This window comes from Rattus norvegicus, chromosome 6 (assembly GCF_021556685.1).
Source record: "Rattus norvegicus strain SHRSP/BbbUtx chromosome 6, alternate assembly SHRSP_T2T, whole genome shotgun sequence".
NCBI lineage: Eukaryota > Metazoa > Chordata > Mammalia > Rodentia > Muridae > Rattus > Rattus norvegicus.
In genome coordinates this window covers 127,053,061-127,341,418 of record NC_141539.1, presented here as the reverse complement: position 1 = coordinate 127,341,418, position 288,358 = coordinate 127,053,061, and the positions used below count along the sequence as shown (strand labels likewise).

General features: G+C 44.4%; 5 protein-coding genes, 1 long non-coding RNA gene and 1 pseudogene across 40 annotated transcripts in view; 4 read left to right on the top strand and 3 right to left on the bottom strand.

The window, feature by feature from the left end:
• Positions 1–112,420: 112,420 nt before the first annotated feature.
• On the bottom strand, positions 112,421–141,005 carry Cpsf2 (cleavage and polyadenylation specific factor 2). 2 transcript variants are annotated; one of them, XM_087552893.1, is made up of 15 exons: positions 140,955–141,005; positions 134,882–135,063; positions 133,596–133,755; positions 133,412–133,517; positions 132,599–132,728; positions 130,581–130,696; positions 129,280–129,467; positions 127,984–128,274; positions 121,757–121,857; positions 121,111–121,311; positions 119,468–119,620; positions 118,566–118,791; positions 117,200–117,499; positions 116,062–116,196; positions 112,421–115,709 (listed from the first exon to the last, which is right to left on the bottom strand). In XM_087552893.1, the coding sequence occupies exons 2-15, from the start codon at positions 135,028–135,030 to the stop codon at positions 115,617–115,619; spliced, it is 2,349 nt and encodes a 782-aa protein (XP_087409019.1). In that variant the 5' UTR covers positions 135,031–135,063; positions 140,955–141,005; the 3' UTR covers positions 112,421–115,616.
• Positions 141,006–141,041: 36 nt separating this feature from the next.
• On the top strand, positions 141,042–148,240 carry Ndufb1 (NADH:ubiquinone oxidoreductase subunit B1). Of its 2 annotated transcripts, none has more exons than NM_001402546.1 (3): positions 141,042–141,110; positions 146,494–146,638; positions 148,134–148,240. In NM_001402546.1, exons 2-3 carry the CDS (start codon positions 146,502–146,504, stop codon positions 148,168–148,170), a joined length of 174 nt encoding a protein of 57 aa, NP_001389475.1. In that variant the 5' UTR covers positions 141,042–141,110; positions 146,494–146,501; the 3' UTR covers positions 148,171–148,240. The 2 variants fall into 2 exon arrangements, with proteins under 2 accessions (NP_001389475.1, XP_087408081.1); XM_087551955.1 differs by having other exon boundaries at positions 141,058–141,110; positions 146,497–146,638.
• A 7,595-nt stretch (positions 148,241–155,835) lies between these two features.
• Positions 155,836–191,710, top strand: Atxn3 (ataxin 3). Of its 29 annotated transcripts, none has more exons than XM_087554487.1 (12): positions 155,836–155,911; positions 164,143–164,307; positions 164,526–164,570; positions 165,227–165,307; positions 166,359–166,444; positions 166,807–166,873; positions 169,547–169,634; positions 173,743–173,875; positions 176,848–177,014; positions 178,175–178,271; positions 184,519–184,616; positions 187,515–191,710. In XM_087554487.1, the coding sequence occupies exons 2-12, from the start codon at positions 164,260–164,262 to the stop codon at positions 187,610–187,612; spliced, it is 1,008 nt and encodes a 335-aa protein (XP_087410613.1). In that variant the 5' UTR covers positions 155,836–155,911; positions 164,143–164,259; the 3' UTR covers positions 187,613–191,710.
• Rpl37a-ps6 (ribosomal protein L37A, pseudogene 6) lies at positions 178,964–179,385 on the bottom strand (annotated as a pseudogene).
• On the bottom strand, positions 191,418–196,179 carry LOC148005436 (uncharacterized). The gene is made up of 3 exons (XR_015623313.1): positions 195,863–196,179; positions 194,331–194,604; positions 191,418–191,641 (listed from the first exon to the last, which is right to left on the bottom strand). It is a non-coding gene; the product is annotated as an uncharacterized LOC148005436 (long non-coding RNA).
• Positions 196,180–196,251: 72 nt separating this feature from the next.
• Trip11 (thyroid hormone receptor interactor 11) lies at positions 196,252–264,612 on the top strand. 3 transcript variants are annotated; one of them, XM_087553438.1, is made up of 22 exons: positions 196,252–196,708; positions 201,411–201,472; positions 205,028–205,138; positions 207,222–207,500; positions 211,016–211,075; positions 212,345–212,510; positions 212,999–213,361; positions 216,360–216,400; positions 217,478–217,564; positions 220,064–220,276; positions 220,841–223,861; positions 227,119–227,259; positions 227,881–228,074; positions 232,068–232,231; positions 233,523–233,626; positions 243,575–243,674; positions 257,233–257,314; positions 257,931–258,045; positions 258,631–258,747; positions 258,876–259,020; positions 260,905–261,125; positions 263,445–264,612. In XM_087553438.1, exons 1-21 carry the CDS (start codon positions 196,570–196,572, stop codon positions 261,123–261,125), a joined length of 5,925 nt encoding a protein of 1,974 aa, XP_087409564.1. In that variant the 5' UTR covers positions 196,252–196,569; the 3' UTR covers positions 263,445–264,612.
• Positions 264,613–285,001: 20,389 nt separating this feature from the next.
• Positions 285,002–288,358, top strand: part of Fbln5 (fibulin 5) — a 78,592-nt gene continuing 75,235 nt past the window's right edge. The window contains exon 1 of one of the 3 annotated variants that reach the window (XM_087552358.1): positions 285,002–285,356. In XM_087552358.1, the coding sequence (XP_087408484.1) occupies positions 285,340–285,356 (17 nt within the window). In that variant the 5' untranslated portion in view covers positions 285,002–285,339. 3 annotated transcript variants of the gene reach the window in all.

Here is a 288,358-nt window from a genome sequence, read left to right as displayed (position 1 = left end):
CTCGAAGCGGGGACAGGAAAGAGCTCCGTGGTTCTCGGAGCAGAATAGCTTTCTGTCCTTCCCATCACCAGAGGCTAAAACCATCCTCCTGTAGGTCACGCGTGTGAGTAGTCATGAGGCCATTCAAGCCCAGAGAATGCTAATCCCTCGGGCTGCTGGTAAATATAGTATATAAACTTATTATTACCATTGTGTTTCAAAGGCCAGCACTCAAAAGGCAGCCAGCAGATGGCAGAAAGGTGGACGTCAGAACTTTGCCTTAGAAGTCCGTTCTGACGCATCTCACTGGGTGTGCCTTGGTTCCTAGACATCCTCTCTCAGTCACCTTGGGCTCTCTCTCTCTCTCTCTCTCTCTGTGTGTGTGTGCTTGTGTTTGTGTGTGTGTATGTGTGTGTGTATGTGTGTGTGTATATATGTGTGTATGTGTGTGTGTTTGTGTGTGTGCTTGTGTGTGTGCTTGTGTGTATGTGTGTATATATGTGTGTGTGCTTGTGTGTGTATATATGTGTGTTTGTGTGTGTTTGTGTGTGTGTTTGTGGTGTGTGTATTTGTGTGTGTGTTTGTGTGTGTATTTGTGTGTGTGTTTGTGGTGTGTGTATTTGTGTGTGTGTATGTGTGTGTGTTTGTGTGTGTGTGTTGTATGTGTGTGTGTGTGTGCACGCACGCGTGTGCTGGGTTCTGTAAGGAGGCAGAGGTCCTGCTATCTACTCCTCAGCCTCCTGGCTCCGGAGTTTACACGGAGGCAGCCCGTGGTGAGCAGCCTGTGTCATTGAGCAAGAGAGGACTGTGTGCCCTTGAATGACGATTTGATAAATGGCGCCCTGGTGACCTGTAGGAGACAGACATTTGGATACAGCAGTAATTTTGTCATCACCATGGAACATCGATATTCAGGAGATGAGTTTCATAATGGAGAGCCACATGGTGACTTTTAGAATGTTCATGCCAGGCCTGGGAGAGAAGTTAAGGATTTGAGGACCCTCCTGAGAGAGAGTCACTGCCCCCCCAACCCCCGCCACCCTTGTTTTCCATGGCCTCTTCCTTTTTTGTCACTTAGACCCTCTAATTCCTATCAAGACATCATAGTCTCATCTGGGATGGCCTCATCTCCAAATTCTACAGAACCAAATTTAATTTTCACAGTTTTGGGCCCACTATGTTCTGTCCCCTTGGGGGATGTGGACAGCATGCGAATGGTGCTGAGAAGACTCATGGGAGACACATCTTTGTGCTTTGCTGCATTTGGCCTTTGCAAACCTGTATCACCTGGGGTCCTTTTGCTCCTCCTCCCACCCAGTATCTCTATAGAACTGGTATTTAAAGAATATGAATACAAAGTTGTCACTGAACCCTATAGACAGGGAAACTGAGGCTCAGGGAAGGAGCATGACAGTCTCAGGGTCACAGTGAGGCAGTTGTGAAGTCGGATATCTGAGCTTGATCTGCTATTTCAGAGGCGAGCAGAAGGCACAGCCCTTGTCTGAGAGGCTAAGGGTAGGTCATCACCTACTACCTAGGTTTAATGTTCCCTTCTGTCTTGGATCTTCACAACTTGGAGCCCTGATAGACTTGGAAGTCTCATCTGAGATCAAACATTCTGAGGGCCTGAAGTCTGATGGAGACTTCAGTCAGACCTGCTCAGGACAAGCAACAAAGGCAAGCCTACCTCCTGGGGAGCCTCTTGGAGTTCCTAGTCACTCTAGCTGGTGTCTGTGGGAAGACCTGATGGGCTATCCCTTAGGAGGATAGACAGCAGACAAGCCCCACACCAGGACAGCAATGTTCTGGTGGCAGTGAATAGAGTAAGCCGAGGGTCCCCCAGGACCCTGCAAGGGTGGCAGGTGTTCTATACCAGTAACCCTAAGTGATTGTCACTTGTTTACAATTTTCCAAAGATGATCATCTCCATACCTCCCCATGCTCTAAAGTCTGGCTAGCAGCTAAGTGGGTAAACTCTCCGCCACTTTACAACAGCACCCATCCCCCAACCGGGTGTTGGCATTTTCTCCAATGTACTCTGTGAGCCTTTCTTGAACTTCCTGAGGCCATGAGTGTCCTTTGGCTCATTGCTAAAGACACAGAAATCATGTGATCATCTGCTCAGAAGTCAAGGAATGCTAAGGGTTGCTAAGAGGTTGAAAGAAAATGGTCTGAGCCCCCCTCCCCCACACATACTTGGGGGAAAAAAGAAGAGAGAACAAACAGTCTTGCCTTGCTTCTGAAGATGTGGAAGTTGTGGACACTACTATGTGTGGGTGAGACTGGGGACAAAAATAGCTCCTTTGATAGAAAAGAAAACAGCCTTGAGCAGGGTCCTAGGCTGATTTGGTGACATCAGGCTGAGTCTCTACTTTCCTCAGCAGAGAAATACAACTCCTGCATCCCTGAGACCCTACGAATGCAGGCCCAGCAAGGGCTCTGCAGTGTGGCAAACTGTCCAACTGGTCAACAGACACAGTGCTGACCTCAGGAAGAACTGCTCAGTACTCAGGCTTTGCGGGAGAACGCCAAGGTCGACCACTGTGACCGCCATGGGCTCAGGATGGGAGCTGCTGGGACACACGTGGAGGGAAGCACTTGTACTTCTCAGACAAGCCCTAATTCTTGCTCTGTTCCATCACAAGCTGTGTGACACTAGGAGTGACTTACGTCACTTCTGAGATCCTGAGGCTCCTTGTTTCTAATCAATGATAGCAGAGTCCTGTGAACTCTTCCTATACTAAATGAATGCAAGAATGGAGTGAGCTGCAACTGCCTGATATGGACACCCCTCTGAGGGGATACCAGAACCCCACTTCTCAGCAGCCCACCTTCCTCTCTAAACACTGGGCCTCACAGCTTTGGCTCCAATCCCCTAAATTGGGAAACGTTCAACAGCAGATTGTTTACATTGTGTATTCAGAGTAGGAAGTGGTGTTTGAGGAGTGTTGCTATGGAAACAGTGAAGCGAGGAGGCAGCTAACTACGAAGAGGAATAATCCAATATTAACACGTACAAGCTACGCTCTTGGGCTGTTGTAAATGAAATATCACATTACTGGGCAGGTGGCCCCTGACTGTGTGCCTGGTCTTTTCGTAAAAGAATAGGAGGAAACTACCTCGCATGTCTATCTAGCTCGTTAAACAGGGCAACAGAGGGCTCCTGATTCTGCAGGTGAGGCTTCTGCCAGCTCTAAGAGTTGAACCTCCAGACGCATGGTTCTCGTGTGTTGTTACCAGGGGACTCATTTGAAAAGAACCAGAGATTTCACTGTCATTGCCCACCCCTCCCCAGTCCCAATTTCCAGTAGAAAGAGACTGTGGACAACACGTCATGTCACTTAGAAGGAAATTTGGACGAAGTCAGGGGTCAGTTTTTGCACAGCATTATGGATGGCTTAAATGGGAGTCACAGCATCTGTTGCGTGAGAGTCTAGTGACTAGGAAATTAAGGCTTCTCCACTGTTAATGAATTGGCCACACTGCCAGGTTAGTCGATTGTCCCATTAAAGTCTGCACAGATACACCTGCTGCTGAATTCATTGCAAGTCATGGAAGAGCAGTACCTGGACAGCCATTCCACCGGATATCGCACCGTTGAGAGCCAGTGATGCAGATCCTTCCCCAAAGTGCAGAATTCCCAGCTGAACTTCGCAGGGATGTTGAATGGCAGCCTTCCATAGTCTTCCTAAGTAATTGTATCTGACTTTACATACACCACACACCAGAAACCTTCAATACTCATCTATGAAGTGACCTCGATTGTGTGTGACTGTCACAGCCTTTTGGAATAGTGTGCTGCCTCTCTAGAGAAAGATTGGCGTCCTTTTGTCAGGAGGGTGCCAGAGTATCCCCACGCCCCTCACCAGAGGACTGCAGGTCACCCATGAACTAAGCAGAGGAGCCACACGCCATGCAGGATAAGTAGATGTCCCCGAAGCTCTGTTCTCCTCAGGTAACCCAATATAGCAGATGCTGAGACAGCCCCACCCGCAGTCGTCTGAAGAATTTGGGGTAGGGGCGTTCGGTCCTGTGAATTCTTACTCACAAGGTCAGGGAGGCAGCTTTGGGACCTACCTTTTTCAAAACTGTACAACTGTACCCAGAGCAAGGAAGGCGCAGCCTCCTGTGGAACCTGTGACCTCAGAGGGTCAGTCAGAAGAGGCATGCCTTCCCCAGGCCACATCTTGCTGCTGGGGATGCTTGTGAGACTGGGAACTCAATACCTCCGTGTTTCCATCCATGTGCTGAAGGTGAAATATATGCTTAGAGTGTCATGGGTCTCGTGGCTACAGATATTTGCTTTTTCTCTGGCAGGTTCCTGGGACTATTCATATAGAAGCACCGTGAACCTGTGGGTGCCAGCTCACAGGGACAGCATTTATTGTTACATCTTATAACTAGGTATGCACTACATAGATTTCTTTATGTGTACCAAATGTGTAGCCCTCAGTTAATTTGCTTTTAATTGGTGGAAGAGAATACAGTTTGGAATAAAAAAAAAACCCATGTTCAAATTTCAATTCTACCCTTCCTTGTGCCCACCAGGTCTCTAAGCAAAGGCTCTTACCTAAAAAAAAAAGATGCTATTAGTGTGTGTGTGTGTGTATGTGTATGTGTGTGTGTGTGTGTGTGTGTGTGTGTTCATTTTTGCACATATGTGCATACTTGGAGCCCTTAGAGGCCAGAAGAAGGCATAGATGCCCTGGAACTGGAGTTACAGGCGGTGGTGAGCTGCCCTATGTGGGTGCTGGGAACGGAACTCAGGTTCTCTGCAAATGTAGCAAGTGCAAATAGGCAAGCCATCTCTATGGTATCCTCTGCCCTAAGAAATAGAAATAATAACTTTTTACCTCAAGGGGATTCTGTACGCAATGAGAAATGAATTTACCTTAAGTTGTTTTTCAGGGAGCCAGGATATAACTGTTTGTGAAAAAGTTGGCAGAGTGGTTGGATAGGAGGAGGAGGAAGACGAGTGTGCCTTGCCCAGGGCCCTGGGCCCAGGAGATATCATGTGGCAACCCCCATTCCTCACGGGTCCTTCTGGCAAAGCTTGATCATGGTATATGCTCAGAAAGACATCAGCCCTCAAAGAATAAGGGTTACCAGCTGAGAATCATCTAGCAGTAAGAGAAATGGCAGTTCTTCTTAAGCCAAGGGCAGATGGCTCCAACGTCTAAGGGGAGTTTCCAGGAATGAATAGAGTCCATCTTCAGAGAGCTAAATCTGGAGTCATGGGCCTGTGGCTTCCCAGGTTCAAGAATGCAGATGGCTGAACTGCTGGCAAGGGAGGCCAGAGCACAGCTCACCTTATCTATGTCAACTGTAGACTCGGGGTAAGGAATCCCTTAGAGGTGCTTCTGTATGCCAGCCCTGAGGTCCAGTCATGACTTCTCCCACCTCCTGCCTATGAACATGGGTACCCCTTCAACTGGGCAGAGCCTGAGGCTGCAGGTGTCTATGAGTCTGCTGTCCGGCAGTGGGGTCTCACCTAGCCCACTGTGGCTCTTCAAGGAGTAAGGCAGGACACCCAGAAACTTACTTTTCCAACCACTTCCCTGGGGCATAAACACTCTACAGTTGGTTGGGACCTGTGTCTTCTGGAATTTAAACACCGATTTGCTTTTGACTTCTGGTCTCTCTGACTCTTCATTCTGCCTGCTTTCAGCCTCCCAGGGAATCTAGTACAGGAGCTGTGCTGCAACTTCTGCCACAGAAGTACGCAGAAGAACCGAGTCACTTCAGAGGACAGGCTGGAGTCCTGGTCCTTTTCCTTAGGGAAGCTCCTTTGTTTTGGTCTCCCCCCAACAACCTTCAAGCTGGGTGAATAAATGCTGTGTCTGGGGGTGATCCAACCTAATGTGCTTTTATGGCCTAGATACAAACCTAGTCAGTTAACTGACCCAGTAAGCCTGGAGTCCTTCCTCAGCGTGTCAGCAAGAAGCTGGACCCAAGACAGCATTTATTAATGTCCTATCTATGTACTGGTGACTGCCATAGACTGTTTTCTGTTGCTATAACTGAACACCAAAGACTGGCTGATTTATGAACAATCGCTGTTTATTTGACTCCTGCCTCTGGATGTCAGGAAGTCCAAGTGCCTAGTGTTGGCACCCGTGGAGGGCCTCCTGGTGGCCTGGGGGATATGGTACAATATATCACCTGGTGAGACAACGCAAATGTACCGACTTGGTCTCTCTTCCTTTCCTTCTGAAGCCACTAAAGTCATCAGTGGGTCCCAGTCTCATGACGTCATCTAAACCTATTTATCTCCTCCATTAGTTTAGTTTCTTTACTAAGACAAATGCTTGGGGTGGAGAGGAACTTAGGATGAAGAGGAAGAAAGGGTTTATTTTAGTTTACAGGATTATTTATAGACCATCATTAGGGGAGATCAAGGCAGGAAGTCAAGGAAGAAGCTTGAAGTAGAAACCATTGAAAGAGTGATATTTAGTGGCTCGCTCCCTGTGACTTGCTTAGTTGCCTATTTTATACAGTCTAGGCCCAACTGCCTAGGGATTGTACCACCCACAGTGGGCTGGGCCCTCCTACGTCGATTAGAAAATAAGAAAATGTCTCATAGATATGGCCGCAGAACAATCTGGTACAGGCAATTTTTCAGTTGAGCTTTTCTCTTCCCAGGTAACTCCAGATTTGTGTCAAGCTGTAGTTGAAAGCTAAGTTGGGCATCTCCCTCCTGCCTCAGCTATAGCCAATAACACATGAATTCGAGATTAAGTTTTAAACACATAGCTGTTTGTTTGTATCTTGTGCTGACCCCTGAGAAGACTTAGACTAAAAAAGAGATAACTTCTGCCCCCAAGATACTCAGGGTCAATTTATTTAGTTGTGTATGTGTGCATGAGGGGGGTCATGTTTATGCCACAGTAGGTACGAGTGGGTATATGGAAGTCAGAGGGTAACCTGTGAGAGTTGTTCTCTTTCTATATGGGTTCCAGAGATTGAACTGAGGTCGTCAGGCTCAGTGGCAAATGCCTTTATCCACTGAGCCCAAGTGATGGCTAATCTTGAATGTTGACTTGATTGTAATGGGAAGCACCTCATTTATTAAGACGCACCTCTTGTTTGTCTGTTAGAGCATTTCTGGAGATGATTGACACATAGGGCAATGACTACAAGGTAAAAACCCACCCTGACTGTGTGTGGCACCAATGGCTTAGGGCCCAGATGTACTAAATGGGGAAATGAAAAAAGTAGTACAGCTTTTACTCTCTCTCTCTCTCTCTCTCTCTCTCTCTCTCTCTCTCTCTCTCTCCCTTCCTTCCTCCCCCCTTCTCCCTTTTTCTCCCTCCCTCCCTTTCTCCCTCCTGTTCATCATGAAATTATGACCATATTCTATTCTGCTATGCCCTCTCCACTATGATACATCAAAATGGCCAAATATACTTTTCTTCTCTTCACATGACTTCCTTGGGTGATTGGGCACAGCAGCGAATAACTGACAAACACAGAGGCCTAGTGTTAGTGAAGTGATGGGGCACAACCATGACTTCAGTTCTGCCACAGATGGGCTTCCAGGCAGTTGCAGACTGAGATTTGGAATAGAGAAAAGCACAAGCCCTGCTAAGAGACCTGGATCAGGAATACAGTAAGAAGGTTCTGTAGTTAACATGGGGACCTTAAAGCAGTCAAAATGTCGAAGACCCTGCCTGAGACTTAGGACTCAGGACTGGTTTCTGCCAAGTCCTGGGCTGAATTCTGTATTTGATATAAGGAGGGTCAATCTTCTGCAATCAGAACACCCTAAAATATGCTAGCCCAAAGATCATCAGGTTGCCAGACAAAAATGCAACACAGCAAGTTACTTGGAGTGTCTGAAAACTAATATCTTGACCTAAGTATGTGTTATCAAATTTCCAGTGGTTCCCAACCTGTAGATCATGACCCCTTTGCAGGGGTCAAAACAATCTTTCACATGGTTTGTCTGAGATTATCAGAAAATGCAGATATTAACATCATGATTGATAACAGTAACAAAAGTTAGAAAGAAGAAACAAAAATAATGTTATGGTTGTGGTCACCACAGCATGAGAAACTGTATTAAAAGGTCACAAGCATTAGGAAGGTTGAGATTCACTGATTTAACTGATTCGGTCATTTTAACTGAACACGCTTTATATTTGTTAAATCTAGCAAGGTTTGCTTTTCTCTCACTTTCAAGTTCTATTGGTCTAGACTGCTAGTCATTCAGGGGCCCACCTTCATCTTCCGGTCTCCTCATCCTCTGGAGAAGGAGCTCTCAAGGTAATGGTTCAGAAGCCAGTGGCAGCAGCAGCATCCTTGGGAGACAAGACAAAGATACAATTCTTGGGCCCCAGATACCCTAAAGGTGGGTCCAGAGATGGATAAATTAAAAAGCTCTCTATGTGATTCTGATTAGCTTGAGTTTGAGAACTGCTGGCCTTAGGTGTTGTCCTCCTCAGATTGAAGTTGGGCTTCTTTGGTACCCTCTGTTCCAGCAGGTAGAGGAAATCAGGGTTAGGGAAGGGGAAAACCATGGAGGAACCTGTCTAAGCTAACAAGAGGCCCGCACTCCATTGACAGCTAGTCACATGGCCATAGCTACCCTAAAGGAGGGCTAGGAAGTGTCATCCTCAGTAAGGCAGTTGTGTATTTAGTCACAGATAATTTTACAAAATGGAAGATTGGTAATGTGTTTGCCTAGTGCACATGAAGCTCTCGGTTTTATCCCCACCACTTTGTAAAACTAGACATGAGAGTACCTTCTTTCAATACCGGCACTCAGAAGGTGGAGGCAGGAGAATCAAAAGTTTAGGGTCATCTTTATCTGTACAGTGAGTTCAAAGCCAGCCAGAAATACATGAGACCCTGTCTCAGGAGAACGAAGGGGAGGAAGAGGAAGTGGAGTAAAGCATCGAAGGATTTATTTCTGGCTCAGTTTCAGAATTCTCGATTCATGATCGGATGGCTAGCACGGCTTTGTGCCTGAGGTGGGGCAGAACATTGTATGGCAGGAGCATACCTCAAAGAAGGCTGCTCACTTCACGGCAGCCAGCAAACAGCTGGAGGAACCACGACAAATTTCCTTCAAGATCTACATCCTACAGCTAGGGCAATCTTCTATGGCTCTGTCATAGTCTGTTCAGCTTTGATTCTTTCTATAGATTGATCTGTCATCAGTAAGGTCAGAGCCAGCATGATCTAATCACTTTGAAAGAGCCCATCAGCTAGCAACCCAACCGTTAGCACATGGCTTCCAGGAGACAGTTTAGATCCAGTCATAACAGGAGAGAACAGATTTGGGTGGACCACTAGCAGCTTCAGTGGGACCTGCCCTCTAGTTACCCTAGCAATAACAGTATGGGGGTTTAAATCAACTTAGCCAGAAAATAAGGTGCCTAAAGTTGGATGTATATGCATGGATCCAAGGAGGGTAGAGAAAGGGGGTGTATGACTGGATCAGCTGACCAAGGCCTTTGTGCCTTATTATCTATTCTGCTCTTTTTTAGCTTCCCTAGCACTGCCTGGGCCCCATTGTGGAGTTCCCATGGTAACCCCTCCATTCCAGCATTTCTTATTTTCTTGATTCCTGTTCTTAAATCTTACCTTCTCTGTATGCTATTATTCCAAGTAGAAGTTAAGGCAAACAAACTCATGCAGGCCCCGGGGGCATTCATGGAACCACAGATCCCTACACTAACAGTTAATAGAGGCCATTCCGTGCTGATTCTCAGGCCAAAGGTTGCATGTCATGTTGTGTTCTGGTGGTCTCATTCTAAACTGAATGAACGATTTAAAACACCATTAATAGCAACGTTCATCATCGGGGAATTGTTTGAGTTGAGGAATTATTTGGATTGAAGAAGAAGCCATTTTGTAAAAAAGACAGTCATAGAAGAAAGCTTGACCCATTCAATGCAGGCAAAGTAGGAGCAGTGACCATTGGGCACAAGGTCAGAGAGGCCTACTTGTGTTCCTTAGTGCTAATGGCTGGGGTTTAACCCTACTGAAGTGCAGTAAGGTGGTTGTCTGTGGGGACCATGGTTTGGATTTCTAGCAAACAGGAGGTGACTTTCCAAGACATAGAAAAGATGACTCAGAATGGTGACGGTGAAATCAGTCCCCTCCACAGAGTAGTTAGCTCTATAATGTGTTTGCTGGCGGCTCTAAGCAAGCCCTTCAGCATTCAACCTCTCTGGTTTCCTATTTTTGTTGTTGTGGGTTTTCATGATTATTTTTTTGGTGTATAAATGTGAGAATCTTGGATTGTGTGTTTCAATCGAATCAAATGGCAAACCAGACAAAGCCCCCTGTAGCTGTAGGAGCTGGTCACAAGCACAGCTCATCATGATAATAACATGCTCTTACTACACAGTGGCTCTAGTAATTGCTAAGCATGGACTAAAGCTCAATAAGTCACCCATGAAAGAGTGCCAGGGTCAGGAGAATGGCACTCTCCTAAATGGGGCATTTGAGCCATCTTAGGTCTTCCTACCTCTTCTACCCGACACAGGTGACCACAGAAGATATCTTACCTGGAACTCTGCCAGGCAAGGAGGATAGGTGTCCCCTGCTCCTCTGCTCTTGACCATAAACCCACTTGACAGTTTTTATTTTCGAGAGGCCTCTCAGGCTTCTCAGGAGAGCCTCTTTGCCATTACATTCTAGCTTGGTTCAGCTCTGCGGAGACCTCTTTTGCAGTTCCCTCAAGGGTGGGGCATAGGGAAGCAGGTTTTGGATAATGCCACCCTGCAGAATTGGGCCATTGTCAACCAACAAATGTGGGGCTGACGTCCTTGGACCTATTATCTGAGCTGGGACAACTGCACGGAAAGGACCAATGGCTGGCTATTGTCAGGGCTCAGTTGACCACAAAGCAAAGGGCAGTGAGTAGGGCAGTCACTGAGCTCTCTGCTGATCATTTTGCTGATTGTGTGACCAGTGGGGACAGAGAAAGTTCCACCAACTGGCTCCACACAACTGTTGACACAGAGAGAATTGGCTGTGCTCTGTGCCTGCTCTGCTTGATAGCCATGCAAAAAAAAAAAAAAAAAAAAAAAAAAAAAAAAAAAAAAAAGCCATGAGTGGTGAGGGTGCTACTAAAGAAACAGTTACTCATGCACCAGCTTACTGTCTATTCTGTTGGATTCTTAGTCTATCCTGTTTATAGTTAGGAGGCCCATAGAGGACATGGTGACATTTTGGAGATTGTGATGCTTATAACATTTGCTTAGATGATTCTCTCCCACTCAGGATGAAGAAGTATGGTGCTGTGATGTGTGACTACACGTGTGTGACATTTTAGGAGCAGAGCTTCATTAACTCTTACTAGGTTAAACAAGTCACTTTTACAGGTGAGCACTGGCTTGCTCACTGTTAGAGGCTAAGATTTAAACCGCATAGCTTTCTTGCAGGTCCCTTCACTAGACAGCGAAGAAGCTGAGTCTCAGCTTAGAGATGGGCCTAAAACATTCATCGGGCAAGCAAAGCCCTGCTCTCCTGGGCTCAAGCTGTATTGAAGATTCTATTGTCACACACAAGTGTACTGCCTAGATCTTGCTGGTGTCGGGCCCATAACCAATTGTTAATAGGTAGCCAATAAGTGAAGAACAAGAGTTGAAGACTTATATAACTCAGTTGGCAAAGCACGTGTCTTATATGTGTGAAGACCTGAATTTTGATCCCCAGAACCCTTGTAATGAAGCCGGGTTTGTGGTAGCGTTAGCAAGAGATAGCAAGATAGCCAGTAGACAGGTAGATGTTGCCAGCCCACTGGCCAGGTGAACTAGCCTGCTTAATTTATAAAGCTCTAGACCAATTAGAGACCCTTCCTCAAACAAAAAAAGTGGAAGGTACACGGGATTGTCCTCTGGCTTTCACACGGGATTGTCCTCTGGCTTTCACACAGATGTGTACACATATACACACAGTTACCCCCTCAGCACACATACACACATACACACACCACACACACACACACACACACACACACACAAACAAACACACAGACACACACACACAAACACACACAGACACGGATGCACACAGACACAGATGCACACAGACACAGACACACACACACACACACAGACACACACACACACACACAGACACACACACACACACACACACACACACACACACACACACACACACTCCACAAGGAAAGAACAAATGCCCAAGAGTGACCTTCATCCAAGATTCCTTTTCCCTTTCTCTTTTTTCTTTTTTTCTTTTTTTTTTCCAGAGCTGGGGACTGAACCCAGGGCCTTGCGCTTGCTAGGCAAGCGCTCTACCACTGAGCTAAATCCCCAACCCCCCTTTTCCCTTTCTCAAGGCCATGGAGTATTCTAGCTAACACTGAACCAAGGCAAACATAAAGAAACTTGTGGATGGGTTCATCAGCACCATCCATTCCAGGGAGCAACTTGTGACTTCCTCATGAAGCATGAACTTGGAACAATTTCCAAATGGAAGGCACGCAAATTATTTCCCAAAGGAGAAGACAATTCCATCTTCCCCCTTTCAACATGCAAATCTTCCAAAGGCAGTTAATAAGAAGTTGAAATGGATTTTGAACTGTTTAGAAATGAATATTTTAGTTGAAAAAGAGATCAGATCAAACCAAGGGCTGTGAGGGGAGCAGCATTATCTGTGTCTGAGTCATAAACAGGCCAAGGTAGGGCCCAGCGAGGGCGGCAGGGTATCAGGGCTTGAGACAGAATTTTAAGCTTCTTAATATGAACATTCAATAGTCAAGGTGCTTATGTGGTAGTGTATATTTAACCTCAATGTTTTTCTACCCCACATTTGATCATTCAGTTCCCAAGACACAAAACTTTATATTAAGCCTTAATCATCACTAGAGCTGGGACGATATCTACCCTTTATCCTGTCATGCTTAATTCTCTGCCAACAACTGTGAGATATGACTAGCCATTTCCTCCTGGGCCACTCTTATTCCCATTGGTTAGCCCTCATCAGCATGTTCTCAGGATTCACCTACCCCATGTCATCTTCTCCTCTCTCCGTCTTCTCTCCCTCCCTTGTGGTCCTGCCTTGAATCCCAAGGCCAGAAATCAAAACCTTGCTTACTTCTCTTCTGCCCATCCACAGGATGTGGGCATCTTTATTCAACAAAGCCAGCCTGAATTGACCCGCCAGGAAGTTAAAAGCCATTCATGATCAGATCTCCACCTCCCTAATACAGTTACTGAAGAGGAATCGTGAACCAGCCTTTCAGGGCTATCTTAAAGCTATTCGTTAGTTTGAGATGCATATAGGCTGGAGACACAGGGATGAACCACAGGCAGAGTGGGGATGAAGATGGGGCTGTGAGGCAAGTGCCAATTTTGGGAAAAAATAAATGATAAAGAGAGATGTCAGAGTATCTGTCCCTGTCTTCCTCTCCCTGGCTGGAGCACAATCTTTAGAATTGTCACTTTGTACTGGAATCATGAACTCTCCCAGGTGGTCCCTCTCTCTAGACCCCATCTCATACCCAAGCTCCACTAACCGCATTCACTCTCTTGACCTTTCACACCTAGGGATACAGATGTCTTCTTGCTTCAGTGAGTGCCTAGAAGTCTCAGCCTCTGACTCTTGTTTCATTGTATTCTCACCTCTATTTGCAAGTCTTTGCTTTCCAGCTTTTTGTTGTGTTCAACTTGTCCCTGACAAGCACAGAATTCTGATTAAGAAAATTCTGGGTATCATTCCACACAGGGTATCATCCAGCACGTTTAATTTATAAATAAAGTTTTATTAGAACACAGTCATGACTATTTACTTACAAAGTGCCTGGCTGCTATACCAACAGATAGATAGGTAGATAGATAGAAATAGATATAGATATAGATATAGATATAGATATAGATATAGATATAGATAGATAGAGATAGAGATAGACAGATAGACAGACAGATAGACACATAGACAGACAGACAGACAGACAGACAGACAGACAGCTAGATAATGACAGAGACGGAAAGGCCTATAAAACCTAAAACATTTGCTATCTGGTTCTTTACAGACAAAGTGTGCCCACCTCTGCTGATTATTAACTGTGTGTTAGTAGACTGTTGCTTTTTAAATATATTTTTAAATGTTTTGGAATTATAATCTAATCACATCATTTCTGTCTTCCCTTTCCTCCTTCCAACTCCTCAATGGACCTCATCTTGCTCTCTCTCAAAATCATGGCTCCTTTATATTTCATTGTTTTACACAACACACACACACACACACACAACACACACAACACACACAACACACACAACACACACAACACACACAACACACACACACACCACACACACACACACCACACACACCACACACACACAACACACAACACACACACACAACACACACACACCACACACACACACACCACACACCACACACACCACACACACACACGCACACACACACACCACACACACACACACACCACACAACACACACACACAACACACACACACACAACACACACCACACACCACACACACACACACACACACCTTGTTGTACAAATAAAGCCCATTCTGGCTGTATAATGTTAATTGTATGTCACTTGGATTGGACAGCCAGTTAGGGGCGCTTCTCTGAGGAACACTGTTACTTCCTCTCTTGGCATCTGTTGGTTGCCTGTAGTTCTTTGTCCAGGATCCCCATGAGGTTCTCCCCTTCCATGTTAGTATCTATTATGCTGTCTTTGTTCAGGCCTTGTTTAGGCAGCCATGTTAATGGGACTTCATCTCTAGTGTCATTTAGGGAATCACTGCTTCTAAGATCTAGTTCTCCTGTCTGTCCTCTATTCTCACTGTTTCCCCATCTGTCTTCTTGGGACCTCAAGACACATCCAGCCCAAACTGCTTTGACCCTGCCCACTCTTCTTTTCCACCCCACCCACAAGTTAAAGCTTGAATCCTAGAGCCCATCTCTCTCCATATCCCACCTCTATCAGGGTATTGGTCACTTGTCACACTGGCTTCTCAGCTTGATTATGTCCATTTCTCAGCAACTCATTGGGGGCAGAAACCAGAAAACTATGTGTCTGTTTTAGAAAGATGTGTCTCTGGGATTATAGAACTGTTACAGCACAGAAGAAATGGACGCCCTGAGCCTACCTGTAGTATAGCAGGTAAGACTGATGGGGTTAGGATCAAAGGTGCTCCTAGAACACCCAACCGAGGTCAGGCCCTCAGGGCTTGTGTACCAGGCAATGGAGGTAGAGAGCAAGAGGGCCCAAGAGTTCTGCATGAGCGAATCATATGGTCAGTTCTGGCTTTAAATAAGCTGTTCTTATAGGTGGGATGGCTGGAGAGAAGGCTTAGCAGTTACAGGCATTTGCTGCTATCCCAGAGGACATGAGTTTGGTTCATAATGGTCATGTTGAGTATGTCACAGTTACTTATAACTCCAACTTCAGGAGATCTAACGCCCTCTTCTGACCTCTGAGGGTACCTGCACACACATGTGCTTATGCACATATACATATATTTAAAATAAAATACATTTAAAAAGCATTCTGCGGAACTGGGGTTATGGCTCAGTTTCTAAAGCTTGCCTTAGAATGAAGAGCTGCACTCAACCCCCAGGACCCACATAAAAGTGTTGGGCATGGCGGCTCTGGTTTGTATTGCCAATACTGGAAAGGTAAGACAGAGTATCTTGGCTCCAGCCCATTCTAACCAGCAAATTGCAGGCCAGAGAGATCCTGGCTCCATAGAGGTGGGTGCTTGAGATGATGCTTGAGGCTATCCTCCTATCTCCACCAGCACCCATCTCATATTCAGACATACTCCACCCCGCTACACACTAAACAAATTCCAAGGCCAGATATAGTGAGTGGTACATTCTACAGTCCCAGCACTTAGAAGGTAGAAGCGGGAGGACCAGGATAACCTTGAACTCCTAGTACATCAACTACATATTGAGTTCTTGAGATTCTTTCTAAAAACAAACAGACAAGAATCTATAAACTCAGAAATTAAAACCATTCTGCAACTATCATGGACGCAAGGTTGAAGAGAAGCAATTACAGAGGCAGATGAGTTGAAAGATACCAGGTATCTCACAGTGAGCCTAGACATCGGGGCACTGACTCAAGAGGTTCAGAGTGGTATGAACTGGCTGGTGATCGGAGGCAGCCCTGGGGTAGCAGAAGAAGGAGGAGCTGGGATGGCTCCCAAGCTTCTGTCTTGAGAATCTGGAAGAACCAGATATGTACTGGGCTGAGGGAGACCACGTGTAACCTTATATTTCCTTCATCCTTAAACCCAGATACAGTTCTTGTCCCTTGAATAATCTCCGAGTGACATGCCTCTTCTGGTGTTACAAATGTCCTTGGGAAACCCACCATTTAGAACTGCAGGGCCTCAGCTGGCTTCCATCTACCCTGAAAAGGCTGGTCAGACCTGGCAGGCATTTCATACTAAAGGGTACAGGTGTAGAAATGCCTTCCTCATGAAGGACTGTCCTGCAGAATCATCCCCAAGTGTCCCCAAGGCAACATGTGCCCTGGCTTCTTCCATTACCACCTTTACAAAATAGTGTACCAAAATGGAGATGAAAGCCCTAACAGTCCACATTGGGTGTCCAAGCACTCAACTCCTGCAGGGACACTTTCACCATTGCTCCAGGGCATGGTCCTTTCTGCTGACCCAGGTACTCTGGTGTCTAATGTCCTCTCCGAAAGGTCTGGCTATGGTCTCCCTTCCTCCTGCCTCCCACTTCCTCAGCTCTTAGAAATGAGTAGTAACTCGCCAAGACCAGGTTTACATCCTGAGAATAGGCATCACGGCCTTTCTTACCAAAGGCAGGAATGAAACAGAGTGATCCCCCACATTGTTCCCAAGAAATTGCTGTGCAAGGGATGACTGCCTGCTGTCAGGTCTGGCGGGGTTCCCTGCTCGCTACGATGTCTTGTAGTGGACAAGATTATGATAGAAGTGGTGTGATTAGAGAATCTGTAGCAAACCAGAAAGCCAGTCCCAGGAAGACTCCAAGTATAGCATCCCATAGCTCCACCTCTTAAAGATCCCACGACCTCTTAATGTCTCCAACAGGACCAAGGTTTCTATATATGACTCAGTGTATAGCAGATGTGCATGTGCAGACCAGTTTCTTAGGGGAAGAGTTAGGGTTCATAAAGAGTTGGAGCTAAAGAAAATCATAGTATCCCCCAGTCCCATTCAGGTGTCTCGGGGGTCAGAAGCTACACAGAGGCCAGCACTCCCCACTTATATATGTGTGACTTGCTTCCAAGACCAGCACTTCTGACTCATTGTCTCCAGTGGTGAGGCAGGCGGGGAAGGGCATCACCTGGCTCTCTTGTCCTGCTGAAAACCCAGCAGCCTCAGTCTTTTGGATTCTCATAGTTAGCAAGAGGGAAGGGTTTGCGACCTGGAGGCTGGTTATTATATGAAGGAGTGAGTGCTCCTAATCCATGCCTCTCCTCCTGAGGATGGAGTGGTGTGTGTGTGTGTGTGTGTGTGTGTGTGTGTGTGTGTGTGTGTGTGTGTGTGAGAGAGAGAGAGAGAGAGAGAGAGAGAGAGAGAGAGGTGATGGAGTCAGCTGACAATCCCAGGACCGTGACCCCACAGACCAGCATCAGGATGCAGATCTGAGTTTAGCGCACAGCCATAAGCTTATATTCAGTGTTGAGCCAATCCCAAGCCCCTAAATCCTCCGCCAATTGTATCTTGCCACATCATCACCATGCCCCAATGAAAGCCCTGCCTGATGAGGTTACTCAACAGGAGAAGGTTGTATTGTTACCTGTTAGGACTTCTATGAAGACCAGGAAGGCAGCCATGCTGTGGCCTTGCTTCCATTTTGCTGCCTCACTGGTGTTCCCGGAGCCATCTTAGATCTAATGCCGAGTTCAGCAGATCAGGACTCTTCATGGAGTCTCAGGAGCCCGTGGCACCTCGCTCTCCATCACATTTTTTCCTTCACAAGGTTGACCTACATATCCCTTACCGCCCCCCCCTTCTATCTTTATTTCAAGGCTGAGGACTTCCAAGAGGAGTGACTTAGTGTACAACTGTTGAGCCTTGACATTTTGAGGGACAGGGAATGTCTCATTTATCCCTGACATAGGCCCATTGATAAGTATCTGTTGGGGTTCCCCATCTGAGGGCAGTGGGACAAAGCATATTGTCCACTGCCTGCTCGATGAGCCTCAACCCAATTGGAGAATTCCTCGGGAACTAGCTTAGCCAATAGGATGAAAACCTCTGGGTATATATTTTCTGTTAGACGAAACCTCACCATCCCTGGGGCCAGGTTGACTGACCCGTTAAGTGGACGTGCTAGAGTAAAGTTGACAGAGAACTGGCTCTCTCCCATTGCTAGATCGTTACTGTACATGATCGGCAACCAGGAATCCTAAATAACAGGGAGAAAAATGGACGGATTCCAAACAGCAGCCCACAAGAGTGGCTGGACTTGAGACTTAGTCCTCATGACAGCACACATCAGTAGGAAAAGGGTATATGGTCCTATCTCTGGTCCTTCTGAATACATCCTCTACATCTTGTTTACAAGAATGTTGAGATTCCCTCAGGTCACTGTAGTAGTTGGCTGGGAATGTCCTCTGCAAGGCTGTCCTCGAGGCTCCACCGTTCATCTGGACCATTGACAGTGCAGGGCTTGGTGGATCTGTCAGGACCCCAAATGGGAATGTCTGTTCCTTCTGCGGGTGTTATCTATAGGGCTTCCTCCAATAGGCTAGGGGCAACAGAGTTATTCTTGGCAGCATAGTCTCCCAGTATTTGTATGCTGGGGGAGAGACCCTGTGTCTCAAAATTTTAAACATTTATAGTAAATAATGCTTCTATTAATTTATCCTGGGGTTGAGTCTCTCTTATTCCCCTCTCTATTTTTTGAGAGAGGACTGGGCCCACTCAATGAGAGCTTGGCTGTGAGGGTTATGGAGAATTCCAGCCAAGTGGGAGACAGTTCAGGCAAAGGATGCACTAATGTATGCTGGCCCGTTATCAGTCTTTATGGTATAAGAAACACCTATGACCAGCATAGCCATTCTCATAGTGGCGATCACTACATTGGCATTTTCTTTGAATTTTGCTACAGCAAAAACACTCCTAGACCCACAAACAGACCTTTAAGTGTCCTCATTGTATCAGGAGAGACCCCAGAAGAGAAAGAAAGATGCTCACACTGATGTGACCGAATCTGCCACAATGCTCTTGGCACAGGTGTTAACCCAGCCAAGATATATTTGTTTTTAAGTCACACGTTAGGGATGATAATTGCCCTGCACAAAGTTGGGTAGATTATCTGAAATATTTGATTAGTTCTAATCACCAAATACTACTTAAAAAATTCACCCACCCAATTAATTATGCTTCCAATTATGGGAGAATCGCAAGATTTTCTGAATGCTACTTAATAAGGCTTTTAGTTTGAAGAATATTGTGTCATTTTGCTCTATTTACCACAAAGACCTGCCTTGGAGGAGATTAAAGTGGGGACTCTTCAAAGGGGATAATTTCTGCTGAAGTGCATAGTGAGCTCTTTATGCCGAGCCTCTGAGAACAGTGGCTTCATTCTACTTGAAACTTTTTCAAAGGGAAGATGAGGTTTGAGACGGGGAGAGATGATGAGAGGAAGGGGAGGGCAGAGGCGGGTGGGATTTGAGAGGGACTGGGGTCATCTTTTTCCCAATTATAAGAATATTGTAGGAGGCTGAGAAGATGGCTCAGTAGGTAAGGCACCACCATGCAAACATTAAGGACCTGAGTTCTGACCCCAACGTGAAAGCTGAACTCGGACATGGCTGAGATGGGGATTCCCAGGGCCTGCTGGCTGGAGAGCCTGGCCGACATGTCAAGAGAACCTGTCTCAAAAAATAGGGTATAGAATGATAGACAAAGATGCCTAATGTCGACTTCTGGCCTCTACACACACACACACACACACACACACACACACACACACACAGACTCTTCACACTTATACATAAGCATGCACATGCTCACATACATCATACACACACATGTATACACACGCACAAGATACATATAATGTAAAGAATAAAATCAGTGGAGCAGGGTTGGGAGTTGGGTATTGCCAAGAAGGTGACAGTCAGGTTTGGCTTTGGAGACAGCCTCTGGCTGGAGGTCTTCTCTGCTTTGGCTGGTCCGCCTGCCCAGAACCCTGAGTGAGAAGCAGACAGATGGGCATTAAATCTCAGTTGCTGCACCATCTCTCTCTTCTTCCTTCCCCCAGAAGAAAGCAATGCCTTTATAGGTGATTCCCATTGCCTAAGAGCTGGCCCCCATTCTCTCATTTGACACCAAAACAAGACTAAGGAAAAGGCTGGGTAGGAGTTGTCGACCCATTTTACAAGTGAGCAGGCTGAAGTTCATAGAGCTGAAATGTCTCATCCCAGGTCCTCGGAAAGTAGGGGTACAAAGTCCTTGTCCCAGACACAGCATTTCCTTGGGTTCAGGAGTAAATTCATGTTTAGAAACCCAGATCCTACGTTGTGTCTCTATCTCAGTCTCCGTTTGCAGGCTAACCATGCTTTCTGGTTGGGGAGAGTATAGAAGGCTGCAACTTACTGAGGTCGGGAGTCAGCAAAAGGGCACATTGACTGACTCTAGCAGGAGGCCTTCCAAGACAGCGAAGAATTTGTGAGGTATTGGGGCCAGTTGGCAGGCTGAAGATGTGTTTCTCTGAAGAACCAAGGAGGAAAAGTTTCTATGTCTTGCTATATTCGAAAGATCTTAGAGGGGCAGGGAGGTGGTTAGGTGGGGAAGCACTTGCTGCACTGCTCAAGGGCCTGAATCCATAGCCTTAGCATACGTGCAGAAAAGAAAAGAAGAGGAAGAGGAGGAAGGGGAGGAGGAAGGGGAGGAAGGGGAGGAGGAGGAAGAGGAGGAAGAAGAGGAGGAGGAAGAGGAGGGGGAAGGGGAGGAAGGGGAGGAGGAAGAGGAGGGGGAAGGGGAGGAAGGGGAGGAGGAAGAGGAGGGGGAAGGGGAGGAAGGGGAGGAGGAAGAGGAGGGGGAAGAGGAGGGGGAAGGGGAGGAGGAAGGGGAGGAGGAGGAGGAGAAGGAGAAGAAGAAGGAGAAGAAGGAGGAGGAGGAGGAGGAGGAGGAGGAGGAGGAGGAGGAGGAGAAGAAGAAGAAGAAGAAGAAGAAGAAGAAGAAGAAGAAGAAGAAGAAGAAGAAGAAGAAGAAGAAGAAGAAGAAGAAGAAGAAGAAGAAGAAGAAAACAGCAAATATGGCTGCATGTGCCTATAAACCCCTGGGCTGGAAGAGGTTGGAAGCAGAGAGAGGAAGATTATTGGAGCTTGCTGGCATTAGTCTAGTCTAGTCTAGTCTAGTCTAGTCTAGTCTAGTCTAGTCTAGTCTAGTCTGTCCCAGTCATTTTCTGCTGCATTCCTCTCTGAGTCTGGATCTTAAAGTCTTGATGGTCTTATTTTGTATTTCTCTAGACAGAGTTTCTTTGCATAGCCTTGATTGTCCTGGAACTTACTACGTAGACCAGTCTGGCCTCAAACTCACAGAGATCTGCCTGCCTCTGCCTGCCTCTGCCTGCCGAGTGGTGGAACTAAAGGCTTGTGCCACCATGCCTGGCTAAAGACTGACAGACGCTCCAAAGTCTCTCATCCTATGAAGACACCTGTCATTGGGTTTGGACTCACCCCGCTTTATCTTAACTTAATGACATCTGCTAAGACCCTCTTTCCAAATAAGATTGCGTTCACCGGTATGGTAACTTCACTCTTAGCGTACCTTTGTAAGGGACAGCATTTTACTTATAACAGTGACTGTCGTTTCCATCTCACCAATTCTTGGGGTTTCATAAATAATTGCCAGAGAGGCTTCCTACCATGCTCACAGCTTAAATGTTCTGACTTTGGAAAAACATAACCTTAAGCAACTTCAAAGAAAAACATTTTTCTGTCTTTGTGCAAGAAAGGAATTACAATGTCCTCAAGCCAATTTTCCCAGCGCTCTGTATTACTTATAAGAAAACGGAAGCCCCTCTATTAGAACCCTTCCAAGTGTGACAACCTACTTACTGCTAAATGGGGTTCATAAAGCTCTCTGAACAACGTGGCTATTGTTGGTGGTGTTTGCCATCCACTCTCCATCCGTGCATGCTGTGCCTGGGAAGTCCGTCCCATGACACTGATCCATTTGAACGCTTATCTTAATTCATACTTTCAAAAGAGGTAGCTTTACCAACCTCGGCCCTGGGAACGGAAAAGGGTTTTTGCCAGAACATTAGGGGATATGGTGCTTTTGTGAGAGGTGATGAGGATTTGTGGCAAACAAATAAAAGAAAGGAAAAGGAAAGATTACAGAAAGGATATCTGTTCCCATTCTGACACAGTGTTAGCTTCTCCTGCTGTCATGGAGTGGTCCTTGTTTTTTTGTTTTTGTTTTTGTTTTTGTTGTTTTTGTTTTGCTTGGTGTCAATCGGAGATGTTTTCCACTCTCGTGTCCTCTCACGCTACCTGTGCATTCGTGCCACGCATGGATATGGAGGTCAAAGGTCAGCTTTGACCCTTGCTGGCCCTTTGAATGAAACTCAGGTCTTCAGATTTGGTGGCAAATGCCGTTTCTGGCTGAGGCATCTTACCAACCCCACCATGCATCCAATTCTTCCCCTGAATCTTTGTACGTATTTCCACATTTAGAGGGAAAAATTAAAGAAAATGTCTAATATGCATGCTCTCCACTCACTGTACTTTTAAAATTATCCCTTTTGCTTTTTAAAAATTTAATTACATATATAATATAAATATTTCCTTTTTCTTCCTCCAAAGTCTCCCATATACCCGTTCGTGGTCTCTTTCATATTCATAGCTTTTTTTTTAATCATTGAATTTTTAAATGTATTTGTGTGTGTGTGTGTGTGTGTGTGTGTGTGTGTGTGTGTGTGTGTGTGTGCACCCTATGTGATGCTGTGGGTGGAACTTAAGTCCTCTGGAAGAGCAACAAGTGTTCTTAACCATCGAGTCATCTTCCCAGCCTGTGCATTTTGAAATTTGAAAGAAACACCCATTTTCTGGTCCTCCAGACACCTTGGGAAACCCTTGATTCTGCAGCGGAGAAAGGAATGCTCTTCTTGGTCCACATACAAGATGGAAGGACCCAGTCCGCACACCGGATCAGCGGGGTTATAGCATGTGGTTCTGCTGCAGCTGCTGGCTGCCTCTTCCAACCAACCCACAGAGCCAAGTCCTCACCAAATTCTGAAAAGATAGGTCATGCAGACCAGTCCTGCTTCCCTTCTCCTTTCAGACATACCCCTTCCTCCTCTCTGTTGAGCATCTCTGGACCTCCTTGGCATCCATGTTCCTCTTCTCACTCCCCGACAGCCTTCGATTTCTGCCTTGAGAGTCTTTTTGAGTCATAAATAGCTTCTGTTACATGTTTCCAGAGACTAAAATGGAACCCAGGATTGAGCCAAGCAGTGCTTTCCTGGCCCTGGCCCTGGCCATGTGATCGGCTCAAGTGTGAGAGACATTTGCAGAAAGACCTTTCCTCACCAAAACCAAAATGAAGAATGTCTACACTGTAGGAACTACTGGCAGCCACTCTATATCCTAGGTGATGCTTGCTTTTGGATAGCCCACACAGGGTGTGTGTGTGTGTGTGTGTGTGTGTGTGTGTGTGTGTGAGAGAGAGAGAGAGAGAGAGAGAGAGAGAGAGAGAGAGAGAGATGGACTTTGAAAACACAGCCAAGTTGCTGTATTGAGCCTCATACAAAACCCATGCTCTATTTAGTTTATGGCACAATAAACTCCCCCTAGTCACTTCCTTCATAAACTGAATACCAATCCCCCCCCTCTCTCTGTCACTTTCTTGTTCACATTTTCTAATATTTTGAAAGTAATATACTTGAGACATGGTGTTGAGGCGCTCACAGAATGTCCAAGGGTGATAACTTGAACAGTGCCTGTCCGACATGGTCACTATATGTCGCTAACCCTCAAAATGCAGCTTATACGTCAGAGGAACTGGGTGCTTAATTCATGTCTATTTTCATTACTTTTAATTTTAAAAGTTAAATTTATCTATTCGTAGTGCGTGTACACCCATGTGGATGTGTGTGGGTGTGGGTGCACATGCACATGTCAGAGATATGGCGGTCAGAGGACGATTTGCTACAGTTGATTCTTCCCTTCCTTCCTCCATGTGGGTCCCAGGGATTGAATTCAGGTCATCAGGCTTGGTGGCAAGTGCCTCCTACTAATGAGCCATCCTGCTGGGCCCTGATCTTATTTTTAAGAATTGGTATTTGAGGAGCTGGAGAGAAGGCTCAGTGGTTAAAGAACTTGTTTTTCTTGTAGAGGATCCAGATTTGATTCCCTGCACTTACATGTGGGCTCGGAACCATTTGTAACTCCAGTTCTAAGAGATGAATTGTTCTTTTTCTGACCTCTAAAGGCACCAGGCACTCTTGTGCGACACAAACAGAAATGCAGGCAAAACAGTCAAACATTTAAAAATGTATACACGTATTTTAAAAAAAACCCATAGATATAAAACATTTTAAAAGACTTTGTGTGTGTGTGTGCGTGTGTGCGTGTGTGTGCGAAGAATTGGGATTTGAATAGCCACATGGGGCTCAGTACAGCTCTGGAAGGAGCGAAGACATATATTGGGTGAGGGCAGAAATTTGGAAGTCTCAAAAGCACTTGGAGGGTACAGAGAGAGAAGACAGCAAAAGATGGTGTGCTAGCAACATCCATGCAGGAGTGGAAAGGAAGGCGTCGGCAAAGCCTACTAAGAGCAGGACAAGGCGTGTTGAAGCCTCAGGAAGGGAGGGTGCAAAGAAAACCTTACATCTGTATGGACGTGGAGCTGTCAATAATAAATTTGGTGGCCTATGGTTTGGCAGGAAATAGGAGGTTGGACACCTGGCAGAAAGGATTCTGGAATATTGCCAGGCGAGGGAGATTTGCCCAGGGAGTGACAAGACAGATGCATGGTACCTGAGCACAGGTAACCAGCCATATGGCAGGATGCAAATTAGAATAAATGGGATTTTTAAGTTATGATTTAGTCAGAGAAGAGCCTAGATATATGGCCAAGGTATTTGTAGATGCATGATGAGTCTCAGTCTTATTTCTGGGAACTTGGGCCTGGGAGGTAGAACCAGACTTAACTTCCACATGAGGGTGCACAGCAGAGCTACATGCGGTGAAGAGAAAACCAAGGGAAGTACCCATTTACCTTACCAACAGGAAGGTCACAAAGATGTCTCTTGGCAACCTTACTCAGACCCTATGACATCCAGGGGGCAGCACCAAGCAACTGAAGGCATCTAGCTACGACACTGGTCACCTGTTAGTTGCCAGGATTGACTCAGCCTGACAAAGGGTTGACTGGTTGACTAGGCGGTTGTAATAGTTAATATTGACAGACTAGAATTAATGACTAGAATCACCTACGAGGCAAGCCCTCTGATCACACCTATGACGGATCGCCTGGATTAGGTTCTTCGAGTTGAGAAGATCCACATTGCCTGGATCCCACATGCTGGGTTCCAGGACTGAGTCGAGCTGCTTCCTATGTGTGCAATGTGGCCAGCCTTACCGCTGCCATGACTTCTCACCATGGTGAACTCCATCTTGGAACTGTGAAACTAAACGAGCCCTCTCCCTAGTTTACGTCAGGACATTTTATGACAGTAAATTAATACTTACTAAGCTGATCCCCAAATGAATGGGACTCAAACTATGATTTTTATTTATTAGGCTCTGCGCAATCACTGGGAGATTAACCCTAATCTAAATCTCTAATGCTAGTCTGGCTACTACCCCAACTGGGCTCCCCATATCCTTGCTGTTGGAAATTCTCTGGATTATTTCTGCTCCAGAAATCTGGTGTCCTCAGAAGACATGTCACTCAGGCTCATGCTACTATGACTGATGGAGACCTCCAGTTCTCTCTGTCTTCTTCTTCTTCTTCGTGCTTCTCTCTCTCTCTCTCTCTCTCTCTCTCTCTCTCTCTCTCTCTCTCTCTGTCGGACCCACATGGTTACAGCCTGGTAACTCAAACTCTACCTCTCTCTATTCCCTCCAGTCACCTGTTTTATTTAACTAATAGCTTTAAATTGGGGAGCAAAGTTTACACATCAAAGGTTGGCGTTTGCAAGGATATGCTCGTCTTGGAGCAATCAGATCTTGGGGTATAGAATTTAGCATTTGAATACAAGAAGCACAAACCCCCTACACGGCGGCGGAGGCTGCGATGGCAGCGACAGTGACAGGAGAGGAAACCAACACAGATGACCTTCCCCTTACTCCTTCCCAGTATTTCTGCCAAAGCTGCTGACTGACCTTCTGTCAGGGGTAAAGTAGCCATATTCCTGTTAGAACGGCACAGGAGTTCTCAATGAGACAGCGGACAAGTGGCCACAGCTCATAGTCCCCTGGCTCTTCACCTTGCTCATCTTGATTAGTTTCTAGAGGACACAGGAACATTTCCTCCCCAACTACCTCTTTGGAAAACACTGTAGTATCTCATGCTTGTAATCTTGACTCTAATTTCCACCCTGTTGGCTTAGACTGTCCACCAACGATTCCTTCTAAATCACCCTTTTCTTTTTTTTTCTCCCCCTGATATATATTTATTGGAGGCTTCTATTTTTAGCTTGTCCGAAGAGTGGGTAATGGGAATTCACAGGATTTATTGCTCAAATTACTTCTCTGGCTCGCTCCAACCCCCAGCGAAGCTTCAGACAGTGGCATTGTATTTCTCATTTATTAGATTTTTAAGTGCTCTGTTAGGCAGTTTACACACATCCCCAATGTCTCTGCAACCCACATGCACAACAGCTCTGGGAAATCGGTCACAAGTCAGATGTGTCCCATCTTTGGATTGAAATCGGGGAGAGCCTCAATTCCACACAGAGATTGTTGGAGGCCTTGGGGAAAAGAAAAAGAAAGAAAAGAAAAGGAAGGGGAGATGGGTTGATTGGTAAAGTGGTGCTTGCCTTGTAAATATGAGGAACTGGATTCAGATACCCAGCATCCACATACAAAGCTGGACATGCCAACACCGGAGAGGCAGAGTCCGGAGGACCTCAGTCTAGCTGAGTTGCTGTGCTAGAGGCCCAGCTGCAAAACCTGTGTCAAAAAATAGAGTAAGATCGTGAGCATCTGGGCAAGATGCAAGACATTGACCTTGGGCCTCCATGCCCACACACAAACACATGCACAGACACAAACACTCATGGACATACATGACAAATACATGCACTACATGAACACATACACACAATTTTTTTAAAAAGATCAAAGAGAGACAAACAATGGTAGCTTATTTGTAAGACACACACGTGGCGAATTGCTTAACCCCCATACTAAGGCCCAAAGTGAAAGTCAGAAATACATTTCCAAATATTTGCAAACCATTGTATCTCCCAGAACAGCCGCAGGGCTTGCAGCTCACTCTAGAGCTATTAAGTCATAAGCAGGCTTTCCAGAGATTTCTCCCCAAAGTATGTTCATTTTCTCAGGTTTTACTAGCCAGAATCTCATCAAGACACAAGAACAACTAGTCACAGAATGGTAGAGTCAATTGTATACTTTTCCCTGGTTGAAGACCCTGGCCCCTGAGACCCAGGTTCCTGTGTAGAGTCACAGCCTACCTTGCTCCTGACCTTGAGCAGTAGATAAGCTGAATTTTTTCAAGTTTGTTGCCTAAGCAAATGCATTTTTTTCTGCTCCAAAAGTCTGCCCTATGCAAGCATTAACAAACTCCTATTGGTCCTTCAAGACTTTTTCCTAGTGTACGTGCATCCTCCAAAATGTGTTAAGATCCTCAGCATAACAGTGTTGGGAGTCCACACTTGAATAAGGGAAACAGATTAGTGTTGTCTGCTGTTTGGTTCGTCAACTTGACACAAAAAGTCATCTGGGAAGAGGAAACCTTAGTTACCAGATTGCCTCTATCAAACTGTCTTGGAAGCATCTTCTTGATTAATAAGTGATAGGGGAGGGCTCAGGCCACTGTGGGTAGTGCCACACTTGGGCAGATTGTCCTGGGGTGTATAAGGAAGACTGTGTATGAAGTGAGAAGCAGGCCCGTAGCAGAGGCCATGAAAGGGCACTTCATGGCCTCTGCTTCAGTTTGTGCCTCCAGGTTCCTGCCCTACTTGAGTTCCTGCTTTGGCATTCCTCAGGGAAGGATTGTGAAGACTATGTAAGCCAAATACACCCTTCCCTCTTCAAGTTGGTTTTGGTTAGGCTGTTCTCAGTAATAGAAAAGAATCTGAGGTGTCCTAAGTGGATTCCTGTTTTTTGTTCTCTCTCTCTGTGTCTCTCTGTGTTTCTCTCTCTCTCTCTCTCTCTCTCTCTCTCTCTCTCTCTCTCTCTCTCTCTCTCTCTCTCTCTCTGTCTCCTCCCCACTCCCCCATCCCCCACCCCCATCCCACACATACACAGATACACAGTTATGTAACACTTTCTACCATGTAACAATGTTGCAATCTGAAGCCTTTACCAGGTGCAGGCCTTTGATCTTGGACTTCCTACCCTCCAAAACCACAAGACAACGTTCTGTTCTTTACAAATTAACCAGCCTATGACATTCTGTGACAGAGGCACAAAGCAGGTAAGACACTTTACCGCTTCCTCTGGCCTGGAAGACCTCTGAGCACCCACTTCTATTCCACGCAGGAACGCATTGCCTGTTGGTTATGTGTGACTCTTTCCAGATAAATTCTTCTCTGGAAGCGGTCATGTCTCACCACGTAGCTCCTAAGCCCTGCTTCATCATTACTAGTCCCCACATGTGGCTAAACAGAACTCGGAGACAAATGAATGGATGCTTTCTACAGAATCCAAACCTGGGTTTGCAAGGCCAATAAAAAGCAGAGAACAAACACAAAAGATCTGAGCAAATAAAGTGTGGTTGAAAAGAAGGACTAGACAAGGAGCTGAGACAGGGACCGCAACTAGCTCTGGCACAAAAAAATGTCCCAGGTGACTTGGGGAGTCACTTCCATCTCTAGCTTCTCACTGTACAATCTGGTACAACCCACTGGCCACTAATACACCTTCCAGTTGCTTCCTCTCTATGCCACTGGTGACTGGCTATGTGACATGTAGCCAGACTTTGGCTACCTTATGGGCTCTTCTTTTTTCCACTCTTCTCCACCCCTCTACTTTAACCCTTTCGACCCCTCTAACACTAGACAGGAGAGAAAAAAGGACAGAGGGGAAAGGGGGCAATGTTATCATTAGAGTACGTCCTGATGGCTGGGAGCATAGAGTTCCTTGGGGCAAGTTTGATCTTCACCATCGGTATACCTAATTTCTTCTTGTTTTTGCACAACCACTTAATCGACAGTCCACTAACAACTGCTATATGGGGCTGTGGCATTTATATACCCTCTGAAAAGTTCCCAGAATTCCAAACATCACATAATTGCAGAAACTATCTTCAGCTGGCAAAACTACACCTCAGCTAGAGCGCAAAGCAAAGCATAGCAGCTGTGGACAATCTGAAGCAGCCCCATATCCCACACCTGGGATTGAAACAAAAACATATTCTTATATTATTTCTGTATTTTTAAAGACACCAAAATTCTCATGACAGTGACAGATATTAACAGGCATCAGAGGGGAGAAATTTGGTTCAGCTTGCTTCCAACATTCAGATAGATATTTACGAGGAGTCTGTCTTTGTAAACGCCTCATTTCTGCCTCAAGCTCTCCTACCCACTGTAGTGTTGATATAAAGAAGGTACCTTGAGTGTTATCGCTCCTACACATTCCCAGGTCCGTGTCCTCTACTTACTAAGTCCTTCATTCATCCATTTATCCACTCATTCACTCAGCCCCTCACCCATTCAACCACTCCTCCACCTATCCTTGTAGCCAGACAACAAATATCAGACTGTCCTAATGTTCCCAACATGGCACCAAGCTCTCAGGTGGTATCAGCCAGACACTGTGTGAACACCAGTCCTGATCTTGGGGAGAAATAAATGAAGACAGGAGAGATTCCTGCAGGAATCTTTCCTCAAATGCCTTTGTCAAACATCTTCATTTTGCGTGAGAAAGGTAACAGTAGAGGTTCCTGCCACCCACAGAAGTAATGTGTGGTGACGCAGGAATGGGGAACCTTCAAATCTGTGAACATTTTCTCCACATGCCAGGGTCGGTCGGCCTGCAGCAGGACTGCCCTATACAGTTACAGGAAGCAGGTATCTGTCTTACCTAGGGGACGCTGGATGAGAGGGTGGTCTGCAAATGAAATAGGTCGCCGGGGAAGGTAATGAGTTTTCTGGCACTAGACATGATTGCACAAGGGCTGGATAATCACCATTTGCTGGGGCTGTCACAGAGGGAATTCAAGCATGGGATGGAGGAGTCAGGCAAGGTGATCTTCAAAGTTCCTTTTTCATCCGGAAGTTTCAGATGTCTGAGAGAAGGACTAGACTGTGTGTCCTCTTTAGCACACAGCCAAGTCACCACGTATGCCTCTCCATACCCAAGCTTCTAATGCAGCAGCAGATCCAATGCAGAAAATATGCCAGCCGCTCTGTGGGACAAGTTGCTCTGTGTTTATCTATGAAATCAGCTGAGCTGCAAAAATCTTGGACAGGAGATCCAGGGCTGGGGACATTGCTGTTGGTAAAGTCCTTGTTTTACGAAGGAAAACTGAGGAACTGAGCTGTATCCCAGCTCAGTTTAGCGTTTAGTGTGTGTGTGTGTGTGTGTGTGTGTGTGTGTGTGTGTGTGTATGTGTGTGTGTGTGTTGTTTTTGTTTGTTTCATCTTTTGTTTTCCCCAAGTAGTGGTACATCTCTTTAATCCCAGCACATGGGAGGCAGGGGCAGATATATGTCTGTGACTTTATGGCTGGCCCAGTCTACATAGTGACTCTCAGGCTAGTAGGGCCTGTATTATAAGACCTTGTCTCAAGAACAAATAAGAAATAAATTTTAAAAACAAAGCCAGGAGTAGTGAGATGACTCAGTGGGTAATGGTGGCTGCGACCAAATCTAGCAACTTGAGTTCAATCCCCAAGACCTACATGGTGGAAGGAAAGAAGTGACTCCCACAAGTTAACCTCTGATCGCCACACACACCCTATGGTACACCCCCCACACCCTCCATGCAAGTAAGTAAACAAACAAACAACTTTTGGAAGTTTTAAAGAAGAGTTTAGGGTCTTTAGCAACATAGAGATTTTGAGGCCCTCCTGGCCTACATTTGACCCTATCTCAAAACAAACAAATTCAGAAGCCATTGTGTGATTGTGTGATTGTATTTCCAGTACTGAGTTACTTAGGAGGTAGATATAGGGAATACCTGGAGCTTGCTGGCTAGCCAGTGGACCCTTCTTAACAAGTTTCGGGCTGTGTGTGTGTGTGTGTGTGTGTGTGTGTGTGTGTGTGAGAGAGAGAGAGAGAGAGAGAGAGAGAGAGAGAGAGAAGAGAGAGAGAGAGAGAGAGAGAGAGAGAGAGAGAGAGAGACTATGTTTCAAAAATAACCAATTGGATAGCACCTAAGGGACCACATCCATGGTTGTTCTCTGGTAATGTACACATCTGTACACAGGTGCGTGTGGTTTTCAAACCCATTGGCTTTTTCAGACTGACCTGTACCTAATGTACAATGTCAGCCAGAAACTGTCCTGCATTCTGGGTTGTTCAGAGTGAGGTGTTCTCTGAAGCTCTGTAATTCCATAGCTTGGAGCTTACAGGACCAACTCGGTGGCTTATGGAGTTATGAGTCTGCTGACAACCATGCCTGTCACCTCTACTCTCCCTGACAGGTGAGCCACTCTCTCAGAACATAAACCATCTTCTCTCATATTAAAAATTAAAGCTGCCAACAGAACAAAGGAAATAGCTTCACACCCCGCTCCCCTACCTCCACCAGGAATCTCACTCAGCCCTACAAACAAATGCCAGGGACTCTGCCTTGATCACCAGCTGGCAGTGAGGTTTCAGCAAATTCCCATGCTCCTTTTTGTCCTGTACTCAACATCACAGGGGTTCTGGGTACATCCTGGGCCTTGCTTTCATTTCCCCGTAGGAACAGCAGATGAATGCAGCTGCCTGCAGAGTGGCGTTTATTGGAGAGATAAATCTCTTTGGCTAAATATGAACCACACAGAGGCAACAAAGGAGCTGCGTTTTTAATGAAGGAGGCTTACCCAAAGCCTAGCAGCAGAAGGCAGAACTCCAATTAAGAAGAGTTGGGAAACCGGGGTCCAAGAGACCACATATGTGGCCATGTACCAGGAATGGGCCTGGCTGCTGGGACTTGAGGAGTAAATAAAAAGCTCCCCTTGCACTCTGGGGGCTGGTACCAATGGGGCAGGGGAAGGGGAGTGCTGTGTGGGGCCAAAGGAAGAGGCCAGGACAAGATGAGGACAATTGAGATTGACTTGTGTCAGTGCTGAGCAGCAGGACAGCTTGTGGGGAGAGAAGGCTTCCTGAAACCGTGCTGTTGACCTTGTCCTAATGTGAAAAGTCTAGATGGACAAGGGGTGAGTTTGTCGACAGGAGACACAGAGTGTGTGCAGAGAGCTCAGGAGAGGGGAGATGGGGAACAAGGCCAGGGTTCACGTGAGTCTGGTTACCAGAAGGGATGCGAGACAAGTAGCCTAACTCTCAGGTGTAAAGGTCAAAGGTGTCATGGAGTCTTTGGGATTGTGGTCCACAGCCATGGGCTCTCAAACACATAGAACTCTAGAGTCATCTAGGAAGCGTCTATGAAAGTACTGATTGGCCAGACACTGTCTAAACAAACAAACAAACAAACAAGCCAGGTTCCTGAAGCTGTAGCTTCAGTAACCTGGATCCTGCAGATGTGGGGTAGGACTGGAACCTCGCACTGTGACCAGCACTGCTTTGAGACACGGAAGCAACTGTCTGGAATTGTTGAGAGATGAAGGCAAGTGTGTCTGGTAGCTCTCCACTGGTGTCCCGTGAAACTGACTTGCAGGAGGAGGGACAGAGAGTGGGCCTCCATGGTGGTGCATACCAATAGCAGGTACCCAACGATGCTCACAGGCTAATGTGGAGGAAGGGCCGTGACATGATGCTAAGGGGACTTTCCTCTGGTGGATCATCCATGGTGTCTTGAACCCAAGTGATGCACCCAAGAAGAAGAACCTGGACAAAGGCGGGAGGGAGGGAAAGGCAGGCTCCACCTCCTTGGAGGCAGTGCCCAGGGAAGGCTGGTCATCCCAAGGGGCCCAGACCTTATTTATATGTTGTGTTGCTAATTGATCCCAAAGCCCCAAGGTGAGGCAGGGACCAGTTCCTGGGCTTGGGGCAAAACGGTAACAACAACAACAAGCTGGCCTGTCCCTGAGTGCAACATCTGTGGACACCTTGTCTCCACCCAGTGACGTTGCTGATGACGATGCAGTCTCCACAGATCTGCCTCAGTCTGGGCCTCTAGGTGTATAGTCTTCTCAGGCTATTACCGATTGCCTGGCACATGTGACTGGGCTCAGAGGACCTGTTCTTCCAGCTACCTGCGCTCACCCTCAGCCCTGCTACACCAGGAAGCAGGAAGACAGATGATCAGGAACCTCCACAGTGACCGGACTATCATCCGAGTCCCTGTTCACAGTCTCAGCAAGTGACAGCCCAACACTGGTTCCAGGAAGGCTCCACTTCAGTCGAGTCACCCAGGTACAGTGACACCACGAAGGTAAAGAGATGTCAGTCACCCAGAGAGCCACTGTTCAGACAAAGCTGGCATAGCACGGAGCCTTAAAGTAGCTTGTAATACTGCCGCAAACCCAATTTTGGAATATGTTCATAACTTCTCCCATGCCTTTAAATGAAGTTTTTAGATGATCTAACCACCTAACTCATTCGTAAAAAGCATACGATGTGTCGATGGTAGAAGACTACAAGGAAATTGTAATCACACGTGTCCCGATTGTACCAGAGGACCAGAGGGCAGACACCCGCAGGCTTGGGTAGAACCGGTATGACAGACAATGCCTGTACAGTCGAGCTACCTTGGCATCAGGCACCACGATTATGGTTGCCATTTGAGACCTGCTCCAGGAGCCTGGGTTATAGAAAACAAGCATTCTCTGAACTGACTCTAAGTCTTGGCAAAGTTTTCAAGCTAGTAACACACAACCTCCTCTGGGTTTGACGAGCTAGGCTTGTCTACAAAGGGCACGCGTTTACAGTCTGCAAAGGAAAATGCAGTCTTTCCATTGGGCATTGGCTCCAGAGTTCCCCATTGATGCCCAAATCCATAGATTTCAACTCCTATGACATAAAAGAGCATGGTGTTTTCACATAACCTGCGAACATCTTCCTGGATCCGTTAAGACATCATGACACCAGGGATGATACTTAATACAAATGAATGTTAGAAAGATATGGTTGCTCTTATACTGTATTGTTTAGGGGATAACGACACAAACAAGAGAGAATATGTGTTCAATACAGACACAGTTTTCCTGCTAATGTTTTCTCTAAGAGGCTGGCGCATCCATGGATACCAGGGGCCCACTGTGCTTTGTGATTATATACAAAATGGATGGAATTCAATGTTAGATTATTAGGGACATGTTCCCCCCACCATACAAGTGTACAAAGACATCTGTGACTGACGAACGTGTTATACAGGACTATCCCTCACCTATCCCTACTTCTCCCTAGCTCCTGTTCACTAAACGTCCAGGGGCCCCCCAATCATCTTATCAACCCAACACACACAACACAGATTTCCAAAATTCACCTTAGGGGGTGCTGTTCCTCAGAGGGCCCTTGCTGGAGAGTTCACACTGTCCCTTTCTATGCATTCACTGATGTGCTGCCCCCATTAGAGGAGAACAGAACGGCTATGCAAAGCCGGGGTTCAGAGAGGGGGTGGCCCACCTCAGGAATTGGCAGGTCAGAGGGGACGGACCTAGGATCCCAGCATCCTGAGACAGGATTGTATTATGAGCCTAACTATATCCTCTTAAGTCACCCTTCTCAGTCCCTCATCCCTCACAGCATAGCTGGATTCAGACATGATTTAAAAAGCTGGGAGATATCTCATTCACGTAAAGCCACACAAGCAGAGTTTGATCCCCCAGAAACCACATTTTAAAAAAGCTAGGCATAGTGGCACACTTTTGTAATCCAAGAGCAAGAGAAACAGAGACAAGCAGGTCTAGGGCTCACTGGCCAGACAATCTAGCTGAATTAGCAAGTTATAGGCCAGTGAGAGACTGTCTAAATGAAACAAGATGGGCAACAATCTGAAGGGATGACACCTGGTGCCGACCTCTGACCTCTCCCCCACACACACATGTGTGCTCACATAGTTGACCCGAGATATACATGAACATACATGCACCAAAAAACAAAACAAACAGACAAACAAAACCCCTGTGTTCAGGGTCCAAGGAGGTCATACGGATGGGACTTCAGCCAGTATGGCTGGTACTGGTTTGATCTCTGACATCCAGCCACTGGGTTTGTGAGAAAATAGACTTGTTTAAGCCCAGGTCTATGATTCTTAGTTTTGTCATCCCTAATGAACTCACGGGGGATTTTTGCAGATCAGCTCGCCCGCCTGTCTGCCCTGTATAAATTGCCTTGTGATGACCAGAAGTCAATCTTGTGGCTTCCCGTTCCCTGCTCTCCACACGCTGCAGAGCTGAAAATACAGACACTGCATGTTTACTCTATAAATCAGGTGAAGTCACTCACACCACGCCAGGTAAACACAAAAAGAGTCTCCCGAAAGCTGAGTCAATAAGGAATCGTGTAGCAACCTCTAATTGTATCTCAAACACTTTCCAGACCTGTGTGGCCCAGATGACAGCAAATCGGACCAATTAATTACCCAAATTACTCGAATTACCCAAACCTCTGTGTGGAGACCTCGTCTACTTGACCAAAGCGGGATTTTAGTCATTGCCTGGGCTCGCAGGCCCACCTGGCTTGCTGACTCATGTCTAGAATCTAGTATTTTTGCCTTCCCATTCTGCTTGTCCTGAAACTGGAGTGGAAAACCAGGTGGCCGGTGGAAGCTAGACTGTGGACATGCTGTCTCCTGCCTACTGCACAGGGATCTGCCCCCCCCCCCCCCATCCTGAGGCAGAACTGAATTCCCTTTCTAAGCCAAATCACCTTCTGTTTTATGCTCCATCACAGGGGCCTCCTGGTATACACAGCCTTGTTCCCATGTGTTTGCTCTCCTTTTGCTTCCACAGAAACAGACCTGCTCACCCAAAGCTCCAGACAGCTTAGGAGCTGGCTCCAGATGGGCTACTGGACTAGCGTCTTTGTTGAGCCTATGGCCAACTCTCCCAGGACTGTTTGAAAATTATGTGCTCTGCGAAGACCATGTGCTTAAAGCTTGGTACCCAGCCTGTGGTGCCACTGGAAGGTTGTGGGACCTCTAGAAGGTGGGGCCTAGGGGTTGGGGATTTAGCTCAGTGGTAGAGCGCTTGCCTAGCAAGCACAAGGCCCTGGGTTCGGTCCTCAGCTCCAAAAAAAAAAAAAAAAAAAAAAAAAAGAAGAAGAAGGTGGGCCTAGTGAGAGGGAGTTAGGTCATTGGAACCCAAGCCTCCTCATCTGTCTCTCTTTTCTTCCTGGAGCAACCTCTCCATGTACTGAGCTGCCACAGGCCCAAGAGGATAAGACGGAGTGGCCATGGATCAACACTCCTGAACTCACGAGCCAAATTCTTTCTTTTCTCCTTTGGTTTGGTTTTGATCTTTTTCAATTCACAGTGACAGAAAAATAGCTAACATATTAATCTTGGCAGCAGTTTGGAGAGGCTCAGGATCAGTTCTGGGATCCCTTCTCTGCTTTGTCTGCATACAGTGAGTCTTCTGGTTTTAAATATCATGTAGAAATTAATGTCTCTAAGTTGATCTCTCTCTCTCTCTCTCTCTCTCTCTCCCAGATGGCCTGAGTATATCTCGCTCCCTTGGTGTGCTCATCCACACTGCATGCATACTCCTCTCTCACAGATGCTTCTCATCCAAGAATCTGTCAACCCCACTCCTTGGGGGTCACCCTAACAATGTGATTCAGGCAACTGGCTTAGCACTCTATGCTTTAACAAATTCCCTTCTCCTCTGTAAAATGAGGTGCTTTGTAGAGCTATTGGAAGAATGTAGTCTTTTCACCATCTATAAAAACACCTAGACCTAGGCTGAAATGCAGAAAGTGTTACAAGTTGCTTTAACTATCTGTTCTATTAAACCAATCCTTGTCTCTTTGTTTCCTTTCCTGTTTTACTGCAAGGGAAGCTCACAGTACATATACATGGGTGCAGAGGTCAAAGGTCAACAACAGGTGTCTTCCTCAATCAGTCTCTCTTCTCTCTCTCTCTCTCTCTCCCGTCCCCCTCTACTTTCTCTTCCTCTCCCCCTCCTCTCCCCCCCCCCCGCCCTTCTCTGAGGCAGGGTTTATTTTCACTGAAACTGGAGCTCACTGATTGGCTAGACTGGTTGGCCAATGAGCCTGAGGGTTGCCCCCATTTCTGCTCCCCAGTGCTGAGGTTACAGGTGCATGGCTTTTTGCATGGATTCTGGGGGTCTGAACTTGGGTCTGTGAGCACAGTCACTAACTGAGCCACTCCACAGCCCTCAGACTTCACTTTGGATCCATCAGCAGATCTCCTTAGCCACATCCACAAAATAGTACCTGACTGCTTTCCCACTGTCTCCTCTGTCACCTCCCAGGTCCAAACCAATGATGTTTGCCTTTGAGTAAAGTTATACTTACACAGCCGCTGCCACAATCTAATTTTAGAGCCTTTCAGTCATGTCTCCTCTAGCCTTCGGGTATATGTAGATCATACCGTATGTGGTATGTGGTGGTATGTGGTCATCTGTGTCTGGCTCCTTCCATTCTGCATAATGTTCTGAGGCGCAATCAGGCAGAGTCTGAGGGCTTCTCGTTCCCTATTAAATTATGTTCCCTCCATTCATCCATTTACTGAGGTCCTACGCCTGAGTGGTTGTATTCAGAGTCAGATGTTTGGAAAAACACTAAGGTCTTAAAGATGGTGGAATACTCTTTAAGGAACGGCCACTTGAAGACACAGACAGAAGGTCGAGGTACATTCTACAGTAGGACAGGTCTCACCAGTACCCAGGCAGGCTGACACCCTCAGCTCAGGCCAGCAGCCCCCTGAGCTAGGATCACCACTAGAGATGTCTTGTTATGGTGGTCTGAGCTGGCTAAGACACCTCTGCTGAGAATTTGAATTTTTCTCCACACTGGAAGCCATGAGAGGGTTTGAGTCTAGAATATCATGTACTAAAGTTAGCTGTCAAATGAATCTGTCTGGCTGCTCTGCTCTGAACTCAGGGAGTCAGGGTGAACAGGAGGAAGCAGGGAGACCCACGAGGAGGCCAATCCTGACATGATTCAGTGTCAAAATACAACCAGCTCGGTCATACATGCCACAGCATGGATAACCTCAGAACATAATGCGGGATGGAAGAAGTCAGACACAGATGACCACATACCACCACATACCACATACGGTATGATCTACGTATACCCGAAGGCTAGAGGAGACATGACTGAAAGGCTCTAAAATTAGATTGTGGCAGCGGCTGTGTAAGTATAACTTTACTCAAAGGCAAACATCATTGGTTTGGACCTGGGAGGTGACAGAGGAGACAGTGGGAAAGCAGTCAGGTACTATTTTGTGGATGTGGCTAAGGAGATCTGCTGATGGATCCAAAGTGAAGTCTGAGGGCTGTGGAGTGGCTCAGTTAGTGACTGTGCTCACAGACCCAAGTTCAGACCCCCAGAATCCATGCAAAAAGCCATGCACCTGTAACCTCAGCACTGGGGAGCAGAAATGGGGGCAACCCTCGGGCTCATTGGTCAACCAGTCTAGCCAATCAGTGAGCTCCAGTTTCAGTGAAAATAAACCCTGCCTCAGAGAAGGGGAGGGAGGGAGGGAGGGAGGGAGAGGGAGAGAGGGAGAGAGGGAGAGAGGGAGAGAGGGAGAGAGAGAGAGAGAGAGAGAGAGAGAGAGAGAGAGAGAGAGAGAGAAGAGGAATGGAGAGGGAGAAGAGGGGAGAGGGAGGGAGAGGGGGAGGGAGAGAGAGAGGTGGAGAGTGGTTGAAGAAGATAGCTGACCTGTGGCCTCCACACTCATGTGGTTGCCCCCATATTCACACCCATGGTAAAATATGCCTCAAATATGTCTGTCATCCTACTGCCTCAGAACTGTTGTCTTTGCTGGCTCCTCTTCCCAGATTCTCACCTGGCTCCCTAGCCACAGGGCCCTTGAGTCAGGGCTCCATCACTCCTGAGATCTACCTGTTTATTCTGCTGAAAGCCATGACCCCCTTAACACTGCTCTGTCGTCCTGCCCACTTCCCCTCCCCCGCTCCCTGCTCGCATGCTGCCTCCTGCCAAAGCGCTCCTTTGCCCATTCTCGAGTTCTGTACTTATTGTGCAAACTCTGAGGGCAAGCTGCCATGTGGCTTGGTCAGGCTCTATCAGCCCTATCAGGACGCACAGAAGGCCCCTCATACATATTTGTAGGAGGAAACAATGAGGCGCTGCTGAACTCCAGGTCCTACTGTCACCGTGTTCCTCCTGCTGCTCAGGGGACAGCCGAGAATACATACGGTGCGATGTCAATATCCAGTAACAGAGACGAGGTTGAGCTCACGTGTGGCTCAGGAAGAATTTACTTAGGTAAGACTACACATGGGGTCACCCAAATCCTACCCATTCCTTCCACTAGGGATTCCTGTGTTCTGCGCATGTGCGGAATTCCTGTGTTCTGCGCATGTGCGGAATTCCTGTGTTCTGCGCATGTGCGGAATTCCTGTGTTCTGCGCATGTGCGCAACCTGCAAAACTAAGAAACATAGTTCCTACCCATGGGCGCTCACGACCCTGCTGGATGGAGAGAGAGACTCACAACAAAGCAGTTAAGGCTTCAAGACAAAGAGACATAAAGGAGTCACGCCACACGCTGTGCTGGGTTTGCTTCCTCCTATAGAACTGTGTCTTGGAAGACAAACACATCAACAGAGGTAGTGAAGCTTGTTCATATAGTTCGGGATGACATGGAAAGGTAAGAAGGAGAATGCAGACAGGCTGAAGAAGCACAGAAGGGCCACGGACAAAGGCTTTAGGAGTTTGGTCTACAGGACAGTTTTGAGACTTTACTTGAAAAGCTGCTATGAGTTCTTTAAAATCACCCAACGTGAAAGACAGCCAGAAGGCTAAGCTGCTACAGTCAGAACTTCTTCTCCCTTATGTTTTACATGGAGGACTACAGTAGTTTGAATGTGGTTTAAGTGTGTTCCCCCACGCGTTTGTGACTCTCGAAAGGTTGATTTGAGTGTGGTAATGTTAAGAGGTGGTGAGACATTTAAGAGGCAGGGCCTAGCGGGAGGTAAGCCATTTGGGGGCGTGCCGAGGAAGGGATTAACTCTTGGTTGTTGCCTGGCTTCCTGTCCCATCAGATGATCCCTCACCGTCTCTTATAAATGCTTCCATCGGGTACACACAGGAGTCAGGCTGAACCAGCACCATGCCCTTGTGGATTAAGTAGACGTCTTTTTTTTTTTTTTGCAAACTTCCTTAACTCAGATATTTTTGTCTTAGTAACGGAAAATGGACTGGCACAGGACTTTATCACATGATTTCACTTCATGAAAAATTTGAAAAATCAAGTTGCAGGCTAGGGAGACAGCTCCATTGGTTAAATGCTTGCACGGCAAGCATGAGGACCCGATTTGAATCCCTAGAGCCATGTCAACCTCACAACACACACACACACACACACACACACACACACACATCGAAACAGGCATGGTAGAAGAACACTTACAATCCTAGCATTAAGGAGGCAAGCACAGGTGGAACCCTGTATCCTTCCAGACAGCCAACATAGCCTAGCCGGAAAGTTCCAGACCAGTGAAAGACTTTGAAAAAAACATGTTCGAGGGAAGTTCATCCTCTGTGTTTAAACTGCTGTCTCCAATGTGGCATTTAGCTCCCTGTGATTGTCTGAGAAACCAGAGTTATATGTCAAAGAGACAGAGGTTCAGAGTCAGACAGAGATGGTGGAGATGAGCAGAATGAGACTACAACCTCTGAACCTTGGTGTGGATCCTTTGTCATGGGCTCATGTGTTCCAAGGGCTATAGTCTGCAGGGTATCTTATTCCTTGTTTGTGAACTCTCCTTTTCTAGAACATGAGCTACAAGAGCACACAGACCTTCTGGTCTCCCTTGGCTCTGTGCCAGTCGCTGAAAGGCCCATTACAGTTTTCACCAAGAGTTCAAAAAATACCCTGTAAACGAGTAGGTGACAATAGACAGATATTTAAAGGTCTTAGAAGAGAGGGCAGGACCCACATTTGTTTTTCCAAAGCTCAAAAGAGAGATGTGGTTTGAATGAGAATGGTCCTCACAGAATCATACATCTGAATGCTTGGACTGAGGTTAGTGGAACGGTTTAGGAAGGATTAGGAGATGTGGCCTGGTTGGAGGAGGTGTGCCACTGTGGCATGGGGTGGGATTTGAGGTTCCAAAAGCCATTCCCAATTAGCACTCTTGTATGTGCTCTCTCTCCCTCCCCCCTCTCTCTTCCCTTTCTTGCTTCCTTCCCCCCGCCCCTCCCCCCATGCTTGTTGATCTGATAGAAGCTCTCAGCTACTGCTGCACTACCCTGCCTGCCTCCCTGCTTCCATTGTGGCCATGGACTCACTCTCTGATATGGTAAGGAAGTCCCCAATTGCATGTTTTCTTTTATACATTGCCTTGGTCATTGTGTTTTGTCACAGCAATCAAAAGTAAGTCAAGAGACAGGTAGAAACAATATATGAGCCAATTCTCAAAAGATGGCGCGGGGACCTAGAAAATAGAGCAGCATTATTCCCAACCAGGGAGGAGGAGGTGAAGGTCCACTATGGGGAATAAACTAGGCAAAGTGTGAACTACAGCCCTTCACTCACTCAGTCCACGCTCACTGAACACCTAGGCCATACCTAGAATGGCCTGATAGTTGAAATCTTGTGTTAACTTCTCTAGGATAAGGGATGGAAAGAAAGCTGGCAAAATGTTACTTCTAGGTGGGTCTGGTCAGGGTGTTTCCAGAAACATTAGCATTAGATTCAGCACATAGAATGAAGATCATCCCTCACAGTATGAACAGACATTATGTTCATGCATCACATGGAGAAAAGCAAAGGGGGGAGGGAAGACATTGATCTCCTCCTGCTCCTAAGCATGATTGTCCATGAGTCCTGAATCTTTGCACTCTGGGGGAACATTCCTTTTGAACTCTGGCAACTCACATTTCCTTGGAGGCAGCCAACCCAGTCTTGGAGAAAAGATAAATGCACAACATCAAGGGAGGCAAGTGCAGTGCTTGAAAAAGATTAACACCTGCCATTAAGCCCCACCCCTAATCAGTGCATGTGAAGACATCTTGTCTTAGTTCTACCCTTTCCAAAGCTTAGGCAGACAACTCACCATTGGTAGATCAGGAGACCTGTTTCCAAGGGGAGAGGAGCTTTGAAGCAATGGGGGAAAGATTCCAGCTTTAATAACACGTCAGAAATAATAATCTTGTTAATTAAAGCCAAATCTCAGGGAGAACCCTAGAGAAGTAATACTGACATTCTCATTAATGTCAGGAGGGTTCTCAGTGATTGATGACTCCAATAGGCAGTCAGGAAATCAGAAGTGATTGGTTAGTGTGTCTTTTTTAAAAAGTATCAGAAAAAAAGAAAAGAACAGAAACAAACAAAATCCTACCTCTGGGAGTGTATTTGCATCTCAAATGGAAACTGCATGCTTAAATAATTCAGGCCACCATCTGTCCAGGGAAATACAAACTCTTCTGCTGATGCAAAGACCAGGTGTGTTAGAAGGCAGAGAAATTTTGGAGTGTGCTGTACACATCTACATATGTGCAAGTTTCTACATCATCACCCTCTGTAGGGCGGGCAGCTTGGGTAGTAAAAGCTGGGTATACCAGGGGGTGGTCAGCCTTACAACCTCCCTGTATCTAGACTTCACCCAGCTGTGACCCATTGTTGACAATGACATGCTACCAGCTCCAGGAGGACCCGGGATGGAGAGTTCAGATGTCTCCTTTCCATCTGACCAAGTTTCATGGAATTATCTTAAGCCTTCATTCAATTTGTAGCCAGTGAGCTGTCTATACACCCTGACCATGAGGTGCAGTTATAGTGGCTGGTAACCAGCTACATACCTTCTGACTGTGGTTCCAAAGACCACTCTCCTCTACCTCCTGCTCTGTCCCTGATTCCCATGACACCACATCATGACAGCTCCAGTGTTTGTGCCTGTCTCTGTTTTCTCCTCCATCTGCTATTCAAGTCTCTAAACTTTTATCCTTTTCACCCTAACCCTTGGAAATCCAAATGCCATCTCTATGCCAAGTGGACATTCAGTTACTCCAGACACAGCCACATATTGATCATGTGTGATGCATAGCCAAGCCCAGCTCTCTGCAGAAACAACACTACATGGACTCAGTTCTGTCATCCAGCTCTGTCCAGCCACCTAGACAGGAGGGACTACCATATACTCTTGCCCAAGACCCCAAGTTGCATTTCTCACACACAGAACTCTTCTTCTTTTTTCTCTCTCTCTCTCTTCTTTTTTTTTTCTTTTTTCAGAGCTGGGGACCGAACCCAGGGCCTTGCGCTTGCTAGGCAAGGGCTCTACCACTGAGCTAAATCCCCAACCCCCACAGAACTCTTCTTGATTCTGCTGTAGTCCCTAGAATGAATCATTTGGGGGACTGCTGGATGCTCCTCCCAAGTCGCTTCAGCCTTCTGTTTCTCCACTCTCTAACCTCTCTCCTTATAGCACTGTCATCTGTCTAAAATTCAAATCTAGTCTTGCCCATCCTCCTTTGTCTCTTGTGGCCTCCCACTCACTGTCCGTGACATTCAAGCCCTCATTATGGCTCATAACATTTTCAGTCCCTAGTTCCCACCTGACTTCCTGTCCCAACTTCCCACACTCTCCCCAGGCACCCACACTGCAGCCATTATAAAACCATCAGCACCCCAGCATCCCATGCTGGTCGGTACCTTTAAGTCTCTGCACGCTGGATTCCTTTGACCTACCTGTCCTCTGCTTTCCTGATTGGCAGGTTTTTATTGGTCTTGCCAAGGGACCAGCAAAAGATTCCCTTCCCCAGAGAAGCCTTTGACTTTGGTTCTAAGACAGTGTTTCTCACTCAAGCAATTAACTGGTCGATCTCCAGAACACAGATGGATGTGAAGGAACCAGCAATGGATAGGACTTGGCTAAGCAGAGTGGGATCCACAGACAGAGCATATGAGGTCTGGGTCATGTTCTGCATCCCTAAGCTAGCACTCCTCCACAAAGGAGGCAGACTGTACAGCCATGATAGCCACTGCTCTTACTGCAGAGGCACCAACGAGGCAGCCTGATACCAGGACCAATTCTCCAGCAACAACGACCTATTGAGGACACCAAGAAGCTACCCGGTGGCTCTCAAACTCCTAGGGAGCTACTCAGCTGAGTCTCATCCCAGCAGCTCTGATCTAGGGAGGCTGGGTGGAGCTGGGCTGGGTGAGCAGTTGCATTTCTGACCATTTCCTAACCAAGCCCTGTTTGAGAATCTCTTCACTACCTCTTCCTGTTGTCCACCCCTCAGCAGGAATGATCACATCTTCACTAAGATCATCTGGTCTGTGGTAGGTTGTAAATCATGATCCCTGCTAGGTGCTGCTGGCAGCCTATCTCCTTTATGGATAGAGAGAGAGCAGCCTGAGAGCAAGGGATGTGGTCCTGTTCATCTCCGTGTCTACACATCCTTGCTCAGTGTGGGTGCATGCCAGAGCCTGATTGATAAATGTCCTTCTCGAGTGAGTGAATGACAGCCTGCCAGGCATGCGTTTATAACATTCACATCAGGGCGTCATTCACAGCGATGCAACTGCAACGCTCCGAGGCAGGCTGAACTGCAGTTTCAGTGTTGCCTGTAGAAGTCTCCCTCAGAGGGAAGGAAGCGCTAATTGCTTTGAGAAATCCATATCAATGAATCTTCTCACCGAGTGGAGGGAAAGCTGAGTTGGGGAGGGTGAGAATTGGAAGCTAACCTGCTCAGTGTGTGGTACTCAAGGCGGAGGACCCCCTCAGAGAGGTTCCGGGAACCAAGAAGGGAAGGGATGCTAACATGGACCCTAAGAGGCTGGAGGTATATTGAGGAGAAATGGAAGTTAACCCTTGCACAAGTCCAACAGCAGCAAGTGGAACCACAGAGAAAGGACAGCCCATCAGCCAGGGTCATGAGCAGTCTGCCAGGAGCATGGATCCAGTCTCAGATGCCACATGCTCCTGTTCCCACCACAGTTCCTGAAGGTTTGAAGATATTAGAGAGGCAATGGTTTTAACTGAGCTTTAGAGAGTTATATTGGGGTATTGAAGGGGATAACAGGCTGGACAGGCCACAGGGGTTATGTGAGAGATGAACCTAAGGAGGAGTCTGGCTGGGAGGGTTTCAATGATCCCTGTTTTCTGGGGACTGAGGATTGCCCAAGACATGGGATGTCTAGTGTTAATCCTGGCAGACCAGGACAAGCTGATTATTCTACTACATGGAGCGATGGAGACAAAACCCATTTGTAGCATGTGTAAGCCATCCTCTGAGATATCCCCAAACATGTCAGGAGCAAATGCAATGCTCTGAAGGATGACAAGACTGGTTAGCTATTGAAGGAAAAGACAACCCTGGCATCTGGGGAACATAGGAGGTGTTTAAGCAATCTGAAGGTGTTTTTGAAATCCATACTATGGCTAGTGACTCATAGCAGTCCTTGCTACAGGAAAACACCTAGCCAAGGGTGACAGAAGGGTGACAGAACAGGCCTAGACATAGCTAGGGACCCTTAGCACTAAGCTCCACACACAGCCCCACAAGAGATCATCCTCTCTGGGCTCTACTTTCTTTATTTAGGGGCTAGGGAGATGGCTCAATTACAAAGTGCTTGCCTCACACCATGAGGACCTGAGTTTGGATCCCAAGATGAGGCACAGAGGCACACATCTATAACTCCAGTGCTCAGGGAAGAAGGGATCACAGACAGGTGATGTCTGCCACGCACTGTCTCCAGAATTACTGAGTGAGTCTGTCTCAACAACAAAATGGAGAGATTGAGGAAATCACCTGGCATTGATCTCTTGTCTACACATACATCTACACCAACACTTGCATGCACATGTGCACGCTTGACATATATGCCTGCATACTTGGGCATATGTGTACACACTCACAGGTGTATACCATAAAGACACACACACAAAGATACATACACTTGCACACATATGTTGGCACATGTGCATGTATACTTGAGCACATGTGCACACACATGCACACTACACATACAAATACACACATGTACCTGTATTAATATTTGGGGGTGTACACACACACACACGTACATATACCTGCATGCATACATACAGAGCCCCCATATGTGCAGGTACATGTGAGCACTTGTCTACACACACACACACTCACCCCTCATATGTTGACGTTTCAAATCTCTGTAGCTAAGGATGTGATTCTGCACACAGGGACTTCAAATAGGTGAACTACAGTTCAATAATGTCATATAGAGACTTGCTAATCTTCTTATAAACAGAGTAGAATAGGACACAGATGTGCAAAGTGAGGACACAGGAAGACAGCCATATGTAGGTCAAAGAGCTCAACCTCAGACGAAACCAAGTAAAAACTTGATCTTGGGCTTCTGGTCTCCTGAACTATGACAAATACATTCTTGACATTGAAGAAACTCAGCCTATGGTGTTTGTTATAGCAGCACCCACAAATCAATGCAACTTCACAGCCAATAGGCACCAAGTTAAGAACCACAGAATCAGACAACACCATTAGGTCCCTTCAAGTTTCTTGTGCTACCAAAGCACCTGTTCCAGGCAAGAAGAGTTCCCGATGCGTATTCTTTTAGCTATGACCAAATGCCCAATAAGAAGCAACTTAACAGAGGGTTCATTTTTTGGCTCTGAATCTTGAGTGAGAGGCATCCTATCATGACGGGAAGGCATGATGGCGGGAGTGGCTCTTGCTACATCGGCAGGAGCAGCTTGAGGCTTCCTCAAACCTTAGCACCAACCAGAAAGCAGAGAAAATGAGCTCAGGGCTTTTTGTCATGAGGACAACTCATGAGCCTCCATCCTATATCTGTCAGATAGACCTCATGTTCAGAGGCTCCTAAAATCTCCCCAGACAGAGCTACCAGTTGGGAACCAACTGCACAGAGGATGAGTCTAAGAGCCACGTTTCATATTAGAACCACAACAGGTGCTGTGGATACCAACACAAAGGCCAAGTCTTTGGACAACTGCTGCACTGGGGAAGGTGGTAGCAAGGCCCAAACTTTGTTGGTCCCCATTTGGGCTGTGACTGCTGCTGTCCCTGTGAGCTAGTCTCATATCCCTGCACCTCTGCGTGTAGAATCTGGGAGATAACCTAAGGGCAAACAGTCCTGGGGACTTCACAGTTTATCTGCAAACACCCAGGCCTGCAAACCAAACCTACAAGGCTTGAACCCTCAGGTGCAGTGATGGTGTCTGCGAGTGACAGAACAGACTTGAAGAACTGAGTTCACCTATCAGGTCCTAGTGAGGAGCTGTCCGGATGTCTCCACATTATCACGACTTTCGAAGCATTGAGATAGCTGCCCCAGGTGTGCCATCACCCAGCCAGAGAGAGGTGATGTGTGGGCAGTAGGATGGTCTGGGCATCTCAGGGTTCCGGAGAGGAAGAACTGCGGAAGGACAGAGGAAATAACAGAAGAGGAAGTGTAGGCCTGGGTGAGGAGAGGGATGTGAGAGAATAGGAGAGACAGGAAGGAGAAAGAAGAGGAAGAGAACAGGACAGCAGGTTGGTTTCTTATCTCTGACCAAGGCTGTCAGAGGCTCCTTTTTCTGTCCAGGGGCTGCCGATGATCCAGGACAATAGAAATGAAGGCTTTGGCAGAATACCTTCACACCTCAGTATCTCCCAAACCAGTGATTCTTCATGGTAAGAATCCTTCTCCCTACCAGCATGTGACTGGGTGGAGCCATTCCCCTGCAGACCTAAATCCTAATTCTGGACAGTAGACATGCAGGGGAGGCGCTACCTCTCTGCCTGCCCTTTAGGGGTCTTGATAGGAAGTTGCTTCAACACACAGGTAAACTGCCCACCCTCCACTCTCCCCAACTAAAACCCCAAGAATCTACCTTCTCTCTGTCTCTTTGTCTGTCTGTCTGCCCCCCCTCTCTCACACACACACAGATGCACACACACACACACATAGACGCACACACACGCACCTTTGACACCGTTTATTTTCTTGGTGCTGGTTTGTTTTCAGTCCCAGCCATCCTGATAAGATGTTTAATGTGTCCCTAAGGAGCAGGGTGAAGCCGCTGCAATTGCTGAGGTAAATACCTAATTAGGATGCTTCTGAAGGGCGTATTATTTACATGGGAGAATGTAGCTTGGGTGTCTTGCAATTAAGGAGGTTATTATTTTCTCTGGTTCCGGCAGGTCTTGCACTTAAATATGTCATTAGGTGCCGCTTAAAGTATCTGGGGTACCTGTAAGGCACCTTCATTTATTTTTAAGATACTTGCCTATTGCAGCATCCGTTCAGCGGAGCCTCAAGGATAAGGAGAGACGGGTTTCTATTCTAACTACATAGCCAAAAGACGCAGAGCGACACTCTGCAAGCATCCAGCTCGACAAGTAGCAATTAGTGATTCAGAGCCCGAAGGATCCATTGATTCCATCAAGAATGTGGTCTATCCAGGGCACAGTGCTCATCATTTTCAATTTGGTATTCCATTTAACCCTCAGCCCAGCACTCTGAGGGGACAATATTCCTGTTTAGATTATGGATAAGACAAAGGCTCAGGGAAGAAGACACAAAGCTAATGAGAAGCCAGGCCACTGCACCAAGCGTCCAACATAGGAACGGCAGCTTACAGCTGAGAAATCTCCAGGACAGACTCTTCGTCTAGGCGGGAAAGCTAAGTAAGGAAAGTCAAAGTCAATTGGAAATGAAACAAGAACAGTAGAGGAATCCAAGGGGTTTATAGCCCACAACCACATTAAATATTAAACACGCCCCACTGTTAGATGATGACCAGAACCTCCCACTAACTGCCTGCTTACTTCTATTCCTGTGACCCAGTGTGATACAACCAGCTCCCAGCTAGAAGTTACAAGGTTTGCCCGAAGGTAAGAAAACTTACCCCGAACTCACGAGGCAGTCACCAGAAACCAGACTAGCTCTGACAGGGCAGATGTAGGATGTCAGGGAATCTGATTAGTGATTAAAATGATTGTGATGTATGCATGTAAGGATGTATGGTTAATGGGAACAAAGGGAATGGATTTTTATTTAGGAAGCCATCAAAAGGAAATTAAATACCCTGAGACAGAAATGAAGTCTGACCCTCAGGACTGAGGATGTCACTCAATGGTGGGAGGTTTTCAATCCCCAGCATGGCAGGGGAGGGGGTGAGGGGAAGAAGAAGGAGGAGGAGAAGGGAGAGGAGGAGGAAGAAGAGGATGAGAAGGAGGAGGAGAAAGGGAGGGAGGAAAGAAGGGGGAAGGAGGGAGGGAAGTAAGGAGAGAGGAAAGGAGAGAGGGAAAGAGGGAAGGAGGAAGGGAGAGAGGAAAGAATGGAGAAAAGGAGAGAGGGAAGGAGGGAGGGAGGGAGGGAGGGAGGGAGGAAATGCCTTTCAAGGGTCATCGGGTGACTAACAAAGTAGTCAACTCAGGCAGCTTGAAGACAGGTCAATAGAATTATTTCTAACTGAAATGAAAAGAAAGAGAATGAAGAGGGAATGACCAAGACAAAGTAAGACATCAAGATTGGTGGGGCAGGGCCTTCAAGATGGCTCAGTGAATACGCGCTTTCAGTGCAAAGCCTGATGACCTGAGTTTGATCCCTGGAGCCCACATGGTGGAAAAAGAAACAACTCCAGCAAGTTGTTCTCTGACCTCCACATGCGCACTATGGAATAAGTGCATGTATACACACACGCGCGCGCACACACACACACACAAATGAATAACTGTAAAAAAAATTTAAGGAACGGTGGGATAGTATTAAAAACAGTAGCAGGCACATAATTAGAGTGCCAGAAAGAGAAAATAGAGCAGAAGTGTTTGCAGAAATAATGGTCACAACTCCAGACAATTTATTAGGTAGAATAAACCCAAAACAAACAAGGACAATAAAGACACCCACACATCCTGCTAGGCACACATGTTCAAAGTACAGACTAGAAAGGACAAAGGGAAACATCAAAAGAATCCCGAGGCAGCGGGATGTCTTAGCTATGCACAAGAAGGGATAGAAGTCAGCAGTGTCATACAACCAGGCAAGCTGGAAGAAAATGGAGCCAGATTACATCCACCCCAAGCAAACAGAACCCCATTTCCCCCTTACCACTGATTGGACAGTTGATGGTTGATGATACTGGATTCGAACACAGTGCTGCCTGGCCATAAGGCAGGTGTTTCAACTGCACACTTCCCCCACTAGCTGTGGGCATCCTCCAGCCTCAAGAGAGCCCTCTTCACTTCTACCAGATCCCTAGCAGCCTTGGAAAGGGTCATAACCCTGCTGGGACAGCAGGCTCTGGATCACTTGGCAGTCATCACTGGGCTCCCAACTCAAACATGGGGCCCCTCCAAAGTTCTATCCTTGATTTTTTCTTTTATTGGATATTTTTAATTTACATCTTAAATGTTATTCCCTTTCCTGGTTTCCTGGACATAAGCTCCCTATCCCATCCCCTTCCTTTCTTCTATAACGGTGTTCCCCTCCCAATTCACCCTCCCCCAACATTCCCCTACACTGGGGGGTGGCAGAACCAAGGACTTCTCCTTCCATTGGTGCCCACAAGGCCATCCTCTGCTACATATGCAGCTAGAGGCATGGAACAGTCCATGTGTAGTCTTTGGGAGGTGGTTTAGTCCCTGGGAGCCCTGATTGGTTAGCATTGTTGTTCTTATGGGGTTGCAAACCCTTCAGCTCTTTCAATCCTTTCTCTCATTCCTCCATCGGGGGTCTCTTCTCAGTTCAATGGTTTGCTGCTAGCATTCACCACTATATTTGTCATGCTCTGGCTGTGTGTCTCAGGAGACATCTATATCCAGTTCCTGTCAGCATGCACTTCCTAGCTTCATCAATCTTATCTAGTTTTGGTGGCTGTATGTACATGGGCCACATGTGGGGCAGGCTCTGAATGGCCATTCCTTTAGTCTCTGCTCCAAACTTTACCTCCATATCCCCTCCTATGAATATTTTTGTTCTCCCCTTTTTTTTCTTTTTTCTTTTTTTCGGAGCTGGGGACTGAACCCAGGGCCTTGCGCTTGCTGGGCAAGCACTCTACCACTGAACTAAATCCCCAACGCCTTTTATTCCCCCTTTTAAGAAGGAGTGAAGCATCCGCACTTTGGTCATCCTTCTTCTTGAGTTTCATGTGGTCTGTGGATTGTATGTTGGGTAATTCGAGCTTTTAGGCAAATATCCACTTATCAGTGAGTGCATACCATGGGTGTTTTTCTGTGATTGGGTTACTTCACCCAGTATGATATTTTCTAGTTCCATCCATTTGCCTATGAATTTCATGAAGTCATTGTTTTTAACCATTGTGTAAATGTTCCACACTTTTTGTATCCATTTCTCTGTTGAAGGGCATCTGGGTTCTTTCTAGCTTCTGGCTATTATAAATAAGGCTGCTATGAACATAGTGGAGCATGTGTCTTTGTTGTTTGTTGGAGCATCTTTTGGGTATATGCCCAAGAGAGATATAGCTGGGTCCTCAGGTAGTGCAATGTCTAATTTTCTGAGGAACCTTCAGAGTGGTTGTACCAGTCTGCAATCCCACCAACAATGGAGGATCTATCCTTGATTGTAGAAAGTGTTCATCCTGCCTTCCCCTGAGACTGTGAACACGGATGAATCCAGTGAGGCTTTTGCTTGGCTTGACTGGTCTTCATCATGCCTTCAAAACATCAAACCTGAGCAATTATAATCCTTTCCCAAGCAACGGAAGAAGTGAGTCTTATTTTCTGCGTTTTTCAGTCCTGCCTCCACCAAAGTTAGAGGTGATACATGAAGCCATTTGAAGCTTTGCTAGAAGTGCAAGTGCAGTATTTTCAGCCATCTTTACTGATTGATAGATCTCAAGTAAGTATGAACCAATGCTTGTGGGGGAATGAATGGAGACGTGAATGAACCATGCTCGGCGGACAGTGAGCACTGTATCTTGTAGCATGATATTCCTATGTGTGTGCATGTGTTTCTGTCTGTGTGCGAGCATGCACACACATGTATGGGTGAGTGTCCTCCTTGGTCTCTCTTCTCCTTATCTTTTGAGACAGGGACTCACTGAACCTGGAGTTCATCAATTCAGGTAAGTCAGCTGGCCAGCAAGCCCTGGGGATCCTCCTGTCTCCGATCCCCCAGAGCTGGGGTTACAGGTGAGTCATTGTACTGGTTTTTTTATGGAAGTGATGGAGTTCAAACTCCAGCCCTCAAGCTTGCTCAGAGAAATGCTTTACAGACTGTCTCCTCCAGGCCATCACAATCATTTTTACTACAGCTTCCCAGACCTTAGGTCAAGCACTAACGGGCTTAAAGATTAACAGATGACTGAGGTCAAGCTGGGCCTGAAGCACACTTGGGGTGTGGAGCGATGCAGACATGAAAAGTAACAGACCTTTGTAGTGACAGTTATATGCCAAGACTGGCCAGGTTACAGCATACATGGCCCCATTGATCATGGTGATTTATGAGTTCTCTATTGCCTCCCAGGGGCCACTCGAATGTATGTCCTGCAATTCCAGGCTTGGTGTCCTCACCTGCGTGTAGACGCATGGCCTTCCCAAAAGAGAATGTAGCAGGCCACCACACCTTTGGTTAATTCCATGTGGAAACCTGCAACTGGAGACCACATCTTAGGTCAATGGCAAGCTTTAGACGTGGCTCCTGTGCCCCTCAAGATTTCATGCGCTGACAACTTGGTTCCCAGTATAGCAATGTTGAGAGACTGTGGGATCTTTGAAAGGTGAGTCACGGAGAAGGTGACTGAGTTATGATCACCCTCAGAAGGGTTCTGCTGATCTCCTGTAGCAGGTCTGGTAAGGAATCACTACCAGAAGAAGGTACAGTAAACACGAAGGTTTCCATACCTTCCTTACTGCCTTGATGTATGACATTTTCAGTATGCTCTCCTACCATTGTGGTAGCATTGAGCTGGGCAGATGCAAGCACTATGCTCTTCAGCCTTCAGAACTGCAAGCAAAATAAACTGCTTTTCTCTATAAAGCACGTCTCTGATAGTTTGTTACAGCCACACACAGGAGACAGAGCAAGCCTGACATTATAGAATTTTCATTGGCTTTATTCCTAAAGGACAGTGGTCAGGTTGGGACCAAAGCTGCTGCTTCTCAGAAGCTATAGACATAGGGCTGGAGAGATGGCTCAGCAGTTAACCAGACTGGGTACTCTTCTAGATGACCTGGGATCAAGTCCCAGCACCCACATGGTGGCTCACAGCCATCTATAACTCCAGTTTCATGGGCTCTGATGCCATCTTCTGGCCTCCATGGGCACCGGGAATATAAGTGGTGCAGCCAAAATCAATACACACACAATATGGGGCTAGTGATGCCAACTCGTAATACCAAATACTCTAGCTGAGTCAGGAAAACCTGAAGGCCAAGGTCTTCCTGGGCTTACAGGGTGAGTTCAAGGCCAGCCTGGGCAACTAGTGAGAGCTAGGGATATAGACTAATGGCAGAGTGGTTACTTAGCATGTGTGAGGCATTAACTTGTGGTTATTCCCCAGGACAAGAGGAAGGAAGGAAGGAAGGAAGGAAGGAAGGAAGGAAGGAAGGAAGGAAGAAGAGGGGAAAGGGAAGAAGAAAACAGAATATAAAAAAGAAGGAAAATGGGAGGGAGGGAGCTGGGAGAGGGGGAGGGAGGTGAGTTGGTCTATCCACCTGGAGAGTGGTCAGGTATGGCAGAGGGAACACAATGAAGAACCAGAAGATGGAGGCTTTGATATTATAGCCTCCAGCCCGGCTTCGTGATCTTGTGCCCCTCATCCCATCCCATCTATGCAGACAAAGGGACACACTCAAGGAGCTGACTATCAAATCTATAATTCAAGCCTCCCTTCACCTGCCAGTCAAAGGGATGCCATTCACCACCATCTCAGTAGAATCCGTCTCAAGGCAGGATCTCATGCTAAGATCTCAAGGAGACTCGTGGGAAATGCCAGGCTCCCAAGATCCCAGTCTTCACAGGGATAGGCCAGCCAGGTACCCCTCAGGTCCTCCACGTATGCCTGTCTTGTAGTCATCTTCCTTACTGATCTAGTTGTATGTTTATCCTACCCGTCACAGGGGACAAAGGTTGATTAGTACCTGTCAGTCATGGCAACTCTGTTCTGATTGGCTGAAACCTGAGCACAGAGAGGAAGTAAGCACAGGAGTGCTGAGAAAGGACTTTCCAACACCACAAATGCCACAGGAAAACCTACCTTCCCCGTGAAGATACTCTGGGTGTCTGGAACTGCTGTAGCCACCCTGTGCCCATGAAGAGCTGGGCCTGCCGTTGTGTAGGCCCGGTAGCCAGTAGGCCTGATTTTCAAGGAAGTCCTTTAAGTCCAGTGTTCTCTTTCTTGCACCAAAATACAATCACTTTCTGCATTTGCCAAAGGCGGGTAAAATGAGATGAAATATTTGAGAACGCCATAGTGTTCATAAGAGCTTCCTTATTGCCTCAACAGCCTGAAAACTAACAGTTTTAAAAGAGCCTAGTGGGGCTGTTGGTCCCACTTGAAGTGTTGGTAGATCTAATTCTTTTTTTTTTTTTTTTTTTTTTTTTGGTTCTTTTTTTCGGAGCTGGGGACCGAACCCAGGGCCTTGCACTTGCTAGGCAAGCGCTCTACCACTGAGCTAAATCCCCAACCCCGGTAGATCTAATTCTTAAGGGGCCTTTCTATCATGTGTTACACTGTACCTAATCAACAGAACCAAGGAAACCAGTTTTTCTCGATTATGAATTTTATTCATTAAACTTCTTAAATCATTTCAAACATAGTTTTTTAAAAATAGCCAGTGAATTAGATTCTATCCAGGACTCCCCGGGTTCCTCAAACAATCAAACATTGACAACAAAATGTCTCCAAGTGGTCACTAAACACTCTTGGCTCACTCTGGGTCAGCCACATTGCAGCTACGACCCACCATCCTACCATGGATAGAAAACCTTCCCCAGATTGCTAGAACATTCATTTACTATTTAGTCCCACGATCTTTGTTCGAGACAGCTCTCATATCTCCCAGGCTAGCCTTGAACTCCTCATTCTCCTGACTTCCAGAAGGCTAAGATTACAAATCCACACCACCACATCCAGCTCTACACTTTCCTTGAAATCAGCATAAGTTAATTTGCAACATAAACTGTTTCACTGTGGCATTTGCATACGTTCATATCCCGGACCTGGATCACGCACACCCTGCTATCACCCTTCGTTATGGCCCTTCACGCCCCTCCTTCCCTGATTCTCTTCTACAACCCTAGCCCCATTAGTTTACATCTTTTTTTATTTTTCTAGTCTTTACAGGTACAAAGAAATGTCTTCCTGAGCCTGGCTTAGTTTCTTGAACATGATCATGCTCCCCAGTTCCAGCCGTCAAAAACAAACAAACAAACAAACAAACAAACAAACAAAACAAAACGTCTCACAACACCATTCTTCTTTACGGCTCAGTAACACCCCGCTGTGTAGAGATACCACTCATCCATTAACAGACACCTTCAAGTAATTGGGGAATTTGTCTGTTGTGGATAAAGCAGTCCTCCCTGAAGCAATCCAGCCCTGATTCTTCCATCCAACGGTGGTACGGTTGGATCGTAAGGAAGTTCTATTCTTAGAGTCTTTTTTTTTTCCCCTCAGAGTTTCCGTCCTGATTTGCATAGTGACTGGACTAATTTACATCCTCCTGCAGTGAATAAGGGCACTGCTTGGAATCCTCACCAGGATTTGTTGTTTTCTTGATGATGGCCATTCCGACGGGGGAGATGGAATTTCACTGTAGCTTTTTGATTTGCATGCCTTTGTATCATCTCGGTGTTGTTTCCATATGTAGTATCCCTTTGGCTGGCTAAGGAGGATCTGACTCTTAACAGACCCCAAAACACAGAGAGGACAATCTCAGAAGAGCAGAACATAGGATTAGTATACTGACTCCTGCTGGAACAGCTCAAACACACAGCCCTCTCCAGCCAGCTCCCTCTTCAGAAGGAAAGGCTTCTTGTGATGGCCTGAGGATTGAAAGCATTCTAAGTTGCAAAATGTAGTGTCTTCCCTGGTATGGTGGAATTAGAAGGGCACTTGGCCTGTGAGACCTTGTCCAAACCTACTACAGTGACCAAAACCTACTCAAGGAACAGTCTACAAAAAACTGATATGAGTCCTCAAAACTGTAAGGTCACGGGAGACAAGGACTGAGAAACAGTGACAGAGCAGGGGGCACCAAGGAGACCTGTGGAGTGCATCCCTTCACGAAATTCCACCCCAGAAAAGAGGCTTCTTCCAAAACTTGGATGCTATCATATCCCAATAACAGTGTTTCTAAACCCTCTTAACTCTGAGACCTTATAATACAGTTCATGTTGTGGTGACCCCCCAACCATAACATTATTTTTGTTTCTACTTCATCAATGCAATTTTGCTGCTGTTATGAATCAACATGACCTGTGACCCCTGTGAAAGGGTCATTCATCCCCCATAGGGGTCACGACCCACAGGTTGAGAATCATTGGTCTAGAGTTTAGCTAACTGGAACAAACCAGTGTGGACCTCTCAGTGGTGGCAACAACACCACAGTAGGAACCACAGAAGGAGCCAGAAAGGGATAGTCACAACCTTTCTGTGTTCACTTGACCGTGAATCCAAATTTATTCCAAACTGATTATTTTGAAAAATACTATCCTAGGATGGGGTCTCCCAGAGGCAGATGTGGACAGGAGGGTATGAGTAGAAGTTGGTAAGTGATTCTAGAAATTACCTGATTGAGTAAGGGTGTGAGAAATCCAAAAGGGGAGTGAACAGAGGCTCAGAGAACAAGCAGGTCATCACAGTGTCAACCAGGACTCAGGCCTCCCTGGAAACACAGGAGATGAGGAGGAGCTCAGAGCTACCCTCCAAGAGGCAAAGATACTAAGATTCTTATCTTTCATTCTATGACAGCCATTGATGGAGGGTGTCCAGAACCCAGATGCTTCTACTCTACCCTGTGTGGGCCACACCAGCCTGAATAACTAGACATAGCCCTAACAGAGATATGGGACTTGCAACTTGGCACCGTCCTGCTGTCTGTCAAGCAAGGCTGTGTGGCAAGTGGATGGATCACTGACAGCGCAGCTGATCTCGATGTCTTAACGTAACTGCTTCCGGAATGATGGCATCAAACATCATTCTATCTCGATTATATCTCTGATGATATTATCTAAAACATCCACATTCTTTATTAGAGGTTTTATTAACATTAATATCAGATGGTGTCCCTGGAGGAACAGTGGACCCCTCAAAGGCACACTACACTCTCTTCTCCAGGTGTACCTAATCCTGCTCAAGCCAGAACCACCTGCTGTATCTGCTGAGTCAGCAGCAGGTGAGGGCCATTGTTTTTTTTTGTTTTGTTTTTTTTGTTTGTTTTTGGTTCTTTTTTTCCGGAGCTGGGGACCGAACCCAGGGCCTTGCTCTTGATAGGCAAGCGCTCTACCACTGAGCTAAATCCCCAACCCCGAGAGGGCCATTGTTATGCAGTTGGTCTTAGGGGACTTGGGATTTGGGGTTCTAAAAGCAACTCCTGTTACAGTTCTGGGGCTTGGGGTATAGTAGCTGTGGTCGTTTGAGTAACAAATGCCCCCCCCCCTCATGTCTTTGAATACTTGGTCCCCGTGTGGGCACTGCTTAGAGAGGTTATGGAACCTTTAGGAAGCAGAGCCCTGCTGGAGGAAGTCCCCGGGGGCGGGGGGGGGGCAGACTTTGATAGTTTAGATCCTCACCCTACTTCCTGCTGCTCTTCTCTGCTTTCTGTGTGGATGAAAATATCATCAGCCAGCTTCCTGTTCTTGCCCTGCCCTGCCCTGCCCTGCCCTGCCCTGCCCTGCCCACCCCCACCCTCACCCTCACCCCCCAACCCCCCACCCCCGCCATGAACAGACTCTATCTCTCTGGAACTGTAAGCCAAAATAAACTTTTCCTTCCTTAAGAACGTTGGTCGTTATGCCTTTGGTCATAGTGATTAGCACAGCAGCAGCCTTGGTCATAGTGATTAGCACAGCAGCAGCCTTTGGGGCTTGTCAGCTCCCTGTACCTCTTCCAGCCACTAGACAAGCAGATCTACCCTGGGCTGTTCACTGACAAAACCCTCCCCATCCTCGTTATTTGCCCACTGCCCTTGCTCCTCTCCAGTAGCTCTGCTTCCTGCAGCCTCTGCCCCTGGTTGCTCTCTGAAATACTCCAGCTGCCTTCCTGTGCTGTGTCTGCTGGTGTCGCCACTGCAGTAGACAGAGCAGCTCATCACACAAAAGACCAAAAGACTTGGGAGAAAGTCTTTCATCAGGGCCTAGTGTTGTAACACCGGAGTGGGCCACACAGGAGGAACCTCCTGAGTGACCCACCCCCAAAGTGAATGGGGCTGTCTAGTTATAGAGCAGAGAGAAGTGGTATGGGTGTGCTGTGCAAATGTGGTACTTAAAAAATTGCACCACTCACAGCACAACTTCCAGTTTTGTGAAGCTCTGTTGGAGCCAAGCATTGGTATAACCCCCTCCTCTGGCCATAACTGCTTTTCCTGAGTTATGAGGGGGGTGTGTTTGCTTCTTCAGACCTGATAGAAGATGTCTTGGCAAGGTCTGGAGTGTTAAGGTTTGGTCTGGTTGTATACACTGGAGCTGCTAGAGGTCAGGCTCTCTGGAACGGCTGGAAGTGAGGTCACTTAGAGTCTCTATCAAGATTTGTCCTGCATGGAGTGAAAGCCTCCCACACTGCTGCAGATATGGAGCAAGGCCTCCTGAAACAGAAGTCACCTCTTCAGCAGCTGTGGTAACCATGTCCCTTGCAGCTGGAGTGCAGAGCTATGGGCTGGTCTATTGAGCAAACTCTCCTGACAGGTCATTCATTCACAGAAATACATCAAAAGGTGTTTGTGAGACTAACAAAGGCTTAGCTGGCATCTCAATGGCATTTGGCTGTGATCAGTAGCGTTTAACGGAGCTCTAGCTCTGTCCCAGTGCCCCAGGGAGAAGTTGGTCTCTGTAATCTCACATAAGGATGACAGCTTGTAGCCATGCAGGGAGGAGACACAGCCAGTGCCATGGCCTCCCTGGAGGCAGAGCTTGGTGGAAGACAGAGACTATCTTCCTGACTCCAACCTACTTTGCAAAGCTCTGACTCAACCAGACTCCTGAGAAGCTCAGCCTGTCCGGGTCTGTCACCTAGTGAAGAATACAGCTGAGGCTCACATGTACATCCCAGGCACCACAAACCGGAACAAACTGCCCATGACAGGCAATACGGCTGACTTACGAACTACACGAGAACATTTTGCTTGCCAGTCCCCTCAAGGCACTCAATTAGCCTTTTCTTAGCATTAGACTAGCTTTCCTCACTTGCATAGGGCTCTGTACTCTCGGCCCTTCACAAGTTCGCTCCAGTTGACTGCATTCATAGAGGGTCAGATTGTCAGGCTTCTCTGTGTGAGCGCTTGGGGTTGCCCCTGGCAGTTTTGAAAGCGTGCTTCCTTCTGACAACGGTAAGTGGTGACCCCAAATCTTCAATCCCCTTTGTCTTTTAACTCAAGATACGATAATCAGCAGAGCCCTGACATCATTGATAGACAGTGTAGAAAATTGATATCTTGATCTGGCATGGAGGCACATGCTTGTAATAACAGTACTCGGGAGGCAGAAGCTGGGGAAGATTTAAGTTTGAAGCAGCATGGGCTTCATAGAAAGATTCTGTCAAAGAAGGGAGGGAGGGAGAGAGGGAGGGAGGGAAGGAGAGAGGGAGGGAGGGAGGGAGAAAAGGAGGGAGGGAGGAAGGAAGCCTGAGACGGGGAAAGGAAGAGAGTTCAGAGTCTGGCTGGAGGGCTGGGGGTGTAGCTCTGGGCACAGGTGAAAGCTCAGTGGTGGAGGCCTTGCAAAGCAGACACAGGCCCTGGATTCAGGCCAGGGGCAGAGTCTGACTGTTAGGGGTTTAATATTGGCAACGTTGGAAACATTTATTTTTGACATACTGAAATTACATTGATAGTTTTACTTCTATATGGTACTTCGCTGAGCCTCTTTTTTCCCTAGTGTGTGTGGTGTGTGCATGTCGTTGTGTCTGTATGCCTGTGCCCAGTTGAGTGTGCACACGTGTGCATGCACACAGGGACCAGAGGCTACTGTCAAGTGTCTTCCTCTGTGCCCTCTACCTTAGTGTTTTTGAACCACAGTCTCTCACTAAATCGAGGGCTCATCAGCCCTGTGAGGCTGACTCCAGTGAACTCCCGCAACCTTCCGATTTCTGTCTCCCCAGCCCTAAGACTACAGGCATGCACCACCTTTTCCAGCTTTCGACATGAGGTCTGTGAGTCTGAACTTCGGTACTCGTGGTGGCTTGGCAAGCACTTTACTGATGGACCAAGCCTTATTTCCAGCCCCTGAACATCACTTTAGAAAAAATAAAAAAGCCTACAGCTCTTGTGGCGAAGACTGGCCCAACAGAACTAAAGTAGCTTGAAGAAGAAACCTAAGCACTGGCTTTAAAGGGGCAGCGTTGGGTACAAGAGAGACTCCTCGGTGGTTAAGAGCACTGGTTGCTCTTCCAGGGGACTTGGGTTCAGTTCCCAGCACTCACATGGCAGCTCACAACTGTCTGTAACTCCAGTTCCAGGGGATCCTAACTCCTCCCTGTCCTCCACGAGCATTGTACAAACGCGTTATGAAGGTAGACAAGCAGGCAAAACACCCATAAAAACCTTTTTATTAAAGGTTTAAAAAAAAAAAAGAACAAAAACCCAAGCCAAGTCTTCCCCCCAGAAGGAAGCCTGAGGAAACCAGTGAATGAACAAACTTTCTACCTGCATGGGGGGCTGTTCAGCTGCTTCATCCCCCCCACCCCAACCCCTGGCCACTACATGTATATGATCACTCTTGCCTCTTTTACATGCAAGAAACCAAATTTACACAGGTTCACACAGCAAAAGTTCTGCTGTGTTCAGACCCACCTAACCCACTTGCAGAACCGGTGCTCAAGGCCACTGCACCACAAGCCACAGGTCCTTAGCATTCTGCTTAAGCTCCACCCCACAGTTACCAGGCAACAGCCAGGTAAGCTCCACCCCACAGTTACCAGGCAACAGCCAGGTAAGCTCCACCCCACAGTTACCAGGCAACAGTCAGGTAAGCTCCACCCCACAGTTACCAGGCAACAGCCAGGTAAGCTCCACCCCTCAGTTACCTTTATAAAGATATCACTAGTCATTCATCTACACATTACCAGGTCACCAAGCCTTTGTCCACATGCTCTACTCTTCCCTCCTGGGTACAGACCACCTACCTTGACCTTCAACTTCCAGCTGGAAGGCTCTGCCTCTGTGTTCTCCTGTACACGACACGTACTAGAGCTGTGTGTGAATGTACAAATGTCTGTCATTAGACTCAGAGACCCACAACAGCAGCTTCTGCATCTCATTCTCCTTCACATTCATGTTGCACTATGTTTGACATAAGGCAGCTGTTCCAGTTGTATATGATGAAGGAAGAAAGAGGAAAGTTGTATGTGATTGTGGAGACTTGAAGAGGAATGGCCCCCATAGCCTCATGTGTTCAAAGGCTTGGCACTATTAGGAGGCGTGGCCTTGTTGGAGGCAATGTATCACTGTTGGGGCATGCTTGGAGGTCTCATATGCTCAAGCTGGTTCACAGTCTCCTTTTAGTGTCTGCAGATGAAGATGTAGAACTCTCGGCTCCTTCTCCAGCACCATATCTGACTGCACACTGCCATGCTTCCCGCCATGATGATAACGGACTAAACCTCTGAAAGTGAAAGCCAACCCCAACTCAATGTTTGCTTTTTGGCTCAAGGAAAGACTTCCAATATGCAGAACAGCTGAGGGATCCCATTTCCAACTTAGTTAAAGGGGTCTTCTCCCCACCCGTATCTAAATGGATGTGAAGATGGTAAGGCAACTTTCTAAACATCAAGCCTACATTTCTCCGCTAACAAAGCAACTCAATTTGCTCCTGTCTCCGAGGTTTCTGGTATGCCTAAGAAGTCACTGAGGAAACCTGGAGAGGGGTCCAGAACTAAAGACCAAGTCTATTTGGAGGGTCTAAAGGCCTGTGGCAGCCAGTAGTTAACAAAGAAGCCCCAATTCAGCTATTCTCCTCAGAATGAGAAATTCCCTAGCACGCACAGGGCACAAGCAAGTGTCTTTGGAAATGGCTAATGTGTGCTTCTTTGGCCCTGACGGTGAATTCCTGTATTCAGCTGTCTGCACTGCCACCTCTCAGGGCACATACTGTGGAAGGAGCAGTGCCCAGGATTCCTGAGACTTAAAACCTGTGGGCATTTGGGCAGTGCCAGGTTGGCATTGTGAGCCCTCTTTAATGAATGCATAATTAGCACTCTGCTGTCCTGCCAAGGGCCACTGCTCAAGTCCTTGAAAACAGCCTGTTCCCTGAAACAGGTTAACCTCCCCTTCCAATGTCAGCTGCCTCCTTTACACCATCGCCTCCACCGCAATGCCTATATGAAGAAAACAAGTCCCCAAAGAAATGATTAGCGTTGGCATAGCAACAATATGTTAATTGCATCTCCCCAGAACATCCCAGCAGGACCTCTTGGCCGAGCTTGGTCCAGTTACAATACACTTGACAATAGAATAAAATTGTGTTCCTAGGACTGACTGTATCTCAGGCTCTGCCCTCCATTTAACCCAAGTTAGTAGGGTTTGGGGGTGTTTACTGCTTCCACACTGAAACAGAAACAAGCTGAGACTTGATCCATAGGATTGCCTTGATGTCGGGACCCTGAATATCAAGACCATTATCCTCTCCTCTGCCCCACCCCAGACTCTCTCTGATGCATCTTGGAAGTCTAATTAGTCAAAGAGAGGGGGCTCCTGAGTTTAATGCAACACCACTCATGACAGCTACCCTGCTTCCGGATACAGATGACGGAGCCCTTCTCAAACGAAAAGAGACAGGCAGCAGCATCAACAGCACTGCGGTTCAGAGAGGGGCTTTCACACTGGTTGTTTTTGTAGCTCAAGGATATACCAGAAGGCTAGTGTTGCCTGACCTCTGCTCTTCCGTGTGCAGTCCAAGGCTGGACCCCTGGGGCAATGGCTAGCAGCACCCCCGGGAAAAGGAGAGAACGAGAGAGACAGAGAGACAGAGAGACAGAGAGACAGAGTCAGAGAGACAGAGACAGAGAGAGACAGAGACAGAGACAGAGAGAGAGAGAGACAGAGAGAGAGAAAGAGAAAGATTTTTAGCTGATTTCAGCTGAAACAAAATTGAAGGTTTGAGGTTTTGTTATTGTTTTGGTTTTTTCCGTGTGTGTGTGTGTGTGTGTGTGTGTGTGTGTGTGTGTGTGTGTGTGTGTAGAAGAGGTACAGAACCCACAGTTCAGTGCTGGGGACTGCTCACTGGGGCTTCTTCTAGAAGACTATAAAGCTCACCTGTTTTGAAGTCAGCAGTTCCAACACACTCTCGACCATTACTTGATAACTTTGTAGTCCTGACCCTTAGCCTCATTCAGCATCACCTTCCTCATCTTTGAAAAGGAAAGGCTTCAGATAATCATGGACCTGGAAATGCTTTGGAAGCGTTCGTGCTCTAGCACGTTTTTCACTATTGTGTTTCATGACTGGACTCGGCTACAGGCGGAAGTAAACGAGCTTCCGGACCGGTGCTGGAGCTCGAGTGATGACCCCGTTGATTGTGCTGTGAAATTGGTCCTTCAGCCCAGTGACTTGAACGCAGGGATGTGTGCCTAACTGTTGCTGATGTGATGTGTGTTTAACAGCTTAAATGGAATTGTTTGTTGAAGTGTGTTCACTTCCAGCTGCCTGTCCTTGGAGGTAGTCAAAATTAAAAGATTACAACGTGTTGTTGGATAAAGTCAGGAACAAAACCAAAATATTTGATCGCTTTTGTTGCTGTCTGAGATCCCTCTGCAAAGTCGCTGAAGTCAGTTTTTCGGAAGTTGGGACAGAGAGCTTTGCTGTGAGCCTGTTCTTTTAAGATAATCCTTTGTATTTACAAATTCGCAATCTCCAAAGTGCTTTTGATGCAGTGGGTCATCCAGATCCGCAGTGACTCATTACAAGGACGATCATTTTTTTTCCCATTTTACAGATGAGCAGATTATTTTAGGAGAATTAAATCAGTTGGAATGGTTCGCACCGCATCACACAGACCCTGACTTGAAACAGACTCTTCTCCCCTCCTCCCACCTCCCGCCCAAAGCCCTGTGAAGAAGGGTAGGGTTGGCCAGATAACGATGACAGCCGTGTCTAGATGTCAGGGTATATTCCAAGTGATACAGAGAGGAGCTTTCAAATTCCTGCTTGCTGAAAAAAAGCCGCCCAGGAAATCATAGGTAGGGTCATGGGATTACTTTCCTTAGAGACTTAACTTTTTGACATGCATGCATGTTTACCTACGTGGGTGACTGGGTTCTACTATATGCTTTTTTGGAGTCAATGAAGGCAAGAGAAGAGGGTTGGATGCTGCTGGAACTGGAGTTACAAATGGTTGTGAGCTGCAGGAAACTGAACCAGGACTCTCTGCAACAGCAGAAAGGTACTCTCAACCACTGAGCCAGCTACACTTCTTAGAAGCTTCTAGAGATGCAGCATCCAGGACCTCCCCACCCCTCCTCCAGATCTGCCTCAGTACAGCCAGTGCATTGGGAAGATCCAGATTCACACTGAGGAGAGTACTGGAGAAGAGTGGGCATCAGCCTTAACGTTTTCGTTCCTAAGCATAAAGTCCAGCTTCACCCCTCCTGACCTTCCGTCTTGGATTCCCATCCCACTCATCTCTGGAGTCTGCAGGACTCACCCAGTGAGTCTCAGGCAGCCCTGGCCTCCTAGTGGGGTCTTGCCTTTGACCCTGTGAAGTCCTGAGATGTGACATTATGCTGACTTTTGAGCAAGCAAAGACAGGAAAGACACAAGGTTACCCAGAATATGGCTGAGAGATATATGATCTAGGCAGGGACGGGAAGGATGGTGGGGAGGTCAGGGACTGCAGCCCAAGACAATGGAACAAAGGAGGAGGGGCAGGAAGGATGAGGCTGATGACTTAGAAACTTCATCTGTGGACATTGGGAGTTGTGCCTTACAGGACACTCCTGGCGTGACAAACTCACTCCTAGTACTGGTTAGGGTTTCACCTAAGTCTCTACAACTCAGCCCTTTGCATCCTGCCTCTGCTCTGGGCACATCGTTAAGATCCAGCCTAGGAGAGAGATGGCTGAGCGGTTAGGAATACTTACTATTCTTTTTTTTTTTTTTTTTTTTTGGTTCTTTTTTTCGGAGCTGGGGACCGAACCCAGGGCCTTGCGCTTCCTAGGCAAGTGCTCTACCACTGAGCTAAATCCCCAGCCCCAATACTTACTATTCTTGCCGAAGTCCAGGGTTCACACCCCAGCACCCGCATGGTAGAAAACAACTATCCGCAGCTACAGTTCCTGGGGACCTGACATCCTCTTGTGGCCTCCATGGGTACCCAGCACTCACGTTGTAATCATGCCTACATGCCGGCAAAGCACTCGTACACATAAAAATGCAATAGTACTAAGAAGTGGCCAAGGGAAAGGCGGATCGCCAAGCTAAGGATTGTGAGAAAAGAACTGGCTATGGTAAGAGCATACGAGCTTTGGGGAAACTCAATACACATATGCCTGGGGCTTTTAAATCATCGCTCTTTGATGAAGGCCATTTGATACCCAGGAAGCCTTGGGAGATAGTTCAGTAGCCCTTGTTAATCTCTGCTTTCAACAGAAGGAAGTCGTGGTCTGCCAGGAGAGGATTACCTGCTACCAGATCATGCCTATAAGATTCCAGAAAGATCTACCATGTTCCCAGCCTAGGTAGGATCCTGCTGATGAATTTGATCATCCTCCTGCCCTGGGAGATCTCTCAGAATCCAAGTGTCAGTTCCAGCAGGATCTACCACAGCAGAATATCACAGTCTGGGTGATAACTTGTCACCAACTTCCTTCTGGAGCCTGGAGGTCCACAGTGAGGGGTCAGCAGGGTGTGACTCTGGTGGTGGCTCTTTCTGGCTAACAGATGGCGCCTTCCTCCTGTGTTCTCCTGTGGCCTATGGTGTACACACATCTGGCGTCTTGCTTCTTTTAATGGACACACCGATCCTATTGGGTTAGAGTCTTCAGCAAGCACAATGGGAGACAGTGGGCTACCCAGAATGTAGTGAGATAGACCAGATGGACAAGCCATGTAAGGGACAGAAGAAGTTTACAGAAGGGTCTATAAAATGAAGCCAGTTCACCTGTAGGATATCAATGAGCCTTAATTAGATCATTAAAAACCTTATCTCCACACACTAATTAGTACTTTTCCATTTGGAAGGGACAGGGCCGAACGAATAACCCAAGGTGAGAAATAGGTGTGATCACTGCCCAGGAGAAAGGAAGGCAAGCCTGTGTGTGGTGAACCTCCTAGACCTCGGGGTCTTCCTCTGTACAGACCGAGGTCAAACAACAAAGAGCCCTTTTGAGTTGTTAGGACAACCTAGATTTATATTCCACCGGACTGTCATAGGAGTGACAGTCTCCTGTGTGATATGTGTGTGTGTAGGGTGTGTAGGGAGTGTCTCTCTCTGTCTCTCTCTCTGTGTCTCTCTCTGTGTCTCTGTGTTTCTCTGTGTCTGTCTCTGTCTCTCTCTTTGTGTGTGTATGTGTGTGTGGTATGTGGTGTGTGTGTGTGTGTGTGTGTGTGTGTGTGTGTGTGTGTGTTGCTGGGGGTCAGATCTAGGACCTTATGTTCACTAGACTGGTGCTCTACTACTGGTTTATATTCCCAGCCCCCTTTTAACCCTTTATTTTGAGACAATGTCTCATTAATCTTCCTGGATGACTTTGAACTCACTCTGTAGCCCAGTCAGGCCTTAGCTTTGTAATGCTATAGTCTCAGCCTCTGGAGAGATGCAGAATACCTCTCTAGAGACATAGATTACAGATAGGTACCACCAAGCTCAAAGTATAGTTCGCACGGGTGTGTGTGTGTGTGTGCACGTGTGTGTGTATGTATGTGTGTGGGGGTGTGTGTGTGTGTTCATGTTTGTATGGTATGTGTGTGTGTGTACTCATGTGTGTGATATGTGTGTGTGTAGGATGTGTATTTGTGTGATGTGTGTGTATATGTATGTGTGTGGGGTGTGTGTAGGGTGTGTATGTGTGTGTGTTCATGTTTGTGTGGTATAGTGTGTGTGTGTGTGTGTGTACTCACGCACGCGCATGTATCCATGCTTACACTTTTTATGTTTCTGGAGATGAAACTAAGACCCTACACAGGTAGGTAAATACTGTCACCGAGTGACTCCCCAAGTCCTGCAGAGCACCTCGCCCTATGAACAGCGTCTCACTATGTAGACCTCACTGCTCTAGAACTAATTAATTTGACACAGCTATCCTTGAATTCACAGAATTCTGCCTCCAGTGCTGACATTAAAGGTGTGTACCACCACACCTGACTTTTTTTCCCCATGAGGCCTTTTAATGATCAATTTCTCTCCTATATAAAAGAGGCATTATTCCAACAATAACTGAAAATGGGCAAAGTACTTCAATGGGTGTTTCTTCAAAGGAAATGCTCAGATAGCCAACACGCACATGAAAGGGGAGATGGAAATCAAAACTACAGTGAGATGCCATTTTATACCCACGAAATAGTCATTATTAGAAAACAAAATTACCAGGATGGGAGGAAGTTGCAAGAAACTGGAACTTTTCCACATTGCTGGCGGAAATATAAAGTGTGAAATGATTTAACAGGCCCCAAAATTAAGTACAGAATTTCACATGACTCAGAAATCCCACATACTCAGAAGAATGGACTCAAGCAGATACAGCACACCATGTTTACACAAACACTGCTCACAAAAGACAGAGAGAGGTGCACACAAACCAAGGAAGACAGATTCTGACAGGGGCAATGTGGACGCTGTGGCAGATAATCAAGCCATAGGACCAGTAAGTCAGGGGCATCTACCCTGAATGTCTGATCATGAAAGCTGAGCAGGGTCTGCCCTGGTTAATACTTAGAAGAGAGACTAGTGGACAAATTGGTAGGATTCCACTCAAATGAGAAGTTGAATAGTCATTGCTAAGAGTTGGGGGTATGGGATTGGGGGAGGCATGACATGACGGGGATGCACCGGAGGATTAGGGTTCCGTGGGCACAGTTTCAGTTGACAGGATGAAAATGTTCTGGAGGTGGATCGTGGGGAATGTCATACTCTGTCAATGTCATTGAATTATACTTACACTATACATATGTACATATTATATATATGTAGTGTACTCAATGCCACTGAATTATGTACTTAAACATAGATAAAATGGTAAGTTTGTTATATGCATCTTAGCACAACAGGAAAAATATTAGAATGGGGCCCTAGACCAAGTCTTTTTTTTTTTTCCATCTTTATTAACTTGAGTATTTCTTATTTACATTTTGATTGTTATTCCCCTTCCCGGTTTCCGGGCCAACATCCCCCTAATCCCTCTCCCTCCCCTTCTCTATGGGTGTTCCCCTCCCCACCCTCCCCCCAACAATCATGATCACTGGGGGTTCAGTCTTGGCAGGACCAAGGGCTTCCCCTTCCACTGGTGCTCTTGCTAGGCTATTCATTGCTACCTATGAGGTTGGAGCCCAGGGTCAGTCCATGTATAGTCTTTGGGTAGTGGCTTAGTCCCTGGAAGCTCTGGTTGCTTGGCATTGTTGTTCATAAGGGGTCTCGAGCCCCTTCAAGCTCTTTCAGTCCTTTCTCTGATTCCTTCAACGGGAGTCCCTCTCAGATCAGTGGTTTGCTGCTGGCATTCGCCTATGTATTTGCTGTATTCTGGCTGTGTCTCTCAGGAGAGATCTACATCCGGTTCCTGTCGGCCTGCACTTCTTTGCTTCATCCATCTTATCTAATTGGGTGGCTGTATATGTATGGGCCACATGTGGGGCAGGCTCTGAATGGGTGTTCCTTCTGCCTCTGTTCTAAACTTTGCCTCCCTATTCCCTGCCAAGGGTATTCTTGTTCCCCTTCTAAAGAAGGAGTGAAGCATTCGCATTTTGATCATCCTTCTTGAGTTTCATGTGTTCTGTGCATCTAGGGTAATTCAAGCATTTGGGCTAATAGCCACTTAGCAATGAGTGCAAACCATGTGTGTTTTTCTGTGATTGGGTTACCGCACTCAGGATGATATTTTCCAGTTCTATCCATTTGCCTATGAATTTCATAAAGTCATTGTTTTTGATAGCTGAGTAATATTCCATTGTGTAGATGTACCACATTTTCTGTATCCATTCCTCTGTTGAAGGGCATTTGGATTCTTTCCAGCTTCCGGCTATTATAAATGAACATAGTGGAGCATGTGTCTTTGTTATATGTTGGGGCATCTTTTGGGTATATGCCCAAGAGAGATATAGCTGGGCCTAGACCAAGTCTAATGTGTCACCCCGCCATGAAATTCAGCCTGTCTTGGTGCCGACAGAGCAAAAGAGATTTCCTCCTTCCTTTAACCAGATGGCAAGAGGATCCCCAGCCTCTGCTCACTGGCACTGACAAGACCCAATTGAGAAACAAATACCTATTAGAATACTGGGTTTGACTGGCCTGTCACCCAGCCTAGGAAAACCTGAAACTCCCCTAGCAGTGCAGGCAGCCTGGGTAAGGCTTTTGTGACCCTTGGAGGAAGATCCTCTTTATGTGTGTCGGGGGAATTATGTGCACACATGTGCAGGCGCCTATGGGGGTCAGATCTTCCTGGAGCTGGAGTCACAGAGGAAGCCAACCGGATGCTGGTGAGGGGAGCCCGGTCCTTTGCAAGAATGGAAGTAATCTTAACTGTTAACATCCCTCCGGCTCCAGGAAACAATTCTCAACAAATTGGTGTCCCTAGACTCTTGGACAGATCTTGTTTGTGTTTCTGAGCTGGGAGAAGCTCCCAGGTTTTTGGTTTGGGAAAGCTGGGCTCACTTGATCAGTGTCTGAAAATCATGGGGAGGGCTCAGACCAAAACTTGGTCAGGAGGAGCTTTGTACATATGTCTGTGTGATATGTGCATGCATGTGCTCGAGTGCACGAATGTGCAGAGGCCTGAGGTCAGCAAAGGTATCCTCTTTGGCTGCTCTCCCTCTTAGTTTTTGGTTTTGCTTTTGTTTTGAGCTTTTTTAGTTTTCGAAATTGTAATATAATTACATCATCCTTCCCTTTTCTTCCTGAAGACTCTCTCCTATACCTCCTCTTGCTCTTTTTCAAATTTATGACCTCATTTCTATTATTATCACATGAATATATGTATGTATATGATATATATATGTATACGTATTTATAAATTTCAATACTCTCTCACAATTATACTTCCAAAGAATGGGTTGTGTTTCGGCCTCATTATTTCGGGGTTTTCGTAAAGTATACTGAAATCGTCTTCGAATTTGCATTGTATTGATAATAAATTTGAAATTGTCAACATCTTTAAATACACTCCAATGGATCATGACATGTTCAGGGAGACAGACTCTCACAGAACAGCTGAGGCTGGCCTACTACCTATGACAATTCTCCTGCCTCAGCCTCTGGAGTGTTAGAATTATATATACAACCATAGCCTGCTTAGAAAATACTCTTTACAGGTACCAAGATGTCCGACGAGTTTCAAGGACAAGGGCCTCCTTTTTTTTTTTTTTTTTTTTTTTTTTTTTTTTTTTTTAGATTTATTCATTTATTATATACAAGTACACTGTAGCTGTCTTCAGATACGCCAGAAGAGGGCATCAGATCTCTTTACAGATGGCTGTGAGCCACCATGTGGTTGCTGGGAATTGAACTCAGGACCTCTGGAAGAGCAGTCAGTGCTCTTAACCACTGAGCCATCTCTCCAGCCCAAGGGCCTCCTTTTTAACCTGTTGCATACCCCAAGGCATAACTATTTCAACTCAAATTATTTTCACAAAAACTGTCTTTTTATCTGCTTTTAGAGCAACTCTCTTTGATAAATAAAGTTACATTTTTTTAAAGTCATCAACTAAAAGATTTCATTATTCTTTTGGATATCTTAGAATGCTGGCCTTCTTAACTCTATCCCACTCTGGTAAAATATATGAATTTATACAGCTACCCAACTATTCAACTCTTCTTCCCCCAAACTAAGACTGTCTAGAGCAGAGTGCGGGCGGTAATATGGATGTGCCCACCTTTGCCTGTGTCGAGTCCCTTCAGGCCCTCGGGGATTCACCTCCGCGCTTTGCCATGTTTAGGCCTTGGTTTCCTTTTCTCTTTTTTCCCAATGCTGGGCATTGAACCCAAGGCCTCGCACCAGGCAGACAAGCACTTTGTCATAGGAGGTAACCCCTTGTCCTGAAAACTTTGATTTCAATCACTGCAAATTTATCAATAACTTTTTAAAACTTCATGAGTGTTCCATGCACCAAGTATTTTTGATGAACTGTTTCCAAGTGATTTTATCAAATTATAGAAAAACACTTCTGGAAGAAAATCAAAAGTCTGGTATGATCGCTAGACTTGGGCTGATTCATAAAGCACAGGTAGCCGGCCTTATGCACAGGTAACCACCATATGCATAGGTTTGATCTACCCAACTGTGAGTCAAAAATATTTCGGAGGAAAACTATGTCTTTACCAAGCATGTACAGATGCTTTTGTTGCTTTTGTTCTTATTTCCTAACTGGTGTTCTTATTTCCTTGGGGCTTCTCTGTGTCATAAAGGATGGAAAATTGCCTTAAGACATACAGTAAGTCTAGGAGTACCTAAACAACAGCCCTTGGGTTATGACAGCATATATGTCTGAATGACATCATGACATGGTATTGTCACCTGCAAAGTTCATGCTTGAGAACTATGTAGTTGATTCTGTGTATCTGTGTCTGTGTCTGTGTCTGTGTCTGTCTGTCTCTCTGTCTGTCTGTCTCTCTCTCTCTCTCTCTCTCACACACACACACACACACAGGCAAAAAGTATGTATCAAATTTCTTTTCCTTTTTGGTTTTTTGAGACAAAGTCTCACTCTATAGCCTTGGGTAGCCTGGATCTCATTATATAGACCAGGCTGGCTTTGAACTCACAGATTGGACACCCATGCTTAAGTGTTAGACGTCCATCACAAGGCAAAGGAAAGTACCCTGAAGGGCGTGCATGAGTCACATTGCAACGCTCTGCCATTTTGTACAAGGTATTTGAGCCTCCACCCCCAAGTTTGGGTTCACAGGGGCCCCTGGATCCTACCCAGTTTTAGATTTCTGCAAAAGCTCGGGCATTTCTAAACCGGGTTAATGGCTTTTAGCAAAGCAAGCAAACACCCTCTGTGCCAGAGATTTTGTTGTGGCTGTTAAATATGATTTCAGCTTTATCACAGTTACTCCGGGTATATATGAAAATATTTGTTTCATTTAGCAACTGCAGTTTTAATTTCGGTTGGTTAGATTATCACAGCTGTTCTGAATGAATTCGAAATTCCGAGTTCATCACAACCAATTCCAGGGTCATTGCTGCTTGATAGTTAAATTTAGCAAAACCGTCATTTGCTTTATTATGAAACTACCTTCCACCAAAATGGATATTTGAGACCACAAAGCCAATTTTATCTTGAATGCCAGGCATTTTAACTAAATCTGTGGTCATGTTTACATTCGTTTTGGGTGTCTCGTTTTTGGCAGGATGAGCCTCCTAAAGCCCGATTTTGAATCCATGAATCGGTCGAGAAAAGGCAAACCTTGTTTAGAGTTAACGGATCCTTCCCTTGACACAGCAGCTGGCATTGCTCTTGACTTGGCCTCACGTCTGTCTGTGAGGCTGTTCTGGCAGTGGGGCCTACCCATCAGCAGTTATCGCTTCTCAGTGCGCATGTGCATGTGTGCAGGGAAGCCTGGCATTTAAAAGAAACTCGCAAGAGAGTTTTTATTCGTGGTAAAACCACATCCATACTAGAACATTTCTCATTCGGTCATTTTTAATTTGCTTTTATTACTTGTAATCAACGCGTAATACCTAGGCGGGGACAGGCATATATCTCAGTGGTTCTGTGTTTGCCAACTATGCTCAAGGCCATGAGTCCATCCGCAGTACTCTAAAATGTACTGTGTACTGTGTGCTTTGCAGCGACCTAAGTTCAATAAACTCACATGGCCGATGTACCTCATCGTTCTCTCTAGAGCTTTTTAAAATATGTTCTTTGCTTTTCACTCATTGAATCAGCTGTTAATTATATTTAATTACGTGTGCACATATGCACACGTATATAAAGGTCAGAGGACATCTTGTGGAGTTGGATCTTTCCTTCCACCATGTGGGTCCCAGGAATCGGACTTCCGGTGTTAGGTGTGGTGGTAAGTGCCTTTACCTGCTGGGCCATCTTGCTGGCCATCTTGCTGCAGTGGTTTAAATGTGACGTGTCTCCCTAGGCTCCTGTGTTTGAACACTTGGTCCCCAGCTGGTGGCCCTGTTTGGGAAGGTTGTGGATCCTTTGGAGTGAAACCTCACTAGAGGAAGTGGGTCATTGGCTACAGGCCTTAAGGCTTGATAGCCCTGCCCTACTTCCCACTCATTCTCAGCTTCCTGGGTATGGATGTAATGTGACCAGCCAGTCTCTTGTTCCTGCCACTGTGCCTTCTCCACTGGGATGGGCCGTATCTCTCTGGAACTATAAGACAAAATATATCTTTTCTCCCTTAAGTAGCCTTTGTCAGGGAATTTTATCTTAGCAATAGAAAAGTCATCAAGGTGCTCTCCCTAATGGAAATAGTAATGCTTTCTATTTCGCACCCTTCTGCCAGCTTCTGGTAACCACTGTTGTGCTTTCTTTGTGGATTCCACTACTCTGCGTGGCTCATCCAAGTGGGATCATATTAGAGTTGTCACTTTACAACTAGCTTAGTGTTTCCAGTTCACTATTCTGTGGTGTGTATTAGAATTTCTCCCTTTTTAAGAATGAGTAATACTCCACTGCCTATAAACATTATTTATCCATTCTTGGCACAAGGGCTGCTTCCTCTCTTTTTGTCTTTTGTGAACAATGTTGCTATCCACACAAGTAAACAACGTCTATTTCAGTCTTTGGCTGAACTCTTCCAAGCATTTACCCAAAGACAGAGCGGCTGGGGCAGATGCTCTTTCTTTGGTCTATGCTTAACTTTCTAAGAGGATTCCGGGGAACTGGGACTTCAGCTCTGTACCTCTTGCTAATGGTCTGATCTTTGATGGCAGCCACCCTCTGAAGGATGATGTGTTTGCCCCCTTCAGTTTTGATTGACACTGTCTTACTAATGAATGATGCTGAACATCTTCTCATGTACTTATTGGCCACAAAGCATCCTTCCTTGAAGATGTGTCTATTCAGTTCATTAGTCCCCCAAAGGAGCAGGATTAATTTTAAAGTACAGTCATTTCAGATGAATCAAGAGCCCTGGCTTGCACAGAGCTGCATGAATACCCTTTGTTGTAGCAGCTGCTGCTAAGCCATTCTCTTTGGACATCGTGTTCAAAAGCTAGTAAGCTTGGTCTTTTGGCACAAGTTGATAATCCAACTATCAGATTTATGTCTTCTAATTTTCGTGTGGCCTCTGAGTCCAGCCTCCTTGGATGTTTGCAAACGCCTATATATTGTGTCAAACACAAGGCCATCATCAGCTTTCTTGAGAGGCAGAAAGGTACTTACGTGTCCTTTGGATGCACAAAGGTGGTCTTTCTGAATGATGTAAAAGCACCACTAAGCAGAGCAATGGCTAGGAAGAGAGATGCTCTCAACGGCCGCCAACACTATGACCAGAGACGTTCATGCTTCTCTCTGTCTGCTCAGGGCTTAGCCTTTCTTTCCAACACATTAATGACCCCCTAATCTAGGATTTCCCATGTTTCCTACTTAAAACATTCATTGTCACTGTTAAGATTGCATGAATCATAGCAAAGGCCACTGAGATAAGTGTCCACAGGGTCCAATGCATCAAATCAAATCCTTTTTTTATATACCAGGCAAAACTACCAGCAGTTTGCTTTCCCTGATCATGTGTGTGAGCATTCTGTCTTTGAGCCATCTACACACCGTCCTTGAAAAGGAGGTGCTGGTTAATTTGTACAACAGATAATGAAGGCTACTGGTAACAGTCATCTACATTTAACCACAGATTAAAGTGTTCTCTCAGGCTGGAGAGACATCTCAGCTGCCAAGAGCACGTCTTGCTCTTCTAGAGGACCACAGTTGATTCCTAGCACCAACATGGTAGCTCACAATAGTTTGTAACTCCAGTCCCAGGGGGATCTGACTCCCTCTTCAGGCCTTCATGCATACTAAGTGTGCACACAGTACATGAACATACATGTAAGCCATACACCCATAAACATAGAATTAATTTTTTAAAGAAATTAAAGTGCTTTCATGTTGCTATGGTTTGAATATGTATCTCCAAAGTTTATGGACTAAAAATTTAATCCCTAAAGTTCATATATTAATGGTATTTGGATACAGGATCTTTGGGAAGTAATTAATATCAGCCAAGGTCATGAGGATGGGGGCTCCCATGACGGCATTAGTGACTTTATAGGAAGAGGGACCCAGGCTGACATATTCATTGTGTCACTGTGTGGTTATGTTATAGAAAGAGGGGCCTGTACAGATGCCAAGTAGATGCCGGCACTGTGGTCTTAGACTTCTCAACCTCCAGAAGCACGATTTAAAAACAACTCCTCTTTATAAATTACCTGGTCTCAAGTATTCCATTATAACAACAGAAAATGACTAAGATACATGTTGCGCACAACTCAGTGACACCATGAAAATTAGAAGTGCCCAAGGAACGTCTACTAAACCCATCCAATCTGTCTTAGTAGAGATAATACAATATAATAAGATGAATGTTGATTCATGCTTGTAATGGTGGCATACATCCGAAACTCCGGAGCTAAGGAAGCTGAGGCAGGAAGATGGTTGTGAATTCAATTCTAGCCTAATTCCATATAAATTCAAGTCAATTCTGGGAGACACAGCAAGACCCTATCTCAGGGCCCCTCCTCCTGCTATAGACACAGATAGGCCAAATCAGATGAGCCTTCACTAGAACTATCCTAGGAAAACTACGGCAGATGGTAACTTACTATGACTCTTCCACAGGAACACTTACGTGCCCTTTGCCAGGATAAGCTCTGGTCCCCACATTATATCAATTTCCCCTTTGCTCCTGTACAAAGGAGTTCTCAAAGGCACCTCCCTTGCGTTTGATAATTCCCAGGCAAGAATCAAATACATTTCCCCCTGCTCTCCCCTGCTCTCCCCTGCTCTCCCCTGCTCTCCCCTGCTCTCCCCTGCTCCATCTCGGGACATAAGCACCAAGCCACTCCTGGGAGAAGATGTACTCAACAACTAACAGCACTGTGGCCAAGAACTCCCATGCTCCTCTCTGCTGGCCAGCTCACTGCTCAGCCTGTATTTCCAACACATTAATATGACTCCTCTGAGCCCACCTCACTGTTGGATGGCAAAGAACTCATCAAAGCTCTACAGAGGAGGAGGTTCTGGGTTGCGACATTCTAGTCCCGCCCTCTACTGAGGAGCTGTGTGAAGCTGGAGAGACACCTCCATGGGTCTGTTTCCTATCAGCATGTGGTATGAATATTTGACTTACTGGCCATAGGCTTACCAGATAAAGTTTGAAATTGAGATTAGCAGCTATTTTTAGTGTGCGTGTGTCCTGAATTTAACTAGGCATCTTGGAATATTTGTTCACTCAATCTGGCTGCTCCACAGATCTCCCAGATAGGAGGATGTCTGGCAGGTTGTAAATGAGGTATTGTCCAATGATGATTACGGGCAGCTAACCTGAGTCCTCCTTGAAAACTCCAGAAAGTGACTGTTTTAACTGAGGGTCAAGGAAGCTGAGTGCATTTATCTACTGGTTCTATCTCACACACTGACAGCCACTCAGCCACCACTCCACGGTTATTCACTCATTGGTACTTCTGGTTGGCCTCCGGCATGGGCAGAGCACATTCCCAGCATAAGGCAAGCGCTCTCGCTCTCTCTCTCTCTCTCTCTCTCTCTCTCTCTCTCTCTCTCTCTCTTTCCCTCCCTCCCTCCCTCCTCCCCTCCCTCCCCCTCTCTCTCTTTTTGCATGTGTGTATGTGTGTGTATCTCTTTGTCTTTCTCTCTCTCTGCATATGTCTGTCTGTCTGTCTGCCTGTGTGTGTGTGTGTGTGTGTGTGTGTGTGTGTGTGTGTGTGTGTGTGTGTATGAAGAGAGAGAGAGAGGGAGAGGGAGAGAGGGAGAGAGGTGGAGGAGACGGGGAGAGGGAGAGGGAGAGGGAGAGGAGCTACATGTGGGAGGGACCCCCAACAAAATCTGCCAGAACTGGGTGTCGGATGTGGGTAAGGACCACAGAGGCTTTCTCACTTGGGCCTGGAATCTTGCAGAGCTGACAAGGACAGCTGGCAGGCCCATGGGGCAAAAGACTGGCCCCAGCTAGAACTACCGTGTCACAAATGTCAACAAATGTCAATCAACACTGCAGGCTGCTGCTTCTGAGGGGGCCATTCAGGAGAGGGGCGAGCAGCAATGCTATGCTGCCTACACTAACTAAGCTGCCTGTCTGAGAAGCCCTGAACAGTTCCTGGACCTCGGTGGCTTCATTTCAACAAAGGGAGGACAAAAGGTCTGCCTCGGAATCTATCAGTTTCCTTGCTAGAAATCTCCTTCAGGTTTTTGCCAGTGGCATTAACTAGGACCAAGACAAAAGACACACAGGATAAATAAATTAGTCACGGCAGAAGGAAGTCAAGCACCAGGCCTGATGAATGGCATGCTCTCACCTGGCTTCTCTCAATTATCTCATGCAATTTCAGGAGAACCACCCGTGGGTACAGAGCCCAGCCTGCAGCTTGGAGCTACTCAGGGCTAGATTTATCTTGAGTGGCTTTTCTGCCACATAGGGTTGGCTTTTCGTGTGTGGGGGTGGGGAGTGGGTGTAGTCATGTATGTAGATGCACATGGAAGACTGTGCATGCACACGTACATGTGTGCATATGGAGGCTACACGATACCTCAGGTGTCGCTATCCCCTCCTCCCCTTTTGGATGCAGGGTCTCTCTCCTGCCTTCCTTCCCTTCCTCCCTCCCTCTGTCTCCTCTCTCCCTCTCAGGGGCTGTGGTTATAAGTGCACACCACTATGCCTGGCTTTCTGTTTTGCTTCTGTTTGTTTGACCTATAGTGTGAGACCTGCCTCAGTTGCATTTGTCCCCTGCTTTACACCCCTTTCCTTCTTGCAACTTCTCTCCTCCAGGGAAGCCATCAGATATCTGCATGTTCTCTCAGTCATCTCCTTCCCCTGCCTCTAGAATAGCCACTTCATAGATGCAGGAGTCTATAATCTACTACTTGTTCACAAATCGTCAGTACTTGGTGTTAGTGGTGTGTTAACCGCTCATTTATCCTTATATACAGTCATTCGATAAATATTAATTGTATGTCTGTGCCATGCCAAGCACTGGTCTCTATTCAGTGTCCTCTGATTTCTCTCTATAGCTTTCTGCTCGCCAAGCCCTCTATATTTTTAGTTTAACACGATGCATGACCAGTCATGTGGGCTCTAGGCAGAGCCAGGCCTCCGTGATTTACTGTCTTCTATGACTGGAGTGACAGAGAGTGTGGCCTTTTTGTGTGGCATGATCATAGGCGAGCCCCTTCTGACAGCTCCCCGCTGCCCTTTGAGGCTGAGCTCTTTGAAGCCAGAGCCTCTGGGTTGCTCATTTGTAAGCAATGATAGGTTTACACACTCAGCACTTCTGTGGGAGCCTCTGACAACTGCCGGCTGATTTCTGCCCTGCTGTCTAATCAGTCTGCTTTTGAGTCAGACTTTCTGCTCAGAACCAGACAGCAGCATCCCACCTTCACATAACCTCACACTAACTGCCCGGGCCATGGGGCTGGCACAGCTCACCTTCAAAACTCATGTTACTGGACTGTGCCAAAGCTTGTCTACCATACAGAGACTTCCTCTATCTGGCATAATGATTACAGAATTGACCAGAGTCTCTTGATGCCTTCCCTCAGGGTGTGTGAAATGCAAGACATCAAGGGGTAAGGAACAACAGAGGAAGGAAGGAAGGAAGGAAGGGAGGGAGGAAGGAAGGGAGGAAGGAGCCTGTGTATGGAAAATAACCCTTGTGCAACAGACACATTGCACCTTCTGTTCCACAAAAGCCAAAGGAGTCCTGTCAAGACTGGGACTTTGGCTGCTGAAACCCCAAAGGCAAAGTCACTCCCAAGAGGGCTGCAAACAATGGGTCTAGGACTTGCATGCGGCTGCTCTGCAGAGACGGAAGGTGCTGTGGCCCGAGCATGCGTGACGGTTTCCTGGCCAGCAGAGATGCTTCTTTACCCTGGCCAGGTTCCTGGAGACAGACGCAGCAATAACGCAGACTTCTGAGGGTTTGTCGATGAAGTGCATCCTGTTCTCCGTGGTCACAGTTAAGACAGGAGAGGGAATGTGGATGGAGGAAACTGAGAGGCGAGTGATGTCACAGGAGGAAGAGTATTTCACACCAGGTAGAGGGAAGTAGAGGGAAATATCTGCTACCTGCCCTCCTCCCAACCAGGGCATGTGCGGTAGGCTGCCCGTGCCCCCGGGTGCAGGGAACACCACAAAGAGAAGGATGCAGTGGGGAAGGATCTTGAAGAACAAACCAGGGCCCTGGGAGCCCCATGGCATGCTGCAGACTGGAGAGTACAGTCAGCATCAGACTCAGTGTTAATTTCTACACAGAGACACCGGTTGGTCAAGTGCTTGTCCACAAAAGCATAAGGATTTGAGTTAGATCCCCAGTGCCCAGGTGTTTTGTTTGTTTGTTTGTTTTCAGATACAGGGAGGTGCCTATAATCCCAGCAGCAGCACGAGGGAATAAGCCACAGGAGGCTCCTTAGGCTTCCTGGCAGCTAGTGCAGCTGAGTCAGCAAGCTCTAGAGTCAATGAGAGCCTGTCTCAACAGACAAGGAGTGACTGAGGGAGATGCCCAGCGTAGGTCTCTGGCTTCCACGTGGACATTCACACACATATATGCACACCTGCATGGACACATGCATGTGTCCCCACAAACACACATGAGAATAAAGACAGAGACAAGGACAGAGAGGAAGGAAGGAAGGAAGAAGGGAAGGAAGGAAAGGAAGGAGGGAGGGAAGGAGGGAGGGAGGGATGAAGGAAGGGAGGGAGGGAGGGAAGGAAGGAAGGAAGGAAGGAAGGATCATGCCATTTTCCACACAGAGTCAAGAGAGAACTGTCAAAAATGTAAATTGGGGACTGGAGCACAATGTATGAGAGTCAGTATCAAGGGTTGGGGATTTAGCTCAGTGGTAGGGCGCTTGCCTAGGAAGCGCAAGGCCCTGGGTTCGGTCCCCAGCTCCGGAAAAAAAAAAAAGAGAGTCAGTATCAAAACAATTTTAACATTTAAAAAGTAAATGCTATTATGCTGTGTCTCTACTTAGAATCTTTCAATGACCTGGACACGGTGGTATAGCCTGAAAACCTCCTATTTGGAGGCTAAGGCAGGAGACTTCAGTCCAAGGCAAGGTTACGTAGCACAGCTCCGTCCGACAAAACACAAGGAAACCTTCAGTGACTTCTCAGTCAGAATCCCGTGTAGCCCTTCTGCACAACCTATGCAGCCTGCAGGACTGGGTCCTCCCTCTCAACACATGCTTCCTCCATTCTTCCCAACGCTCGCTGCACTTCCCTCCTGGCTGTTTCCTGCCACAGGGCGTTTGCACTTGCAGCTTTCTCCGCTTCAGAGATGCTTTTTTTGGGGCCTTCACACCTCGATTCAACTCTTTCCCGTGTCATGTCTCATTCCAAGTGTGCCCCGTTGATGATGAAGCCTTTGTTAGCTGTCCTGTCTGAAATGCCCCCTCATCTCACCTCCAGAAACCCCAATTACTTCCCGGCACACCACCCCATTTACCACCTTTATAGGAATCGCCACCAATCGATCAGAACGTACAGTGCAAGAATGGAGACAGCTAGACCAGAGGGCCAGGAACCCGGGAACGGATTCCACTCCCCAACACACGAGAACCGCAGCACGAATAGCCCGGCATGTCTGTCTCCAGCGGATTCCATTGCTGGCACCAGGGAGAGTGTCAAAAGTAGCAAAGGTACTCAGAATCCATCCATGATTTTTGTTTTTTTAAGAGCAGAAGTCTTGCAATGGAGCATAATGGACTTGCATCTCTGTGAGCACGAAGCCAAAAATAGCACAGCCAAGAGATAAAAGAACGGAGAAAGATCTATCAGCTGCAGTACATACGAAAGCAAGGGAGTTGTTTCCAAAGAAATGCCCTCACAGGCTATGGTGGCGTACACCTGCAATCCCAACATTCATAGGGGGAGACTTGAGGATTGAGTTTCAGGCCAGACTTAGGTATACAGTGTGATCTTGTCTCAAACAAGCAAAACAAACAGCAAAATGCTCTCAAACAAAGGGCAAACATGGTCCGGAGCACGCTCATTTTAAAGTCATTGTTCAAGCAGGAGAGATGGTGGGCACATTTCTGCGCATGCTCAGCTCCTGGCTGGTTGGCATCGCAGCACTTGGGGCTGACAACTGCACGAGACCCTAGATGAGGGAGCCTTCAGCTCAGCTCCACTTTGACTCCTCTATGTTCCACACCCAAAATACATGGTGCCTTCAAAATATGGTCTGATTGCCCAGTAAACCACCCAGAACGATGGACTGTGTTGTGTCAGAGGCCTCCAGAGACTCCCTGACCAACAATGCACAAGGAAGTGTTATTGTTTTTTAAAAAACAAAACCCCAAATGAAGACTCAGGAGTCAGACGTTGGAGTGAAAGCTGCTAGCTCAGAGAGGCAAGGAAAGCACCCAGCTGAGCCTCCTACTGCACTGACATCACAGAAGGAAAAGCCCCTTCTCCACACTGTCTTAAAAACCCTTCCAGGGCTGGAGAGATGGCTCAGCGGTTAAGAGCACCCGACTACTCTTCCAGAGGTCCTGAGTTCAATTCCCAGCAACCACATGGTGGCTCACAACCATCTGTAAAGAGATCCGATGCCCTCTTCTGGTGTGTCTGAAGACAGCTACAGTGTACTTCTATATAATAAATGAATTAAAAAAAAATTGGAACATTTGTTTTAAAAAAAAAAACCTTCCAACTAAAGGTCCCTCCTTTCTACTTCCTGAGCATTTCTCTATCCCTCCCCCTGACTTCCTCTCACTCTCGATAGTTCTGCCCTATGGTTCACTCCTCATCAATGGGTTGCTGGCTCTTTGACCTATGGTTGACTTTATTTAATTTTGTTTAGGATCAACAGAACGCTCTTGCCTTAAAGGTGTGTGCTAGGGCTGAGCCACATCTCAGCCAGAGACAGGTTTTTCTAGTATGATCTTAGAGTTCACAGTGTGATCAGATATCCTGCAACGAGCTGTCCCGTGCCTAACACTGGGGTGTTCATTTAATAACCCAGGGCTTCTCGGTCTGCTCATTCTTCAGTGTAACAGCTTCTTCCTCTCTCATCCCTGTGGTCACAGATGGTTGACACCATTCCAACAGCACACGCATGCAGAGCAACATCTGAAGAAGAGGGTTACTACCTATTCAGCTCTTGATCTTACAGAGGAAAAACTTTACCCTGGGACATACCAAAATGTCCTTCCGCTAAGTGGTCCCCAATCCAGCACAAGCAGCATAAGAATGCATATCCCTCTAGTTCTGTAACAAATGGGGTCTGGAGGGGAAGAAGTAAGGATCTGGCCATGTCAATCTCTCTGTGGGAGGAGAAGAAAGAGTAGAAAATGGTTGGTGGCTGTTATACCAAGAATCCAAAAACGTCTCAGAAGTCTGAAGACATTTCAGCACCACTAAGATTGTGAGCCAAGAAAAGCAAAACCAAGCCCAGAGACAAATTCCTAGGCCTAGGGATCAACTGGGAAATGCCCGTTGCATCAGAACAAAATAGCAGCTGTTAGAAACTCGGGGGAAGGGCTGGAGAGATGGCTCAGCGGTTAAGAGCACCGACCTGCTCTTCCAGAGGTCCTGAGTTCAAATCTCAGCAACCACATGGTGGCTCACAACCATCTGTAATGAGATCTGATGCCCTCTTCTGGTGTGTCTGAAGACAGAGACGGTGTACTTATGTATAATAAATAAATAAAAACTTAAAAAAAAAAGAAACTCAGGGGAAGAAGACCTTGCAACTTACAGTGGCTGAAGAGAAGAGGGGCTGGGTGGTACATAAGAAATCCTTGCTGCTTCTGGTCAGGTTGGAGTTAGCAATCCCAGAAGTTTACAGCGAACCAGGTGATGACCCTAGCTGTCTGCCGGCAGTGGTAGAAAAGTGAAGACTTCAGTCTTACCATCTTCATCTTCATATCTGTCTGTGTACCACTTGCATGTCTGGTGCCCAAGGAGATCAGAAGGTGGCACTGGAGCTCCTGGAACTAGAGTTATGTACAGCTGCACACTGCCATGATGGTTCTGAGAACTGGACCCTGGTCCTCTGGAAGAGTAGCCAGTGGTCTTAACTGCCGAGCCATCTTTCCAGTCCACCTTCTGATCTCTATAATTCAATCAGGGTACCTCTGATTTTATCAGCTGGATACTGATATCTGTTTACCTCCACCCCACTTCTCACTCCTTGCCATATTTTCTGTCCTCCGCATTTCCTTCTCCAAACATCCTCCTGGGTTCGTCGGTTGGGATCTGTCTGGGGACAGCAGCCCATGGGTGCTGTTTTGCTGATGTGTACGTGTGTGCAGGTAGATAGAGGTAAGTAGATGAGGGCCAAGATGCTCTGAGCATTTAGAAGATGTGACAGGGCTGGCGAGAGTTGGGAAATCTGGTTGCTTTTGGAGAGGGAAAAGGAGAGGCCTGAGAAACTTGGTGGAATTGGTAGATGCAGAGTCTGGAGCAGGACAAAGTGAGCAGAGCCTGAGAGACTCCTAGCTGAGGCTTATCTGGGAACACAATGGGGAAAGGTTTGATTTCCAACTTTCAAACTCGTCTCTCCTCATCCTCTCTATGCTCTTCCCGGCCTCTGCACCGATGCTAATGGAAACTCTAGCCCTTGGGGCTGGGGACAGTAGAGAGGCATCCCTCTGGCTATTTCTCTATTTCGGGGTAGCCTGTCTGCCCCGAATCCAAGAAAGGACATTCTTGAGGATATTTATGGACTTGAGGGCCCAAGTAGACTCTCAGGTGGGTAGGCCAACGAGGCCACCTAAAGCATGTGCAGCAGCGTGTCCACAGCTTTTAGCCGGTTCCAGATCTCGTGAGCCATTTATAGCCACCTGCCAAGCTGTACTTAATCTCTTGGCCTTGGCTGGACAGAGATGAACTGGGAGTGTGTCCTTCACATATACTGGTTCGGTGGACTTTGCAATCCCTCTCTGTCTCCAGAATGGGAAATCTTTTCTTTTGTGTATCTACCTGAGGAGATGAAGCAAGCTTCCTATTACAAATGTGCCCGACGGGAACACAGAAAACAACCTAGGTTTTCAGGATTGGGGATTTGATAAAATGACTGCATATGTGGAGCAAAGGGTTCCGGTGCACACACTTTGTCTTGTTAGACCCAAGGGAGGTAAGTCTACGTATCTATGTAGAAAAATGCCCAACCTTTCTCCAGCATGGCCAGGTAACTTCAGCATCCTTACCAGCATTGACTATCATCAGATCCAGAAAAATCGAGCATCCCATTATCCCATTATGGTACTTCGGTGTGTGTGTGGGGGGGGGTGTGTATGTGTGTGGGGGTGTGTGTATGGGTGTGTGTATGTGTATGTGTGTACATGTATGAGTGTGTATGTGTGTATGGGTGTGTGTGTATGGGTGCATATGTATGGGTGTGTGTGTATGAGTGTGTATGTGTGTGTATGTGGGGTGTGTATGGGTGTATGTGTATGGGTGTGTGTGTATGGGCGGGTGAGTGTGTGTGTGTATGAGTGTGCATGTATGGGTGTATATGTGTGTATGGGTGTGTATGGGTGTGTGTATGAGTGTGTATGTGTGTGTGTATGGGTGTATGTGTATGGGTGTGTATGTTGTATGGGTGTGTATGTGTGTATGAGTGTGTATGGGTGTGTGTGTATGGGTGCATATGTATGGGTGTGTGTGTATGTGTGTGGATGTGGGTGTATGGGGGTGTGTGTGTATGTGTGTGTATGTGTGTGTATATGTGTATGGGTGTGTATGGGTGTGTGTGTATGGGTGTGTGTGTATGGGTGTGTGTGTGTATGGGTGTGTGTGTATGGGTGTGTGTGTGTGTATGGGTGTGTGTGTATGGGTGTGTGTGTATGGGCGTGTATGTGTGTGTATGTGTGTGTATGGGTGTGTGTGTATGGGTGTGTGTGTATGTGTGTATGTGTGTATTGAGTCAGGACTTTATTCTGTTCCCTGGCTGTCCTTGAACTTCTGAACTCAAGAAATTTTTCTCCCTCAACCTTCAGCACCCTTTTGTTATAGTTTTCACTTATATTCACTTCATTGTGGACTCAGTGTGTGTTTTGTAACTCTTCACTGAAGCTGCTTTTCTCACCACAGATTCCTTCAAATCTTTTGCTGATTTTGCAAATTTTTTTGCATTCATTTCAACTCCGTTGCTGTCATAAAATATGGGTTCCTTCCCACAATGCTTGGAGAACTTAGAAGAGAGGGAGAAAGATTATAGGAGGGGTGGCAGACACCAGAAAAACACGGCCCACAGACTCAACTAAGCAGGATTCGTGGGAAGCAGCAACTGTGAGGCCTACACGGATTTGCACTGGGTCCTCTGGATATGTGTTATGGCTGTAGTTTGGTGTTCTTATGGGATTCCTAACAGTGGGAGTGGGGGTGTCTCTGGATCTTTCACCTGCTCTTGGGACCCTCTTCCTCCTACTGAGTTCCCTCGCCCAGCCTCGAGATGCAGCTTTGTGCCCAGTCTTAGTGTGACTTGTTTTGCTACAATAGTCGGTTGATATCCCTGAGAGACCTGCTCTTCTCTGAAGGGAAATGGAGGAGAGGTGGGTTTGGAGGGGAGAGGAGGAGGTAGGGAGACTGGGAGGCATGGAGGGAGGGGAATCTATGGTCCGGATGTAGTTTGGTTCCAAGAGATAGGGTCCATCGTGATGAGGAAGATGTGGTAACGGGAGGAGAATGCTCAGAGGTAGGAGTGGGAGCTGGTTGGTCATAGTGCACACACACCAGGAAGCCCAGAGGGAACAGAAAGTGGGACATGGCAGTAAAAGCACTAACCCACCTCCAGCGTCATACTTCCCACCCCCTCAAGGTTTCATGACCTTCCCAAACAGTGCCGCCGGCTGGGGACCACGTGTTCAATGACAAGAACCAACGAGGCCCATTTCTCTTCTAGACTTCTGCAGAAGTTCTCTTTATTATTGCGTGCTACAGTTCTTCATTCAGTCTCGTTCCCAGTCCTTTATTAGCTCTGTTTTGCAAATGGGTTCTTCCTGTCTGTGGCTTGACTTTCTGTTTTCAGGAGTATTTTTCAATGTAGAAACTATAAATTGTGTACGATTTTCATTTTATCTTTTTTTTTAATTTTGTGACTCGCATTTCTGGTGTACCTAGAAATATCTATCTAGCCCTAATAACAGTTTTTCCTGTTTCATAATTTTAGCTTCTTACATTTAATAGTTCAAGATAGTTTTTGCCCGAGGCATGAAGTTCCTTGTGCTTTGCATGGAAATGGCCAACAGTTCCTCTGCCCGTTGCTGAAAGCAGCCTCCCCCTATTGAACTACCTCAGCACCAATATCACAAATCACTTGTGCATTTTTCCAGACTGTTCTCTGTGTGTTGTATTGACCTCTGCGCCCGTCCTATTGATTGCATCTCACCCTGCTGATCACTACAGTTCTAGCTACAATAAGTTTGGAAATCAAGTCATATAAATCTAATAGTTTTGTTTTTATCAATACCATTTGGGCCAATTTAGGCATTTTGTTCTCTTATATAAATATTAAAATCATCTTCCCAATTCTCAGTAGAAACCTGCTAGTATTCTAATTAGAATCGCATTGAATTTGGAGATCGATAGATAGGATAGAGGGAATGGGAGTGGGGGCTGGGGAGGTACTGACATGTCGATAAGTTCCGGTTTCTTGAACCCATGAGCACAGTATCTCATTTAAGACTTCTGGGCTCTCTCTCATCAATTCTTGCCGTTTTCAGCTTCCATGTCTTGCACACTGCTTTTCTCCAAGGACCGTATGGTTTTGGTCCTGTTGCTAATGGCACCTGAATTTCTTTCAGTGTTCCATGCTCCTTGCTAGCATGTCGGAATGCAATGAAATATATACATTTTAGCATGTTGAACTGGTATCCTGCACTCTCCTAAACTCGTGTGCTAGAATTTCTTTGAGCTTTCTATAAACACTACTTCTTATAGCTTTATATAAACACGATGCTAGATGTTTTATTTCTTCTTTATATGATATATTTTATTCCTGCTGCTTCTCTCTTTCTCTCAACTGTTTATACTGACTACATGTTGACCAGGATGGTGAGAGCAGACATCTTTGCCTTTCCCAATTTGGGAGGAAGCATCCAGTCTTTCACATTAAGTATAATGGCAGCAATAGAGTTTTACAGACATTCTTTATTAGGGTGAAGAGGTTCCTTCTAGTCCTAATTTGCTGAGAGTTCTTGTCATAAATAGAAGCCCATTGACCTTTTAATACATTTCTTTTATGCTTAAATCAACCAGAGATGGTTCCTGTTTCAAATAAAAGTTCTGACCGATTTAACAGCATAGTAAATTTTGTGAAGTTTCTCAATTTCATCTGACCCAGGGTCTAAAGAAAATATTAGAGATAGAAAATTTAAGTTCTCTTAATTGTACTACCCAAAAAGAATCGACGTGTGCTTGCTTGAACAGCACATATATTTAAACTGAAATGGTCCAGAGCAGCGGTTCTCAACCTTCCTAATGCTGTGACCTTTAGCATAACTCCTCATATTGTGATGACCCCAACCATAAAATTATTTCATTGCTACTTCATAACTGCAATTTTGCTAGTCTTACGAATTATAATGTAAATATCTGATACGCAGGAGACCTGCTGTGACCCAAAGGGGTCGAGACTGTGTCTGTACACAGGTTGAAAACCACTGGTTTAGAGAGTAGCATGACCCCTGCACAGGGGTGATACACAGGGGAGTAGCCATGGCAATCTACTTCAAGGCTGACCCCTGTGTTATAGAAAAACTCTTGAGTCGGGCTGGAGAGATGGCTCAGCAGTTAAGAGCACTGGCTGCTCTTCCAGAGGTTCTGAGTTCAATTCCCAACAACCACATGGCAGGTCGCAACCATCTGTAATGGGATCCGACGCCCTCTTCTGGTGTGTCTGAAGACAGCTACAGTGAACCCACATACATGAAATAAATAAATAAGTCTTTTTTAAAAAAAGAAAAAGAAAAGAAAAGAAAAAGAAAAACTCCGAGTTGATTTTTTTCTTTCAGCTTACCTTTAATAACCTTGATGATTATATTAAATTATATAAATAATTTACACACCTTGTAAGTAGCCTGGATGAATCTTTAAGACATGAAGACAGCCAAAGGTGCCCTGGATGTCTCTATCCTGAGATTAATCATCATTAACTATTTGGTGGCCATCTTCTGGGTTCTTTTTATATATGATCCCACATACATGATTTCACACGAATGAGCACAAAACATGCAAGCTGCTTTATCACAGGTCTATGTGGCTACTTCCTCTCTCCATCTGCATACATAAAGTTCTACTCCATCTCCCGTGGCTCTTTGGAGTGACAAGGCCCCCAGGTGCCTCTGACATGGGGTCTCTTATGTTATTGCAAGCAAATATTTGCAGCTATGATGGTCTGAATTCTCATCTAAATTGGGTGTCTACGCTGGCCCCTGCTGTGGCCAGCGGTTGGCCGTGACAGCCTACTGGGACTTGGTTTTAGTCACTGACAGTGTCTGTTCACAGCCTCTTCTGCCTTGGAATGCTTGGGGTGGGGGGGAAGAACAGAGTCCAAAAGGGAGCCACATAGACGTGAGTCTTCCAAGAACTCCAGGCAGAACCCTCAACACTTCTTATAGCAGGTTCAGAGGTTCCCAGAGCATCACTTCTGCTGGGCTGTGTTCAAATGAGCCACCAAGGGAAGCAAGCTACGAGAGCAAGCGAGGCATTGAGGCACGTCTCCATGTAAAGTGAGGAGAGACAAACCCACGTCTCCGTGGGAGAGTTCGAGAAGAATGCAAACCCACCTTTAACATATGATGTCAAACAAATCTGTGCTGAGCACCTACAGAATCCCAGATGTCATTGTGAGGGCTGGAGACGCTGAGATTGAACAGAGCTCCTTTGTTTCTGTCCTAAGATCTGAACCTGGGAGTTCAGTACAGGGAACGCTCGCCACTGAGCTACATTCTCAACCCTCTTTCTACGTTTTATTGTGAGACAAGGGCTCACTAAGTTATGTAGGTTGGCCTTGAAGTCACTCTTCTAGTAAAAAACGGCTGAGGTCACAGGCTCAGGCCATCAAGCCTGGCTCAACACTCCTATGCTCATAGAATTCATATTCTATTGTCTGTCTCCAGACAGTAGGCACAGCAGCAAATAATAAAGCTAACAAACATAAGACTAATGTCAATTGCATATTAATTAATAATGTCCCTGTCTCCAGTTCCGGAATCTACTTGGCTTTGAGTATCTCATCCTTTTCTGCCCAGCACGTGAGGTGTTATTCCAGGAGGCATTTGGAGTGTTGGGGGGGAGGGGGATCATGCCATTTCTATCTTTGTCCCTTCTGAAGGGCATAAGGGGTGCATGCACTCAACAGTGACTACATGGTGGGGTACAGTGGGGGTACTTTGGAGCATGAGGACCGTGAGCCTCATAATTATATAAATAATTTATATAATAATTTATATAATTGACCGTGGCTTTACTTCATTGTTCTATCTACCCACTGTGTGACCTCGCTGAATAACCTCATTTCCTTAAGCCTCAGTTTCCCCATCTAGAAACTGGGTAACTGGAGCTAAACTAGAAACTGGTTATTAGGAGGGCAAACATTTGTTAGACTCTTGGATCAGCACTTGGTACATGGGAGGTGCTAGCCTGGGGTCTGTAGCATGAACACAGAGCCTTGGGTGAACGCAGCCAACTGGGGAGGAGGGATTTGGGAGCCAAGTGGGAACCAGAAGCAGCCACTCACCAACACACTGACCCATGCTAGCATGCATATGTATGTGCACATGCAGGAGCCATGCAGAAGACCGCACTGCTGTCCCTGTGCCCAAGTAATCCTTTGGTGGTGGTGATGAGCAGCCTGACCGGTGTGTCACTTCAAGGAAGGACACACTGACATTCCCCTCAGGGGCTGCAGCAAAGCCACTCCACCACAATCACACCCCGGAAAGGCAGAAGGGCTCTGAGAGAGGCAGGAGTTCATTAATAATTCACCACACAGAGGGCTTCATCGCTTCCCCAGCGGAGCTTCATGGTGGAATGCCAGGATTCAGGTCCCTGGAGCTGTGTAACCTGGGACAGTGACAGCCTCGCTGAGTCTCAGCTCCCAGCCCGCCATCCAGTTTGTGCTTGTGAAGTGATGTGGGTCTCTATCTCCCAGAGGTCATTAAGCCACTGGCTTACCTCCTGTGCCTTCTAGCCTTGGAAGTAGGCTAAAGCCGGCCTGGGAGATTATTTGCAGGGAATTAGCGTGGGAGAGAGCAGGATTAGAGTGACCTACCAGTGAGGGCTCAGCAGCTCCACCTGCGAGGAATGGGTGCCACCTTCAGTTGTAGAGGGACGCTGGCTGCTGTCCATGTTTAGGGTGAAGGGTTACTGGCAGGAGAGTGGATGACATTAAAGCAGCCACACTGGAAGGGCCAGACTCAGCAAGGACGAGGGCTCAGAGGATCGTCCCTGGGCTACTTAACTAAAACAATCACTGTTTGCCTAAGGTCTGGTCTCACTGTCCACAGAAATAAGGTCTGAGATTTGCACTCCTCCACAGTGCCAACCGCTCGGATACCTTTCTCCTGAGTGTCAGCAGAAGAGAGCATCTTCAGGGCTTCAGAGGCCGTGCGTGCCCTTTAATGCTCTTCAGGCATTGGAAGCAAGAGCTTGGCGACTCCTTCTCGTCGCAACATCAGTAGAGGAGCGTGCACATGTCCCCACAGTGTGATAAGGGCCCTGGCTGATCAAGGTGTTCTTCATCCTCGAGATGGAGGAAGAGTGAGTAGGAGCAGGCACTAGAGCATGGGAGGCCACAAGGAGCCTTGAGCAGAGCAACTGTTGCCTGCTTTTCTCTGTCTTCATAGGTCACCAATGTTCTATCTCCTAAGATTCAATGTCTGAAGAACTTATTGAAAAATTCAAAGTCAATGCAAGTCCAGAGCCTGTTCTCTCCTTCTCCCCCTCCCCCACCCCTCCCTGTCCCCCTCCCTCTCCCTTCTCTCCCCCTCCCCCACCTCTCCCCCTCACTCTCTACTCGCCCCCTCCCCCCTCTCACATATGTATGCATGCTGTCTGCATGTATGTGCCAGTGTGCACATCCCCCATGTAGACAATGTTTATGTGTGCTCTGTCCCTCCACACCTAAAGCAGGATCTCTCACTGATCCTGGAGCTAGGCTGGCAACCAAGTCCCTGGGGTTACAGGTGGATGTCGCCATGTCTGGCTTTTTATGTGGGGCCTGAGGATTTGAACTTAGGTCCTTATGTTTGTACAGCATTTTTTTGCCACATATTTTTTATCATCCAAAAACGATTTTTAAATTTAAACATAATATTTTTATTGATGCTTTGAGAAGTTCACATCATGCACCCCGATCACACTCGTTTCCCGGTCCTTTCATGTCTGCTCCCCATCTTTGTGACCTCCCTCACATCCCCCCAAAAAATTAAAACAAACAAAAACGAGTCCATTTTGTGTTATTTATGTACCCACTGGAGCACCATCAAACTCTCAGAGGGTGGCTCCTTAAATAGAACTAAATGATTCCCTTCCTGAACCACAGTCAGAGGCCATCAGTTGTGGAGAGCTCACTTCAGCATCTTTATTTCCCTTTTTAAGAGTTCTCATCAATGGCTTCCTGTTTAAGCTGCTACTTTTGGGGTGGGGTTGGGGGCCGGAGTAGTGGTAGGGGTTCTCACAGAAGCCTTCCACGTCCCTCTTTCTCAACTCTGCATCGATATCACTGTAGCGTCCTCGCTCTTCATAGTTGGGAGATCACGAACCATGGACTTCCACATGGTTTCTGACGACAGCACAGCACAGTCCTTGAACAGCCCACGCCCCTTCCCCCCACCAAGGCAAGGCCTTCGAACCACTGACATCACCAGCGCCCCCAGCGGCAGTGCGGCCAGGACATCACCATGGACTCAGGTGGCAATGCAGGCCGCTCCCATCGGCTGGCCCTCACTGCTGTTGTGTCCCATCTCATCTCCAGTTCCAGTTCTTTCCACACCGCAGGTACTGCTCCGTTTTCTATCTTTCCCATCTCTCCACCGCGTATTTGCCCATCACAGTGGTGCTCAATGCGCATGCCTCGAAGGCGGGGCAGCCTTACAGCAAGAATTTTTAATCCACTGAGCCTTCAGCCCAGTCCTCTGGTTAGTGCTCCTCTTCATTACAAGAAAAGAAGAAAGAAGAAAGAAGAAAGAAGAAAGAAGAAGGAAGAAGAAAGAAGAAGAAGAAGAAGAAGAAGAAGAAGAAGAAGAAGAAGGAGGAGGAGGAGGAGGAGGAGGAGGAGGAGGAGGAGGAGGAGGAGGAGGAGGAGAAGGAGAAGGAGAAGGAGAAGGAGAAGGAGAAGGAGAAGGAGAAGGAGAAGGAGAAGAAGAAGAAGAAGAAGAAGAAGAAGAAGAAGAAGAAGAAGAAGAAGAAGAAGAAGAAGAAGAAGAAGAAGAAGAAGAAGAAGAACGTAAACCAACTTGGTTTCACGGCTTGAAATATTTCTGTGGGATGATGTCACAGGTGAGGCAGGTACAAGATAGAAAGAGGCCTGTCATTGGACGAGAAGGAAGGATGGGCAGGAGAAAAGTTTGAAGGAAGAGGAGGAAACTAGAATGGAAAGGAGGAAAAACAGGAGGGACAGGGAGAGAAGCCCTGGCAGGACAATATGGCAGGTGACGTTAAGATTCCGCTCTGTGGGGTTGGGGATTTAGCTCAGTGGTAGAGCGCTTGCCTAGCAAGCGCAAGGCCCTGGGTTTGGTCCCCAGCTCCGAAAAAAAGAAGAAGAAGAAAAAAAAAAAGATTCCGCTCTGTGTACCTTCTTCTGGTGTGTCTGAAGACAGCTACAGTGTACTCACTCTACAGTGTACTCACATATGTAAAATAAATAAAAATCTTTTTTAAAAAAAAGATTCCGCTCTGTGTATTTACAGGTTGTTATTAATGTTCTTAAGGGATGGACGGTACTGGGCTTTGTATGTTTAGGTGGGCAATTATATCTTACCATTTGGATCAAAGGTTATTGTGTTGTGTGTTCTTTCATGTGTAGATTTAAGTGTAATGGAGTGTGGGGCGGCTGGTCTGGGCCGCCAGAGTTGGGATGTGTGTTTCTGGCATGGAGACCTATCTTGGGAACTAGATAGGTGGAGAGATTGCTGCCAGGCTCAGAGAGAGGCCTTCGGCAGTGTGATATGGGATGGGGCAGAACGGGTGAGAGGCTTTGCTGACTGAGAATTAAGACATCCAGCAGACATCTTGGGGCACTGCGGTGTAGACCTAGTGGGGATAAAAGACAGCATTTTATTTTTTATATTTTTACAACAACATATTTCCATTTGGACTTATCAAGAATTTGGGATATTTGGGTTATTTCGAAAGGCTTATCTGTCTGTCCTGTGTGGTCCCTTGGTTTTTGGCAGCCCTTGAGGGGAAAGGGGCTGGTATTAGCTCCAGGCTGAAGATGTAAGGAGTGGAGATTTAAATTTTAGGGGGTGAACTCCGCTGCTGGTTCCTATGGGCTCTCTTCAGACAGAACTCTTGTTCTAGAAAAGCCAGTTCAAACTAGCCGAAATGAACAAGCAAGTGTTCGTAGTTAACTTCCCGAGGTGCTCAAGCGACAGCTTGGTGGCTTTCTCTTTACTCCCTACCTTTCAGTTTTCTTCTGTGTTGATTTCTTTCTGAGGCAGACTGTTCCCCCAGGAAGAGGCAAAGACGACCCTCTTCCCAGGGCTAGATTCCACCAAGTCGGTAGCCTAGTGGGAAGTGAGTGTTCCTTCCTGTCTGGTCTATGTCTGGAGATGCAATTCAGTGTGAGTGCTCACCCTGAAAGCCGTGCACAAGGCCCTGGGATTAGCACCCAGCACACACATACAAAACTCTGGTCTTGGGCTGAAGTCCTGTGACCCTGGCTGAATAAGTTCCTGTGAGTCTACCTGGTCACAGGCTCAGCCCTGGAGCTCCTCCAAGCAGGGGAGAGATGAGTTTCTCAGAGAAAGGGGGAAACGGATGCTGGGTGGGCAAAAGCTGTGAGAACCCACTTAGATGTAGGATCTCCTTAGGCAAGCGAAGCGGAGAGGGTTTGTCCTGGATTGTACAGCCAAGTCTGCGTCCACATCTCAGGACCTACTACTGCCACACTGGTAGAAGGGAGCCCACTCTACTCCTTAACTCCACGCCTCTGCTCCCCAGTTCCTCTGCTGTGAGAAATCCCAGTGTGTCCCCCCATCCCTGCTTGGACTCCCAGCGCCCTCTAAAGAACACCTGTTTATTTAGATGATGTCCTCAAGTACAAGCCAACCACTGTGCAAACCCTCTCCTGTCCTTTTAAATTTTTCCGAGAGGCGAAGAGAAACCCCAAGGCCCATCTTCTGTTCCTTTATCTCCTGTTCTTCCATCCCATGCTGCCCTGACTCCACCCCAGCTATCCTGCTGGGAGGCATGTCCTTTCTCCGTTGTGCCTCTTCCCCTCCATTGTCAGCTTGGGCATCGCTCTGACTGCTTTCTGATCTGTTGAGAGACTGCACTGCCCAGGTCTCCCGTCCTCTTGTTTTGTTTTGTTTCATTTTCTTCATTGCAGAGGATGAACCCAGGGCTTGACCCAAGTTAGGCAAGCAAAATAAGTGTTCTAGCACTGTACTATATCCCCAGCCCAGTGTCCACGGCTTAGCATGCAATTATCCAGAGCCAGGTCCCCACACTTCCTCCAGAGCACCCAGGATACTCCCCAGAGTCAATTTCCAATAAATGGTTCTGTCTGGCACAAGTTCCGCTGTGTGAGTTACTTGAAGGTTAACGTTCTACAGGCTAGGAAGCATGGCAGGTGACAGGTACTACTCATTTCTATATTTAACTTTTCTAGTCATAGATTGTTCACAGAAGCTGTGAATTAGGGGGGCATAAACGGAAGCAGTTCCATAAGCATTGTATAGGACAAAGATCAGTTCTGGGCAATTTTGTTAATCAGTGTGTTATCTGGTTGCTTAGTAGAATATATGTTTTGGGGTTTTATTTTTCCCACTCTGTGGTCAGATCTATTACATCATCAGACTATGCTTTTAAGATTTATTTGTTTTGATGTGTATGAACAATTTCCCTGTATAATCTGGTAGCAGCGGAGGCCAGAAGAAGGCTTCGAATGTTCTGGAACTGGAGTTACAGAAGGTTGTGAGTTGCCATCTGGATTCTGGGAATCGAACCCACGAACCTTTGGAAGAGCAGCCAGTGCTCTCAACCGCTGAGCCATCTCTCCAGTCCAAAATATGCTTTGTCAATGACCCCTTCCAACAGTGTCCTTTCCTAGCCTAGCTCTTCACTGTAAACGGCTTCCTCTTCTGCATTTCCACATTCTTTCTGAAGACAGAGAACCATAGACAAAGTCTCGGCTTTCATTCTCCTTACATTTTTTTTAAGTCTTCTTTGGATTCCAGCCCCAACTTCGGGCTGAGGAAAAGGGAGTTAGACAAGTCAGAGCATTAAAGATGCATCAGCTCCATTCTCTTTATAGAACTTCTCTTATTCCAAGGAGTAACTCGTTCTCTTAGGTTATTTTGTATGAGAGAGAATTTAAAGGGAAATTAGGGCAGGCAAGATGGCTCAGAGGGTAAAGGCACCAAGTCTGCTGATGTGAGTTTGATTCCCTCAAACCCATTTGGGGGAAGGAGAAAACCGATTTTGAAAAGTTGTCAACTGACGCCCACGTGCACATGTAGTACCAATGTGGGTACACACACACACACACACACATGCACACACACTTTTAAAAGGGAAAACGAATGTTTTCCGAAGCCCTGTATGAGTTTTTAAAAATCTGGAGCTGCTGAGTTTATAATGACTCTGGCTAATTACCCTTTCTAATGATTAGATGTTAAGTTGAAATCATTAGCTTTACCACCATTGAAAAGCACTAATAAAACCTATTTATTATAAAGAAAATGTGGTTTCAATAAGAAATTATCCCCAGGGGATGGCCATTTGTACCACGAAGAGCGTCCCTAGTCCGGGTCTGTAGGAGGCAGATAGTAAATTGATCCCACAAAGGAAAGCTGTTTACCAGCGCTAAAATCCTGTGTTCCATTCTCCCTTAGCTGAAGAAGAGTGAGCTGAATTAACGCAGTGGCGTTTGTTTATACCACTGGGTGCTCTTGGCAATGAGCAGAGGGAGGGCTGAGTGGAAGAGGGAGGGCTGAGTGGAGGATGGCGGCAGTGGGGACCCAGAAAGGCTTCATCTGCCCGGTCTTGCATTCATTACCTACTCCCAGGGAGGTGCATGTCAAACATGGCAGGTCCTCAGCAAGGCCTTGTATGTGACATGGATGGCAGAGTGTAGACAGGGATCTAATTGATTATCTGGTCTAACCCTGACCTCTATCCACAACCCCGTTTTCACCTGATAAGCAAACACACCAGAGAGGTCCAGAGACGACCAAGCCTTCCAAATCTGCAGGCAGTTCTCACTGCATAGACACTCATCTGTCGTCCCTCAGCACGCTGCAATGACAAGACCCTGGCTACCTCTGCCAAAATGAGTGGGTGGGCATCTTCTTCAAGCATCTTCCTGAAACCATATATCTAGTATCTGAGCTGGTCTGGTCTTCTTAAAGGGCAATGGATCTCATATCAGAAATGGAGTGGGCATAGAGGAGATGACATCGTGATGTTCTTAAAGACGGAGGGCCACTTATCCAGGGTAGGGTGGAGGACAACAGTGCAGGTGGGTAGCAAGGCTCTGCGGCAGGTGACGCCTTCCGTTTGCCCTTCTCCTTTCTTTCCCTATCACCTCCTCAACCTCCTCTTCCAGTCCTTTGCATGGAGAGTAGGCCAGGTCATGCCACATCCGTGTTTCCTTAAATTACTTATCCACTGGGACAAAAGCAAAAGGCAGTGAGCGTCAGAAACCACATACTTGGGGGGGGGGGTGTCATCTTTAGTATGGGCGGAGGCTAGGCCGTCCCTTGGCCATTTGCTTAGATTGCTTTAAATGACTTGACACTCTTCTCTTCATCTTACTGACATTTAGTTTCTGGGGTTTCTTTGTTTTTGTTTAGAGACAGAGTCTTAACTATTCAATTCCGTCTGTCCTGAAACTTGCTATCTAGACCAGACTGGCCTCAAACTCACCGAGTTCCACTTGCCTCTGCCTCCCAAGTGCTGGGATTAAAGCCATGCAACCACCGTGCCTTGCATTTTACTGATGTTTTATTATAAAATGATATTACATAAACATTTTTTTCATATCAGGGTTAGGACCACCCAGTCATAGAAGGTTTAAATATTACACAGTGTGGCCAGGTGATGTTAAAGGCCTAGCATGGTGCCTGTAGGAGCAAGCAGTCTTAGCCTCCCTCCTCAGCCCTTCCCTGCCTCCCCGGTCAGACAGAGGATTAGGATGCAGGTGTAGGAGAGCGAGTCCAAGGCCCCCTCTCACTAATCACAAGGTACCGCTGCCCTGGCTGAGCTGGCAGGTTTTCTATTGATTTCTGGTTTGCATTTGGCAATAGTCTTTTCCTTACTGTATTTCAGAGGTGGAAATCTTAAAATGTTAGGCCTGTCTAGAGCAGCTGTGGTGAACAGGCATGGTGCTTGCTGCAAATGCAGTTTGTGAGTTAATGAAGATGAGGAACAAGAGGAGCCCTGAATAATAAACGGATTCCTGGGGGTTCAACGCAACAGAGAGAAACTTGGAGGTTCCTTTTTCTGAAGGCAGAAAATGGAGTTTTTGAACTACTTGAATCCCATCGTCTCTATAAAAATATACCTTCCTCTTTCTCTCAGAACCAGCCTGTTTTCCTTCTTTCTTCCCTTGTTTCTCCCTTTCTCCCTCTCTCCTTTCTTCCCTCCTCCTTCCCTCCCTCTTTTCCTTCTTCCCTCCCTCCCTCGTTCCCTCCCTTCTTCCTTCTCTTCCTTCCTCCCTTCCTTCCATTTCCAGTGCTGGGGATGAAACTGTTGGGCCCCCTTACACATGCTAGGCAAATATTCTACTGCTAAGCTACATCCCCAGGGCCTGACTTTTGTTTTAAGATAAGGTTTTTGTTATGCAGTATAGGCTGGCCTTGATCTCTTATGCACTCAGCTCTTACCGCCACATTAGGATGAGTCTTGGCTACTCTTTTTTGATGTTTCGTTTGATATTTTGTTTGTTTGGTTTTTGTTTTCTGAGCTCTGGCTGTCCCAGAACTCTCTCTGTAGACTAGGCTGGCTGTGAACTTAGAGATCCACTTGCCTCTGTGCACCATGCCTGCCACCACTGATGTTTTTGCTTTTAATATATTTGAATTATCCCAAGTCCAATTACTGTGCCCCAAATGCACTCAGGTACAGGGCAATCCACTGGGGCATTGGTGTCTCACCAGTGGACAAAACCCCCAGGAAGAACAACTCTCTCTCTCTCTGTCTCTCTGTCTCTCTCTGTCTCTCTCTGTCTCTCTCTGTCTCTCTCTCTCCCTCTCTCTCTCTCTCTCTCTCTCTCTCTCTCTCTCTCTCTCTCTCTCTCTCCTAGCAGCCATCAACAGCCAATGTCCCCTCAGGTTGGGGTGGGTCCTCCAGAGCCTTTCTCTTATCAATGCTGGGATATTGATTGGCAGGTGACCACCTAAATGTAGCAGCTATGTCATGTCAGGCAGCATTTCACAGCACTCCTGTCTGTCATCCAGCCCTCACACTCTTTCCACCCCTTCAAGTGTTGTCCCTGAGCCTTGGGGGTTGGGGACAGTTGGTATAAATGTTCCATTTAGGGCTGAGTACTCAGAGTCACTTATTAGCAGCATCTTAACCAGTTATGATTCTCGGTCCTAACTGCAGTACACTGCCAAAGGAAGCTTCTCTGACCAAGGTTGAGGGGAGCACTGCTTTGTTGGTGTAGACTGATTTAAGAGGCAGTTCGACAACATGACCATTTAACAAAACAACAATAGCAGGTTCCCTCCTAGTACCAAGGCCTCCCCAGCCATGGTGTATTTACCAAGCTTATAGTGCCAGGTATGAATTCTCTCCTGCGGCATAGACCTCAAACCCAACCAGGAAGTCATTTGTTACTCCCTTCACAGCTGTGCCACTATTTCACCAGTGGGTGGATCTGGCCTGGCAGGTCAGTGTTGGATCCAGCACTAAAGACCACTGATGTCTCTCTCTCCCAACGAGCTGAATAGCATCTATCGCCATGAAAGATATCTCCTATCGACAACAAGGAGAGTTTCCTGGTCGATTCGAGATACATTTCTGTGTCTTGTAACCAGAATGTGTGATGTCTCCATCAATAGGATGAATAGATAGGCCCTGACGATCTACTTATGCTGAAACCAAGAGCAAAGACTCTAACCTGTGTTACTTTGAGTCTCTGATGTCTCTCTGCCAATAACTTGTAAGAAAGTGTCTGATGCGTCACAGAGACTTTCATTTAGTAACCCATCTCTTCTGGGAGAAGCAGTGTATCTCCATGAAGGGTACCTCTATTCAAACTCCCTTTTTAAATTATATTTTTAAAGTAGATAACAAAGGAACGGGTTTCCATAGGCCTTTTTTATTCATCCTTAGTTTCATTTACCCCTCCCACACCCTTGGCCTCCCTCATCCTCCTTTTATTTTTTTTTTAAGATTTATTTATTTATTATATATAAGTACACGCTGTAGCTGTCTTCAGATACACCAGAAGAGGGCATCGGATCTCTTTACAGATGGCTGTGAGCCACCATGTGGTTGCTGGGAATTGAACTCATAACCTCTGGAAGAGCAGTCGGGTGCTCTTAACCGCTGAGCCATCTCTCCAGCCCCCTCATCCTCCTTTTAAATATTTAATCTACTTCAGGTAAGTGTGCACCTGGGGTGCTCAAAATCTGATTCGTATCCTGATTGTGTTTTTGTTTCTTAGTGATTGGCACCCAGAGAAACTTGAGCCTGGGTCTTCACTTCCTCATTTGTGAGGTAGAATAACCTGTTAGATCTGGTGAGGGAGGCTGAAGGATTAAATCAAAGTGATGTGTGGCAGATGTGGGGGCACACGGTGAATGTTTCAATCCAAGCTCTCTAGTGAGTGGATGCAAACACTGGGCCCAGCATATGAAATAGAACCCAGTGAATACTGTCATTATGTCTTAGTTTGTTTGCTGTTTGTCATTGGTTTTTGTAGGATTTCCAACAGAAGTTCATCCTTTCGGAGTACTGGGGCTAACTAACGTTAATATTGGCTTTGTGTCCCAGGAAACAAAAGTCACAGGATGTTTACTCAAGGCTGGTGCCTGGGTGGGTTTGCAATGGCTGTAATGGCTCTCTTCCCCCTACTGCCCCCCCTCCCCGCTATAACATTATTTTGTTTTTATTTAAAGTTTTTTTAAAAATATTTTGTGTTTATTTTTGTGTATGGTGTGATGTGTGTGTAGGCATGTGCATACCATAACATGTGTGTGAATGTCCAAAGGCAGTTTCACAGATTCACGTCTGTCCTTCCACTTTTATATGGCTCTTGGGGATTGAACTCAGGCCATCAGGCTTATGTGGGAAGCGCCTCTATCGACTGAGTCATCTTTGGATTAACACACAGAGTAATGGGTTCCATCATGGCTTCTGTGTACACAGCACTGGGCTTTGTTTCTATTCATTTCCTTCCCCAGTGTCCTCTGCACCTATGGCTTATTCCCTTCCTATCCCCAGATAGTTCCCTCCTCTTTCTTTCAACAATGTCATTACATTAAATGTTTTTATTTTGAGCACGTACATGTATGTGTGTCCTCACATTCAGAGATGTGCATGTGGAGATCACAGGACGAGCTTCAGGAGTCAGGTATCTCCTTCCACCACTTCAGCCCCGGGATTTGAACTCAGGTTGTCAGGCTTGGCAGCAAGCGCTTATATCCTCTGAGCCATCTTACTGACCCATCTTTTGCTTTCTTATTATATATCTTTCATGACCTTTCTCCTCTCTTACCCCTTTAAGATCTCTTCTTGTCTTTAAGATCCCTTTCTAGTCTTCATGACCTCCTCTCCTACACACACACACCACACAGCCCCGGGTTACATGTACACAAGTGTAGATGGCCGTGTGTAAGCAGGGGAGGGTAGGTGAAAGACAAGGCTGGAGCCTGTGATTGGACAGTGGAAAGGAGGGTGGGCTGAGAGCTTTTGAGAGGCGGGAGAGATAGGAGGGAGGAGAAAAGGAAGGAAGATGGAGGAAGAGGAGGACGACCCAGATCAGTGTGGCTTTAAATAGCCACAGGTAGCCATGAATATCATATAAGGCATGGATTATTACAGGACAATTTGTCCAGTCTAAGTGGGCAGCTTATATCAATATCAATTGGCTCTGAGTTCTTTGTGTGGATGTTTTGTGGGTTGAGAATTTACTGATGTAAGCCTGACTGATAAATTACAAGCCTCTAGAGTTTTGATTTTACTGGGCTATGGGGATTTGTGGCAGTTAACCTCGAGATGGGCAGTCGCTGCATGGGGCTAGCCATGGAGACAGCGAGACTGCCGCTGGGGCCGGAGAGTAGCCGGCGCTAGCGTGGGATGGTGCATCCTTTCATGTTATTTTAACACAACACACAAGAATCTTTTGTATGTTTGAATATTTCATGTCGCATAATGCTTTCTGACCCCATCCATTTTCCTGAGAACGTTGTGATCTCATTTCCTTTACACCGTAAGAGTCCATCGTGTACACGACCACATTGTCTCTATCCTTTCGTCTCCCGGTGAGCATCTGAGTTGGGTCTGTTTTCTGGCTATTGTGACTAGTACAACTAACATGGATGTGTAAATGTCTCTATGGTGTGATTGACTTTGAGGTGTGTTCTTGAGAGTAGCAGAGCTGGGTCATATGGTAGGCTTTTGTCTTTTGGTTGTTTGGTTGGTTTTTTCCTCCATATTGACTTCCACAGAGGCTGTGCCCATCTCTACTCGTAGTGGTGAACAAGAGAATCGGAGTTCCTCTTCCCATGTATCATCACCAGCTTTTGTTGTCTTTTGTTTCCTTGAAAATAGCCGTTCTGATGATACAGAATCTCAAGGTCGTTTTAATTAGCGTCTCCCTAATGACTAAATGCAGCCGTTGATCTCAGTTGTCAACTTAGGTTATTTAAAATCACCATAGAAAGCAAAACTTTGGCTATGTCTGTAGTAGTTATCCAGGTTACGTTCACTGAGGTGGGGAAACCCACCTATTCTATGGTCCGGAGTCCCAGATAGCATGAAAAGAAAGTGATTTTGAGCTCAAGCAATTTGGGCTTTGGTTTCCTGACAGCAGATGTAGTGTCAGTAAACCGAGGCGATGGCCGTCATGTCTTCCCTGCTATGACTCAGTGTTCTTGGGCTCTGAAGAGCAGTAAAAGGCTAACTGGTGGCTTTTGACCCATCTGCAGCCTCAGGCTCAGAGCTGTCAAACTCGAGTTTTCTCAGATGATGAGATTTGCTCCTGGCTCTAAGGATGGAGCTAGCTCTCCCTATGTTCTTCTCAGGAGGGTCCAAGTCTCTGCCCACACCCTGACTTAGTTCTCTTGCTCCCCACCACTGCCTTTCTGCTTTCCCTCAGTCCAGAACTGTGGCGGGTCAAGCTGGGGCTCTTTGACCTGTTTCCTGACCGCTGGCCCCCATTTCAATGCAGGAACTCCAGGATTACAGGCGTACACTACTGAGTCCTTTTTATGCAAACCTTGGATCTGTACTGGGTTCTCATGCTAGCACAGCAAGTGCTTTACCCAGTGAACTAACTCCCCAGACCAGTTTTTGTTTTTTTAATGTGGTGCTGAAGGTCAAACCTAGGAACTTCCCATGCCAGGTAAGAGTTTTTTTGTCACTGATCTACAGGCCACTCGTTTTGCTGTTAAATGTTGAAGACTGTTATCTTCTCCAGACTATTACACGTAAAACATAGAAAATGAAGGACATTACTAGGGGTGCAGTACACTGAAGCTTACCCGACCACCAGCCTCTTAGAGGTCTGCTTGCATCTTTGAAGGATGGTGTCTCTCCCAGATGAGTGCCACTGAATCTTTAGTTCCTATTTGCTATGGTTTCCAGATCCTTCACTATGCTAGCTTCTCTCCTCTGGATATACATCAGTGATTAATGTTCTTAAAAAGTTGTACTATCCTAAAGAAATGCTCAACATCCTTAGTCATCAGGGAAGTGCAAATCAAAACAACCCTGAGATTCCACCTCACACCAGTCAGAATGGCTAAGATCAAAAACTCAGGTGACAGCAAATGCTGGCGAGGATGTGGAGAAAGAGGAACACTCCTCCATTGTTGGTGGGACTGCAGACTGGTACAACCATTCTGGAATTCAGTCTGGAGGTTCCTCAGAAAATTGGACATTGCACTACCTGAGGACCTAGCTATACCTCTCCTGGGCATATACCCAAAAGATGCCCCAACAAAAAACAAAGACACATGCTCCACTATGTTCATAGCAGCCTTATTTATAATAGCCAGAAGCTGGAAAGATCCCAGATGCCCTTCAACAGAAGAATGAATACAGAAAATGTGGTACATCTACACAATGGAATATTACTCAGCTATCAAAAACAATGACTTTATGAAATTCATAGGCAAATGGATTGAACTAGAAAATATTATCCTAAGTGAGGTAACCCAATCACAGAAAAACACACATGGTATGCACTCATTGATAAGTGGATATTAGTCCAAAGGATGGGATTACCCAAGATACAATCCATAGACCACATGAAGCTCAAGAAGAAGGATGACCAAAGTGCAAATGCTTCACTCCTTCTTAAAATGGGGAACAAAATATTCTTAGGAGGGGATATGGAGGCAAAGTTTGGAACAGAGACTGAAGGAACGACCATTCAGAGCCTGCCCCACATGTGGCCCATATACATACAGCTACCAAAACTAGATAAGATTGATGAAGCTGAAAAGTGCATGATGACAGGAGTCAGATATAGCTGTCTCCTGAGAGGCACAGCCAGAGCATGTCAAATACAGAGGCAAATGCTAGCAGCAAAGCACTGAACTGAGAATGGGATCCCCACTGGAGGAATTAGAGAAAGGATTGAAAGAGCTGAAGGGGCTTGCAACCTCATAAGAACAACAATTTCAACCAACCAGAGCTCCCAGGGACTAAACAATTACCCAAAGACTATACGTGGGCTGATCCATGGCTTCAGCTGCATATGTAGTAGATGATGCATAGTGGCCTTGTTGGGCACTAGTGGAGGGAGAAGCCCTTGGTCTTGCAAAGGCTGGATCCCCCCCACAGTGTAGGGGAATGTTGGGGGACTGGAAAGAGGTGGATGGGGAGGGAACACCCTTATAGAGGAATGGGAGGGAGATGGGATAGGCTGCTTATGTCCAGGAAACCAGGAAAGGGAATAACATTTGAAATGTAAATAAAATATCCAATAAAAGAAAAAAAAAGTTGTACTATTTGAAATTGTTCGCTAGTATTAGATTTCACCATGCTGCCTGTTTTGATGCATGTTTTTATTTCCAATTTCAGAGAAAAAAATTGAAAACCTTATCCAGTGATTAGGAACAAAACCAATACATAATGATATAGGCATGTGATGAAGTATTCGTTTATACATATAAGATTCCCCTGTAAGGGCATACACACACACACACACACACACACACACACACACACACACACACGTATATATATACACATATACATATACACATACATATACATACATGCATATACATGTAGTAATATTTTTTTTATTTTTTATTTTTTGGAGCTGGGGACCGAACCCAGGGCCTTGCACTTGCTAGGCAAGCGCTCTACCGCTGAGTTAAATCCCCAACCCAATATTTTATTTGTTAAAAAAGTTAGGTTTTGGCCAAAATGATAAAAAAAATACTATATCTAGTATAGGACATTTCTGCTCACGTTTTCTTGTACCTAAATTTTTCTATAATGAGTCTTTACAACTTATCTGAAGTGAGAGTAAAAGGTTGGGAAAGATGACGTTTACTCAAAGAACTCTCAATGGAGTCTTACCAGTAAAATGAAGCAGGATCAGCCCATCTTTATTGTATAATCTACTAGTAATTAGTGTCTATCGGTCTGTTAGCAATATAGCCCTAAAGAGCATTTCTTTCCCTTCCTTCCTTCCTTCCTTCCTTCCTTCCTTCCTTCCTTCCTTCCTTCTTTGCTTGCTCACTTTCCTTTCCTTTCTTCTATCCTTTTCTTTCTTTCTTTTTTGGCAGCCGTGTGAACACTCAACATTTAGTCTCGGGAAATGCTTCTTTTATAAAATCTAGAAGTCTAACCTTTAACTCTACATTATATACTGGTTTAGAAAGACGGGGGGTGCCGTTTCACTTTCGTAGATTTAGACCATCGTCCAAACTTGTCAAGATTCAGGTTTCTCACGCAAGGGCTACTTCTTCCAGTGGCAGGTCATTTTGCCGAGTTTCCTAACTTGTCATCAATCTCTTCAACCAGGATTTATAAAAATGTCAAAGAGAGGTAAGGGGAAGACAGAGCCTGCAAATTCAGACTAGCACAGATCCACCGACGAGCAGTCTTTGGAAATGGCGCCGAGAGGATCTGAGGCCCACTGTTTGACTCCAAACCCGCACTTCTCTCTCGCTTATCCATAAAGATTTTATGAGAAACCGCGGGTTTTTTTTTTCCTTAAAGACCCCATAGAAGCATTCCTGGATAAACATGTTTTAAGACTCTCATGCAGCCCGTGGATTTTCTTGTTTTTGAACAACAGAAGGTTGTTTTCCCTCATTCTGTGGAAAGGACCATAAAAGCAGCAGTAGAGAGAATATTCAATAACTTTAAAACGAATGCATTATCCCATTGATCAAACTAGAAAGCTTGCTACATTAAACGTGTTAGACCTACATTAGGCCACATGGTAGAAATCCCCCTGTTGTTTAGAAGACATTGTGAGCAATACAATTGGAAGTTATTTTAGAGGGTTCTTGTTTAGAAGCTGAATGGATAAACGTTTAAGAGTGCTTTTTTTTTTTTTTTTGTAGGCAAAGTGGCACGTTAAAAGCTCCAACTCACCAGCAATCAGCCGTGTGACTTTGAAAAGCCATTTAGACCCCTCAGAGCAAGTTCTTTTAAATTTGGAAACGGAGCTGACACCTAGCCTTAGAGTCATAATGCAGAACCAGGAGGCAATGCCTGTGGCCATGGCATTTAACCACAAACATACGCTGAGATGCTCCCCCTGCGCAGATTGAGGGCTTCGGAGGGTTCATACTACTGATCCTCACTGACTTGAAGAGTTAGGAAGGTCACTGACCCACACCGCAAAATGATGGCCATGGCATTTGAGGCGCCTTGACCCCTGAGCCTTCACTCTCAAACCTTATGCCTGTGGAGTAGACACTTGTTTTGCCTCCCAGCATGCTCTTCTACCTTTGGATAATAGCTACTCAAATCCTCATGGAGAACTCTCCCTAGCTAGTTTTAGTAAGAGCATCACTTTAGCCATGGAATCGATGCACAGTAGAAGACATCGTGTAGGAAAGGCACAGACTGTAGCTGACCCAGTCTTTTACCGGTACCGTGAAAGACTGTCAGGCCTCCTGCCTTGATCCTGAGAGACAATGGGAAGACTGTGTCAGTAAGGTTCTTTGGTCCTTAATGTGGCTCAAACCCAGAGAGTTCTGATAGCATACCAAAACTATCCACTGGGCTAGACATGGTGGCACACGCCTTTAATCCCAGCATTCTCTGAGTTTGAGGCCAGCCTGATCTACCTATCCAGTTCCAGGCCAACAAGGACTCTGTAAAACTCTGTCCGAAACAAAACAAAACAAAACAAAACAAAACAAAATAAACATTATTACATACTCTTGGGGACATTAAGGTGTCTCAGAGGCTTGAGTTCAGTTCCTGGGCCCACATGGCAGCGAGAAGCAACTCTCCTGTCTGTCCTTTGACCTCCACACACACACATGTGACACACACAAATAAATGTAATTTTAAAAACTATTTTTAGGGCTGGAGAGATGGCTCAGCAGTTAAGAGCACCCGACTGCTCTTCCAGAGGTCATGAGTTCAATTCCCAGCAACCACATGGTGGCTCACAACCATCTGTAAGGAGATCCGATGCCCTCTTCTGGTGTATCTGAAGACAGCTACAGTGTACTTATATATATAATAAATAAAATAAATCTTTAAAAAAAAACTATTTTTAAAGACCAACACATACTGTATTGTGTAAGAACTCGAGGGCAATTGATGACAGACTGTAAGCCTCAGTTTTCTCGTTTGTAAGTGGGGACAGTAAGTTCCCCATTCTGCCCACAGCTGTGAAGACTGAGGCATTACATGTAAAGTACCTAGCACAGGATGTGGCACAAACAAAATACTCAGTGTTTTGTTCTACTCTAGGTTAGGGGCTTGGGTTTCTTGTTTGTCTTTTGCAGAAAAGAAAATTATTCCCAATAAGCAAGTCAGGCCTGTAAAATGGAAATAATTACATTCATGAAACCCATTTTCCCCACAGGTAAGAACAAGTTCTAGTAACAATTATACAGGTTGCCCGCACTGGTTACATAACTGGACTTACAAAGGCAGCATTTGTCCAGGGGCATATTATTCCTCCCACTCCAAACTGCTAAGACTGAAAAATGACTGTTTAATAAAAGAACACCTCAACACTCAATATAGTGAACTTGGTCCTGTCACTCCTAAAGCTTCAGCGTTAAGGGGGTGGATGATCCAAGTGAACTGACAGTCAAAGTTCTCTGGCAAGGACAGTTATAAAACCACGCTGCACGTTACTTAAGATCTGTAACCACCAATGTTTCCTAGCTTAGAAAGTAGACTGAGTTCAGTACAGTTCATTCTTTTCATCCGTCCCTCCACTCAGAAGGTATAGCAATCATCACTTTGCCTTTGCCTGGGCAGTAAATATAAAGAAAGCTTGCTGACAGAGCAGAGATGTGGGGAAAATGCTTAACAAAACCACCAAGCCAGGGGCGCTGAAGAGATGACCCAGGTTTAATTCCCAGCATCCACATGGGGGGCTCACAACCATCTGTGACTTCATTTCCAGGGGATCTGACGTCCTCTTCTGACCTCTGTAGGCACCAGGCACCCACATGGTGCACAGGTTCACATACTGAAAAAACAGCAACAGAACTCACATGCATAAACGAAATCTTAAAAAGCCAAAAAGAAGAAAAAGAACCCAACAGCCAAAAGTCCAGTGACTACAGTGCCAGAGTAGAAACCAGTGTATTAGTTTACCAGTCCAAGCATTGGGTGAACTGGACTGAGTTTTGACACTACTGTCTGAACTAAAGGGGCCAGTTTGAGGCTGTTCCCTGTGGGCTCATCAGTAGGTGCCATTGGGTGCCAGGAAAGGTTATAAAAACCGATCCTTAAGCAGTAATGTATGCATGGGAGGAAGCTTGTGGCAAAAAATTGGCCCATGTGGAGAACTGTGGAGGGCGATATTTTAATGTTATGGGACTAGGAAGACTAGAATATGCTCTGTGAAGGAGATTAGAGCTCAGAACGTGCAGGTTTTAATAGGTACTGATAAAGAAACTTGTGTGTATGCACGCATATACACGTTTTCACGTTTGTCCACTGAGAGGACACAGCAGCAGTGACAACACAGGTGGCAATGGGCCCAACTCAGCACCTGTCTCAATTCTTCCCTAAGGTAATCAAGACTCTTTGGGGTCAATGGTTGATCTCCTGACTGGGTTAGGGAGCACTCACGATGACATCTTGTGGCACCAGAAATGTAAGGAAGTATCTCAGGGAGCATGGGGGGACATGTCAGGACACTAGAGCTTGCCTGAAAGTACTCAGGAGCCCTGCGGATATAACACAGGAATCAGCGTTGCCTACTGATGGAAATAAATGGGACGATGATGAAACTGCCTGGCAGATGGGATGCCAATCAAATGTAAAGGCAATGGTAGAACTAGGAAATTACAATGTAGCAGTAAGGGACTCAGAATTATAAATGGATGTTAAAGTTTAAGGGAAAAAGTGTCACCGTAGTTCCTGCCCCCAATACCTCTTTAACAGGCACCTGTAGTGTTCAGTTCACTATAGATATTAACCATATGGCTGGGGAGGCAGCCATTAACTTCTTAATATAAAACTTTGAAGACAGCAGCTAGATGGTGGTGGCGCACGCCTTTAATCCCAGCACTCCAGAGGCAGGGCAGGTGGATCTCTTATCAAGGCCAGCATGATCTATCAATCGAGTTTGGGGACCTCCCGGGCTACGTGGGAAAGTCCTGTTTCTAAAAATCAAAATCCAAACAAACAAAAACTTTGAAGACCGCATGCCCAATTGCTAAAAATTAGCATGGCCGGTAATGGAGAAAACTGATCCATGTTGTCTCCTGATTCAATGCAGGGAGCACAGGGTGGCTTTTTTTGAATCTAATCACTACAAAACATTCCACAAACCCATAGTGATGCTCATTCTATACACTGGCCTGCACTCTTCAAAAATGTCCAACCCTTGAGAGAAACCAAGGAAGGAACAGCTTCGGTTGGGGGAAGACTAGTGGGAAATAGAATTAAGCATGTAGTAACCATGGTCATAGGAGGAGTTATTAAAAGAGCACTTTTTTAAAAAAAATGGCAGCTTCTTCCTTGGGGCTGCCTGTGAAGTGGTTGCCCCCACGGTTGATGGTTCCAGCCTCTGGTGAAGTCCAAGATGGTCAAAAGGAGGACCCAGAAGCTCGTCTAACACAAGTCAGACCAAATACATCAAAGTTAGGCTCAACTGGTGGAAGACCAGGGGTACTGACAACAGGGTGTGAGAAGGTTCAGGAGCCAGATCCTGATGCCCGACGTTGGTTATGGGAAAGGAAAACGGGGCACATGCTGCCCAGTGGCTTTCAGGAAGTGCTTGGTCCAGTGTCAAGGAGCTGGAAGCGCTGTGGACGTAAGCAACCGTGCTGGGATCCCTCAGAAACTCAAGACCAACACAGCCAACAGCAGCAGCACAGGGTTCACCAGCCCCCACGCCAGCCTGTGCAGCTAAGTGAATGGATGGCTCGCGTGCGTGGTTTCTTTGTGCTTAGAAAAGAAAAGAAAAAAAAAAAAAAAAGGCTGCAAACAGATAAATAGCAACAGCCGAATGGGGCTTGTGGATGAAATGGTAGAATTTTATCCATCTTTATTTTCTGAATAGAAGTGATGTGTTTTAAGGAACATCCTTGTTTTTTTTTAAACATACACACACACACACACACACACACACACACACACACACACACACACACAATGAAAAGCCAATGTAGTGACATGTCCCTGTAACTTGGGAGGTGGAGGCAGAAGTAGTTCTGTGGTTAAGAGCCCCTGCTGCTATTGCAGAAGACCTAGGTTCTTTCCCCAGTACGCACTTCAGGCAGCTAACAGCCACTGCCAACTCCAGCCAGTGATCTCCTCATGCTAGAGTCTTATCAGGTGCCCTTCTTGGAGCAGATGAACTGGATACATTGTCCCTAAGCCAAGCAACTAGACTAAGGAACTTAAGTGGCACACTGCATTCTTTTAGAGGCAGTCCTGCTATGGAACCAAGCCTGACTTCTGATGGGTGATACTTCTGCTGTAGCCTCCTGTACACTAGGAAACTCGGGGTGGGCCGCCATGCCGGACTCTGGAAACCAAACTCTTCACAGCTGGGCTTCAGTTCCCAACCCTGCCTTTAACCAGCTTTGTGCCTCTCAAACTAATCTTTGCTATTCCACAGCTTTGCCCATTCAATACTAAACTGTGTTGGACCAGACACATTCTATGTGGTCCTTTTTAGGCACTACATTGTAATATTTGAAGTAACACATTTCAGTAGCCCCCTTTCCTATTAAGAATGGGTCTCTGTACAAAATTTGATGGGCTGATTCCAAAGTTCATGCAGGAATGCAAAGGACCCCATACATAGGAAGTACGAGTTGAAACAAGTCAGGGGATTCAAGCATCCCGATTTCAGAACTTAACTCAAAGTTATCCAGACGTGTAACACTGGCGTGAAGACACAGAGATCAGTGAGAGAGAAGTAGGTGAGCAGACATAACGTCCGGATTTGGTCAGCTGACTTTCAAAATGGCAAAACAATGATAGAGAATTCAACAAATGATGCCAGGACGACTGGACATCTACATGCAGAAAAATGAAATTAGGTGCTTATCACAGAAAAGGAATTAATTCAATGTGGGTTAAAAAAATGATAGAAAGAAACCCGAGAGAGCTAAAATCTATTAGGAAAAAAGCAGTCTATCTTTGCAATTTGGATGAGGCTTTCTAAGAATGGTTGTTAAGGGCAAGATGGCTTAGCAGGTTAAGTGCTTGCCACCAAGCCTGACAACTTTAGTTTGATCCCTGGATCCCACATGGTGAAAGAAGAGAGCCGATCCCTGCAAATTGTCCTCTGACCTCCACATGCACCCTACGGCAATCCTACACCTACCCCTCCCCCCCAAATACATTAAAACACTCAGAAAAAAGAAAATGCTTTCTAAGAATGACACCAAGAACACAAGCGACTGAAGAGAGAGACGGGATGGACCTTGCGATTATAAACTTTGTTTCCCATCAAGTGACCAACAAAGTGAACACAAGCCATGGGAGTATTTACCACGCACATACAGAAATATCTAGAGACCATACCAAGCTTAACAACGAAAAAGATAAAACAGCAAACGGACAAAGGAGTTGAGGAGACGTTGCTCCAAAGACATATAAAACATCCAATAAGCACAAGAGACACGTTATGCTCAGCATCTTTTATTTATTAGGGAAATGTAGTCAGAGCCTCCAGGCAGTGCCTCCTCATTGGCTGTGTGGTGAGAACAGAAGACAGAATCAACAACCCGTGCAGCAACAAATGGAATCCTTACACATATGCTGGTCGGAACACGGAAACAGTGTAGCTGCTTCACAATACACAATTCCTTAGGTGGTTAAGCGAAGTTACCACATGGACCAACAATCCTGTTCTTGAGCATACACACAAGAAAATACACAAATGTTTATTTATTCTTTTTCTTTTTAAAAAAGTCTTGTACGAGAATGTTCAAAGCAACATTCTTTATAGCAGCCAAGACCACTGGGAACCACTCAATGTACATTGGCTGAAGAACAGTCGTGACATCCAAAGGAGTGTCAAAGGACTATAAAATGGACACTGAAGTGTACAGCCATGATCCCAGCACACCGGAGGCAGGAGGATTATGAGTCTGAACCAGCTTGAGCTATACAAGGCAAGACCACATCCCAAAGCAGACAAAAATTATGCTAACACATTACTACATTAACGAATCCTGAAAACAACCGTTCATTGAAATGAAAGAGGACACACAAGGCCACGTGTTACATGATTCTTTATGAAATGTCCAGGAGAGACAGAAAGACTGACGATTAACTAGAGAGAAGAGAAAATGGGGGTACAAACAGTTACTGGGTTTCTTTTAGGAATGAGAAAAAACAAATTGGAATTACATAGAAATGGTTGTAGATTTGACCAAAACCAGTGACTTGCATATTTAAAAAGAGTAAATATTTTATGGTATGTAAACTGCACACAGACACACAAAAAAGGTGAACAAACTAATTTCTTCTCTATTGTCTCAGGTTACCTACTGAGTCACAAAAATATAGAAATAAGTGCAAAGACGCCTGACAAGTATAACCACACTGCAACAAGTTCAGTAAAAGCAGGCCCTCGGCCTCCAGACCTGGGTCAAATCCAGGGCCTCACACGTGCCAGTAGGAAGGACTCTTCCACTGAGCTATAGCCCCAACGCCTTTCTCCCTCTTTTGGGCAGGGTCGTATGTGGTCCAGACTGGCCTTAAGCCAAGTTTGAATGAAGTAGGTGAAATTCCAGGTTATGTGTCACTGCGACCAGATACAATTTCTTTTTAAGAAAACTATCTGCAGATATCAGCTCATGTCTCACATGCTGTGTGGTTTTTTTTATTCTTGCATCTGAGACCCTCTCTGCTCTCGTGACTTATCCCACTGTTGTCTTTGAAAGTCATGTTTTTCTCAAGTAGCTGGGGCAATAATGAAGGCCTCCCTTTCAGGGGGTTTAGGATGATGTCATCTAGACACAGGCAGCAGTGCTGCTCTCCGGTGGCATTGCTGTATGACAGCCATTCTTCAAGGGGTACTTTAACATCTAATTCCTGCTCGTAGGTCGGCAGGAAGGTTAGGCAAGAAATAATTTTAGATATAGGTATTACCACATAATAGGTATATCCAGAGCTTTATAGCATGTAACTGCAGGGTTTCTTCCCCTGGAATAGAAATTGAATTCTAGGCTTCCTCTATATAGCAAGAGGAGCAAGTGGAATGGTTCATGACTGCTAAAAGGAAAATACGTTCTTTTACACTCATCTCTGCAATGCTATTTTGTACATCTGGTTTTCAGGATCCAAAGGCTACAAACTTTGCTTCAGTGCTGCAATCCACAGCTGAAGGTTCTCTCAGCTCATGAAACCGCATAAAAGACTAATTCTAGACCGATAGCGGATCACTGGGCTGAAATATACAGTTCCAAAGTTAAGCAAGAGTGAGGCTTCTCCGGATGCTAAGTGCAGAGAAAGGGGCTTCCATGCTTAAGAAGGCATCAAGGACAGCCTTGCTTAAGCTACCTTCTAAAAAATTAAACCAACAAGTTACAATAGGACAACATGGTTCACAGCTCAAGTCAACAGAATTACATATTTTCAGTTTTTACTCTCGAACAGAGTTTGTGCTGTATCAAGAGTGGCAGTTACCCGGGTTCAGTACTGTTTTTGTAGTAACAAGCATAAAATCCAACCGCTGTTTACATAAACTTAGAAAACACGCTGGGAAAGGAAAACATTTACACCCTTTAATTAAATCACACTGTTACCTTATAAAAATGTGAGGCTCCACATTTGCTTTTTAAAAAAACAAAACAAAACAAAAAACAACAGAGCATTGGATGGTTTCAAATACAGTTACTGGACCAATAGTTAAGATGAGTCTAAATGAAATATATGCAGAACTGGTAACACACCAGGCTTTCCTTTTGCTGGCTGAGACAGGCTCGCACCATGCGGCTCAGGCTGGCCTCTAATTTCCAATCCTCCTATGCCAGCCTCCTGAGTTCCGGAATTAGAAGTGCACGTACCACACTCAGCTTAGAGGCTTTCTTTTAGATAACATTTATTCAAATGATGAGGTCATAAATTCAAATGGAATAACAACAAAATCTTAATAAACAAGGAATGGGAGAAATAAAAATTTGTTTCTAAACTAGCTGTGTACTGCCTCACACCGCACTGAAAGTAGAGGGCGGGGGCTCCGTGTGGAGCGGTTGCATATCAGAGGTCAAGAGGAGCAGCACCGCCACACCCATTCTCAATAAAAATGTTTCACAAAGCTTCTGTTATCTTTCATAGCATATTCTCTCTATACAATTTCTCCCTTCTCATTCCAGAAAACACAAGAAACTGCTTGAACAAATGCATGCACACCAGTTTCTGTAAGGCCATGAACTGGTTTGCTAAGTTGCACTGTTCCTTTTGTTTGTCTGTCTGTTTCTCCTTTTTCTTCTTCTTCAAGTAATGAGCCCTTGGAACAAGGATCTGCAGAGGAAACCAATCCCCTCCAGCCCTGGGCCTGTCTCTTCCTTGGGCCTCTAGCATTCAGAGCTAGGCAAGAGCATTTACAAAATGGGTTCTATTTACATTTTCTTTCTTTCTTTATTCAGTACAGAGAATCAAACCTAGGGCCTTGCACATGCTAGACAAGAGCTCTACCACTGAGCTACACCCCAGGCCCTTGATTCATATTTTTCAAAATCTAACACATGCTCACGTTTTCTGGCACATTCTTTTTGTATGTTACAAAACAAGACAGCAAAAGTTTAGCCTCAGATGAGAATCCTTTCTTCCTGAGAAAGGTCAAGCAGACACATCTTGACATGACGTCCTTTACACAATGGCATACTGTTCATATAAAAGGTCTCGTATCCTATAAAAGTCTTGACAAAGGCAGCCTTCTAGCCCGATGCGTCCAGTTTCTGTCTAGAAAAACAGTTTTAAAAGTTCTTTAGTACATCTCCCGTTCATCAACACGCAGAAACAATAAGCAACATTTACGTGGGCCATTTCATGACTGGTCAGGAAATGGGTTGCCCTGACTCCTGAATGTAGGTAAAAGGTTGTAGTAATGGGTTTTACAGACACGTAAATGTCAGAGGGTTCAAATATAAAAATTCACTATAAAACTATGCACCATTCATTAGAATCACTGCTATAAGCCTTTACAGCCATCATTGAGGATGGTTTTCAGTTTTATGAATTTATAAGACTACAGAATTATGATAAAGCTTCAGAAGCACTCGTTCAACCCAGCCCTTATTAAAAATAAACTTACTCTGCGGACTGCTACTTGATTGTTGCAGACAAGTACGCCCCCTACAAATTCCGCTTGAATCCCTTCCCGCAAAAGAACTTGCTTGAAGTCAGACAGTCTCGGTTCATTCATAAAAACTGACTGGTGTCCGGGAACCTTGAATAAGGTCAAAGGGCAAAGAGGGACTTCAATAGAACGGTAGACACAAAGCTGTACTGGATAAAGTAGAACACTGCACGATGTCTAAGATAGTTTTAATAATTCCCTCAAGTCCTTTGACAGATCATTTCAAGACTGCAAATAACATTCTGAGTCTGTTATTCTGGGTTCACTTTGTCACTCACCATTACAGAGCCCTTCACACCTTCTGATGTTTCACCATTTTATTACTCATGCCTCCTAATAACAGAGACTCAAGGTAATATTATGCTCTTCACTCACCCACTTGCTGGAGGGGTCAACTGAAGTATCAAGAGGCAGAACGGAACTGAACCTCATTTCCCAGGACCCAGTCCCCTGCTTAGTTCAGAGGCTAAGTCCCTAATCCCACTTCCACATTCCCTCCTACCCCAGAGTGAGCGTGATGGGTGCTCCAGGCTGAGAGTCAGAAGAGCGAGTGGTTTGCCTAGTGCTGCTGCTCTGACAGTGTTCTGAAGAGCACTGTCGCTGTAGCACAGGGAAAAGCCTCCTCACGTCTCCCCTGAATTTCAAGAGTCGTGCTAGCTCAGAGGCCAATAGAAGGGGCCATCTCCTTATCCCAACCCCTCGGCAGGCTAAAGGCGTCACTGGACACGTCTGTAGGACTCTTACGGTATTGATGCTGCTCTAGTGTCATTACCCAGAAGCCTTTCTAATTAACCAAGTCCCTCCTGAGAACATGTTACATGTTAAAGGTTTCCTTTAAATTATCATTCTCTAGCTACAGAGATCAAGATACACAGACATATATCCTGGGTATTCCTTTTTAAGAACTCCAAAACTGGCCCCCATACAATGTAGTTTAAATGGCTAAAACCACAACGGGGAGCTAGAAGAACAACCAATGGAGAGACAGTTAGACCGGGGATGTAGCTCAGCGGCAGAGCATGTGGTGAGCACGTGTGAGGCCCCATCAATCCAGCACCACTAAACAGACGCAGAGATGGCACAGGCTTCTCACCTCATGAGGTGGCAAAGGCTCCAGTGTGGGGATGACCTCACTCTCCTCACCCAGCTCTTTCTCATCATCTCCAAACAGACTTTTCATGGCCTTCTGCTGGGCTATGACACTGGAATCTGAAGGAGCATCCACTTGCATTTCAGAGTCTTCTCCATCGTCCTTGAGTTCTCCTTCTTCTAAAATAACTCCCGTGTCCACTTTGGAGACTCTCATGTCTAAGACGCCGTCTATCCATGCTAACTCAGCATCTTTCGCTTTACAGAACTGAAGCGAGCTGACAAGTGAGTCCTTTAATCTTACCTGGACACGCGAGGGGAGGGGAAGGGAAAACCACAGGGTACAGGTAACCGATTAAACACAATCACTACCATTAACCAACTCTGGCAATATGATCAACATCTAAAAAACCCTCTCCTCAGATCCTCAATCTTCACAATGACAAAGTGATCTGTAAGGTCTTGAGGATCCTTGGCCACTTTCTAAAACAAGGTTCTAAATATGACTACAGGACAGAATCACATGGAAGGCCCCAGCCCTCGCTGATAATGACACTGGATGACACCTCTATTATTTCTGGTGTAATTACTGAAATAAAGACTAGAGCCCAGATGTGCAGATACAGCTGATGTACCATAGAGTGCTGGGTTCCTGTGCTTTCTGGAACATGCCCTGTGATTGATTTCACACCCCATGTCTCTTCCTCGTGCGCAGAATACTTTTCTGCTTGGCAAGTTCTAACTTCCTCCAGTTAGAGAAGTCACCCCTACCTTCAACTGTCACTACTTCCCACACCAGGTAAGGCTCTCTCTCTTCTAACTAGCCTCGTTTGCTATACCTGTTTCTTGACTTTTTGAGGCACGGTAGTACATGCCTATAATTTTCAGCATCTTGGAGGCTGAGGCAGGAGAAGAGTTTGAGACTAGCCTGGGCTACACAGCCAGACCCTGTCATTCATGAGGGAACATGATTTTGTGAACACTTATCCCCTCGTGTCTGCCTAGAGCATCTTCCCCCACTCTTGGCTGCTGTGTGACCTGATAGCCAACAAGAGCCAGCTCAATTATCACTTCTCCCAGAAAGCCTTTCTCGAACCTCCAAAGTTCCTGCCCACCCCTCCCCACTGCCCACCCCCCCCACTGCCCACCCCCATCCCCCCCGCTCCCTTCTTCATGCTCTCCTGGTACCTTTGCACACTGCCACAGGAGTTAAGTGTAAGGAGAATGCAGTCTGTCTGCTTTAAGCACCCTGAACTTGGGAAGTGTTAGGGCAGGGCCGTACCTGGATATCCCACTCGCCATATTCTTAGTGTGGTGGGCTAGTGCAAACAGCAATGTCTGCTTCCCCACAGCTCCACCCACACATTTACCTGGTAGATATGTGTCTCGCTGGTGGCATCGACTGTCTCGTGCAGCTTTGGCATGTACACTTTGATATCTTTCCCACCAAACGCGCGGCAGCACTCGGCCAGATCCTGACTGGCCTCTGGTGGGCCGTGGACAATGATCAGCTGCCGTGGTTTCATCTGATTGATGATCTTTTTAATGGAGTCTCCATCGGAGCGTCCTTCGTAGTCTATGTAAGTAACTCTGGCTCTGTAATTAGACATCATTATTCAAGCTCACTTACTTGGTAAGTTAATTCTAAAACTAGGCCTTTACCATTAGGAAAGAAATGCAAATAACTTATGTAAGGGGAATTGTGGAACACGTGTTATACTGTGCATCCCAACTAGGCTCTGTCCAAGAATACATACAAAAGACGTCACTGGACAAACAAACCACGTGTTCTCCAATGATTCAAATTCCAAAATAATGACTTCTTGGCAGTATTAACTGTATTATGCAAAAAAGGGAAGTTTCTTAACTACTTCTGGCCCTGCTAAACTTTCTAGCCCCAAGTATTAGAATGCGTAAGTCAAGGAGGACAGTTCATCAAATAAGCAGAGACTCAGAAGAATTAGCTTCTCAGCCACACTGTTCTCGCACCTGCTACTGGACTTATTAAAAAAGCTGGAAATCATGTCTCTTCATATAAGTGTACATTTAATGCTCAGCTCCTGCTTCACTAACCCAATTACTGTGGTACCCAAGTATCATTAATGAGAACACCACTGTCCTTCAGAGGTCTTCTCACAGAAAGGGGAATTTTAAAGCATGAGCTTACTAGAGGCTCTGCTGAGACTTGACTTCTGAAACAATCTGTGTTACATAGCTCGAGTGCTTGAAACCATCTTATAACCTAATCTCCAAACCCCACGAAGGCACTTACTTTATCTCAATAGACTCTGTTGCAGAAACACACTTGGTGGGAACATCAGACAGGTCCTGATCCATGGGTTCCTCTCCATTTGTCAAGCCGGATTCTAATTTGCTTTTCTCTTCTTCAGTAGCCTGAAGTTCTGGCACTAAGAAATCTTCTGGTCTAAACAGTGAGTCTCTAATTAGACATGTGGAAGGCATGCTAACATTATGTAGCATATGTAATTGAGTAATAGAATTTTAAGACTCATTTTAACTCATTTAACTCAAAGCTAATTAATACACGATATTAGTCATCAGATGTATCATGTTTTTCATAACCACTGAAGAGTGCTATTTAGTTATTAGCTAGGAGCACCTTGCACAACCTAGGCAAGCAGGCTATTCCTGAGCTACATCCCCAGCCCAAGAGAACTCTTTAAGGATGCTGAAGACCAGTGAGAACCCCTGAACAGGCAGGTCACGAAGACCGGGATGGCTGTAATGAGGACTCCTATACCCTGGCCCTGCACTCTTTCTACAATTTATTTATGAGTGTCTGTGTGTGTGTGTGTGTGTGTGTGTGTGTGTGTGTGTGTGTGTGTGTGTGTATGGGTGTGTGTGTGTAGTTCCCCCTGTAAACATTATTGAAGCACAGCAGTAGAATAACTGCCAAGCACGTATTAGCCATGGGTTTGATCTCTAAGCCTCTCATTTCCCCTGACTCCCCTCTAAAAAAACCAAAACAAAAACTTTCTACAAAATTTCATTAATTTGCATCCCTGTTTCTCAGAAAAAGTCAAATAGTGTCCGGGGCAGTGGGATGTCTCAGTGGGCTATGAAATTTGTTCCCCAAACTGAAAACCTCAGTTTGATCACCACAACCCTTACTGGACTCAAAGAAGTGACTTCTGCAAGTCCTCCTCTTGCATCCACATGCACACGTTTCCCCAGTTGCTTTAGAGGGCTGTGTACACAGTGAAAGCTTCCTAGGCAAGTCCAAGAGTGGCCTGAGTCGATCACCTGCTGCACAGTGTTGTGGAAGTTCTGTGCAGGTATAAAGTATGCTCATCGTCCTGGCTGCATGAGAAGTGATTAACTGTGGGTCGTCAATATGCAGAGACTTTTGTGTGTATCTACCATAGCCAGAGAGGAAGAGAAAACATGAGAGGGAAGCAGGAAGAACTAAGAGTGTCAGGCACTGTGTTAGGCTGAGGCACTTGACGTTTTCTGGGAAAGCGGAGGGAACCCTGGGAGACTTTTACTTAGGTTAGCAGTGTTTCCAAATTTGTAATTGGAGCATGTGGCTTCATTGTATTTCATGGGTCTACCTTTATCTCCTATTTATCCCCTTGTAGTCAAAACATCATTAGCCATTCCCCAAATAAATACAATCATGAAGAGAAGTTCTTTTTTCTTTCTCTACAGCATGTACCTTTCGTCTTAACCAGGGGAAAGGATGTCTAAATTGTCTTTCTTAAAATCTTTCATGTAACTAGGTAATGGGACTATACTTTCCCCTCACTACTAACGCTTGGGATGCCCCTCAACTTTCTACCCTTGTGCTTCAAATCAGAAGCCTTCTGCGCTTTTCAAGCCAAGGCACTTGGCAGCAAAGCTCATGGTGACCCCAAAGATCAAATTCACAGAGCCAAGACTGTTTTGCTCACATACTTGATGATCTCTCCATACTCGTCCCATTTAATCCTTTCTTCTGGGGCAGGAAACATGGGGTAGGACTTTTTGGCCTGTTTGAAGAAGCTCCCTTTTCGGCTGCCTTCCCCCTTCATCATCAGGTCGTGCTTCGTTTTGTGAGCTGTTGGCTGGTCGACGTCTTCCTCCACGTCACTCTCGTCACTGGAGTCGATGTCTGCCCTACAGGGTTTGGCAACACAACAGGTCATCATGTCCCCGAGACACTTTGACTTAATATTTATAAAACTATGAATGAATTACTCTCTAATGTTAACCCCAACCATATGACAGTCAGTAGAAGTGGGTCAATATTTTGTAAAACTGCAACATTAATTTGCTTAATAAATTGGTATTATTAGCACTGAAAGGATTTCATCTTTGCAGTTTAAGAGTTTAAGGAAATAGAAGTTATTTCCATTGAGTGTTAAATCCTGCAAATGTATTCTTTCCGTTATGTGCACTCTTTCCGTATGTGCACTCTTTCCGTATGTGCACTCTTTCCGTATGTGCACTCTTTCCGTATGTGCACTCTTTCCGTATGTGCACTCTTTCCGTATGTGCACTCTTTCCGTATGTGCACTCTTTCCGTATGTGCACAGGCGTAACCTCATGAGGAGCGACTTACTCTTTCGACTGCTCCAGTTTCTTAGCAGCTTCTTTCTTTAGTTTCTCTTTTTCCACATATTCCTCAAGTTCTTTCCCTTCAAGCTTCACGCGTTTCCTCAGCTAATGAAATATAAATGAGAGAAAAGGCAGCGTCAGGAGAGTTGGGCAGCTGGTCTAAGATGTGTCATGAAGTGAATTCTTACCTGAAATTAATGAGGCTTCCAAGACACAAAATTTTTATAATTTATTTTTATAATCTGAAGTAGAACTCCCCAAATCAAGAAAAATAATGCCACATCAAAAAGGACAAATATACAGGGCATTTAAACAGTAAGGAACACGGGTGGCTTTTAGCACAGACAGATGCCTTAGTTTACCACTGGTTGTTGACCCAGGCAACACATAAGTTATCAGGATTTGTTTAATTTGCAAGACTGGAGATGCTAACTGCTACCTGGGGAAAGGCCACCTTACAGTGTTTCCAGTGGATATCATGAGCAAACTGTCAGAAGACAATTTGCTAACGATTAATAATTAAACTATGCTTGACTTTTGACACAGATCTTCCTATTTCTAGAATTCATTCTACTGAAAGAGAGGTTTTTAAACAGTATATAAAAGTAATGTTTAAAATAATAAAAAGAACTGGGCAAATCCATCAATATGCAACAGGTGAATTAGCAGTTTTATTCTTTTATCATCAGAGTACCTACAACTAGAGAATTCTTGGGACTGGTGAGATGGTTCAGTGTGGAAAGGCACTCGCCATGAAAAAAACCCTGTGACCTAAGTTCCAACCCTGGAACCTACTATGAAGGAGAAAACCAACTCCAGAAAGTTGTCCTTGACGTCCATGAGTGCACCAAGTGTATACACAAGTCACAAATACATAAGGGCTTAAAAACAATCAAAGAAACCAAGGGGCTAGAGACATGGCTCAGGGTTTGAGGACTAACTGCTCTTCCAGATGATCTGGGTCCAATTCTTGGAACACACACAGCAGCTCCCAGCTATCTGTAGATGCAACTCTAGGACATTCCACACCCTCTTCCGGCCTCCATACAAGCAAGTGAAGCACCCACATATATAAAATAATGACAAAATATTTAATGTAAACAGCCTAGATTTTTTTTAAATCTTTTTTTTTTTCTTTTTTCGGAGCTGGGGACCGAACCCAGGGCCTTGCGCTTGCCAAGCGCTCTACCACTGAGCTAAATCCCCAACCCCCAGCCTAGATTTTAATATATGGGCGCGTGCATGTGTTTGTGTGTGTGTGTGTGTGTGTGTGTGTGTGTGTGTGTGTGTTTATTGGGAGATCATGAAACTAGAAAGGGACTCATGGGAAAGGAGGAAGAGATATGAAGGGAGAAGTAGAGACAGCAATGGGATGAACTTGGTTAGGAACAGAAAGAGGAACTATTTGGGGGAAGGAAGGGCACCGAGTGGGGGCAGGGGAGAGAAGAGAGCAAAGTGCAATGGCTCATGTGTACATGAAAATGCTGTAATGAAACTCACCCCTTTGCAATCTAACCTAAAAACTATTAATAATTTTTAACTGTCAAGTCATAAGGACTCAATGCAACATGTACTCCTGGGTGGTATCATGAACAAAACTGGAACTTAATCTAAAAGGACACCGTGTGCCACCTGCTCAGAGTTGCCAGGGTCAGAGTTTATCCCCTGCTGTCTGTGGCTCCTGCTTTCACATAATACACTCTAGTACTATCCAAGGCAAGGCTGGGATAACTGCAATTTCTTTCAAACGGTGAAATGTGTGTAATGATGTGCCTGTGTAGACACAAGATGTGACACAGCAAATCCAGCTAAAACCTCGACAACTGGGTAGTTGAAGTATTCACACTATTTTTTTCAACTTTTGGTTAAATTTGAAACTATTTCAAAATAAAAATTAAAGAATCCCAAGTCAAGTGACAAAACGCTCATAAATGTGGCATCTCACATTTGGCTGGTGGCTTACTTGAAACATGTTTTAAAATTATAAAATGTTAGCAATTTACATAGATAGATAGCTTACACGAAAACTTTAAGTTATTTAATCCCTTGATTTAACTTGCACCTCTTATTAAAAAAAAATGTTCGTCTTGGCCTCATGGTTGGTTCAAGCCTGTAATCTCAGAACTCAGGAGCCTCGGGAGGGAGAGTTTAGAGCTTCTGGCCAGGAAAAACTATGTAACAAGACCCCACGTCAAATAAATAAATAAAAAATAAAAACCTCCAGTCTGTTAATTGTTCACCTTTTAAAAAAATTACTGGTTTTCTTCTTTCTAAATGACCAAGGCTTACGTTTTCTCGGACACTGTATGTTCACTGAAAATCAGACTCCATAGTAAACGCTGTGTGTCAGAGAAGTGGCCTGTTATGTATGAACTCAGTCTTTTGTTATTGTGGTGGCAACCAGCACATTCAACAGGCCACCAGTACATTAGGCACTATTCTGGCCACTCAGAATATAAAAAAAGTTCCCCTTTTCTGGAACTTTATTCAATTTGGTGACAAGAAGACCACAATAAAGAATACATAGTAATGGGCTGGAGAGATGGCTCAGCAGTTAAGAGCACTGACTGCTATTCCAAAGGACCAGAGTTCAAATCCCAGCAACCACATGGTGGCTCACAACCATCTGTCATGGGATCTGATGCCCTCTTCTGGTGTGTCTGAAGACAGCTACAGTGTACTCACATATAATAAATAAATCTTTAAAAAAAAAAAAGAATACATAGTAATAAAAACTAATGAAAATAATATAAGGTTGAACCTAACTAGATAGATACAGTTAAGGCCCTTTAAACAGACTGAGAGGACAAGGAGCCACCCAGGGTAAATCATGAGATTCCCCTACAGGCAGAACTGCCAGGGATATGTAGTGTAATGATCAGTGTGTGTGAAATGTGCTTGGGTCAGAAAAGTGGGTGCTTGCTGGGCATGGGGGCACCCACCCTTCCATCCCAGTGCTCAGGAAGAGGAGGCAGACGGATCTCTTGGCGTTCAAGGCCAGCCTGGTATACAAAGACAGCTAGTATATACAGTGAGACCCTGCTCATTAAAACAAACAAACCAATAAAAGAAACCAGACTCTGTGTGACCACAGTGAGTATGGGTGTCCTTCAAGAACATAAGGAAATGGCAAAGCACCTCTGCAGCAAAGGAATCAGCCACCAGAGTAGAGTCCAGACGCAGCCTTCACAATAAGAGAAGACATCTGACAAGGGGCTGATACGCAGAACACACAGGAACTTGGAAAACTAAAATAGTAACAAGCTACGGGATACGGTCTAGAAATGAGCAAGAGATTTAAACAGAGGTTTCTCAAAAGAAGACAAATGGCCGACAGGTTTGTGAGGAAGTGTTCACTATCAGGGACATGCAAATCAGACCATAAGAAGGGACTGCCTCACCCAGCAAGATCGTCAATTATCAAAAAGAAAAAAAGAGGAAAGTGCTACCGGAAGTCACAGAAGAGCAAGGCAGCAGGAGGGTCAGGACAGGGAAATGGTGATGGTGACAACCTGGGGGCATGCCTCACAGGAATGCTGTGTGTGAGGTCAGTCAGCACAGCTACTGGGCAGTGTCCACACTTCTGGAACAAGTGTGTGGTCTTACATGAGTCCATGGAAGTGCTGCTCTTCCTACGAAGCCTCTGGCAAGCTGGGGCAAGCAAGAGTACACACTGCTCAGGGTGTGATCATGTAGAAGGCAGAACATGGCATTGGGAGAGAAGGTAGGAGGACGTGAGCAGGGACAGAACCAGAGCACACCAAGTAGTCTTTTAAACTACAGCCTCTCACTTTATGTTTCCGCTATTTCTGATACCATGAAGACTCTCTGAAACGTCATTTTCCTTCTTCTTGTTTTCCCAAACCTTTAATGTCCTTTTAATTCCTCAATGGCATATCAACTGTAATTGAGTTTCTAGTAATTAAAATTTTCAAATTCAGCATTTCATCTCTCATGAAACCATTTCGAGTACTTCTCAGCTCTTTTAACTTGGTATTTCTAAGCTATTAAATAACCCAAGACACTATTTTATTTTATTTTGATATGCTTGCTGCTGATCCTTGATCAGCGATGCTGTAGTTACAGTGTTTATCAGACTTTGGTTGCTTTTCTTAAATGACCTATTATATAAGACAATATCACTCAGCTTCTTACAAAGTAAGTATTCCTTCAACTATGGCTATGAGGACACAATACAAAATAGCCCCTCAGTTACAGGCCAACCCACACAAAATGATGGCTATGAGCTTCTGAGTCAACAATACTGGTGTGGAAACCTGAGATTTGATGGCTTGGTCATTACGCAAAATCTTTTCGCATCTTGACCATTCTGCTAAGTGCCCTGCAGATGAAGGTAGAGAGGCGGGTTACCATGTGTAGTAATAAGACAGGAATCCCGTCTGACCCTTCTAAATTCTGTTAAATTCTAGATAAGCTCTTGCACGAGCCATGAGGCTAGAGGCTAATTGTAGGATACTGGAGAAGGCATATTTGGCTAGGGGGGCTGGGGATGGCAGTGGGGGACGGTGGCGGTGGGGGTGGGGGACGGTGGCAGCACACCTGCTACCAAATGCCACTGTTGGTGTCCTTCGAGATAAGGTCTCAACACAAAGGGAAATCTGTTTACTGTTCCTGTTTAACTCAAATGGCATAAAGCTGACTGAATGCAGAGACACACTAGGGCAAAGAAGAAAGGGAGGCTTGCTAGCAATGCCTGCGGTGTTTTAACCATGGGGCACTGTGTCTATTTCTATCAGGACAATGCATAGTAAAGGGTAAGCTTAATGAACTGAAAGTCCCAAATGAGACTGACAGCTCCCGACCCTGTAGACAGGGAAGCAGCCAGGGCAGAGTGGACAAAGGATCATTAGGAAATAAGGTGCTCTTAAATTAATGGAGAGATAAGTGAAGGGTGTGAAGTCGCATACCTTTAATCCCAACATTCGGAGGTAGAGGTGGGTGGACCTCGTGAGTTCCAGTCCAGCCAGAGGTAAGTGGCTCTCATAAACAAATAAGTAAGTAAATACATAAACAAAAGAAACAGTGAAGAGCAAGCTTTGACTGCACAGGGCCTGTGTATATTTGCATGAACACACAAACTAAAACTTAGGGTGTGTGTGTGTGTGTGTGTGTGTGTGTGTGTGTGTGTGCTGCCAAGACCTAATTTTAATCCTTAGGACCCATGTGGTGGAAGCAGAGAAATGACTCTAGAAAGCTGTCCTCTGTCCTGAAGAATCAAGGTCAAAAGTCAGCAATGGGCCTGGGGGTGTGGCAGGATACCAGCCTAGCATGGGTAAGGTTCTCAGTCTTAGCATGGGAAATAAGACTACTAAGTGCCTGAAAGAAAAGGAGTTAGGAAATCATCACGGCTGACAGCATGTCCGATACAGAGCGAGGACACCTGCCCTATGTACCTGAATGTGACCACTGGTGTAACAGGGCAGAACTGTTAAGGGGTGTAAGTAACCAACTGGTTTATCACGGCTGACAGCATGTCCGATACAGAGCGAGGACACCTGCCCTATGTACCTGAATGTGACCACTGGTGTAACGGGGGCAGGACTGTTAAGGGGTGTAAGTAACCAACTGGTTTTGAGGCCTGCTCTACAGGAGGGAATTCGTGCCTGGCAACGTTAAACCAATGTTAACCAATGCCTGGTTAGTCAAAAGTGCCTGACCAGGAAGGTCATTGTCCCTAGTGGGGAACCTATTGTCAGTTCTGCTTAAATGGCCACGTTGCCAAACTGCCTTCCAGACATTTATGTTCACACCCATAGATGAGTGCTGCTCTCAACTTTGGTTGGAAAAGCTTTTTGTGATGCAGAGCAATTAATGTAGACCCTGCCATGGTCAACGGAGACTCTGAGCCCTAGATGGGAGCTCCATACCAACTGCTACACACCTCCGAGTCTCAGCAAACAGCAGAAGAGAGGGCAATAAGCATATAAGAGCTGGAAGACAAGGAGGAACATTGTGGGATGGTGACTTCTGGAAGCTGTGATTGGTTACCTGCATGAGATAAACAAGGCAAAATTCCAGTCTGGATAGGAGAGGATCCCACCTTTAGCTGAAGGGCTATAGGCAGAGGACAGCTGCTGAGGGAAGGACGACTCATTTTCTTTGGGGAAATGGCGCCAGAGTGCTGCCCATGCCTCAGTGGATGGCCTCACTCACATGTACACTGGCAGCAAATAAATAGTATAAATTCAACATTCAAATGTAAGTGCTTACCTCTATTTCTGTAACTTTCTCAGAAGGATTATCAATTAAGAAACGTGCTAAGGTTCCCGGAGTTGTCCTGTAAGTTAGGATGATTGAGTTTTTAGGGTCCTGACACCATTGAATAAAGAGGTCCCTTGAGAATCCACACTCCAGGTCAGGCTGACTGGCAAGTACAACTTTGGGGCTTGGAACCCGAGCCAAGTCAGAAAGACCGTGGCACAGAGAGAGATGGCGAAACTGAAATGGGTTATTTCTCTTATCTTCAAAACATCTCATCAATTTATCACTCATCCATTCTACCTAATACAAGGGAGAAAAATGACAATAATTAGAAAATGCCACATCCGTGAGATACTTAACAATAATCAAACTTTAAGTCCTTTCCCCCATAGTTGATTAAATTTGTACAACGTGTACAAGTAGCTAACTAGCTTCTTTCCCTAAGAGCCTCTTCCCCCAGTTTTTAAACCTTAAACTTACAACAACAAAACCAATTTTGCAGTTTCACTATGTCAGCTTACATCTTTTTAAGAGAATGAAGAAGTTACATATGGATATTATAACCCAACGATTGTCACTTGGAGGGAAAGAACTCATTTTAAGAATAATGTGGGGTTGGGGATTTAGCTCAGTGGTACAGCGCTTACCTAGGAAGCGCAAGGCCCTGGGTTCGGTCCCAGCTCCGAAAAAAAGAAACCAAAAAAAAAAAAAAAAGAATAATGAATTCGAGCTTCCAGGGACTAAGCCACTACCCAAAGACTATACATGGACTGACCCTGGACTCTGACCTCATAGGTAGCAATGAATAGCCTAGTAAGAGCACCAGTGGAAGGGGAAACCCTTGGTCCTGCTAAGACTGAACCCCCAGTGAACGTGATTGTTGGGGGGAGGGTGGTAATGGGGGGAGGATGGGGAGGGGAACACCCATATAGAAGGGGAGGGGGAGGGGTTAGGCGGATGTTGGCCCGGAAACCGGGAAAGGGAATAACAATCGAAATGTAAATAAGAAATACTCAAGTTAATAAAAAAAAAAAAAAAGAATAATGAATTCTAGCATTGATATCTTATTTTTACCCCCACGTTTATAGATCAGAAAACTGAGAGTAAGAAAACAAGCAATTTGCTCCATCTGCAAAATGGAGACACAAACAGACTTAACGTTCCAAAAACAATGTATGTGAAGAAGACAGAACAGTGAGTCGTAACGTTCTGTTACCGTTATTATTAATTGCAGGAAAACAAAATCTGAGGGGCAATTGAGACACTACCCTCTCCCTTCTTACTCAGTGGTACATGAGAGCAAACCTGTGACTTAGAGAACTCCACCACGTTGTAACTGACGTTGTTCAGGAGAGCCAGCGAATAAACGCCCAACCCCGCGTCTTTAGTTCTCCAAATCTGATCAAGAAGTTGAGCAAGCTCCAGAACTCTGCCTGCTGTGTCCACGGCTATGAGCACATTCCCATCGCCCCGAAGAGTTTCCAGGACGTTTGCTTAAACAAGAACAGAAGAACCCTATAAAGCATGTGCTTTGCAACAAAATCAAGCACGGCACAATTTCAGACTGCATAAGTGATCCCTGGGACACATATAAAGGAATTTGTTCAGACTGACATTACTTTTCACTCAGTTGAATATACTCTCCTAGGAATAAAACACAGACACCTTTTGTATACATGCATGTAGAATAAGACACAGAACATGTTCCTTTCCAAGAAAAAAAAGCATCTTCAGCAATAGATGTGCTTGTTCTTAAAGTCACCTTGAAGGTTTGGGTAAAGGCAAACTCCAGCTGACAAACACACACCTAAGCACATATACACTAGCTTGGAAGCGTGCACGCACACTCACACAGATACACACACACTCGCACGCATTGAAGAGTCTCTTAAGGCAGTGGATCAGTAAGTAAACAGATGAGTGTCTGTTCATATATTTAAGAGTGGAACACAGCTTTCTTGCTGCAATCACGTGCAGCTTATAAAAAATAACAAGGCACAGCAGAATGAGTCAAAGCAGAAGCAGGAAGTGATGGCTCAGAGGCACCTCTGTAAATGCAAGATAACTCTCAGAATAAAACACCGACACCCAGTCCGCACACCTTGTGCACCCTCACTTCTCTCTGGGGCTCACTGTCCTTCTGACCTGGACAGATGCACTTGGTATATAGACAGAGACCAGGGAATGCCTAGGGGAGCTATCTATGTGCAGAGTGGCAGAGGAAGCCAACTTTTAGAGAGCATCTTGAACTGGTCGCATTAATATGTCTCTAAAATAACACAGGAGTTATGGGGCCAGCAAAATCATTTAATGGGTTAAGGTGCTTGGTACTAACCAAGCCTGATGACCCAAGTTTGTTCCTGAGGCCCAGACAGTGGGAGGAGAGAACTGACTTCCACAAGATGGCCTCTGACCTCTACATGCACTCTTTGTGTTAAGGATATGCCTACACACACACACACACACACACACACACACACACACACACACACACACACACACACACATATATACATACACATAGAAAATATATAGAATGCAATTAGAAAAATATTAGTTAGCCAATCTTTTACGACATAACCCAACAGAACAGTAGACATACGTACTCAGGAGCTGCTCGTCTCTCTGTTTCCTTCTAGGCTGCACATAAGTAGCATTAAATGAATCTGTGATAAGCAGAGAGGGTCTGCTTAGCATTTCCAGGGAACATCCATTTAGGTGACTATAACAAAGTTTAAAGACAAAGAACATCTGTCATTTCAAATGAACAGGAATAGCTTCCTTCACCTATTACAAAACTGAGAAATTGCTTTTTATAAGGCCTCCCTCACACAAGGACCACCTCTTCCAGATAGGTGATAGGATATATTGGACATAATCTTTCTAAATATACAAGTTTTTCTCTGTACCCATATATGCATTTAAAACATAGATAGCTCATGTATATATCTATATATTCATTCTATATTCTAGACTTTTCTGTGACATTAACACTTTTCTAAATCTAACTTTTAGAAATTGTAAAATTTTCTGCCTGAAGCTTGTTTTTAGAGACTTGGGCTATACGCAGTCTAGGTGACAGTGTGATCCTACGTCAGCCTAGCTCAGGCATGTAACAGGGCACCCGTCCATCTCACAACTGTAAAAACTTCCTGTTATATCTAGACTATATTGAATTCATCTGATCATTTATTTTTATCTGTAGAATGCACGTTTTCACCACTTTATAGTTGAAAGATGTTTTTGAAATCCCAACCTCCTGTCTCTAGCTCTCAAGTACTAGAATTACAGACGTGTGCTACCGCAGCTGGGATTACAGGAGTGCCACCACAGCTGGGATTACAGAGGTGAGTCACCACAGGTGGGATTACAGAGGTGTGCCACCACAGCTGGGATTACAGAGGTGTGCCACCACAGCTGGGATTACAGAGGTGAGCCACCACAGCTGGGATTGCAGAGGTGAGCCACCACAGCTGGGATTACAGAGGTGAGCCACCACAGCTGGGATTACAGAGGTGAGCCACCACAGCTGGGATTACAGAGGAGTGCCACCACAGCTGGAATTGCAAAGATGTGCCACCATAGCTGGCTGTATTTTGTTATTTCTTTAGGACATATTCCTTGAAATGTATTCTCTAAAATATACAATTATTATCAAATGGCTTTCTGGAAAGGCTTAACCAAAAAGACTGCCAAAGCTACGATATTTTAAAATAATCCAAGCCTATAATTAAGTACATATTATATCCTCTTTGTGACTAATACTGGTCCATCTTGCAACTGGTGTATTTCTGATTTCTTAACTCCTAGTCTTATATGCAAGTAGGTCGTTGGCTAGTTGCTACGACATTTTCTGGCTTTACCACTATAACTTAAATTTGTATATAATCAAATTTATTACATCTTTTATAAGTAACTTGAGCCTTCACCTTTGTGCATCAGTCTCTTCCAAGTCAGACCGGACACAGCAACACAGCTTCTGTTTCTAGCTCATTAATTCTAAACCCTCCTAGAATTTACTGTCACCTTTTAAATTCATTTGACTTTACCCACCATTTACTTCGTTTTCCATCCTTCTCACTCACCCACGATTACAAGTCTAACTTATGCTTCATAATGTAAAGACCTCGACATGTATGTGCTCTAACACAAGATACCACGAGCTTGGGGCTGGGGATTTAGCTCAGTGGTAGAGCGCTTACCTAGGAAGCGCAAGGCCCTGGGTTCGGTCCCCAGCTCCAAAAAAAAAAAAAAAAAGATACCACGAGCTTAATGCACACGTAACAAAGGAAGCCTGTAGGAACGTGCATACAGGCACGGACACACACAATTTATATATAGTCTTTTTCTGGATATCCAATGAATAATATAAAGTTATAACTATTATGTGCCATTTTAAATGGAATCTCATTAAATATCATTAATTCAGATGGTAATCACTACCTTTACTGCCCCTAAAAAGTCCTATCAAGAAATAAGTCAAGATCATATAAAATATAATGCACAAAAATTCACTGCTTTGAACAGAATGGATATTGATATATAAAAAGTTAAAGTGCTTATGTCTTATCAGTGAAGGAGACAGTGACGGCATTCCCTCTAGCTGGCGTCTGGATATACCTACATCTCCCTCTTGTGGTTGAAGTCCACGGCATAAACAATCTCTTCTTCTCCGTCTTTGACTATTTTCCATATTGTTCCTCCTATCATATGACCAGCTGGCAGGGGTGTGATCGACAAACCGTGTCCTTTGCCTACATCAACAAGATAATGACAGTTCTGGATTTATTTTCACAAGCCTAGGGCAGTTGTATTTCTAAGTTATGTTAACAGCAACACATCCAAAGGTAGCACAGAGTCCAGCTGTTAAATGCTTACAACCTGCCTCCAGCTACTCCCTCCCTGAATGGGGATAGCTGCTCTCCCTTCATTATGTGTCCCCCAGAGGTAACCTCCATCTGTGCTTGTACACACAAGGCTAGCAGCGGGACCTAGAAGCTCTGAATCAACTTGTCTGCTGAACCTAAGTTCCGAGGAGGAGCCACACACCAGCTTTGCTCTTTCTTACAGTTTAAGCGCTGTTTCCATTTCCCAGGACCCTAAGCTGTTAACATTTTATTAGTATTTAGTTTGAAATATTGTGAAATTCAAACAGAAGTTCCAGGTAGAAAAAAGCTAATTTTTATTTCTGAACTACACTGCCTGTCATTTTTTTATTATGAATTCCTTTCAGTACTTTTCAGAAGGTTAAGTCAATTCCATTAGTCCAAGCTGGACATGATGCAGCTACATATGGGGAAGACTCCTGGCCCAACATGAATGAGGCTCCGGGTTGGCTCTCCTGGGGCTGTAAAAATTAAAATGCTAAAAACACAAAGACAGAAAAAAGAAAAGAACAAAGCCTCCGCTACATCAGTCCATGCGTTTGATACGTTACCTTTCAGGTTCACGATCTGAGAGAATTTTAGCTGCTGTATTTTATCAAAGGCTGCATCCACATCGTCCAATGTAAAGAGGGTAAAATCTTCTGTATTGTGTCGAGACTAAAAGAAAATCAAGCCAAGGATTAAAAATGATCACGAGTGGGACATGAACGCCTCTCTCATAACTGTCTCAATTACCTGATAAAGATCGTACATGAACATCTGGCCCATTTTATAAACAGGAATTGTTGCATAGATGGCACAGTTCAGACCCAGCTTCCCCACAGCAAACGGGAGGGCACCGAGGTGGAGTGGGTCGGGGTGAGACAGGAGCACTGCATCGATCTGGTGAACATGCCTGTGAACACAAGCAGAGGGCAGCTCTGTCAGTTCTTTGAGCAGAAAGGGCAAAACCGCCATCATGATTCACCCACTCTAGAGTGCCAAGGTTGAAGAGCAAACCCAAGGGCTAACACAGTGACCTCCCATGGCTGTAATTACTATTACTACAGTATCAGGTGCACTTTAAAACACCTGAAAAGGAAGATGTAGATACCACATATAAGTTGATTTTAAGTGGGTATCAGGTAGCAACATTTAAATGCTCACATAGTTGTTACTGACTTTGCTTCAGCTTGCTAGCTTGGTGACAAAATGACATGCCAGTTGTAGAAATATCATTAACCAGGGAAGGATACAACCTCAGGGACAACAGGAATAAAGGAGATGCCTTAGAGATTTTTTTTTTCCTTTTTGGCTCCAAGGTCTCCTTTTTCGTTCACTAATAGCAGTAATGGTGCAAATGTAACTGATTTTTTTTCCTTGATGTATTTGTATCAGGTGGGTGCCACTCAAAGAATCAAGTCAGAATATGGAGACACAGAAAGTGAGGTCATATGATGCAAGGGCAGAGCTTTCTCAGGGAAAGCTCTCATCAGTCGTCAGGTTTTGACAAACTCATGCTCTTTCCAAAACTTAAAGAGCATACTTTCTCTGGTTCACTAGCAAAGTAACAACAAGGTTTTGTAGTATTTCAAAATGCAACTTATCAGCCGATCAAAATTTTGTAAATTACAATGGCCACAATTTAGTTTTTTATCATAAATAAAATTTACTATAAACTAAATTAAAGAAATGATAGCAAGTATAAGGATCTGGTTTTTTTTTTTTTTTTTGGTTCTTTTTTGTCAGAGCTGGGGACCGAACCCAGGGCCTTGCGCTTCCTAGGCAAGCGCTCTACCACTGAGCTAAATCCCCAACCCCACAGGATCTGTTTTTTGTTTGTTTGTTTTGAGACATGGTTTCTCTGTGTAGCCCAAGATGCCTGGAACTTGCTCTGTAGACCAGGCTGGCCTTGAACTCATAGAGATCTGCCTGCCTCTGCTTCCCTAGTGCTGGGATCAAAGGCTTATACCACCACTGTCTGGCTGAGGAGTTTTTAAAGCTGATTTAATAAAACCTTAGAAGTCTGAACCATAACTTACTTCCTCAGGGAATCAATAATGTCCACAGAGAAGTGTTCATCCCAGCCACAGTCCAACAAAAATCTAAACTCATCAACCTGGAGAAGATAGCAAAGAGCAGACTCCTCTTGGACCCCAGAGAGGGTAGTTAACTTGATGATAGATGTCATCTTTCCGGTCCAGTAACGAGTATCTAAAAGGTGCTGCGAATAAAAATATAATTAAACATAAAAGCACAGTCCATATAACAGGCAGATTATTTCAAAATTTAAGTACACAGAAATTCCAGACTGATTAAAAGCTAGCATGTTAACATCCATTCCATCACAACCATATAATAAAAGGACAAAACCTTGTTTACAGAGTCCTTCAGAAACCCCCCTGGGAAAGTCTGTGAATAGTAGTGGACTTTGGAATCACTGATCCAGATGTCAATCCACTCCTACAAGAATCAGGGCAAGTTAATTAACTTCTCACCTGGGGATTCCAGCCCATACAACATTAGTGGTGATATACATTTACGAAGGGTAGAGGAGTCCATATAATGTGGAGAATATCTAGAGCAGAGACTACACCACCCATATTGCTCAGTACTAAGTGGCAGTGAATTAAGGACTCTCTCTCCAAGGCCAATCTGGTTTTCCTTTAGCTGGACGATAAGTTTGCCTGTGTTCTTCTCTGTATAAGAGGTCATGTATACACTCTGCCGAGAATCTGAGATCTTTCTTTCTCCCACAGTCCTGAACACACACATGCAAAATGTATACATTCATAGAAACATGGTTTTCAGGAAGCTCAAATGTTAACACTTGTGCTACACTGTAAGCAACTGAAACCTACCTTAATGTTTGCAATTAATTCTGACAGTATCTTATGTCTGCAATTCTCAAGACAAAAAACTGACACAAAGTAGGCATGCAGCATACACCTGGTGTGGGGACACTTACTACACATTTTCCAAAAAGATTAGCATGAACAGTTCTGTAGCAAACTTTTGCTAACAGAAGGTGAGAGGGCTCAGCAGCTAATGCAGGGTCTACATTTAATGATCCAACTCCCTTTGGTTGCTTACTTTTTTGAGATGCGGGGCAAAATTTTCTACTCTGTAACAGTGTTCATAAATATAATTTTGAAGAGAATCTAGGCGATATTCTCCAAAGGCATCTTCTACCTTTCTTTTGAACACAAACTTGGGCTCCTATGCATGTTAGCAAGTATGCTAGCACTGAGCTAAATGTCTCACTAAATCTACTTCAGCTCTCACTTTATGAAATCAAACTCAAAGTGCTTGCAATAACTGAATGAATTCACATTAACTTTTACAGAAAGACCCAGACTTTAACAGATGAAAAGTATCTTTTAGGTCCTCGTGGTAAACCTGTATCTTTACCAGATTCATTACCTACTGATATTCCACCCAAAAATATAAAAAACGCAAATGTATTAAGTTCTTTATAAATCTTTTTAAAAAGTCTCCTGAATGTAATTGTAATTTATGTCTGTAGTGAGAATTTTGGTTTCTTAAAAAAAAAAAAAGTTATGTCATGTGAATATGTTTTTGTTTTAATCCTGGGTGTGGGAGAAGAGGCTGCTACCCAGCGGGTGACTACCATTTGCTGAGTACACTAGCAGGGGTGTAATTTTTGCCAGCTGTGCATAGTTTACATTTGGAATTCTGGGGACTCTGGAGAAGATATAAATGGGAGAGCCTCCAGAGGGCCTGTGGTGGCTACTGCTGGTTCCTGTTGTAGTTTGTCAAGTGGTCCTGAGCAAAGACAGAGAAGCTGGAGATAACCTGACCACTAAGATTGGACTTGTGCCAAGGAACCCAATGCCCCAATGAGCAGGAAGTAGTCTTAAGAGGTCTACACTCCCTTTCCCTCTAACCTTTTTTCTCTACTGCCTAGTGTGGAAGGGTGGAAGGGATTAGGGAGTAATAAGGATTGTAAGGGAGGTAGATTTAAGAACCCAATAACGGGGCTGGAGAGATGGCTCAGCGGTTAAGAGCACTGACTGCTCTTCCAGAGGTTCTGAGTTCAATTCCCAGCAACCACGTGGTGGCTCACAACCATCTGTAAAGAGATCCGATGCCCTCTTCTGGTGTGTCTGAAGACAGCTACAGTGTACTTATATATAATAAATGAATAAATCTAAAAAAAAAAAAAAAAAAGAACCCAATAACATGGCTAACAAACACACCAATATACTTCTAGTTCTGATTATGATTTAATTTCTGTCTTTAAGGCATAAGCAACAGAAGTGCATGCTTTTTTAGACAACTTTTCACTGTGAAGTCCTGCTGGTTGACAATATAGCCCAAATGGCCTCAGATTCTTAATCCTCCTGCCTCAGCCTCTAAAATGCTAGGATTCCAGGCATGTATAATTATGCCTGACCGTATATGTTCCATTTAAAAAGAGCACTTGCTTTCTTTTATAGAGGACCTAGGTTCACTTCCCAACCTCTACACAGTGGTTCACAATCATTCATAACCTCAGTTCCAGGGGCTCCAAAGCCCTAGACTCCAAAGGCACCAGGCACACGTGTATGCATGTGTTGCACCTGTATACATATAGCCAAGAACTCATACACATAAAATAAATCTAAAAGAGAGCACATAAATTGTAAGGAGTTAAATTTACAAAAGGAATATAAAACATAAATAAGTAATTATGGGCCAAATTGGTTACAACCTGCTTCTATATACTGTTCAGTAAGTACCTTTAAAAAAATCCTCAACCACTTCTGTTATTAAAGGAACTCAGATTACTTATTAAAGACTTATATGGTCAGGGCAGAGAGAGAGAGATGACATCTAATAGACTGGAATAACATCAGCTAAGATGAAAACTACAAAGCTAGAGGGTATCAGTGAAAAATTCAGCCGGGCATGCTACCATAGACAGACAGACAGACAGACAGACAGACAGACAGACCAAGTGGGCAAGACAGGCCCGGCAGAAGGCCCCTGGATACCCTGGACCTAGTGCTGTAGGCAATGCAGAAACGTTTACACAGGAAGAAGGCACGACGCAGGCGACTCTGAACTAATGGAAAATGACTGGACACCAACAGACCAAACACAGAGAAAGGGGAATTGCTTATTTACACTCAAATACCTCTCCACGGATCCTAAGACTAAATTTCTTTTGTCTCAACTGTATTTTTTAATTCCTTATCAATTAATTGGTTATTAGCTAAGTAACCAAGGCTGACAGTCTTCCGTGTATTTCTCTGGGACCATCTCCTATGGATTCTGGAGTGCTTCTCCCTCAGAGCATGTATGTACTATCCCTCTTCTGTCCTCACTGCAATACCTGGATGGCAGGCCTCATCGACTTATATTTGGGTTTCTCCATTCATTCCCCACAGCTTCCCTGCCCACCTCTACCTAGACAGAAATACTACTGCCAGAGTAATCTAAAACATCCCTACACACAACTACCCATAGTTCAAGTCTTTGAAGGAAGGGCTGGCAAGGTAGCTCAGTGGTTAACTTAAACCAGAGTTCAATCCCCTGCACCCCCCATTGGTGGAAGGAGAGTACCCACTCCACCAAGCTGTCTCTGACCTTCATTTGTACGCTGTGGCCATGTGTACCCATACCAGCACACATGTGCGCGCGCGCACACACACACACACACACACACACACACACACACACACACAAACATGCTATGGTGAAATGATAGTTTAAAACAAACAAAAAGAAAACAACCTTAAAAAGTATCTACTGCTGGAGGGGGGAAAATAAAAACAAATAACTGAATGTTTTTACTGGACAGCGAGGTGAGGAGTAACCAGAAGCTGCCTGACGTCAGCTTGCTATTCTCTCAAGGACTAGCTCAAATTTTGCCTCCTTACTCATCCTTCTCCCATTATTAGTCTAGACTAATGTAATCTAAAATTTTTTCTCAGCCACATTTAAAGCAAAAAGAGGCAAGGCCTGATGTTTTAACAGTGTCAAGTCATCATCCCAACAGGCCATCATATAATGAGTCAGTTTACATTGTTTTTGCACTATGTACAGCGTGTACTTTCCAATGCATCCCTGTTCAAGCCAACCTTATTTCAAGTGCTCAGTGCTGCTAGTGGCTACGGTAATAGCAAAGGTCTAGACTCCAAAATCAGTGCTTCGGACTGGGAAACATTATGTTGTTGCCACTGCTTAAGAGCAAAGTTGGCACCACCCTGTTTTTATGTACACGTCTCAGACTGATTTCAATGGTATCACCAACCATCATCCACCCACTACCAGCAAACTGGTAGTCACTATCGGAATCCTGTGTAGGTAGCATTTACTTCATTTCTCCAGGTCTTTCTTCTCCTTCCTCAATGGAGGTGCTTGTTGCCTAACCTGAATGGTTGAAATTTCATTTAGTTTTCATGTCTCAGGTTGGTCCTCCATACCCTTATATGCCAGACCACCCTAAGAAATAAATACCTCATGCCCACTCCCTGCCAAGTGTGCACCAGCTTCCTGATAACTGAATGAAAGCCAAGCTCCAAGATAACTGAATGAAAGCCAAGCTCGCCACCTTCAGTCTTCACCAACCACTAGTTCACTTTTGTTTTGTTTCTTAAATCTCCCCCATAGTACCCAGCCTTCTCATGTTTTTAATCCCTTTTCTGCTCCCAGGCTTAGCAAATTCCTCTTGATCCAGCTCAGGTGCAGTCTTTTCATTGTTCCCAGGTAAAGCTTGATTACTTAGCACAAAGGAGTATTTTCGAACGGATTAATGTACCAAAGCGATCGTCTTCGCATCTCCCAAACCAAGCACAGTGCTCACAGCAATATAAATAAATGTGCGGAAAGCAATGAACTCACCATATCAGAAATTCCCCCAGGAATGTCTACCCGATTTGGACTACCTCTGCTTCATCCCGAATATATATCACATACTTGCTTTCTCAAGAATGATCGTGCACGGGGCTGGGGATTTAGCTCAGTGGGAGAGCGCTTACCTAGGAAGCGCAAGGCCCTGGGTTCGGTCCCCAGCTCCGAAAAAAAGAACCAAAAAAAAAAAAAAAAAAAAAAAAAAAAAAGAATGATCGTGCACGTTGAGGACAACCAATGAGAGATGCAAAGAGGGATCTGGACTAGTCTTGGGATTTAGAGAGTGGGAGAAGTCTCTCTTTACTCGTACGGGTAAAGAGAGGCTTTGAAACAGGCAAGGGAGTTGTAAAATTAAAGGTTAGAGGGTAGGCACAGAAGATGCTTAAGTTTTCCCTGTCACTGGGGCCGGAGTACGGGGCTTGGAAATGGCCTGACTTCTGGTTTCCTGAAACGTATATAAGCAAGGAAAATAAGAATGGGATCTTGGGAATCAGTGATTGTGGAGGCACTAAGCGCGACGTTAATTCTAGCAAGGCGTGGCATAAACCTCTCAAGGGTCTTTGAAGTTAAGGAGCTAGTGGCCTCGTGGTCTCTGAACCCAAGATGGGAAAGGCACAGATGGGGAGGCTTGGGGAGTAAAGCGGCAACAGGGGAAGAGCCCAAGCAGGACTCCGATTAACTTTTAGCTCCAGAGGATGAAAGATCAGAGGAAATGGACAGAAGGAGGGCAAGGGGCAAAGGAGGAACCATAGGAGCGCTCCAAACACCCCGAGGCTTCAGCCTTCTCTTCCCCTTGCGGAACGCTTGTTCCAGGAACCACGGAGACGGACACAACCGAAACCGCGGGAGCGCGTCCGGGCGACACCGGGCCGATGCGGGAACCCAGCTCCTTGAGGGCCTCCTCCCAACCCGAGAAGGCTCCTTTCTTCTCCCATCCTCACCTGCCAGGTCAATCTCCCCCGGTACCGACCGCTGCCCTTCCCAACCCCTAGTGGAACGCAAGTCGGAGAGCGAGTAGACCTAGCGCGCGCTCAGCGGCGGAGAACAGCCGGCAGGAGCCTCTGTGTGGTGGCCGCCATCTTGGGCCTGAGCAGCGCGGCTGAGGCGGGCACGACCCGGGCGACACCATCTGTAGGGGTGGCGAGGAACCGGTTCAGGGAAAGTGACGGCGCCAAGCTCGCAAACCTTGTCAGCTTGGATCCAAGTTTTATCCAGAACCTATCACGATATTTAAAACTCAAAATGTAGAGGACTCACTCGTGAGAAGGGAGAGAGAGGCGTCGATTGGCCATCGCCACCCCTCTCCTCAGGGCGGGCGCGGCGAGTGGCAGCTCCTTGGGTCACGGCTTCCGCCGTCGCCAGTGGCCTAGCTCCCTGCGGCTGTCCTTGGTCGCGCTTGACACCGGGCTGAAGGTGGGTCTGGGGACCCCAGTGCCACCCTCTGTGGTGGTGCAGGCGGGAGGGTTCTGGGGAACGCTCTCATGGAGGGGAAATCGGGGTCGCCTTCGGGTGACCTCTGCGCGCTGTCAGCTTCACACCTTTCACAGAGAATTCGCTATGCTAGCTTAATCAAAGCGTCTTTGGGGACGATCCGATGGCCTCGCTCTCGAGGGACTAGGAAGGGCTCTCAAGGATCCCATTCTTGAACCCACAGTAGGGAATGCAGCTCCTATCCAGAAGCAGGGAACATTCGCCCAGGCATCCGCCTCCTGGTTCAACTCTCCTAAACGTGAAACCCGCACTTACCCATTTGCCTTTTAAAAACATGGCTTTCTGCGTGGTTTCCAGCGTGTGTATGTCGTGTTCGCAAAGGTTTCATAGCTCCATGCATTCACTTGTTTTCCTTGGCTTAGGTGATACTTTGTAATACTTAATAAGGAACTGTGGGGTCCAGTCGGACACAAGGTATTGCCTCTTAAAAAGTCTACATGTTTCCAGCGTGAATCCAGAGTGACTCTCCAAAATAAGACGGCAGTTTGTTTTCTTGAAAAGGGAGAAGAAACTTGTGTTAGAGAAAAATATTAGGATATATGTGGGGTTTGTTGTTTTTTGTTTGTTTTTAAAAACAAAAGCTGGGTGTGGTAGTGCATGCCTACCAGTGCTCAGGAGGCAGAGGCATCTCTGTGAATTCGAGACTAGCTTGGTGTACATGTCTGTCTGTCTACATACACATACATACAGTTAGGCTCTGCAAAGAAGAAAGAAAAGGAGGAGTTATTAAATGTTAAATGTTTACCTCCGTACATAGGAGAGTAAGTAGAACATAATAGTTTTAAGCCATGTCAGGATACAGATTGCCTGGGTACTCTGCTAATCCTGACTCTTTACCCAGTAACTTAAAGCAAGTTACTTTACTGTAACTAAATTTGGTTTTCTTCATCTGAAAAAAAAAATGCTCCCAGTTTTGAGACGTTGTTACTTAACAAACCTGCAGTGTATGGTGAGGAGTATATGGATTAGTGATGACGCAGAAACACCTCTTCCATGTGGCCCACATCTGTAATTCCAACTACTTGTGAGGATGAGGCAGGGGGATAGTAAGTTTGAAGCCAGCCAGAGCTTCGCAGTAAGACTGTCTCAAGACAAAACAAAACAAAACAAAAAAAAAAAAAAAAAAAAACCCAACCTGTTCAGTTCTAAGAAGCTTGCCCCCACCCCAAAAGGATCACTTTAAAATTAAAGAATAAATGACCAAGGCACAATGTGTGGCTCTGTGAGAATGTGTTTTTCAAAGACAGGATAATTCCTTAATGCCCTAAGATAAAACCTACTTTCCCTCTCCCTCTCCCCCTCCGCCTCCCCCTCCCCCTCTTCCCCCTCTCTCCTTCCTTTTCCCTCTTCCACTTCCCCCTCCCTCTCCCCTCTCCTTCTTTCCTGACAAGGTTTCTCTGTGTAGCCCAGGCTGGCATTGAACTCACAGAGATCCTCCTGTTTCTGCCTCCTGAGTGCTGGGATTAGTGCACCACCACTGCCCAGCTTCCCAGTTCTTTTGTTTTGTTTATCCCAATACTAAGCACCAGGCAGTGGTGCACAGGGGAGGCAGAGGCAGGCAGATTCCTGTGATCCTGGACAACCAGGGCCTCAAAGAAACGCTGTCTTAAAAAACAAATCAAAAATACTATAGCTGCTCCAAATTTCTGAGATAACAACAAAATTCTTCTTAAGGCCCCGCAAACAAAACACCTGGAGCTAGGGAGATGGCTGGGCTCAGTAGTTCACAGTGCTTGCTGCTTTTCCAGAGGACCCGAGTTTGGACCCCAGCTCTCGGCTCACAACTCCAGCTCCAAAGAGCTCTGATGCCTTTGACCATCTTGGGTACCTGTACTCATGTTTAGGCACACACACATGTACAAAAAGTTTAATAAAAGTAAATTTGAAGCGCTAAAGACTATTAATGTGTGCTCTTCTAAGCAGCAGCCAGGAATATAGTCCTTAAAGCATTAATTGGCCCTATCCTCTTGGTAACATTGTTAGCCTACCCAACACCTGAAGTGAAGCTTTTCCAGGTCCTCACCACCTTCACCTATACTAGATGAAGCTCTATGGATTTAGCCCATGACCAAGATCCTCACTCTGTTTCTCTTACCCATTTTATGGAAACTCGTGCTGCCTCAAAGATGTCCACTTTTGCCCTCGCTGCTCATCTACTTGCAGACAAACATCTATGTAGATGATGTTCACTGCGTTGCTCCCCAAGCTAGTCGAGTATATACTGGAATATGAGAGGCCGCTCTAGGACAAAGATTTGTCATTTCCCCTTACAGATATTCCCTCATGGTGGCAGAGGCCAACCGTGGATTCTGTGAAGAATCTGTTTCTTAGTACTGTTGTCAGTATGCCTCCAGTGTGTGCGAGCCCTATGCGGCAAGAGGCCCATGAGGCTTACCTCTTGTCTTTTAGGTAGAGCCAGGCCAAACCCGTCGTGTAGAATTGGCAGGAGGAATGACTCATAGCCCACAGGTGGCTGTGAGCTGGGAAGCAGCACGTACTTGTTCATGCAGAAATGCTGTATAAACAATGGAGCGAAGGGCTTTAAAAAACATTTGCATGTTTGTGTGTGCGTTTTCATGCCTGAGCACACTCACTGATGCAGGAGTTAGCAGACAACTTGGTGTCAGCTCTCCTTCCATTGTGTGAGTCCTAGGAATCAAGCTAGGGTCCTTAGACTTGATGGCCGGCACCTTTCCTTGCTGAGTCCATCTTTCTGGCCCTTAAGTTTGCAATAAGGACAGAAAGTGTAGGTGGCCACTGGGTTTGCCAAACTCAAACACAGTCTCATGAACACAGACATTGACTAGTATTTTGCAGTTGAGTGCTATTAAAAGTGACTTCGCAAACTTTGCAACGGTCTTTATCATCTCCGTACTTAACTGGCTCCAGTTTATAAAGGTAATCAGTTCACTTGTTGAGTTCTTGGTTAACATTTCAAGAAATACTTTAAATGCAGATGATGCTGCTTAATAAAGGGTGAGAGAACAACTTTCTTATAGAAAATGAAGATTGGCTTTACTTACATTTAAATCTCCAAGAAGCGTTTGTATTCAAGCCAGTGGGTGAGTTCTGGAGTCTATACGAGTCTATAAGTGGCAAGAGCCCCATAGTCCTAACTCCTCTCTTTCCTGATAGAGTCAGATCAAATCAGTCTCTCAGAGTGCCAGTAGAAATGGCTGTTATTCCAGCTTCACCTTGGAGGTTAAGCAGAGTCTCTAGTTTAAAAAGGACTCCCCAGGTGGTTCTGATGGATAGGTAAGGTAGAGAATTCCAGCTGTAACTAGGCAACAGGCTACAACAAAACTAACAGATGGCTAAGGTGTGAATATATGTTTATCTCATGTGTGCTACATAATACTTTTAGAGATCAGTGATGTTCAAACTGGAATTCCCTATGTGAAAATGTTATGAACTATATAGTAACTGCAACGTTTAACTTAATGGTTACAGTCTAACACTGGCTTTAGGAACTAGATTCTTAAAAATTTGAGAAAAAATTAGAAATGTGTTAGTATAGAGACCAATTCAGATAAAGCAAGAATGTAATCTGTGAACACAGATTAAGCACTCTTGCTGGCAGTAATAATGCACTGCTTCTCTAGGGTGGACATGTCCTCTCAACCATTGTACGTGGTATATTCATTCACATGTGGATGTGGTTTTATTTCATCAGTGTATGCAAATCTTCACAGAAAATTGGCAATTCAGTGGTGTTTTTATTGAATCCAGCACACTTTTGCTATTTTTTACTTGATTGCCAGTTCTGTTCTTCATCTGCCTTTTGTAAAGTGTTAAAAACTAAAAAGCACTTAAATAACCAGAACTATCAGCTCAAAAGGAAGGGAAGTGTGCTGGGATACAGGAGGCATTGTTTGGAGAGAACTGAATTTGAACAGCAGCTTGCAATTAATAGCTATTGAGCTAAGTTGTTTTCTAAATGTATTTTATGTGTATGCCTGTTTTGTCTGCATGGATGTATGTATGTGTCAGTATACCACATAAGTGAGAGGTCATGGGATCCTCTGAAACTGAAGTTACGGATGGTTGTGAGTTGTGTGTAGGTACTGGGAACAGACCCTACATCCTTGAAAGAACAAGTGCTTTAACCACTGAGCCATCTCTTCAGCCCCAAGTTAAGCTGTTTTTGTATCCATATAAAGTGAGGAGTTATACATTCTATATAGAAATATGATAACTTAGTATCTAGTACCCATTCTATAAATTCTTTTTTCTTTTATGGTAATTTAATTTTTTTGATCTTGTGGCATTGTTTTCTTTTCAGTTTTTTATCCTACAAAAACAATTTTCAATAAATGTATCTTTACTCAAAAATTCCACTACTAGTAAAATATTAAATTTGCATTGCATTATGAGAACAGTTTTTGTAGATAAATTTAAAATCTTCCATTATAATTTCCAGTATCCTTTTTTATTGTTTATTTGTGTGTGTGTGTGTGTGTGTGTGTGTGTGTGTGTGTGTGTGTAAACACAAGGGTCAGAGTACAACCTGTAGGAGTGGTTCTCTCCCTCAATGATGTATGTGGGTTCTGGAAATTGAACTCAGTCAGGCTTGGCAGTAAGTGCCTTCATCCAAAAAGCCACTACACTGCCCTGAGCACAGTGAATCTTATATTAACCGTTATCATTTAATCTTCAATGAAGTTTTTTTGTTTGTGTTGTTTTTCGACACAGCTTTTCTCTGTGTAGCTCGGCTGTCCTGGAACTCGATCTGTGGACCAGGTTGGCCTCAAACTCAGAGATCTCCTGCCTCTGCCTCCAGAGTGCTGGGATTAAAGGTGTCTGCCACCACTGCCAGGTTTTCAGTTAAGGTTTAATTACTTTCTGATGCCAAGCAAACCTAAAGAGGCTCATACTTTTAACAAGTCTCATAACAGGAAGCTATCTTCCTGTTTCAGATGCAATTCAAAAGATGACTTGTTTTAAGCCAGGTGTGGTTGTTTACGCCTATAATCTGAGTACCAGGAAGGCAGCCAGGAGCTTCTTTTGCAGGTTCAAGGTTAGCCTCATGTACATGATGGGTTCCAGAATATAACTGTAGTAAAATGAAGCCTGTCTCAAAAAAAAAAAAAAATCTCCAAACCAAAGTGTACTTATTAACATGTTAATTGTACATATCAGTAGAATTCCTGTTCATATAGCATGCATTGATTGTATCCACTCTTCTTCCACCCTGGTTTCCCTCTGCAGTTTATTGTTCCCAGCCCATAGTAGTCCCCGCCTACCATTTATTTGAGTATTTCGAAGACAGTTGCGTTTTGCATATAATTTTTTTTTTCTGTTTTAGCAGTCAAGATGACCTTACTCCAGCTTGTGCGTGAGCACTGGGTTCATATACTCGTCCCTATGGGATTCGCCTTTGGATATTATCTAGACAGGAAGGATGATGAAAAGCTCACTGCCTTCCGGAATAAGAGTATGCTATTTCAAAGGTTAGTTCATGGCAGCTTTGAGGAGTTCTGTCTCTTTTGTTCCAAACAAAGAAGTGTTTTTTTTTCCTACTCTAATGGTTGGCAGTCAAGTGATACTTCAGGTTTGTCATTTAGTCGTTGGATGAAACAGTGATCGCCAGTGATACTTCAGGTTTGTCATTTAGTCGTTGGATGAAACAATGATCGCCAGTGATACTTCAGGTTTGTCATTTAGTCGTTGGATGAAACAGTGATGGCCTCTGGAGTGTAAACAATCTGTACTTTAAATCTAGCCATTTCAGATCTTTGAAAGTTTCGCTTTTTTATTAATTTTTTCAGCTAATATACAAAATAACTTTAAAAAACCTATTATTTATGTGTGTCGCGTGTGTGTGGGTGCCCCTGTAGGTCAGAAGATGGGATTGGATCCCCTGGAGCTGTAGTTATAGGTGGTTGTGAGCCTCCCCAGTGCGGATGACCTCGGAGTGCTCATAACCACTGAGCCATTTTCCAGTGCCCTCATTCTGGCACCGTCCTAACAAGCATGCATCTGTCCTTTTCAGTCCCCGTCACGGGCTCCCTTCCTCTCCAAATGGAGTCCCTTCTGTTTCATGTCACATGTTTAAACCTAGACTTTTGCATGTAACAGAAAACATGCAGTGTTTTGTCTTTTTTAAAATTACCCTTTATTGCTGCCCTCTTCCTTGAGGCCTTCCCTGTGCGTATTCCCTTCTGCAAAGTCAGAAGTTTTAAAACTTAAAGAGTATGTTTTAATGTAGAAACAAAATTCAAGCCAGCTGCCCCAAACCTATCATACACACTTTCATATGTGTTACGGTATGCTGACTTGACACGGCTGAAATGAATGGTGCTTTACATATGGCAACTGAGTAGGAACACCCACCAGCTTACCTGAGCCGAAAATGGCTAACAAGACCAGATAGTGTAGCCATCTGCCAATGGGTATAGCTGTCTACCCTCAAGGGGCATAAAGACTGAGTAGCATCCAGTGTCACTTTGCAGGTGTGTAATTCACACGTCCAGCATTTAAGAAAGATGAAAGAAGCTATAAAGGATCTAGGAACCATTAAGTGCAGACAGAAGAACAGAGCTGTCGTGTAAACTAAGAAATTACAGTTCTTTAAACGGGGAAAGACAGGCAGTAAAAGTTTGAGGGTGGAATGAATGAGTGGATATAATGAATCTAATGTAAGTCTTAGTCAATTTGATAGAATATAAACAAATATAAAGTTCTGGCCCTTTAATAATTTTTATTTACCATGGCGACTTAGAGATGGCTTAGGGATTAAAAGCCTTTGCTGCTCTTGAGGAGGACCAAGGTTTGGTTCATAATACCCACATGGTGGCTTTCAATTGACTGTAAGTCCAGTTCCAGGAAATCCAATGCCCTCTTCTGGCTTGCTAGAGCACCTGCAAATATAAGGCACACACATAAAATAAAATTTTAATATCTCTAAAGTTTGTTTACTGTTTTTCCTTATTTCTTTTCATACAGGGAACTGAGGCCCAATGAAGAAGTTACTTGGAAGTAAAAACGGATTAAATCACAGAATGTTCACATTTTAAAAGTTATTGGAGAAATAAAAAAAGTTTATTATTTAATTAGAAGAATTTAAAGTGTGATTCTTTTTATACCTTTTATTTATTTTTAAAGACTTGTTTATTTCATGTATATGAACACACTAGCTGTCTTCAGACACACCAGAAGAGGGCATCAGATCTCATTACAGATGGTTGTGAGCCACCATGTGGTTGCTGGGAATTGAACTCAGGACCTCTTCTTTTTGTTTTTTTGTTTTTTTTTTTTCCGGAGCTGGGGACCGAACCCAGGGCCTTGCGCTTGCTAGGCAAGTGCTCTACCACTGAGCTAAATCCCCAACCCCGAACTCAGGACCTCTTAAAGAGCAGTTGGTGCTCTTAACCACTGAGCCATCATCTTTCCAGCTGCCTTATACCTTTTACTGCACTAACCATTTATATCCTTTTTATGTTCTGTTGAGGTAACCTTCAAGTATTAGGCACAAGTAGCTACTGAGGCCAGGTGTGCTAGTCAAACCTTTAACCTGGGCTCTCAGTAGGCAGAAGCAGAAATATTGCTGTAAATTCAACACCAGCCTGATTTACATAGCAAGTCTAGGCCAGCCAAGGATATCAAGACCCTGCCTCAAAAATCAAAAACGACTAAATTGAGCACATCATTGTATACATAGGTATCCCATTTATTATTAGCATTTAATTTTCTGTTTCTCCTTTTGGAATAGTGTTATTAAGCCATAACTACCATTTCCCCCTCATATTTTCAGTGTGTCCTTTAGAAATCCGTGTGTTATCTCCACCGTGAAGCATTAAGAGAACAGAAACTTCTTAGACTACTGTGTAAAAATGGGCTTCTCAATCTACAGATTCAATGCAATCCCCATCAAAATTCCAATTCAATTCCTCATAGAGTTAGAACAGTTTGCAAATTCATCTGGAATAACAAAAAAGCCTGGGATAGCTAAAATCATCTTCAACAATAAAAGGACTTCCGGGGGATTCACCATCCCTGACCTCAAGCAGTATTACAGAGCAATAGTGATAAAAACTGCATGGTATTGGTACAGAGACAGACAGACCAATGGAATAGAATTGAAGACCCAAAAATGAACCAACACACCTATGGTCACTTGATTTTTGACAAAGCCAAAACCATCCAATGGAAAAAAGATAGCATTTTCAACAAGTGGTGCTGGTTCAACTGGAGGTCAGCATGTAGAAGAATGCATATTCTTATCACCCTGTACTAAGCTTAAGTCCATGTGGATCAAGAATCTCCACATCAAACCAGATACACTCAAACTAATAGAAGAAAAAAAGGGAAGAATCTCGAATACATGGGCACTGGAAAAAATTTCCTGAACAGAACACCAATGGCTTATGCTCTAAGATCAAGAATCAAAAAATGGGATCTCATAAAGCTACAAAGCTTCTGTAAGGCAAAGGACACTGTTAGGACAAAACGGCAACCAACAGATTGGGAAAAGATCTTTACCAATCCTACAACTGATAGAGGGTTAATATTCAAAATGTACAAAAAAACTAATGAAGTTAGACTGCAGAAAGACAATCCTATTAAAAAATGGGGTACAGAGTTAAAGAATTCACAGCTGAGGAATATCAAATGGCTGAGAAACACCTAAAGAAATGTTCAACATCCTTAGTCATCAGGGAAATGCAAATCAAAACAACCCTGAGATTCCACCTCACACCAGTCACAATGGCTAAGATCAAAAACTCTGGCGACAGCAGATGCTGGCAAGAATGTGGAGAAAGAGGAACATTCCTCCATTGTTGGTGGGATTGCAGACTGGTACAACTATTCTAGAAATCAGTCTGGAGGTTCCTCAGAAAATTGGACATTGCACTACTGAGGACCCAGCTATACCTCTCCTGGGCATATACCCAAGAGATGCTCCAACATACAACAAAGACACATGTTCCACTATGTTCATAGCAGCCTTATTTATAATAGCCAGAAGCTGGAAAGATCTCAGATGCCCTTCAACGAGGAATGGATACAGAAAATGTGGTACATCTACATAATGGAGTACTACTCAGCTATCAAAAAACAATGACTTTATGAAATTCACAGGCAAATGGAATGAACTAGAAAATACCATCCTGAGTGAGGTAACCCAACCACAGGAAAACACATGGTATGCACTCATTAATAAGTGGACATTAGCCCAAATGCTTGAACTACCCAAGATGCACAGACCACACGAAATTCAAGAAGGATGACCAAAATGAGATGCTTCACTTCTTTTTTAAAAGGGGAACAAAAATACCCATAGGAAGGGATAGGGAGGCAAAGTTTAGAACAGAGACTGAAGGAATGGCCATTCAGAGCCTGTCCCACATGTGGCCCATACATATACAGCCATCAAAACTAGATAAGATGGATGAAGCTAAGAAGTACAGGCTGACAGGAACCAAATATAGATCTCTCCTGAGAGACACAGCCAGAATAATGCCATTCAGAGGTGAATGCCAGCAGCAAACCACTGAACTGAGGATGGGACCCCCGTTGGAGGAATTAGAGAAAGGACTGAAGGAGCTGAAGGAGCTTGCAACCCCATAAGAACAACAATGCCAACCAACCAGAGCTTCCAGGGCCTAAGCCACTACCCAAAGACTATACATGGACTGACCCTGGGCTCCAACTGCATAGGTAGCAATGAAAAGCCTAGTAAGAGCACCAGTGGAAGGGGAAGCCCTTGGTTCTGCCAAGGCAGGACTCCCATTGAATGGGATTGTTGGGGGTCGGTAATGGGTGGATGGGGAGGGGAACATCCATATAGAAGGGGAAGAGGAGGGACTACGGGGCCGATGGACTGGAAACTGGGAAAGGGAATAACATTTGAAATGTAAATAAGAAATACCCAATTCAATAAAAATGGGAAAAAAGTATTTTTTTAAAAAAAGAAAGAAAAGAAAAGAAATGGGCTTCTGAGGGGTGATTAGGTTTAGACCAGACAAATAGACTGCCACATGTTATTGAATTCCTGGTGACCTTAGAAAAGATGTATCTGTATTTGCTGTGTGATACCTTATACCAGGCAGGTATCAGGACTGGCAACAAGGTCAACACTGGATGTGGCCCTGGACCTTGAAATTTCAGAATTGTGAACAAAACCAACCTCTTTATTATTGTCTGGCTTCCAGTACCTGGTAATAGTCTATGGAGACTAAGAAAGTGTTCTTCTAGGGAACTCTGAAGGATGATGCTAGGTTTTTGTTTGGTAAAATCATAGCTAAAAATTAGATTAGGCAATGATTTTCCAAAGACAGAACAGCATTATTTTTTTAAAAGACCAGCAAATTATATTTAATCAAAAGTTAAAACTTACTCTTTTAGGGGTGGAGGTCCATACAGCCCAGACAGTGGTAGGGCTGTTTTGGATAGTCCATCTAACTATTCGTCTAACATAGCCTTTGTGTGTGGATTCCCTCAGCCTGCTTTTTTTGTTTGTTTGTTTTGTTTTAGGCTTTGTGTTATCATATTTATCAGTGCTTCATTTGTTTAATGGCTAAACCCTCCTTGTCTGGTGTTGTGTGACCTCCTGGGGAGATGTGAACCAACACTTGTTCATCCTAGACAAGGGCACTAACATCAGACCAAAGAGTTATTCTATCCAAGTCTGTCTTGATGAACCAGTAAGCTTACTGGGGTTACTTAAAGGAGCATGGGTGACTGAAAAGCAGCTCTAACACTAAAAAGCGCATCTCAACACAGGCAACAACTTACAAAAACTGTCATCTACAGGCAGCCCCACTGAAGAGTATCCTATCCTGACCCCCGGGATTTTATTGCTTATAGAACCTTGGGGAAAGGCTTGTTTGTCTTGAAAACTTTGGTGTCTCTGGAGTTTCATGAGCTTCCTTAGCTCTGGAGCCTTGCATACTTCTGTTTCTAGGAGGGAAGTTTCCACTTTTGAGAAAATTACTAAAATGTGCACGGACCACATCATATATCCATATCCATTTACCAGATATTGGACACTGGGTTTTTTCTACTTATTACTCTCTCTCTCTCTCTCTCTCTCTCTCTCTCTCTCTCTCTCTCTCTCTCTCACACACACACACATATATACATATACATATACATATACATATATATATATATATATATATATATATAATCATGCATATAAATGGGTAACAGTGAAAACCTGGTCACAGATAGGACAAAATACTGGCAAGCACAAGAAAACATGGAATATATCAAGAATCCTAATGACCTAAAATGGATGAAATGATACGGCTGTTGTCTTAGTCAGGGTTTCTATTCCTGCACAAACATCACAACCAAGAAGCAAGTTGGAGAGGAAAGGAGTTATTCAGCTCACACTTCCACATTGCTGTTCATCACCAAAGGAAGTCAGGACTGGAACTCAAGCAGGGTAGGAAGCAGGAGCTGATGCAGAGGCAGAGGCATGATGGTATGGCTTGCTTCTCCTGGCTCGCTCAGCTTGCTTTCTTATAAAACCCAGGACTACCAGTCCAGGGATAGCACCACCCACAATGGGCCCTCCCACCCACAACGGGCCCTCCCACCTTTGATCACTAATTCAGAAAATGCCTTACAGCTGGATCTTATGGAGGCATTTTCTCAATAAAAGAAAAGTTGGCGAGATTTATATTTTCGAAAAGACACTGCCAATGCCATGAACTGGACATATTAAGGTGGAATCAATTCATAGTTCTGGGGACGGGACTACACAAGAGTCCATATGGTTTGAACTTAGCAGTGGCAATATAACAAGGGGAGAGGGTGTGGGAGACAGATACACAGTATATAGACTGAAGGGAAGAACAAAGTGTAACAGTTACAGGAAGGGAATCACAAGTGAGTCTCCAGCTTTAGTGCTATCACCTAAATTGTGTCATCTCCAAAGTTTACAGGTTGAAAGGTGTATTAATATTAAGAGGATATGAATGTGTCCTGGTCATAAGAGTAGAGCTTTCCTCTAGAAGAGAACCACATGCTCTTAACCATGGAGTCATCTTTCCAACCCTTTGGTTACCTTTTAAATAAGTGTGTCCTTATAAAGGAGGCTGAAGGGAGCTTGTCCTCTTCACGCTTCTGCCACATGAAGACATGCAAAAGGCACAGTAATAATAATAATAAAAAAAGCCTCCCGAGACATTGGTCTGCTCTAGCCTTCACCTTGGACACCCTAGTCTCCATAAATGAGCAGTAAATCTCTGATAGTAATTTACCCAGTGCAGACATTTATAGCAGCCCAGCTTCATTTACTCACTTGAACAATTATATCTTTAAAAAAAAACACTAGAAAACATAGTTTTCATTTTCTTATTAGGAGGCTGTATTTTCCTGGTTAAGCCACAATTCCTTAAGCACATGGGCTATTCCCATGTTGTGTGACACTGTTCCTGGGGAACTGTGAACAAACATCTACTCAGAGAACTGATAACAGGCCAAAGTAAGGATACCATTAAAGTCCAATTTGGTGAACCAATTGAGTCTTATTGAGATTACTTACAGGAACAGAAATGACACCAAAACCCACTCCAGCATGACAACAGCCCACAAAAGCTGGAAACATGGATCACACTACACAACTTGCAGGTAGCTCTTCAGGGTGGAGTGTCCCTTACAGGTAGCTTGGCTGGTCTCTGCTTCTTCTAGGCAACTCTGCTTGTTGGAGAGTGTCTCTCAATAGTCCTACTGTTTATATATGCTTGGGGAAGGAGGAGCCTAGTGAATCTTGTCGGTTTCAGGGACTTCCAGAAGTCTCATACTTGTTTACTTTCTGAGCTTAAGATGCCCTTCTGTAAGACTGACTGTTTTTCCTGTCCTTAGAATATTCTATGATCTCACTAGCTTCGTTACAAGGTGGACTTCATCTCCCTTTAGAATATTTTGTGTGGTAAGGAGTTTCCCTCCAATATGGACAGTTCTATTTCTTGTTTTATCCCCAGAGGAAATTGCATACAAAATATTCAACAATATGGCACCCCTTTGATTAGCTAGCTGGTCTTTACTGGCAGTCTTCAGTTTCTTGCCTCTCACTTCCTTTGTTTTCTTGAACTTGTCTCACAAAAATGATCTCAACATAAAACTGAGCGGTCTCATGAGTCTTTATGCCCCTGGACTTCCTGGCAGCATGTAACACTGGCTGGGCCTTGCAGTTCAGTATGTTCATTAGCATTTGCACCCTTCTTGCCTACTGCTCTATCTTCAGGGCTTAGTTCTTGATCCTCTTTTCAATCTCTTGCTTTTCTCTAAGATTATGTTCAGTCTTGATGATTTTAGTTACCTTGTGTTTTACATTTTTTCTTTATATTTTATGTGTATAAGTGCTTGCCTGCCTGCATGTATGTGTGTCACCGTACCTACTAGGTATGTTGCAGAAGCATCAGATCCCCTGAATCTGGAGATACCAAATTCTGTGAGCCTCTATGTGGGTTCTGAGAATCAAACCCAGGTCCTCTACAAGAGAAGTGGCAAATGCTCTTAACCTCATAGCCAGTTACCTTCTAAATTGCAATGAATCTCACCTCACAGCTCAAAACAGCTTCTGTAAACTCCAGGCCAGACATCTATTACTCACAAAAGTACCTTATGTTGCACAGACATTTAAACTCATTATTCCCCAAATTAAACCCTTGTCTTCCCTTCCCAAGACCCTGCTCATTTTGCACAGTATTTCTGGTTGGAGTATTACTCCTTCTTTAGGTGGTACCTACAGCAGACACCCACAAATCTTTCCTAACAATAACCCCTTTCACCCCAGTTCCTCACCAAAGTCTTCTGAGTCTGCTTCCTGAAACTTCAAATTGGTCTCTCTCCATTCTCAAATCACTACTGGAGTTCTGACCACCATAGTCTCCTCATTTCTCCCAAAATGCCTTTCAAGTATTCTGTTCCCCAGTGATCTTCTAAAATTCTAATTTGACCCCATGTCTCTAGTTTTGAAAATCTGTAACCTCCTGTAGGTTTTTTGTTTGTTTTGTTTTGTTTTGTTTTTGGTTGGGAGGTGGCGGGCAGGATCGTCCTAGAAACCCTGGTTACAGGCTGCCACAGTCCAACACAACATACTCCTCCTACCTTCAGGTGCAAGGATTAGGAGAATGAGTCTTTGTACCCAGTTTCTTTGCTGACTTTGAAGAACCTAAAATGGTTCCACCACACAAGATCCGCGCCCAAATAACACTTAATCTTTGTCAATCCCTCCCCCACCCCCGGCGCGAGCCACTCAACATTTTACTGGACTTTTCACTTCCCCATCGACGCTTCCTCCTTCAGATATTGTACATTTATCCTGGGACCTGATACTCATTCCGACAGGCAACTGTGTTGGACACTGTGCTATTCTAATTTCTTAGTGCCTACATTTCTTCATTTGTATAATAATATTACAACATACACACACATCAAAAATGCCGCATTAAATCGCACTTAGAAGTGGACTATTATAAGTCAGCCCTAACTAAATACTAGCTATAGTTTTCACACAAATACTAGGTATTGGGAGAATGCCTTTTTTGGAATGAGGTTTTCAGTGGGAGAGGAGGTATTACACGTAGTTGAGCAGAAAGTACCAAAAAAGGTGGAAATGGAGAAAAAAAAAAGAACCTAAAACCTGGCTGCGAGGATTCTCATCTAGAACCCTAGAATCACAACATTGTCTAGCGTAGAGAAGTTCCTCCGCACAGCAGGCGGCGCCGCAGCATCACACACGCGGCGGGAGGACCAGCGCCGCCCAGGTCACGTGTCCCGTGCTCCCCGGCTCGCGTGCCGCGTGACGTGCGCCCGCAGTAGTGATTGGGTGGCGGGAGGCACGTGGGTAGGGCGGGGCGGGCCGGGGCGGAGGGGTGGGGCCGGGGGCGGAGCTGCTGGAGGGGGCTGCTCCGCGCCGGGGCCGTTGGCTCCAGACAAATAAACATGGAGTCCATCTTCCACGAGAAAGTGAGTGTGGGCGTTCGGTGGGGAGCCGTCCGCGGCTCGGCGGCGGGCGTGGGGAGCAGCGTCGCCGCTTCAGGAACTCAGGCGGGGCCCGAGCGCCCCCATCCCGACTTGGCTGGGTGAGGGGTGCTTCCTGCCTTCCCCCCATGGCACCGTTCATGAAGCCTCCCGCATGCGTCTCCGGCACCCTCACCCTAAAAGACCGGGCGGGTAACCTGGGCATTTCGGGGGGCTTCATCCGGAGGATTAGCGCGGGCGTTTCTTGTTCACTTGCCACGCCTTTTCGGGTTTCTTCTATCTTCTCTCCTGTGGTCTAGTCTAGCGAGACGCCTTTCCACACCTGACGGACCCTTCCCAACTCCACCCACTCCCCCTGACCTATCCTCTGGCAGAACCAACTTTCTCTCTCAACTCAGTTCTATGATGGAATGTCCCATGCATTTAGATCTTGGTGATCTATCCCACGTCCTTCTGCAGTTGTGACCGTGGCTCTCCCATTGAAGGGCCTGACACTTGGGAAGTAAAGTAGGAAATCCCGGAGGGAAGTCGTCATAAGAGTTTTTATTACGGGATGTTTGGGCTGCTCTCCCATTTTTCCGGACCAGGAGGCCAGCTTTGTTTTTAGGTATTATGGATAGATTAGAATCTTTCTACTGTGTGATTTGGCTAGTCTCTTCCTCACCTTAATTCCTAAGTGACTACGCTTTACAGTATTGTGACATCTCGAGAAACTGGTCTATGCTCGCATACAATTATCAAGTCATTTGGGTGTTCCTCGGACAACTTTGGCATGATTCCGTGTTTCATAATCATTTTAGGTTTGGAGAGGGTTGCTAGTTGAGACTATTATTACAGTTGGAGCAAAGGCCTTTGTTTTTATCATTTGTAAAGGAGCATTCATTCACAACGTTTAAAGTCCATGCACGACAAAAGAAAGACAAAAATGCTGTAAATCTAAGGAAGTTGTTAAATGAAAGTGTTCTTAAGAAGACCTTTCATAGTGTTTTTGGAACTGGAACAAGTTAGTTTGTGACAAGATTTCTTGTAGCCCAAGCTGGCCCCAAACTCTCCATCCTACTGTCTCTGCCTCCTGAGTGCTGGCTGGGATTATGACCATGTGCCCTGACTCTGAGTGCGCCACCCCCTCCCCCACTCTTTTGTAATTTTCCAAAGGCTTTGGGATAAAGTCCATTTTAAACATGTTATACTCTTTGGGATAAAATCCATTTTAAACATGTTATACTTTATACACTGTTTTGTGAGACTCCTGCCATGTATTCTTAAAAGAAAAATGCATGTGCTTGTGTGGAGGTCAAGGATGACTTGATAAAGTCTGTCCTCTCTTTCCAACTTGGTGTGGATTCCAGGTGTCTGAGGCTTTGGCAGCAAGCTCCTTTACTCTCTGGGTCATCTTTAGGGTGAATGAAGGAAGAAATGGAAAGGACATGACTTCTAGGTATGGTGAAGGAGAAAGTTTATTAAAGAGATGTGGGAGAGCATAGCCTGGGGCAGACACATTTGGGAGACCCCAGAGTTGTCATGACCCTGAACCACATGGGGAGAGGGAAAGGAAATACAGCAGCCAGGAGCCAAAGGTGCAGAAGTATACCAAAGAGGTTGGGTTACCAAAATACATGAATTACATAGGCAAGGACCACTAGGGGAAGGGCAGCTAGGCCATGGTCTGGAGAGTTCAGGGTAGAGAGTAGGTATACCAGCTATACCCTGGTATAAGTAGGGACTAAGGGATGCTGGGAGAACCTGGAGTTCAGGTCCGCTTTGATATGTTAAATAGGTACCTCTGCCACCTACCATCCTGGGATTGAAGCTCAGCATAGGGCTCTTAAACAATACACTAAAAAATATGTATTTTTTTGCTGGCAGGGGTGGTAGGCCTTTAACCTCACACTTGGAAGGTAGAGGCAGGGGAATCTCTAGTGAGTTCAAGGCCAGCCTAGTCTACAGAGAGAGTTTTAGAACAGCCAGCTCTATACAGAGAAACTGTCATGGAAAACAAACAAAAAAATTGTATTGGTGTTTACTGTTGTGTATGTCTGTGCACTGTGTGTCTGTTGCCCACTAAAGCCAGAAGATTCCCTGGAACTGGAGTAACAGGCTTGTGAGTAGCTGTGTGGGTGTTAGGAGTTGAACCGAGGTCATCTGGAAAGCCAGCCTGTACTCTTAACTGCTGAGCCACCTCTCCATCTCCCTCAATACCTTCTTTTTTTTTTTTTTTTTTTTTTCTTTTTCTTTTTCTTTTTCTTTTTTCTTTTTTTTTTTCGGAGCTGGGGACCGAACCAGGGCCATGCACTTGCTAGGCAAGCGCTCTACCACTGAGCTAAATCCCCAACCCCCCTCAATACCTTCTTGACAATATTGATTGTTCCTCATTTGAGCAGATTTCAGTGAAGGTAACTACTGAATCAGTATATCCAAAATGCTAGGCTAACAAAGACTTACTCAGGCCAAGGATATGCCTCACCTGAATAGTGCTTGCTGTGTAAGCATGAAAACCAGAGTTCAGATCCCAGTGTGTGTTTGTATCCCCAGTACTTGAGGCAGGGAACCGAGCCAGGTGGGTTTCTGGTTGCTGACCAGCCAGTCTAGCTGAAATCAGTGAGTTCTAGGCTCAGTGAAAGACTATCTCACAAAATAAGGTGGAGCGCAACTGAGGAAGGCATTTGACTTGGACCTTTGGCACACGTATGTATATCTGTGTGTACACATAGACATGAGAACACATATACAAACACGCATGTGCAGATACATACATCTGCTTACCCAGAAGTCATTCATATCAGCAGGTGTATATACTTCATAAATACTTGAGAAATACCTTTACTTCTGTGTGTGTGTGTGTGTGTGTATGTATGTATGTATGTATGTATGTATGTATGTATGTATGTGTATGGAGATGCACATGTCCATATGCATTTAGAGGCAGGAGGACAACCTTGGTGGTGTTCCTTATAAGTAGGCTAACTTATGACCTCCATGTATCTGCCCATTTTCACCTCTCTAGCACTGTAGTTACAAATGGGTACCACTATGCATGACTTTTTAAATGAGGTCTGGGGATTAAACTCAGATCCTAAGGCTAGCATGGCAAGTACCTTTCTGACTGAGGCATCTCCCCAATCCTGGAGAGTACATCTGCCTTTATCATCAACTGAAATATTTGTAGCAAGTGAATGCTTAATGAAGTCGGAACATATTTCAAGAGAATGCTCCTGTAACTGGGTTATTAATCATGGAAGAGGCCATACTGGGAATATTTAGCACAACTGCTATTTTCCAGAGACTTCTTTTCCCTTCCATAATTTGCCTTTAACCAGGAAGTTAACTAGAGAAGACATCAACCACTTCCTCTTGGAATTAATTTTACTTAACCCCTTTGAGTACTATTAAGTTAGAGTAAAAAAGCAGTTATCAGCCAGGCGTGGTAACACATGCCTTTAATTCTAGCACTTAGGAGGCAGAGGCAAGCAGGCTTGCCCTTTGTGATTTTGTAGACAAGCTTGGAAGAGTGGAAGTGTAGTATGTTCATCTTCTGAGCCCAACATGGTAAAATACCGACTCCCAAATCGTAGCATGAATTAAGCATGAGTTTTATCTATCCCCAATAACACATGAACTGGGAACAATGAGATCAGTTTTTTTTAAGATGTAATTATTTTTATGTGTATGAGTGACTTCATGAATCAAAATGCACTGTGCACATACAGTGCCTGAGGAAGCCAGGAGAGGGTACCAGGTCCTTTAGGACTGCAATCATTAGCAGGTCGTTAATGCAGGAACCAAACCCAGGTCGTTTGTAAGAATATCAAGTGTTCTTAACTCCTGAGCCATTTCTCCAGCCTCCAAATCCCAATTTTTTTAAAAGATTTATTTTATGTATGTGAGTACACTGTAGCTGTCTTCAGACACACCAGAAGAGGGCATCAGATCTTATTACAGATGGTTGTGAGCCACCGGTTGCTGGGAATTGCACTCAGGACCTCTGGAAGAGCAGTCAGTGCTCTTAACCGCTGAGCCATCTCTCCAGCCCTAAATCCCAATTTTTAATAGCAAGAATGTTCTTTCAAAAAGTTGATGCCACTATTTCTGTATGTTAAATATGGTGACCAGGAGCTAGAGATGGCTCAGTGATTGTGAGCACTGACTGCTGCTCTTCAGCGGACCCAGGGTCCGAGCACTCACCTGCTGCATCCTGTACCTTCACTGTCTTTGCTTGGTGGTGGTAGTATTGGGGATTGAACCCAGGTCCTTGTACAGAGTAGCTGCACCCTTAGCTCTGGAGTCTATCTACTCTTTTGAGTCTTGTGTGTTTTTTACTTTTTAACAGTATTTGAGAGATTCATCCATATCGTTACAGTTACTTGTACTTAATTTACTTTTATTCTTTTTTTTTTATTTTTTTTTTTAACTTGAGTATTTCTTATTTACATTTCGAGTGTTATTGCCTTTCCCGATTTACGGGCCAACATCCCCCTAATCCCTCCCCCTCCCCTTCATGGGTGTTCCCCTCCTCATCCTCCCCCCATTGCTGCCCTCCCCCCAACAATCACGTTCAGTCTTAGCAGGACCCAAGGCTTCCCCTTCCACTGGTGCTCTTACTAGGATATTCATTGCTACCTATGAGGTCAGAGTCCAGGGTCAGTCCATGTATAGTCTTTAGGTAGTGGCTTAGTCCCTGGAAGCTCTGGTTGCTTGGCATTGTTGTACATATGGGGTCTCGAGACCCTTCAAGCTCTCCCAGTTCTTTCTCTGATTCCTTCAACGGGGGTCCTGTTCTCAGTTCAGTGGTTTGCTGCTGGCATTCGCCTCTGTATTTGTTGTATTCTTATATAGTGTTCTTATGTTAACGTAATTCTGTGTTCTAAACTGCCTTTGGGTGCTTTCCAGTTTGGAAAGTGTTTAAGTAGTGCTTTAGTGAGTGCATTTGCAGTGTATGTGTCTAATCACTGCACACAACTGTTAAGCTTTGGTAGAGACTGAAGAGCGTTGTGGAGTGGTGGCACTAATTTATACTAGCTCCTGTAACAATGGTTTTCTGTCATTCTAAACCTCCCACTGTAGTAACAGTTCTGGAGACTAGTAGTAACTCCATGTGAGTGTTTCTTTTATAAAAAAAAAAGTACTTTTTTTCTTAGGTAGGTGTGGTGGTTGTATTAGTCAGGGTTCTCTAGAGTGAGAGAACATATGGAATGTCTCTCTATATTGAGGGAATTTATTGTGATGACTTACAGTCTGTAGTCCAACTCCCCAACAATGGTCATCTGTGAATGGGAAGTCCAGGAATCTGGAAGTTGCTCAGTCCCACGAGGCTGGTTGTTTCAGCTGGTCTTCTGTAGAAGTAGGTTCCAACAGATGTGCTGGCAAGTAAGTGCAAGTGTGGAAGAAGCGCGAATCTTCCTTCTTCCAACGTCCTTATGTAGGCCTCCAGCAGGCAGTGTGGCCTGGATTAAACCTGTGTACCACTACGCCTGGCTGACCTTGAACTCAGAGATGACTCCTGGGATTAAAGGCGTGAACTACCTTGTCTGGGCCTAAGCTTTTCATGACCACTCTACTATGCCTCAAGATCCCTATGTCAAGATTCAGGTCAGAAACTTGTGTCTTTCAGCCTCAAATCTGTATCCCAGGTGAGCCCTCCAATTCTGGATTGCAGTTCATTCCAGATAGAGTCAAGTTGACAAGCAGGAATAGCCACTACAGCGGTACACACCTTTAGTCCGAGCACTCAGAGTCAGAAACAAACATATTTCTATGAATTTGAGGCCATCTAGGTTTTTTACACAATGAGCTTCAGGCTGGCCAGAGCTCCTAAATCAGACCTCTTCTCAAAAACAACAAAAATGTTTTTTAGTGGCTGGAAGGAGAGCTCGGCAAGTAAAGGCACTTGCTGCCAGTTCTTGTAATCTGGAGTTCGATCCTTGGGACACACACTGTAGATGTGTTGCAGTAACCTCTCCAACCCGAATAAGTCGGTGCAAAGAAAGCACAGCTCGATGAGGATGGCTCAATTGGGCAGATCTACCACTACACTACCCTATTCCCCAGCTCTGAGATCCCTTATAACTCGTGGTTTTTCCATGCCATGTGCTTCAGCTCCATCCTCCTCCTTCTTCTTTTTGACCTCCCCCCTCTCCTCCTCTTCTGCTCTACCTTCCCTTCCCCTGCCCAATCACCAGCTTTCACCTTTATTTTACAAATTAAAGTGATGTAGTCACCTGAGTCCTGAGTACTGGACTAGGGCAGTGGGATTAGCATCAAAATACAGACAATTCCAGGGCAAGCCACAACGGGGAAGGAGAAAAGTGAAGTCTGCAAGTTGTTCTCTGTCATCCTGCATCCCCTCCAATCAATAAGTTTAATGTTTAAAAGTAAACAATAAATTTAATTTATTGTTTGTGAGTGTGGTGTGCACGTGAGTGCAGGCAAACGTGGCTGGGCATGCACTTGGGGCTCGGGACAGGTACTGAGGAGTCAGTTCTTTGTTTCTACAGTAGTATTTGGGGATGGACAGCAGGCACGTTTACCTGCTGAGCCGGCTCCTACCCCACGCTGTGGTCTGGATACGCATTTCCCAGATGACTAATGAAGTCGAGCATCTTTTTGTATCTTTTAGCCATTCGACTATCTTGATTACATTTCCACTAGAATGTAAGTAGAACATCTGTCTGTCCTTACCTCATGGTAGGCAGTATTCAGTGGAAGTTGCTCCTAGCTGTAGATCAACATTAGAAGGAAAAAGAGGCAGAGACAAAGAATTCTGAACATTAGTTGTTCTAGCTCTGTCAGACTTGCTCTCTGAACTCTGCCTTCCTTTTCCACAGCAGACATGTATACTATATCTACTAAAGCAATTAAATTTTGTTCCTATAGGAGTGATTCATCAGGGGGAAATGTGTCTTGCAGATGCTCTATGGAGTTATCATCTGCCATTAACATAGCTCAGACCAGGAGGCATGGTGCCGGGCAGTAGGCCTCATTGGTCCTTTAGAGGGCCAGAGTTAATGGAAGGATGTGTTCTCCTGGTTGCCTTTGTCTTCCAGAAAGGCAGACTTGGGGTCTGTGTCCACAGGACTCATCTATTCATGTGTCTCCCCTTTTTTATAGCTCAGGAAAGCAATACTGTCAGTCCAGGAGTGTTGGTCCAGTGGGCAAGCTGGCTACTGTTAGGCAGTCTGGATATGGAGCTGGGCTGGTGCCAGTTGTATAAAGCCAGCTAGCCAGTGCAAGAAGCCCATGGGCCCATGGGACATTGTGCTCACCCTTCATGAGAAGGATGTTAATGACCTCTTAGGGAGCTAAACTTGTCTGTAGTTCCTCTTTATTAGTTTGTCCACTTGTGGACACGGACTGTCGCTAGCTTGGGACTGTTTTTCTCTTCTCCATATTACAAGGAACCTGCAAAGTTGGCTGATGAGAGCCTCGGCTCTAGAACTGTGGGCCTTAACTTAATGAGACAGAATTGTTCTCACTTACCCCAGTCCTTGAATTTGAAAGGACAGGCCTTTAAGGTCAAGTAGCAACTATCTTGTTAAAAGAATGAATGTTCTAGGGGTTTACATTCCCTTTTTGCAGTAGTAATTTGCAGTGGAAGTCCAAAGATTCTAGTAGGTACTGAAACGTTCAAAGACTAAATGCTTTTATAGGTTAATTTTTCGACTTATATGAGATTGGATAGATGAATTAGACTGTAAATGGTTCTTCATTTTTGTTCCTATAGTTAAATAGTTTAATAACTGGAACACACAGGGCTGGGGATTTAGCTCAGTGGTAGAGCGCTTACCTAGGAAGTGCAAGGCCCTGGGTTCGGTCCCCAGCTCCGAAAAAAAGAACCAAAAAAAAAAAAAAAAAAAACTGGAACACACATGGACAAGGGAAACGTATATACTTGTGAAATCAGTCTTGCATAGGGCTTACAAGGTTTGCTTTGACTGCATTAAAAAGTAATTACATTTTTTTAGAATATTGAACAGATCCACTTGATGACATTTGCATTTTTTTCTTTTGGAAACACTAGCAAGAAGGCTCCCTTTGCGCTCAGCATTGCTTGAATAACCTCTTACAAGGAGAGTATTTTAGCCCCGTGGAGCTGTCCTCAATTGCACACCAGCTGGATGAAGAGGAGAGGCTGCGGATGGCGGAAGGAGGGGTCACCAGCGAAGACTACCGCACATTTTTACAGGTACTGATTTCAGGCTCACCAAGTCTCATTTTATTTTGGAAATGCGGGTGCTCTTCAGAGGAGGATGAGCCATTCTCCCCCAGGAGTCTGACTTGTTAATTATAACTCTGCTCTTCACGTGGTAAATGGGACTGTACAGAGTGTTCTTTTAAATGTGCACACTAATTTTAATCCTTTCCCATCCCCCCCTGCCCACAACTGCCATGACAATCGAACAGCAGCCTTCTGGAAATATGGACGACAGCGGCTTTTTCTCTATTCAAGTAAGTAGTCCAGAGCTAAGTGCTGCCTCATTTTCAGCACCGAGTGTGCTTAGGCCCAGTTTGTGGTTTGGTGTGGCACTGTGTGACACGGCTTTTTACGTAACGATGGAGGCTTCAGACTTACCATCTGTGGTGTATCTGACAAATTGCAGTGTCTTGCAGTCTTCCATTTAAGTCATCTTGCAGGGTTGGGTTCCTGTAGTGCAGGGCCTGTTCTGTAATTTGTAGCCTTTTGTAGGGTGTCATGGAGATTAGCCTCATGGCCTTGCACGTGCTGAGCCCACATCCCAACACCTTAGGTTCTATTTTAATTCTTTGTTGGTTTATTATAGTGCTGGGGATGATATTTCAGGTCTTGTCACACACTAGACAAGTATTCTTCTCTGGAAAAAACCTCCAGCCCTGTGGTTTTACGTACATACGTGTGTGCGTGTCCATTTGTAGCCTAGCATGGCCTTGAACTTCCCAAAGACCTGCTTCGGCAGCCCAGGTGTTGGGATTGAGGTCATGGGCAGCCATGCCTAAGTTTATATGTGTACTTGTGAAGTCCATTCTAATGATGTGGGGATTGTCCAAATTCTTTCTGGATCTGTCTTTTGAGATATCTGTTTATACAAGTGTCTTTCCTTATACGTTCCTTCTCTCCACCCTTCTAGAGTCCCTATTCTCTAGCATTTCCACCCAGGACTTCGCTTGTTCACCTTGGGAGGCCCAGTGGGCCTGAGCTGAGAGCAGAGGTCAGAGTTGGCAGAGCCCCTGCGTCTCCTGTGTGTGACATTGCTTATGTTTCTGCTCTCTTGCACTTGCACTTGCTCTGAGTTGTCTGTGTTTCTTTGTTGTCTTCCTGGGAGGACATATAGAACATTGTCACTTTTTCTCTTTGTTTTCAGCTAGCTGTCATCAGGTTTGATTGTCTGTTCATGACTCTGGAAGTTTAAAATATATCAAACCTTTTTAAAGATTTATTTTAAAAATCATTTGTGTACAGTGTGCGCCTTTTGGTGGATACATGCATGAGTGCTTGTGTCTGTGGAGGACAGAAGGTGGCACTAGAGCCCTGGAGTTGAATTCATAGGTGGTTGTGAGCCCTGACAGGGATGCTGGGAACTGAGCTTGGCTTCTGTCAGAACAGTATGCACTCTTGACCACAGTCGTCTCCCCAGTGCCCAAACCTTTCCTTTAAACCCACAGGGAGAATTTACTTTGGTCACTGCTGTTACAGGTAATAAGTGTATGTAGTGGACTAGTTTTACAAACAGCACCCACGGTGTGGAATGTGCTTCCGGATGCTTGAGCAGTGTTACCTACAAATTCTGTGGTTTTCTGACATTTCTCAGAAGCCTAGTATGGAAAGCACTCTTTCAAAATGGATGTGAGGGTCTGGAGAGATGGCTTCCCCTTTAAGAATACTTAATGGTGTTTCAGAAGAGGACCAGTTCAGTTCAGCCAGTACATTAAATGGTTTACAACGCCCTTAACTCCAGTATATAGACACCTGATATTGGACCATCTGGACTCCACAGGCACCCATGCCATGGCCTGGACTCACTCAGACACACTTAGATAAAAATAATTAAAAAATCCAACTCTTTAAAACTTGCAATGGAATTAAATTAAGTCACATGTATATATTATTTATGGATTTAGTGGGGAATCACAGGGGCATAGTTTTTAAAATCTATATCCTCAAATTTTCATATGAAGTATGGTTGTTTACACAATGTAGTTGTGCTACTTAAACTTGGACTTGCAGGTTAAGCTCATGAAAAGTTATTTTTCTTTTGACAGGTTATAAGCAATGCCTTGAAAGTTTGGGGTTTAGAACTAATCCTATTCAACAGTCCAGAGTACCAGAGGCTCAGAATCGATCCTATGTAAGATTTTTTTCATACATTTCTTTATTTAAATTTGATTTTTAAAGCTGTAATCTTGGAATGAGGACAAATTCATCATGGATGTCTTTGCTGTGATTTTGCATTTGATGCTCTGGGACTTCATGTACCCTGTCACCTTTTGGTGCCTTTGTTCAGTGTCAGTGGTGGCCCTGACCTGAGTGGTGTGGAGGTTTTTGGGCTTAACATCACTAAGCTCCTGTGGAAAATGCATAGTTATGTGATTTTATTTTTAAAATAAGTAGGTAAGTATAACTGTATCCTAAGTGACAAATTCTATAGTACTTGCTAGTGTATATCTCATACTATCCCAACTTAACAGTATATGTTTGTTTTTTTTCTAGAAATGAAAGATCCTTTATATGCAATTATAAAGAACACTGGTTTACAGTTAGAAAATTAGGAAAACAGGTAATATATCTTCTATTTTCTTCTCCTTTTATCACACTCTGTACTCTATTTGAAACTCAAATTTGAGATTGATGTCTTTGGAATGAAGCGCAGGATTCTGTGCTCTACCCAAGTCTGGACTCAGTCCAACAGATAGAAAACGTGCTAGTTTAAGAGAAAATAATCAGTTTCTCCTCAGATTTTAAAGTGAACACATATATGTTACATCATAATGGAAACTCTGTATTGAAAACAGTGCCACAAGTTTTTGTGTGACGATTTCTGTTTAGCACACTACTGTGACAAAGTCTGAGATCGTGTCAGGAAAAAGCAAAACATTTAGAAGTTGGCATTAGTGGGATGGGCTTCTTCCGGCAATTCCAGTGTCCGTCAGTACGTGCATCTGTGTATGGTCACCACTGAACGTGGTAGTCACATAAAGGCCTTATTACGACGTTAGACCTTGCTAAGGGATATTGAAAACCAGCGTGTACAGTCAGAGGGCGTGAACAGCTAATGCACACACAGCGTGGATGAATCTCGGAGGTGGGAGCTGAGATGGAATGACAGACAGCAGACTGACCAGTGCTTGTACAGGGCTGGAGGAGGCCCAAAGGGACTCGGAGGCGGGACTCTGAGTGTACTCCCTGTCTTGGTCATGTTGATGGGTTAATGAAGGTAGTAGGGATTTTTTTAATGTGACTAATTGTAAAAAAGACAAGTGGTAATATAAGTATATGCAGTTTATTCCCAGTGCTGTGGCCCACACTTGTGACTTAGGAAGACCTTGAGGCTAGCCTGGACCACATAATGAAACCTTCAAAAGAGACAGGGGAAAGGGAAGGCAGTCTATTTCATGTCAGTTGTGCCCCAATAAAGCTGTTTTTTTGTTTTTTTTGTTTTTTTTTTTTAATAAAAAGAAAAATGTCAAATGTGGTGGTGCACACCTCTAATCCTAGCAGAGACAGGTTTCTGTGAGCTCAGCCAGAGCTGCATAGTGAGAGCCTGTGTTTAAATTCGACAATAAATAAATTACATGAGAAGCAGTGCATTGAGCTTGGAGATGCGGCTCAGCAGGTGTGACTTTCCTCCTCTCTCAGAGAATCTGGGTTTGGTTCTCAGCATCCTCGTGGCGACTTACAACTGTCTGTAACTCCAGCTCTATGGGAGTGGTGCCTCTGGGCACCAGGCACACACATGATGTGCATACATACATACACATGAAATTAATTAATTAGAATACAGTGAGTTAAATCAACATATATTAATTATATGTATGTGTATATATATATATATATTTTTAAAGTAAGCCATACTGTTGGCTTTTAATTCGGCCACCTGGAAGTAGCCAGTCTTGAGTGATTGTTTGGTGACGTAGATCATTGGCAGGGTGTGTACCTATAATAAGAACAAAAGGGAAAAGCAGTCTTTAAGTTCTTTGTAAGGTGCATAGAGAACTGGTAAAGTGTGTATAATAGCGTAGCTTAATTGAACAGGAATCGATTTGCACAGGCCCCGGGTCACTGTCATTTAACTTCTCTGCCCTCCTCCCTTGTAGCCAAGGGCTTATTTGTGCCTTTAGAAAATTATGACCCAACATTATTTTCCTATATCAGTCAGTCACTGGAGTTTTTAGGTCTAGAAATGTAGAGCCCATAAAAACTTAGTAGAAATAGGAAACATTGTTTTGAGCTTTTAAAAGTTTTAGCTCGGGGTTGGGGATTTAGCTCAGTGGTAGAGCGCTTGCCTAAAAAAAAAAAAAAAAAAGAAAAGAAAAAAAAAAGAAAAGAAGAAAAAAAAAGTTTTATCTCTTTTGGATTTTTTATAATTTGAACTAGTTTATCTGGGGCAGGTACAAAGATGGCAAGAATATGTATGTTGGTCCTTGTTCTGATTCATATTGTTTAAGAACAGAGTTTTAGTTGGATGTGATGGCACACGCCTTTAATCCCAGCAGTTAGGATGCAGGGGCTTGGCTGACCTGTGAGTTCGAGTCCAGCCTCTAGTCCCTGAGGTGTAAAAAAAGAAATGATTGGAAAAAGTACTCGGACTCGTGTCAAAATCCAGCGGGAGCCTTCGTTATACATGGAATTGAGCATGATTTTGGAACCTTTTGAATTTTTCTGTTTTAAGTTAGGGCACCTCTGTGGTTGTGACTTAATGTTGTTAATCACATGCAGTGGTAGATAGAAGTCTTGCTAGAATGAAGTGCTGGTCATTCTCTTCCTAGAGGGTCTGTCTGCCTTTTAGAATTTGGAGTCCTTTAGCTGAATGAAAACGTTTGCTGCAGTCACTTTTTGTCTGTCGTTGTGACACGAGTCTGTGTGTCGGCCTGGTAGTGTGAAGCCACTTATGACAACTGTCAAGAAGGGCGTCTTAAGATACCATCAGCTGCTCTCCTTTTAGAAGTTCAGGTTAATGCCTTAATTTATTGTTAAAAACTTGTTTCTAGAAAAGCATTTAATAGTGGCACATGTTCAGCATTAATTTTTTTAAAGTCACAGTATTCAGCTTGATATATTTTATATATTTATATATATTTATATTTTATTTATTTTATATATTCCCAGTTTGATATATTTCTATTATTTAAAATAGATAGACTTGTTAAATTTTGGTGGGTTATATGTTTAACATGAGAAATTATTTTTGCATATAATGTTCACTAACTTAAATATTGATGTTTTTTCCTAGTGGTTTAACTTGAATTCTTTGTTGACTGGTCCAGAGCTAATATCAGATACATACCTCGCACTGTTCTTGGCTCAGTTACAGCAAGAAGGTAAACAACATCAGAACCGCTATCCTTAAAGTAGCTTAAACAAAAGCTGAGTTATGGTTTGTGGGTGTCACAGTACTGATCTCTGATTCGTGGGTGTCACAGTACTGATCTCTGATTCGTGGGTGTCACAGTACTGATCTCTAGTTGTGGTTTGGGTGACAACAGTTTCTGTGCGTGCTCCCTGAGCCTGGGGCCTCATTTCCATTCGTAAGGGTTATCTTTTGCCTTTACATCTTCCACATCACAGGGCTGACAGGGGGAAGCTCCTCCCATTCCTGTGACTCATCCTCAGCCACTGTTCTTTCTATGGACACCATTGCCTTTGAGTTACCTCCTCTGGATTAGCCACGCCCTGTCTGTGCAGTCATCTGTGAGCTGCCTTTTTTATTGGAGACTTTGGATGTCTGGTTTTCTGTCTCTTTTGCTTAAATTCTTAGTCACTTCCACACCAGTAACTATTCCTCTTTGAAAGATCATTTTCTTCTCTCTCGTCTTGGCATTACCAGTGATTATCACTGCCTTCAAATTCTAGTCAGAGCATTGTAGTCTTTGGCCAGCTCCTTCTACCTTTATGAAGTTTTGCTGCTCTAACCAGGCTCTAAAGTTACCATGAGATCCAGAACTCATCTTATATTCTTCAGGGTGTTTTGTTTTGTTTGTTTTCTTTTTTGAGACATGGTTTTTCTGTGTAAAAGAGCCCTGGCTGTCCTGGAACTTGCTTTGTAGACCACTCTGGCCTCAAACTCAGAGATCTGCCTCTACCTCCCAAGTGCTGGGTTTAAAGGCGGGCACCACTATGCCTGGTAATTATTTTCTTTTTTAAAGAACTTTAAAAATGATATGTTATAAGATGTTTTGCCTGCATGATTCTATGTGCACTACAGGCATACAGTTCTCAAAGAGGCCAGAAGAGGGTTTGGGGACTCCTGGAACTGGATTCACAGACAGTTGAGAGTCACCATGTGGGTGCTAGAACTAGACCCTGGGACCTCTGCAAGAACAGCCAGTGCTCTTAACTCCGAGCCATCTCTCCAGCCCCTGATACTGTCATTCCATTGCTTCTCCAGCTTCTTTCCTTTCTCCTCCCATCACTCCTAAATAACAGGAATCTTGACCACAGGTAAACCAGATCTCGACCCTAGACATTCCTGTACCATAGCAGCTGAGTGTGGCTTAAAAGTTATGTAAAATATGCTGATTATAATTTTGTGCTTACAGGTTTCAAATGACTCCTTGGTAGTTATTTCACAACTTAGCTCTCTGTTACACATTGCTATTCTTTATGGCTTTCTCTTGTATTCTTCTGAGAACATAGACATTATTCTCTTTCTGGTAGCAAATCTCTCACCTTGCTTCTGTAATTTATAGTTTGAGCCTACTAAAATAGATCGGCCTGGCCCTCCCTGTAAGGCCAGCCCTCCGAGTATGCTGTGTCCCTAGTCCACATTCAGTTTTGGTCTAATGCTCTCCTGGGTTAAACATTCCTCCCAGCTCTTTGCCTCCATTGATTAAAAATAAAGAGCTGCTCGTAACTGAAACTTTAGCCGCTTGCCCATTTAGAAATCTCTCCGTAGAGTTATCGCTAGAGCATCGTCTATGGCCTCATTGCACTTGGGTCGCTGTAAACCAGTGATGTCTCCCTTCTCACTGTCAGTGACCTCTCCATCACCAGTGCCAGAATTCACTTCTTAGCTCTCCTTTATTTGACAAGGCAGTTGATTAACACAGTCTAAACAGAACACAACAAACTTCTTATTAAAAAACAAACAAGCAACCCCCCCCACAACAAAAGAAACTAAAAACAAATATAAAAGGAGAGGAAGTAATGTGCCTTCGTGTACCCTTTCCCTCGTGGCCTGTTTCTTTATACCTTGTTCACTTCCTGTTCATGCACCCTTTTCTTCTATAAACATTTTTTATGATAAAAGGCTCTCAAAGTGAATCCTACTTATTTCTTTATTAGAAACACACACAGTGGCACTATAATTATCCCTAAAAGCGATGTACTTTGTGGTGCTGGGGATTGAAAGTCCTGGCTGTGCATGTGTGATGCAGGACTCTGCTCTGTGTCCCCACTGTCTAGCCACAGAGCTGTCTGGGGCATCACAGGTACCCAGTGGTTAACACCTTATCTATGATGGTGTCTTTCACACTTCAGGTTGAGTTGAAGTCAGGTTCAGTAATTGTATTGGGTTAGTTGGTGTTGGTTTTTTTCCTCTAAGTCTACTCATAAGTTTCCTTGTCTCTATCTTTTCCCTTTGTTGTATTTCCTAGTGTTTATTCAGGGGGATATTGGGTCATTTGCCTGTTTACCACATCTTGGTTTTTTTCTTGCGCATATTTTCTCTGACCACTGGATGCTCTAGTGAGTGGACCTGAGATGTAGATACCTAACGACACTCAACCTGGTTTGGGAAGGATGTGGCATTTGGTGTAGCTTGTCCTTTGGTGATCTTAACCTCTATTAGGGACCAGTGCTTAGATCTCTTATGTCTTTGAAGATGACACAGGGCCATTACATGTTGGCATCTGCCTGTCTCACCTTCTCTTCCCAGTGTCTAACTTTGGGGTGACCAGGGTTCACTTCAGCTTCTTCCTTATGTGTCCTTTCATTGTTTTAATCACAGTCTACCATCTGTAATTCCCAGACTTTTACCGTTAGCCTAGACAGTCCTTTGTGTGGCAGCCCAGGAAGATTTCAAATCAAAGAGGTCCACAGAAGACGTTTAAAATGTTTATTTTAACATTTACTGTATATGAGTGTTTTATTTATGTGTGTGCCTGGTGCCCACGGAGGCCAGAGAAGGGCATCACCAGATCCCTGAGACCTGGAGTTACAGATGGTGGTGAGCTGCCATGCAAGTGCTAGGAATCAAACGGGAATCCTCTGAACGAGCAGGAGCGCTGTTAGCCTGCGAACCATCCCTCCAGCCGCAGACTTAGCTTCCCTGATTGTCATTTGTTCGGTTGGTTTTGTCTTTATGTGCTTCCTCTCAAAATTTCATTTCAGTAAGAATCATTCTATATGTTATATTGATAAAACAGCCAGAGTGCTATTATAAAAGTGAAATGTATATTATGTCATAACCTTACATTATCCATTAGTGGTTTCCTAGCACACTCAAAATAATTTCCTAAGTCTTAAATAAAATCCAGAATTACTATGTTGTTTGCATAAAGCAGAACATCCTCTCTTTAGGGCATGTTTAATAGGTACCGTAGTGAGCTGGCATGCTGATTCTAGGGTTTAGAAACAGTTTTGTTAGCAGAAAACATAATATGACATCTTAATAAGACATCTGAACTCTGAATAAGCTTCCTTAAAAAATGTTAAACATATTCTTTTTAGTGAACAGCCCTCTCATTCTTTGTTTCATTGAAATTCGGGAAAAAAAATCAATGGTAGAAAACGTAAAAATTAAACTTAACTGTGGTTGAGAAAACTCAACTTAGTAGTATGCATTTATTAAAAATGCTTTGTGCCACTGTATTTTTCCCTAAAACACAGGGCACACTCACTAGGTTTGGGGTACTGGCTTCCCACCTCCTGTTTTCATTTAGAAGGCCTCTGTCTGTTAATGGGGCAGGGAGCAGGGTGCCATTTCCAACATGTATTCCAGTGATTTATTTTATCCCTGTTATCGGTCACGGACATACTAACCAAATGTGTCTTCACACCAGCCGTTTGAGGAAGATCCCTTTACTTACCCCTGTTCAACAAAGGAAACCGACAGAGGTGGGTGAGATAGTTATAGTTGACAGACCCTGTGGCTGGCAAGTGGCAGAGCTAGGCTCAATCACAGGTGTCGATTCTGGATCCTCCTTTACCACTCACCCACACCCTTCAGTGAGGACTGCACAGGCTCTGCTCTCCTCGGTGCCTCGTAGACAGGACTGCCATTCTTTCTTGTACCCCTGAGGCTTAGAGAGAAGAGTGAGGCTCAAGATTCTGTGTGACTTACTGTAGATTACCTTCCTAATACAAGCAAGAGTGGTCACTAAATCAGGCCCTTTCTGTTTTTCCTACTGTGCTCTTTCTCTCAGCTATCATTTCAGACAAGTTTGAGTTCCTTACTCGTTGTTTTAGTCTGTTTTTGCCTCTTTTTAGGTTATTCTATATTTGTTGTTAAGGGTGATCTGCCAGATTGTGAAGCTGACCAACTTTTACAGATGATCAAGGTCCAACAGATGCATCGACCAAAACTTATTGGAGAAGAACTCGCACATCTGAAAGAGCAGAGGTAAAGTGACACATTAGTGTGGAGTATGTGATACATACAGCATACCCTTAGAAGAATTAAATGTCCATGCTTCCACTGCTGTGTCAGTGTGAGTACATGCAGGTGATCGTGAGCTGTGTGATGTGGGTGCTGGGAACAGAACTCGGCCCTTTGGAGAACAGGAAGTATATGAACCCCTGAACCACCTCCCCAGCCTCTGTGCTTACATTTAATGTGTGATCGCTTTACCATCAGTGATTTGGATAGTTTTTATTTTGTGTATCTCTTTTATAGTGCTAGGGATCAGCCTCTTGTTCATATTAGGCAAATGTTCTGTTCAGTTATGCTCAACCCCCTGCTTTTATTTGTTTATTAGAATATTTACCATTTTATTAATTATATGGACACACTTGAATGGGGGACACAGGGAGTTTAAGACTTTGATATGTGTATGTAATTTTATTTTAAATATTTATTTGACAATTTTATACATCTGTATAAATATTTTTATTATGTCATCCTTCATTACTCTCTTTTATCCCCTGTCTGTTCCTTCTGAATTTGTTTATCTTCCCAGCAGGACCCCCCCTTCCTATGTTCATTACTACTACTACTACTACTACTACTACTACTACTACTACTACTACTACTCTACTACTACACTACTGCTACTACTACATTACTGCTGCTGCTACTACTACACTATTACTACTACACTACTACTACATTACTACTACTACTGCTACTACTACATTACTACTACTAAATTACTACTACTGCTGCTGCTGCTGCTACTACTACACTATTACTACTACACTACTACATTACTACTACTACTGCTACTACTGCTACTACTACATTACTGCTGCTGCTACTACTATAGTATTATTACTACACTACTACATTACTACTACTAAATTACTACTGCTGCTGCTGCTACTACTACTTCCTCCTCTTTCTCTTCATCATCCTCTTCTTCCTTCTCTTCCTTCTCTTTTTCTTCTTCCCCTTTTCTTCATCCTCTATTTCTTCCTCCTTTTGTTGTTCTTCCTGACTCACTGAGTTCAATTAGGTTTGCTTACATGGACAACTTACCAGTGGTTGTACCACTGAAGAAAAATTTCTCCCTTTTCTTAGCATCCTTATCCATCCTGGGATGTTGATGGATTGATCTTGTGCAGGTTTTGTGCTGGTAACCTTAGCTGCTGTGAATTTATGAGCGCAACAGCCATATTGTGGTCAGAAGATAACGTGTCACAGCATCTTTTCTAATCTCTTGCTCTTATGTCCTTTCTTCCCCCTCTTCTGTGAAGTTCCTCGGGCCTTAGAGGGATGAGAGAGATGTCCCACTTAAGTCTGGGCATTTAACAGTCACTTTTTCTCAAACACTTTGAACAGTTCTGCTATTTGCCAGGGGAGAGGGCAGCTTTTCTGACCAAGCACTAACCTCTTGGTCTACATATATTTAGAAGGGTGGTTGACATGCCTGTTTAGTGAACAGTAGTAATAGTTTTCCTACTGTGGACCTGGGACCAGCACAGCCATGGGCTTGTGACCAGATGTATGGTACCAGGCATGAACTACCTGATGTGGAGTGGCTCTCAAATCCAATTAAAAAAAAAATGGTTGGGGCAGGCCTGGTGGCACACACTTTTAATCCCAGTACTTGGAAGGCAAAAGCAGGTAGATCTCTATGAATTTGAAACCAACCAGGTCTATATACTGAGTTCCAGAATAGCCAGAGCTAGATAATAGAAAGACACGTCTCAAATAAATAAAAAGTAAAGAGAAGAAAAGAAAAGGTGGTTGGTTGTCCCATAATAGTCATGTCACTGTTGTCTAGCAAGAGAATATTACAGCATAGCACACAGGGGCTGGTTAAAGCTGATGATGGTTAAGGCTGTTGATTGCTCTCCTCCAGCAGCCGTTACAGAATCTTGCAGCACTATGAAAGCTTGTCAGCAAGGTGGAAGCTGCCAGCTCAGTTCCAACTTGGTTTCTCTGTTATATAACTAAAGTGTTACATGACCAGAGTCTCCACCAATTAGATCTCACTATTTGGTTCTGGTGGGAAACCAAGAACAATGGCTGCAAAAAAAGCCCTTCTCTGAGTAGCACTAGTCTATAGGTCTGATGTGCTTAGAATGCAGTTGACATGCTCACATCCGTTATGAGAAGCCTCTGTTTATTTTTGAAGTAAGATCTCAAGTAGCTCAGGCTGGCTGGGATTACATATGTTTGCACCCCATGCTGTTTTATTTATGGTGATGGAAACTGAACCCTGGGGTTTGTGTATGCTACACAAATATTCTACCTACTGTGCTTCATCTCCAGAACATGCCTTCTCCAACCAACATGATTTAGTGTCATTATTTGTGGTATTTTGGCTCTAATCCTGTATTTTATGCATATACTCTATCATTGAACAGCTCCTTAGTCCCTCCCCCAGTTCCCTTCTGTTGAAAGACAGGTCTCATTAAGTTCCCCAGTTATCAAACTTGACATCCTTCTGTCTCTGCCTCAAAAGTAGTTGGTACTCAACAAGTATATGCTGCTATGCCTAGGGAGGCTGTGCTTTAGTGACATTTATGGAATTGGCACTTTGAATTCCTAAAATACATTAGGTTTTTATCATAACTCAGTTGTTACTAGACCTTATCTGCTAGAGCATGTTTTTGACTTAAAATCTTTCATTTTTAAGTGCCTTCTAACTTTATCTAAAGTTGAAGAATGTGGGGGCTGCAGAGATGGCCCAGTGGTTAGGAGCACTGGCTACTGTTTTAGAGGGCCTGCGTTTGGTTCTCAGCACCCACCTGCTCACTCACAACCTTGAGTCTCGGGATCCCACACCCTCTCCTGGCCTCCTTAGGCACTGCACACACATTGTATACGACATACATGCAAACAGACTATCCACACACAGTGTTTTGTTTTTTGAGACAGGGTTTCCTAGAAACTAGGCTGTGATTATTATGAGTTCATTTGTTGTTTAGCGCCCTCAAAGCAGATCTGGAGCGAGTCTTAGAGGCGGCTGACGGGCCGGGAATGTTTGATGATGATGAGGACGATTTACAGAGGGCTCTGGCCATGAGTCGCCAGGAAATCGACATGGAGGACGAAGAAGCCGATCTCCGGAGGGCCATTCAGCTCAGTATGCAAGGTTTGGACGCTTTGATGTGTACTTTAGTCATTCTTGGAGGAGTGGGTCATGTCCTTGGCTTTTCTGAAAGTTAGTGGGCTTTGATAGAAAGCTGAAAGCTCTGAGCATTTCTTTTAGATTTTATTGATCTTAAATCATTTTTATAACTTGTATTATACTAAGACTATGTTGTGTTTAACACATCAGTCATTTTAGTTGTGGTATGCTGTTCAGTACAGTACTGAACCAATAAAACAACTAGTTGGATCACTCTTCTAGTGGCCAGATGCGCCTTGCCCAAGCCGGCTGCTTTAACAGATGCGCAAAGCACTTCCTGGCTGTTAGCCTCACAGACTGCACGGTGAAGACTTAAGCCTGCTTCTGGAGCCTCGTTCTTTTCATTGACGAACGTCCATCATCAGTGGAGGGAGTGAAGACAAAGTCCCTTAGGAGTATGGGCAGAGAAAAGTGTCGAGACGCAGAGCAGTTTTCTGAAAGCACGAAGTACTTTATTTTTGTGATTTTGTTTTAATCTAATTCATATGAAGCTGCTTCTACTTCTGATGAGAATTCTCACCATCTGAATTGTTTAAATGTCTCAGTGTACTGAGGATTTGTTAATAGCAGTTGTCATTATCCTAGAGTCCTCTCCTCCAGGCTTACCCCTGCATACTCCTTGTGATGTGAAACCCCATGCTTCCTTAGGAGGGGGCTTGCTGGGTTATTGAAGTAATGTACAGAAAACCTTCTTACCATTTTCACAATTTACATAGAATCTGTGCTTGGTACAATTACTATTCAGAGTCCAGAAACATTCCGTTTGTTAAGAACAGAAGGGCGTGTCATTGTCATCCAGCAAGGCTGTTAGGAATCCAGTGACGCTGAAGGTGGAGATGCAGTTTTGGAAGTTAAGGAGCACAGCAGTGTGGTCTTGCTACTTCTTCTATAAAGTGAGCGGTGAGCTCGTATCTCACATCTGATGCAGCACGGATAGCATCAGCCGTGGTTGCAGTAACACATTGGATTTTAGGTCCTTAATTAGATTTTCTAAGACTTCCATAGGCTTCTTTTAGTTACAGAACAGTACTGGGATGTTTTTAGGAAGGAAACTTTCTAGAAGCTTGCTCTGGTAAGAACAAACATACTGCTGCTTTTACAGGTATGTAAAATGATCTTTCTAGGTAGTTCCAGAGGTATGTGTGAAGATAGTCCGCAGACATCAAGCACAGATCTTTCTTCAGAAGAGCTGCGGAAGAGGAGAGAAGCCTACTTTGAAAAGTAAAGTAGTTGGTACAGATTAAAGTCACATATTTAATACTTGCTTATTTTGTCTGTTTATAAATTACTGCTTCCCGCCTGAACCTATGAATATAAGAATATATTTTTTAAAGTTTTTCAGAGAATAAGGTGTGAAATACGTAAGTGTTTAGAGGAAAACCATTGCCAGATCTTGGATGAGTCTACATGGACTAGAGTGGAGGAAACCTTGTGAATTTTGCTTATGCAAAGGGAAACGGACTTAGGACAAGAAGAACTGTGCCCATTGATCTTTGGATGCAGCGTTGCTCACTTATGAGTCCCGCTGTTCCTCCATCAGTAGACAGGGAAAACACATCTGAGGAAGGTGGGGCCTGTTCCTAAGTGCAGAGGCACCTGCTCCCTAATCCTGCTCTTGTCACTCTGGAGGCCCAAGCCCGTCACCATCAGTGGTGTAGAAACCATAAGTCTGAGCAGAACCTCCAGAGCTGTATGTTGTACGCTGTCTATTGCTCGGGGAAGAGAAGTACTCGCACTTCTGGAGCGTCCTCCTTTATAGGAGTCATCATTCACTGCACTTTGGCCGTCCTCCTGCCTCAGTTTCCCTTGTGCTAGGACTACAGGTATATGTTGTCATACCTAGCTTTTTATTTTAGACCAAACTCTACCTTAAAAGTTACGTAATCAATAGTAAATAATTGAACCCTCTGACGTCAGGTCAGAAAGGTGAGGCCAGGGATGGACTCTGCCCAGTTATGTACCACACCTTTCAATTCAGTGATGCTTTTATTTTCACATTGCTTTTTTCTGTAAGCTAGCCTGTTTATCGCAGGCCAGGCGAGTCTCAGACGGTAGGGCTTCCGCTGGTCTTTCAGTTCCTTCAGTCTTCTGATGGCAGACTTCACTGTGAGGAAGTAGTATTGTGGGTCCAGGCCCCGCCGGACACTGTTTTTGTGCAGGAACCACAGTGCCAGATGCCAACGGCTCATCTCTTCATCTTGGTCTTGCCACAGAAGGAGCAAGTGTGCTTGGCGTGCTGGCTGATTTCAATTTTCTGCACCATTTTCTGGAGGGAGGCACCATAGCAGGTCCTGTATTTCCCAACCATCCCGATCTTGTTGGTGCATTTAGCCATGTCACCAGAATCGAAGCCCAAACCAGAAGAAGACTATTTTCACATTTCAAAATCTCTAAGAGACTGTGATGCAGCTCAGAGGGGTGAGCTCACACACATGCATGAGCGCCTCGCCCAAGCAGGGCAGCACGGCAGCCGCTCCGAGCTTGAGCAGCTGGGTCTTCTAGTCAGAGGTGGAGGATTATCAAAGTCTGGACCATGTTGCATCTGCTAGTGTCTTGAAGATAGATAATGTTTACCTTTTCCTGTTTTCTGTTTTTTGGTTCTTTTTTTTTTTTTTTTTTTTTTTTTTCCCGGAGCTGGGGACCGAACCCAGGGCCTTGCGCTTCCTAGGTAAGCGCTCTACCACTGAGCTAAATCCCCAGCCCCCTGTTTTCTGTTTTTTAAGTCACAACTCAGAAGCACATGAAGGGATGTTCTGGTCGCTGATGTACTCTAATGTGAGGTATCTCTGGTCTTTATCGTGGCTGATTTGTGCATAGCACGCTCATAGTTACTCACTGTTGATAAGCACCAGCACACAGCCCAGGTTACACCTCTGACTCCCCGTCCTTTCCACTCTCTTACAGCGTCGGACTTGTTCCAGGTCACAGCCAGCATGTCGTTACTGTCTTTATATGTGCCTCCAAAATATTTGACGGCATTTGCTTGCTTATGATCTGTGGGGTTGTTTCTGTGCTGTTGTCACAATATAATAATAATAATAATAATAATAATAATAATAATAATAATAACAACAACAATAACAATAATAATACTTTTAACATAAATATTTGGTTTTAAAAAGAACTTAAAACTATTTTAGTAGGCAAAATGAGTATTCTAGAAAATTTAAGGTTTTTAAAAAGTATGTTCCCACTATCCCTTCCTTCAATAAGTGATGTTAGTGACTGTATATTCCCTTCTGTCATACACAAATTCATATTCTGTCTCTTCTTTCAGCACATGCGTGTGTGTGCGCGCGTGTGTGTGTGCGCGCGCGTGTTCAGTGCACTGTATATGGTACACAGGTGGTCAGAGGACGCTCAGGAGTTGGTCCGCCTGCTCCCACCCTGTGGGTTGTGTCACAGTGGCCAGGTCATCAGTCTTGGCAGCAAGGAAGGAAGGTGTTTACCTGCTGAGCTTTGTCACCAACTTCTTTCTTTTATTTAAACATTTTGTTAACTTTTTTGAAATGAAAATTTGAGACTTGCACTAATGTTTTACTTTTAGTAGCAGTGAGGGTGATTCAGTAACATCCCATGATGAATAGTGTGCTACACCAGTCACAATTTAAAGCCAAAGCTAGTGCTTTTGAGTTGACAGATTGGGGCCAATCTTGTACCTTTACAAAAAGAGTTTGGGTATGAGCATGCCTCTTTTCTAATTGATTGTGTATTTTTCTAAATTGAATATTTTATTTATTTACATTTCAAATGTTATCCCCTTTCCTGGTTTAGTTGTTTGTGTATATAACGATTGTTTCCAGCTTTAGTCTTTTATCTTTTGCGAAATGAGTGTCTCTAGGTAGAGAGTGTTGTACCTAGTCACAGAGCTGAGATGAACTAAGGGTTAACTTTGTGGTGCTTATTTAACATTAACCAGCTCTAAAGTGCTAGTGAGTGAAGTTTAAGAAGGTGTGGAGGGGCTGGAGGATGGCTCATTGGTTAAAAGTGCATACTGCACTTGCCTTTTTCTCCAATCCTTCATTTCCTTAGCTGGAATAGTCCCGTTTCTCTAGGTTCTGTCTTTGGCTCTAAGACTGACTTCCTTCTTCCCTCCAAGCTGGCCCTGCTGTCAGCTTGTTACTCACAGTTCAGCGGCTCTCCCTCATCTCCCACCTGCCTCTTAAAGCCTCTTGCTTACTGGAGGTATGAAATAGGACACATCATAGGATTTCTTTTGTTGTGTAAAAAATATTACTAAAAATTAGCCTATTATTATAATTCATAGTTTATGAGCAAGGGTTGCTAAGTAGTATTTCTTTGATGTGACATTTTTTAAGCAGTGATGTGTAAATAAAGTCCACTCCGGCATTGTTAACTCCTGCTGCTGGGAGCATAGAACTCAGTGATGGGGCCGGAGACTGTTTGTCAGCTGGTACGTGTCTCACAGATGATGTCAGTGTCACTTATGTCCTCTTTAGTGTAGCTTCCAGTGCTGTGCTCTGTCTGTTACAAGAAACAGTGTTTCCCAGCAGAACAGATAACAGACATTTGTAGCCAAGAAGTGTTAGGATGCTTTGATTGGCTAACACTTATGCTATAGCTTAAGTATTAAGTGTGACTTAGTTTATCAGACAGTTCTGTTTAAGAAACAAATAGGTAAGGGTGTTTAAGTGAAACACTAATTAATAGTGAAATTAGGGGCTTAACAGTCTTAGAGCTTGTTCTGAGCCAGGCTTCTGAAATACAGACCAATTTGTGAAAAGGACTGCAACTACTGTCTGGTTAGGATGGTGGGGATCAGATAGACTGGGAAAGGACGATGGTAAGTTCCCAGAACCCCACATGGCTCATAATCACCCAGACTTTAGAGGATTCTACACTCCATTCTCACTCCTGAGGGTGTGAGCGTGTGTATACTTGCACACATGCATACCTGCGCTTGTGTACACTCATACACACATAAAATCTAAAACATTAAATCTTTTATATACACATTTAATTAGTAAAACACTTTTTTCAATTTTATGTGTATGGGTGTTTTTCTTGCATGTATGTATCAGTACCACATGCATGTAGTGCCGGAGGAGCCAGAGAGGATATTAGACCCCCCGGGGCCAGGATTATAGACGATTGTGAGCTGCCCTGGGAATTGAACTCAGGTCTTCTGAAGAGCATCCTGTGCCCTCAACTACTGAACTATCTCTCTAGTCCCTAATTAAATCTTAAAAACAAACAACCAACTAGAAATGATAGATAGCTATGATAATAGTTGTCAAGACTTCCTGTCCCACTGAAACAGTCACAAGGCAGGATTCAGGACTGAATCTCCTTGCCTTTTCGTTTGCCAGGAAACGGCTCTGCCTCACTGACTCAGCCATGCCCTTTGTAGAAGCTCACGTGGGCCTTAATGTAGTCAGAGACCAGGTCTTAGCTCTGCAGCCACCGTCAGACATGGTGGAAGGGCTCTGAGGGACTCGTTCCATAACAGCCTCTTCCAGGCTTCACGGTGGTTGGTGATGGTTGGCAGCTGATTTTCTCATTTGCATAATTTAAGGTTTAACCACTCCATGAATATGTACAATAATTGTTCAGTTAAATGAAAAATTAAAAGTAAATTAAAGGGTATCTCTCTGAAGTTGCACTCACAAATCAAATCCCCAGAGCTCAGTCCTTCCTCCATATCACCCATGTGTAAAGGTGTGCAACACCAAAAAGTCAGTGTTTTGCCTCACAGACCAACAGGGAGAAGATGGAGTTCCTACATCTGAGTTGTCTTTATTGCTCACATTAAAACTCAAGTCTGAGGAGGACAAGCAGAGTGCCCTTGAGAGGTGGAAGCCAGCTGCTCCTGGGGTTCAAGGTCATCCTGGGCTACCAGCCTAAAGACCCTGCTCAAAATCAAGAACAACGATAGGGAAAAAATGCTAGCTATAACCGAGTTTTAAAGTTTTGGTCCTTTTAAAATCACACAGCTTTTAAATCAGTGACTTTTTACTTTATGTCATTTCTCTGTTTTTTAGCTGTGCGTGTGCGCGTGCGTGCGTGCGTGTGTGTGTGTGTGTGTGTGTGTGTGTGTGTGTGTGTGTCGTTTATTACTGAAAAACAGACCTAGTGTGCAGGGCTCCTTGCGCCTCCCAATACTCTACCCAGATTGTCAACACATCAGAGGCATCTGGAAATAACTGCATTTTTAATATAGCTTAGTATTTCAGCACACATTTTCTAAATACAAGGATATATTCCTTCATGTTTGTTTTGTTTTTGTGTTTTTGAGATAGGGATTGCTTTGTTACCAAGGCTGGTATTGCATTCCTGGGCTCAGATGACCTTTTCCCTTAGCCTTTTGGGTGACTACAAGCACAAGTCACCTAAGCAAGCTTCACTACTTCTGTTTTGAAACAGTTATCTTAGCCAGTGATCTATTGCTGTGAAGAGACACCGAGATCTCGGCAACTCATGAAGGAAAGTATTTAATTGAGGCTGGATTAGAGTTTCACAGATTTCATCCATCGTCATGCAGGGAGCATAGCAGGATGCAGGTAGACATGGTACTGGAGAAGTAGCTGAGGGTTCTACTCTGAATCATAGCCAGAGGGGGGGGGGGGGAGGGACAGACAGAGAGAGACAGAGACACAGAGACAGACAGACAGAGACTAACTGGGCCTGGCATGGGCATTTGAAGCTTCAAAATCCACCCTAGTGACACTTCCTGGGGGGGTGTTGGTGGGGGAGCATTCATATTCAAACCACTACATTTTACATTAAGTCTTTCAGTCTTAAGACTGTTTCACAGTTTAAAGTGTCTTCTGAGACTCATGAGTCTCTTTACTGCAACCCCTTGTAAGATCAACACACAGATCACACACTTCAACATCCAGTGGTACTGAATGTAGGTGTTTCTATTTCTTGAATTCTTCATGTATGTGATGAAGCTGCTCTGTGACAGGTGCAGTTTCGGGGACTGGGGACACAGGTAAGCAGCATCAGGTTACGGCCCAGACAGTGTTTGTGCTGAGAATTAAAATGAAATGGTGAGAAGGTCAGAGGCTGCTTGGAGTTGGGTGGTCAGGAGAGGGGCCCCCAGGAACAAGCTTGGCGAGGTCTTGAGTGATGGTGAGGGAGCCAGCCAGGGAAAGAGCGCATTAACGTGAGATGGTTTGTCTTATCAAAGGTGTTTTTCAGAGGCTCCTAACAGTGATAAAGATATATAAACCAACATTGATTTGTACAAGGATCACTACTAGTGAACCTTGTACAGAAAGTGCAAATACCTACCTCTTGTCCAAAAATTCAGATATGTAGGTTTTAGAATAAGAGCTTTGACATTTTTATACTTGTAATTATCCAGCCAGTTCTCACCTTCTGAGGTAGTCAGGCCAGTGACCATTCTGATTCATGGAGCAGCTTGTTTCCTACATGACTAGCCACTCTCAGGGCAGGCTTCTTTTGCGTTATTTTATCATATGTTCACTTTTGAATGTTTCAGGCAACAGCATCAGCAACAGGAAGCAGACCGACCTGGATACCTTTCATACCCATGTGAAAGACCCACCACAAGTTCAGGAGGACTCCGGAGCAACCAAGGTGTGCTTTCTGTCTTTCTATTCACCTATTGCTTTACCTGATACCCAAGGCCCTTGTCATTTTACTTTATATATTTTTTTCTTTTCTGGTTGTTGTTTTGGGGTTGTTTTTTTGGGCCTTTGGTTTTTTGTTTGTTTGTTTTGTTTTGTTTTTGAGACAGGTTGCTCTGTATAGCTTTGGCTGTCCTACAACTCACTCTGTAGACCACACACTGAGTCAGAATAGGTCTGCCTTCCTCTGCCTCCCAGCACTGGGATTAAAGATGTGCACGGCTTTTTCTTTTTTTCTAATTTATGTATTTTATGTATTAGTACTCTGTCTGCATGTATGCCTACATGCCAGATGAGCGCATCAGACCCTATTATAAATGTTGTTGGGAATTGAATTCAGGACCTCTGGAAGAGCAACCCATGCTTCACCACTGAACCATCTCTCCAGCCCCCTTTTCTTTCTTCTTTAATTGTATTATAAAACTCTTAAATAAATTTGTAATATACCAAGTTCCTCTGAATTATAAAGCACATAGACTAGAGCACTTGGTAGATATTTGGGTATTATTTATTTAATGTAGTTTTGTTTTTGAGACAGTTTTATTATGTAGCAAGGGCTAGCTTAGAACTCACTGTGTAGCCCAGACTAGCTTCAAATTCCTGATCTTCCTGTTTGGGCAGTAGTAGTAGGTTGTAGCAGTAGTAGTAACAGGCATGCACCACCATGCCCTGGTTGGTTTTCAAGTCACACACATTACTTTAACTTCATAGCTGACACATTCTTCAGAGATCCTTCAGAGATGAGTAAGAGGTAATGAATATTAGTAAGTGGAAAGGAAATACATCTCACCACCTAGTAAAGGAAAACATTATGTTACTGTGGTCTAGATAACAGCTGGAGTCCATGTTCCTCACCCATCCTCCATGCAATACCTCTTAAACTCAGGCCTAGTATTGAAGATGAGTGGAGAAGAAGCCCTGTTTGTCAGAGGACTTCATAGAATCGATGCAGAGCTCTCATTTGGAACGGCCCCAAAACAATAAAAAACTGATCAAGGTTGTGGCTGTGATCTGTGTCTTGCACTAGAGATCATGTTACACAGAATCCTGTAAATCCAGCCAGAGGTGGCTCTAACATACCCTAGCCTCTGTCAGAGGAAGTTCACAAAAACAAAGAAAATTCCCAAGTTGACAATACCCAAGTACCCATGATTCAGTTGAAAACCACTGGTATGTCAGGAACCATGAAAGAAGGGACCATATGGAAATTTTAATTAATCATTGTTTTTTGTTTGGTTGGTTTCTTTCTTGGTGTTTTTTGTTTTGTTTTGTTCTGTTTTGAGGCAGAGTCTCACTCTGTAGCGCAGACTGACTGTGCATTCACTATTGTCCCGCGTCTACCTCTCAAGTGCTGAGGCTCTGGTTATCCACTCCGCCTGGATCTCACATACACATTTTAGAGCAGAGGAAGAACTGAAGTGTAAACCTCAGTGACTGGACTCAGCGTAGAAAACGCGGTGGACTAGATGGCAGACAGGCTTGTGACATCGTTTCCCATCAACACAGAAGACTGACCATACACAGTGAACAGCACTGAGGCTTGTGACAGCTCAACCTCTAACTCCCAGGAGCCTCCCAACGGGGTGAGGAAGTGGTGGAAAGGTCTGGTGATCTTTTCATCAGCTCACCCTGACAGACACTAGAAACCTACAAATGGAAGAAGTGGAATGAACTTCAAATTTGTGTAAACCCAAAGAAATACTTAAGACCTCTGAAAACTGAAGGCACAACCCTAATCAGAGAAATAACTGTCCCAACAGCAGTGTGAAATGGGAAGTGACTTAGGAGTGAATAGTAACTGTCTCCAATGCTGAAGGAAACTTAAACCCAGGATTACATGTGCAGTAATCATACACTCACTAGGATTGAGAAAGAACTTTTAAAAACATCTCCTTGGGGGTTGGGGATTTAGCTCAGCAGAAGAGCGCTTGTCTAGCGAGCGCAAGGCCCTGGGTTCGGTCCCCAGCTCTGAAAAAAAGAAAAAAAAAGTCTCCTTGAAGGCTAAAGGAAGGGGTGGCCATGCAGGCCTGGCAGTCCGATGAGCGTCACCATCAGCCATCCTCAGAGATGAACAACAGCTTGGAATACTTGGTTCTAAACAGTCATCAAATCCTGCCTTCAGGCCTCAGGAAACTTTGAGAGAAAGGTGGTAGAAAGATGGTCAGAGCTGGTGGGGATGGAGGACACCAAGGAGCCAGTGCTTTTCGGCACAACTGATGCCCGTGTGAACTCCCAGAGTTGGTCTCAGTGTGCTCAGCTTTAAGACTTATGAAGTCCCGCCACAGAGAGGGGAAAGAGAGTGAACGCCATCTCCCGTAGCTAACTCAGAAGCTAGCTCCAGTTGCCAAGCCTGGCAGTCATAATCTAAGCACCAGAACCCACATGATGGAGAGGGCACTACCCCTGTCTGTCTGTTTGTCTGTCTGTCCTCTGTACATGTTACGGCACACAGTGCCCACAAATGTACACACAGTTAGCAAAGTCTTTTGTAAAAAAGGAAACCTAGTATTCAAGTAGAAATATATTTGGTAAGAATTTGCCTTTTTTTTTTTCTTCTTTTTTTTTAACTCTTCCTTTTAGACAGGTTTCATGTAGCTTGGGCTGGCTCCAAGTGTTATATAGTCAAGGACAACCTTAAGTTCTGATTCTCCTGCCTCCATCTCTTACACGCTAGGCTGACAGGATGTGCCTTCATTCCTGATGCTGTGCCTGCTAAGGATTGAACCCAGAGCCTTGTGCGTGCCAGGCAAGCATCCTCCAACTCAGCTACACCTCTAGTTCAGAAGTCTGTCTTGTGATGAGTGAGGACCTTGCAGAAACTGTCTGAGAACTTTGTTTTCTCTCCCAGCAGGCAATGCTATGAGTGAAGAGGACGTGCTTCGGGCAACTGTGACTGTGTCTTTAGAAACTGCTAAAGACAGTTTGAAAGCAGAAAGAAAAAAATAGTCCCTTTAAAAATCATTTTGCCACCATGCTTTGTAACATTGTTTGTGTGATCACAGTGTAAGGTCCACTTTGGCAGCAGTGTGTTCACCGGAAGGCAGCAGACACTGCATGGTTTGTAAGCAGAAAGGGCAGAAGCGTCCTAGGACTAAAGAACCACGAGATGCTAGCCAAAGAGGCAGTCAGCAATGAAAGAAACAACGTAGTTTTCTAAATGTCCCTCCTTGTTTTTCAAATGTGCAATATCTGACTGAAATTATGGAATTTTCCTTGGCTCTTTTGGACCAACTCGTTAGCTCTTGCCACAGAACTTGATCCTGTAGAGTTCCGTCTTCTCTCTGCATTGGAGCTGGCTTGGCTTGTTTGGGCTTTTCTTCATTTCACACCAACCTTTTGTGAAATATCGTTTGTATGTCTTGCTATGGAAAGATCAGTCTGTCTTTTCGTGTATGTGTCAGGCACATGGATGCTTCCTGGTGTTATTTTCTCTGGTTTTGGTTATTTTCCTGCAAGTCTAACATGGTGATCTGTTGGTTTTAAAGCCTTTTTTAGTGGGATCATTATTTAACTCTGGTGCATTCCTCTACTCTAAAGTCAGCCCTGTTCTTCTAAACGAGCTGAGGTTTTTTGTGAGCACGTGCTTTCTCGATGCCCTGCGAAGGATTTCAGCTGTGTCCTGGCTGACTTATTTCCTTTCTTTTCCAGTTGAGAAAGGAGAGACAGAGGATACAAATATATTTCCTTCTACTTAACGTTCTCCATGAATGTACCACAGGAGAACCCGCCCTTCAGTGCTGGTGGTGGGTTCGTTCCAGTGTTTCTTCTGTGTCAAGAGCTTAGTGTTCTGTATATGATTAAGTCCTGGAAAATAGGTGCCTGCTTCACTTTTTAATTTTTAAAAATAAATTTTTTTTTATTTTAGTAGAAAATAGGCTGCTAGGATGATGGTCTAGGATGTGAAAGTAATTTACTAATGAAAATATATTTAAATATACTGTGGTTGACCCTTGCTACCATGTTAAAATTGTTAAGAATTACAGAAGTCACAATACTTAAAGGATCTGTTTGTAAATACGAAAGTCCTTAGTTTTGATAAACATTAAGTGAGATGCACATCTAGTCTTGCTGGGTCAATGCTTTGGTATGATTTGGGTGGAAATTAACTATTGTGTGTTTGTCCTGGGTGTCATAGATCCTGATACTGTTTTCCCCTCCCTACCCTTTTTGAAGCCCCTTTGAATGTTAACTTGTACATAGGTAAAATCAAGAAGAAATTTTAGCCAACAGCTTAATAAGGTGAAGCATGGTATATTGCTCTACTGATGTGTGTTCTGCACACGTTTTTATCAGGGAAAGTTTTTGATGTAGGATTTATTGCTATCTAACTGAAAATGATACAAATATTTTTATTTATGATTATGAAATAGCTTTCTCTTGGATAGGATGGATTGTTTTGTTTGGCTGTGCTAGGGATTGAACCCAGAGCCTCGTGTGTGCTAGGTAAGCGCTCTACCTCTGAGCTAGATCCCCAGATCCAAAACATGTGTTTCTCTTTTGTTTGTTTTTTTTCTTAGCCATTTTGTGCCAATTACAGTTTCTCTTTTTGAAATTTGCCTCATGAAAAATTAGACAGTCCTATTTTCAAATCTATGAAGTTTTCTTTTAGTAATTGCAAAGGTTCAGAATTATGCAGCTGTAGGCTGTTGGGTTAGGCCTTTGCTTACAGTGGATTTTTACACTGAAGTATGCAGCTACCCCAAGTGTGCTGGTCACATGTCGAGCATTGACCCTTTCCTTTACCCTTTGAAAAACCACATTACACTTTCCGCACACTCAGATTGATGTGCTGCCTGACAGCCATTTCAGTTTTAACTTCAGAGTTTATAAAACGTTCATGTAACACACCCTACGTAAATCATGTATGAAATACAGCATGTTGATCTTTTATTAGAAATGTTTTAAAGAGAAACTGAGTGTACACTGAATATATTTGAGTGCATTTTTTAAGTTTGTTATAAATTGTGGTATTTGTCCAGGCAAATCCAAAATCACCATTGAACTGCCATCCCTTCTATTGACCTAGGCTTACCTAAACATTTAGATTCATTATTAATGAGTAGGCAGCATGAAAAGATGCCAATGCTTATTATAACCACAGTATCCAAAGTGTAAGAGTTGTATGACATTCACGTCCGTACACAGGAGCTGCTGTTTACAGTACTGCAGGATAGACGGGCCAGGGACTCCGCTGTCATGGTCCTGTTATGGACTTAACTGACATTTCCATTCTGTTTTTACCAATTGGAATACTTTAATGTTTAATATTTAAACTACTGATACCATTTTTCTAATGTGTAACTTATACTACCAGATAAAATATGTACAGCCAGAATGCTAGTGTTAGAACCAAGAGTAGGTTCTACTCTTCAATCCCCGTGCCTGGGAGTCAGAGGCAGGCAGATTGCTTTTTGAGTTCAAAGCCAGTCTAGTCTACAGAGTAAGTTCCAAACTTGCTGCAGCTGCATAGTAGGACTCTGTCTTTAAAACAAAACAAAACAACACAACACAACACAACACAACAAAAACCTTTGGGACATTTCATTGATTAGATGGTTTGATACAGTCAGTGCAGGTGAACTCCACGGTGAAGTTTTAAATGTTGGCCAAATAATTTACACTTCACAGACTATCTGAGGCGGTGCTTTTTTTTTTTTCCTGAAAACTTGATTTTTCTTGATGAAGCCAAAGTTAATGAGGATGAATTCTCAAAAGGAGTAGTCTGCATTGCTTTATTTAATATCAGGTTGAGTAAAATAAGTTTTATTCATGTCAGAGTCTAAGCCACAGATTTTGAATACCTGAATGTTTGGTACTATTTAAATCATGCCAGTGCCAAGAATTACTAAGTTCTTAGAACTGGCCCCTGTGCCATGCCTGAGTCCAGATTGGGCAGTGCAGAACCCAGATGTGCTATCCGAGAGTCTGAAGCTGGGGAGTCTGATGTTTTAGTCAGGAAGAGGCTTCAGTTAATACCGAAACCTCCAGAGACAGGTTATTGTCAGGCAGTGCCATGTGCTCAGTGGTAGAGCAGCCACCTAGAGGCCCAGGCCTTGTGCTCAGTCCCTAACACTGCAAAAGAAGAACAGGGGCTCACAGTGAATCCACGTTCAGAGAGGCCTTACAGGGAGTATTTTCCAAGGGAGTTGTTTGTTGTAGTTTAGTCCTAACAAGTGTAGAGCTGTAATAGGTGACCTTAAGAAAAACCAGGTGGCATCAGCTAATCAGTACAGAGTTTTTTGGTTTTCATATTTAGAAACTCTCCCTTTATTCCTAATTCGTTTATAATTAAAGACAAGAATTGGTTTTGTATTTTTCAAAGTTTTATGCATAATAAAATGTTTTGTTGTAGTCTTTCAGGAATGAAAAGGATATTGACTTTTTTTTTTAAAATTAGAGGAGTGTGTGTGTGTGTGTGTGTGTGTGTGCACACATGTGTGTGTGTGCAAGCACCTAAAATGGGTCTGTCATTTTAAGAATTAGCACAAAAAATATAGTCCCTGTTATGGAGGTTTAATAATACCAGTACACATTGTAAGTGCAGTCCTAGGTGAGGCACTAGTGAGAAGTGTGTGGAAAATGCAGTTACCTAGGTAGGACTCACTTGTCTCTTAAGTAGTTTAAAGGTAGTATGTTTCCTGGAATTTTTTAATGTTTTTTTTTCTTTTTTTTGAGGAAGATAGACATTTGAAATGTGATTATCTAATTTCTATAACACTGGACTAATAGGAATAACTTTTTAAAAAATGACTGTTCTGTATAGATAAAATATATTGAACTCAAGTGCAAAAGCCATGAGATTAAAGGCATTGTCTTCTGGTCAATATGATGCACTGTAGCGGAGCAGTTCCTCAGGACACAACTCTGCAGCCCTTCCTCCTGTGCCTCAAGTTGATGGCTGCCACTCCACAGGTCTTCCGTCTGTCTGCTCCTTTGAAAGCTGGGCTTCCAAAGCACTGTTGAACACTGAGGGTCCTGTTGATATTAATGAGTTGTATTTTAAATATCAGAGATTATTAAATAAAGAGAATGATTTTCTATTAACCGTTCTGCTTTATCGTTAATTTATAGCCTTGCTGTTCAAAGTCTGGTGGGAGGCACGCATTTTCAGGCCACATTCAGATCCATTGTACCAGGACCTTGGAGCTGGAACTTGGAAGAAGCTTTGTCTGTGGAGTTGTTTTTACTCGGGTGCAGTGATGCCTGACACAGGCCAGGGGAGCCCTCACAGATTCCTGTCAGAGTGCATTGTCACCTGATCCCAGGTCCATAAGCCTTCCACAGTTTTCTCCTCATTGCTTGAGACTGAACTCAGTCTTTCCCAAGAAAGGATTTCGCATTCTTTGAAATCTGGTTTTAAATACTTGTTCACTTGTTCTTAACCTCAAGAGACAAAACACATTAATAACTCGTTTTTTGTTCTTTTAGACATTCTCTATTTAGCCTTAGCTGACCTGGAGCATTTGGGTTCTCTAGCTTTCCACTCTTGGGTGCTAGGCTTGCGGGCATGCACCACTGCTCTTGGTTGGCATTTCTTTTCTCTTGAGACCATTCTTTACCTATGCTAAGCACCTTAGTTACCCTTTGTCTCTCAGGTCACCACAGAGACATTCATACAGCATTAGGGAACAGTCTATGTGCTCACCGTGGACCATTTGCTGTTTTGATTCTTAGAAACAAGCATGAGTAATACTGATCATTCAGAATACTAATGGTCTCAAGGCCTGTTCTGAGGGATGTGTTTAGTACAGTACGTGGCTTAGTAGCAACGAGCAAGGTCTATGTAGTCTATTAGTGGCCTTTCTTGCCACTATAACAAAATGCCTTTGAGGTAACTTAGTGGTCATTTTGGGTCCAATTTCAGAGGGTACAGGTCATCATGGCAGGGAAAGTCTAGCAGCTATCACATCCTTCATCTTGGTAGATCAGAAGACAACCCTAGACTGGTATGGAGGCTGGGCTCTAACCTTTCAAGTCCTGCTCCTAGTCCTGCAGCCTAGGCCTAACCTTTAGAGGGTTCTGTAACCTCCTCTTCAATCAGCACGGCCAGCTAGGAATCCAGCATTCAAACAACACTTCAGAGAGAACATCTCACTCAGACCACACCAAATTGTGCATTGATGTTCTCATTCATTATGAAGACACTGTATTTAGAACTTGGAAGGGAAGGGAGTAGAAACATAGGAAATACAAAAATACCCATCTATTTTTCATGAGGGAAATGAGTAGTAATGAAATAATTTTATGGTTCAAGTCACCACAACATGAACTGTAGTAAAAGGTTGCAGCATTGGGAAGGTTGAGAACCACTTATGTAGATATTAGTAAATGGTGCAAAGCTTACATTTGCATTTTTCATTCATTCCATTGATATTGTAGCACATTGTGAATTTAAGGATGTGTGTTTACTACTCTAGAAGTGGTAGGGCCTGGAGAATGCAGCCGAACAATGAGGCAGACTAAAATTTCATGCACTAGACAAGTTTATTCAGATCTTCAGACATTATTCTGTGAAGATTAAGAGGAAGCACATGAGCAAAGTGTACAATCTCAAGGGCAAGGTGAATATGATGGGCAAGCCCTGTAGGATGATGTCATTATACAGGTGAAGGCAGGTATAGGATAGAACGAGACCTGTCATTGGACGAGAAGGAAGGATGGGTGGGAGGAAAGTTTTAGAGAGGGGGGAGGAGACGGGAGCAAATTGGGAGATGAGAAGGAAGAGCAGCCAAGAGAACATGGAGACAGATGTTATGATTCCTCTCTGCACATTTATAGGTTGTTATGAAGCGAGATGAAGATACCTAGGGGTATTTCAGTGCCAGACCTAGTGAGGGTTAAAAGACAGCCTTTTTTATAATTTTACAGCAGCAAAGCCCCACACAAGAAAAGGCTTATAGGGGTTGGGGATTTAGTTCAGAGGTAGAGCGCTTGCCTAGCAAACACAAGGCCCTGGGTTCAGTCCCCAGCTCCGAAAAAAAAAGAAAAAAAAAAAAAAAGAAAGAAAGAAAAGGCTTATAAACAACAGCCAGTTGTGTGAATAATCAGAAGTAAATTTACTCTATGCAGTACACCTAGGAGGAACACACAAGCACATTCCAATTCAGTGGTTTTGAGGAAACTCATGTAAATGTCACTCATTTCCTCAGATGAAGAGATGAGAGCTATAGCCAAGCTGTGCAAAAACAGGGCTTGGGCTGAGCCTAGAGTGTTTGTCTGTTCTAATCATCCCTAGGCCTGCAAGCTTCTAGCCTCTGTGTACAATCTAATTTTCCAAGCTGATTGATTCAATCTTCTCTTGGCTTCTGACTGAATTGCTGTGCCTGGCCTCATACTTAACTTTGTTAACATGTTCTAATCTTCTAGTTCCTCATTCTCTGGCTCATTCTGTCTTCACCTGTGTCTAGTCTGTTTCTGTCACTGTCCTGGTAAAACTGCCACACATATCTTTCTGCCTCTGTTGCCCTGTTTCAGTCTCTCTATCTCTGTGTCCTTCTGTCTCTGTCTCTCTCTTGTAGCCTCTCTTTCCTGTGCTGTTCTCATGGGAGTTGGGTGTATCCTATCTCTGACTCATTCTGTCAAATCTTTCTCTGATTCATCACATTGTCCCTTAATTAGACATCACTTTCAAACAAGCCTGTTTCCTTCTACAAACTAGTCTTACCTTCATTGTTAGGAATTAGAGTATGTCTATATTCTAGCCAGACCATACTGTAATCCAGAGTTTGTCTGTATTCTGCCCGGTTCCTGTAGACTTAGAAGATCTTTGGATGTGATCCCTTGCCAGAGCAGCCATCTTGCTGGACTAAAATTCCTCTTTAAGGTCACAAGATTCTTGTCTTATTTTCTTAGAGTTTTCTCACAAGCATTCAGAATTCTCATAGGATTCTATTCTTGGACCAAGTTCCAGCAGATGTGGAGCTCTAGAGGATTTATACCTTCAGAAAAATGAGATTACAGTTGCTAAACTTTTCAGTCATATATGAATTCATCACTCATCATCCTAGACTGAATAAAAGCCAGAGTCCTGTAAATGGCCCTTGTGACTCAACTTCTTCATATTTTCTGGGTCCTTACTTATAAATCTTCCCTAATCCATTCTGCTCAAGCCATCCGTGCCTTCTTATAAATTCTCAAAACTGCCAGAGACAAGTGTAACAGACTTTATATTCAGTTATATCTTACTGTCTAGACTCTACTCCCCTTCTCCCATATAGCTGAGCATCTCACTTGTTCAAGGTTCTATGCAAGATTATCTTACTGTTGAGGTCTCAACCATTTTCTACATTCCCAGTGTTCCACTTACTATGTCATGCCCATACTATCCTCACCGTTTTACTTTCCCTAACATTCCCTAGTGCCCAGAATTAACAGTAGATATGTTAATCATTTGAAGGTTACATATACTACATTTAAAAAACATTGTTCTGGGGGTTGGGGATTTAGCTCAGCGGTAGAGCGCTTGCCTAGCGAGCGCAACGCCCTGGGTTCGGTCCCCAGCTCCGAAAAAAAAAGAAAAGAAAAAAAACAAAAACAACAACAACAAAAAATTGTTCTGGGCAATGTACAAGTATGATGGTACATACTTGTAGTCTAGCACTCAGGAGGTCATCAGTTCGAAGCCAACCTGGGTTATAGGAGATCTTGTCTCAAGGGCTGAAGATGTGATTAACTAAGCCTATATGCCTATCAGGTACAAGTCTCTGGATTTGATCCTCAGCACTAGAAATTCTCCATCAAGTCAAGCTGAAAATGTAGCTTATCAACCCCATCATCAATGTTCTGGCCTGCTTCTCTTGGGTGTGTCTTTTCTCCGCTTTCTTGTCTTGTTTACTACTATCCACGTGTCCAAGTCCTTGTTCTGGGACACGGAAGCTGAAAACCCCTCGGAGACACCCCCTAAACCCAAATAGATATCTGGTGAAAATTATTGAAGTTTTAGGGAGAAATAATTTGGGAGGAAGGTCATCGGATTTCACATACTGGTGGTATTCCCATTGTTCCTTTAAGTACACAGTAACTGAAAACAAACACTAAAACAAGTGTTTCCTGCCTGGATACTTGAATTGCAACTCGCCGTTTCAGCTTGTAGCCTCGTTTCCAACCCTCTGGCAGAGATACTCTCTTATGAGCAGAGGCTGGATAAGAGTAATGCAGATGGGGGTTGGGGATTTAGCTCAGTGGTAGAGCGCTTACCTAGGAAGCGCAAGGCCCTGGGTTCGGTCCCCAGCTCCGAAAAAAAAAAAAAAAAAAAAAAAAAAAAAAAAAAAAAAAAGAGTAATGCAGATGGATTGAGGTCGCTTCCCAGTGGGGTGGGACGATCCTATCGAATCCTAGCAATACAATAGCTCTTGCAGACAGGATTAGAAGGCGACTGTCAAGGGTTTGCTTCCCCTTACAAACAAAAGCAGCTGCGCAGGTGGACTGGCCACCGCCGCCTCTTCAGTCTCCACCTAAAGTTCCGCAGGTTACGCGGAAGCCACGGGTCTGGCTGCCCCATTTACTTGGTCCTCCGCGATCCCACTGTCCTTCGCGCCCGGGACGCATTTGGCAGCGGCCCTTCTACGCCATCGTGAAACTTCTCTATGGTCGCCGCCGCTTCTCCGGCGGTGTCATGGCGGCCGGCGTTGAGTTGGCAGGACTGGCCCACGAAACTGAGGAAAGTCAGTAAAGCTGAGAAAGAAGTGGTGCAGCCGCACGGCGGGAAGCCGTGGGGATGAGCAGAGGCCTTGCGGGGGCCGCGGTGTCCATAGCGGTGAACCCTTGGTGAAGCGCCAGGCCGGGCCTCGGTTTTCTGACGCGGCCGTTGGTGGGAGTGCGGTGCCCTGCGAGTCCTCAGCGTCTGGATCCGCACCAGCTTCGGCGTCCAGGGACATTTGGAGCGGACGTGTCCACCCGCAGCGATGTCGTCCTGGCTTGGGGGCCTTGGCTCCGGCTTGGGCCAGTCTCTGGGTCAAGTAGGGGGCAGCCTGGCTTCCCTCACTGGCCAGATTTCAAACTTCACGAAGGATATGCTGATGGAGGGCACGGAGGATGTGCCAGGTAACAGCTGGAGCGCGGGCGGTGGGGCTCGGTTGGGACCCTAAGAAAGTCCACTTGGTTCCGGGTCCGGTCCGTCGGCAGACGCGGACGGGTCCCGAAGGAGTCACTCCACACTTTTTCCTTTGCTCTCCTTCCTTTACCTCTACAGCCGTTTTTCCAGCCTCCAGGACCATGGTGAAGAATTCTGGTCCTCCTCTCCCCATTGAATACGCTGGATAACTCAGTAAAGTGGAACTGCTTTTAGGTCGAATAGGGTCTTATTTGGGCGGTCCTTGCCTATTACTTAATTTGCCCATAGTTTGGGGACTGATCTCATTTTGATCCTGTCCCTTTAGTATGACAACTAAAGTATGGCAATTGTCCCCCGACTCCCGAGTACTTTGTAACAGTAATTACTCACAATTAAATATTTGATGACTCTTGTCCTGGCTTTAGCACGTTGTTAGGCGAATAGGGCTGTTTTTGTATTCAACTGTTTTCTAATTTTGCTCATCTTGAAGACATTGCAGCTGAAGACGTATTGTGTGTGTGTGTGTGTGTGTGTGTGTGTGTGTGTGTGTGTGTGTAAGATTGCACATTTCTCCCACACTTTTTGGCAGAACCAGTCAAATTCTTTATCTTTTGAGTGTTCTTACCTACCTTTACTCACTCTAATACTTAAAAAAAATTATTATTATTATTGTGGGGTGTGTGTGTGTGTGTGTGTGTGTGTGTGTGTGTGTACATGATGTATGTGTGCATGGACATCTGTACCACAGTGAGGTCAGAAGACAACTTTGTGGAGTTCTCTTTCCATCTTTAGGTAGAATTGGGGGATAAAATTGTTTTTACTTTGCTTGAAGGACAAGCACTTTTACCCACTGATTCATCTAGACAGCCCCTTCCCTTATTTTTGAAGTGATCATCTTGTTATCCTAGTGAATACTGACCTAGAATTAGATTGTAATCAGTGGTTAGGTTAATTACTCTCTTGACTTCTTGACATTCCTTTGAGCAGGTTGGGCTTTTTAAAGTTTTAATCAAGGCAGTGGGGAGATCCAGCCACTAAGAGCACTGGCTGCTCTCCCAGAGAACCCAGGTTCGAGTCTCAGCACCTAGTGGCAGCTCACAACTGTCTAACTTCATTGCGCTTTTAGGGATCTGATGTCACCTTTGGCCTCAGCAGGCACTAGGCACCCAAATAGTGCACAGACAAACATGCAGACAAAATACCCACAGTCATAAAACAATAATATCTACTTTTTAAAGGTTTAATTGAGGTTTGCAGTGCAGCTCAGGATGACCTGGCGCTGATAGTCTTCCTGCCTCTGACTCCCAGTGCTGGCTATGACAGCCTCGTTTCCTTGCTTACTGTTCTGGTTTAATCTATGGGAAAGACTAGCTAGAGATTGAACCCAAGGCCTCATACGTGGTAAGCACACTCCACTGAATGATACTCCCAAGTTCCGTTTTCTCATCGTGGTTTAAGAGCTGTGTGTATTAGCTGGAAACAGAGTAAGATGCTTTAATAGAAAAGTACTTATATTTAGAAGGAAGACTGGATCTCTACCCAAACCCATCCTACTGCTTGGGCTTCTTGACGGGAAGGTTCATGACTTGGGACAACGAGAACAAAAGGCCTTCAAAAGGCCTTTAAAGGGACTTTAAAGGCAGAACATGGCTGATAGCTGTGGGAAAGACTAGATTACACTGTATTACAGATATGAACCAACAGTTGGTATTTCTTCCTTAAACTGGAAAATAGTTACGCCTAACCTGATAGAGAGTTCATTTTGTTCTTCTCACCAGAGAGCTTCCTACACTCTTAAACAGAACCTACCTGTTCTCGTGTTCTCTCTCTCTCTCTCTCCTTTTGAGACAAGGTTTTATCTGTAGCCCGGGCATTTCTCCTGCCTCACCTTCATATAGTATCAGTTTTAGTTTGTCTGCCTGCATCTGCCTTCGCTGTGCTAGGATCGAAGGCACAGATCACCAAGCCGGCTAATAGTCTCAGCTTTAGTGATTTGGGTAGCTGCTAATTTTCCTGAACTTTGTTTTGTGTCTTCCTTGTTGTCTACTTCAAATCGGCCACTGACTCGTGTCCATTCTGTGTCACAGTTATCCTTTTTCTTTATAACTGCTACTCCAGCTCAGATCCTCAGTCTCTCCCAGCTTTACCCTCTTTGAATCTGACTCTTCATTCATTTTTCTCTTGTACTGCTAGACTAAAAATAAATTTGCTTAAAAGTTTCTTGACTTACAGAAAAAAAAGGCAAACCTCTTATTTTGGGAGGTCAAAGACCTGTTCCCTCCAGATTCAAACTGTCCACCGTACCAGTTTCCATTCCCACTATTGTACATGTACAAGTGGTTTGTTCCCAAAGCTTCTGTCACACAGAACTCTGCTAGGTTTTCCCACCACTCCAAGCCTCTACATGAAAAGTCTTTACTTCCTCCTTTACTGTCCTTTGCCTGGAAAACACTTCTTCTATTAACCTTGCTTGTGTGTCAGAGACTCCGTGAAAGTGTTCTGACCCCACATGGGGTGTGCTGGTTGCCAGTGTTCTATATTCTAACAGCTTTAGCATTGATGATATTCAGTGATAATTTGACTTTTTCCTTGATATATAGGGAGGGATAGCTTAGTTATTTTTCTGTTGCTAGAACAAAATGCTACGACCAAGGCAACTTATAAAAGAAAGTATTAAATTTGAGGGCCTGTGGGAACATCAGGGCAGAGGTCCTGGCAGCAGGCAGTTGGTGTGCTGCTGGAACAGTAGCGGAGAGCTTATATCTGGTCCACAAGCACCAGCTAGAAGGAAAGAGAGCTAACTGGGAATGCCATGAGCTTTTGAAACCTCCAAGCTTGCCTGGAGTACCACACTTTCTCCAACAAAGCCATACCTGCTAACCCTTCCCAGACAGTTCCACTACCTGCTGACCAGGCATTCAAATACATGAACCTATGGAGGCTGTCTTTTTTGTCTGTGTAGACTTGGCTGGCTTGTTTGTGTTTGTGTGTGTATGTGCCACATGAGTGTGCCAGTACTCTCAGAGGTCAGAAGAGGGTATTGGACACCTGGAATTAAAATTCTGTGTGATTGAGAGTTGCCTGGTGTGGGTGCTGGGAACAGAACTCAGGTCCTCTGGAAGAACAGCTGGAGGTCTTAATTTCTGAGCCATCTCCTTAGCCTGGGCCTTTGTTTACTACTCAAGACCACATAGCTCTGTCTCCTGCCCTGTTTTATAATGTTCAGATACAGAAGTGGAAAAATACCAGTCCACAAAGGGAAAAATGCAACTCTGGCTGATAATTTCCAGCAGGATTAGTGGTACGATGTTGGCATTGCTGGACCCTGACTATGTTTACTAACGTATTATTTTTAATTTTATCCACTTACTTATTTAAAACAGTCGTTTATAGTTCAGACTGGCTTCCATCTCAGATCCTCCTACTTCAGTCTCTTAAGTGTTGGGGTTATAGATATGTACCTCCCCTCTACCTCAAATGGCTTTGACTACTCATTCATTCACTCATTCATCCAGTCATCCAGTCATTCATTCATTCAGTCATTCATTCATTCATTCTTTGGTGGTGGGGATTAAATTAGGGCTTTGCACACACCAGGCAGATACTGTACCATCTGAGCTGCGTCTTTCAGTCCTTTGACTACTTTAAAGAAAACAAGTCAGAGGGTTGGGGATTTAGCTCAGCGGTAGAGCGCTTGCCTAGCGAGCGCAAGGCCCTGGGTTCGGTCCCCAGCTCCGAAAAACAGAAAAAAGAAAAAAAAAAAAAAAAAGAAAACAAGTCAGAATGAGTTAATCCTCATTTTTAAAAGATTTCTTTATTATGTATGTGTGCATGAGCATAAGTGAGAGAATAAGTGAGAGGAGGAGAGGAAGAGAGACAAGGAGGGAGGGAGGAAGAGAGAGAGAGAGAGAGAGAGGGAGAGAGTGAGCAGGAGCCCAGGAGAGTGAGCTCTGGTGTGCATGGAGCTTGGAGGACAACTTTAGGGAGTCAGTTCTCTCCTTCCACCTATTTTTTTCTCTGCACTGTATAAGTGAGTCTCTATGAATGTCCCCTGCCCCCAAGTGTTGACATGGGAGTGCTGGGATGACAGACTTTAGGTACCTCATCTGGCTTTTCATGTAGATGTTAGGGCTTGGCAACAAGTACCTTTACTCACAGACATCTTTCTGGCCCCTCATATCCCTATTTTTAATAAATTACATTTGCATTACTTTAAGTATTCTCAGGATATTTTTGGTTTTAATTATAGGTCATTAATTAATTGGTAGTCTTGGGAGTAGAAGGTGAGGGGAAAGTGTAAGCTCCAGCTGAGTAAGTTTCATCTAAAGTTACAATGTAGGCCAAAAGAGAGGGGTGTTAAAAATGTCTTCTGAGGCATAGGCGAGAGGAAGAAAGGGGACCCATTGTATTGTAGTGAGCAGCTTCAGCAATGGGAAGTCTTGGTAAAGATGGAATGACATATCTTCAGGGTAAGCTCTTTCGGCCTAGCATTCTGTTTAAGCTCAGTGAATGGAATGTATTTCCCTTAAGATGCTTCTAGGGTTGGGGATACAGCTCAGCAGAGGAGCACTTGACTAAGAGAGACAAGGCCTAGGATTCAGTCCCCTAGGACCAATACCACCACAACAAGACAACTGCTTATTACTCATATGATGTTAATCGACTATTCAGCATATACTGTTTGTTTTGTAGCAGATTTGCCCAATTCCGGGAGAGAAGAAAATGGAGCTACTCACTCAGTCTTAAGATCAGAGGTAAGGACAGCTAAAGACAGTTTCCTCTTTTGAACCATGAAAGTTATTGAAACTTTCAGTATTTTTAAATGCACCGTCTGACCTTTCGACCCGTCCTCTTCCTCAGGGTTTCATTTTGATCCTGTCTTTTACCCCCGCCTCCCTCACCCTCCAAATGAGGAGTGTGTGTGTGGTTGCCATAGCCGGTTCTTTCATGGTCTCATTTCTACTTCTATCTACTGGAAATAGGGAAACTGCCAGATGTAGAAATAGTCCTGGTGAAAACTTATCATTCATATCACCCAGACATGCGTTACGTTGAAGTACATTTATTTGCTTGTGTTTATTATCTGTTTTGTTTGACTTTGCATTTTGAGCTAAGGTTTCCCACGTAGCTCAGCCTGGCCTTGAGCAGGTGATCCTCCTGCTTGAGCCTCCTGAGTTCTGGGATGACAGGTTTGTCTTAGTCACTGTTCTATTGCTGTGAAGAGGCGGCATGACCCAGGTGACTCTTATGACAGAAAGCATTTAGTTGGGGTTTGCTTACAGTTTCAGAGGGTTGGTCCTTTATCATTATGAGGGGAGCATGGCAGCAGGCCTGGCGGGCCTGGTCTGGGGAAATAGCTGTATCCTGATCCACAGGCGGAAAGAGAGACAGGGCCTGGCATGGGTTTTTGAAACCTCAAAGCCGACCCCCAGTGACACACTTCCTCCAAGAAGGCCACACCGCCTAATCTTTTTCAAATAGTGCTATTCCCTGATGACTAAGCTTTCAAATATATAAGCCTATGGGGTATTCTTCTTCAAACTACCACAAGACCTGGACCATTATTCCTAGCTAGTGGTACATTTACATGCAATATGAAAAGTGGAATTCTGTTTAATTTAGAGTTTTAAATTTCCTAACATTAGAATAATAATAATATAATATTTGGAGCAAAGAAGTTAAGGATATAGGAATAATAAGCTAATTTTATTGTTTTGTTCCTTGTGAGTCAGTGCAGTCACTAACTCTGGGCATTATATTATACTTAATAGGGAAGAGAAAAGCTTGGAAAAGTTCAGAGGAAAGCCCAAAAGAAATTAAAAGGATTTCAGAGTGGGAACTATTATAAAGGACTATCGGAGCTCAACAATTTAGCCTTGGGATAAGAACAGTAAGAGAACACTTAGTGTTGTAGCGAGTGATGTTCTTAGAGAACTGTGGTAAGCATGACTTTCTCAATTCTGAGCCTATTAAAAAGAAAACACCGAATCTAGATGCTAAGATAGTAGTTGCTTGATAGTAGTTCCTATCAAGCCTTGTTGAACTCTGGTCTAGAATATCAGAGTGAGATTGTGGAATTTGAAGATAGAGAGGGACATTAGCACTAAGCATAGAGATAACATTGTGGGGGCACTTTGAGACCTTAACATAGGCACTTGGTAAGGAACACAAGTGTGGTACTGACACATGCCTTCTTAGTAAGAATGAGCTAGAGAGTCATTGAGGAGGCCCTCATTGGTACAGACCCACCCAGAACAGTTAGAGTGTGTGCATGCTGCTGGAACTTAAGGATGTTTGCTGGTGTGTATTTTGGGGGAAAGTAAGAAAGATTAACCCACTTGATTAATGTCTGCTGTATACTGAATCTGAGAAAGGAAATAGAACTCTTACGTCCTTCTGTGGATCTCAGTCCCTTCAATGGTCTTTATGGTTGTATCATCTATAGCAAATGTCTTAATCAGGGTTCCTATTCCTTGCCAAACATCATGACCAAGAAGCAAGTTGGGGAGGAAAGGGTTTATTCAGCTCACACTTCCACATTGCTGTTCACCACCAAAGGAAGTCAGGACAGGAACTCAAGCAGGTCAGGAAGCAGGAGCTGATGCAGAGGCCATGGAGGGATGTTACTTACTGGCTTGCTCAGCTTGCTTTCTTGTAAAACCCAAGACCACCAGTTCAGGGATGGCACCATCCACAATGGGCTGGGTCCTTACTCCTTGACCACTAGTTGAGAAAACGCCTTAGAGCTGGGTCTCCTGAAGGCATTTCCACAACTGAGTCTCCTTTTTCTGCGATAACTCCAGCTTGTGTTACCTTGTGCTCAAGACTCACTGATGTACAAGAATAAGGTGATGGCAGCAAGCTTTAGTCTAGGTGAAAGGCACTGTGTTTCCAGGGCATTAGATTTGCCTGTGTCTAGTTGACCCAATTCCTTATGGGACTTTCTGTTTTGTCCTTGTTTGTGTGTGTCGGGTGTGTGTGTCGTATGTGTGGAGACCTGAGGCCAACCTCAGTTATCAGTTCTTGTCTTCCATCTTGCTTGAGACGGGGTCTCAGGTTTGCTGCTTCATATGCCAGGCTACCTGGCACACAGGCTCCCAGGGATTCTCCTGAATCCACCTTGCATCTAAAAGTAGAAATAGTGAGATTATCATGTGCCTGGCTTTATGCATGTTCTGGTGTTCTGAGCTCTGGCTCTCACATTGAGCAGCAAGCATTTTACCCACCGATCCACCTCCCTAGCCCTGGTTTTTAGAGACAGGGTCTTGCTATGAGGCACTGGCTAGCTTATTTTACGAGTCTTAGTTAGGAGTCTAATTGCAAATGATATGAATTCACCTAACTAGCTTACCTTTTCCTCTTTTTGACAAAGAGTTATATTACATTTATTATATATATCTGGTAGACTCTTTTAGTCTTTTTGTGAATAAATTGATAGTGAAGAACTTTTTTTGTTTGTTTTGGTTTTTGAGACAGTCTCTCTCCATAGCCCTAGATGTTCTTGGAGAGTCAGGCTGTAGACTGACTAGGCTGACTTGAACTCAGAGATGTACCTGCCATCTGCTTTGCAGTGCTGGAATTAGAGGTGTGTGGCACTCTGTCTGGCATAAAACTGCTTTAGGAAGGCTTTAGTGGCATTAGTAATCTTTCTATCATCTTAGAAAGCTACTCAGTTATCCTCATACTCCTATTAGAAGTTTTAATATGTTATAAATACAGCAAACCCCAATTTTTATGTGGATAGGTAAATATTTTGCTTACATATATGTAAGAGTCTGATCTCAGAGTCTTGCAAGGTTGGGCTCAAAGGAAATGAAAGAAAGCCACTTAAATCACAGCAGGACCTTTGTGTGTAAACAAAGGTTTTACTGAAAGTTTATGGGGGATTAAATCATCTGTATGAAAGTCGTTAAATTCCTTGTTGTAAACACACATTTTACATGGTTTGATAGGACAAGAACGAAACAAAGGCAACAACAAAAGCCAGCTAGTGTTTACTGTTCTTTATGCGGGGACCGAGTCTGGGACTCTGCGGTCACCTCCACAGCCTTACTTCTGCTTTCCCGTTTCCTGAAATCCAGTAGATACTTTTGGGAACTTTCCCAGCTTCTGAGTTTGTTGAAGAGAAAGTAGGGCTAGAATTAGGATTTTCATTTAAAGGTGTATATTAAAAGTCAGGATTCTGTCTGAGACCTTTGATATTTTACATTATTTTTGTGGAATGTTTTTCATGATGCATGCATGTAATGATTGCTAACATGCTTGACTTGAAATATTTTTATTGAAAATACTTTTCTCTTTGCTTCTAGAATGAAAGACTTAAAAAGCTTTACACTGACCTAGAGGAAAAGCATGAAGCATCAGAACTTCAAATAAAGCAGCAATCTTCAAGTTATCGAAGTCAGTTACAGCAGAAAGAGGCAAGAGCTGATTCTCGTTATTTCATGGTTATTTTTTAGATTGATGAAAATATTAAAGTGTTAAATTTCTTAAGATTGAGGCAGCATTACTATTAATTTTATTTTTATAAGCTAACTCTCAGAAAGATTAAATTCTAGCTTCTAAGAGTCTTAACATTTTAATGATCTGTTGCTTATAAGTTCTGATGTTTATGAAATATAACTTAATGTCTGTTTTCCTAGGTTTTAAAAACATTTATTTAGTTTAAATTAAATTAAATTGTTTTGCAGTGCTGGGAATTGAACCCAGGACCCTTGCACATGCTAGCTATTTTTTAAGTTGGTTTTAAGTCCGTGTGATGATTGCCAAAACATTTTCCTTTGAAAAATGCATTTTGACTATGCATGTTAATATTTTTCGTGTTGGCATATACATGATTTTTCACATAAAGCTATATAGAAGGCTTTACAGTTGAATTTTTTGTGTTTCTGTTTTCTTTTACTTTGATTAAACTGGTTGTTTTGGCATTGTTTTATCTTTTCTTTGAAGTCTTAACAGATAATAAATAGATACTGTGTAATTTAACAATGTTACGCTGAACCCTGTTGTTAAATTTTCTTTATGTTTAATGCTTAAGTAGAGTACAATGGACACTCACATTATGTTGAGCCATTTCTCATTTTCTTATCCAGATCATTTTGGGTATTCTAGCTTGCCGACTAACTATTCCTTTATGCTGTGGACATATTTGGGTTCCTTAAATTTAAATAAGGACTGGGCAGTAGCTCAGTAGCTGCAGGAAAGTGCTGTCTGCTGTGTGGGAGGCCCTGGGTTCAGTTCCCAGCACCATAAAACAAAACTAAAAACAAAAGCTTAGAAGAATTGGCTTCTAGTTCTTTTGGTGATAATGGCAAAGCAGGTAAAAGTATAATACATTTAAGAGAAAAGTAAACACCGAGTTCAGGTTTTCTATCTTAATTGGATAATGATAATTGATTAGTAATTGATAATTATCAAGTTCATGTTCAAGTACTTTACAGTTAAGCTGTATTCCTAGCCCTCTTCTTAAAACTGTTTCTAAGGCAGGATTTCTTGTAGCCTAGTCTAGCTTCAAACTTGCTATGTAGCCGAGGATAACTTTTAATTTCCTAGCCTTCTCCTGCTTCAGTCTTCCAAAGTGCTGGGTTGGGAGCCTGGACTGCTGTGCACTGTGGGTTAAACCCAAGCTCTACCAACTGAGCTGCGTCACCGACTGTTTTTGCATGGAGATGGCGTAGCAGTGTTGTTTACGTCTTTGTGTGTGGTGTAGGGTTGGGGTTCTTTTTTATTTTTCTTTTTTTTTTCTTTCTTTCTCTTTTCTTCCTGACTACTGAGGTTAAAGATGTATGCTGCCACATAAAGCTTTAGCTGATACTGCCAGCCTTCAGTTAGAATTCTGCTCAAGAATTCAGAGATTCTATACCCTTTATCACTCTAAATAGGGTCAGATTTTCATTTTCCCCCTCTTAGCGTTAAAGCCATGACCTCTTTTATTGCATATTTCTTTCTAAGATTCATGGGCTATATTCCTGTGTTATCTTATCTAAAAGATTGGACTCATAAATCAAAGTGTTCTTTCAGTCATTTTGTACAGACCACCGCAAAGTAACCACTGATTCATGGCAATTTACAGCCTAAATGCAGCCCTGATCTAAATTACCTAAGTCATCTATGGCTTTCCTAGAAGGAGAGTTCTGAGAAAGCTTTGAATGTGTAAGTCACAGAGCTTCTGTTTATTTCATGTCTGATGATCATAGAGAGTTCTGAGAACTCACTTTACTGTGAAGATGGCGAACTCAGCCCCACTGAGACGCCCATCGCTTTACTTACCCTGGGAGTGGAGTCCTAGTCGTCATGCTGTTTGGTGCATCATCTCACTTTATGGCGTTATGTTTGTATTTCAAATAATAGTCTCACGGTCCAGGCAGTATGGAAGGTCTGGGTTCACTTAATTGATGAGTACTGTTGTTAGGTCATCATTACGCCTTTCAACATTAGGATCTAGAAAGGGCCAATAAGCATTTTAAAAACACTTCCTCTAAAACGTGGATTATAAATCCACAGGAGGAAATCAACCACCTTAAGGCAAGACAGACTGCGCTGCAGGATGAACTGCTCAGACTGCAGGTAGCTGCTCAGTCAGCCCACTCAGGAGCTGCCACCGCACCAGCCGCCACCGCACCAGCTTCGTTCAGCTATGGGATCAGTCATCCCGTGTCAGCCTTCCATGAAGACGACATGGATTTTGGTGATGTGATCTCATCACAACAAGAAATAAACCGCCTATCAAATGAAGTTTCAAGACTTGAATCTGAACTTGGACATTGGAGACATATTGCTCAGGTTGGTAAAATTTGGATGAATTTGTGAAAACTATGAATTAGTAGGAATGCTGGTACTATTTAGGAAGAGAATCTAGTACTAGAAATAATTCTTTTTTTTTTTTTGGGGGGGCTGGGGACTAGAAATAATTCTTAATTAGAAAAATAGAGAAGCTGTATTTGTTTTCTAATGCAGCATTCAGTTTTCTGAGTGGTTTTGGTCAAGTCACTTTTTTCTTTCAGCCTTAGTTTTCTCTTCTGTGTGATACATGGGAAGAATTTAGATAGATAGATAGATAGATAGATAGATAGATAGATAGATAGATAAGATTTAGATAGATTGATAGATCGATTGAGCACTTAAAAAAGGTTCTGAACCCAGACTCAAAAGCCCTGGAGCGCTTGGTTGCTGTGACGGAAGCCTGAGCTTCAAGGCACCGTGGTTTGAAATGGGTTAGATTTTCTCTGATGTCTTATAAGCTCTAATGATGTGTAAAGTCAAATTTTGATCATTAGTATTAAAAATATGCTGTTATGCTGGTGCTAAAGAGATGACTCAGTGGTTAAAAACATTAGTTGCTCTTCTTTAGGGGCCCAGGTTCAATTCCCAGCACCCACATGGCAGATCACTACTGTAACTCTAATTCCAGGGGAATCTGATGTCCTCCTCTGACCTCTATGGGCACTACATGCAGAGATATGCAGGTGCCACACCCATACACATAAAATAAAAATAAATACATCCTTTGAAATACACGTTAAATTGTGTGTTATTTCTCATGTACTAGAAATTCAGTATATGATAGTTTGAGCTGTAAACTTCTTCCGAGAAACCTTTTTCCTGTGTACCAAGCTGTTTGGTTGTTGTTGTCGTTGTTGTCATTTGTTTGTTTTCCCCCTACTTTTAAGACAGGCTTCACTTGTAGCCTTGGCAGGCCTGGAATTCACTTTGTAAACTAAAGTGGTCTGGAACTCATAAAGATCCACCTGTCTCTACCTAGTCTAGGAACAAAGTGTGTGCTTCTATGTCTAGCCATGTCAAGGTTTTATGTATTTATGGAAGGTGTCAGTAGACAATAAGTATTTGGATTTAACTTCCTTGATAAGAGGGGAAAATATAGCATATAAATATATTTGATATTTTAAAAAACAAAATATATGTTGTGAATGCCAGCAAATTATGAAAAGGAAAAATCATTTCAATTAAAATTATTTGTTTGCGGGCTGGAGAGATGGCTCAGTGGTTAAGAGCACTCACTGCTCTCCCAGAGGTCCTGAGTTCAATTCCCAGCAACCACATGGTGGCTCACAACTATCTATAATGGGTTCTGATGCCCTCTTCTGGTGTGTCTGAAGACAGCCACAGTGTACTCACATACATAAAATGGATAAATAAATCTTTAAAAAAAAATTATTTGTTTGCTTATTCCGTGCTGGACTTCTGTAATACTTAGAACCTTAGCTAAGATTGTCTGTTTGTCCATCTCTTCTTTCTGAAGCCAGTGTTTTTAAACTTCATACATAAATAATAACCCAAAGCACTGATAATGGCATAGATCTCCTGTGTGTGTGGAGACTTCAATTTAATGTCTGTTTTACGGTCTCAGGAACTTTAAAGAGGTACCAGGTGATGAGAACCATAGCTTAATTTTTAAAATTTTATTTGTTCCTTTATGGCTATGGGGTAAAGAGGGGTTATATGGACAATCCTCCTTCCCCCCTTTACACACATACTTTGAGGGTTGGTATGAGGTCCACTGCAAGCAAGGCAAGTGCTCTGACACCCAGTTTCATCTTGTTGTCCACCCACTGTCTGTGCTGCTCCCCACCCCCAATTTCCTATGTTGTCCAGGCTAGCATGAACTTGCCATCTTCTGTGCCTGGCCCCTTTGCCTAGCTGCAATTGTTGGCGTGAATGACTGTGCCTGCTCAGTCAGTCATCATTTGACTGGAGAGTTGGAATCTTGGCATCATATGTTCTTTCTTTCAATCTTAGAGCAGCTTTGGTTCAGTAATACGTCATGTAATAAATGTTAATAAAGATAAATGAATGAAGTAGTGTAGAGGGATGATGGGTAAATTTTGATCAAATACAAAATTACGTATGCATGAGAGAAATGGGTTCTGGTCTTGTCTATTAGGAGGACTATGGATCATAGTACTAATGCATATTTCAAAATATCTACAGGAGAGAATTTTGGGTACTGTCAGGACAATAAGCATTTGTGATGATTCTAACTACCCTGCTTTGAACATTACACAGTATGCACATGAATTGGAAATACCACAGTGCACCTCACAAATAGGTGAAATTACTAGGTATCACTTAAAACTTAAAGATAATGAACACTGTACAAATTTAGAACGTTTAATTCTGTGTGTGAGAGTGTGATTATGTGTGTGAGTGTGTGTGAGTGAGTGTGTATGTGTGTGTGTATGAGTGTGTGTCTGTGTGAGTGTATTTGAGTGTGTGTCAGTGTATGTGTGAGTGTGTGTGAGAGTGTGAGTGTGTGTGTGAGTGTGTGAGTGTAAGTGTGTGTGTGAGTGTGTAGATTTGTGCAAGTACATATGAAGGCCAGAAACTTCAGATCCCCTAGAGCTTTAGTTTATAGATAGTTGGGAGCCGCCTGACATGGATGCTGAAATTGGATGAAAGTCCTAGGTGAACATATTCTTAACCATTAAGCCATCTTTCCAGCCCTGACAATTTACAACTTGGAAAGGAACCTAACAGTTGTTCTGGTCAAACTAACGATTATTCTGTACTAAGTCAGAGATCTTATGGATAAAATTGTTTTGTCTTTATTTTGTTTTAAGACAGGGCCTCATGTCTCCCAGGCTGACCTCAAACTTCCTGTATAGTCAAGGATGTTCTTGAACCTCTGACCATCCCGTTCCTGAGTGCTAACATTACAGGTTTTAGGCTTTGCTAGACTCGTAATCAGGAACACCTCAATGCTACACAGTTACCCTCCTACTCACAGAACTACATCCTTGGCCCTGTATAAAATCATATGGATTTACTTACTGGTTTCTTTTGAAACAGGGTGTCACTATATAGTTCTCCATGTTCTGGGATTCACTTTGTAGATCAGGCTGGCCTCGAACTCACAGAGATAAACCTGCCCCTGCCTCCCAAGTTCTGGGATTAAAGGCCTGTGCCACTTTGACCAGCGTAAAATCACTTAAAAAGACTTTTAGTGGCATTAGTCTTAGGGAACTTTCTACCATTTTAGAAAGCTACTCATTTATCCTCATATTCATATTTTGGTTAGCTAGTGAAATATTCTGTTTTTCCATTTATTTTTTAGGTTTATTATGTCCTCAATTATGTAAAGAGTTCTTGAGTGGTGCCTTTTATTTATTATGTAGTAATAAACTAAAGACTTTGAAGAATATATGGAGTTCTTAAAAGGATTATGTCTGGGAAATGCTCTTGTTTTACAAATAATAAACTAAATAAAGTTAGTTTGTGCTTTTGTTAAAAAAAATGAAAATCAGTGTAATTATTTTTTAATCCTCTCTCTCAAAACTAAGGTACAGGGAGCACAAAGCTCTGATCAGACTGAAATCTGCAAACTACAAAATATTATTAAGGTAAGTCACACTGTTGATTGTTGACATCTCCTGCGTCTGATGTCTGTAGACGATGAGGATGGAGGCCAGATCCGCAGGACTTAGTTAGAGTTGACTGTACAGACGGTGAAACGCAGCTCCTCTGTCTTTCAACTGTTGTATCCTTTGCAATAAAATGCATCCAAGAATATTTGCTTTTAAATGTTTCCTCAGTAACCCTAAGTCTGTGTTTTTCTGTCTCACATATTCCCAGCTTGATGACAATGAAAAGGTTTGAACTTAGAGAATATTGACTAGAATGCTTTTACTGCAAGTAACTATTTTACCTCAGTGATAGAATTTGCCCTTTTTTGGGTCAGATTTCTTTTATAAAAAATTCTTGGTTACATATATTATCATGGCAAGAACTGTTTTGAATTGTAGTCAGGTATAGAACTTTTAGTTCTGGTGCTCTGTTACAAGTGTAGATCAGGACCCGGGATGTTTACCAGCAGAGGCAGAGGCAGAGGCAGAGGCAGAGGCAGAGGCAGAGGCACTGCTCTTGGCAGTTTGTGAGTTCAGAACTTCAGAAGGACAATTGAGCAAGAGAATAGCAGCAGAAGGAAAGCCTGAATGGACCGAGTCTGTTGGAGCAAGGTGGTTACTCTCAGAGTTTAGATGATGTGACTTAACGATGCATGTAGCACTCGGACAGCAGGGCTCTGCTGGAAATGTGGACTGTATCCAAAGAATAAGAACATGGCTAGCTGTGCTCATTGCCAGATGTTCACAGTGACCCCACTGCTTTCAAGATCTGAGGTTAGCCAGAGTGCTGGATGTGACGATATGCACCTGTATTCCAAGTCCTAGGGAGGCTATGGCAGGAGGGTCGTCACAACCTCAGGGCAAGCCTGGGCTATGTATCGAGTTCCTGACCAACCAGAGCTATGTAACCAGAAAGACCTGACTGAAAACAACAGCAAAACAAAGGCGGGTTCTTGCTTCAGTATTGAGGGAATATGTCTTAAAGAAAAGGTGTTCTTGGCCACAGGTATAAGGGATTATTTTACCTATGTTGTTCCATTGTGTTCTTGATGTCTTCCCATTAAAAATAGGACAGCTTTTCCAATTCTTAAGGAGGCTGGGCCCATCAGCCTTGTCCTAATTTGGGACTATGGTTGAGTGCTTTTCAGCTTTAAATGTTCAGATAGTCGATTTTAATAATATGGACTTTTAAACAGCGAACTAAAACATTTCTTTTGGATTGCTTATTGATCGTGTACATTCTCAAATTTGTTCCTGTTTTTTAAGGAACTTAAGCAGAACAGAAGTCAGGAAATTGATGACCATCAGCGTGAAATGTCAGTACTGCAGAATGCTCATCAACAGAAACTGACAGAGATAAGTCGTCGGCACCGAGAGGAGCTACGTGACTATGAAGAGCGAATAGAAGAGCTGGAAAACCTGTTACAGCAAGGTTGTGAGTTTACTAACACCACAGATTAGATGATATTGTTCAATGACAAACCTCGCACCATTTATAAATCAGAATACTTTTGTAAACTTAGGCCAAGTTTTATGGAATAAGAAATGACTCATTCTGTTCATTGCTAAGTCTGTAGCAATGCCATGGCTTCCCGTGTCTTTAGACCTGGAAAGCCCGGCACTTTGATAAATAACTACAGTTCATGGATTGCTTTGCATTGTTTGCTGATGACACTACAGCAAAAAAAAAAAAAAAAAAAAAAAAGAGAGAGAGAGATATTTTCACTTGGTTTCAAACTCAAATATATAGACTTTAGTGGTTCAAATGAAGTATTTGACTTTTTATTTATTTAAAGTTATAGTAATTTAACTTTTTAAGTTGTTCAAGTTCTAAACGCTCTTATCTATATTGCATATAGCAAGCAATTTACTTTTTGGAACTTGGTATTTGATTCCTCTTTTGTTTTCTTTTTGTTTTAGGAGGCTCAGGAGTTACGGTAACCGATCACTCTAAAGTGTACGAGATGCAAAACACTATTCAGAGCCTACAGATGGAAAGAGTAGAGTCTTCCAGAAAGATCGAAGACCTTGAGAATAAAATAAAAGAGATACATAAAAGATTGTCTTCTGCAGAACATGACCGGGAAGTCTGCAAAAAAGAACAAGAACGGCTAGAAATGGAAAAGAGACAGATGGCTGAGCAGTGCGAGCGCTTGAAACTGGACTGCAGGGAAGCCCAGCAGAGTGCTCTGAGGCAGACTGATGCTGTGACGGAGGATGAGAGGAGCCTCTCACAGAGCGCCTCAGTCGCAGAGGTCTTGAGACTGCAGCAAGCTTTGACCGGTATAAAATGTTTGGAACTTACATTGGTGTTTCTTGGCACATTGGGTCTTTTTAGAGACAAGCACTTGAATAATTGCATGTTTTATGGAAATTAAGTTTATAGAAATGATTATGTAATTTGAGTAGAATTGTAGGGTTTGGATTCAGCACCAAGTACTTGTCTGCTAGTAAGGGGTAGGATTAACAGGAGGTCTCTTGGCCTCCCTTCCTTATTCCCTTAGGTATTTACATAGAAGTTAGTGATGTGGAAAGCCAGGCAGATTGCTGACAAGAGTTTATGGGTATAGCGATTTATAGGGGTTGGTCTGTTTCTTTAATGTAGACAGAACTGAATACTGTCTGTAGCTAGTCAGAGCCAGGACTCTTCCGTCAGAGAGAGTAGCATTCCATCAGCAAAATGCGGTGTTACACTTTGAAGTGACCTGGAATAGGAGTAAAGACTTGAGTAGTAGGAGCCATAGATAGCCTTCTGTTCTTTAAATACTAGTACAAAAAATGAGTATTAAATGAAATAGACGAAGCACCAGCATTCACTCATAGTAGGAAAATAGTGGGAGGGAGCTCCTCAGCTGGAAAGATGCATTTTATTGTGCATTTGTCCGAGTTAATTAAACTCTGTATGAACTCATTCATTCCTGCTCTGAAAGTGTCCAGTTCTGTGTGCTTGTGTACCCATACCTGTGTCCTACATGCTAGTCTATCATGAGCTCCTGACCCACATGGCCAAATCTATATATAACATGGATTTTCAACCTAAAATTAAATTTAGAGTAAGATTATCTTCTCTCCCTTCCTTGCATTCCTTCCCTAACTTTTGGGAAGAAGAGTTCTGGAAGTCAACCGTGTTGTGTAGTTTTTAGTTCCTTGATTTTGTCCTACGTGAGTGATATTCAGGACTGCATCCCCAAGGACCAGGGCTGCTTAGGTGCTTCAGCACTGCGAGCTGCCCCTGGGGCAAAGGGAAGGCAGTTCAGTGGGGGATCTGCTGGGTTAGAAGTGTGTTTTCTTACCTCACTGAGTTTGGTTAACGTGGAGCCGGTCTCCTAGTCCTTCTTTCCCATTTCTAGAACCAGGGAATTACTTCAGTCAGGAAATCATTGCTTCTTTGCTGAGTTAACTGTTACAGCTCTCTTAATGGAGTAAGTAGAAAAATGGTTAAGAACAAGAGAGTTGGGGCCTGGAGAGGTGACTCAGTTGTTGAGGGGAGGTTGAGGCTTTGTATCTCATCATCCAAATGTCAAGCTGAGCGTTCTGTGCGATCCTATAACCTGAGCTCTGAGGGGGTGGAAACAGGAGGATTGCTGCCTGCTAGCCTGGCCTAGAAACATGAGTCTGGGTGCAGGAAGAGACCCCGCTTCAAAAGACTACTAGATGGGTGGGGAGCGACAGGGGGAGACACAAAACACCCTCTCTTGGCCTGTGAACAAGCGCACAGATACACTCAGACATGCAAATCACTCTCCAAAACCCTAGAAGGTTGGGTTAGGTGATAGGATTTTCTTCCTTGTAGGGATGGAGTAGTCGTAGTCGCATGGGCTCTGTGAATTACTGTCGTCTGCTGACCGTCCTTTTGAGCAGCATCTGTTCCCAAGTGAGTGTTAGAAAAGGATTGGCTGTTTAGTCTCTGGTTTCTGTTATTCTTTAGCCCATGCTTTTTTCTTTCTATTCTGCAGCTAGAATAAGATTTTAGAAATGCAGTTAGTCCCCTACTTGATAGTACTTTATGGCTTTATGGGAACATGAAGATGAAGTCTGAGCTTCGTTAGTTGGACATGACTTGTCTGGTCTTCTAGTCTGTATCCACTTCCTCCGTTCTTCCCATCCCCCAGCTTTGTAACGGTAGTGGTAATGGACTCTGTGGTTCCTTCACCCAGTATTGTCTTAGTTCTTTCTTTCTCCTTGTATTTGCTGCATCGTCTGGACAGTGTGCCTAGTCTTTCTTTGGCCAACTAATAGTACATTGACTCCGTGGAGGTCTTCCCTGCACTGAGAAGAGGAGGGGACCTGCGCTGCCTCTGGCTGGGCCTCTTTGTTGCTTCCCAGTTCTTGACTGGATGCTTGTCCTTCTTGCCCTCATAGAGGCCATGCTTACCATTTGATGCTGTATGCAATCGTGTTTACTTGTTTCTACCACAATTCTATTCAGAAGTGTAAGCTCATACAGAGCAGGACATGAAGGTTTTTTTTTATCTGTTTGTCTAACACTGGCTTTGTCATAAATGCTAATTTGTCTGGGAATGAGTGGTAGTGAATTGCTTCAGCTTCTCTCATGTTACTCTGTCTCTGGGCTCCTCTTCCAGAACCTTTTTTTCTCTATGGATCTAGATGTAGTACATTTACTACTAAATCACTTTATCTAAAGTGATTAGATAATTATACTATTATGGTATACATTTTTACTTACTGCTTTTTTTTTTTTTTTTTTTTAAAGATTTATTTTATTTGTTATATATAAGTACACTGTAGCTGTCTCCAGATACACCAGAAGGGGGCATCAGATCTCTTTACAGATGGTTGTGAGCCACCAAGTGGTTGCTGGGAATTGAACTCATGACCTCTGGAAGAGCAGTCGGGTGCTCTTAACCGCTGAGCCATCTCTCCAGCCCTACTTACTGCTTTTTAAGGTTTTCTTTTTTGGTTGTGTTTTTTTTGTTTTAAATAACAACCGTAGGCCTTATTCTATTCAAACTAATGGGTTGTGTTTTGAGACATAATCGATAGTATTTTTATCAGGACAGAAAATGCCTCATCCAGAGCACAGTGACAATTCTTACACTTTCCTAAAGCATTGGATCTTTGCATGGTTTTAAGCTTATAACTTACTCGTTAGGATCATAATAGAAATAGAAAATGGCAGAGTGTTTTTTATTTCAAACTGTCAACCTGCTTGCTAGTTGTATCTGTAAATATACTTCGTTTGCTGCACCTCCGAGTTTAATGTGGGAAGCAATTATTCAAGTATTCTAAGTAATGTCAGGCTCATTCATTGTTTTTACAGATGCTGAAAATGAAGTAAAGAGACTAAGTAGTTTAAACCAGGTAACTTCCTGTTACGGAGAATGTGCTGGGCATTGTTTACTAAGAGAGTTTTGATTCTTTGTGTTCGTTTATCTTTTGTTTTCTCACAAATTCATGTAAATGTATCCTAGGAACTTTAGTAACTTGTGCTTATTTATTAATAGCAAATTTTTGCATTATAAATTGATATCTTTGCTATGTAATTGGTAAAGGTATATTGTTGCAGAGGGTGTGACAGTGTAGACAGTAACCAGATACTATATCAGATGTTCCATAAAACTTCCTGTGTGTGTGTGTGTGTGTGTGTGTGTGTGTGTGTGCACGTGTGGAGGTTGTGTGTACGTGTGTGTATGTACATGTGTAGAGGTCAGGATAATCTGAGGAGTCTCTTCTTCCAGCTTTCCATGGGTTCCTGCTGTCAGACTAGCATTGCCAGCCAGGCTTACACAGCAGATGCCTGCACTTGCGCAGTCGTCACCAGCCTGTACATTAGTTTAAATTACTCTGTAAACACACATTGATTTGCTTTTGGTTTTTTGTTTGTTTTATTTTTTTTTGATTTTTCAAGACAGGATTTTACTATGTAGCTTTGGATATCCTAAGTAGGATAGGCTGTAGACTAGGCTGGCCCCAAACTCTGCCTGCCTGGGGCCTTCTAAGCGCTGGTATTAAAGGAGTGCGCCACTACTGCCTGGCTTTTTTTTTTTTTTTTTAAAGATTTATTTATTCATTTATTATATATAAGTACACTGTAGCTGTCTTCAGATACACCAGAAGAGGACATCAGATCTCTTTACAGATGGTTGTGAGCCACCATGTGGTTGCTGGGAATTGAACTCAGGACCTCTGGAAGAGCAATCGGGTGCTCTTAACCGCTGAGCCATCTCTCCAGCCCCCCCCCCTTTTTTTTAATGTAATAAATACTCTATAAAAATGTCTAAAATGATGGACTGATTCTAAAATGTCCAACCGAATTATTTTAGTCTTTAGGTGCTACTAAAGATATACTGAGTAGAATTGCACAATTATGTAGCCAGATTGCTTTCTTGTAAACTTAACATTCTGTTATCTGAAAATACTACTTTAAAATTTTTATAGGATACCAATCTTGCCGAAGACAATCAGAAACTTCAAATGTGTGTCCAAACTTTAGAAAAAGAGAAGTCTCTTTTGAGTCAAGAAAAGGTAGGTGCTGTTAAGATGGGGTAGAATTAAAATGGTGTGTGTCATAGGTCACAGCTAAGGGTCAGTTTCTGTGAAAGTGGGATGTTTAGTGACAGAGTCCTCAGAGCTCATTGATATGTTTGCCGAGCCAGGCTGGAGTAGCTGGGCAAGGTTCAGAGTATGAGAGGCTGGCCCAAGTGTACATGCAAACAGAAGCCAGTGGGCGTGCCGATATGAGCAGAGGAGAAATGGTTTCCGAAGAGTCTACAGCAGCACCTACATAGGTAGGTGAAGAGCCATCTTGGTAGACAGGAGTAAGAATAGTTTTGCTGTTAGAAATGGAATTGTTTTTATATGTTAGTAGCAAAGGTGGAAGAGAGTGCTATAATACACTGATGGGGAGAAGCACTATGTTTGTATCTATGTGTAATACACTGACAGGGAGAAGCACTATGTTTGTGTCTTGGGAATTAATTCCTTGTCAGTGGCAGATACTTTGATAGAGGGCAGCCAGAAACTGAGTTAAAGTCTAGAATTTGAACTCAGTTTAAATTGTGAATTCTTTAAAGTAATATGTATTTATGGGTGAATGTATTCAGTAATAATACATGCTAAAAACTTATGCCTTTGTGACATGGCCCCTTTTCCAGGGACAGTCTATGTTAAAAATTCCTAGAATACTTTTCATTGAAATATCAATACATGTCTTGCTTTCATGTATATTCTCAGAAAACACCGATGTGACCGTGCTGCATACACCGTTTTTACATTCCTAAACATTGCAGTTTCAGCTTCTTTTCACATCAGGTGTAGGCAGTGCTCTGAGAGGCGTGATGGGCCTTTTAGTTCTAAGTTGTTTGTGTACAGCCTGGACGTGTGAGATCTTTCCTGCCGTTCTGTCTGTCCATGGGATGGCAGCAGTGACTCGCTGTGTGCGTTATTGCTGTGTGCGTGCTTCTGCTGGTTTTGTTCTCACCAAGTCCTGCTTCTTATCTAACTGGCTCGAGTACATGTAAGGTTGGAGACCTCTTAGATGCTGAAGGGCCTGCTGACTCTTCTTCCATTTTCAGTTTTCTGAGAACTGTTTCTCCTTTGTGATCTTAGTGTTCATTGTAACGCTTCCCTAAACTGTGCTTGTTAGCCACTTAGTAATGCCAGATACGTGTGCTCCTCTGATCAACCTGAAGCAAATTACTTGTGGTTCTTCCAAATGGACAAATAACTGGAGGAAGATTTTAAAAAATACATTCTTCCTTTTCTTTCTTCCTTTGTTATAATTTACATATTCTCGTTTTGTGTGTGAGTGTTTTATAATTTACGTATTCTCATTTTGTGTGTGAGTGTTTTGCCTGCGTGCAGTTTGTATACCACATGCATGTTTGGTGCCTATTGAGGCCAAAAAGATCAGATGCCTGGAGACTGCAGTTACAGGCTGTAGTGACAGGTGACAGCATTGGGAGCCAAGCTCAAATCCCCTATAAGAGCGAGCGAGGCCTCTTACCTGCTCACCTGTCTGTCCCCATCATCCTCCTTTTTGTTACTGTTTTTTTTTTTTTTTTTTTTGAGATAAGATCTCACTCTGTATCCTAGACTGTCTTGTCCTGTTATTTGCTATGTAGCCTGTCCCCCTGCCTAGCCCCATCAGTACTGGGGTAACAGCCATGAGCCCCTGCATCTGGCTCAGAATTATTGTTTAGATTGGAAGGAAATGAGAAAGGTAATAGAGATACTCTCATACAATTTTATAGGCCTCTTTTCGTGAAATTATTATGTTCTTTAAAGGAAATTGAGATTATTTCTTACAAAGTAGATCCTAAAAAAGTTCAATTTAAGATGGGTTTATATCGGTACAAAATTTATAGCAGATGTAATTGTCAGAACAAGTGTTGAGTCATATAGAAGTCATTTTTTAGGTTTTCAAGGAAAGCATTAGTATGGGGTGACTATTAATGCATGTGTAGGTGTGTTTAGTAATGCTGGCTTGTGAGAAGGGAACCTGGTCTACTTGCTCAGAAGGTAAAGGAAGCAGAGGGGTACATTGTCAGTTAAGAGAAAGTTTTGTATTTCAGCAGAATCAAATTGTTAGTAAGTTCCTTTAATGAGAAAGGATGCCTTTTATTTTCTAATTAGAGCTAATAGTCCGATTAAGTACTGTTCTTTTTTTTTCATTTTTATTCAGTCTGCCTGGGTATTAGAGAATGGAAATAAAAAGCTGGGAGGTTGGGGACTTTTAATAAAATTGAGTGTGGTCAGCATGGGGTTAAGAGCGATAGCCATCGGGGTGGACTAGGAAAGGCTCTGACTAAGAACGATGGTCCTCTGCAAAGAAGGTGGACACAGCTGTAGAAAGGTTCTGAATGGAGCTGTAATAAAACTGAAGGCCGAAGGCTGTGGCATGTTCCAGTACAAAGGACTTAGGAGAAATGACCCAGCATGTGTGTTTATGTCTGTATGCTCGGTCTCTTGAGGTCTCTTCTTGAATGACGGTATGTGCTGCTTTCCCTGTCCTTGTACTTTAAGGAAGAGCTTCAAACATCACTTTCCAGGCTGAGCCATGAATACGAAGTCATTAAAAGTACAGCTACAAGGGACTCAGATTTGTCTTCTCAAGTACATGACTTAAAACATAACCTGGAGGCGAAGGAGCAAGAGTTGAACCAGAGTATTCATGAGAATGAGATCCTCATGGCTGAATTGGAAGAACTGGACAAGCAGAACCAAGAGGCTACTAAGGTAACAGTGCGTTCCATATGATGCGGCCTGAGGGGCACACTCCACAGTTTGTCGTCTGGGTGCTCAACTATTAGATAGAGACAACATTTTGTGGTTTCATAATTTATTCGTGTATGATCTAATGAGGGACTTACCGCTGTCTTTAAAGTGCTAGTTAGTACAGTGTGTTTGGATTTGCAGAACACCTCATTTGCAGCCATTCAACTCTGAGTTAGGAGGTGTGAACAAGTTAGCATGGCTTTGTGAATGCTATACACAGACAGGCAGCAGCCGTGGGCTACTGTTTGTTGAAGCCTGCTCTTGTGTTTAAAAGTTGGAAACAGAATATGTATGGTGTTTAAAAAAGCTAGAGTCCTTTTTGATTTTAGATTCTTACCCCTAAAATAATATAATTGATTTTTTTGTAAATTATTTGTGAGACATGGTGGGATAGAAAGTTGTTTTTAAGTAGATTAAAGTTATCAGATTATTATTCTATTATATATGAAATTTTATAAAATTTACTTTTAGGCTCTAGCATGAGAAAATGTCACAAAGTTACTGTGTAATTAATTTTTCTTTCAGCATGTGATTTTGATAAAAGAGCAGCTATCAAAACAGCAGAGTGAAGGAGATAGTGTGATCAAGAGACTGAAAGAAGAGCTGGATGATGAAAAGAAGAGAACCCATCAGCTTGAGGATGATAAAATGAACATTATTAAAGAGTTAAACGTACAGAAAGAAAAGCTGACTCACAGTGAACAGGTCCTAAGTGATTTACAGTTAACCAAGCAGAAGCTTGAAGGTAAAGTAGAAGATTTAGTAGATCAGCTAAGTAAATCAGAGAAAAATAATTTCGACATTCAGAAGGAGAACCGTGAACTGAGGGAACATATCAGACAAAATGAAGAGGAGCTGTCCACAGTCAGGAGTGAGTTAACTCAGTCTCAAACCCAGGGCTCCAACAGTAACTTGAAGGATGACTTACTCAGAGAAAAGGAGACTGAAGTTCAAAGCTTAAAGCAAAATCTTTCAGAAATAGTACAGCTCAATGAACATTTAAAGCAAGTTGCTTTTGATCTCAGAATAGAAAATGAAAAGTTGGTTGTAGCATGTGAAGATGTGAGAAATCAGCTGGAAGAATCTGTTGCCGGCAACAACCAGATTTCTCTGGAAAAAGCTGCCATCCTGGAATGGGAAAAGGCACAGCTAGAAGCAGAACCGTGTCGAGCTGAAAAGAGGCTGTTGGAAGAAGGGAGGAAGTACAGGCAGACTGTCCAGGGACCGTCCAGCACACACAGCCCGGATGCCTCTGCCTTACAGTTGGAACAGGAGCGATTAATTCAGCTCAATCAAGAAAAAGACTTTGAAATAGCAGAACTCAAAAAGAGTATCGAGCAAATGGATACTGATCATAAACAAACCAAGGAGACTTTGTCATCTAGTTTAGAAGAGCAGAAACAATTGGCCCAACTTATAAATGAGAAAGAAATTTGTATCGTGAAACTTAAAGAAAAAAGTTCAGAACTGCAGAGGGAATTAGATAGATGTTCTCAGGCCTTAAGGAAAAACGAGACTTTAAGGCAAACCATAGAAGAAAAGGATAGAAGTCTAGGATCCATGAAAGAAGAGAACAATCACCTGCAGGAGGAGCTCGAGCGGCTGCGGGAGCAGCAGAGTCGGGCTGTGCCCGTGCCTGAGCCTAGAACTCTTGACAGCACCACGGAGCTCGAATCTGAGCTGTCTCAGCTACACACAATCAAGGATCATCTGGAAGAAGAAATTAAACATCACCAGAAAATGATTGAAGATCAAAACCAGAATAAGATGCAGCTGCTTCAGTCTCTCCAGGAGCAGAAGAAAGCAATGGATGAGTTTAAGTACCAGCATGAACAGATGAGCATCACACACTCACGGCTCTTTTTGGAGAAAGATGAGGAAATTAAGAACTTGCAGAAAACAATTGAACAAATAAAAGCCCAGCTGCAGGAAGAAAGGCAGGACAGTCAAACAGAGAATTCTGATATTTTCCAAGAAACAAAAGTTCAGAGCCTCAACATAGAAATTGGAAGTGAAAAGCATGATCTATCTAAAGCCGAGACGGAGAGGTTAGTGAAGGGGATAAAAGAGAGGGAGCTGGAGATCAAGCTTCTGAATGAGAAGAATATCTCTTTAACCAAGCAGATTGACCAGCTGTCCAAAGACGAGGTCGGCAAGCTCACTCAGATTATCCAGCAGAAGGACGTGGAGATACAAGCTCTTCATGCCAGGATCTCCTCGGCGTCCTACTCTCAGGATGTTGTGTACCTTCAGCAGCAGGTGCAGGCATATGCTATGGAAAGAGAGAAAGTCATGGTGGTTTTGAGTGAGAAGACGAGGGAAAATAGCAAGCTAAAATCAGAGTATCATAAGATGATCGATATTCTTAGTGCCAAAGAAGCAGCCCTTATTAAGTTGCAAGACGAGAATAAAAAAATGTCCACTAGGTTTGAAAGTAGTGGTCAAGATATGTTTAAAGAAACTATTCAGAATTTATCCCGGATCATCCGAGAAAAGGACATCGAGATAGACGCACTGAGTCAGAAGTGCCAGACCCTGCTGACAGTCCTGCAGACTTCTGGCACGGGTAGCGAGGTTGGAGGGGTTAACAGCAACCAGTTTGAAGAGCTCTTACAGGAGCGGGATAAACTGAAGCAGCAGGTGAAGAAAATGGAGGAGTGGAAACAGCAAGTGATGACCACCGTGCAGAACATGCAGCACGAGTCCGCTCAGCTCCAGGAAGAGCTTCACCAACTTCAGGCACAGGTTTCGGTTGACAGTGATAACAACACTAAGCTGCAGGTGAACTACACAGGCCTGATCCAGAGTTACGAGCAGAATGAAACCAAGCTCAAGAACTTTGGGCAGGAATTGGCACAAGTTCAGCACAGCATAGGGCAGCTTTGTACTACCAAGGACCTGCTTTTAGGAAAACTCGACAGTATGTCACCCCAGCTCTCTCCTGGCTCATCACTCACCACTCAGGCAGCAGAGCCTCTTAAAGCAAGCCAGTGTTCTGGGCCACATGAGTCCTCTCACTTGCTTCAGCAAGAAGTAGATGATCTGAGAAAATCCCTGCAGGAAAAGGATGCCACAATTAGAACACTCCAGGAAAATAACCACAGACTGTCTGACTCCATGGCTGCTTCCTCGGAGGGAGAAAGAAAAGAGCATGAGCAAACCGATTCAGAAGTTAAGCAGCTAAAGGAGAAGCAAGAGGTTTTACAAAACTTACTCAAGGAAAAAGACCTCTTAATCAAAGCCAAAAGTGACCAATTACATTCTTCAAATGAGAATTTTGCTAACAAAGTGAGTGAAAATGAGCTTCTGAGGCAGGCAGTGACAAATTTGAAGGAGAGAATATTGATTTTAGAAATGGACATTTCTAAATTAAAAGGGGAAAATGAAAAAGTAATAGAAGCATCCAAGGGGAAGGAAACAGAATACCAGGCGTTACAAGAGACCAACATGAAGTTTTCCATGATGTTACGAGAAAAGGAGTTTGAATGCCATTCGATGAGAGAGAAGGCACTTGCCTTTGAGCAACTACTGAAAGAAAAAGAACAGGTATGTTTTTATGAAATATGTAGAAATGTGAGGCTAAAGGAGCCTTTGGGATATGCTGTTTTTCATGCTGTTTCTGAGGGGGACTAATTCTGTTCACTTAGTAATATTAATTTTAGGATATTTTGGTTTGCATGCAGTTTCTTCAGACATTTAGAAAAATTTCTTCCAAATTACTAGATATTTTTAAGTCTTTTGGTAGTAGATTAATCCTTCATCGATTCCTAAGTATAAACAGATTCGGTGGCGAATAACATTTTCCCTATAATAGAAGTGAGTTACCAGAGTGTTTCTTAAGGGGATGGTAGGGATCAACCCCAGGACATCGTGCACTAGGAAAACATTCTACCTACAAGCTGTTTCCTTGGCCCATCACAGTGAAATTCTGAAGTCATTTTAATTACATTTCAGGCATATTTCATTAGGTTTTAGAGATGGCCAACATTTTAGAGATTCCTGTAGTAAAGGACCGTGAGCTGTAGTAAAGGACCATGAACTGTGGTAAAGGACCATGAGCTGTGGTAAAGCTGCTTTTACATTGTGACTTCTGTGTGCGTATATTTGTATATGTATGAGAAAAACTAAAGTGTGAGAAACCCCAAATTATCCATGTAATGTGTGATAAACTATTAGAGAAATATGCTGGGTAACCCATTAACTTGACTTTACATAGCATTTATTTGTTTATTGTGTGGCTGTGCTCCTGGCACAGTGAACACGTGGAAGTCAGAGATATCTTTAGAAGGTTGGTTCTCCTCTACCATGTGAGTTCCTCAGACCAAACTCAAGCCATTAGGCTTTGCTGCCTTTCCTCACTGAGCCCTCTGGCTGGCTCTACATGGACTCTAGTGGATCTATCCCCAATGTGAAAGGTGTCTGCAGTGAGAAGTTAGTTCCTTAGAGTGAGCTCTGCTGTGATAGAACTTTCCCTCCCTTCTCAGCAGGTGATATTGGGATGTTTTGGTTGTTTATTCACTCAAAATGGAGGCTCATAGCAGTTAACTATAAAGTGTCAGTTCACTGGCTTCTCTGCTCACCTCAAGCTCCTTTACTAAGCGGACTTTATTAGCTTTTTACAGTGTAGTGAGAACTGAAGATTTATTATAATCTGTAAGTACTGTATATAGCACGTCTTTGGAGTTACTTTTTAGTGTGAGTTCTGTACTTTGGTAGAAAACATTTGGAAAGGAGACACCATGTTCAACCACAGTTTATTTTTTTTTCTTTTGGCTGTGCTGGGGTTGAACTTCAGTCCTCATGCTTACTAGGGAGGCAGTGTGCCACTCACTTAATCCCCAATCCAGCATCTGCTTCTTCAACATGTATGTGCTGCTAGGGTTGACTTGTTTTGTCAGTTACGTTTTTCTGTAAGAGTCCTGAGTTTTCTGATCAAAAGGTCCATGCGCTGTGCAGACATGATGGTCCGTCGCAGCCTAGCACTTGGGAGATGGAGGCAGGAGGGTCAGGCGTCAGCCTCCACTGCCTTATAAGCTAACCTAGGTCTTTCAGATCTCATCTTCAATGGTACTGGCCTGTACCGGTTTATAATTGCCTTATAGGTCTTAAAGCATGAACCTTCCCGCTGGTCTTTGACTGAGAGTGGGTGCATACCTTACGGTTCTAAGAGCATAACTGGGAGGTGGGTCAGTGATGTCTCTAGTTCTTCAGGTGCTTTTTTAAGTGCAGTGTTGGCATTTGGTGCCATTTCCTTCTGCTGTATTGACATCTATAGATCTAAGTTAATGCAGATTATACTGAAGATCTACATTCTACATTAAATATTTTATTACTTAATATTTAGGTTATACTAAGTACAGTATAATCTAAATAATTTCGGGAGGGATTTTCTTATGTAATTTAAAGTTACCTTTTTTAACCTATACAGTTGTGCAGCTTTAGTCAAAAATCAGAAATTGTCTAAAGTCTGAGGCTTTTTGATGGCCGACCTGATGGTGTGACACCTCACTGGTTTATGTATGATTACCTCCTCCTCTCCTGAGTTGTCCCCTGAGCCTTAGGTGCAGATTGTGTTACGGATAAGTTAATTCCGTATGGACACCTCATGCCAGCTTGTCCTCTTTATTTTGACTAGTTGTAAATTCTTACAATCATCTCTACCTGCCCCCAAAATAAGCTTCCTGGATGAGGGGTGAGATTGGTTATTATCTGTGGGTCTACATATGTTTTTAGAATGGATTTAGAAATTAAACCAGTTTAGTCAAGTGGGAATAGTGGATTCTCTTTTAGAGTCGGTGACCCCACGAGCCACAGATACTTGGCTAGGTTTAGACTCCCAGGAGTGAATTCCCTAGTAATCTGTCGGTTACTCCCAATATCCAGGTGACATGCATTTAGTATTATTTATTTGTCCTTCCTCCCCCTCCTCTCTTTTTCTATGTTACCCTCTCAAATTAAAAGTCCCCCCATATATTTCTTCCATTTTCCCCTTTATATTGCCCATGTCCTAATATTTTAAAATGTTTCTTTCATTTTTCTGTCTTTAGTTTTTTGCTTTTCAAGTACTAGGGATTGAACCTAGGGCCTCCCTATACGTGTTAGGCACGGTTTTCATCACTAAGCCAGATTCCCAGACCCCTGGAAAACCTTTTTTGGGGGTGGGGTTCTTGAGATAGAGCCTCATTACATAATTCTGGCTTGCCTAGAATTTACTGTGTAACCTCGAAGGCCTTGAACTAGCCTCTGCTGGGATTAAAGGCATGTACCTCCATACATGGCTCCTTTTAAAACATTTCTAGTGAACATTTCTCTTAGCATAGCTTTGGGTGTATAGACAAGTCGTGGAGACTGTAAAGAGAATTTTAATCTACTTAAGACAGGGCTTCTCTGTGGAGCCCTGGATGTCCTGGCCTGGCTTTGTAGACCAGGCTGACCAGACACTTGCCTCTGCCTTCTGAGTGCTGGGTCTAAAGACAGGAGCCACTCCCACCTGGTGCAGCTCATCTTAGTATCTTGTGTGTGTCAGTGGTCGGTACAGCCTGTGAAGCAGCATTGCAGCAGGAGCTGAAGCTCGGCTTGTTGGGATTCTACAGTTCTCATCACTTGTCCTTGCTGCAGGATGCTGGGTAGTGTAGGGCACCACACCATATGTAGATGTCACATCTCCTTCATTGTCTCTCAGAGTGTCTTTGGATTTTGTTGACTTTGTTACTGCTAAATATATTTTAAAATTATTTAATGAAGAAAATGTCTTTTTGAAAAATCTATTATTCTTTAAAGCTAAAGTTGTTTCTTTCCAAAAGGGCAAGGCTGGGGAGCTAAATCAACTTTTAAATGCAGTTAAATCAATGCAGGAGAAGACAGTTACATTTCAACAGGAAAGAGACCAAGTTATGTTGGCCCTGAAACAGAAGCAAATGGAAACCAGTACCCTGCAGAATGAGGTATATTTTAGTGACTCAGACTGTATGTTTAGCAACCGTTAACAAGGCAAATGTTCTCTCTTCCTGTGATGTGCTGCAGTAGGGTTTTAATTTCCCTAGGGCACAGTATAATTTAGTTTTTAAAAGGCAAAACTGTGATATGTGCCTCTCATATAAGGAAATTATTTCACTCATAAAGTATGAAGAAAATGAGATTTACTGAAAAGGTACTCTGCCATAAGAGCCCAATGTTTCTGTGTAATTCCGTTTCCTTTACAAACCCACACAGATGAGACCTTGGAGAAGTAAAGCTTCCATAGGAATCTTTAATGTAATTTGGGGAGAAGTTTTCCCTGCATAAACATAGTTTGCAGTGTGTGGTATTAGTATAATAATGCATTATTATATAATATATAACATAATTAATGTTAATAATAATTATGCTTGTTATAATTAAGTAAAACATGTTTTATATAATTAAAATACGTTGATTAAAATAATTATATTTAAATAAATGTTATAATTAACAATTATAGTAATATAGGTAAAGTATACTAATACGTTAACATAATATGGAAAAAATGATATTTTGTGGGGATTTGCATTGCATAGAAGGAAAGTAAAGAGAGCTCCTCTCCCTAGGTTCAACGTTTACGAGACAAAGAAGCCCGGTTAAACCAGGAACTACAGAGATTGCGCGACCACCTCTTAGAGTCAGAAGACTCTCATACCCGGGAAGCTCTGGCTGCAGAAGATAGAGAGGCTAAACTGAGGAAGAAGGTCTCGGTGTTGGAGGAAAAGCTAGTTTCATCCTCCAATGCAATGGAAAATGCAAGGTGAGTTTATCCTTTTGGCATGAGCTTTAACTGGTCATTTGTTGAGCTTCATGCTCAGTAAACATTTTTCTTCTATTCGTTCATTTTTCACAAAAGTCGTTGTCTCCATTTTACAGATGAAGAGTCTTAGGGTGAAGCGGTGTAAAAACTTGCTCCAGGCACACAGTGTGGGTCTCATGAGGATCTAGCACTCAAACTTCCTGCCACTTAACCCGTCTTAATAAATACTGTCACTTGTCATTTTAGGGGAATGGTCCTGAAATACAGGCAGGTTTTATTGGCTCTGCCCAGTTCCCCAAAAGGTAATTTAATCATGAGGTTTTACTTTCCAGCAGACAAAGCTGATGGCATGTGAATGCTGTTCATGGAAGTGGGTGGGCAGTGACAGGTCGGAGGCATGGTAGCTGGAGGAGCCACCCTGTGGCTCATTAGAAGCTTACCGTGATTATGTCCCTTCTTAAGTAAAGTTCTCTTTTCCCTCAGTGTAAAGATGTGATATTTATGCTTGGTTTTGTTTTTGAGACAGGGTCTCACCGACTCACACTGAGCTTCTCCTGCCTCTGTTTCCCAAGGGCTAGCATTACTGTCATACCCGACTGCACCCTACAAGAATGTTACATTTTAGAAAAAGCACAGAAGTGAAAAAGACATAGAGCAGAGCTCCATTCACCCAAGGTCATTCTGTGTACTGGTTTATGCCTTTATTTGTATTTATTTGTATATATTCTGTCTCTTTAAGAGCAAAAATGAGATCATTTTATTACTGCTGTTTTGTGACCTTTTTAGTGCTACGTAGTATGTCACTCTGCAGTGAGTCATATATTTCTGCAACAGTAGTTTATGGCAGCATAGCACAGCATTAATCTGCTTACTCGTTTAATGCTAGACAAGCTGTTTGTAGCTTACACGTGTCATGTGCATGCAGGGCATCGGTTTCCCTGGAGTTGGACTTAGTTGTGAGCTGTCTGGTGTGGCTAGTAGCAGTCACACTCAGGTCCTCTTAATCACTCTGTCTAGCCCTGGAGTGTTTTAACTCTGAGTATAACTAAGAGCGTTGTTGTGAAACCTGAAAATATCCTTTCTGTGTTGACATTAGAATATTTTCTAAGTGTAAATATTGGAAGTGGACCTTGTAGGTCAAGGGCATTTTAAAACATTGGAGATTGTGTTATTAAGTGAACTTTTAGAAAATTGTGTTCACTTATATTTCTAAGTGGAGTTATAATGTATCTCCCCCTGTTTTACTGTGCTCAGTGCTGGGCTGATATGAGGAGATAGTAGATAGATTTGTCTTCAAAGAATGTGTAAGTAGAGATAGCACATACGTGATAGACTATTATGCTTTCGGATTTAGATGGAAAAACATATCTCATATGGAAATGAAAACAAGTGGTCATTTATACATAGGTAGAAATGCCAAGACACCTCAGGCTATCACAGTATGTACTAAAATCCCTTCCTGCAGTTTCCAGGCCCATTATTTCCCCAGCACCTTTGGTCTCTATCCATTTTATTCACCATTGGTATAAACTTTCAAGATAAACATCTTCAAGCAAAGCTGGGGTCTTATCTGACCAGCCTGTGTCACTCAGTCCCCAAATACTATCTTCCTATTTCTTTTTTCCTCCTTTTTTTTTTTCCTTCATGTTTTGACCAAAGGATGGACCTGACTCTCTTAAGAGATTTTCTGTGACTCTCACCTATTTTTCAAATTCTGTCCCCTTCAGAGTGTTATTTAGTACCCTGGCCCTTCCATCTAAAACCAAACCCTGTTGTGATGTCTTTTTTCTGAACATGTACAGTGCTTTGAGTCTTTGATGGTCTTTATATTACACTTAGTGTATAGACAATTGTCTCATGTCTTAACCTATCCTATTAAAAAAAATAACAAATTCACTTGTGTCTAAAAATGATGCTGTTAAACCTCTGTTCTTCCCACAACATATATTAAACATAGATTAAATAGACAGTAGATTTTTGTCATATGAGAAAATCCAATCTGTAAGCCACATTATATCTTCATGAGTATTTAAAACTCATGCATCCTTATAACCATGCTTTGACTTGCTAACTGGTCAAGTCGAATGAATAAAAAATCCAGGGACATTTTGGGGACAGTTTAGGTCTTAGTTTATCTCTTTTCCACAAGAGGGTGCTGTTGGGTAAAATGTCTTCCAAGTGAGAGTTGCTTTTAATTGATTTACTCTTGAGTAAGGGTTTAATGGGATATTAAATATTCATAGAGACCATTGTGGTATTCTAAAAGTAATCGTCATTGGGCAAATACACACCCCAAAGGTAAGATAAAAGCCAGGTCAGGTATGGTAGTGTGTGCCTTTAATCCCAGCACTTCCCAGGCAAGTAGAGTTTGAGGCCAGCCAAAGACTGCATAATGAAACTGCCTCAGAATTAACAAAAACAGATAAATTAATCAATTAGCTTTTAAAAAGACGTCAGTCAGAACAGGAGCTGTGATAGTCAGTGTTTCCAGCCTGATAGAATGTATTATCTTCCAGGTAGGCGACAGGCCTCCGAGCAGGCGTGGGAAATTATGCAGAGAGAGTAATTGAGGTGGGAAGGCCTGTGTCTCCCATGGGCAGCACCTTTCTGTGGTCTGGGGCCCTGGACTGAGTCAAAGGGGGAAAGCAAGCTAAGCATAATTGTTATTGCTGTCTGTTTCTTGACTGTGGACTCTTGCCTCTCTGACTTCTCCACTATGTTGGACTGTGTCCTCAAACTGTGAGCCAAGTAAGATCTCTTAAGTTGCTTCTTGTCATGTGCTTGGTCACAGTAATGAAGAAAGCAACAGCTGCAGTTACCCGTGAGTAAGTCTCTTGGGACCTCTGGAGAGCTCTGGAGATGTGATAGGCTTCTGTGTGTCCCGTAGACAGAAGAAAGTTTAAAGAAAAAGACTGGCAATCAGAGCAGTTTGTCAGTGGAGGTTATTGGAAAGGTATAGGTTCACCATGGTTGCATATGTGAGGTGCAAAATGGTGTCATTAGACTCCCTTCCTCATTAGGGCTGAAGCTGATAAAGTGATGTGAAAGTCCCTACAGATTTGAATTTATGATAAATTATACTATGGAAGTCTAGAAACTTGAAAGTTGTAATCTACTTATAAAAATTTTTTTTTTGCTGTAGTTTCTTATTTAGCCTAATGTTTAATCTGTAAAAGAATCATTGTTTGTTGAGAGTCAGATTCACAGGATGATTGACAGGAACAGGTCAGAGTGACTCTGGCAGGTTTTTGTTTGTGAATTAACCTGATTTGGCAAATGTAGGGAAGGTCAAGCTGAAGAAGTGTGGGTTTCAGCTTCTAAAACTAGGCAAAGCCCTGGAGATGGATGGAGAGGGCTGCATGGTGGGAGGGTGGGGAGATGGATGGGTAGAGGGGTGCATGGTGGGAGGGTGGGGAGATGGATGGGTAGAGGGGTGCATGGTGGGAGGGTGGGGAGATGGATGGGTAGAGGGGTGCATGGTGGGAGGGTGGGGAGATGGATGGGTAGAGGGGTGCATGGTGGGAGGGTGGGGAGATGGATGGGTAGAGGGGTGCATGGTGGGTCGGTGGGGAGATGGATGGGTAGAGGGGTGCATGGTGGGTCGGTGGGGAGATGGATGGGTAGAGGGGTGCATGGTGGGAGGGTGGGGAGATGGATGGGTAGAGGGGTGCATGGTGGGAGGGTGGGGAGATGGATGGGTAAAGGGGTGCATGGTGGGGGTGGTGGTGGTGCTTCTGTAGCTGTGTGAATGGACATGACACCTCCAAGCTATGCACTTGATAGGGAATATGCAGCAGACGTTGGGTTTTACCCCAGTTTTTAAAATTTAGAGAACTGTTTTTCTGTCTTGCTACATTTGCACTAAAATACCTTGCAGTCTAACAAGAATTTAATGTATTAAGATGTAGGGAAAGCATTTTGTTGTTGTTGTTATATTTGTAGTTAAATTATTTAAATAAATGAAGCAGTTTGCCTTTATTTGTTTATGTGAAGTCATCAAGCCAGTGTCCAAGTAGAGTCTTTGCAAGAGCAACTGAACATGGTCTCCAAGCAAAGAGATGAGACTGCCCTGCAGCTTTCTGTCTCTCAGGAACAAGTAAAGCAGTATGCTATGTCACTGACCAACCTGCAGATGGTTCTCGAGCACTTCCAGCAAGGTATGCTACTTACATGCTTGACATCTGAGTAAAGAAAAGTTGTGGTTATGGTAACTTTGCCTTACTTGAATATGAAGGTAGGCATAGGAAATCCGTAGTTGGTTACTGACTTATTAAGAGTAAGGGTAAGTCAGCACCACCAAGTTAATTCATGCTCCTTTCATGATTAAAACTATCATACTTTTTTAAAGTTTTAGTATCTCATCACTAATTACAATGGAGTTAAGGAGTTATAGAAGTAAATACGATGGAGAATCAAGTGATAGAGGAGGACGTACAGGCTGGTGAGTTGGCTCAGTGAGTAGGTGCTTGCTGCCAGGAGAGAACCCATTCTTACAAGTTCTCTGAGCTCCACACGTACACTGTGGTCTGAATGCATGCAGACATACACAGGAAGTAAAGTAAACATTTGTTAAGTGGCCAGGTGTGGTGGCACACAACTTTAATACTCACACTAGGCTAACAGCCAGCAGGTTTCTGTGAGTTCTAAACAAGCCTGGTCTACATAGAGAGTTCCAGGACAGCCAGGGCTTCATAGAGAGACCCTGTCTTAAAAATCTCAAAAAACAAAAATGAAGGAAAAAGTTTAAAAGAAGAGCACACAAAGAATAGATGGTGTGCGTACAGAGGATTGTTAGAGTTTTGAAGCCCCCTTTGAGTATTAGTCATCGTGATTACTGTCCTTTGAAATATTAACTTGTTCTTAATTGTTCATTTGTTCTCTGAGGTGGCTACAAGTAGAAAATACTGTTTTAGGGACAGAGTAACAGAGACTAGAATGTTTTTATGCTGAGAGCCAAGTATCTTTGGATTACCTGTTTCTGATCACTGACCCATCAGTTTGTTCATCTACTACATCTAGTCACTGTTAGCTGGGTTAACTGCTGGTTTGATGGGGAGGATAGAGCAGAGGATATTTTTGTGCCTAATGAAACTTTAATTTGTACTTATGTGATCCTTTAGGACTGCACATTTAGTTGAAATCTTTAAATTCCTTGCATCCTGCCAGATGTGGGAGTCCACACCTTTAATCCTAGCACTTAGGAGACAAAGGCAGGTGACTCTGAGTTACACAGATACAGGCAGGGCTACATAGTGGGACAAAAAAACAACCCCAAAACAAACAAACAAACAAACAAACAAACAAACACAAAACCAACCCTATTTCTTAAAGTAATTTCTTGGCTGAGTGTGAGAGCAAAGGAGCGTGGAGTGGAGGCTGTAGAGAGTGTTTAGATATTTTTTAATTACTGAAAGTCGTGATGTACTATAACTTTTTCTTTGTCCTTAGAGGAAAAAGCTATGTATTCTGCTGAATTAGAAAAGCAAAACCAGCTCTTAACTGAATGGAAGAAAAAGGCAGAGAGTCTGGAAGGAAAAGTGCTGTCACTGCAGGTAGGAAAACAATTGCCTTTTAGATCTGTGACTTCTAACATAGTCTCATAAACCAGTCCTCCACCATTTAATGTGTGAGCGGTTATATCCAGCCCTCTACTGGCCGGCTAAGAATCTCTCAGTTGGGTTCAACTGGAGGTCAACATGTAGAAGAATGCAGATCGATCCATGCTTATCACCCTCTACAAAGCTTAAGTCCAAGTGGATCAAGGACCTCCACATCAAACCAGATACACTCAAACTAATAGAAGAAAAACTAGGGAAGCATCTGGAACACATGGGCACTGGAAAAAATTTCCTGAACAAAACACCAATGGCTTATGCTCTAAGATCAAGAATCGACAAATGGGATCTCATAAAACTGCAAAGCTTCTGTAAGGCAAAGGACACTGTGGTTAGGACAAAACGGCAACCAACAGATTGGGAAAAGATCTTTACCAATCCTACAACAGATAGAGGCCTTATATCCAAAATATACAAAGAACTCAAGAAGTTAGACCGCAGGGAGACAAATAACCCTATTAAAAAATGGGGTTCAGAACTAAACAAAGAATTCACAGCTGAGGAATGCCAAATGGCTGAGAAACACCTAAAGAAATGTTCAACATTTTAGTCATAAGGGAAATGCAAATCAAAACAACCCTGAGATTTCACCTCACGCCAGTGAGAATGGCTAAGATCAAAAACTCAGGTGACAGCAGATGCTGGCGAGGATGCAGAGAAAGAGGAACACTCCTCCATTGTTGGTGGGATTGCAGACTGGTACAACCATTCTGGAAATCAGTCTGGAGGTTCCTCAGAAAATTGGACATTAAACTGCCTGAGGATCCAGCTATACCTCCCTTGGGCATATACCCAAAAGATGCCCCAAATATAAAAAAGACACGTGCTCCACTATGTTCATAGCAGCCTTATTTATAATAGCCAGAAGCTGGAAAGAACCCAGATGCCCTTCAACAGAGGAATGGATACAGAAAATGTGGTACATCTACACAATGGAATATTACTCAGCTATCAAAAACAATGACTTTATGAAATTCGTAGGCAAATGGTTGGAACTGGAAAATATCATCCTGAGTGAGGTAACCCAATCACAGAGAAACACACATGGTATGCACTCATTGATAAGTGGCTATTAGCCCAAATGCTTGAATTACCCTAGATGCCTAGAACACATGAAACTCAAGGTGGATGATCAAAATGTGAATGCTTCACTCCTTCTTTAAAAGGGGAACAAGAATACCCTTGGCAGGGAATAGGGAGGCAAAGATTAAAACAGAGACAGAAGGAACACCCATTCAGAGCCTGCCCCACATGTGGCCCATACATATACAGCCACCCAATTAGACAAGATGGATGAAGCAAAGAAGGGCAGGCAGACAGGAACCGCATGTAGATCTCTCCTGAGAGACACAGCAAGAATACAACAAATACAGAGGCGAATGCCAGCAGCAAACCACTGAACTGAGAACAGGACCCCCATTGAAGGAATCAGAGAAAGAACTGGAAGAGCTTGAAGGGGCTCGAGACCCCATATGAACAACAATGCCAAGCAACCAGAGCTTCCAGGGACTAAGCCACTACCCAAAGACTATACATGGACTGACCCTGGACTCTGACCTCATAAGTACATTGAATATCCTAGTAAGAGCACCAGTGGAAGGGGAAGCCCTGGGTCCTGCTAAGACTGAACGTGATTGTTGGGTGGAGGGCAGCAATAAGGGGAGGATGGGGAGGGGAACACCCATAAGGAAGGGGAGGGGGAGGGATTAGGGGGATGTTGGCCCGTAAACTGGGAAAGGGAATAACACTCGAAATGTAAATAAGAAATACTCAAGTTAAAAAAAAAAAGAAAAAAGAAAGAAATGGTGACGTCATGAACTTTGTAGGCAAATTGATGGAACTAGAAAATATCATCCTGAGTAAGGTAGCCCAGACCCAAATGGACATACATGGTATGTAGTCACTGAAAAGTGGATATTAGCCCAAAAGCTCAGGATATCCATGGTATAACTCACAGACCATATGAAGCTTAACAAGAAGGAAAGCCAAAGTGTGGAGGCTTCAAACCCACTTAGAAGGAGGAAAAATAATCATGGGAGGAATAGGGAGGGAGGAGCCATGGTGGGAGAGGGGAGGGAGAGGAAAAAGTGAGGGGCAGGACCAGGTATTGGAAGAGACAGGAGAGAAATCCAGAGGGCCAGGAGAATGAATAGTAATAAGTAGCAGTGAGGAGTGCGGAACTTGAGGAACTACTAGCAAGTCCTAGACTGCAGGGTTTCAAGAGGCTAATGTGGACCTAATGTGGATGACATTAGCCAAAATTCCTCATAGTGGGGAGATAGATCCTGAAGAGACCACCTCCAGTAAATAGACTCAGCCCCCAGTGGAGGAAGGGGCTACTCACCCTTATAAAATTTTTAAACCCAGAATTGTCCCAGTCTAAAGGAATTGCAGGGACAAAAACAGAGCAGAGGCTGAAGGAAAGGCCATCCAGATACCAACCCACCAAGAGATCCATAGACACTAAGCCTGACAGTATTGCTCATGCCAAGAATTGCGTTCAGACAGGAGCCTGGTATGGTTGTCTTCTGAGAGACTCTGCCAGTACCCAACTAAGACAGATGCAGATACTTTCAACCACTGGACTGAGCCCGGAGACCCCAATGGAAGAGAAGGGGAAGGACTGAAGGAGCTGAAGGGGATTGCAACGCCATAACAGTATCAATTAAATGAACCCCTCAGAGCTCCCAGGGACTAAACCACCAATCCAGTAGTATACATGGGCTGGTTCATGGCTCCAGCTACATTTGTAGCAGAAGACTTCCTCAACTGGCATTAGTGGGAGGGGAGGCACTTGGTCCTGTGGAGGCTTGATGCCCCAGAGAAGGGGGATTCTATAGGCTGGAGGCAGAAATGGGTGGGTGGGGAGCACCCTCATAGAGGCAAAGGGCAAGGTTATGGGATGGGGATGGGGTTGGGGAGTGGAGACTGGGAAAGGGGATAACATTTTAAATGTAAACAAGTAAAATTATCAGTAAATAAAAAAGAAAAACATTGCAAAAAAAAAAAAAAAAAGAGTCTCTCAGTTGACATAACATTTAGAGCAGGCCTAGTGAGTGTTAGCTGAAAGTCACTTTAAATGCTTTAGCTCACTTTAGTATCTTAGGGACTCTACAAAAGGAAAACAAATTAATCTACAGATTTAAGTTGAAATCTTCTCTTCTGAACAAAATGTTTTGTATACTGTATTTCACAGTTACTGAGGGTTTTACATATTATGTTACTTGATCTTTTCTTGTGGTTCTCTCTTGTTACTGACTTTAGTAGTTGGAGGGAGTTTGCTTTGCTGGTTGTGTGGTGTTGATTGAGTGGGGTCTCACTTTGTAGCCCAGGCTGAGCTTTTGCTTTCAACAGTCAGTGCTTGCCTTAGCCTTCCAGATGCTGGGATGCAGAAGTGAGTCACTGCTCAGTCTTTGACTTTTATAGCCTCTTGTAATTTTATCTCTCTGTTTTCTATTTTGTATATAATGTCATATATAAAGTATGGGGGAGAGCAACCTCTCTGCCAAGAAATGACGCCAGAGTGGCTTGCTTTGCATTTTGGAGACACTTTTCTTAGTCATAGGTAGACTCTGGCAATAGCTGGTAAAAGTAATAAAATAACTTTATTTGGAGTTAGTGATAGATACTCTGTTTAGGATTGGTGATAGTCCAAGGAAGGAAACATTTCTACCAAGTTTTAATTTTTTTATTAAATATTAAATGGCTGTAAAAATTTTAATGTGTATAATTATTGTATGTAAAATATGTACATGACAGAAGAATAGCAGTAGAGGAAATGCCCACATTTTCTCAACCCAGTGTATTGGAATGCTGTTTTCATGCAGTTCCTGTGGGCATTTCCAGAGTCCTTCCAGTTGTTTCTATGGAAACTGGATTCTACTTTTCCCCATTTTCTGAGACCGAGTTTTATCTTCTGAGTGTGCAGTGTGCTTATTATGTCCTTCCTTCTTTACCTCTCATGGTACACACATTTCTATCAGCTAGGTTTATAGAGTGTGTATGGCAGCTTAAGCTGATAGTTTTCTAAACATGATTATGTTAATTTACTCTGTTAATGTATTAATGGTTCTTGTTCTGTATCCTTGTCAACATGTTACATCATAAGACTTGGAAGTCTCAGCACTCTGCTGACTGGGAAGGTATATTATTTATTTTGTACTGTTTTGACTACAGCCAGCGTAATTTATAAAGAAAATGATTTTGTTGGCATATGGTTCTGAGGGCTGGGAACTCTGATATTGAGTGACTTGTATCTGACAAGGGCCTTCTTGTTACATCATCCCCTTCTAGGACCTGAAAGGCACAGCCAGCAGGGGCCTGAACTTGTCCTTTCTGTAAGGCCCACTCCAGCAGCAGTGGCATTCTTCCCAAAGGCAGCGCTCTATCGAGGCTGTGTTCAGCTCTCAGTTTCCTTTATCAAAGTTTACTGATTATCTAGAAAGATTTATTTTTGTTTTGTTTTGCTTTGCTCTTTGATACAGGGCCTCTCTGTGTAGTCTTTGTTATCCTTGAGCTTGTCCTGTAGACCAGGCTAGCCTTGAACTCATAGAAATCCTCCTGCCTCTGCCTCCCCAGTTCCAGAACTAAAGGAGTGCACCACAATAACCAGCCAAAAGATAAATTTTTATTCAACACTTTTAATTGTGTCCAGTGGTTTCTTAAAGTGAAAGTCCAAATCTTTCACAAAACTAGTTTTATTTTTTAATTTAAAATATAATTTATCATCTTTTAAAAGAGCAAAAAAGCCAGAAAAAAACTTGAGGAAATTAGTAAAAATAAAAGGTAAACAAGTGAAATAAAATCCAAACAAGTGACAAAGTAACAAAATATAAAGATATTTTCTTCTCTAGTGTCCTTACCAGAGGGCTGGGCTATAGCCCAGGGGTGGGCTGCTTGTACAGTACAGGTGACACCCTGAATTTTGTTTCCAGCGCAGCAAACTCCACAGACCAAAAGTCCCATGTCATACATATAAACACTATGAATCTGTGGTCTTGTTGTTTTAGTGTTTAGATCTTTAAAAAATTATTTAAATTTTCTTTATACCAAATTTAGATTTATAGATTTGGAATAATAATATTGCTATTTGAAGTTTTGTTTCAGACATTTTCAGAATTCAACCCTTAGATAGCAGAATCAGTAAGGAGTGTGTGTGTACATAATTTATATGTATACTATGTGGACACACATGTAATTGATTACAGGGAATTGCTACATGATTGTTGGAACTGGTTAAGCTAGTCTGAAGGTTGGGAAGACCACGTCAAAGGCTCAGCTGGAACTCACAGGCACTGGTCATGGCTTTTGTCCTCAGGCCGTTAGGACAGTCATAGTAGGAGGCAGCTCTGTGAGTATGGAAGAAGCTGCTGTCCATCTAAGGGATTTTGTCGTTTTGGGGGACACCCAATCTCTGCTTTTAAGAATTTTCAATAGGTCCAGCCAGCACCTGCCAGATTACTCAGGAACATGAGTTTTCCTTGAGAGCTTGAAGCACACTTGCAGAATGCAGTGAGGGCTGTTCTTGTTGACTAGGGACTGTGACCTATCCAAGATCAAATCAAAAACAAGGTCTAGAATTTACATGGGTGAATTCTCCAGGATAGCCAAGAAGATTAGAACAAAGAAAAGCAGTGAGGAAGGATTATAACAGCCAGTTCTATCTGTTCTGGATCAGCGGGACAGGGGGAGAATGCAGGAGTGGAGTCCAGAAGGTACTTGAGAATGTTTCCTTTCCTTTCCTTTTCTTCTTTTGGTGGTGGTGTTTAGAAAAATCAGGAATGACTATTGCTCCTGGGGTGTAGAGCTCAGGGACTCCTAGTGAGGAGGGCCTGCTTCCTCTTCCAACACAGACTTTTCCCTTCACAGGGTGGTACTAGGCAGCAGATGGCCAGCATGGCCACATCAGGGTGGACTTTGTTCTTGTGGACCATGTGTCTGATGTTGCTGAGGGTGCCTGTGCATTCTTGTTGACATATGGTCCTCACATAAGAAGTGCCTGGGTTTTGCCTACCAGATCAGCATTTCGTGACTACCACAACCCTTTTGCCATTGTCTCTGAGCTCCACTCCCATGGTTGTGGTGAGCCATTGGAGCAGAGGGGTTTGGGGCTTAGGTTATTGGGCCAGGGATATCTACTTACCCTTCTGATCAGTACTAAAGCTATATAGCTGGGCACAGATTTAATTGCAGGACTCAGGGTGTGGAGGCAGGCAAATCTGTATAATTCAAGGCCAGGTTGGTGAACATAGGGCACTCCAAGTCAAGCAAGGCTACAGAAGACTCTGCCTCAAAGTCAACACAAAGATGAACGGCGTTGGCAAACTATCCATACAGTAAAATCCATACAGTAAAATATCCATACAGTAAAATAAATCCATACAGTAAAATACAGTTAGACCCTATCTTACACCATGTATAGAGGTGAACTGCAGTTCTCAAAACAGGGCCCCTTACCTGGTAATGGTCTTGACTCCTCTGAGTAGCTTTTGTTTTGTTTTGAGACAGGGTCTTCCTGTACTCATGCTGGCCTCTAGAGTGCTGGTAATACAGGCCTGTGCCTCCACATCTAGATATGACAGTGTGGTTTTTTTTTCACTGTTTCATTTATTTACATTCTAAACCCCAACTCCCCTCCCCTTTGCCTCTGAGAGATTACAACCCCCCAACCCCTCCCAAACCCCTTCTCACTCCCCAATTCCTCTTCCCTGGGGCATCAGGTCTCTACAGGATTAGGCGCATCCTTTCCCACTGAGGCCAGACAAGGCATCCTCTGCTATATATGTGCTGGGGCTCATGGACCAGCCCATGGATGCTCTTTGGTTGGTGGCTTAGTCTCTAGGAGCTCTCAGGGGTCTGGGTTAGTTGGCACTGTCGGTCTTCCTATGGGGTCACCATTCCCTTCAGCTCCTTCAACCCTTCCTTAACTCTTCCACAGGGGTCCCAAACCTCTGTCCAATGGTTGGCTGTATCTGCATCTGTCTCGGTCAGCTGCTGGTAGAGTTTCTCAGAGGACATCCATGCTAGGCTCCTGTCTGCAAGCACAACATGACATCAGTAATAGTTGGGCTGGTCACTGGATGGCATTTTCTTCAATCTCTACTCTATTTTTGTACCTGAATTTCTTTTAGTCAGGTATAATTCTGGGTCAAAAATTTTGAAAGTAGGTTGGCGAAGCCCTTCTTCCACTGGGGGCCCTGTCTATCTATTGAAGGTGGTCTTTTCAGGCCCCATCTCCCCACTGTTGGGCATTTTAGCTAAGGTCATCCCCATTGACTCCTGAGAGCCTCTGACGTTCTAGTTCTCTGGGACTTTCTAGAGGTCCCCCCGCCCCTCCAGCCCTACCCCCTGCAGCTGCATATTTTCATTCATTCTCCTAACTTCTCTGGGCTTCTTTCCTGTCTACCCCCATACCTGATCCTGCCTTCCCTTCCCTTCCCCCTCCCTCTCCCACCTACATCACCCCCTCTCTCTGCCTCCTGCGATTATTTTGTTCCCCTTTCTAAGTGAGATTGAAGCATCCTTACGTGGGCCACCTTCTTGTTAAACTTCTTATGGTCTGTGGGTTGTATCCTGGGTGTTCTGTACTTTTTAGCTAATAAACACTGATCAGTGAATACATACTCTGCGTGTCCTTTTGGGTCACTCAGGATGATATTTTCTAGTTCCATCTATTTGCCTGCAAAATTCATGATGTCTTTGTTTTTAATAGCTGAGTAGTAAGTATTCCACTGTGTAAATAAACCACATTTTCTGTATCCATTCTTCATTTACAGAATATTTGGGTTGTTTCCAGCTGTTATGAACACAGTGTAGCACGTGTATGCCCAGAAGTGGTATAGCTGGCTCTTTAGGTAGAATTGTCTTGGGGCGACGCTAACCAAGCAAGTGAAAGGATCTGTATGACAAGAACTTCAAGTCCCTGAAAAAAGAAATAGAGGAAGACCTCAGAAGATGGACAGATTTCCCATGCTCGTGGATCAGTAGGTTTAGCACAGTGAAAACGGCCATTTTACCAAAAGCAATCTACAGATTCAGTGCAATCCCCATCAAAATTCTAACACAATTTTTCACAGACATGGAGAGAGCAATTCTCAACTTTATGTGGAAAAACAAAAAACAAAAAACAAACAAACAAAAAAAAAACCAGGATAGCAAAAACAGTTCTCAACAATAAAAGAACTTCTGGGGGAATCACCATTCCTGACCTCAAGCTGAACTACAGAGCAATAGTGATCAAAACTGCATGGTGTTGGTACAGAGACAGATAGGTCAATCAATGGAATAGAATTGAAGACCCAGAAATAAACCCACACACCTATGTACATTTGATCTTGGATAAAGAAGCCAAAACCATACAGTGGAAAAAAGAAAGCATATTCAACAAATGGTGCTGGCCCTATTGGTGGTCTGCTTGTAAAAGAATGGTGATTGATCCATATCTATCACCTTATACAAAGCTCAAGTCCAAGTAGATCAAGGACCTCAACATAAAACCAGATACACTGAATTATAGAAGAGAAGTGGGAAATAGTCTTGAACATATTGGCACAGGGGAAATTTTCCTCAACAGAGTACCAGTGGTTCAGTCTCTAAGATCAGCAATTGACAAATGGGACTTCATGAAACTGAAGGCAAAGGACACTGTCAATAGAACAAAATGGCAACCTACAGATTGGGAAAAAAAGTCTTCACTAACCCTACATCCAAAAGAGGGTTAATATCCAAAATATGTAAAGAACTCAAGAAGTTAGACTCCAAAAAACCAAATAACTCAGTTAAAAATGGGTTACAGAGTTAAACAGAATTCTCAACAGAGGTATCTCAAATGGTCGAGAAGCACTTAAAAAAAAAAGTTCAACATTCTTAGTCATCAGGGAAATGAAAATCAAAACTACCCTGAGATTCCATCAGAATGGCTAAGATCAAAAACTCCAGTGAGAACATGCTGGTGAGAATGTGGAGAAAGAGGAACACTCCTCCATTGCTACTGGGATTGCAGGCTGGTACAGCTACTCTGGAAATCAGTCTGGCAGTTCCTCCTTCCTCCATGAGAGTGTTTTTGATGGTGTGATGGCCTGGGTAGTTCTTCTGACAGAAGGTTAGGGATTACCAAAAGTATATTTATTGAGAAATACTGGGTTACAAATTTAAATGCGGAGACCAAAATATTTTACAGTAAACTCTTATGTACAGTCTAGAAGTAAGGAAGATTTTTAATCCAGATTAAACTCAAGAAATTATGAGAGTAAAAGAGAACCTTTGTCCTTACAAAAGGATTAAAAGGTGAGTAGTCAGTAGACCAATTCGTGACCTCATTTTCATTGTTCAGAGAACAAAGGGTTTCTATCTACCATACAAGGTACTTGCACAAACTGATGGTGAGACAGTGAGGTAGAAATAGCCATACGTGAATACAGTGAGGTCTTCGTTTAAGAATGAGTAGATTCGTGCCAATGTCAGGGTGGTATTTGTTCCTGCGGATCTTGTGCCTGATACAGCTGAGAGTCCCTGTGTATTCTTGTTGATGGTGGTCCTCATATAAGAAGTGGCTGAGGTCTGCTACATGTTAGCTTACAAGAATTAAAAGAACAAAAACATCTGTTACTGTATTTCTTGACTTTATATATCCTTTAAATTTTTACTGTGTTACTGTTACTTTAAGAACATTGTTATGTTATCTTTTAGTAGCTTCTTTATTTAGTTTCTGTAAATGGGCATTGATCCATTGTGAAGGAGTATATGAGGTCAGTAGGTTGCACAAATTTACCCACAGAGGTGCAGCTTCACCACTAGCTGAGCTATTGATTGATTCTGAAGTTCCGCCCAGCCCAGTAGTTTGCAGGACACTTTGCCTACTGTGTTTAATAAACTTTCCTCCTCCAGGAACGTTTGGATGAAGCAAATGCTGCACTGGACTCAGCGTCAAGACTTACAGAACAGTTAGATTTAAAAGAAGAACAAATTGAAGAACTAAAAAAGCAAAGTAGGTCTTTTTTCTTTGTTCTCTAACAGTGCTTCTGTTGACTTGGGTGTGGTCTTCTGCCTTGCCACAGCTGAGTGAGGCAAAGTTACTGGACTCCGTTGCTTCAATTTGAGTCTGAATCTAATGGAACGAGAGCCATTCAGAGAGCCTGGCTGTCCAGTCAGTCCTGGACAGTTTGCTGTGACTGTTGTGTTGCCCGACTCTCTGTTGACTGAGGGGCTAATTTGACTGATCCAGTTTTCTTTGCTTAATTTTTTTTAAAGATTTATTTTATTTATATGAATACACTGTAGCTGTCTTCAGACACACCAGAAGAGGGCATCAGATCTCATTACAGATGGTTGTGAGCCACCATGTGGTTGCTGAGAATTGAACTCAGGACCTCTGGAAGAGCAGGTCGGTGCTCTTAACCACTGAGCCATCTCTCCAGCCCCGACTGATCCAGTTTTATGGTTTTGTCTTCTTGATGATAGTTCATGCTGTGGCTTATGTCCGATAGACTAGAGAGGGCACAATCTCAAGTGGGGTACTGGGTGACTCTTCTGTGAAGTGAATGGCTGAATGTAATTTCACTAGATTTATGGTTGTGCGTGGTCTTATCACCAAGTCCTCGGTACACTTGGGTTTGGTGCTTGTAGGCATCCCCAATTCTGTCAGTTCTCTAAAGCTGATGCCTGTACTCAGATTAGCAATTGAACTCAATGATAGGGTAGGCCTAACAGCTGACAGTGATGGCATATCATTAAGTTTAATTCTTGTTAGGCATAGCCAGGGACTTGAAGCTTTTCTGGGGCTGTGTTTTATTAGTACTGATTTGAAGTGATGGGGGAGGCGGTAAAGGAACCCAGGAATACCTTGGTTGAGATTCTCTGATGCTGTAGCAGTAAGACTACTGTTAAGAAATTAAGAAATATATACCGTGTGCCACAAAACAGAGATCAGAAAACATAAGCAGAAGGAGCTGGCACAACAGAGATGCTGATAGAACAGAAACAATGCTGCGGACACTCAGAGAATCAGCCCACAGGACCACTGCCCACCAGTACAACCTAAGTAGCTGGGCCTCGACCCCAGAGTGAGTGCAACAAAGTAGAGTAAAAGCAAGGGGCGTGGGTCAGTGCCATAGCTTCACTCTGAGACTTTGTTCTGAGTTCGATCTTATAAGAATTGACTAGCATGGGAACTTTGAGTCTCAAGTAGGCCTGGGAAGAGGCAGCGAGGAAGCAAGAGGAGGAGCATCTCTTGTGAACAGGTGCCCTGACAAGGCTGTAATGGCTAGTCTTCTCCTTCCTCATTGCTACTAATGTAGAACATCAGTCCCTTTATAGATCATAGAAACTGAGAGTTCCGTGCAGATCTCGTTACCTGTACCAAAGCTTTGGTCTTTCTGCATCACTGTATTCCTGTGAAGGAATTGGGTGTTTGTAAAGTGCCTGACTTGTCTTGCTCTCTGTGCTTCCTTTGGAGGTATAGTGGTGTCCTTTTTACTGTGCCATCACTTTTGAAATGACTTCTTTAAGAAGAGGAGGTGTGTATTGTGACCATACCCTAGCCAGCTAGAAGACCAGTGCAGCCGCAGTGTTAGTTGGAAGACGTGGAGAACCAGGACCCTGAGCACCTAAAGGATTAGCCAAGGCTTGGGACTGAGCTGTCAGTGGAGCTCTGCACCAAATCACTTGTCTGTGTGTGACATCTTGCTGCCGGGTGCCCTGATGTCAAAGGCCGTGTCCCCTTAGGCATTATCTGAGTCACTCACAGTAGACGGCGGTTGCATAAAGGCGACCTGACTTACTGTAGTGTTTGGTGTTTGCACAAACACCTATTTAAACCTCCAGGAGTAGAAAGTTTTCATTTTTTTCTTCATCGTGTCTGGTAGGGCAGGTGGTCTGGGTTTCTATTTGTGTGAAATATACTGAATTCTCATGATTAGTCAGTAGGAACTTCGGGAGCATTCTAGGAGTCAGTATTAGAGCAAGTTGTGCAGCTGCCGTGTGAAAAGGCCCAGGGAGCCAGTGTGGCACAGACAGGAAAGGAACATGGCGACAGTTGGTTCTGTTGTGTCGTTAAGTTATTCCTGCTTTAATAGCTTCTAACAGTGTTTTCTTACATTACCTCAGTGCTTAGTGCCACTTTTATATCTAAACACAAATGTGATTTTATTTTCTCAATGCTGTATCCTTGATTTGATAATATAAGTAAATTCTTGATTGGCTTACTTATTTCAATAAGCATCCCTGTATGTTTTTATAAGTCATTAAGTACTTTACATGTTGATTGATGTTGTAATACTGTACTTTATTTTTAACACAAAAGTTGGCCAGACAGCAAAAATTTTTGCCAGGAGAAACAATTTTGAAAAAGACAAATTGGTTCTTGTTTCAAGAAAATACACAGAGACTTGAACTATAAAGGCAAAGTATTGTTTTATTTCTAAGCCTCTGTAGACTAATGATTAGTTGATACGCTGTTTTAAACATTTAGACAATATTAGGAAATTTACTTTAAGAAGTGTTGTTTTATTCAGAATGGCTGATTATATCATTAATACCTAGATATGATTCAGTCCAGCCAAACATAAGGAAAGAGTGGTTATACATGACCCCGGTATTAAAGTTCCAAAGACTTCTTGGACATGTTGTCCTGTACTTTTTAAAGTCAGTGCACCAGTCTATGAAGAGAGTAGGACAGTGTCTTTATATAGTTCATCAGAATTAAGAATTTCTATAGACTCGTTATTAATGAGAAAGTATCACCAATGTAAACCTAGTACAGCGGAGCCATTAAAAAATGTGCTGTCCTGTATGTAGGTGGGTGCTTTCTTTTCTCAGTTTCCTTCATTGCCCTTAAGATAATTCCTGCGTATTTGACAGTGATTAGATAAATTGGAATGGAAGGTTTCAGACAGTTTTTGATTTGGTAATTAGTACTAAAAAGGACTGAGTTGTGGTCTGTGAGGAAAAGTAGGCCTCATAAGCAGTAGAAACCTAGTTTTAGCCTTAGGAACATCTTTTGTTCTGCCTCTGCACAGTGAAGATGGTTTCTGTCTTCAGCGTTTCTGTGCTAGGGATGGCAGCCGAGGCCTTTTGCATACTAGGAACATTGTCTGTGTCCCAGGCCCTGAACTTGCACCTTAAGGCTTTTGTAACTGAGTTTAAACAATAGTGGCTACTTTGTAAAACGTCTTATATGAATTTAAAATGGAAATTTTTCCTTAGAATATTTTGAAAAAGAAAATCTCTAAGTGTGTATAAAGTCAGCCCCTATAAAACTTACTTTAATACATGAAACATAAAAACATGTTCTAAAGCTACAGAAGCAAAATGAGCTTGAACTAGTTCATATGGAACTACCTTTATGATGCTAAATGGTTGAGTTTTTATTTTAAATAAAGACATTCCATTTTCCAAGACATGATTTATACAAGAAAACATATAATGTCCTGTTGAACATAAGCCAAATACATTCCCAGACGCTTTGTTACCCAAATCTTTTGAGAGAGTTCTTTATAGATGTTTTTGGCAGAAGCAGTCGTTTTAGAGGAAATATATAAGAAGTACCAGATTTTCTAAGAGATTTTCTAAGTTGCCATAAATGGTTAAATGTTATTTGTAATGACATAAACATCTGGGTGTGCTGGACAATGGCAACATTTAAATCGAGGGAAAAGGAATATTGGGTAAATAAGCTATTTCATACTTCTAGTTACATTTTAAATGAGTTTGACATTAATATCTAAACTAAGCAATGTTTTAGAAATTACAATTGAAAACTAATTTTTATAAACAAAGGGGAAACTGAATCACGTACTCATGAGAATATTTTGTGTACTTTAGCTCCTTTTCTTGAGTATTGACTGGATCACTCAGTATATAATTCATTTTATTTGTCCTTTCCAGAGAACACCAGTCATTCCTTCATTGTTCTATCAAGTATTCCTTGTTTATGTGCTGAGTACCAAGCACTAAATAGGCCCCGAGGATAGATAGGTGACAAAGGTCTCCTTCAGAAGTTGTACAGTCAGGCAGGGAGGGGAAGAAGGCAAGGAATTGTTTTAAAAGAACCAGAAGTGGCGGACAGCTACAAGTACACAGCAGAGCAGCTGAGCATTTGAACTCACAGCTGTGACAGCTGCACACGGACTGTGCAAGCTCAAGGCAGACAAAATCCCAACAGCCAGCAGGAGGTGAGTATGAAGCCCCACCCCTGTGAGGCCTTGTTGGCAATCGATGCCCTTGTGAGAAGAGTTGTATTTCTTTAAGAGTGTGCAGTCCCTAGTAAGGTAGCCATGCTCAAATGGAAGACACCCATCCAAACATATATGGACAGGACATCTTGGGCTCGATGGGTTATACATAAAAAGATACAAAATACTTAGTATAAAAATGTTTTTCAATTATAAAAAGTGGGAAAAAGACAAAAGGTTAGGTGAGTAGAGAAGAGGGACCTGGGAAACTGTAGGAGCAGGTAAGTAAGATTAAAGCATGTTGAACAAAATTATCCAAGAACTAATTGTAAAAAATTTAAAAGAAATTGTTTTGAAAGTTTTCTGTAAAGTGGTATTCCATTGTACTTGGTACTAGTGGTATAGGAGGGTAGGAAAGATCAGTGACTTACTGCAGTGGATGCATACAGGCTAAGTAGATTGGTAGCTAGGGAAACATCATTCTAGACGGAGGGATTCACATGAAATGAGGTGGCATACTCTGAAATGTTGAAAGAGTATAGTGCACGCAAGTGTGTGCTGGTGTGGAGGGTGTGCTGGTGTGGAGGGTGTGCTGGTGTGGAGGGTGTGTTGGTGTGGAGGGTGTGCTGGTGTGGAGGGTGTGTTGGTGTGGAGGGTGTGTTGGTGTGGAGGGTGTGCTGGTGTGGAGGGTGTGTTGGTGTGGAGGGTGTGCTGGTGTGGAGGGTGTGTTGGTGTGGAGGGTGTGTTGGTGTGGAGGGTGTGCTGGTGTGGAGGGTGTGCTGGTGTGGTGGGTGTGTTGGTGTGGTGGGTGAGCTAGTGCGGTGGGCTGGGAAGGTAGAAGGTAGATTTGCTGCATGTTGAAATAGAGCTCAGTCATAAATCACAAGCAGAGCGTAAGCTGTAAATGACAACACAAAGGAGATGGCAGAGGTGGGGCCACCCTGCTGCCATCGCAGCATGCTGTCCTGAGCACCCTGGAGAGCAGCACAGTTGGATTATCTCCCCTGGGGTCCCCCCAAGTAATCTTGTCATGTTTTAAGTAAGCTAATGGTTTTGTGCTGCATTCATGGTTTCTCATGGTTACGGTGGGACAGACCTGGTCAAAACTGGTGAGTTGAGGTGTTTCCACTACTGCTTGCCTAGGCTTGAGAGTCCAGTGCTTCTGCTCTCAAGTCTTGCAAGGGACGGTGACATCTGGATTTTAATTTGATAGATTGTGGCTGTCTTTCAGTTAGTAAAAGTGGTGTGTGGCAGGGCCGGGACCTTCTTGGAGGGACATTGTGTGTGAGGATTTGCAGTAGGAAGGTTTCAGAAGTGAGATCAATGCAGAGACCCTGAAAACCTCTTGCTCTTAGAGATTGACATGGAATTAATATTTACGAAGTGGGAAAAGCATTACAGCTTTCCTGTTCACAGATAAATTACAGCCCTATATTTTGGGATATGTCTTGTCTATGCAAATTGTTATAAAATAAATACTATGTGAGGATGCTTTTCAAACTTTCTGTATGGAACTGTAAGTGATCTGAATTGATAATGAAGGATTGAGGGAGACTAATAGAAAGGGAAAGCGTATTTGATTTGCTGGCATTAAAATATTATTATATAGGTGGGGGGTGGTGAGAAGGCTCAGTTAATAAAGTGCTTATTATTCGAGCATGAGGACATGAGTTTAGTCATTGACCCACAGAAAAACCAGGCATACTGGCTCTCTTGTGATATCAATGCTGGAGAGCTAGACACAAGGACCTCTGAGTCCTGGTGCCCAGCAGGTACACGGGAGTCAGTGAATCTGAGGTTCAGTGGGAGACCATCTGAGAAAATATGGTGTTAAGTAATTGAAGGGGACATCCAACAGTGACCTCTGGCTGTCACACACATGGACATGCATACACACTTGTATGCTATGCATGCATATGAATACTTAAATAATTGTGTTCATGAATTAATCCTGTGTGTGTGATTATATAAAATCTCTTGGGCCGGTCCAGTGACAGAATACTTGACTCTCACTGGGTTCAATCCCAGAGCTGAAAAATCTCAGTATCTCCAGCCCTCACCTTTCCCTCTCATACTCTTCCCACTGTTTCTGGCTTCTTTCAAGTGTGCATAGTGATTCCAACAAACTATGGAAGTAATACAGTAAGTCTCTTTTATTTTCAACACAAATTATGATATTATAGAATTCATATTAATGATATTGTACTATGTTAGTGAATTTTAAGTGTTACTTTAGGGGCTAGGAACCTATCTCAGTGGGTGGAACACTTGCATAACACGCTCACAGGCCCCTGAGTTTAATCCTCAGCACTGAGTAGAACAAGCCAGAGGGATATGTGTGTTACCTCAGCACGTAGGAGATACAGGCAAGAGGGTTGGAAGGTCAAGGTTGTCTTTGCATGCAAAGCAAATTCAGGGTCAGCCTGGGCTACATGAAACCCTGCCTTTAAAAAAAAGGAGAAGAAAAGGAAAGGTAACTTTTTAAATCGGCAATTAATTACGATGAGACAAAACAAAAGACAAAAAAAATATTCACTATGTACACCAAACCGTAAAATCCTGCCCTTCATACGGTTGAAGACAAAATGGTTCTTTGTTACTTTAAGTTAAAAATAGATGTGATACTCTTTTTAAAAACATTTAGTGTTAAGAGTGATTTTTGTATAAGTTGAAATTCAGAAATGAAAAGATCGTTTGGAGACAAGGATCCCTGGAGCAAGCTGTATGGTTAGACTAGGCAAATTAGTGAACTCTTAGTTCAGAGTGGGAGCCCCTGATGCAAAGACAGACAGACAGACAGACAGACAGACAGACAGACACACACAGAGAGAGAGAGAGAGAGAGAGAGAGAGAGAGAGAGAGAGAGAGAGAGAACATTCTTGCACATCTACTTTTACCTTGGTTATAATTAAATAAAGAAGCTGAATTATAGTAAATTTAACATTGTATCAAGTTTAAATTTATTCTGGGACTAGAGAGTTAGCTCACTGGTTACGAGCATGTACTGCTTTTTAGAGAATCCAAGTTTGGTTCCCAGCACCCATGCCCACACAACCACTCATGATTGTATGATTGTAGCAGAGGGTCCTGGGTGTCCTCTTCTGGCTTCCTGGGCTCTTGTGCTAGCGTACACTGTGATGATACTTAGCTTTATGTTCACTTGACAAAAGGTAGAGCCATCTGGAAAAGGGGAACCTCCATTGAGAACAAAGCCCTTGACTCAGTGACTCAGTTGGCCTGTGGACAAGCCTGAAGTGCGTTTTCTTGATTGATGTGTGAGGGCACAGCTCACAGTGAGTCCCAGGGCTTAGGACACTGGGCTATAGGGAAGCAGCAGAGTAAGCTATAGGAGCAAGCCAGCAAGCAGCATTCCTCCATGGCTCCAGCTTCATTTCCTCCCTTCAGTTTCTGCCCTGACTTCCTCAGTGATGGGCTGCACTGTGGATATAAGCTGAAACAACCCTGTCTTCCCCAAGCTGTTTTTGGTCATGGTGTTTTCTCACAGCAACAGAAACCCTAACTAAGACATACATTTACCCATACACAGCCACACATTTAAAAATCAAATTTTAAAAATTGTAAAGATTGCTAATGCAAATAACATCTCATATCCAATTTATTTATCGATGTTTATACAGACAAATGGGATTTCAGACATTTCTTCTTCTATTCACTCCTTTACATTGGCTCTTAAATGAGAAAAATGCAAAGTAAGGAGGGAAAATTACCAAGTATGGATATGAACCAAAATAATATATATGATTGCTGTTGATTGGAGCAAAATTTAATTGCTGTTTTAAGAAATCAGATGAAAGCAGGCATGGTGAGGCATGCTTTCAATCTCAGCATTCAGAGTCAGATGGCGGGGAGAGCACTGTGAGTTTGAGACCAGTCTGGTCTACATAGTTCCAGGACAGCCAGGGCTGTATAACGAGATCCTGTCTCCAAGACAAGAACAGGAACAAGAACACAAACAAGAACAGAAGGGAAGGAAGGAGATGAGGGAAGGAAGGAAGGAGATGAGGGAAGGAAGGAGATGAGGGAGGGAAGGAGATGAGGGAGGGAAGGAAGGAGATGAGGGAGGGAAGGAAGGAGATGAGGGAGGGAAGGAGATGAGGGAGGGAAGGAAGGAGATGAGGGAGGGAAGGAAGGAGATGAGGGAGGGAAGGAAGGAGATGAGGGAGGGAAGGAAGGAGATGAGGGAGGGAAGGAGATGAGGGAGGGAAGGAAGGAGATGAGGGAGGGGAGGAAGGAGATGAGGGAAGGAAGGAAGGAGATGAGGGAAGGAAGGAGATGAGGGAGGGAAGGAGATGAGGGAGGGAAGGAAGGAGATGAGGGAGGGAAGGAAGGAGATGAGGGAGGGAAGGAGATGAGGGAGGGAAGGAAGGAGATGAGGGAGGGAAGGAAGGAGATGAGGGAGGGAAGGAAGGAAGGAGATGAGGGAGGGAAGGAGATGAGGGAGGGAAGGAAGGAGATGAGGGAGGGAAGGAAGGAGATGAGGGAGGGAAGGAAGGAGATGAGGGAGGGAAGGAGATGAGGGAGGGAAGGAGATGAGGGAGGGAGGGAAGGGGATGAGGGAGGGAAGGAAGGAGATGAGGGAGGAAAGGAAGGAGATGAGGGAGGGAAGGAAGGAGATGAGGGAGGGAAGGAGATGAGGGAGGGAAGGAGATGAGGGAGGGAAGGAAGGAGATGAGGGAGGGAAGGAAGGAGATGAGGGAAGGAAGGAGATGAGGGAGGGAAGGAGATGAGGGAGGGAAGGAAGGAGATGAGGGAGGGAAGGAAGGAGATGAGGGAGGGAAGGAGATGAGGGAGGGAAGGAAGGAGATGAGGGAGGGAAGGAAGGAGATGAGGGAGGGAAGGAAGGAGATGAGGGAGGGAAGGAAGGAAGGAGATGAGGGAGGGAAGGAGATGAGGGAGGGAAGGAAGGAGATGAGGGAGGGAAGGAAGGAGATGAGGGAGGGAAGGAAGGAGATGAGGGAGGGAAGGAGATGAGGGAGGGAGGGAAGGGGATGAGGGAGGGAAGGAAGGAGATGAGGGAGGGAAGGAAGGAGATGAGGGAGGGAAGGAAGGAGATGAGGGAGGGAAGGAGATGAGGGAGGGAAGGAGATGAGGGAGGGAAGGAAGGAGATGAGGGAGGGAAGGAAGGAGATGAGGGAGGGAAGGAAGGAGATGAGGGAGGGAAGGAGATGAGGGAGGGAAGGAAGGAGATGAGGGAGGGAAGGAAGGAGATGAGGGAGGGAAGGAAGGAGATGAGGGAGGGAAGGAAGGAGATGAGGGAGGGAAGGAAGGAGATGAGGGAGGGAAGGAGATGAGGGAGGGAAGGAAGGAGATGAGGGAGGGAAGGAAGGAGATGAGGGAGGGAAGGAAGGAGATGAGGGAGGGAAGGAAGGAGATGAGGGAGGGAAGGAAGGAGATGAGGGAGGGAAGGAGATGAGGGAGGGAAGGAAGGAGATGAGGGAGGGAAGGAGATGAGGGAGGGAAGACCTGGCGGTGGGGGCCTGGGTCAGCTGACCGTGACTAACCCAGCTCATAGCCCTGTAGTCAGGAGATGACACAAATGGAGGACTCTGACCCACCTCGAGACGTTCTCTGTCATCAATCACAGGTAAAATGGAAAGTTACGGGGCATGTGCTGACTCGCTGCACATTCGACTTTGATTCTGAAACGTGGCATCATCTCTGGGTGTTTGTGGTGGAAGGTTTACGTGTCAGGCACGCAGTCTCAGCTGATTGACTGCTTAGCTGGAAGGTGCCCCCCAGCCCTAGCCTGCGTTGCTAGAGTTATTTGGGTGTGTATGATTATTCACAGGACTGTTATATTGGACTAGAACCCATTTCTGAATGTGAATATTTTGCCTGCCCATATAAATATAGTTCTGATTTCAAATTGTGGTTTGAGTTCAGTTTTTGTAGAGACATATTCAGAATTTCTGAGGGGAGGAGAGTAAGTGTTGCTGGAGAAAAAGATGAGTCCTGAGGGACTTTGCAATGGGTGTGTGACTTCCTTTTCTTCCAGCCTCTCAAAATTAATCCGTTCCTTCCCATGCTTCCCTCTCGGTCCTTTTATTTGCCCTCGTCTACTCTAATGTCACAGTACAGTCACACACATGGGTCTGAAGCAGCCCTGCGCTTTCTATAGTGCGTTAGATCAGGACCAATAGTGAGCTGCAGACTTTGGCTTTCTGACTTATATTATTAAAATACCTTCTATTAGACTCTTTGCCATATGAGTTTACTCTGAAGATGTCTGTCTATCATCAGGCCTCTGTTTGTTTGGTATTCTTTGAGATGAGGCTTTGCTATGTTGCCCAAGCTGGTTTCAGCCTCTCATGCTCAACTGATCCTTCTGCCTTGGCCTCCTCAGCCGCTGGGACCACAGGTGCAAACCACAATGCCCAGCTTATTTTAAAAAATAATTTTTATTAGTCGTTACTCTGTGTACATAGGATGTGCACTGGGCCGTATGTGCGCACATGTCGTGGTGCACATAGGGGTCAGAAGACAATTTTCCAGTCAGTTCTCTCCCTCCATCTTTCTGTGGATTCCAGAGATAAAACTCAGGCCACCATGCTCACAGAGCTGCACTTTTTGTTTAAATGTAGATTACTCTATGGTTTATGTGGCAGGAACATACCGTCCGATACAAATAAGCCGTGAGCCTTGTGCCGTTCCCTCCCTCCTTCCCTTTTCTCTTTTGAGAAAGCTTAGGTTGGCCCTGGGCTCCTGAGTGCTTAGATTGCAAGCATGCACTAACTACCATGCTTGAGGCAAGTTTTTGTTTTATGCCTACACTGAAATAGTGAATAAATAAAAAAAATTATATACACACATACATGCATATATATTGGAGCTGGAGAAATGGTTCAGCAGTTGCTCTTCCAGAGGACCTGAGTTTGATTTCCAGCACCCACATGGCAGCTCACAACTGTCTCTTAGCTCTAGTCCCAGGGTATCTAATGCCATGCATATGGTACACAGACATGCATACAGGTAAAATACCCAAATACATGAAATAAAGGCAAACTCTTAAAAAGATTATTATTTTTATGTGTCTACATGTTTTTATGTGCACCATGTATACATTTCTGTGAGGGCATCAGATCTCCTGAACCTAGAGTTCCACATGGTTGCAAGACGCCATGTGGGCTCTGGGAACCAGACCCAGCTCTTCTGCAGGAACAGAGAATACTGAACCCATGAAATTAACTTTTATACTCTATTTTAAATGACATATATCCCCAAATTATTATCATTTGAAATGTAATCAGTGTAAAACACATTTTAGAACAAGAAGGTAGCAAGGCTAGAGATGAGGAGGGTTCGTAAGAGGGCTTGCTGTGCAAGCATAAAGGTGTGCGTTTGGATCCCAGCACCCGTGTGGAAGATCCACATGTTCACCCTCACACCATAAGCCCAGCACTGTGGGGTCCCCAGGGAGCCTCTGGTGAGGGACTCTTGTCCCAAGGGACTAAGGCAGAGAGTGAGCTCTCCTCCGGCATCTGTGTGAGCACACAGGCACCTGTGCTTAGAGTGGGGAGTCTGAGCTGTTTCCCAGCCACTGTTCTGTAGGCCTGGAGGAGGGGATGTCTTTACAGTGATCCTGCTTCAGCTTGCTGATTTGGTGTTTTTCCAGTGGCCAAGAGTTCTGTTGCATCTAGAATGCAATACTAAAGACCCAAATAACAACACATACCCACAGTGTAAAGTATTTGAAGAATCCAGGAGAAAATGCCCTTTATTGAGTCAAACTTCAGTAATACTCCTCCTACCCCTGCTCTTTGTATCCAATTTAAAATTCCTTATTTGAAAGACAGGAAAGGGAAAGTTTATAGATTTTCCAAACTCAAACTCTATTTGTATAGCATGGTTATGGCAACGTAAAGCTAGGCTGTAATAGGAATAGCATTTTGTCATTTAGAATTTTGCAATTTACAGAAGCACAGTCCACTGCAAACCTTTAACACGGCTGCTTTCTATTTGCACTTAGTGCTGTAAATCAGCATTCTAGTCACTGTACAGGACAGAATGGAGACAAAGGAGAGCCCCTCCTGTGTCTTAGGAAATATGCAAGGTGAGGGACTTCAGAATGAAGAGTGGATGTGAGTCAGAGTAGCCAGTACTGGTAAATAAGAGCCCTTGTCTGTGGGAGGAAACATGCAGGATTTTGTGGGAGACTAGAGTCAGAAAATACACCAGACATTGACAGTCAGTTAACTCTTCAAAACCATGCTGAAGGAACAGCACGGGAATCATGTAATGCTGGAGCAGATGTTTTCCCGGGAGGAGAATTCGGGTAGGCATCAGGCCAGACACTGGCCTCATACCATGCACAGGGATGAGCTCAGTAAGGGTCATGGTCCTAAGTATTATATTCAAAACCATAAAGGGCCTAGACAGTATAGGAGTGAATCTTCACGGTGCTGGGCAAAGCCAACACAAAGTAAATTAACTTCATCAGAATGCAAAATGCTAATGTCTTAAGAAATGAGGAAGAGAAATGACACAGAGAATGGAAAAGTGCCTGGTAAGGGGACTCCCTAGCCATCCCCATTGGGGAGGCGCTGTGTGCTCCCCACCCTTTCACGCAGCCTCCTGAAATCATTAAGAGTGTCTTCCAGCTCAGGCTGTCTGCTCCTAAGTGTGAGGGTGGACTCTTGGACAGAGAGGTCCTTCAGCCAAGAGGTCTGATGCTTTGGCACAATTAGCTTGTGAATAGGGCGTCTCCCAATTTAATTTACACTTTACCTATAAATATTGCCTGGATTCCAACCATTTTACAGGTTTTGTTTATTTTAAAGTACAATTTGGACATTATCTAAACATCCTCCTAAGTCAGCAGCAGCATTGTACCCCGATTAGCATGTGATGCTCTCCATCGTGCGTAGAGATTTCCTCTCTGAAGAGAAGAGCCCTTTGCCCTGATGGCTGAGCTAAGCCACGGGGTTGGTTTCTTAGACACTCTCCTGGCTCACCAACCCCGGAGCGCAGCCAGGAAAACAGCAAGGAAAATCTAAAGCTGGCCTTTCTGCTTCCTCCCAGTAAGAGAGGTGATCTGAAAACACATTGTGCAAGAGAGCAAGCACGGCAGTCAGTCGCTCTTTGCAAGTTTCAAAGAGGATGGAAACCTGTTGTGGTTTTTGCACTTCTGTCAAGGGATGCATCATCCGCTCGGGGGCAAGCCATGCAGAACACTGCCTCCTTGCCTTTGAGGTGACTTTGTAATAGAGGTCCCAAGTTCCCTGGGCCAAAGAAAAGGTGACAGCAGTCGGCCATTCTCCAGTAGACAGGGCATGCGTCCATGTTTCTGAGTAAGTCTTGCCGTGCGTTTATCCACGCTGCCCAGTCAATGCTGTTATCCACTTCCTCTTAACACAGATGAGCTCCACCAAGAGATGCTGGATGATGCGCAGAAGAAATTGATGAGCTTAGTGAACAGCACGGAAGGAAAAGTGGACAAGTAAGCTTTGCTCTTGGCTCCCGCTTGTGTTTTACGGAACTGCTTTTTTAAAGTCTGTTTCCCTACTCATTTCTTTTCTCAAAACCGTATGCAAGAATTAAAAAACATCACTTCCATATGAAATACTTAGAAAATAAAAAGTTTATTGTTAACATTTCCCCCTCTTCACTACCCTTAGGTAACATATCTAACATTAAAATATAGCTCTGAAACCTGGTTATTTATGTAATAATATCTGATATAATATTTTAAAATCTAAAATATTTAAATTTTTAATAAGTTTGGCTGGGGACACATAACATGTCTCCGTTTTGCGTCTCAGTGAGAATCACCTGTGGAGGTGTTGGGAGTTACCACGAGGTACCTCCTTCAGCTGGCTGTGGTCTAAGGACATGGGTGGGTAATAAGCATGCATTTTAGGTTGTCGGAAATATTCCTAATTAGACTTAGTACTGTAGACTAAGCTACTGTAGACTATCTTATTATTCAGTCTCTGTAATTAAGCATCTTACTGTTTAAACATAAGAAAATGTTTGTTTGTTTAGTGTTTAGGTGTGGTTGTGGTAGATAGGCCATGTTAGGTTGACCTCCACTGTTTCTGCCTTGATTTTCCTAGAGTCCTCATGAGAAACCTCTTCATTGGTCATTTCCACACACCTAAGAACCAGCGTCATGAAGTGCTTCGGCTCATGGGGAGCATCCTGGGTGTTAAAAGGGAGGAAATGGAGCAGGTAACAGGCAGTAAAAGCACTCTAAGTCCCCCTTTCCTCTATGCACCCCCTACCTCTTTCTTTGTAGTTTTCTTATTCTGTGTACTCCCCCCCCACCCCCTCCCTCTTTCTCTGTATCTGTTTTCCTTGGGAATGGAATCTAGCTTGTCTCTCACTGTGTTAGGTGAGTGATCCACCGCTGACCTACATCCTGGTTCTCCTTCTAAATGTTTATAATTACATTTATAATATAGGGCATCCTGGAAAATAGTTCCTTTTTACTGTATATATAACTTGGGTTTAATACAGTTTTCTTGACCAAAGAGGTGCTTTTGTTCAGTTTGTGTGGTGTTAGTTAAGTATTTTACAACTTATAAACCAGTTGTGTTATCAGATGATTGAAGGTTTTGAGATATAACCACATCCAGAGCATTTATCAGACTGTGTGGGGTGGCACTTTGTGTTCTGTCACCCATCCGTCTAGGAGACACCTACTAGAACCCGAGTTACAAAGCTTGCTTACTCTTCTGTCCAATCCCAGCAGAGTGGCTCTTACCTTCTTGTCTTAGAATGATAGTATTTTTCTGTTTTAAAATGTCCTTACAGCTGTTCGCTGAAGATCAAGGTGGTGTTACTCGGTGGATGGCTGGATGGCTGGGAGGAGGATCGAAAAGTGTGCCCAATACACCTTTGAGACCAAATCAACAGTCCGTGTTTAATAGTGTAAGACCCAGTTTTATTCCTGCTGAACATGAACCATAAAGTGATTGCACACTACTCATTTGCAGTGTCAGATTTCTCCTGCATCATTTAACACAGCCTCAGTAACATACCAACATATTTTTTCATAGTCTTTTTCAGAACTCTTTGTTAAGTTTCTGGAAACAGAATCTCATCCATCTGTCCCGCCCCCAAAGCTGTCCGTTCATGACCTGAAGCCTTTAGATTCTCCAGGAAGAAGGAAAGTCGACACAGGCACAGCCGAAGGCTTTAGAGGTAAAATGGGGGATGTGCTTTTCCCTCAGTGGTAAAAGTCAGATGCTTAGCTTATGATCTGTTACTAATCTGTTACTCGTGATAGTGACATAAACTTTTCAGTGTTTTGAAATTGTAATACTGCTTCCAAAATTCTGATGTCGCTAAATTTGGACTTTATATGTTTTAATAGCTTATAATTTATTTGTTTTAATTAATGTAAACAGCATGAAATGTTTTTATGTAGGAATAATTCCTAAAGTCTTCATGAGAAATATTTCATTGGCTGTTTTCACACACCTCAAATCATATAGATATATTATAGTATATTTATATTTATATAGACGTTGTAGTAACCTGTGATTTTACTTGCAATTTTATTTTAATTATCAGTATAAGTCACTTTGAATTACTCTCCTGGAAATGGTAGCGACCTAGTTACATCTTTGTCCCCTGTTTGCATTTCTCTCTGATGGCACTTTTTTTTTTTTTTACTTTGTCTGCCTTTATTTTATGCTGATGAGTCTCAGTGAGGAGCATCTCAGTGTGACAGGCGGAGCTCATGTCTGGGTTAATCTGGCCATGAGCTCTGGAGGTTCGTGGGCGCATCTTAGATGCTGTGTTCACCCGCGTGTGTTCAGTGATAGAGAATCTCCGTCCAAGCCCTTCAGTTCAGCATCACTCTCTGCATTTTTAAGCATGTGTAGCAAAAATTCAGCACTCTTTTTTGGCCACCACTCTTTGGCCTGGACACACCTACCAACACCACCATTATACCACTGGAATGACATACACGGCTTCTTTAAAGTGACATCCTTCAGATACTTGGTGGCTTTGCAGATATGCATACCCTTGATGCCCTGGGCAGTTTCCCGGGTGTTGTTAAAGTGAACACAAAGGTTTGAACCTCTTGATTTGCATGATTTTATGGGGTTCTCTGGGTCACGAGAGTATTGAACCATCTTCACAGGTGACCTCTGGCCGCTTACAGATGGTACTTCTTATTAATCAAAGTTACAAGCGTAATTTATAGTCAGAAAATGATTTTCATCTTTGGATTTCTTTTTATTCAATAACCAAACTTTGCCACATAAATAATATATATATATAATGTTGGTTTAGTTAACTCACCCAAATATCACCTAAACATCCAGGAATGTGCCAAAGCACCCTCGCATGTGGAAAAGTCAGTCTGGAAGGAAATGGTTGGCGGTTACATGTGTGTGTTTTTGATCCCATTGAGTTGTAATGGTCTTGGTTATTTTATATTGATGATATTGGTATACAGTAACATTTCTTGAGCTGAAATTTAATTATCCACTAGACTATAAACCAATTCTCTTTTCCCTATAATTTACATAATTTAGCATAGACTTTAGAAACATACGCTTCCTAGTTTATACCATACACCATAGTTAAATTTAGATAAAATATTTAAAAACTGCTGTTTTAGAATTTTTAAAACTTTAATTATTTAGACAAGTATTTCTTTTTTTTTTTTTTTAACTTTTTTGGTACAAAGGTGAAGTCATTAAGATATACGGTTTGCCTGCTAAATGCAGTGAGAAGTTGTCACTCTAGGGACATAGACTGTGCTCCTTTCTTTTTCCTGTTAGAGCAGGCAACAGCTTCCTGAAAGACATTCTTCATCACAACATCTCCACCCTTCCTGTACCCTCTCTCCCTCCCAAATGCTTGTGTAAAACCGAGCTTGTTAGCACAATTTCAGCTCTCAAAGTAGAGCAGAGGGTCACCCTCAGCTATTAGGGGTTCATGGCCAGCCTAAGCTAGAGACCCTGTGTCAACAACAAACTTCAACGACTGTGTTGATTACTGTGTTCAGAGGGTTCTTTCATTAAACCTCTTTGTGAAGGATAGAAGGTAAATCTCTATCTTATCTTCTAGATACAGCGGAATCCAGGGCAGGAAGAAGAACAGACATGAATCCATTCTTGGCTCCCCGCTCAGCAGCCGTGCCCCTTATTAACCCAGCTGGACATGGGCCTGGTGGGCCTGGGCATCTCCTTCTGAAACCCATCTCAGACGTTCTACCCACGTTTACACCTTTGCCAGTGTCGCCTGACAACAGCGCTGGTGTTGTGCTGAAAGACCTTCTAAAGCAATAGGTAGCTTTCAGGGCTGAGACTATGTAGCACTTTAAAGAAACCATGACACTGTGTGTGTGTGAACTTATCACAAAGTGGCCTTCTGGAGAGTTATGTATTTATAATTGTAATTTCTCTGTTAATAAAAATATTCTTAATGCTTTTAGAAATTGCAGGTGTCAGAAGAGCAAGTATGGAAGATATAATCTGCTTTTTTTTTCCCTTTATGATGTTACCTAATTTAAAACTAGAAACATTTGGTTTCCTTTTCAATTTACAAAACTCTAAAGGAGAGGCAAGAACAGTAAACTGTGCCTGCTTTTATCTCCCTGCATTTTCAAGCTCATTTAATATATGAGCATGTGGTTCATCTTTTAAAGATAAGGAATCAACTGTCCCCGACCCCCCATTGATGCCTAATAAAGGCTTCTGTCCATGGAGCAGAAAATGCCCTGCAGTGCGCATGCATCGGTCACCTGTAGAGGACCGTGTGCTCTGCAGAGAGCAGAGGACAAAGCTGGTCCTGGGAGGTTGTCAGCGCCCCGAGGCAGAGCAGGTATTTGGTTCTATGCAATTTCATCGTATGTATAGATTCATCTGACCATCTCAGTCAGGATCCAGCTCTTCATCGGAAGGATCCCTCACCTCTAATCCCTGTCAGCCACCAACTGTCACCCTCTATAATTTTGTTGTTCTGTAAATGCTGTTTAAATGAAATCATATGTTATGTAACCTCTTGAAAATGGGTGTTTTTCACTTAGCATAATTCCCCTGAGATTCATCCAAGTTGTTTCATGGGTCAGTAGTTTGTTTGTTTTTATTGTGGAGTACATGCTGTGAGTAACTAAATGGTATCATTTAGTTTCAGGAGCTGAAATGTCTTTTTAAAGTATCACCTACAACTGCAGGTTTCCAGCTCATGGTTAATCCCACCACTTGAGAGACAGAAGCAAGAAGATTGCTTAGGATTTGGGGCCAGCTTGGTATATACAGTGGATTTCAGGCTAGCCAGAGCAATAACCATAGTGAGCCCCTCCCTCAACACACATGAACACACACACACACACACACACACACACACACACACACACACACACCCCAATCAAAAAGCATAAGGTTTTCATGCACAAATGCACACATACATGTTACTTTCGTGGGAGGTTACACTTTATGTATGGCTGCATCCACGTGAACCTTAGACCACTGTTAGCAGTATCCCGAGCCCTGTCCTCCTGCCTCTGTGTGAGCCTCACCTGTGTGGGGTGCAGCACTCTGCTAGCCGTGCTGGTCATTTCAGCACACTAACACCAGGGGTTAGCATTTCTGAACCTTTTCACAAAGCCGCTGCAAAGGAAAAGCAGCCCAAGTCCACAGCCTCACTGAGTCCACGGCTTCACTGTATCAGGGGTTCACATTGGCATCAGTTGTTGCCGTTGTACATTCAAAAGTCATTTCTGGCATATTTTGTAAATTCAGATAAGCCTTTAAAACAGAAAACCCTATCTAGCAAGGGAAGGTGGAAATGAGACTAATTCGGAAGTGTGGACAGTCCTGGCGCCTGCCACGCTAACTTGGGTTGTTTGTAAACTGTACATTTCTAATGTGTCTGAAAGTCTGGAGGTTTTAATGATGTGCTGATGGTTAAAATATCTTTTTCTGAAAAATTAGGTAACGGAGATAGTGCTGCTTTCTGATGTCACCTGTGTCCTAAACTCACTTACTATCCTAACTTCTCTGCCCTGTGTCAGAAAGAGTTGCCAGCAGAGTTAATAGCAATGCTAAGCTGCCCCGGCCACCGTTGCCGATGTTACAGATGCCCCTCAGCTTACAGCGGGCTCACAGCCCACTAACCCACCGTCAGAAAAAGCACCTTGAGTGGAGCATCTGTTTGCTGTGCTCACCGTCAGTCTGCCCCCCCGGGGCCACTCAGCCGAGCACCAGCCACACCAGCCAGGCTCCACTGCTGCCCAGATCGAAGAAAAGAGAAACTCTAAGTCTGAAGCTTGATTTCTGTTCAATGTATATCATTTTGGCAAACTCCAAAATTGAAACAGTGAAGCCATTGTAAGTGAGGGTCTACTGAGACAGGTTTATACTTTCTTAAAACCTTTCTCTCATTAGCCTGGATGGGCGCTGCTTGGAAGGAAATTTTAACCTCTGAATGAAGTAGCCTAAAGACTAGCTTTACAGTAAGAAGAAAATGGAAGGTGTTACTGTTTTCTTTAAAGAAGAGGTACATGGAGGCTATTTAAACAGTGTGTTTTATATTTAAATAACTTTATGACATTTGAAGTTCCTTGACTAAAACCTTCCTTCCCTCACTGGTTCCTGTATCCTAAGTTTGAAGGCTGCTGCAGGGAGGAGTCCACACCAGGCATCCAGGGACACTGTGTGGCATGGCTGTCTGCCCTGTCTGAAAGCGCAGCACCTACTGCCTCTGTGTGTGCATTGATCTGAGTGCGCGTTGATCGGAGCCCGGCAGAGCCCGCCAGCTTCTCTGAAACCACGTTGTGTCCGAGATGAAGCATCTGCTCGAGCAGAAAGCAAGAAGCACACACGTTCAGTGACTCCAGGACACTGCTAGAGGCTCGCTCTCCGGCAGTGCCATGGCGACTGCAGAAGTCTGCTCTTGAGATCTGCAACCACTTTGTGGAATTTGTGGTTGAGTTTGGCATCAGAAGCCACAGGTTTCCTGTAGTGTTGTAACTGCTGTAAGTGGGCTGTTGGTGTCTTTCTGCACTTAGAATTTGTAGTTGAATTTTGCATTGGAAGCCACAGTTCTTCACAACATTCCTAATGGTTTTCAAGTACAGTGAAATACACTATCAAGAATTCACCCTGCCATTGGTGTTGATTGAGTGTAGTCACCGGCATGTGTGCTGTTCAGTTTCATATCCTGATATTCTTGTTTGTTTTTAAAAGGGGGGATGGGGACCAAAGCACATAGTCAGGAGGATGGCATCCAGCTTGCCAGCCAAACACCAACTGTTACCCAGGAAAAGCCTTTAGTCCCTTTAATCATCTCAAGGATTCAGAGGCTGGAAGTGCTCACCCACGTCAGCTGTGGGAGGGAGGAGGGCTGGCACAGGTGAGGATGAGACCATTGGAACTGGGAGTTTTAAAGAAATTTTCATATATCAAAGCATTTAAAGCATCTAGCAACAAAGATATTTCTTCTGTAAATATCAGTTAGGTAATATTTATTTTATCTATCCCTGTGGGAAAATGGTGATCGTTGTAATGTTGGCATTTGTGATGATTTGCAAATCTTTACATTTAACTTATTATGATTTAATCACCTAAAATTGATACATTGTCTTGATTTATAGGAAGGTATCTAAGTGTGAGAAATTCCAACTGTACCATAAGATTGCGTTGTGTTTCATATAGCGCTAAAGCCGATGCGCTCTCGAATTTCTCGGGAGCATTGCAAGGCGAAGAAGCCTCCAAATAAAAATGATGTAAGTCGGCTGTGTCCTCATCCACAATAAAAACATTGGGAAACAGCTGCCGGTGTCTCTTGAGGAGAAGTGACTTGCCTGTATTGTTTGTAGCAGCCTCTGATGACGTGGGTGTTCACTCACTTTACACATCTGCTGCAGGGATGTTGTAAAAATATAAAAAAATAAAAAATGAATGGTTGTCTTTTACCCACTCTAGATCTACACTGCAGTGCCCCAGATATCTGCTGGACATCTTAATTCTCAGTCAACAAAGCGTCTCACCTGCTGTGCCCCATCCTATATCACACTGCCGAAGGCCTCTCTCTGAGCCTGGCAGCAATCTCTCCACCTATCTAGTTCCCAAGGCAGGTTTCCATGCCAGAAACACACATCCCAACTCTGGCAGCCCAGCCCAGCCGCCACACACTTTCTTACACTTAAATCGCTACATGAAAGAAAACAATAACCTTTGACCCAATTGATAAGATATAATTGCCCACCTAAGCATACAAAACCCAGTACCATCCGTCCCTTAAGAACATTAATAACAACCTGTAAATATACAGAGTGGAATCTTAACATCATCTTCCATTTTCTCTCCTCCGTGGCTTTCTCTGTCCTCCTCTGTTCCAGTCTCCTCTTCCTTCAAACTTTTCTCCCGCCCATCCCTCCTTCTCGTCCAATGACAGGCCTCCTCCTATCTTGTACCTGCCTCACCTGTGACATCGTCCCACACAAGGATTCAGCCTTAGATGCTAACTAAGCATGGTCCACTCAAGACTCAGGATTGCGTGTGAAAGGATGATCTGAGGGTTTAGGTTTAGCTGGTGGACTTCTTATTGTCCCCTTCAGAGGGTGCAATGTGCATCACTGGTCACTTAGTCTTTCTCCAAGGTCGTTCAGACACCTTCATTTGCTCTTAGGCGCAGAACCTATTTTTAATTCTTCCTGTTCTAGCATTGGAAGGGGTTAGTTTTACTTTGACCTCTTTTGTGTGACCTTTGACACGATCACTCTGCTACATCACTTTTCTCAACTGAATGGTACCCACCCGATAGCAGCCTTGCACAGTTACAAGAACAAGTGACAGGTTTGTTCATGTGTGTACAAATAGTTGTACAGGGGTGTGTTATGGGAAGTCTGCTAAGAGGGAATAAGAAACCTGAGGCTTGTGCCGAGGGGTGAGACAGACACGTGCAGGTGAAAGAAGTGTGGGAACTATTCTTGGGGTCACACTCAAGGTGCTGAAGGGCCCTGGTTTGGGCTGGCAGACAAACGGAAGGAGCGTATCTTGAAGGAAATAGGCTAGTAAATGAAGTACCAACAGGCGGTGGTTCTAGCCCCGTCCGGTTCTAGTGAAGCAACTGAACCTTCTTCCTGTCCTTAACTCGGGTCATGTGAATGGAGAGTAACTGAGGGTTTTATAGCACACTGTCAAAACGTTGCACACACTATAAATTACTAATCCTTTATAATTGCAGCAATATTTATCTTGGCGATAAGGAATAATTTAAAATGTCACATCATTTAAGGCAAACATTTGAACCTTCAGTTGGTTTTCTGCCTTGGCCCCTAACGGAGCCTTCATGGAGCCATGCTGGGGTTAAGAAGTCAGCAGCTTGCCCTGTAATGATGGCCTGACTGAAGATTTTCAGCTGCCTTTTTACACGTTCTTTTTCAGCTCTAACAACCTTTAACTTTAGTTTACCATTCCTGGCCCTCTCAGTTAAATCTGGGTAATTTGAAGTATTTGGCTGAATTTCATACAAAGTTTTGTTAAATTTGTTTTCTAGATAGCCCAGAAATTCCTTAAAAATCCAAGATACATTTTTGTAGTTGCTGTCACTTTGGAATACAGGCTTGTGTGCATGTTGAAGGTGAGTGAATTCTCTCACAGTAGAGGGTCTCCACCCTTGAGCCACAGTGACCTGGCGTGTGTCCTTAACTCCCCCTACAGATGTGAAGCAAAGCAATCTACATCTGCCTTGAGTTTCCTGTATGGCTTGTTTTAAGTAGTAGGAGCCATGATACGAATTATTTATTTCATGTATATGAGTACACTGTAGTTGTCTTCAGACACACCAGAGGAGGGCATCAGATCCCATTACAGATGGTTGTGAGCCACCATGTGGTTGCTGGGATTTGAACTCAGGACCTCTGGAAGAGCAATCAGTGCTCTTAACTACTGAGCCATCTCTCCAGGCTCATGTGGGAGGTCCTTAACCAAAGCTGTTTTCAGATAGTTCCCTCAAAAAGGGGCCATCAGGATAAAATTGTCCCATTACAGGTTAGCTTATTTTTGTGTGTGTGTGTGTGTGTGTGTGTGTGTGTGTGTGTGTGTGTGTGTGTGTACATGTGTGAATGTCAGGAGAGCATGCAGAAGTTGTCTCTTCCCCATCATGTGGATCCAAGGATCAAACCGAAGTTTTGCTGCTTGACAGCAAGTACCTCTCCCCAGAGTCACCACACTGGTTTGTAAAATTATGAATCAGTAAGTTAAATTTTTTTTTGTCTTTAGAACGTACACAGGTTGTTTATGTTCAGCCTTTTAATTTTTAAGAAATAATTAGTATGAGGTTTGTTTTTCTCCTGAAATCATTTCCACACCACATAAACTTACTGCCACAGGAGTCTTAGATACTTAGAGCTGTGTTTTTCTGCCTGAAATGGTGCTTGGCAGTCAGTGGCATCTGTGTTAAGTACCGATGGTGTGAAGAGTTGACACGGTACTGCCACTCAAAGGGTGTGTGTGTGTATGTATGTGTGTGTATGTATGTATGTATGTGTGTATGTATGTATGTATGTATGTATGTATGTGTGTATGTATGTGTGTATGTTTGTGTGTATGTGTATGTATGTGTATGTGTGTGTATGTATGTATGTATGTGTGTATGTTTGTGTGTATGTGTATGTATGTGTGTGTATGTATGTATGTATGTGTGTGCATGTGTGTATGTATGTATGTGTGTATGTTTGTGTGTATGTGTATGTATGTGCATGTGTGTGCATGTATGTATGTGTGTGCATGTGTGTATGTATGTATGTGTGTATGTATGTATGTATGTGTTTGTGTATGTATGTATGTTTGTGTGTATGTACATTCACTTAAGTTCTGCAGAGGCCGGAAGAGGGTGTTGGGTGGCCTGGAGCTAGTTCTTGTGAGTCACCCAATCAATGTGAGTGCTGGGAACTGAGCTTAGTCACTGGAAGAGCACTCAGCACTTCTAATCATTTAACAGCTGGGAAACTGGACCTTGCATAGATCCTCGGGTTCTTGCCTCCACAGTGCTCGGGTGACAGGGATGGGTCACCACACCCAGTTCCTTTCCTACTTTGGACATCAGATTTACTTGCTGAGATTTCCCCTGCTGCTAATTTTTGGTGTGTGAAATACCAGCATATGGCTTAGGGACATCTGGATGGCCATTATGAAGAGACCAATCAGTCCTCCCCCAAGAAAGCAAACTAACTTGAGGGCTCTGGGGGTTAACAGTCGGGAAGTTGACAAAGGCAATCAGGAAGTTAAAAACAGTTTCTGAAAGGCTTCTAGTACTTTGTGTAAGAATTATTGGAATCTGGGGCCTTCCTGCTGCAGCGTTCACCCCAAACCTCTGAGTGGATCCTGGAAACCAGCGGCTTTGCTACAGAGTTACTCACTCTGCCTACAATGGAGGCAGGAGAAGGGTGGTGGGCCAGCAGGAACCCACTGTGCAGCCCTGCTAAGGAGAGCTATGGCTCATCCCGGATGATGTGACCTTGGGCAGAGGGGAGGACACCAGGTGCCGGGGAGACCAGACACAGCCTGACTGGGAGGGAGATCTGGGCCAACACTGTGTGAACCTGAGTGGGCTGTTCCACTTGCACACACAACCTACTACTACATATGGAAGCCCTGGGGCCTCTGGAGGTTGAGCAAGAACAAATATTGCTGACTACTGATCTCTCCAGGATTGACCTGGGAAGTCAGACTAGAAATTCAAACAGGAATGTAAAACTGATCAGAAGAAGCAGCTATGCTTTGCTTCAGTGAGACAAGCTGTGAGTTAAATAATTTAGTGAAGTCAAAGGAATCAAAAACATGGACCAGAGCCAGTTGCTGTACTCTAACCAAAACTGTCCAGTTCTCAACCACAAATAATGAGAACTGTAAAGAAGAAAGTATAACCCACATTCAGCAAAACATCAGGAAATTCTGTGGGCCGAAGATGCTCGATTTGTCCCACAAACACTTCAAAGTGTGATCGCACGTACAGAAGCTTCAAGAACATTCCAAGAATGCAGAGAGCAGGGTGAGCCTTTGCTCTCGGGCCTCATCGCATCATAACAGCGCTGTGTTAGAAAAGGCTTAGAATAAGCAAAGCTTTGAACACACACAAAACAGCACATAACAGCAAGTCCGGTGCCCAGCACCAGCCCAAGCCCACCAGCTCCCATTTCGTCTCAGACTCCCATTATTTTTAAAGCATTTGTACTGTAGCACATCTTAAAACCCCACCAAATAAGGAGGCAATCTTGTAGTTACTCTGAAACTAGACATCAGTGAGTGCTTTTCCCAGTCCTGACCTCTCCAGGGATGACTTTAAACTGCAAACCCATTGCATCTGGATTCACAGATGCTCACACAGGTTCAGGCCAGAGAAGCATGGGGCTTCCTGTGGGAACATCTGTGGGTGTGACCCCAGCCTGGAGCCTCTGTGCTTGACATCTTTGCTTTGCCATGAACTTTTAAAGCCAAGCAGTATCCATTGCTCACTGGAAGAAGTAGGGCATGTGCACCTCTCACGGCAAACCGGGATGGGGTGGGGGTGGGGATAGGGGACCACCCAGGTCAGGTCTAAGTCAAGAAACGAGGTGACACATAGTCATTTCTGTGACAATGTCGGATGCTGCAGAAAGTGACGAGGTGGTCTTTGACCCTCAGCTTCTCTAGAGTTCCAGTCATGGTCCCAGATTCTCACCCTTTATCGCCTGGGTTGAACCCAGATGGCTTTTTACTAGAATTTTATAATCTGATCACGTTTCCTAACTGTTGCCCCAAGTCTGCAGTTCTAGGCCCAGAAAACTGGTTCAGGTATGGACATCTTCCTATGACCCTGAAGACGTATCCAGCAAAGCTTGCATCAAGGCTGCTGCCTTGAACTTGACTAACTTGAAAATTAAATGTTTCCCCTAACTTGAAATTAAATTGACTAAATTTAATTTAATTGAAACCAAATTGAAATGTTGGGCTTCCTTTTGTGGTCGTGAGGTTTCATACTCAGCAAGTGCAGCTTCAGACCCTCAGGGCAGTCCCAGGTAATACCTGGGCGTCATGTCCACAGATTAACGTGTCAGTCAAACTCAGATGCCCGTGAATATTGCCAATAAGTCTGAACCGTGTCATCAAAAGGAGAGTTTACCCAGGGAGGGGAGAAAAGGCCCTGGCAAGGATCAGTGGTGCTGTCAATGGTGGTGGTGGCGTTCATACCCCAGCCTCCAGAACAAGCCAGTAGCCACTGCATGCCGTAACCTCAGCTTGAGGGGGCCGAAGTCAGAAGGATCCAGTGACTTCCAGGTTCAGGGGAATAACCTTGCCTCAAAGAAAAAAATATAGAGAATGATAGAGGACACCCAGCCTCCTCTGCTGGCCTCTGCCAGGGCACAGACTTTCTCCAACACACACACACACACACACACACACACACACACACACACACACACACACACACACACTGGCAAGTGTGCCTGCATTTATAAATGCCTAAAAGGGGGAGCCCGTAAGGTGGATCAGTGAGCAAAGGTACGTGTGCAAGCTTGGTGCCTAAGTTGAAGTCCAGAACCCAGGTAAAGGTGTCAGAAGAGAACTGACTGCAAGGCACTGCCCGCTGACCTCCACGCGTGTGTGCACAGTGGGGTAAAGGAAAAAGAAAAGACTACACTTTTGTGGCATAAGTGAAACATTAAAGGGTTTTTTCCTTGCCTGTAGCCATGTTGGTGTAGAACTCACTACATAGCCCAGGCTAGCCTCAATCTTACTTACAAACCTCCTACTTCAGCTTCTGATCCCCCACCACGGGCTCACTATATGTTCTGGCTGGAGAGATGGTGTAGCAGATAAAGTTGCTTGCTGCCAAACCTGGTGCCTGGGATTGATTTCCAGACCCACCTAGTGGAAAGAGAGAACTGCCCTCACAAAATGTCCTCTGACTTCCGCATGTGTGCTGTGTGTCATGCTTGTATGAGCGCCCCACCCCACACACATGCACATGATCGCATGCACATACAAACTAAATGTAAACAAAATTTTAATCAAAGATAAATTATTCTTCACAAACTTCAAACTAAAGACAGAACCTCCACAAACCTGTACTCAGGAGTAAACATTTGATTTCATTTTTTTCCCCACCATTTTTTTTTTTTTTTACTATGCTTTCTAAGTGATCCATTGTTCTCCAACACTCAAAGGGCATTCATGTTTTCTGACAGCATCGAAGGTCTTCCGCTTACATGGAGGCAAGTTCAGGTCAGGATCCAAGTACAGCACTGCTGTGTTTCTGTGGCTGCCCTCTGTCTCTGCTTCTAGTTCAGTTCACTGTCCTGTATCCTCCTTGCCCTCCCGAGGTCCCACAGCCATTCCTTCTCTGACTCCCTGTCCAACTGATTCTCACTCCAATCCTAGTTCCTGTGGGTGGTCTGGCTCCTGGGTTCTGTGGCATTGTCTGCAGCGGTCCCTCTAGTCCTCTGGCAGTGACTGCCTGATGTGGCCTAAGACTGGTGGCTTAGCATTCCACTTGCCTTTCTAGCTTTTTCAACATTTGTAACCAGCTCCCGGCCTTCAGTGCCCTCAGGGCTGGCTGTTTTCTTCCTGAGCAGTTTAGAAGGTTGTAGGCTCATCCCCACCTCTATTTCTGGTGTCTTCCCACTCTCCCTGGTTTTGTTTTTAGGGTACTGATTTTTTTTTTTTTGTCATGGGTTTTAGTTTTGTTTGACATAGTCTTACAGATTCAAGGTCTGACTGTGCTACAGAGACAGAGTCTTGCTGCGTAACTCAGGCTTGCTTTTAATTCACTAGGTAGCCTAGGCTGGCCCTGCATGCATTATCTTCCTCTCTGGTCTCTGGAGTGCTGGAAGGTGTGTGTATTATACCTGACTCGAGGTTCTATTTTGTTTGTGCTTTTTGTCCTTTAAAAGAAAAAGGAAAAAGAAAGAAAAAAGAAAACAACAACAACAAACACCAAAAAACCAAACCAAACCAAATCAAACTAAACCAAAACTAAACAGGGTCTCATTATGTAGCGTTGGCGCTCTTGGAACTTGCTATGTAGACCAGACTGGTCTTGAGCTCGTAAATCAGCCTCTGTCTCAGCACCAGACTGAAGGTGTGCACCACTGCACCTTGTGGAGTTGGGGAGGAGGGTCCATTTTTTATGGGAGAAATGCCAACACTTTCTGTCTCTGTCTCTCTCTTGCTCTCATATGTGTGTCGGGATGGGGTGGGGGTAGGGTTAGGGCTGAGAAGCTCTCTTGACCTTGATTTTTGAGATAGAGTCTCCCATTGAACCTAGAGCTCATTGATTCAGAGATTGCCGGGAGTGCATCCATTTCCGTCATTACCACCCAGCACAAGGGCTCCAGATGTGGGTCACCAGGCCTTAATGTAGGTCCTGGAGATCCAAACTCAAGTCCTCTTGCTTGTAAGGCAAGGACTTTATTGATTGAAGTTTCCCTGGCCCAAGAGTAACTTTTTTTTTTTTAAAGAAAAGTCCTTTTGAACCAGGAAGATCTCACTCTGTAGCCCAGGCTGGTATGGAAATCCCCATGTAAGCCCAGGCTAGTCTTGAGCTCCGGGAGCCTCAGCCTCTTGAAGGATGAAATTACACAACTGAGCTGACACATCTGGGTTATTGTGGGTCTTTCAGTTGTTTCCTGCTACTCTGTGTTATTTCTAGCATAGCAAATTGATCGTCAGGGGAGGGCTGAAGCCATGCTGGGGATTAGGAAGGCCACCAGCCACAAATGGCTGTTAAATGAGAAATTAGTGTGAGTGACACCCAAATTTCAGAATGTAATAACCAATTTAAAAACCAATCAGCCAACAAACACGTAGTTGCTGAGAAATGAGGGTGACCTCGGGGTATTAGTCAAAATGGAGACTCCTTGGTTACACTCCTGCAATCACAGGATAAGAACCAGTTTGGTTAGAGTTTGGGGGCATGACGGCAACAGGTGTCTCCTAAGACTGTTGCCCATGAGTAGAGTCACGGTAAACACTTTCACAGTTGTGCTGTAACTGCCAGGACAGAGCCAGGGTGGATGAGAGAGGCTGTGGGGCTGCTTGGAACAGCCAGAGGTGCCTGTAACTAATGGGGAGATGTTGCCCGTTAGAACAGAACTCAGTTTATGGTCACAAACTTGCTGACTGAGACAATGCATGCAAATCTGGGATGGTCTTCAGCACACTGAGAATGAGAAAAGAGTCTGTGCTTTCCACCTCTGGTGTTGAAGGCTCTCCCCACATGCGACATAATAGTTGTTATATATTTTAAATTTTTATTTGGCAAAATAAAAAGCAAAGTAATATTGGTAATATTGTTCATATGAGTAGTCACATGTGTGTGTGTTTGTGTGTATGCACATGCAGGTGAGTATTCATATCTGTGTGTGTGTGTGTGATTGTGTGTGTGTGTGAGATTGTGTGTATACACATGCAGGTGAGTATTCATATCTCTCTGTGTGTGTGATTGTGTGTATATACATGCAGGTGCATATTCATATGTATGTGTGTGTGGTTGTGTGCACATGCAAGTGAGTACTCATATCTGTATGGGTTTGTATGTATACACATGCAGGTGAGTATTCGTATGTGTATGTGGTTGTATGTACATGAATGTGCACATGTATGCATGTATGTATGGCAGCAGAGTTTAACTCTGGGTGTCTTCTCTATGCTGTTTCCTTTCTGAGGCAGGGTCTCTTACTGAATCTGGAGCCCAGCAGACTGGACGGCTAGCAAGCCCCAACATTTTCCTGTTTCTGACTTGGCAGCTGGGGTTGCAGTGCACAGACTTTTACCTGGAAGCTGAGGATTACACTCAGGTACTCAGGCATGATTTACTCACTAAACCGTCTTAATGCCCCACCCTCAGTTGTTGGTGTTTGTTTGTTTGATACAGGGTCTGTGGCCCTGACTGTCCGGAAACTTGATATGCAGACCAGGCTGGCTTCGAACTCACAGAGTTCCACCTGCCTCTGCCCCTCTGGTGTGCACTACCATGCTTAGCCCAGTTTTCTAGGTTTTCCTTTTTTAAGAAGCTGATCTTACTGGGCTGCTAAATTCAAGAAACTAGGAGCTACTCACACAGTTCTTTTCGTGTGAATTATTGGTCGGTGGTGAAGCCATTTGAACATCACTGCATTTAACAGATAAATGTGCTAGATTTCCAAACCTGAATTCATATTGTTTTAGAAGACAAATAATTGAGAATGAAATAGACATAACGGCAAATGGGAACATGCCCTTAGCTAATCCTGAGCTTGAGTCTAGAGCTCCATGAAGGCTTCTTTATTTGTTTTACAGAACTATATGTAAAAACCACAGGCAGTAAAACAACGCAGACAAAGCCCAGGCATTTCCACGGTTTGCTGAGTGACCAGGAAATTCCAGGCATGCGCAGAACAGCCCAACTCCTGCTTGTGCTTACTGTGCTGGAGCTTCTAGATTGAATAAACAGATTCAGCGTGCACACGTGCGCATATACATTTACACACACACATTCACACAGACACATAAACATACAGAGACACATACACTCACACACATATACACACTTACATATACCCCCCCACACATACACTTACATATACCCATACACACACACACACACACACACACACACACACACACACACCCCTGCACACCCCTAAAGCCCACAAGGACTGGTGGGAGAAGGAATCCTGGAGCAGAAGGTAGGAGAGCCTGGTTCTGACTGCCTTGCCTCTGGCTTGGGATAGCTTAGCCCTCTGCAGCATAGTTTCTACATTTCTTTTGGTGCTGATCTCTTGTGTAAAATATCCTCTCTCAAAATCCTGAGACCTGGACACCAACCAGTGTTTAAAAGAAAAAAAAAGAAAAGGAAAAAAAAAAAAGGCAGGGACTGGAGCTGTGACTCTGGTTAGGAGCCCTTGCTCTTTTGCAGAGTTTGGGTCCAAGTACCCACATCAGGCTGCTCTGCTCACCAGTGTCTGTGATTCCAGCTCCAGGGGATCTGACACCTTCTTCGGAACTCTGAGGGCACCAGGCACACATGGTACACACAGACACACAGACACAGACACAGACACATACACACACGCACACACACACACATACATGGGGAAGGGAGAGGGAGAGGGGAAGGGGGAGGGGGAGGGGGAGAGGGAGAGGTGGGACTGGGTCTTTGTTGAGGGTTGTGTGTATTGGTGCCTGAGAAGCACTTTATCCTTTAATACTGCTAAATTTTTGCCCCATTTTACAGCAGAAAGCTGAAGTTTGATGAACTGGCTTGGGGTCTCACAGAGAGTAGCTAATGAACAAAATAAAGCAGTTAGTCTGACTTGGAGAGCCCGTTCAGTGCACTCCTATGTGCTCTTAGGAAGCACTGGGATGAATTAATGAATGAAAGAGTGAGTGAGTGGGTGAGTGAGTGAGTGGGTGAGTGGGTGAGTGGGTGGGTGAGTGGGTGGGTGAGTGGGTGAGTGGGTGAGTGGGTGGGTGAGTGGGTGAGTGGGTGAGTGGGTGAGTGAGTGGGTGAGTGGGTGAGTGGGTGAGTGGGTGGTGAGTGGGTGGGTGAGTGAGTGAGTGGGTGAGTGAGTGGGTGAGTGGGTGAGTGAGTGAGTGGGTGAGTGGGTGAGTGAGTGGGTGAGTGGGTGAGTGGGTGAGTGGGTGAGTGGGTGAGTGAGTGAGTGAGTGAGTGAGTGGGTGAGTGGGTGGGTGAGTGGGTGAGTGGGTGAGTGGGTGAGTGGGTGAGTGGGTGGGTGAGTGAGTGGGTGAGTGGGTGAGTGAGTGAGTGAGTGGGTGAGTGAGTGGGTGAGTGAGTGAGTGGGTGAGTGGGTGAGTGGGTGAGTGAGTGGGTGAGTGGGTGAGTGAGTGAGTGGGTGAGTGGGTGAGTGAGTGGGTGAGTGGGTGAGTGGGTGAGTGGGTGAGTGGGTGAGTGAGTGGGTGAGTGGGTGAGTGGGTGAGTGGGTGAGTGGGTGAGTGAGTGGGTGAGTGGGTGAGTGGGTGGTGAGTGGGTGGGTGAGTGAGTGAGTGGGTGGGTGAGTGAGTGGGTGAGTGGGTGAGTGGGTGAGTGAGTGGGTGAGTGGGTGAGTGGGTGGGTGAGTGGGTGAGTGGTTGAGTGGGTGAGTGAGTGGGTGAGTGGGTGGGTGAGTGGGTGAGTGAGTGGGTGAGTGGGTGAGTGAGTGGGTGAGTGGGTGAGTGGGTGGGTGAGTGGGTGAGTGGTTGAGTGGGTGAGTGAGTGGGTGAGTGGGTGAGTGGGTGAGTGGGTGAGTGAGTGGGTGAGTGGGTGGGTGAGTGGGTGGTGAGTGGGTGGGTGAGTGGGTGAGTGAGTGGGTGAGTGGGTGAGTGGGTGAGTGAGCGGGTGAGCGGGTGAGTGGGTGAGTGGGTGAGTGAGTGAGTGGGTGAGTGAGTGGGTGAGTGGGTGGGTGAGTGGGTGAGTGGGTGAGTGGGTGGGTGAGTGGGTGAGTGGGTGGTGAGTGGGTGGGTGAGTGAGTGGGTGAGTGGGTGAGTGGGTGAGTGAGTGGGTGAGTGGGTGAGTGGGTGGGTGAGTGGGTGAGTGGGTGAGTGGGTGAGTGAGTGGGTGAGTGGGTGGGTGAGTGGGTGAGTGAGTGGGTGAGTGGGTGAGTGAGTGAGTGGGTGAGTGAGTGGGTGAGTGGGTGAGTGAGTGAGTGGGTGAGTGAGTGGGTGAGTGGGTGGGTGAGTGGGTGAGTGGGTGAGTGGGTGGTGAGTGGGTGGGTGAGTGAGTGAGTGGGTGGGTGAGTGAGTGGGTGAGTGGGTGAGTGGGTGAGTGGGTGAGTGGGTGGGTGAGTGGGTGAGTGGGTGGGTGAGTGGGTGAGTGGGTGGGTGAGTGGGTGGTGAGTGGGTGAGTGGGTGAGTGGGTGGGTGAGTGGGTGAGTGGGTGAGTGGGTGAGTGAGTGGGTGAGTGGGTGAGTGGGTGAGTGGGTGGTGAGTGGGTGGGTGAGTGAGTGAGTGGGTGAGTGAGTGGGTGAGTGGGTGAGTGAGTGAGTGGGTGAGTGGGTGAGTGAGTGGGTGAGTGGGTGAGTGGGTGAGTGGGTGAGTGGGTGAGTGAGTGAGTGAGTGAGTGAGTGAGTGGGTGAGTGGGTGGGTGAGTGGGTGAGTGGGTGAGTGGGTGAGTGGGTGAGTGGGTGGGTGAGTGAGTGGGTGAGTGGGTGAGTGAGTGAGTGAGTGGGTGAGTGAGTGGGTGAGTGAGTGAGTGGGTGAGTGGGTGAGTGGGTGAGTGAGTGGGTGAGTGGGTGAGTGAGTGAGTGGGTGAGTGGGTGAGTGAGTGGGTGAGTGGGTGAGTGGGTGAGTGGGTGAGTGGGTGAGTGAGTGGGTGAGTGGGTGAGTGGGTGAGTGGGTGAGTGGGTGAGTGAGTGGGTGAGTGGGTGAGTGGGTGAGTGGGTGGTGAGTGGGTGGGTGAGTGAGTGAGTGGGTGGGTGAGTGAGTGGGTGAGTGGGTGAGTGGGTGAGTGAGTGGGTGAGTGGGTGAGTGGGTGGGTGAGTGGGTGAGTGGTGAGTGGGTGAGTGAGTGGGTGAGTGGGTGGGTGAGTGGGTGAGTGAGTGGGTGAGTGGGTGAGTGAGTGGGTGAGTGGGTGAGTGGGTGGGTGAGTGGGTGAGTGGTGAGTGGGTGAGTGAGTGGGTGAGTGGGTGAGTGGGTGAGTGGGTGAGTGAGTGGGTGAGTGGGTGGGTGAGTGGGTGGTGAGTGGGTGGGTGAGTGGGTGAGTGAGTGGGTGAGTGGGGGAGTGGGTGAGTGAGCGGGTGAGCGGGTGAGTGGGTGAGTGGGTGAGTGAGTGAGTGGGTGAGTGAGTGGGTGAGTGGGTGGGTGAGTGGGTGAGTGGGTGAGTGGGTGGGTGAGTGGGTGAGTGGGTGGTGAGTGGGTGGGTGAGTGAGTGGGTGAGTGGGTGAGTGGGTGAGTGAGTGGGTGAGTGGGTGAGTGGGTGGGTGAGTGGGTGAGTGGGTGAGTGGGTGAGTGAGTGGGTGAGTGGGTGGGTGAGTGGGTGAGTGAGTGGGTGGGTGAGTGAGTGGGTGAGTGGGTGAGTGAGTGAGTGGGTGAGTGAGTGGGTGAGTGGGTGGGTGAGTGGGTGAGTGGGTGAGTGGGTGGTGAGTGGGTGGGTGAGTGAGTGAGTGGGTGGGTGAGTGAGTGGGTGAGTGGGTGAGTGGGTGAGTGAGTGGGTGAGTGGGTGAGTGGGTGGGTGAGTGGGTGAGTGGGTGAGTGGGTGAGTGAGTGGGTGAGTGGGTGGGTGAGTGGGTGAGTGAGTGGGTGAGTGGGTGAGTGAGTGGGTGAGTGGGTGAGTGGGTGGGTGAGTGGGTGAGTGGTTGAGTGGGTGAGTGAGTGGGTGAGTGGGTGAGTGAGTGGGTGAGTGGGTGGGTGAGTGGGTGGTGAGTGGGTGGGTGAGTGGGTGAGTGAGTGGGTGAGCGGGTGAGTGGGTGAGTGAGCGGGTGAGCGGGTGAGTGGGTGAGTGGGTGAGTGAGTGAGTGGGTGAGTGAGTGGGTGAGTGGGTGGGTGAGTGGGTGAGTGGGTGAGTGGGTGGGTGAGTGGGTGAGTGGGTGGTGAGTGGGTGGGTGAGTGGGTGAGTGGGTGGGTGAGTGGGTGAGTGGGTGGGTGAGTGGGTGGTGAGTGGGTGGGTGAGTGGGTGAGTGGGTGGTGAGTGGGTGAGTGGGTGAGTGGGTGAGTGAGTGGGTGAGTGGGTGAGTGGGTGAGTGGGTGAGTGGGTGAGTGGGTGAGTGGGTGGGTGAGTGGGTGAGTGGGTGGGTGAGTGGGTGGGTGAGTGGGTGAGTGAGTGGGTGGACAGCTCCATGAAGGAATTTGGGAAGCTTCTCATAGAAGACATTGGAAAAGTCTTAGTAAATGGATAGCCGTATCACACTCCTGGTTAGGAGGCCTTCCTGTGCAGCAGCTGACAATTCACCCCAAAAGACTAAAACATTTTTAAAAGATGTAAAGGAATTCTAGCATTCGATAGGATGTTTCGGAAGGAGGAATACATACCCGTCAACAGCTCACGGTCTTCCCCTAAACATTCATGCCCAGGAACAAAGAGAAATCAGACAGCAGCATTCCTTTAAAGATTTATTTTATGTGTATGAGCCTGAACGTGTGTGTGTGTGTGTGCCTGCATGCCTGGTCATGTGGTGGCCAGATGAGAACATTTTATCTCCTGCAGCTGCAGACGGTTGTAAGCTACCTACCGATGCTGGGAACTGAACCTGGGTCTTCTGCAAGAGCAACAAGTAGCCCCTCATTCTGAAGTGACAGTAAATAAAGCTGGCAGACTGACAGATGGGTTGAGCAGGATGCACCCCTTTACCAAGTTCCTGTAGAATGCCTATGAAGGTAAGGGTATTTGATTGACAGCACTGCTTCCAAGTTAAGGAGATGCCATTTCTACGTTGAATACCAGTGTGAGTTCCAGGAGAGCTGGGATCACAGGAAAAGTGAAGCTAAGGGGTGGAGAAATAGCTCAGCGGTTCGGAGGCCTTATTGCTTTTACAGAACTGAGTATGGTTCCCAGTATCCACACTGTGTGGTTCCCAACCGCCTGCACCTCCATCTCCACATGTCCAGCCCTTCTGGCTTCCACAGGCCCTTCCTTTCATGTGCACACACATATATACACACAACTGCTGGCCCAGGTTCGCTTCTGCCCTTGGAGTGTCTTGGCACCTCTTGCACACTGAGCAGACTGGAAAGAAAGGAGCATAGACGGGTTGGTACGTTCCACAGAACCTTGGTTAGAGGAGAGTGTGGTGAGAAACAGCTTTCTCCGAGAGAGTTTTTAGTGAAAATCCCCCTCCCCCTCTCTCTTCATGGTGGTGAACAAGGGTTATATAAGCCTTGGGTAGCGAGTAGAGGTTTTCTGGATGAGTATACATCGTTGGCTAGGGATGAGGTATTGGCGAATGTTGAAAGGAATTCCAGGTGGTGGTTGGACATGTCCTTATATGGAGAGAGGAAGTTCAACCTGTAATTAGGCCACCAGGCTACAAGATGACCTCAAGGGTGGTGGAGGTGGGGGTCACAAGGCTACACGGGCAGACCCAGAGCAAGGAGGAAATAGTCCTACTCCTGCAGGTCTCCAGACAATGTTTTCAGGGTTTGGACATGTGTTAAACTCACCTTTGCTCTGGACTAGCTCCCTCAGTCACACGACTTTCTGTTCCCCACACATAATTAAAAATATATAGATAGAGAAATAAAAATGGGACTATGTGTGCTGTATGAGGCCATCCTGCTAATTTGGCCTAGTGTACTCTCTGGCATGGATGTCTTGAGGCACGGCTAGGAGTATGCACCCCACTCAGAGGCTAAGCCAGCCCTTGGATGAAACCTTTCCCTACATACGGCTTGCTTTTCCAAGAAATACCTTTGGAACAAAGCGCTATTACAGATCTATTTTTATACACTTCTTTCCTTAATTAACTCAGTAATTTGTGTGCATACATGTGGGCAAACCCGTGCCAAGATTGTGTTTGGAAGTCGGAGTACGACTTGGAGAAGTGGTCTACCTCTCCTTCTACCGCACGAGTCTGGGAATTGGATTCTGGTCATCAGGCTTGGCAGCAGGCACTTCTACCCGCTGAGCTATCTCAGACAAATAGCAGAGCTTCTCCCAGAAAGCTGGGTACACCCTGGGTGGGGTGGGGGGGAGCTCCAGATTCCACAGGGCTATGGCTGCAGTTTGTGCTCCGCATCTGTGAGCCCTTATGCTCAGGAGCAGCCTTCCCTCCTTCCCTTCCTCCTTCCCTCCCTCCTTCCCTCCCTCCCTTCCTCCTTCCCTCCCTCCTTCCCTCTCTTTCTCCCTCTGTCTCTCCCTCCTTTCTCCCTCCCTCTCTCCCTCCTCTCCTCCCTCCCTCTCTTCCTCTCTCCCTCCCTTCTTCCTCCTTCCCTCCCTTCTCCCTCCTTCCCTCCCTCCATTCCTCCCTCCCTCCATCCCTCCCTCCCTTCATTCCTCCCTCTATCCCTCTCTCCCTTCCCCCTCCCTCCCTCCGCTCCCTCTCTCCCTCTTCTCCCTCCTCTCCTCCCTCTCCCCTCTCCCCTCCCTCCTTCTTTTGGGGTGGAGCCCAGGGCCTTGAGCAGTCAGGACAGCATTTTACCATTGCTCTTCATCCTTACCCAGTGCTTTGTTTCTTCGCCTGCAAAATGAGACGTCACTTCAAGCTGCTGCTGTGGCTCAGAGAAAGGGAGCAAGGACTAAAGAGACAGACAGACATTCAGTAACTCCCTTCGCACACTCTCTGAGAAAGGCATTTCCGTGGAATTCACTTTCAGTGGGGGAGGGGGAGCGATGGTTCAACACTAACAGTAACCTATGTCATCAAATGTAGAACTCCGAGTTTCCCTGAATTTGCCATGCCCCTTGAAAAAAAGAAAGTCACTCATTCATTTGTCTTGTAGCCTCACTAAAGCAAATTGGGCTTGGGTGAAACCAGGAAGGACCCAGTCTGCAGACAGCAGGCAACCTCTTCTGTCTGGGCCACAGCTTACGTTTGGTGAAGTCATTTTATATTTAGGATGGGTATTTGACTCCAATGGTCAGAGGGGGAATGGTGTGGGGGTCCTTACTTTGCAAGTGAAAAAGAAAAACACCTAGTTAAGGAAGTGATCTGAGAGGCCAGCAAGGGTCCCACTAAAGGACCTCATTTCCCTGTCTGTCTGTCTGTCTGTCTGTCTGTCTGTCTCCCTCTGATATTTGAAAGGAGAACAAGCTTTCCTTCTGGAGCCCACGATGGCCTGGAACTCGAGGTGTAGCCCAGGCAAGGCTCCAACTCTCTGAGCCTTCTGCTCAGCCTTCTAATTTCTGGGATTTTGGGTGTGAGCCACTACACCCACATCCTCTTTTTATTTTTAAAAATAGACTTTGGTGACCAGGAAATGCTGGAGCTAATGTGTTTTGATGTTATCAGATGTTCGACAGAATCTCTCACAGGCTGTAAACCAGATGGCAGGGTTTCGGAAGTGCAAAGCTTGTGAGGTAGAAGGAGTGGCCTGTGAGGGACTGCAGGGGAGTCTGGGACACAGGGAAGCTGAGGTAAGAAGGTGGCGGTATTCAGGGTCCTGCAATCAGCAGCAGCACTAAAAAGAGAAGGGGCCAGGGACAAAAGCACTCCACTCCACTCCAGATCGCACCCTCCTGAAGCTTCATGGGGAGCTGATCATGGAGAATGAGTCACTTCAAGCAGATACAGGGTTCACGCCTGGGGACCACACTTAGAGCTTTTTTTGATAACAGAATTTGTAAAGAAGGAGTTTGAATAACAGATGAAAATGTAATAAGGACATGTGGAAAACCCCGGATAGTAAAAGAGAGCGGGTGGGGGAGAGCTGTCGGGCAGCTGTGTGGTACACTTGTCCGTAATGGAGCAGCCTTGCTAGGAAGGAAGCAGGTGGCAGAGGCAGGCTGAGGAGAAGACAGACATGGGCGCCTCTGGGTCAGATGCTATACAATGATCAGCTGAAAGAACTCAGGTTGCCGACTGGGGATGTAGCTCAGTGGTAGAACTCTTACCGACCTAGCATGTTCAAGCAATCACTTACACACTGGGGATAAAGTGGAGGCACCAAAGTCAGTACCGAGCCTTATGCACCAAGCTTTTCCTGTTCTTATAAACCCATGACGCTGTTAACCTATAAACTGTGCAGGGGATGGTGGGGGAGGGAGATTAACAACATTAATGGCATGCCTCTCACAAAGCTCCACAACCTACGTCTTAAGGTTTTGATCTCATTGACTTTTTCTTTCCATGATTGTACTTTCACAAAGCTCTAGACATTTATTTCCTTTTACTTTTAAAGTTTTTTCTTTTATAGATAAGGATGTTTTGCCTGCACGTATGTCTGTGCATAATTTATATACACAGTGCCCCTGGAGGTCAGAGTAGGGAATCAGGAGAGCCTCTCAGGACACAGCTATATCAGGCTCCTGTCAGCATGCACTTCTTGGCATCAGCAATAGTGTCTGGATTTGGTGGCTGTATGTAAATGGGCTGGATCCCCAGGTGGGACAGGCTCTGAATGGCCATTCCTTCAGTCTCTGATCCAAAGTTTGTTTCTGTATCTCCTTCTATGAATATTTTTGTTCCCCCCTTCTAAGAAGGAATGAAGCATCCACATTTTGGCTGTCCTTTTTCAGCTTCATGTGGTATGTGGATTGTATCTTGGGTATTCTGAACTTTTGGGCTAATATCCACTTATCAGTGAGTGCATACCATGGTGTTTTGTGTGTGTGTGTGTGTGTGTGTGTGTGTGTGTGAGATTGGGTTATCTCACTCAGGATATTTTCTAGTTCCATCCATTTGCTTATGAATTTCATGAAGTCATTATTTTTGATAGCTGAGTAGTACTCCATTGTGTAAATGTACCACATTTTCTGTATCCATTCCTCTGTTGAGGGACATCTGGGTTCTTTCCAGATTCTGGCTATTATAAATAAGGCTGCTATGAACATGGTGGAGAGGTTCTGCCAGAGCATGACAATTACAGATGCGGACTCTTGCAGCCAACCATTGAACTGAGAATGGGGTCCCCAATGGAGGACTTAGAGAAAGGACTGAAGGAGCTGAAGGGGTTTGCAACCCTATAAGAATGACAATATCAATCAACCTGAGATCCCAGGGACTAAACCACTATCCCAAAGAGTACACATGTACAGAACCACGGCTCTGGCTGCATATGTAGCAGAGGATGGCCTTGTTGGGCACCAATGGGAGGAGAAGCCCTTGGTCCTGCCAAGGCTCAATACCTCAGTGTAAGGGAATATTAGGGTGGGGAGGTGGGAAGGGGTAGGTGGGGGAACACCCTCATAAAAGCAGGGGGAGGGGGCATGGGATAGGGGCTAACATTTGAAATGTAAATTAAAAATATCCAATAAAAAGAAAAAAAAAAGAGGGAATCAGATTCCCTGGAACTGAAGTTACCAGCAGTTTTGAGCCACCTTGTGAGTAAAGTGGTCTATGTGACTATCACAATTCTACTGTCAGAACTATAAACTATATTGGAAAGCCTTCAAAATCAGTGTATTAGGAGCCTCTGGCATTTCGAAACGTATTACAGCACAACATCATGGAGTCCGAGTCTGTGTGCCTTGTCGAAGCACCTTGGTCAGAACTCAGCTCCCGCCAGTCCTGCCTTTGAACCTTACGTAGACAGAGCTGGCCCGTGTGCACACTTAGGTGTCTAGCTATTTTGAATGGTTACTCTCATTCATTTCTCCACCTGAATCTCTTTATTTCGCCCCCTTAGGGCAGTACTGGTGAACCTTAAAGATTCTTATAATCCTACTTATTAGAACAACGGGAGGGATGTACCATCTCCTGAATGAGATGAACCTAAATATAGTTTAGTCTTAGACATTTCATACACCCATAGGAAATAGATCGGGTCAATTGGATTCCGAGCTTCAACAGCATCAACGTCTGGCTGGCTGCTCTTGTCCAGTCTAATGAGATTTTAGAGTAGGAGTCCATTTCCTCAAAACAGTGTCGTTAGAAAAGAGTACATAAAGATGCAGACTTCAGAGGCTTGACGGCATCTCTGAGAGACGTGAGCCAGTGGGGAAGTCACTCAACCCCTTTTATTCTCACCTCCAAGGAAGTGGAGCTAGTTTCTAGTGCACAGAGGCATGGTAAGGGAGGGAAACTCTTCCCCTGTGCTCTCTAAACTGTAGGTCAGGCAGTTGAGGGTCCAAGAGAAGGTTCAGGCAAGGGAGGGCTTGCAGTGTAGTAGCCCCGTCCTGTCTTTTGGAGAGCAGTGTCTTTGGCATTTTTGCACTCGATAGGGGGTTCCAGAGCTAGAAAACAAAGGGGAAGGAGGACTTCCAGAGTCCTTGTGTAACCCACCATTCTTAGGCTTTCTCGCCTTTAACTTTTTACAAACCGCCTTTCTACACACAGCAACTAAAAGCCAAGGAGGACGAGGTGAAGGCAGCCAGAGATCTCAGCCATCGCTTGCTCTCCTTCAATCTCCCTGTTCTTCCCGGATCCTCCCTTACCCCACATCCTTGCTTAGGTATCGCGCTTGTTCCAACCCTGGCTTTAAGCCTCGGGTTCCCAACTGCTCACATCCCTGAAGCCGCTTTGGTGGTGAGTTCAAGTTCCTGCTGCCACAGGGCCTGATGACACGCCCCCTCGCACGCGCCCCGCTCCGCCCCGGGGAGGCCCGGCGCCCCTCAGCCCCGCTCTCCCTCTGCTGGGCTCCCCTCCCAGCACCGAGCACTTGGCCCTGGCAGACGCCCCAAGATTGTTGTGAGGAGTCTAGCCAGTTGGTGAGCGCTGTAATCTGAACCAGCTGTGTCCAGACCGAGGCCCCATTTGCATTGTTTAACATACTTAGAAAATGAAGTGTTCATTTTTAACATTCCTCCTCCAATTGGCTTAATGCTGAATTACTGAAGGGGGTTAAGCGAAACCAGGTGCCGGCGGCGAGGGCTCTGCAGTGGCTCCCAGCACCCGGCACTGTCCCCGGCCCTCCGCGCAGCCCCGTTCGGCCCCTCGGAAACCAAGCTGCCCGGTCCCGCGCAGAGCCTGCCTTCCTCAAATCACCTCTCCTCCCGCGCATCTTGGATATGCCAGGATTAAAAAGGTAGGTTGGAAGGCGCCAGGAACTGTCTCCAGGCTTGAGAAACCTAACTCCAGACCTGATGGGTGGAAAATGGCTATGGCTGAGATTCCGCCTGTGTCAGGGCACTGGAAAAGACTTTTAGCAAGTGATGCAATGACCCTGTTAATTACAAAAAGCTGCGCTCATCTCGAAGTCTTGGTTTGGGAGTGGGGATTTTTCTAACAGCATCAGGAGTCAGCATCTCGAGAGAGGCAGCAGACAACCTCTTTGGATCATTTCTCTTTCTTTTTGGAAAGGGCAGCAACGCTGTGCGCAGTTATTAAAATATCACACTACATATTTTTTAAATTTGGGAGACTGTTGACTACGGCACCAGCAACTGCTTTGCTGCGACGGCTGTGGGACAAGCAGAAGGAGTCTCCGAACACTCCTGTCTGCGTTTGCTCTATGTGTGCGATTTACAGAGGGAATGGGACCTAGAAGTTTCGAGCCAACGAACAGTGGACACTGCAGACAGAGACGCATGTAAGCAAATGTTTTGCTGTTCTTTGCGGAAATTGCAATTCCAGTCAAGTAATCCTTGAGCCTTGAGGAAGTTTAAAGATGACATCTGTCCTCCCCTTCTCCAGTGCCTCTTGAAAATAGAGCTGCCCTGCACAGACCTACACACTTTCTCTGTGTGTGCTTGCATGTGGGAGGGGTGCATGCATGCTAACACGAATACGAACTGAGCCATATTATGGTAAGCCATAGTTAACATTATCATCCCGAATCGCCGACCAGCAATGTCTGTCATTGACAGGCACTTGGAGGCTCTGTCCTCTTCCTCCTCCTCCTCCTCTTCCCCCTCCTCCTCTTCCCCCTCCTCCTCTTCCCCCTCCTCCTCCTCCTCCTCTCCCTCCTCTTCTTCTTTTGGATGGTGAACCCAGATTCAAAAGAAAAGTTTGAGACAGAGTTTCTCCTCTCCAGTATTAATTTTGCTTCATTTTTGGTACGATTTTTTTTCTGCAAAGCCTCTCTATTAGCCTGGAGATTATTTGGCCCCCGCTCTTCCAGGAGGCTGGGCTTGGGGCTGGCCAGCCCTGGGCTGGCTTTCACCAAAAGGAACAGAGAGTGGGGTAGGGGAGAAGCCGGTAGGGTTAGCACGCCTTTTCCAGTCTCTCTTGAGCTGTACTGCATGCAGTCAAGCTGCTCTGTCTCCAACATAAACGAGACAGGATTTTATAACCACCTGAAAGGAAACTTCATGAGAAGAAACAGGAAAACATTGAAATTCATAATCTACAGCCTGGAAAATGAATTTGTTATTGTTCTCTTATTCCTTCCAGATATAAAGTCTGGCTCTCACAAATATCCGAAAAGCCCAGGGATTTGGCTCTGTACTTTATAAGGTCAGAGCTGTCTCCAACGTTGGAGAACCTGGCTCACTCACACAGGCGGTTAAATGAAATGAAAACCTATCTACCCAGGATTGGATCTGGGACTCCGTGAGGGAAGTGGGTTTGCGTCTTCCAGGACCACATCGGACTCAGTTTTGTCTGGGTGCCTAGGTGCTGCCTTCACTCCGCGTCTTCTACGTACCTACTGCTATTTCTCCGCTCGCTTCAGGTTGGGATGTCAGTGAGCTTGGGGTCTACTGAGCACTCGTTCTGCAAAGGTGGGGGCTGTAGAGCCATGGCGCTGGGTGGGTAAATAGTAAGCCTCCGGTTCACAGCCGTGCTGAGAAACATGCAAGATCACCACCCTCCAGGAAGCTTCCTCTGCTGACTCTTGACATTCTTATCAAAGCAAAACTGTACTCCTGGCCCATGGCACAAAGCAGCGAGCTCAGGTGAATGGCAGCTGGACCACAGCTCTGTGGCTCTCCTGCCCAGTATCTGTGTTGCAAGCTGTAGTTGCAAGATGAACAGTGTGCTAACAGACTTGACCGTCTGCAGAGACTTCACATTGTCTCTATCTTTCCTGCATTAAGTGCCCATGTTGATAGTGTTCCATAGGCTCCCTTGGCTATATGCCCAGGTTCCATGCATGACTCTTTAACCTGCAAAATAGCTCTTGTACCATACTCTGTGTTGTGTGGTGCACACCTGTAACCCCAGCATTTGGGAGGTAAAGGCAGGAGAGAATCAGGAGTTCTGAGCCAGATTTGGCTGCATAACCAGTTTGAGGCTAGCCTGGGCTGCATGAGGCCCTGTCTTAAAAAAACAAAACAAAACGAAAAACAAAAAAGAGGCCAGCAGAAGTGTCTTGTAATCCCAATACCCAGGGAGCCGAGGTACAATTGCCCCAAGTTTGAGGATAGCCTGGACCATATTGATGGTTGTAGGTTAGCCTGGGCTACAGAGTGAGAGCTTGTTTCAAAAAAAAAAAAAAGGCACAAGCCCCAAGCCACAAAAGAAAACAACTTAAAGAAATCCTTTACCTATTAAACACCCCCTCCCTGCCCCAGAAGCTCACAACCTGGAGCCACCATTTTTCTTTCTGAGTCTGAAAGTTCTGGGGTACCTGATGTAAGTTGAATTCTATGTGTTTGTGACCGTCACTCTTCTCACTATGACGTCCTCATGGATCATCAGTGTTGCTGCTCCTGTTTTTTGTTTTGTTTTGTTTTAATTACATTTATTTATTTACTTGAGGGGAAGCATGTGTTGCTGTGCACGTGTGGTGGTCAGAGGACAACTTTCAAAAGTTGGTTCTCTTTCCATTCCGTGAGTCCTGGTGATCAGGTTGTCGTTTTGAGGTCAAGCTCCCTCGCCTGCGGAACCTTCTTAGCTTGCCTTTTGCACTGCTTCAATTTTATTTATTCATTTAGATAGGATCTCACTATATTGCCCAGGCTGGCTTTGAACTCCTGGCTTTCAGCAACCTTTGCACTTTAATCTTTTGGAGCAGCTAGGACTACAAGCACATAGCAATGTGCCTGGCTTTCCATATTGTATGGTGTCCAACTTTCAAGTTTAAGTGTGTGTGTGTGTGTGTGTGTGTGTGTGTGTGTGTGTGAGAGAGAGAGAGAGAGAGAGAGA

Excerpts from the sequence above, each read along its gene's own strand:
- Cpsf2 (XM_087552893.1), bottom strand. The coding sequence starts at position 135,030 with ATGACATCTATCATCAAGTTAACTACCCTCTCTGGGGTCCAAGAGGAG. Across the intron at positions 129,468-130,580 it reads GAGAGACGAGCAGCTCCTGA|CAAACGTCCTGGAAACTCTT; the intron begins GTACGTATGTCT and ends TTCTTGTTTAAG. Across the intron at positions 128,275-129,279 it reads TGGAGTTCTCTAAGTCACAG|GTAGAATGGATGAGTGATAA; the intron begins GTTTGCTCTCAT and ends CCCTTGTATTAG.
- Ndufb1 (NM_001402546.1), top strand. The coding sequence starts at position 146,502 with ATGACCTTACTCCAGCTTGTGCGTGAGCACTGGGTTCATATACTCGTC. Across the intron at positions 146,639-148,133 it reads AAGAGTATGCTATTTCAAAG|GGAACTGAGGCCCAATGAAG; the intron begins GTTAGTTCATGG and ends CTTTTCATACAG.
- Atxn3 (XM_087554476.1), top strand. The coding sequence starts at position 156,090 with ATGGAGTCCATCTTCCACGAGAAA. Across the intron at positions 166,445-166,806 it reads AGGCTCAGAATCGATCCTAT|AAATGAAAGATCCTTTATAT; the intron begins GTAAGATTTTTT and ends TTTTTTTTCTAG. Across the intron at positions 169,635-173,742 it reads GGCTCAGTTACAGCAAGAAG|GTTATTCTATATTTGTTGTT; the intron begins GTAAACAACATC and ends GCCTCTTTTTAG.
- Trip11 (XM_087553438.1), top strand. The coding sequence starts at position 196,570 with ATGTCGTCCTGGCTTGGGGGCCTTGGCTCCGGCTTGGGCCAGTCTCTG. Across the intron at positions 196,709-201,410 it reads GGGCACGGAGGATGTGCCAG|CAGATTTGCCCAATTCCGGG; the intron begins GTAACAGCTGGA and ends TTTGTTTTGTAG. Across the intron at positions 205,139-207,221 it reads GTCAGTTACAGCAGAAAGAG|GAGGAAATCAACCACCTTAA; the intron begins GCAAGAGCTGAT and ends ATAAATCCACAG.